At 43.1% G+C, this 282,160-nt stretch overlaps 5 protein-coding genes across 15 annotated transcripts; 3 read left to right on the forward strand and 2 right to left on the reverse strand.

Moving 5' to 3' along the window:
• Positions 1 to 7,434: 7,434 nt before the first annotated feature.
• Positions 7,435 to 10,943, forward strand: LOC118357542 (transcription factor Sox-8-like). The gene is made up of 3 exons (XM_035734736.2): positions 7,435 to 8,431; positions 8,783 to 9,030; positions 9,247 to 10,943. Exons 1-3 carry the CDS (start codon positions 7,965 to 7,967, stop codon positions 10,005 to 10,007), a joined length of 1,476 nt encoding a protein of 491 aa, XP_035590629.1. The 5' UTR covers positions 7,435 to 7,964; the 3' UTR covers positions 10,008 to 10,943.
• Positions 10,944 to 14,903: 3,960 nt separating this feature from the next.
• Positions 14,904 to 63,554, reverse strand: LOC118357543 (arf-GAP with dual PH domain-containing protein 1-like). Of its 3 annotated transcripts, none has more exons than XM_035734738.2 (10): positions 63,158 to 63,553; positions 37,992 to 38,122; positions 36,951 to 37,042; positions 27,657 to 27,739; positions 24,082 to 24,194; positions 23,616 to 23,780; positions 21,363 to 21,446; positions 21,140 to 21,274; positions 20,738 to 20,966; positions 14,905 to 15,697 (listed from the first exon to the last, which is right to left on the reverse strand). In XM_035734738.2, exons 1-10 carry the CDS (start codon positions 63,240 to 63,242, stop codon positions 15,669 to 15,671), a joined length of 1,146 nt encoding a protein of 381 aa, XP_035590631.1. In that variant the 5' UTR covers positions 63,243 to 63,553; the 3' UTR covers positions 14,905 to 15,668. The 3 variants fall into 3 exon arrangements, with proteins under 3 accessions (XP_035590633.1, XP_035590631.1, XP_035590632.1); XM_035734739.2 differs by having other exon boundaries at positions 14,906 to 15,697; positions 23,616 to 23,762; positions 63,158 to 63,552; XM_035734740.2 differs by lacking the exon at positions 37,992 to 38,122 and having other exon boundaries at positions 14,904 to 15,697; positions 63,158 to 63,554.
• Positions 63,555 to 64,912: 1,358 nt separating this feature from the next.
• Positions 64,913 to 65,848, forward strand: LOC118357544 (cytochrome c oxidase assembly protein COX19). Its single transcript, XM_035734741.2, has 3 exons — positions 64,913 to 65,104; positions 65,348 to 65,459; positions 65,592 to 65,848. The coding sequence occupies exons 1-3, from the start codon at positions 65,023 to 65,025 to the stop codon at positions 65,680 to 65,682; spliced, it is 285 nt and encodes a 94-aa protein (XP_035590634.1). The 5' UTR covers positions 64,913 to 65,022; the 3' UTR covers positions 65,683 to 65,848.
• Positions 65,849 to 66,191: 343 nt separating this feature from the next.
• LOC118357757 (RNA-binding protein with serine-rich domain 1-B-like) lies at positions 66,192 to 69,629 on the reverse strand. Its single transcript, XM_052478437.1, has 6 exons — positions 69,606 to 69,629; positions 69,237 to 69,387; positions 68,857 to 68,939; positions 68,519 to 68,672; positions 68,233 to 68,324; positions 66,192 to 66,644 (listed from the first exon to the last, which is right to left on the reverse strand). The coding sequence occupies exons 1-6, from the start codon at positions 69,627 to 69,629 to the stop codon at positions 66,477 to 66,479; spliced, it is 672 nt and encodes a 223-aa protein (XP_052334397.1). The 3' UTR covers positions 66,192 to 66,476.
• Positions 69,630 to 71,508: 1,879 nt separating this feature from the next.
• LOC118357545 (vesicle transport through interaction with t-SNAREs homolog 1A-like) lies at positions 71,509 to 241,224 on the forward strand. Of its 9 annotated transcripts, none has more exons than XM_052478323.1 (9): positions 71,510 to 71,712; positions 78,512 to 78,570; positions 79,475 to 79,585; positions 108,782 to 108,859; positions 114,335 to 114,355; positions 129,553 to 129,637; positions 190,557 to 190,627; positions 192,846 to 192,918; positions 239,597 to 239,710. In XM_052478323.1, the coding sequence occupies exons 1-8, from the start codon at positions 71,619 to 71,621 to the stop codon at positions 192,909 to 192,911; spliced, it is 585 nt and encodes a 194-aa protein (XP_052334283.1). In that variant the 5' UTR covers positions 71,510 to 71,618; the 3' UTR covers positions 192,912 to 192,918; positions 239,597 to 239,710. The 9 variants fall into 9 exon arrangements, with proteins under 9 accessions (XP_035590635.1, XP_052334283.1, XP_052334282.1 ...); XM_052478322.1 differs by lacking the exon at positions 239,597 to 239,710 and adding an exon at positions 212,084 to 215,599; XM_035734743.2 differs by having other exon boundaries at positions 71,511 to 71,712; positions 192,846 to 192,907; positions 239,597 to 241,224.
• Positions 241,225 to 282,160: the final 40,936 nt, after the last annotated feature.

The raw sequence follows: 282,160 nt of genomic DNA on the forward strand, positions 1-282,160 counted from the left end.
TATGGGCCTTAACTTGCAAAAAAAGCATATGACGTTTCCTGCCTTATGCAGGGCATCATTGTCAAGTGATAATATTGTCACTCATCACACTATTCTTGATTTAATCTGGTCTTTACATATACTAAATATGTGTGAAATGTGTTTTGATTTAGAATGGATCATTTTCATGCACCTGTCTAGAAACTGGGCCAACGTGAAAAATGTAATCTACGCACTTAAATAGCAAATGGAGGATGCTTTTCCCGTGGTTCATTTTCATATCAGACAGGAAGCAATGTGCTTAATATTAGGAAAGTTGAGAAATAAATATAGTAAGCCTAGCTTATAGAAAGCTGATGGGATCCTTGTCTTTTTAATAGAAGCCATCGCTCTGTTTCACCCAATTGGAAAGCCTATAGAAATGATGCGCAACGTGAGCGCGTGGGCTCTCATGAAGTCTTTGATTTGATTTGCAAATACATTTGCATTGATGTCAGAGTGATTAGAGGGACAATAGAGTGCTGAGTACCAGGCAGTTAGCAACTTTGGTAGGCTACTAATGACCCTAAGCAGCATCAGAGCTGGGAGAAGCCCAATTAAGGTGACTAAAAGGTCACATGGAATTTGACTGCCATCATGACTCGTGACCACTGGTATGGTGGTAATACAGTCACCGTAACAGTGCTAGTTCGGACCATGATAGATCCTTAATGATGTGGACACAGGAACTTGAAGGTCTCGACCTTCTCCATTACAGCCCGTTGATGTAAATGGGGGCATGCTCGGCCCTCTGTTTCCTGTAGTCCAAAGTCAGCTCCTTTGTCTTGCTGACATTGAGTTCTCTGACCTCCTCCCTATAGGCTGTCTTATCGGTGATCAGGCCTACCCCCGTCGTCTCGTCTGCAAACTTGATGGTGTTGGAGTCGTGCACGGCCACAGTCGTGGGTGAACGGGAAGTACATGAGGGGACTAAGCACGCACCCCTGAGGGCCCCACCCCATGTTGAGAGTCAGTGTGGCGGTTGTGTTGCCTACCCTCACCACCGGGGGCATCCCATCAGGCAGTCCAGGATCCAGTTGCAGAGGAAGGTGTTCAGTGTGTCTAGGATTTCTGGAATAAGGGTGTTGATGTGAGCCATGACCAGCCTTTCAAAGCACTTCACGGCTACAGACGTGAGTGCTACGGGTCGGTAGTCATTTAGGCATGTTACCTTTGTGTTCTTGGGCACAGGGACTATGGTGGTCTGCTTGAAACATGTAGGTATTACAGACGGTCAGGGAAAGGTCGAAAATGTCAGTGAAGACACTCGCCATCTGGTCAGCACATGCTTTGAGTACACGTCCTGATAATCCGTCTGGCCCTGCGGCCTTGTGAATGTTTACCTGTTTAAAGATCTTGCTCACATTGGCTACGGAGAGCGTGATCACAGTCATCCGGAACAGCTGGTGCTCTCACACATGGTTTAGTGTTGCTTGCTTCAAAGCGAGCATAGAAGGCATTTAGCTCATCTGGTAGGCTCGCGTCACTGGGTAGCTCACTGCTGAGTTTCCCATTATAATCTGTGATAGTTTACAAGCCCTGCCACTGTAATTGCCTTAATCTTGTTTGTACCCCTGGAAGATTCGAATGGGGATTCTTAATGAATACAAATACAGTATGTAGGGTAGGCCAACTCTGTAACCAAATCAAAATATAAATTTTTATGCTGGTCTATTCTTTTTCTCTCCTTACAGGTATTCGTTTGGTAAATTACCTTCAATTACATGTATGACTACAGCATCAATCTGCACCTGGACCTTAACAGCCTGCTATTTGTTAGTCCTCAAACTCCTTGTCTGTAGAACCTTCCCACAACTATAACAGAGCCCTTGTTATCCCCATTCCCTAGGCTTAGGTGAAGCGATCACATTCAGATCAGTGTTAATATGATCTGGGTCTGGGCCATAGCCAGAGGTTTGGGATGATTACATTTGATGTCAATGCATAATCTCATTGCCCTGGTGGTTTGGGGTCGTCAACACCAGCCAGGTGTCTCAGCTGACATGATTTAATGCCGCTCACTGGTCTGTACTGGAAAATGATCCTACTGGCAGAGAGATCAGAGTTAGTGTATCATGCCACCCAAACCCCCCTTAAACATCTAGCCATGGGTGGGTCTGTATTCAAAATGTGTCTTAGAGTAAGAGCTTGTATAGGATCGGTTTTGCCTTTTAAATCATGATAAATATGATTATATACTGTATAACAGGGGGGGTGGGGCTGTTCCTATATAAATAAGCACTGCTCCTCTGAGAAGCTTTGTGAATACGGGCCCAGAACATTGGAAAGCAGGGTTAGCAGATGTGGCTGATTCAGCTGGTCTTTGTTGCCTGAAAAGGATTCCTCAGTTGTCATCCCAAAAACTCAGCTCGCTCAATTCAATCCGACTGAGGTTTTATGGTACGTGGGGCATCTAATCTTTCAAACGCAGTTATGGTGTAAAATCTCATCGCTGCAGGGGTGAGGATAAGTAGTTCTGGATGTAGGCCACTAGTTCAGATAAGAGCCCAGGTCAATTTGACTTCTCTGATTGGTTAATGACACTTTGGATGCTGGATGGCTGTGGTCAGGTTCTGTGGTCTCTTTTTTTCTCTTTTTCATTATACAGAAGACCCGCTTATCGAGGAAATCAAACGCTGTAGGTACCACAGGAGGTTGGTGGCACCTTAATTGGGGAGGATGGGTTTATGGTAGTGGCTGGAGCAGAATGGTATCAAACACAGGATTTGATGCCATTCCATTCCAGACATTATGAGCCATCTTCCCCTCAGCAGCCTTCCCTGGTTTGTACAGTATTAGATAAATGAAAGGAAAACAGAACCAAGAATGAATTGGTACCCTCCTCTCCTTCAGTTGTAGGACTTGTGTTCAACTACAGACTGTGTCCATCCATATTTCTGTCTCTACATCGCTCTTTTTCATTCCCTCTGTACTGTAAATCCATCTATGGCCTGATCATTACACAGTAGTTGCATGTCCACTGGGCCAGGGTTACAAAGACTGTCTTTGGCCCTATTCCCTTTATGAGAAATGAAGGAGAGTCTGAGTGGGGTGGCAAAAGAGAATTCTACTTTTCAACTCACATTACATCCTTGCCTTACCATTCGTTGCGGATGGCAAAGAGACATTCTTGGTCCGCAGCTGAAAATTGTCCAGTAGCCAGTAAGCATAGACTATTCAAATAAAATTACACTTTGAATAATACAACAGTTTATTTTCTCGTCTGTAGACTACTCGTTACAGCCTCATTCTAAAATGTATTCAATTGTTTTCCCCTCAATCTACACACAATACATCATAATGACAAAGCAAAAAAAGGTTGAAATTACTAAATATATATATTTAAATTAAAATCACATTTACATAAGTATTCAATTGAGCTCAGGTGCATCCTGTTTCCATTAATCATAATGCACTGTATAGCCCAACATTAGTATCACAACTAAAGTTAAACTCAATTAAGCATATAGGAGTATAGTTTCTTGGTTATCCGCTCAACACTGAAAAGCCGCATGTGCGCCCTCAAATCATTTGGAGAACATATCCGTTCTATTGTATTCAGCAATGGTCAATTGTATTCTTCATACTATAAAATAATTCCATGAAGTTCTAAGCTAATCCTGTCTGCTAAATTAATAGTGTAGCCCACATCCATAGCCAGATTAGGGCCTAACATAAGGACAACTCAGAGTATGCTATTCTGTTCTTCTGAAATACACAACATTTTCTATGTATCAAAAGGAATGCATCAGTGGCTTGTAAGCTATACGTGGAAGCCAGGAGATGCCAAATGTGCTAATTAACAGTCAATTACCGTGAGACCGGCAGTTATTTGCTTGACAACTACCGGCTGACAATTTCATGACCGCCACAGGCCTAGTCCAAACACACCAACACAGTCATGAAGCGGGCACGTAAACACCTCTACCCCCTCAGGGGGGTGAAAAGATTTGGCATGGGCCCTAAGGTTCTCAAAAAGTTACACATCTGCACCATTGAGAGCATCTTGACTGGCTACATCACCGCTTGGTTTGGCAACTGCTTGGCATCGAACCGCAATGCGGAACAGAGGGTACTGTGGATGGCCCAGTACATCACTGGGGCTGAGCTTCCTGCCATTTAGAACCTCTATACCAGGCTGTGTTAGTGGAAGGCCCTAAAATTGTCAGACTCCAGCCTCTGAAGTCATAGACTGTTCTATATGCAAATAGTAGCCATTTATTTGCTGTTCAGGAGTCTTATGGCTTGGGGGTAAAAGCTATTTAGGAGCCTCTTGAACCTAGACTTGGCGCACCGGTACCGCTTGCCATGCGGTAGCAGAGAGAACAGTCTATGACTAAGGTGGCTGGAGTCTTGGACAATTTTTAGGGTCTTCCTCTGACACCGGTATAGGAGGTCTTGGCCCCGGTGATGTATTGGGCTGTAAAGCACTACCCTCTCTAGTGCCTTGCTGTCGGAGGCCGAGCAGTTGCCATACTAGGCAGTGATACAACCCGTCAGGATGCCGTCGATGGTTCAGCTGTAAAACCTTTTGAAGATCTGAGGACCCATGCCAAATCTTTTCAGTTTCCTGAGGGGGAATAGGTCTTGTCGTGACCTCTTCACGACTAATTGGTGTGCTTGGACCATGTTAGTTTGTTGGTGATGCTGACACCAAGGAACTTGAAGCTCTCAACCTGCTCCACTACAGCCCCGTCGATGAGAATGGGGGGGTGATTGGTCCTCCTTTTCCTGTAGTCCACAATCATCTCCTTTGTCTTGATCACATTGAGGGAAAGATTGTTGTCCTTGCACCACACGGTCAGGTCTCCCTATAGGCTGTCTCATTGTTGTCGGTGATCAGGCCTACCACTGTTGTGTCATCAGCAAACTTGATGATGGTGTTGGAGTCGTGTCTGGCCATGCAGTCATGAGTGAACAGGAAGTACAGGAGGGGCTGAGCACGCACCCCTGAGGGGCCCACATGTTGAGGATCAGCGTGGCGGATGTGTTGTTGCCTACCCTTACCACGTGAGGGCAGCCCGTCAGAAAGTCTTGGATCCAGTTGCAGAGGGAGGTGTTTATTCCCAGGGTCCTTAACTTAGTGATGAGCTTTGAGGGCACTATGGTGTTGAACGCTGAGCTGTAGTCAATGAATAGCATTCTCACATAGGTGTTCCTTTTGTCCAGGTGTGAAAGGGCAGTGTGGAGTGCAATAGAGATTGCATCATCTGTGGATCTGTTGGTGAGGTGGGTCTGGGGTTTCTGGGATTATGGTGTTGATGTGAGCCATGAACAGCCTTTCGAAGCATTTCATGGCTATAGACGTGAGTTCTATGGGTTGGTAGTCATTTAGGCAGATTACCTTAGTGTTCACGGGCACAGGGACTATGGTGGTCTGCTTGAAACATGTTGGTATTACAGATTCACACAGGGAGAGGCTGAAAATGTCAGTGAAGACACTTGCCAGTTGGTCAGCGCATGCTCAGAGTACACGTCCTGGTAATTCGTCTGGCCCTGTGACTGCGGAGAGCGTGAACATACAGTCATCCGGAACAGCTGATGCTCTCATGCATGTTTCAGTGTTACTTGCCTTGAAGCGAGCATAGAAGTTATTCAGGTCGTCTGGTAGGCTTGTGTCACTTGGCAGCTCTCGGCTGTGCTTCCCTTTGTAGTCTGTTATAGTTTACAAGCCCTGCCACATCCAGTGAGCATCAGAGCCGGTGTAGTACAATTCAATCTTAGTCCTGTATTAACGCTTTGCCTGTTTAATGGTTCGTCGGAGGGCATAGCGGGATTTTTTATAAGCTTCCAGGTTAGAGTCCCGCTCCTTGAAAGCCGCAGCTCTATCCTTTAGCTCAGTGCGAATGTTGCCTGTAATCCATGGCTTCTGGTTGGGGTATGTACGTGCAGTCACTGTGGGGACGACTTCCTCAATGCCCTTATTGATAAAGCCAATGACTGATGTTGTGTACTCCTCAATGTCATCAGAATAATCCCGGAACATATTCCAGTCTGTGCTAACAAAGCAGTCCTGTAGTTTAGCATCTGCTTCATTTGACCACTTTTTTATAGACCGAGTCAATGGTGCTTCCTGATTTAATTTTTGCTTGTAAGCAGGAATCAGGAGGATAGAATTATAGTCAGATTTCCGAAATGGAGGGCGAGCTTTGTACGCATCTCTGTGTGTGGAATAAAGGTGATCTAGACATGGTTTTTCCTCTTGTTGAGCATTTAAGGTGATCTAGACATGTTTTTCCTCTGGTTGAGCATTTTCCTGTTTGCTTATGGCGGTATACAGCTCATTGAGCTCGGTTTTATTGCCAGCATCAGTCTGTGGTGGTATGTAGACAGCTACAAAAAAAAATACAGATGAAAACTTTCAAGGTAGATAGTGTGGTCTACAGCTTATCATGAGGTACTCTTCCTCTTCCTTTGTCATCAAAGTCTGTCATTCTTTGGATTTATGGGGCATTCAAGACAACTCTGAAAAAACAAGGTTGAATCATGATGACATCAGTGATCTTCAGGTCGGAGCTCTAGAAAGAGGCCCGAGTTCCCGACTTGCAATTCCGAGTTGGATGACTGTTCAAAACATATTTTCCCAGTTGGAGCTCGTTTCCAGTTGTCTTGAACTCACTGAAATCAGATTTCCCAGTTTTGAGATTCCAGTTGTTTTGAGCTCGGCAAAAGTCATGCTGGATTGACACAATGGCCAATGTTGAATGTTTATCCTATTCAATTTGAAAAATAGACCGTTAATCCCAGACTTGGGACCACACACCCACTCAAATGAAAAGAAGGCTGGTGATTGCGTTGCAATGCTTGCAGTTAGCCACTGATTCCTTCCAAACCACTCATTGTTGAATTTGTGATTTCCATCTTGTTGTGTAATGTTTATGTCCAATGGCCGATGAGCACCGATACGTTTTATCTGTCATTTATTTTAATTATTTCTCTTCACATGAATAGGATTAAAAAGGATTTGCCAGTAGATTGTAATAATAATTGGTTCTTGACTGACTTGCCTAGTTAAATAAAGGTTAAATAAAATCCCAACAAAGCTACTGTAGATAAGATGTCATTATATCTGTGGCCAATTTACCTTGATGGGCACTTCTAATGTAACTCTATGGCAGCACCCAAGGGTCTTTTTAGCTCTAACCTTAGATTTGGTGGTGATGTAGTGTCCCCATGAGTGACAGAACACTGAGCAAATGACAACACAAGAGAACATTACCAACCCCTACACTCCGTATTTTCAGCTGACTGAAACACCACCATATAAACCACTGATCTAGGCTGAAACACCTGCATTTTAGAGCTGCATTACTCAAGAAAGCAAAAAAGAAACCACGTTTGTATGCAGCTTTATTAACATTGTTTTCAAACTGATATGTGACACGAATTAATGCCAAAATAACATGCAAAACAGGCATCACCCCATATTTATTTTTTTAGCTAGAAAATTGGGGCTCAGAACAGCTATGCTATGAGGTTGCAAGTCCATAGAGTTCATGCCTTGCACATATGCTTCCACAGTTAATGTATCTGAATATAAAGCTGGAATTCTGACCATGTTCATTTTGTCTACGAGTATCCTGTTTTAATGTCTGAATGATATAAGCAATTTTACATTGGCTATACAGCAAAACTAATTATTAGAATGTATATAACACACATTTCAAATCACTGGCTCATATTTCCCACAAATGGGAGGAATCAGTGGAGCTACAGTGTATGTACAAACCAATAAGATATTGAGGGGTGGAGTGAGGACGCAACCAGATTCCAACAACATTCTCTTAGCACAACAAAATGTGTCAGTATCAAACTGAGATTTCAGAGTTTGGACATTATAACCAATATGACAATTTACAACAGGGTGATAGGTAAGAATTAACATCACGACAAGCGTTTGGGATTTTACATTTGAATTGTTCCTCACTCAGGGCTCCGTGCGTAAAATGCGCATTTGGCACAATCAACAGGCAGCTAATATAGACCAAAGCAATTTTTCACTGAACATGACCGAAGAAAAGAGTAAGTTATTCAGCGACCATCCATGTAGTCCAACGGGAACCGCCAGCTCGATGTCGCAGGACGACTCGGATTCGGACGTCCCGTCCTCTCCAACCGGCTCCGATGGACAGGCGCCCGGCAACGGGATAACCCCAAAAATGGACACCAGCGAGGAAGATAAACGGTTTCCCGCGTGCATCCGAGACGCAGTGTCTCAGGTGCTTAACGGATACGACTGGTCGCTCGTACCGATGCCTACACGAGGAGACCGGTCTCTGAAAAACAAACCCCATGTGAAGCGGCCGATGAACGCGTTCATGGTGTGGGCGCAGGCGGCGCGCAGGAAACTAGCTGACCAGTACCCGCATCTCCACAACGCCGAACTCAGCAAGACCTTGGGGAAGCTCTGGCGGTCAGTAGAGATAACCGAATGTATATATTTAATGGGGGGTATAGTACACATTTGCGTACCTAATGTGCCGCATAGAACATGGCACAGATGTACTATGGAAATGTTTTTTGCTCCAAACCCAAAAATCTGCAGTGAAGATTGACAAGTTACAAAATAATTAATACTACTTATTAATTTATTTTCTAGTATTGTTTCATGAAAATTTGTGCACAACTTTGCCTTTTCATAATGATTAACCAAATTGTACATGGCATGTTTAGAATGATGATGTTAATGATATTCACTGTGACATCCAGCTTTGTGCATCTTATAATAGTCCACAACTCAACCCAACCTGTCATCAATTTCCAGCCTGCTCACTGAAAGCGAGAAGAGGCCATTTATGGAGGAGGCAGAGAGACTGAGGGTGCAACACAAGAAAGACTACCCTGACTACAAATACCAACCCCGGAGAAGGAAGAGCACCAAGCCAGGTCAGTGTAACTCCGACTCCGGGGCTGAGCTGGCCCAATTCCACCCACGCCAGATGTACAAGGCTGAACCTGGTCTGGCCAGACTGATCTCCATGGGGAATGGGCATAATCATCCAGAGCGGACAGGTGAGTGGATCTCCCAGCATATTTGATACATTTGTGCAAGAATGTAGAACAATCCATACTCAATAGCAACACGCAGTTTGTCAGTCACCAGGTCTTTTTTTTACTGATTGAGATCTTGTATGAACACTTATCTCTCCTGGGTTCAGGTGTTCTGGCACATTATTCTGTCAGTACGCCATAGCTAATGTTTAGGCATCTGTTGTGTCTTTTCTGAAGGCCATCCACATGGTCCCCCCACACCCCCCACCACCCCCAAGACAGAGCTGTATCTTGGGCTGAAACATGAGGGCCGGCGCCCCCTGGATGGGGGACGGCAAAACATCGACTTCAGCAACTTGGACATCTCTGAGCTGAGCACCGATGTCATCAGCAACATGGATGCCTTTGACGTCCATGAGTTCGATCAGTACCTGCCACTCAACAAGCACAGCTCCGCCCCGGCGCCTCCGAACCATGGGCACGGGGGTCATGGATCCAACCCCCCCTCTGGGTCCCTCAGCTCCTCCTACGGCCACTCCCACAGCAATGCCTTGCCTTGGGGTCCAAAAGGGGCGGGAGCGGAGGCGGCACTCCCCTCTTCCTCCTCGTCTTCTAGTAACAGTGATGGCCTTCACCACAGAACGCCGATCAAAACGGAGCAGTTGAGTCCCAGCCACTACAGCAGCCAGCACTCCCACAGCTCCTCGCCACCCCACCCCGACTACACCCCCCTCAGCTCTGGAGGCGGCCCCTCCTCTGCAGCCCCCTCATCCTCCTCCTCCCTGCCCAGCCCCCAGTGTGACTATGCAGACCTCCAGAGCCCCAGCTACTACAGTGCCTACTCCAGCTACCCCGCAGGTCTCTATCAGTACCCCTACTTCCACTCCTCTCGCCACCCCTACGGCAAACCGCTCATCAACAGCGTAGCCATCCCTCCGCCCCACAGCCCCACCTCAAATTGGGAGCAGCCGGTCTATACCACACTCACCAGGCCTTAGACTCAGCATTGACAGCCTATGGTGCCTGATATGGCTTTCTTCTGTTTTTGCTGTGTTAGTGAGGACATGACACAAGGCTCAAGGTTGGACTCGATCTAAGAACAACTGCCTGCTGGTTTTGTCAGAAAGGACAGAGAATCTCTACCCACATTCATGCATGAATCTTCTATGGGAAAAATGTGGAACACACTTCTGTTTTGACCACGAAATCACAAATGAATACAATTCTAGATTACCTTTTTATGTGCTTTTCTGATGTTCAACTCTTTATCTCAGATTGAATAATTATTGTTTGTATTTCTGTTTTATATGAACATGTTTTATATTGGAATGCACATTCCGGCTTAACAAATGCACCAAATGAATAGTAATTCCACTTCTTAGTTACTGTTCATCACTCCAGTGCAGTTCCATTCCTTGTCAGAAAAAGCGCCAGGGACTTTCACTCAAGGCAACAGGTGTTCAGTTCTGTTTCCTACAAATCGAGATGACAAGATTTCAGGGTTGAAGGAAATGAGTAAAATGATATACCATATGCTGTGATTGACTGGACAGCTGGCCTGAGGACAGGAACCACCATGCTCGCCATACAGCATGGGCCGCTAAGCCCTGAGCATCTGCTGCACTTGTCTTCTTCAAAGGTTGACATGTCCATTCCAGCACAGCAGTTCTGTGCGGATGAAGGCCAAAATGGCTTGTCTTTCTGAAAAGGCAACTGCAAAAAAAAACATGGAGAGACTGCCCAAAGGGCAATCCAGGTTTGGTTATTGGACTTTATACTTGATATGTCGACTAGATTATTTGTATGCCGGCTCTATGAAAACCAGCTAATATCATTTATAACCGGTGCTTGTAAATGCTTGATGAATTTAGTGCGCATGACCACGCATTTATGCTGTTTTATATTTACCTTTACGATTAAATAACTGCATTGCAGAGTGTTTTCACCAACACCGAATTTGGTTAGGAGAAGTTGCTCCCTCATTCATTTTCAACAAGGGCACGCAGAGAAATTTGCGGGGGATTGTGGGAAGGTGAGCGGCGAAACCCTGCTAGCGGAGTGGTAGAAAAAGTTCAGCTCTTCTCTACTTCGTGCAAATTTCAAGCGGAGCGAAGCGTTGTCAAGAGGAGGCGCTGCCTCTGGTCAAAACCCGCTGTTTGAACTCATGCAGAGCCGTTAAATACGTTGGCCCACACACCTGTTTCTTGCTGTTAAGAATATTTTTGCAAATGACATATAAACTTAATGTTTATAAGTAGTTGGGCAGTTTCTTGAAGACAAGATGGATGCTTGCCATGCAGTTACTGAGAGTGGGCATACTACCAAGTGTGTTTGTGTGTGTGTGTGTGTGAGTGTGCGCATGCATGAGTGAGACGCGTGCGTGTGTGGGTTTGCGAGCGCGTGCTTGCGTGTGAACGCGTGACACAGACAAAAAGCTCTGAATTTTAATGAGCAATTACTTTGTTGAAAGATCCTTTGTCTCCCTTCATCTGGGGAAAGAGAGGAATTAATTGGACTGCGAAATAAAAACTGCATCATTAACAAAGGCACCAACAAGCAACAGGGTATGAGAAGAATTAATCGCAGGGAAGCTGATCAGAACAGATGGGATGTGGGTGGCTTGTGAGCGGAATGCTCTTTTTTGTTGTTGTGAGAACAGATTTAAATGTACCAGCCACCAGTATGCTGTAACTCAGACTGTCCTGCCTATTGTTTGCCAGGACATTTTAGCAGAAACTCAACTAGAGAGATAGGGATGAGGATAGAGAATAGAGACAGAGTGTTAAGAGTTACTGACAGAATTAATCAGGATGCATTGCATAATAACAGGAGTTTGGCTATACAAATGATGCATGAATCACCACCATCACCTGTCCAACTGGAATAGATTGATCATCCAATGAATAAACAGACACTATACCTAGAACAACATAGCTATTAACTATTAACAAACTTCTTTAAACATTTTTTTTTACAGATACAGTATGCTGTCCCTGGCTCATAGGTTGCTATATTTACTCTCAGGCCATGCTAAATGCCCTATGTTCCTGCCCCTGGGCTTCACTACAGAAATGATGGCTGAGGAGGGGGTTCCAGACACTTTTAATTACTTCCTGAATGGTGAAAATATCTGGTGAGTTTCACTGAGTTAGTGTCTACTGGAGTTAGCCTGGCCTGCCGGGGCGCCAACAACAACAAGCTGCCAGACAGAACTAACATTGACTTACCCATGATGCCAGGGAGCCAGGGTGGAGGGGTAGAGGAGTGTGGAGGGACACATCAGGAGATCTGACTCGCACTGTGATTCGCCACACAAATGGTACAGGTGGGAAGGCAGTTCCACCTCATTTGGATTGGTAAAAACACACAGAGACAGTTGAAATTCTCCTTAGACTATGCATGGGAAAATCGACCAATTTTGGGTTACTGTTCAATCACCTACAAATCCCAGTTACACCTTTCAAACAGCAGCTTCGTATGTTATCTAATTTCCTTCCAAGTCAAGTTCTGTTCACGTTAAGTTTTGTTCAATTAGTCTCCTTAATTATTTTGAAACATGTTTATAAAGTTACTGATATCTTTCTCATTTTCATTACAGCTATTAGAAGTTAAAGCGTATAAGTGGTTCATACAATTTTAAGCAGTGAAAGGGATCCCTTGTGTGTGTGGGTTTATCCAGGGACTTTTCATTAGATTTGTGCCTTCTCTGTAGCCGTCCTTTAGGCTTTACCAACATGAGACACAAGCTGATTGGGTTAGACTCATCACTAAATTATTACCTCTAACTTGAAACAGACTGGGACAGCAATGTAATAGACTTACAACAGTCAATTAGACCTAAAACCTCTACTGACGCAAGTGATGAGGTACACGTTTCTCCCTGATCTTGTCTATGTGGTATTCTCTGTCTCAAAATAACAGGATGCTACTGGCAAGTTGTTCCTGTGCAGTGCAACAATGACAAAGGGATGAATAACAGTTGTTCGAACTGCAGGCCCATTTCTATTGTTCAATCTAAGTAATGGCTTCTATTTCATACAAATTCATCAATAGAAAGACTAGGGAGGTTCCAATACATTGATGTTCCCACAGATATTGCACACCTCTCATTTCAACCAAAAATAGTGCCCTTTGACCCTTTGGGGTGTATCAACTGTTCTTCAATCCCCCGTCGTGTTGGCCGGTTGGACCACTCTGATCCCTATAAAAGAGAAAGAACTTTGCCTTGGAGTGGTCTGGAGTGGTCTGCGATGGTTCACAATGCCAGAAACAGAGCAACCGTGAAACTCCACCGCGGTGACCGAGGTCAACCACAGCACGTTGCTTTGGCGCCAGTCCTTGGGAAAAGCATGTAGTCCCCATCTCGCAGACAGAGGGATGGCCTGTCTCGATGCCTGACAAAATAAATCTGCCAACTCACTCATATGCTATACCCGCTTTATACATATTCAGTACATGTACATTTGCAGCATACTATTTCATATGAATAAAATATAAGTGTTTAAATAAGAAAATATACTGTATTACCAATAGATAAAGATGTTAATTTACTTCGCCTTGATGGCAGAAGCAGATGTGAACCCTAAAGTCAGTGAGATTACAGAAAATGGAGGGAGGGAGGGAGAAAAAGGTGTCAGAAAGAGAGAGGGAAGGAAAGAGTGAAGGTAGCATGTGCGACTGTGTCCCAGCTGTTGCTATGACGATTGGGCTGCAGCGCCATGAGCCTGACCCCCTCTGAAGCTCTTAATCCTAACCTCCCAAACACACACACAGACACACACACGGAGGAGTATCCCTCAAGGATTTCCCGCCATGTGGAACCGAGATGTGAATGTGGTTCAATTTACTGGAAGTTCACAGGAAAGGCACGCAGTTCACAGAACAGACACATACTGTATGTATGGATACATGACAAGGGGAGCATGTCCTTATAGTTACGCAAACAAATAAACAGAGATAATCACATGCCCGCACAGACACATCAATTGACAAGAATCAACGCTCTACCACATCTCACCATTACCATGTTACCATAACTATTTATTACATAATTGAACTGTTGTGAACTTTTAATTACACACAATACCAGGTCTGTGGGCATGTGTAAGCTGCACAGCCATTATCATGCTCCTCGTGTGGGTGTTTGTGCATACGGTCAACACACTCCAGCCCATATTGATATGGTCCTCCACACTTCACAACTGTTTGCCTCAGAGTGTCCATCCTCTCCCTGGGTGGAATTCCAACAGCTGTCTGAGCTCTCCAACAGCCACCTCTAACGGCAGCTGTGTGTCTGTCAGTTAGCACAGAGAAGCACACAGCTTCAGCGGGTGGCCCCTATCCGTTCTGCACGCATGCATACTACGAGAACACACACGGACAGGCGCACAAACAAACACAGGCAAGAGACTACTAGAGTAGTGGTTTCCGAACCCTGAAATTAAACTGGGTTCAAATTTGATCAAACAAATGAATTGTTCTCTCTTCAAATGGGTATAATGTATAATACAACATTTGAGTGTCAACTAAGGGCCTTTTACACTATTAAAATGCACTTTGATGTAATTATGCGTTGGGACAGCCCTGCTGGACCTTAAATTGAGTGAATACGAACACAGGGTATAAAGTGGAGTTTCCTTCATTTTCTAGCTTCAATTTGTTGCGGAACCATTTTGGGACCCCATGCGCTCGCTAGAGAGAGTAAAGATAAACTAGAGAGAGAGTAAAGATAAACTAGAGAGAGAGTAAAGATAAACTAGAGAGAGAGAGAGAGAGAGAGAGAGAGAGAGAGAGAGAGAGAGAGAGAGAGTAAAGAGAGAGAGAGAGAGAGAGAGAGAGAGAGAGAGAGAGAGCCCAGCGTTGATGAACACCAAAGGCATTACTTATTTGATAATAACAATCCGAAGTAAAGGAGACACGGTCAACGGGATTGTTCTCAGCTTGGATCCCTGTCGAGTTTATTACAGCGGCAGACCAATAGAATGACAATGCACATCATGGGTGATGTATTACAATGGCCTAGAGTGCCATCTAGTGTCTTTCAATGATAAACACAATTTGATTGAATCACTTAATATTAAATCAATTACAACCCTGTTGCATGAAGTAACAAAATATTTACATTCACATTTATATTTCAAAATAAACAGCCACGAGATGTGTATGACTCTGCCTAAAAGCATACGTTTAGAACAATCAGAGAAATTGCATAAATCCACTGTCATCAAAACTGTCCAATCAATAAATTACATTTACAGTACTGCTCTCAACAAACAGAGTGAACATGACTCATTAGTATACAACAAGGGAGGAACCACTCACAACACTAAGAGAGGGGGTGCAGTGTGGAAGAGTCTATGTGGAGAGCGGCAGCAGGGGAATTGATATTTCAGTGTTATTTTCTCTCCTCTCAAATCCCCTGACCCCTGACCTCTAACCCCCGGTTTAGGCATCAGGTTCAGAAGAGGTCGAGATGTAAGACATTTTATTGTTTTTCTCTCTCCTCTCTGATATATTTCTTTCATCTCTATCATCTCGTTCCTTCGCTCCAGGTACAGTAGAGACTTGTGTTATTCTGGGGTCTCTGCAGAGAAATCCTGTCTGTTCTGTTCTTGGTGGGACTTGAGCTGACCAGTAGAGTGACAGCTCTAGCTCCAGTCTCAGGGCTTGTGTTTGAAATGGGCCTCCACTGCACAGTGAAGAGCAGAAAACCAGTAAGTGTTACCACAACATAGAGATACAATCACAGAAAGGCATATAAGCACAGTACAGTACATAAACAGGCAATCACTCATTACCCTGCTTTGGACTGCCTCTAAAAACACAACATCAATCTATAATTATAGTGATTAATACCAATGCTGGTGCTAGGGAGTTACCCGGTGTGCAGGTTTTTGTTTTAGCCCTGCCATAAAACATTGGCTTCAGCCAAGCAACTGCTTGTGAGACCTTGACTAGTTCAATCGGGGGTTGTACATAGCCTGCAAATATTATTGCAAAGATGCAATATCTGCATACATGCATACTCCTCAAGAGTAAGGCTGTGGCAGCCGGTGATTGTCATGAGAATAACTGCCCGGGCTCACGGTAATCGACCGTTAATGAGCATAAATGCATTTAGCTTCTCCTGGCTTCCACGCATAGCCTCCAAGCCACGGATGCAGGTCTTTAGAACATCTACATTTGTTTTTTAAACTAATAAATCCATTTATTTATCATTTATTTTTGACAGGTCTTAAGAAAAATCATGTGAAAAAATGAACAGAATAGCATTTAAAATTAACAGAATAGCATACTCAGAGTTGTTCTTATGTTGGGCCCTGACATGGCTATGCCATTTGGCTGTGGGCTACACCCATTCATTTAGCAGACAAGATTTGCTTATAATTCTGTGGCATAATTAAAAAATATATTTTATAGTATGAAGAATACAATTGAACATAAAATAGAAAGAATATTTTCTCTAAACGATTTCAATGGAGGTGCGTACATGTGGCTATTCTGTATTGAGCGGTTCACAAAGAAACCAGTCCTATATGCTTTCTATGCAACTTTAGTTATTTATGCAACTTTAGGTGTGATACAAACGTTGGCCTATATGTTAAGATTTTTAATACATTCTAAGGCTGCATGATGGGACTCGAGTGATGATTTGAAAAAAGCCACAAGCTTCACTAATTTCATCAGTCTCTCATTCACAATTTGACGAGCACTTGATAATATTCTCACCAGGCCTCGAATTTCCCCTTGTGTGGCGGTAATGCCCCCTAAAAAAATCAGTGGCCATTGTCCCCTTGGGCTGAATATAATAAGCTAATTATAATTCCCTTCTCCCAGCTGCATGCTCCGAAGCACCTCTCACTCACATGGCTCTCTGAGATGTCCAGTCGAAGTCAGAAGTGTACATACACCTTAGCCAAATACATTTCAACTCAGTTTTTCACAATTCCTGACATTTAATCCCAGTAAAAATTCCCTGTCTTGGTCTCCCGGGTGGCACAGTGGTTAAGGGCGCTGTACTGCAGCGCCAGCTGTACCACCAGGGACTTTGGAAATCCTTGTCTCATCTCCTTCCCGGTAGGGAAATCCTTGTCTCACCGCGCACCAGCGACTCCTGTGGCGGGCCGGGCACAGTGCGTGCTAACCAAGGTTGCCAGGTGCACAGTGTTTCCTCCGGCGCATTGGTGTGGCTGGCTTCCAGGTTGGATGGCGCTGTGTTAAAAAGCAGGGCGGCTTGGTTGGGTTGTGTATCAGAGGACGCATGACTTTCAACCTTCGTCTCTCCCGAGCCCGTACGGGAGTTGTAGTGATGAGACAAGATAGTAGCTACTAAACAATTAAACAACCACGAAATTGGGGAGAAAAAGGGGTAAAAAAAAAAAATCCCTGTCAGTTCAGTTAGGATCACCAGTTTATTTAAAAAATGTGAAATGTCAGAATAATAGTAGAGAGAATGATTGATTTCAGCTTTTATTTCTTACATCACTTTCCCAGAGGGTCAGAAGTTTACATACACTCAATTAGTATTTGGTAGCATTGCCTGTAAATTGTTTAACTTGGGTCAAACGTTTCAGGTAGCCTTCCACAATAAGTTGGGTGAATTTTGGCCCGTTCCTCCTGACAGAGCTGGTGTAACTGAGTCAGGTTTGTAGGCCTCCTTGCTCGCACACGCTTTTTCAGTTCTGTCCACAGATTTTCTATGGGATTGAGGTCAGGGCTTTGTGATGGCCACTCCAATACCTTGACTTGTTCTCCTTAAGCCATTTTGCCACAACTTCGGAAGTATGCTTGGGGTTATTGTCCATTTGGAAGACCAATTTGCGACCAAGCTTTAACTTCCTGACTTATGTCTTGAGATGTTGCTTCAATATATCCACATCATTTTCCTGCCTCATGATGCCTATTTTGTATTTTGTGAAGTGCACCAGCACCTCCTGCAGCAAAGCACGCCCACAACATAATGCTGCCACCCCCGTACTTCACGGTTGGGATGGTGTTCTTTGGTTTGCAAGCCTCCCCCTTTTTCCTTCAAACATAACAATGCTCATTATGGCCAAACAGTTCTATTTCTGTTTCATCAGACCAGAGGACATTTCTCCAAAAAGTATGATCTTTGTCCCATGTGCAGTTGCAAACCGTAGTCTTTTATATGGCGTTTTGGAGCAGTGGCTACTTTCTTGCTGAGCGATCTTTCAGGCTATGTCGATATAGGACTCATTTTACTGTGGATATAAATACTTTTGTACCGGTTTCCTCCAGCATCTTCACAAGGTCCTTTGCTATTGTTATGGGATTGATTTGCACTTTTCGCACCAAAGTACATTCATCTCTAGGAGACAGAACGCGTATCCTTCCTGAGCGGTATTACAGCTGGTGTTTATACTTGCGTACTATTGTTTGTACAGATGAACGTGGTACCTTCAGGCGTTTGGAAATTGCTCCCAAGGATGAACCAGACTTGTGGACGTCTATAATTTTTGTCTGAGGTCTTGGCTGATTTCTTTTGATCTTCCCATGATGTCAAGCAAAGAGGAACGGAGTTTGAAGGTAGGCCTTGAAATACATCCACAGGTACACCTCCAATTGACTCAAAATACGTCAATTAGCCTATCAGAAGCTTCTAAAGCCATGACATCATTTTATGGAATTTTACAAGCTGTTTAAAGGCATAGTCAACTTAGTGTATGTAAACTTCTGACCCACTGGAATTGTGATACAGTGAATTATAGGTGAAATAATCTGTATGTAAACAATTGTTGGAAAAAGTACTATTATTATTATTATTACTACTATTATGTCCTAACCGACTTGCCCAAACTATAGTTTGTTAACAAGAAATTTGTGGAGTGGTTGAAATGACTCCAACCTAAGTGTATATAAACTTCCAGACAACTGTAGCTAATGCCCATCACGTGTCCTTTTCACAGGCATTTCAGCTAAGTAGTAGGCTTCAAGTGAATGGAGTCAGACACATCTGGGACGCATCTGTGTGCTTCCCTCTTATTGAATTCCGAGGCGCATATTGAAGATGTTAGAACTGTCCACATTTATCCTACATTTCATCAGCCAACAAGATGAGTAGGCCTGACGAACAGCAAAAGCAATTGCTTATTTCAACCTACTATCCCCCATAGTACAAATGTTGGCCTATTGGTCAACTTGTGCTTCTGTGCAATAAATAAATATTCCAAACATACTCTGAGACAGTTGTGGGATGTGGTAGATCCCAAATGAATACAACCACTTGTATATGAAGCTGATCGTTTAAGCAATAAGCGCGAATGTTCCAAAATGCAATCAATTAGAAGAAAACACTGTTCTCAAAAGTGATGGCAAATGTGATTATGGGTGTAATGCTTTATTATAAAGGTGCGTTTTTATGTTGAAAATGATCTTCCCCAAACTTAACTCACGCGCTGCTTATGTACACCAGTTAGGCTCTACACCGGTTATAAAGAAGATTCATGTGCTTCATTTTAACAAGTTATTTGGCCACTTTAGTTGCAATTACAATCCTTATCAAAACATATAGACCTATGGTCTAGGATACATGCAGGGGACTATGATTTGAAAAGGTATGCGCTTCTTGCCTTAATGCACAAGCTGGGCATCATTCACAAGTGATAGTCTAATATTGTCACCCATCAGACTATTCTTGATTTAAATGTTGTCTTTACGTATAATATGTGTGTGAAATGAGGTTTGATTTAGAATGGACCGTAATCATGCACCTGTCTCGGAAACAGGAGCTTGGGGAAAAAATACACGTCATCTATACAATAGCGAATGGAGGACGCATGGTTCATTTTCTTTTTTCTCTTTTCTTTTTTTTTACCCCTTTTTCTCTCCAATTTCATGGTATCCAATTGTTTTAGTAGTTTTAGTTTCATCGCTACAACTCCGGTACGGGCTCGGGAGAGACGAAGGTTGAAAGTCATGCATCCGATACACAACCCAACCAAGCTGCACTGTTTCTTAACACAGCGCGCATCCAACCAATGTGTCGGAGGAAACACCGTGCACCTGGCAACCGAGCACGGCCCCCCACAGGACTCGCTGGTGCGCTATGAGACAAGGACATCATGGCCAAGCCCTCCCTAACCCGGACGACGCTAGGCCAATTGTGCGTCTCCCCACGGTCCTCCCGGTCGCGGCCAGTTACGACAGAGCCTGGGCCCGAACTCAGAGTCTCTGATGGCACAGCTAGCGCTGCAGTACAGCGCCCTTAACCACTGCGCCACCCGGGAGGCTCCATGGTTCATTTTCATGCCAGCCAGATAGGCTATACTCCTGTGTTGAAGGGAATCAATGTGCTTAATATTAGGAAAGTTGATAAATAAAATGTTGTAGACCTAGCCTATAGAATGCTAATGGGATTCTCTTTTTAATATTGGCCATCAAACCTCAGAAATGTTGCGCAACATGAGCACTCATCATGAGATTTTCGATTACATTTGCATTGATGTCAGAGTGATTAGAGGGACAATAGAGTGCTGAGTACCAGGCAGTTAGCAAGTTTTGTAGGCTACAAATGACCAGCAGCAGCATCAGAGCTGGGAGAATCCTAATTACCGTGACTAAACGGTCATGTGGAATTTGACTGCCATCATGACTTGTGACCACTGGTGCGGCAGTAATACGGTCAATGTACGGTCACAGCCCCACTCAAGAGTACACTTAATGTAGAGCATACTCGAGCACGCCGGTGTAATTCAGCCTCATGACTTACCTGCATACTCTTGTGGTCTCATGGGTCTGTTGATGACCCTCTGGAAGGCAGCGATCCAGTCCCTCTGCTCCGCCTCCGTCTCGCAGGCAAACAGGAACTTCCTGTCTGGCGTTACTATGGTGATGCCATGGTTCCAGTGGTAGCCCTGTGTTGAGGGGGGAAGGCCTGGGAGCACAGTGTAGCTGTTCTCTTTACTGCCGATGAACACCTCTCCCCTTGCATAGGCGTCCTGAGAGAGGAGGGGGGAGAGGCGGCGGGGGGGAAAGAGAGCGTGAGAGAGATCAGAGAGAGAGATATCAGAGAATAAAGTATGCTGTACGCCACAGAATTGAAAGTTATGACAAGTAGGGTTCATTCAGAATGGATCAGTTGTTTTAGGGCAGGGTGTGTCTGACTCCTCACCAGAGGATCTTTGAAGTACATGAGTCTCCTGTCGTCCATGGTGAACCACCTTTTCTTAAAGCCCTCTGTGTGCTTTGGGCCTGTCTTCTCCATGAAGCCTTCTTTCATGAAGCTACGTGTCAGTTTGGGCACCAGCTGAAGGCAAAGACAATAGAGAAAAGTGTTTGTTTAATTGTGTTAAATTGTGGTAATACTCATTGCTAAATATATATTGTGGCCTCACCTCCTCATCACTGGCTCCAGGGAAGGCCACCTGAAGGTAATGGAACCTGGCAGCTCTGATAGCGTTGAACCAGTCCACCATTTCCTACCAAAACAAAAGACACAAAAGCATCCTGGTCAGAGCTAGTCAGATACATGCCTTATTCATAGTCATCCCTGCAATGAGAAGACCGTAAACCTGCTACAGTATGGAACATTACGAGACGTGATCAAGGTATTATTTCACGACAAAACAGCTTTAATAGTACTGTTCTGTTCAAGCTTGCCATCTTGTCTGTTAACCAGCTGAGGAGGCTGTACATGCTGTGCCTTTCATCCTAACCCACAGACAAGGGTGACTTGCTACTGAGAGAGATGGTCACCTGTGTGCACAGCAGTAAACCCTCAGAGAAAAACAGCCCGCCAGCCAGCAACTCTGTGTGTGACGGCAACCCCCTACAAATTCCTTTAGCCAGCTCCACAATAATTACATGTAGAGGATTGAAGGATATTGCTGTAATTCAGTGATATTTATTCCCATAGTAATGGATCCATAACTAAATAAACATCAGCATTTTGAAAGAGTATTTTATCATTATTTTATGAATGAAAGCATAAAGATGCCATTATTAGTTACATTGTTTTAGTTTCAACGTGCAGACTGGCACTAAGAACAGAACAGCGGGAGCGTTTCCCTAGTCAGCGCCATTTTTAGTGCAAAGCCCCTTAGTGTTGCCAGTCTGGCGGGGTGGGGGTCCACACCCCTCCTCCTCCCTTCCCCATGGGCTAGGTCGGCCTTCTGTGTGCGGTTCTGCGGCCCATCCCGTGCCCCCTACCCTCGTGCCTTGAACCTTGCACACTTTCAGTGGATACAGCTAGAGAACTGCAAGGCAATCTCATTGTGCTCCACTCAGGAGCCATGACCAATATGACCAATATATATTGTCCTGCTAATAACAGGGTTAATAATATATCTGTGAGAATATCCAACAGGCTTTTATATAATTGTCAATTAATAATAATCGCAATATTTTGGAGATGATTTTGTTTTCAAATAACATAATGTAACGTCTGCTTTCAACTCACACCCTCAAATACCTAGATCCCCTGAACGCAGCTCACTCTCCAGATCCCAATCACCTGAATTGTGATCATCACCTGTTCACACACCTGTATGTCATTATCACACACTATTTAGTTCAGTTCTTTGCACCGCATCACTGTGAGGTATCCTTTGTTTTGTGACACACGTCTTTCAGAGAGATGGTTTTCCGGTGAGTTACTCCTCCCGTGTATGATAGTTTCTGCCTGCCTCACTAACGACACCTTTTGCCTATTCCCTGCCTGTACTTTAGCCTATTGGATTTCCTGTTATCTACATATTGCCTGCTCTCCCGGACTATGTTACCAGCCTTTCCCCTGCCTGTACTGTTGTCCTTTTGGACCCCCTGTGTATGACCTTCTGCCTGCCCCTGGACCCATCTACCTGCCTCCTCCTGTGGTCCTTTGCAACAAACACCTGCTGCGCCCTGCGCTTGAAACCAGCTCTCTGCCTCCCCTCGTGTTCATTACAGTAAAATGAGAGAGCAAAAGTCAATTCTTGAACATGGGGTGAGACATTGTTACTAATTTGTAAATAAAGCCAGTTTGTTATTTAGAATGATTTATTTATGTTTTTAGAGGGAGAGAAACCTACAATCAACAAATGGGTATTGAACCAGCATCCGTTGTAAACCAGCTTGCAGTGTCTTAGAATGTTGCGCCACTCAGGCGCTGTACAACGTGACCGGTCAGGAGTGGCATACAGTACATCATAAGAGTAAAATAATAAAAACAGTTTTAGTAGGTAATACTGAAGTCGTCAGTCAATTATCAGTTACTATTTAGGTTTATGTCGCACATTCATTGCCAGTTAGAGACACAGGAGGACCCAAAAGCATAATCAGTGCTCCAACTCCCCCTTGCGCTGGTCTGGAGCAATGAAGTGATGACGCAGAGTACCATACTAAACCACAAATTACCTCTAAGTCCCGCAGCACAATCGCAAAACTTTTAGTGGTGCAACCGCTGTAAATCAGTGTTCCTTGATATGAGTAACAGCAGCCATATTAGGTGTACCATTAAATTGATGATTCATCATGCATCATATCTCTAAGAATTCCGTGCATTTACACATATTACAATAGGAGTTGGCTATACCAGTATAAACAGATCTGCGATCCAGGATACAAAGCCGCAGAGTCCTTTTTTGTCACAGTCACCCATAATGCCTCACCTTAGAATCGCTGTGGTAGACAAAGATGTTCCTGGTGCTGTTGTCTCTCAGGTAAGTAATCTGCAGGCCGTAGGGGTTGCCTATCTTAGCCGGCTGGAACGTGGCGTTGAGAGTCTCGATCTTCATCACTGCCTTGGGGTCCCGCGCCTGGGGGAGATACACAAACTGTACGGTACATAAATACAGTATACGTATAAATTGTTACATCGAATAATACATACTGTATGTTTCCAGTAAACACAAAAAGATAGGTAAGGAGATTAAGTCTGTTGAGGTATTTGTTTTAGTTTCCTTGTGGACACATATACATAGCGTGCTATACAGGTATTCATGATTAACTTGAAAGAGATGATTAACCTGAAAGCTAGTAGCATAAGTTAGCTGGAGATTACGTTTCCCAGGAACATGCTTGTATTTATGTGTGAGAGCATGTGCAGATGTGACTACGTGTTGACTCCAGCCTTACGTCCTGCTTGTTGAAATACTTGAGCGCCCCCTCTCGTTCTGACAGGATGAATTTCCGGCTGAGGAACTGGCCGTTGTCTCGCCCGCGTTTCCATAGAAACCCCTCTCTGTACCCTGGGCAGATAGAAACCCACCAGACAAACTCAGACAAACTGAAATAACTCTCTGGTGTAATCAAGAAATACCAAAGCGTATGAAGGGAGGGTGAAAGGGAGACAGAAAGAGAGGGATGAAGAGACAGAGCGAGGGGCTTTAGGTGAAAGAGAGTATATGAGAGAGGAAGTCATAAAACAGAATGAAGGAAGAAAAGAATAACCTCACTGATGGTAAAGTACACTGTACATTCTTTTACATGTCAATGACACAGCACTCTAGTCCTTCCAGTCTATTTCTGGACCTCTTACAGACAGGAAGTGGTTTAATTAAGTGGCAGTACAGAGCACGGTGTATAATCCATTACAGACTACACACGCTCTTCAACTCTCTCTTACTCTCTCTTATTCTCTCTTTCTCCCTCCTCCATTTTCTCTCTTCACTTCTCTATTTTCCTTTCTCCTCCCTCCCACAAATCTCTGTTCACTGTATCCCCATCTATCTATCTCATACACACTCGCATATACTGTATCAATACTACTAATCCCATCTAACACCCCTCAAGTCCCATAATCCCCCCAACGTCTCTCCTTCCTCATCTGTCCCCCTGTTTTCTCCTCCCTCTCTCCATCCCCTGGTGACAGAGGTTGGCATCTCTCTTTTTCCCAGTTAATTGTGATTTATTCACCTTTCATTACCACCATCGATCAATAACAACCCCCACTCCTCCCTTTTCTCTGCATGCAGAATCAATACAGCCATTGAGCACTGGGAGTCTAGTTTACCACCACCCTCCCTGCACCTACAGAAGGATACACAGTACCAGTCAAAAGTTTGGACACGCCTACTCATTGAAGGGTTTTTCTTTATTTTACTATTTTCTACATTGTAGAATAATAGTGAAGGCATCAACATGATTAAATAACACATATGAAACCATGTAGTAAACAAAAAAAAGTGTTAAACAAATCAAAATATATTTGAGATTCTTTAAAGTAGCCCTTTGCCTTGACAGCTTTGCACACTCTTGGCATTCTCTCAACCAGCTTCATGAGGAATGCTTTCCAGCAGTCTTAAAGGAGTACCCACTTATGGTGAGTACTTGTTGGCTGCTTTTTCTTCACTCTGGGGTCCAACTTATCCCAAACCATTTCAATTGGGTTGAGGTCATGCTGGTTAAGTGTGCCTTTCATTCTAAATAAATCACAGACCATGTGACCAGCAAAGCACCCTACACCATCACACCTCCTCCTCCATGCTTCACGGTGGGAACCACACATGCGGAGATCATCCGTTTACCTACTCTGCGTCTCACAAAGACACAGCGGTTGGAACCAGATATCTAAAATTTGGACTCATCAGAACAAAGGACAGATTTTCACCGGTCGAATGTCCATTGCTCGTGTTTCTTGGCCCAAGCAAGTCTCTTCTTCTTATTGGTGTACTTTAGTAGTGGTTTCTTTGCAGCAATTCGACCATGAAGGCCTGATTCTCGCAGTCTCCTCTGCACAATTGATGTTGTGATGTGTCTGTTACTTGAACTCTGTGAAGCATTTATTTGGCCTGCAATCTGAGGTGCAGTTAACTCTAATTAACTTATCCTCTGCAGCAGAGGTGTCTACGGGTCTTCCTTTCCTGTGGCGATCCTCATGAGAGCCAGTTTCATCATAACACTTGATGGTTTTTACGACTTCACTTGAAGAAACTTTCAAAGTTCTTGAAATTTTCCAGATTGACTGACCTTCATGTCTTAATGTAATGATGGACTGTTATTTCTCTTTGCTTATTTGAACTGTTCTTGCCATAATATGGACTTGGTATTTTACCAAATAGGGATATCTTCTGTATACCACCCTACATTGTCACAATACAACTGATTGGCTCAAACTCATTAAGAAGGAAAGAAATTCCACAAATGAACTTTTTAACAAGGCACACCTGTTTATTGAAATGTATTCCAGGTGACTACCTCATGAAGCTGGTTGAGAGAATGCCAAGAGTGTGCAAAGCTGTCATCAAGGCAAAGGGTGGCTATTTGAAGAACCTCAAATATAAAATATATTTTGATTTGTTGGAATCGTGGTTACTACATGATTCCACATGTGTTATTTCATAGTTTTATTGTCTTCACATTGAATAATCAAAAAATCTTGAATGAGCAGGTGTGTCCAAACTTTTGACAGGTACTGAAAGGTAACAGAACATATAAGGCCTTAAAGAGGGTAGCGAGGCGACAGATGACTGGATGAGGGTAGGACCTATGGATCTATTCATTTTAACCCTGGGTTAACCCTGGATGATGCAAATAATATTAAAATATTATGTGATGCAAATAGACATAAACAAATACAAATCACCTGCCCAATGCATCCCTATGTATCACAGAAATATAGCTGTGTGTGTGTGTGTGTGTGTGTGTGTGTGTGTGTGTGTGTGTGTGTGCGTGTGTAATTAAGATGAGGTGAGGTCTGTCTATTTGATTTCCTTTTAGTGCCTATAGCGATGGTCTATTCATGTATCCGCTTTAAGTGCGCATTGGTATGGTCTCTCTACAATCGGGCGTGCCGGGGTATTGTGGGTATATAAGCCTGTTCTTTACAGGTATCAGGAGAACTGCTGTTGTAAATATGTACCTGCACTCATTTTACTGGACAGCAAATAAATCAAAAGAAGATGTAAATACAACCTTTGTTCCTAATTTTAATACTGGTTGTTCTCTGGTGCTGAAAACCTCCTAAATTAGCCGGATCCGGATCCCGTGATACCTTAACAGAGTAGCCTAGTAATGTTCTGCTGGAACAAAAAAAACGGCATGTATTTGGTGCGCATACAGTTAGGCCCTAAAGCTAATGCCAGATAAAAAACAACAACCTCAAAGTAGCCTATAGATATGAATTGCACAAGAATACGGATGGATTTTTATTGCACCTCCTAAGCCCTTCATCCACACAATATTGCGTAACCCTAAACCTGACCACCCTGAGGATATAACTGCGGGATATGAGTCAACCCGCGAATCACTACTGTGTGCGTGTGTGCCCAAGGAGGAAGTTGAATCTCATAGTAAACAGATGAGGTCATCTTTAATCAATGAGAGTCCAGTCTGGCTCCAATAAGAGCCAGAGTGCTTTCATGCAATGAAAAAAAGAGCATGAGTCATTCACTGACATTGACACTTATACTGTCTGCCTCAGCTTAGTAAGAACACAAACAACCACCAAGGAAGAATACAAGGCCAGACATATTCACTCTGCCTTCATTCTACGCCTCAACGTCATCCGTTCTTCAAATTCATAGTTCACAAAAAGCATTTATGTGGCCACTGTTGAGTGCAATGGATTTTAACAAAAGTTCTGACTTGATGCTTGGGAAAGGATTTCGTTTATTTTCAGAGGACTATTTGGTGGTTTGATTTTGCATAGCTCTGCATCCATAGCTTTGCATAGGCAAACCTTGTGTGTGTGTGTGTGTGTGCCAGCTCACCTGCAGAGTATGGCTCCTGTTTCTCGATGAACTCAAACTCGTTCCTCTCGTACCTGGCTCGGATCCACTGCTCCCGCAGTAGCCTAGAGCACAATGAGGCAATGGATGGGTTTCACCTTCTCTCACCTTTCTCTATAGCACAGGTGCCACGCTGCTATGTGAATGAATGATGACCTAACAAGCTGGGAGGTTGGGACACAGGCCACATTTCTACTTATCTTGCTGTGACAGATTCTCCTTTCCTTTCATCTTCATTGCCCACAGGCACGCACGCACGCACACACACTCCTTTACACCAGGACAAAGAGATTGATTAGCATGAGTAAACTGATTAATAACAGATTATCTATTTTTGGTTGTGTGTGTAGAGGAGTGAACCTCACTATGACAACAGCAGCCTCTCCCCTCTCTCTCTCTCTCTCTGATAGACATTTTCAAACTGTATGCAGGTCTATTTTAGATGTTCCTATCTTTTTTCGGTGTCTCTTATAATAATCATGTCAGTACGGTCAGCTCGCATTTGGCATCTTTTCAGAACAAACATCAGATTATTCAGATTAAAGTAATCCATTCAATTGACACAAAAGCAAATCTGTCTTTGACGATTCCCTCTCTCACATTATTGGGCTGGCACTAGAGGTCGACCAATTAATTGGAATGGGGATTAATTAGGGATGATTTCAAGTTTTCATAACAATCGGAAATCGGTATTTTTGGGAGCCGATTTGCCAATTTTTTTTTTTATATACCTTTATTTAACTAGGCAAGTCAGTTAAGAACACATTCTTATTTTCAATGATGGCCTAGGAACGGTGGGTTAACTGCCTTGTTCAGGGGCAGAATGACAGAGTCACCTTGTCAGCTCGGGGGATCCAATCTTGCAACCTTACAGTAAACTAGTCCAACGCAATAACGACCTGGCTCTCTCTCGTTGCACTCCACAAGGAGACTGCCTGTTACGCGAATGCAGTAAACCAAGGTAAGTTGCTAGCTAGCATAAACTTATCTTATAAAAAACAATCAATCATAATCACTAGTTAACTAAACATGGTTGATGATATTACTAGATATTATCTAGCGTGTCCTGCATTGCATATGATTTGACTGAGCATACAAGTATCTGACTGAGCGGTGGTATGTTGAAGCAGGCACTAAACATTAATTCAAACAGCACTTTAGTGCGTTTTGCCAGCAGTTCTTCGTTGTGCGTCAAGCATTGCGCTGTTTATGACTTCAAGCCTATCAACTCCCGAGATGAGGCTGGTGTAACCGAAGTGAAATGGCTAGCTAGTTGGCGCGCGCTAATAGCGTTTCAAGCGTCACTTGCTCTGAGCCTTCTAGTAGTTGTTCCCCTTGCTCTGCATGGGTAACGCTGCTTCGATGGTGGCTGTTGTCGATGTGTTGCTGGTTCGAGCCCAGGGAGGAGCGGAAGCTATACACTGTTACACTGGCAATACTAAAGTGCCTGTAAGAACATCCAATAGTCAAAGGTTAATGAAATACAAATGGTATAGAGGGAAATAGTCCTATAATTCCTATAATAACTACAACCTAAAACTTCTTACCTGGAAATATTGAAGACTCATGTTAAAAGTCACCACCAGCTTTCATGTTTTCATGTTCTGAGCAAGTAACTGAAACATTAGATTTCTTACATAGCACATATTGCACTTTTACTTTCTTCTCCAACACTTTGTTTTTGCATTATTTAAACCAAATTGAACATGTTTCATTATTTACTTGAGGCTAAATTGATTTTATTGATGTCTTATATTAAGTTAAAATAAGTGTTTATTTGTCGTTATTACAAAAACACTTAAAATAATATATATATATATATATATTAAATAATAAAAATAAATAAATAAAAATCGTCCGATTAATCAGTATCGGCTTTTTTGGTCCTCCAATATTCGGTATCGGTATGGCGTTGAAAAATCATAATCGGTCGACCTCTAGTTGGCACCCACAGAGAAACGTAATGGCACAGGCACAACTCGGCGCTGTCATTGTAGAAGTCACACTGTGACGGCCCTGAATTTTTCTGAACCTTCTCAGTGCTTCTCCTTCCAATAGGGCGCTTTACCCTTTCATTCCCAATTAAATAGCCAGCATCAGCTGCGCAAAAAGGGTTGTGATGGAGACGTGAATGAGGATGTGTTCAACCCTCACTTCCCGAAGCTTCTCTATTCAGTTTGTTTTGTTGCCGTTAAACGTGTGTTTTGTAGCCTAATAGAGTTTACCCAGGATCGGACCACTCTTTGTGTCCATGGACTACACCTCTCTGTTCTTCGTGGCCTTTCTCCGCTGGAGATCTATTGGCGGATTGGATTGTCTGACTGACTACAACCTTTTTGTATACGGTATTTCATTTGTTTTGATGTCGTGTATACGGTGATGATTTATGTAGTTAGTTGTAGTTGAGGACTTAGTAAGAGTTGACACGCTTTAAAGTTCTGTGGTAAAATAATTGTTATATTGTTTGTATGATTAATATTGGGTTTACGCTACACTTGAATGAATGGACAAACATTGCGTGACAAGGGTCACTGGAGTTCCCTGAACTCCTTTACCGGGCTGGACTCTTTTTAGGCCCGAGGTACAGGACATTTCTGGAGGAACCAGAACTCATTGTGTTATATTATTATATGTGTGTGTAATCATTGATGTTGCTAATACAACCCACGCAAAATAATCTAGTTGTGTTTGAAGTTCTTTCCAATGTTTTAAGGGTTTATGAAAAGTTTATTTCCATCCTGACTTTTACATAAGTCCTTTGTATTGGTGTAGACTTGATGGACCAGATGGGATTCATTCCCTCCCAAACCAAGAGGACAAACCAATGTTTTCTCTGGTAGGCACAACATACCTGGCACCACTATAAATAATAACCTCAAGTCAAAACCGTTCCATAAAAAAATGGCACCCCAAATAGGACAGCTCAACATTGAGAACTAACCAATGCAAATCTTGTGTGGAATTAAAACAATGGATTCACCCCAAGATAATGTGCTCATCCATGTCATACCTGTCAATGGGAATACACAGGGCCATTCTGACCATCAAGCTGACAACACATATCATAACGTGAATGGAGATAATGGAGTTGATTTGGGCCAGAGCCCTGGGAATCTGAATGCTCTGTCTGGACCACAGGCCACAGGAGGTCTAACCAGTTACTCACTTATTGAAATGGATCTGTGTGGCAGTACTGAGCTAGCCCTCCCTCTGACACCAAACCTTCCTCCATTGTCTGGTTTATCTCCAGAGGTTGTAGTCTTACGACTTCAAGGTGACATCCTTGATATTCGTCGGACTCAACAACATCTCCAAACTCTTATCCACCATAAATTAAAATGTCTGAGGGAAGAGCAAAAACAGAGTGGCATGGAATTCAGAAACTCACTGAGCACTCTAACCCACACGCTGACAGAGCTCAGTGAGAGTGGAAGACGGGAAATGACTGGTGCCATGGACAGGCAGTTTAACTCCCTGCCACTCTCCAATGGCGCCTGCAACATCACCACACAGAGGTCCTCAAGGACGTTAATTCTGTTTTTTCTCCCATGGTTAACACTGTAGACCACTTGCAGACAGAGCTCTCGAATTGTGTTAAAATGTTGGATGACGTGTCTGTGGACATGGCCTCCATTAGGCACAACTCCTTACACAGAGTTTCTCTGGTGTCCACTGCTATTCAGACCACTGAGGTCCAAGCTGGCACCTCTGAACAGCCAAGACCAGGCCATGCTACAGCCACCCCTTGCAGGATGCAATCCACCATGCATCCTGGTGTTCATTTTCATGGTCCGATAACTCCCTCCCCCTCTACTTCCTCAATCCCTCCTAGCTCTTTTGTTCATGGTGATATGAGTAGACGTCATGTGGGGGCGATGCCCATTAAATTGCAATTTCCCACCTTTGGGAAGAAAGATGACAGTCCTGATGCACTAATATGTCTGGAAAGATGTCGGGACTTTCTTGCCCTTAATCCCCTGGCTTGATGACAAACTCCTTGCCACATTGAGGAATGTGTTGCATGGGACAGCTCGAGACTGGTGGGATGTGGCACGTCTCACCACTACCTCCTGGGCAGACTTTGAGGCCAAGTTTTCCTCTGCATTTCTGTCTGAGGACTACACAGATGAGTTGGCAGACAGAGTCAGAAATCGAGTACAAAGAGAGAAAGAGTATCTGTGACTTTGCATACGGTTACCACTCCCTGTGCAGAAGGTGGAAACCTGGCATTGAGGAGGAATAGGTCATTAAATTGATCTTGAAGAACATCAACCCACTACTAGCCAGTCAACTCCGAGAACGAGTCACCACTGTCGATGGACTGGTTCGCTTGGGACAGCAGTTTGAGAAGGACAGAGAAGGCCAACAGCAATATGACCAGAGAAAAAAAAGACACCCAAACAGTTACTCAAGACAGACGATCAACAACAGCTAGAGTCTCCAGCCAAGACCCCTCATGTTCTTTTGGAGATGTAGCCAAAAGGGACATTCTTCAGCTACATGTCCAAGATTTTATCAAGTAAACCCTTCCAGAAACCACAAATCACAACAGGCCAACACACCTAACTCTCTTCGCAGGAATGACCATCCTACTCTGGGTGCTTTAACCAGAGCTGAAACTCCAAGAGTCACTGCCTACGCCCCCCCCATCGACATCCCATTCCTTTCAGTTAATACCGCACCAACTGGTGTTACCCCTGTCCATAGGCCCATGGACAGGAAGAGCCAGCTTGGATACCGGGTCATCCTACACACTGCTCAATGAGAAACTGTGGAAGGAGGTTAAAGATCCACAATACAACTTGAAGCCGTGGACAGAAGGTCCACTCTATTTGGCTGATGGTGAGGCTAAACGACCACTTGGATGGAGTGAGGTAGAGTTCCGCCTGTGTAACCGCTCCTATATGATCCCTTCTGTTATCCTACAAACCAAGAACCTTGCTTTTCCTGTCGTGTTGGGAATTGATTTCATATACTTCAGTGGTGTCCAGATTGATATCACACACAATTGCTACTGGTTTCCATACAATCCGAGCAAGAAGCATTTCTTCCAATCAGAAGCTACAAAGTTACATGATTGGGGTCAAATGTGGCAGTCTTCTCAGCTGTTGCTCCAGTACCACTAATCCTTGATAATCCTTCTGACGATCTCCTTTTACAGGCTGTGAGAAGAGCTCAGCTGGAACAGCCAGAGGAGTTAAGGCTGTTGGAACAGCTGCAGAATAATTCTGATGTATGTACTTCAAAGCTGGGACGCACCGGGCTCCTGAAGCACAAAATATTCCTTACACAGGAAATGCCGATCAAGCAAAAGCCATATCGTTTGTCCCCAGCGAAGCTAATCATCCAAAAGGGACTCATTAATGATATGTTAACACAAGATATAATAGAACGTTCCTCCTCTCCCTGGGCTGCTCCTGTTGTCCTCATCCCAAAAAAGACTGGTGGTCTTAGATTTTGTGTGGACTATAGGAATACCAACAATGTTTCCCAGACTGATGCCTATCCTCTTCCTAACATCCACGAGATCCTGGAGTCATTGTCTGGCGCTGTTGTGTTCACTACCCTTGACCTCAATAGTGGTTATTGGCAGGTTGAGATGGACCAGGAAAGCAAGGACAAGGCTGCTTTTGTCTGTGCTGAGGGCTTGTTTTCCTTTAAGGTGATGCCTTTTGGATTAAAGAATGCACCTGCCACTTTCCAAAGACTCATGGAGATTGCGTTAGGTGAGCTCAAAGGGAAGATCTGTTTCGTCTACCTGGACGATATAATTATCTACTCTCAGAACAGAGAAAGACACTTAAGATCTTCAAGCAGTGTTGGACAAGCTAAGAGAAGCTGGTCTGACCTTGAATATGAAGAAGAGCAACTTCTGCCAAACCTCCCTGAAGTTCCTTGGCCATATTGTGTCTTTTGACGGTATTCATGTGGATCCTGAAAAGAAAAAGGCTGTACAAGACTTCCCTGTGCCAACCACACTCAAGGCCCTTCAACGGTTCCTTGGTATGGCTGGATGGTACCATCGGTTTGTGTCGAACTTCTCCCAGGTGGCAGAACCCCTCAAAGCGTTGAAGCGAAAAGGAGCGAAATTCCAATGGACGGCAGAGTGCCAGACCTCCTTTGAAACCCTGAAACGACACCTCGTCACACCTCCCATTTTAGGTCATCCCAACTTTGATTGCCCTTTTTGTTGTTTACACTGATGCAAGTGATGTTGGACTTGGCACTGAAGAGGTGCTAGCGTTCGCCAGTCGGACATTGAATGGAGCAGAACGGAACTACTCCACAACTGAGCAAGAGTGCCTTGCAGTTGTCTGGGCTTTGGAAAAGTGGAGGTACTACCTGGAGGGAAGACACTTCACTGTGGTCTCTGACCATTCCTCCCTTGTGTGGGTGTTCAAGACCAACAAACCAAGTACCAGACTCATAAGATGGGCTCTACGGTTACAAGAGTTCACCTTTGCAGTAGAATACAGGAAAGGAAAATACAACACTGTTCCAGATGCCTTATCCAGAGCTCCTGCTTGTGGCAACGGTGGCCCTCATCTTACATGTGCTACTGTCCTGTCAAGCAGTCGAGACTTGCCCAAAACGGACTTTCCCATCTCTGATGAGGCCATATGGAAAGCCCAACAGGATGATCCAGAAGTACAGGCTTTGTACCAGACTATCCTGGAAGATGGAGAAAAGATGGTCAATCCTACCACAAAGCTGACCATCATGGAAGACCAAGTCTACCGTGTTGTACAACTACCTCACAGAACCCTCTACCAATTGTACATACCTGAAACTCTACACCTACAACTGCTTCAACATTTCCATGAAGACCCATTAGCTGGTCATTTGGGCAGGTTCAAATCCTACAAGTGGTTGCAAGCGATACTGTACTGGCCACAACATGGATGTGAGGTCACACATCCGAAACTGTCAGGTTTGTCAAATGTACAAACCAGAAGGTAGAAAGCCTGCTGGCAAGTTGCAGCAAACGGTGGTTACCTGATCTTAGGAAATGTTAGGAGTGGATTTGATGGGTCCATTTCCTAGAAGCTCCAATCAGAATGTGTACATGCTTGTTTTTGTTGATTACTATTCAAAGTGGGTGGAGCTCTTTTCCCTGCGTCAGGCCACAGCAAGGACCGTCTCTAACATCCTTAGGAAAGAGATCCTGACTCGCTGGGGAGTGCCTGATTACATCCTGTCTGATTGAGGTTACCAATTTGTCTCTGATCTCTTTGAGGAGACCTGCCAAAGATGGAACCTGAGACAGAAGTTGACCACGGCCTATCACCCACAGACCAACCTTGCCGAGAGGGTAAATCGAACCTTTAAGACAATGATTGCTTCCTATGTAGGGACCCAGCACAAACACTGGGACAAGCACCTTCACGAGTTTCGATTTGCCCTGAATTCTGCTGTGCAAGAGACCACTGGAGTCACACCTGCAGAGCTGAACCTAAGTCGTCCCCTCCGAGGACCCTTGGATATGGTGCTACAGCCCCAGCAGCTTACTCCAGACGCTGCTTGCTATGACCAGGTAGTCCATCTCCATGACTTGAGAGCTCGTCTCAAAGAACATGATCCAGGCTCGACTCAAACAGAAGAAAAATTATGTTAAGAACAGATGATACATGCATCCTTACTCGAAAGCTGAACAATTTTTCTCTGCCAAGCTCGCTCCTAAATGGCAAGGACCATATAGGATTGTGGAGCAGATGGGCCCTTTGAACTACCGAGTGGTGAAAGAGGACACAAGTGAAGATATGCGCGTTGTCCATGTCTCACGCCTTAAGGCCTGTTACCCCTCGGCTGAGGAATTGGAGGCGATTGAGCGCCGCAGGGTCCTGGATATCTTTGAAGAGGAAAGTGAGGAGACTTTTCTCGGATTCCCAGACCCAGAAGTCTCACACCTTAAGGCCTGTGACCCCTCAGCTGAGGATCGTGAGCTCCAAAAAGTCATGAATATTTTTGTAGAGGAAAGTGATGAGGAGACCTTCCTCGGTTTCCCTGACCAAGATGTGCCTTCCAGTGCAATGGTCTGCTTTTTCCAGGGAGGGGGTGTGTGAAGGCCCTGAATTTTTCTGAACCGTCTCAGTGCTTCTCCTTCCAATAGGGCGCTTTCCCTTTAATTCCCAATTAAATAGCCAGCATCAGCTGCGCAAAAACGGTTGTGATGGAGACGTGAATGAGGATGTGATCAACCCTCACTTCCCAAAGCTTCTCTATTCCGTGTGTTTTGTAGCCTAATAGAGTTTACCCAGGATCGGACCACTCTTTGTGTCCGTGGACTACACCTCTCTGTTCTTCGTGGCCTTTCTCCGCTGGAGATCTGTTGGCGGATTGGATTGCCTGACTGACCGACTGACTACAACCTTTTTGTATACGGTATTTCATTTGTTTTGATGTATACTGTGATGATTTATGTAGTTAGTTGTAGTTGAGGACTTAGTAAGAGTTGATACTCTTTAAAGTTCCGTGGTAAAATAATTGTTATATTGTTTGTATGATTAATATTGGGTTTACGCTACACTTGAATGAACGGACAAACATTGCGTGACAAAGGTCACTGGAGTTCCCTGAACTCCTTTACCGGGCTGGACTCTTTAGGCCCGAGGTACAGGACATTTCTGGAGGAACCAGAACTCATTGTGTTATATTATTATATGGGTGTGTAATCATTGATGTTGCTAATACAACCCACGCAAAAGAATATAGTTGTTTTTGAAGTTCTTTCCAATGTTTTAAGGGTTCATTTAAAGTTTATTTCCATCCTGACTTTTACATAAGTCCTTTGTATTGGTGTAGATTTGACAGACCAGATGGGACTCATTCCCTCCCAAACCAAAAGGAGAAACCAATGTTTTCTCTGGTAGGCACAACATACCTGGCACCCCTATAAATAATAACCTCAAGTCAAAACCGTTACCACAATTCACACTTTTGCGTCTCTCTCTCGCGCTTTTTCTCTCTCTCTCTCTCCCTCCCTCCCTCCCTCCCTCCCTCCCTCCCTCCCTCCCTCCCTCTTTCTTTCACAGGCAAACGCACTGACGTACGTGCACACATACACCAACCACCACACATGCAAACACACACACACACACAAAGGAAGAAGAAGTACTGCTGCGTGTTACATTTCAGTACGGGTGTGAAACAGTAAGCGTTTTAGAGTAACAACACTTGACACAGCAGTGATATCTTTGTATACCACTAAGTGTCGACATACTAATGGACCAGACGTTGTCAGCACATCATTATAACTCAGTCATGTGGGTGACTTACTTGCAGTCTGTGTGTTTGGGTCTGTAGTAGAATGCTGGAACCTTCTGTTCATACTTGGCTTTGGCTGGTTCATTACCCATGGCAGCCATTAGCTGAGGACAGACGGAACAATAAAGGTTTCTCGGTTTTAATACAAATCAATTAATGCATTGACAACCAATGATGTATATAAACCCTGGATTGCTGATGCTATGTACTGGCCATTGAAAGGCTTTGAAGCCACCGGTCAGCCATATTGGCAATCCCAAGTAGGAGCAGTCTTCCATAGGAATGAATGGAATTCTACAGTACAAAATTACATGTATTTAAGTATTTTGTTGTTGTAGTGGGGACTGTAATATTAGTAATCTCCAAAAATCATACTTTAAGAACAAAACATGTTTTATTTAAAAAGAATGTTTAGCTCACATAATAGAATTTAAAAGTATGTATTAACCCAAGTTAAACAATTTAAAGGCAATGCTACCAAATACTAATTGAGTGTATGTTGACTTCTGACCCACTGGAAATGTGATGAAAGAAATAAAAGCTGAAAAAAATAATTCTCTAGTATTATTCTGACATTTCACATTCTTAAAATAAAGTGGTGAACCTAACTGACCTAAAACAGGGCTTTTTTTACTAGGATTAAATGTCAGAAATTGTGAAAAACATATACACATACATGTTCAAGAGAAAAAAGGGAACTGTACAGCACATTTTCTATATTTGTGGGTTACTGTCAGGTGTGGGCCTCAGATGTTCCCTTTATCACATATAGTCAGGTGGTTGCGGAAGGTGATATAAGCAATTGCGGGTGGATGCAGGTGAATAAACTGACCTGCGCATCCCTATCAGACACACTACTGGAACTGACTGCGGGTCAGTTTTTGGCTTGTTCTAACATGAGCCGACTTAAGAACTTGGATGGCAAGATCTGATCTCAAATCAGGTTGTGACATGTAATAAATGTACTTGTACCAATGTAATGCAACACAATATAATGTACATGGTCCCAGTATCTTGCTCTCCTGCTTCCCTCTATGGCAGGGGGTTACTGACCTCAACCTCTGAGGCGTCCCATATCTCCTGCTGAACAGACTTGACCCTGCTGATGTGGGGGATGCCTCTGTGGAGGAGGGAACAGCCCTGGCACACAAACACACCCAGAGTCACTGAAGCCCAGTCTGGCTCTGAGGGGAAGAGAGGGAGGGAGAGAACAGTGGGGATGGAGAGATATGGAGGGAGAAAGGGAGAGAGGAACCAAAGGGGGGAGAGCGCGTCATAAATGCGGTGCAACAGAAGGGATATGAGCTCAAGGTCCAAACTATAAATACTAAAAGTGCTGAAACCTGCAGTTCTGAAAGGTAATAGGTACATGAAGCAAACTCAGTATAACTGGATAGAGCTGCATGGAGAGAGAAAGAGATAGGGAGTGTGTTTGTGTGTGGACCAAAGACAGCAGAGCTGCAGAATCGGATTAGTGGAAAACATATTTAGGCTTCGACACAGGAAATGAGCTAGATACTGCATTTATTCACTGATCAAAATCCACAGAGAGTATTAGAGCACTGTTCAACAGACCTCCAGGACATCGCTACACTCTCACACACATGCAAGCATGTACGCACGTTCCCGCACACACAGCGACTACAGAGCTGTGACAGGCAAACACATGACAGAACCCTGCAGAAAGCACTGTGCTATGGAAAGATCTGCCACAAACATGAATAGGCCTGCACTTGGCCCTTTTTTGGGACACAACAAAGAGATATTCATGTTTATAAGGATGGGTGTCCTGAAGATATGAGAGATGTTATCTCTCTACTGTGATAATGCATGCATTACACACACACACACACACACACACACACACACACACACACACACACGAACACATGCACGCACATACACATGCTATTCTGAGAGAGAAATTGGATGACCTTAGTGCAATTCCTGGATGACTGCTCTCTTTCTAGTCAATGCATGAGCGTATTCAAGGCTTTCGAAACTCTTGACAATGTGAATGTAGCCCAATCAGCCGATACCTATTATGTGTATACACACACACACACACACACACAGTTGAAGTACGTACACCTTGGCCAAATACATTTAAACTCAGTTTCTCAATTCAGTTTCAGTTTCAAAATGTAATCCTAGTACAAATCCCCTGTCTTAGGTCAGTTAGGATCACTACTTCATTTTAAGAATGTGAAATGTCAGAATAATAGTAGAGATTTATTTATTTCAGCTTTTATTTCTTTCACCACATTCCCAGTTGGACAGAAGTTTACATACACTCAATTAGTATTTGGTAGCATTGCCTTTAAATTGTTTAACTTGGGTCAAACGTTTCAGATAGCCTTCCACAAGCTTCCCACAGTTGGGTGAATTTTGGCCCATTCCTCCTGACAGAGCTGGTGTAACTGAGTCAGGTTTGTAGGCCTACTTTCTCACACACGCCTTTTCAGTTCTGCCCACACATTTCCTATGGGATTGAGGTTAGGGCTTTGTGATGGCCCCTCCAATACCTAGACTTGTTCTCCTTAAGCCATTTTGCCACAATTAGGAAGTATGCTTCGGGTCATTGTCCATTTGGAAGACCCATTTGCAACCAAGCTTTAACCTGTTGATCCTACCCCCTACTTTTTCGAACATTCTGTTAAAAATTGCGCAACATTTCAGCGCCCTGCTACTCATGCCAGGAATATAGTATATGCATATGATTAGTATGTGTGGATAGAAGACACTCAGACGTTTCTAAAACTGGTTAAATCATGGCTGTGACTATAACAGAACCTGCGTTTCATCGAAAAGCGCAGGAAAATCTGATCACTGAAAATAGGAAAATATATCAATGCGCCACTTGAATGTATTTTGGAATGGAAGCCACATTACCTGGTGACGAGATTGCAATTCCTACAGCTTCCACACGATGTCACCAGTCTTGTCAATTGCCTAGGCTTTGTTTCTTGGTCAAACGAAGAAGAGACAGCCCATTTCTTCCGGTCTCCGACCGGATATTTTGGTTGAGATTTATCCGGACATTATTTCAAGACGTAGAGCTATAGAATATACATCGCCTCGTGATCAATTTGATAGATTATTAACGTTTACTAATACCTATAGTTGCATTACAAAAGTATTTCGAAGTGTTTTGTGAAAGTTTATCATCGACTTTCTTTTAATTAAAAAAAATGACGTTGCGTTATAAAACGCTGTTTTTTTCCTTCGATCACACAGTCTTCATAGATCGATATCTAGGCTATATATGGACCGATTTAAATCGGAAAAAAGACCCAATAGTGATGTTTATGGGACATCTAGGAGTGCCAACAAAGAAGATTGTCAAAGGTAATGAAGTTTTATATTTTATTTCTGCATTTTGTGTAGCGCCGACTATGCTAATTATTTTGTTTACGTCCCCTGTGGGTCTTTTGGGGTGTTGCATGCTATCAGATAATAGCTTCTCATGCTTTTGCCGAAAAGCATTTAAAAAATCTGACTTGTTGGCTGGATTCACAACGAGTGTAGCTTTAATTCAGTACCCCGCATGTGTGTTTTAATGAACGTTTGAGTTTTAACGAGTGCTATTAGCATTTAGCGTAGCGCATTTGCATTTCCAGATGTCTAGATGGGACGCCTGCGTGTTGGGTCGACCTAAGAGGTTAACAAGACTGATGTCTTGAGATGTTGCTTCAATATATCCACATAATTTTCCTGCCTCGTGATGCCATCTATTTTGTGAAGTGCACCAGTCCCTCCTGCAGCAAAGCACCCCCACAGCATGATGCTGCCACCCCCATGCTTCACAGTTGGGATGGAGCTTGCAAGCATCCCCCTTTTTCCTCCAAACATAACAATGGTAATTATGGCCAAACAGTTCTACTTTTGTTTCATCAGACCAGAGGACATTACTCCAAAAAGTACGATCTTTGTCCCCATGTGCAGTAGCAAACCGTAGTCTGGCCTTTTTATGGCGGTTTTGGAGCAGTGGCTTCTTCCTTGCTGAGCGGCCTTTCAGGTTATGTCGATATAGGACTCGTTTTACTGTGGATTTATACCTTTGTACCCGTTTCCTCCAGCATCTTCACAAGGTCCTTTGCTGTTGTACTGGGATTGATTTGCACTTTTCACACCAAAGTACGTTCATCTCTAGGAGACAGAACGCGTCTCCTTAGTGAGCGGTATGGCGGCTGTGTGTTCCCATGGTGTTTATACGTGCGTACTATTGTTTGTACAGATGAACGTGGTACCTTCAGCCGTTTAGAAATTACTCCAAGGATGAACCAGACTTGTGGAGGTCTAAGCTGATTTCTTTTGATTTTCCCATGATGTCAAGCAAAGAGGCACTGAGTTTGAAGGTAGGCCTTGAAATACATCTACAGGTACACCTCCAAATGACTCAAATGGTGTCAATTAGCCTATCAGAAGCCATGACATAATTTTATGGAATTTTCCAAGCTATTTAAAGGCACTGTCAACTTAGTGTATGTAAACTTCTGACACACTGGAATTGTGATACAGTGAATTATAAGTGAAATAATCTGTCTGTAAACAATTGTTGGGAAAATGACTACAAAGTAGATGTCCTAACCGACTTGCCAAAACTATAGTTTTGTAAACAAGAAATTTGTGGAGTGGTTGAAAAACTAGTTTTAATAACTCCAACCTAAGTGTATGAAAATTTGCATGTGCATACGTTTGTGTTTGTAAATAATTTGTGTTGAATATCATTTTAGCTTACTTCGGCTCAATGTTTCTACTCAGTTTAATGGGTCCTGAGGCATTGAAACCTCCCATGAAGTTTAGAGGCAGTTTGCACAGCTGGCAAGACCACCCTCTTTGCAGATAATTCTGCTCTGACACCCAGTTCTAACAAACCACATTAACACACATTGGAAAGCCCCTCCCAAACACACTGCAGCCTTATGCTCCACACACACACACACACACACACACACACACACACACACACACACACAGTTAGAGTGTACGACTCGAGAGTCAGTTGAGAGCTAAGCGGTAAGGATAGAGTCTATTCTTGCATTTCCATGTACTCTTGGGATGCAGAGAAAGCTCAGATGGAGATACAGCCCCTTTTTAAGTGCTGGGGCAAGTACCAAAGAGATCCAAAGAGGGATCTGCTTTGTTTTGACTTTGTCCCCTCTCTCCACTGTATCCCTTAGCTCTGAGTGCCCAGAACATGTAATCAGGGTGTGGCCTCATGTCCGTAAACAATGACTCCATCTCTATGGAACAATATCCCCATCAGAACTGGCCTCCTTCTATAGCCAGAGGTGGGGTCACTAGGTGTGTGAATCAGAGAGCGGAGGAAATCAAACTGACCACCAACAGAAAACACATGTGCTTCTGTCACTGGGATTTCCCACTTGACATGACTGTTAGTATCGGTAAGGTGGAAAACATCCTCGTTAACACACATTGGATTCCCCCTGTGTGTGTGTGTGTGTGTGTGTGTGTGTGTGTGTGTCTGCGTGTGCACAAGTTTGTGTGCAAAGCGGCGGCACAGTACAGACAGTGGGGGGCGTGTTTAATTAGTCAGAACGAGAACAACTATTAATTGATTAATTAATTGGCCGCCTTATGCCTACCCTCTCACGTTCCCTAGAATGGCTGACGTTTTAACCCCTTCATCACCATGGCATACATTAGTTAGATTGCTTCAGCAGATTTCACCACATTCTCTTCCTGCTTCTCTGGGCACTAGACAGATAGCTGAGCTACGCATTGTTATCGTGCCCTGTGGTTGTGGACGTGTTTAACTATAGTAAACAAACAAAAATTTGACCAACTGGGGACATTTTGTTAGTCCCCACAAGGGGAAATGCTATTGCTAGGTGGTTAAGGGTTAGAATTAGGGTTAAGGTTAGATTTAGGGTTAAGGTTAGGTTTAATTGTTAAGGTTAGGTTTAGTGGTTAGGGAAAATAGGATTTTGAATGGGACTGAATTGTGTGTCTCCACAAGGTTAGTTATACAAGACTGTGGTGTGTGTGTGTGTGTGTGTGTGTGTGTGTGTGTGTGTGCGTTCACGTGCATTTGTGCGCGTGCATGTGTGTCCGCACCTGGGGGTTCTGTGTTTGATGGCTTATTCGTTCTTACTCTGTGCTCCACTAGACGAGGTAGGTCAGGGACTAGTAAAGCTTAACAGTTTCTCTATGCCTCAGCATTTGGATATTGCCCTTCATGGAGGGTACAGACAAATTCCCGTGTGGGAAAAGAAAATCGCAGTCATTCTCTGTGGGCTGTGGCCATTGAAGGGAAGCATCCTGATAATAGAGTTGAGTTTGTGTGTGGGCCTACAATATGTGGCCTTATATCAGTAGGACCACACAGGGGAGACATTCTGAACATTAGCATAATACTGTATGTTATCATTAACGTGTGGAAGCAAATAGCTATCCCTCTGACAGTGGTACAGTACATCACTGGTGATATACACTAATTCCTCACTGAAAATCTCAGTGCCAGAGGCGTCACTACAGAAACCCTGGTTAGATTCCAGGCTGTATCACAACCGGCCGTGATTGGGAGTCCCATAGGGCGGCGCACAATTGGCCCAGCGTCGTCCGGGTTTGGCCGGTGTTGGCCGTAAATAAGAATTTGTTCTTAACTGACTTGCCTAGTTAAATAAAGGTTAAATAATTTTATTTGAATTAATTAATTAATAGTAGGTTGGTGACTGGTGGTTACGGGAAAGCAAGAGAGTCGCTTGCATGATATGTAGCCTATGATCAGAGGTGGAGCCAGAGCGGAATCTGCCTGCCCATAATCATCGCTTGCTCCACCTCAGCTCACCAGCTGATGTAGGCTGCGTGTGCCGGGTTTGGCGCATCCTTCTCACTGCTCGAGAACAGAACCCTCGCTGCTCTGCGCAACCATTTCTGCTAATATTCTGCTTAGCACAGTAGCCTATCCAGTCCAAGTGCAAATGCAAGTCACGAGAAGGTGAGTTCGAGTCACCAAGGGTCGAGTCCAAGTCAAGTCACAAGTCTTGAAAATCGGGACGCGAGTCCTGGAATCGAGTACTACAACACCGCTCTCTGCGGGTGATTTTCAGGAAATGCAATGATCAAAGTAAAAGGAAGGCTGTGATTGGTTACATTGCCTATTATGCCAATTTCTCCGTATAAAATGGGCCTTAACTTTAAAACTAGCAGAGATCCCTCTCTGGAACTTTGATATGCCCTTTAGAGTATATTAATGTTCAACAGTATATTGAATCATTTGCCAAATTAAAAACGGTACATTGTTCATATTCCTGTTTATATTTTTCTATATTCATAAATTGGTGTAAAAAGAATAATATTGAAATCAAAATACTACTCATATTACAGAGCAAGCATTGCTTTGTAGCGTCTATGGATTAAACATTACAGTCTTAAAGGGTAAGGCCAAAATGTCATAAATGTCAAAATGTCATAAATAAATATGTGTATATGCCAACTTTGATGAATTATTTCTCAAATATGCTTTTAGATACAAATGTCAAATATACATTGATTGTACAAAACATTAGGAACACCTTCCTAATATTGAGTTGCGCCCCCTTTTTCCCTCAGAACAGCGTCAATTCATCAGGGCATGGATTCTACAAGGTGCCAATAGCATTCCACAAAAATGCTGGCCCATGTTGATTCCAATGCTTCCCACAGTTGTGTTGGCTGGATGCCAAAGCGGTCATCAAGGCAAAGGGTGGCTACCTTGAAGAATCTCAAATATAAAATATATTTGAATTTGTTTAATACATTTTTGGTTACGACATGATTCCATGTGTGTTATTTCATAGTTTTGATGTCTTCACTATTATTCTACAATGTAGAAAATAGTAAAAAATAAAGAAAAACCCTTGAATGAGTAGGTGTGTCCAAACGTTTGACTGGTACTGTATCTACATATCTGTATGTATTTAATTATTTATCTATGTATTATCTAATTACGCAAACTTTAATAAATATTTATATTTTAATATTAAATATTAGTATTTATTCGTCCAATATTATAATGGGGGGTCAAACATCTAACACACCATTGGTTGATTAATGTCACAGTGCATTGCTCGACGAGTTTTGCACCACCTATCTGAAGCTAGCCACAATAGTGGAATTTGCAGTTCCCCTTCAAAATAAAAGACCTGCATTGAAACTGATGCAAACAGATACAAGTAGTGGAATCATGCCATATTTGAACTGGATAATGCTTAACAAGTTTGGAATGTTGTTATATAAAGTCAACAATTGGTTCATTTGACTCAAATTTTAATCCGTTGAAATCACACTGTGGATGTATTCGACTTCAGAATTGCATTGGGGGCAGACTGAATCCATTGTACAGTCGTGGCCAAAAGTTTTGAGAATGAACACAAATTTTAATTTTCAAAGTTTGCTGCTTCAGTGTCTTTAGATATTTTTGTCAGATGTTATTATGGAATACTGAAGTATAATTACAAGCATTTCATAAGTATCAAAGTCTTTTATTGACAATTACATGAAGTTGATGCAATAAGTCAATATTTGCAGTGTTGACCCATCTTTTTCAAGACCTCTGCAATCCGCCCTGGCATTCTGTCAATTAACTTCTGGGCCACATCCTGACTGATGGCAGCCCATTCTTGCATAATCAGTGCTTGGAGTTGGTCAGAATTTGTGGGGTTTTGTTTGTCTACCTGCCTCTTGAGGATTGACCACAAGTTCTCAATGGGATTAAGGTCTGGGGAGTTTCCTGGCCATGGACCCAAAATATCGATGTTTTGTTCCCCGAGCCACTTATCAATCTTGCCTTATGGCAAGGTGCTCCATCATGCTGGAAAAGGCATTGTTTGTCATCAAACTGTTCCTGGATGGTTGGGAGAAGTTGCTCTCGGAGGATGTGCTGATACCATTCTTTATTCATGGCTGTGTTCTTAGACAAAATTGTGAGTGAACCCACTCCCTTGACTGAGAAGCAACCCCACACATGAATGGTCTCAGGATGCTTTACTGTTGGCATGACACGACTGTTGGTAGCACTCAACTTGCCTTCTCCGGACAAGCTTTTTTCCGGATGCCCCAAACAATCGGAAAGGGGATTCATCAGAGAAAATAACTTTACCCCAGTCCTCAGCAGTCCAATCCCTGTACCTTTTGCAGAATATCAGTCTGTCCCTGATGTTTTTCCTGGAGAGAAGTGGCTTCTTTGCTGCCCTTCTTGACACCAGGCCATCCTCCAAAAGTCTTTGCCTCACTGTGCGTGCAGATGCACTCACACCTGCCTGCTGCCATTCCTGTGCAAGCTCTGTACTGGTGGTGTCCCGATCCCGCAGCAGAATCAACTTTAGGAGACGGTCCTGGCGCTTGGGCGCCCTGAAGCCTTCTTCACAACAATTTAACCACTCTTCGTGAAGTTCTTGATGATCCGATAAATGGTTGATTTAGGTGCAATCTTACTGGCAGCAATATCTTTGCCTGTGAAGCCCTTTTTGTGCAAAGCAACGATGACGGCACGTGTTTCCTTGCAGTTAACCATGATTGACAGAGGAAGAACAATGATTCCAAGCACCACCCTCCTTTTGAAGCTTCCAGTCTGTTATTCGAACTCAATCAGCATGACAGAGTGATCTCCAGCCTTGTCCTCGTCAACACTCACACATGTGTTAACGAGAGAATCACTGACATGATGTCAGCTGGTCCTTTTGTGGCAGGGCTGAAATGCAGTGGAAATGTTTTTTGGGATTCGGTTCATTTGCATGGCAAAGAGGGACTTTGCAATTAATTGCAATTCATCTGATCACTCTTCATAACATTCTGGAGTATATGCAAATTGCCATCATACAAACTGAGGCAACAGACTTTGGGAAAATTAATATTTGTCATTCTCAAAACTTTTGGCCATGACTTTACAGCCTTGGCTATGGAACTTGGGTCAATGAAATGTTCACAGTGAAGAGTTTACACAAATATTAGGGTCATAGCTCTTATTGCAGGACTTAAACTGTGGGAAATTACTTCACTACTCAGGTTATTTTGCGTATTGAACATTCATGATGCAATGTAGAGCTTTACAAATGGGGTAAGTCCAAAACACAACTGTACATTGCAATATGAATGTCCAATATGCACAATAGGTGAGGTGATTTCCCAGAGTCAAAGTCCTGCAGTATGAGCTACAACAGTAATATCTCTGCACTCTCTTCACAATTGTGTTCTGTGGGTGTCACCGAGTAGGCTGATAATTGATCCACAATCCATAAGTAAGGCTGTTAAGTGAAATATTAGTATGCCCCCAATGCAATTATGAAGTACAATACATCCACAGTGCGATTACAACTGATTTGTCCTTTTTGTCAAATTAAAAAATTATTGTCTTTTGTTGAACATATATATATATATATATATATAACAACATGCCAAACTGAAGTGACATGCTATGATTTTCGGAGTAGGGCACCGATAAATGGTGTCATATCTGGCATCTCGATGGATTCTGAGGCTTCATGGTTTAAGATGAACATGCAAGGAATGGTTGATTCACGTCACTTATTCACGTCACTTAATCTGCACTGTGAACGGGAAGGAGGAAAGCCTTTCTGTATTCTTGATGTTTGATGAAGAATTTCCCCTGGCCCATTTTAAGCTGGGATATGAGATATGCAGTGCAAGCTTATGTAAAAAAAAAAATGTATGTAAAATGTAAAAAGTCTGGCCAACTGAATACCATTGTTGAAGAGTCTGAGGAGGCACGGTGTTGCAATTGTGATGGGAATCACGTTCCCTGAGTGCCCTGTTAAAGTGAAGAAGGTCAAAGCAGGAAGGATCAGGGCTGTCGAGAAGGTCTCCTACGCAGAGGCAGTGAAAATTGTCGAAGCAGTGAGTAGAGATGATGACGCTATGGCAGTGGATGCACAACAGTCTGTGGATGTCAGTCAGTTGAGAGATCCTGAAACACCAGTCGTGTAGAAGGTTGTTTCTTTTTTGCGTTTATTGCAGAGATAGATTAATTGTACATTACAAAAAAAAAATACAAAAAAATAAACTGGAAATCATTGTGAAAGCAGCTAAAAGGTTCTTGGATTTCATGACTCAAATATTGCAGGGAATACTAGGAATACTGTCTGAAGATGCTTCCCCCTTTCAGGCCCCAAAGCCTGTGTAAGGATCTGAGTACATTAGATGAAGAGAAAATATATTTTTTAAATAATCAATTTTTTTATTCTGTCTTTACCCAACCCAGTAGTGGCAGCAATACACCTTTTGGGATGTAGTCTGCCAATAAAACCTTAAAAAAGAATGACGCAAATCCAGATTACCTGTTTTTCTGTGTGGAGGCATGCATCGAAATCTTGGGTCAGCTAGCTGCTATATAATTCATAGCTATATTTTAAAGACTAGCCAGTTACTGTGTATTTGAATGTTGTGGTCAAACTACTTTGTTCCCCTGACAGATTATTGATGCCTTTGTGACAAAGTTGACAAGACACTCCTAATGTTACTGCCAATAGGCTGTTTTTATACAATTTGGCTGATTTAAGAAGCTTGTGCACATTTACATTAGTGTTTCATTAGCTAGTTAGCTAAGTTACTGACTGACTAAGATAATTCTTATTCCTGTTGTAGTTGCATTTAAGGTGGAGTGGTATTGCTGACAGGCCTGCATGCATATTCAAAGAATCTGAGTAGTACTGATTTTAGGATAAGTTTTGCATACACACCGAGTACAATTACATAGACAAGGGGGAGGTTATCCTAGATAACTATCCCTATGCTGAGACGCTATGTGATTATGGGCCTTGGAAGAAATACCTTGCACAGCAGTCCTTTCACCACAGGATCCTAGAGCAGGAGTAGGCAACTTGGTTCTAGGAGTACTGCAAGATTTTGTTTCAACTAGGCACCACAGCAGGGGTTTGTTCAGTTCACTTTCCCAAATCATTCTTGTATGTTCTTGATCAGACTTGGAGATACGTTTGCTCCGTTCGGTGGGTGTGGCTTGTAGCAATGAGTGAAGTATTTAAAGGGCAGTGGTGCATTTTGTACCCCCACAATCCCTTCCCATTTTTCAACGTGTCCCTCAGTACAGCACCGTTTCTGTTCAATTAAACATTCCATTACATTTGTATGTACTGAATGCAGCGCTGACCAACTGAGCTAATTGATCAGTTCAGTGATTGCCTAAATTCAACACACCTGGTCTTCCAGGTCAGTTAAATCAAAACATTGTGCCTGCGGCACTTCCCCTTCCCTAGAGGAGTTAGTCAATGCTTATGAATATTGAATATGAATTTCCATATGTCAATGACACCACACAAAACATGACATAATACAGAACCTTAATAGACAAAAACAACCTAAGGACAGAACGACGTACATTTATTTTTAAGGCACACGTAGCCTACATATCAATACATATACATGAACTATCTAGGTCAAATAGGGGCGAGGCGTTGTGCTGTAAGGAAACAAACACTGACACGGAAAATAAACCCCCACGAAACACAGGTGGAAAAAGGCTACCTAAGTATGATTCTCAATCGGAGACAACTAACGACACCTGCCTCTGATTGAGAACCATACCAGGCCAAACTCAAAAACAGTACAACCCCCCAAAGGTGCGGACTCAGGCAGCAAAACCTGAACCTATAGGGACTGACTGCTCTGGCAGCTCCTGGCTGACCGACGGCTCTGGCAGCTCAGGACAGACGGGAGACTCTGGCAGCTCAGGACAGACGGGAGACTCTGGCAGCTCAGGACAGACGGGAGACTCTAGCAGCTCAGGACAGACGGGAGACTCTGGCAGATCAGGACAGACGGGAGACTCTGGCAGATCAGGACAGACGGGAGACTCTGGCAGATCAGGACAGACGGGAGACTGGCAGATCAGGACAGACGGGAGACTCTGGCAGATCAGGACAGACGGGAGACTCTGGCAGCTCAGGACAGACGGGAGCACCTGTAGGGAGGAGACGGAGAGACAGCCTGGTACGGGGGGCTGCCACTGGAGGGCTGGTGCGTAGAGGTGGCACCGCATAGACTGGACCGTGAAGGTGCACTGGAGGTCTCGAGCACCGAGCCTGCCCAACCTTACCTGGTTGAATGCTCCCAGTAGCCAGGCCAGTGTGGCGAGGTGGAATAGCCCGCACTGGGCTATGCTGGCGAACCGGGGAGACCATGTGTAAGGCTGGTGCCATGTACCCTGGCTCGATGCCCAACCTAGCCCGGCCGATACGAGGTGCTGCGCTGTAACGCACCGGGCTATGCCTGCGCACTGGGGACACCGTGCGCCTCACGGCTAAACACGGTGCCTGCCCGGTCCCTCTCTCTCCACGGTAAGCACGGGGAGTTGGCGCAGGTCTCCTACCTGACTTCGCCACACTCCCCGTGTGCCTCCTCCCAATAATTTTTTGGGGCTGTCTCTCGGGCTTCCAGCAGCACTGCCGTGCTGCCTTCTCATAACGCCGCCTCTCGGCTTCGGCTTTCGCTGCCTCCAGCTCTGCCTTGGGGCGGCGATATTCTCCCGGCTGTACCCAGGGTCCCTTTCCATCCAAGATCTCCTCCCAAGTCCAGGAGTCTTTAACCCGCTGCTCCTGGGTACCACGCTGCTTGGTCCGGTTGTGGTGGGGGTTTCTGTAACGGCTTTCCTCTTCTTCTGAGGAGGAGGAGGAGTAGCAAGGATCGGACCAATACACACAGCGTGGTAAGTGTTAATCTTGGTTTTTTAATAAGAACACTGAACAAAAACAATAAAACGACAATGTGAAAAAAAAAAACAGTTCCGTGTGGAAACAAACACTGACACGGAAAATAAACCCCCACGAAACACAGGTGGAAAAAGGCTACCTAAGTGATTCTCAATCAGAGACCACTAACGACACCTGCCTCTGATTGAGAACCATACCAGGCCAAACTCAAAAACCAACATAGAAAAACAAACAGACTGCCCACCCCATCTCACGCCCTGACCATACTAAAACAAAGACAAAACAAAGGAACTAAGGTCAGAACGTGACAATACCAGGTTCAGCGAAGGTCTAGAACTTAGGGAATGATTTGTACCAAATACAATGCTCTTAGTTTTAGAGATGTTCAGAACCAGTTTATTACTGGCCACCCATTCCAAAACAGACCACCTCTTTAAGCGCATCGTTGATCTTGTCTTCATAATACAGCTTCTTCTTTATTGTTGAGTTTAGTCACTTAATTTCTCAATTTGCAGTAAGTCAGCCAGGCAGATGCGCAGCCAGACTTATTAGCCATTCCCTTTGCCCCCATCTCTTTCAACCATATAGTTTTACAATTCCTCATCAATACATGGAGCCTTAACAGTTAACAGTCAGTTTCTTAATAACAGGTGCATGTTTATCAATAATTGGAAGAAGCAATTTCCTAAATTCACCAAGTGCAGCGTCTGGATGCTCCTCATTAAATCACATCAGACCAACAAATATTTGTAACGTCATCCACATAAGTCAGAGCGAAAAAATGGGCACGATACAGCTTAAGAACAAAGTTCTACAGTATTAGTTTAAATGTGATCGAATCATGTGGATGATCTTGTCCATGTAGTGTTTGTACTGTAATCAACGGTAGGTTGATTAATAACCTGAACCAGATTACAGGCACTGGTTACAGTGAGAAGCTTCCTCTTGACCAGACTACTTGATGAAAAACCAATCAATATTCGGGTCCCCAAGAAATTTGACATCTGTTTACATCACATAGACTAACTGTCAAGCATTTCCCACACATTATTTAGATACTGACTGTAAGCACTTGGTGGCCTACAGCAACACCCCAAAAGAAAAGGTTTTTAGAATAGATGTGCCAAGTGAACCTGCTACCACAACACTTCAATAACAATTAACATAAGATCTTCTCTAAGCATTACAGGGATATGGCTCTGAATATACATTGGCAACAAAAAGTAGGTGAACCCTTTGGAATTAGCTGGATTTCTGCATAAATTTGTCATCACATTTGATCTGATCTTCATCAAAGTCACAACAATAGACAAACACAGTGTGCTTAAACTAATAACACAAAGTATTGTATTTTTCTTGTCTATATTGAATACATAATTTAAACATTCAACAGTGTAGGTTGGAATAATTATGTGAACCCCTAGGCTAATGACTTCTCCAAAAGCTAATTGGAGTCAGGAGTTACCTAACCTTGAGTCCAATCAATGAGACGAGCTGTTGGTTAAAGCTGCACTACCCTATAAAAAAACACAACATTTGAGTTTTCTATTTTCAAGAAGCATTGCCTGATGTGAATCATGCCTCAAACAAAAGAGATCACAGAAGAATTGTTGACTTGCATAAAGCTGGAAAGGGTTACAAAAGTATATCTAAAAGCCTTGACGTTCATCAGTCCACAGTAAGACAAATGGTCTATAAATGGAGAAAGTTCAGCACTGTTGCTACACTCTCCCTAGGAGTGGCCATCCTAGAAAGATGACTGCAAGAGCACAGCGCAGAATGCTCAATGAGGTTAAGAAGAATCCTAGAGTGTCAGCTAAAGACTTCCAGAAATCTCTGGAACATGCTATAATATCTCTGACGAGTCTATGATACATAAAACACGAAGCAAGAATGGTGTTCATGGGAGGACAACACGGAAGAAGCCGCAGCTGTCCAAAAAATAAACAATTCTGCACGTCTGAAGAGCACCTGGATGTTCCACAACGTTACTGGCAAAATATTCTGTGGACAGATTAAATTAAAGTTGAGTTGTTTGCAAGGAACACGCAACACAATGTGTGGAGAAAATAAGCTCTGAACATCAAAACCTCACCCCAACTGTGAAGTATGGTGGAGGGAGCATCCTGGTTTGGGGCTGCTTTGCTGCCTCAGGGCCTGGATAGCTTACTGAATTCCCAAGTTTATCAAGACATTTTGCAGGAGAATGTAAGGCTCCGACCAATTGAAGCTCAACAGAAGTTGGGTGAAGCAACAAGACAACTACCCAAAACACAGAAATAAATCAACAAAAGAATGGTTCAACAGAAGAAAATAGCCTTCTGGAGCGGCCCAGTCAGAGTCCTGACCTAAACCCGATTTAAAATGCTGTCGCATGAGAGAGCGGTTCACACCAGAAATCCCAAGAATATTGCTGAACTGAAACAGTTTTGTAAAGAGTTGTCCAAAATTCCTCCTGACCGTTGTTCAACGGCAACTACAGAATATGTTTTTTTTAGGTTATTGCTGCCAAAGGAGGGTCAACAAGTTATAAATCCAAGGGTTCACATACTTTTTCCACCCTGCACTGTGAATGTTTACATAGTGTGTTCAATAAAAACATGACAACGTCTAATTGTTTGTGTGTTATTAGTTTAAGCAGACTGTGTTTGTCTGTTGTTGTGACTTAGATGAAGACCGGATCAAATTTGATGACCAATTTATGCAGAAATCCAGGTAATTCCAAAGGGTTCACGTACTTTTACTTGCCATTGTATTGATACAGTTGAAGTCAGAAGTTTACATATACTTAGGTTGGAGTCATTAAATCTCATTTTTTAACCACTCCACAAATTTCTTGTTAACAAACTATAGTTTGGCAAGTTGGTTAGGACATTACTTGAGTCAATTGGAGGTGTACCTGTGGATGTATTTCAAGGCCTACCTTCAAATTCTGTTCCTCTTTGCTTGACATCATGGGAAAATCTAAATAAATAAGCCAAGACCTCAGAGAAAGAATTGTAGACCTCCACAAGTCTGGGTCATCCTTGGGAGCAATTCCCAAATGCCTGAAGGTACCACGTTCATCTGTACAAACAATAGCACGCAAGTATAAACACCATGGGACCACGCAGCCCGCGTTCCGCTCAGGAAGAAGATGCGTTCTGTCTCCTAGAGATTAACGTACTTTGGTGCGATAAGTGCAAATCAATCCCGGAACAGCAGCAAGGACCTTGTGAAGATGCTGGAGGAAACAGGTACAAAAGTATCTATATCCACAGTAAAACGAGTCCTATATCGACATAACCTGAAAGGCTGCTCAGCAAGGGAGAAGCCACTGCTCCAAAACCACCATAAAAAAAAGGTAGACTACAGTTTGCAACTGCACATGGGGACAAAGATCGTACTTTTTGGAGAAATGTCCTCTGTTCTGTTTGGCCATAATGATCATCGTTATGTTTGGGGGAAAAAGGGGAAGCTTGCAAGCCGAAGAATACCATCCAAAACATGAAGCACGGGGGTGGCAGCATCATGTTGTGGGGGTGCTTTGCTGCAGGAGGGACTGGTGCACTTCACAAAATAGATGGCATCATGAGGAATTAAAATTATGTGGATATATTGAAGCAACATCTCAAGACATCAGTCAGGAAGTTAAAGCTTGGTCGCAAATGGGCCTTCCAAATGGACAATGACCACAAGCATACTTCCAAAGTTGTGGCAAAATGGCTTTAGGACAAAAAAGTCTAGGTATTCGAGGGGCCATCAAAGCCCTGACCTCAATCCTATAGAAAATTTGTGGGCAGAACTGAAAAAGCCTACAAACCTGACTCAGTTACACCAGCTCTGCCAAAATCCACCCAACTTTAAAAATGTTTTTTTTTTTAACAAGGTAAGTCAGTTAAAAACAAATGTTTATTTTCAATGACGGCCTATTAACAGTGGGTTAACTGCCTGTTCAGGGGCAGAATTTGTACCTTGTCAGCTCAGAGATTTGAACTTACAACCTTTTGGTTATTAGTTCAACGCTCTAACCACTAGGCTACCTGCCTCCCCAATTTTTGTGGGAAACTTGTGGAAGGCTACCTGAAACGTTTGACACAAGTTAAACAATTTAATGGCAATGCTACCAAATACTAATTGAGTGTATGTAAACTTCTGACCCACTGGGAATGTGATGAAAGAATAAGAGCAGAAATAATTAATTCTACTATTATTCTGACATTTCACATTCCTAAAATAAAGTGGTGATCCTAACTGACCTAAGACAGGGAATTTTTACTCAGATTAAATTTCAGGAATTGTGAAAAACTTAGTTTAAATGTATTTGGCTAAGGTGTATGTAAACTTCCGACTTCAACTGTGTGTGTGTACATGTATATGTATATATCACAGCAACACCTCCCCATAAGCATTTCTGTCTCTTCTACAGATGTGTTACCCTTGTATTGCTACTGCTCTATCATCAAATTAGTTATCTAATTTATTTATTTTTAAATGCTAATATATGAATATCTGACGTTAGCAAGTTATTGATTTCAAAGAACCTTATTTCTAAGGCTACATATTAATGTGGGCTATTTTCAGCCCATCCCTGGATAGCTTATTAGAGAGACATAATAAGAGCAAACAAAGCTAGATAAAAAAAACAGTACATTCAGCATTCCATTAATTGTTGTTTCTCAGAGATCATTTCCCTCACTTTGTCCTCAGACTCCATCCAGGTCTCATGTGGAGATTCTGCAATTCTGTCCACAACCATGTTTCGCCTTGATTGTCCCTCGATTCAGATTTATCCGTCATTGTTATCATGGATTCACACACAGAATTAATGTCCACTCTCAATGACTTACAGATTTGTTATCTTTCGAGTTTCGATTCATCGAGCTGACCTTGGGAGAACTACAAACGGTTCTTCAGGTCCCCTCTGGTGAGGTCGTCCATTATTTTAGTAGTTGGATCACACACTTGAAGGTATTTTCTTGTTGTAACAACTGCTTGTAGAACTTGTTTTGTTCGTTTAAAAGATCCTTCACGTGTGATTCAGAGACACTACTGTCCTCAACGGTACACCCGCCGTCTTTGGTCTTTGTCATGGTAGGTAGCAACATAGGTTACGCTGTTACTCCTTGCAGTTCCAGACAGAGCAGGTCACAGGGAAGATTGAAAACAACTAAGAGCAGGGATCTTGACAGCCACAAAGCCGAGACAAACAGCTGTCCCATCCACAATGGCTAACTGCATCAGGGGGTTGCGTTCAAGCCCTCAAGAAAACCATGCTAGCTTGATAGTCAGCTAGCTAGCTGCGACTCCAAATAGCTCCTCAGACCCAGCCTTGGTCAGCAGGATCACTGGAGACTAGCCTGTCCCAGCAACTGATGCCAACTGCGTTGTGGGATCCAAACTAAAAAGTTAGCTAGCTACTAAGAAACTTTCCAATAACACTTTCAAAACAACAAACCGCGCTCTCCCTCATTCAACAGGAAGTGACATGTGTGCCAGTTTACTCTGTAGGGTTAAACAGGTCTTGGACCAGGCTAGAGACAGTGATGGAAGGAACATAATGCATTTATTGTCATCTACCTATCAGAACACTGCATGCTGTGATTCATACCAACAGCTACGGACACAAGCATTGACTTATTTTCACTTTGTCCCATTCTTCAATCTTGTCTGAGATATACAGTATACTTTAGGTGAAACACCTGTGTTATGTCTAATATGCATTAATACAAATCTATTTAGCATTCACTTTAGACATTTTGAATCGTAAGCTCCAAGTGTTGTGTTTGTTACCACAGGAAGTAGTAAAAGTTAATGACAAACATTCTATGGAAAGGTATTTGTATTATAATGTAACAAAATGTATGAGTTTATACAAAACTTTATTGCATTTGCTCATCCCCCAAAATGTGGCCTTTGAAAGCCTTGATAGTTGCATCCTTCACATAGCTGACAACAGGGTGGCAGGTCTTTTGATGTGCTGCTCTAGAGTTCCATAGCCCAGCAGACTCACCTGGGGATAGGGGGATGGACACATGTTAGTTTTGATAAACGTCTGGGAGACAGGGAGGAGAGAGCATGAGTTCTGGCGTGAGTACAAAAAATCAAAATCCAACCAGTGGCTTTGGATAATATGCTATGTCATCACACAGGCAGACTGCCACAGCGAAGGAGGATTACATAGCGCATCATGTATACTATTATGAGTTTAGTTTAGCTTCTCTGTGCTCTGGAGAGGTTGTTGGTCAGAAGGCCTTAGTCCATTCTGTTTCTGTATCACCTGGAGAGAGCTCAATGGATGAAGTGAGTGCTAGAAAGAGAGAGCCCTCACCCCTGATCTCCCATTGGCCCAGAGTCTCCTGCTCAGGCACGAAGAAATCAGATCAAATCAAAAAAAATTTGTCACATACACATGGTTAGCAGATGTTAATGCGAGTGTAGCGAAATGCTTGTGCTTCTAGTTCCGACAATGCAGTAATAACCAACAAATAATCTAGTTAACAATTCCAAAACTACTGTCTTATACACACAAGTGTAGGGGGATAAAGAATATGTACATAAAGATATATGAATGAGTGATGGTACAGAGCGGCATAGACAAGATACAGTAGATGGTATCGAGTACAGTATATACATATGAGATGAGTATGTAAACAAAGTGGCATAGTTAAAGTGGCTAGTGATACATGTATTACATAAAGATGCAGTAGATGATATAGAGTACAGTATATACGTATACATATGAGATGAATAATGTAGGGTATGTAAACATTATATTAGGTAGCATTGTTTAAAGTGGCTTGTGATATATTTTACATCATTTCCCATCAATTCCCATTATTAAAGTGGCTGGAGTTGAGTCAGTGTGTTGGCAGCAGCCACTCAATGTTAGTGGTCTGATGGCCTTGAGATAGAAGCTGTTTTTCAGTCTCTCGGTCCCAGCTTTGATGCACCTGTACCGACCTTGCCTTCTGGATGATAGCGGGGTGAACAGGCAGTGGCTCGGGTGGTTGTTGTCCTTGATGATCTTTATGGCCTTCCTGTAACATCGGGTGGTGTAGGTGTCCTGGAGGGCAGGTAGTTTGCCCCCGGTGATGCGTTGTGCAGACCTCACTACCCTCTGGAGAGCCTTACGGTTGTGGGCGGAGCAGTTGCGGTACCGGGCGGTGATACAGCCCGCCAGGATGCTCTCGATTGTGCATCTGTAGAAGTTTGTGATTGCTTTTGGTGACAAGCCAAATTTCTTCAGCCTCCTGAGGTTGAAGAGGCGCTGCTGCGCCTTCTTCACGATGGTGTCTGTGTGGGTGGATCAATTCAGTTTGTCTGTGATGTGTATGCCGAGGAACTTAAAACTTGCTACCCTCTCCACTACTGTCCCATCGATGTGGATAGGGGGGTGTTCCCTCTGCTGTTTCCTGAAGTCCACAATCATCTCCTTAGTTTTGTTGACGTTGAGTGTGAGGTTATTTTCCTGACACCATACTCCGAGGGCCCTCACCTCCTCCCCGTAGGCCGTCTCGTCGTTGTTGGTAATCAAGCCTACCACTGTTGTGTCGTCCGCAAACTTGATGATTGAGTTGGAGGCGTGCGTGGCCACGCAGTCGTGGGTGAACAGGGAGTACAGGAGAGGGCTCAGAACGCACCCTTGTGGGGCCCCAGTGTTGAGGATCAGCGGGGTGGAGATGTTGTTGCCTACCCTCACCACCTTTGGGGCGGCCCGTCAGGAAGTCCAGTACCCAGTTGCACAGGGCGGGGTCGAGACCCAGGGTCTCGAGCTTGATGACGAGCTTGAAGGGTACTATGGTGTTAAATGCCGAGCTGTAGTCGATGAACAGCATTCTCACATAGGTATTCCTCTTTTCCAGATGGGTTAGGGCAGTGTGCAGTGTGGTTGAGATTGCATCGTCTGTGGACCTATTTGGGCGGTAAGCAAATTGGAGTGGGTCTAGGGTGTCAGGTAGGGTGGAGGTGATATGGTCCTTGACTAGTCTCTCAAAGCACTTCATGATGACGGAAGTGAGTGCTACGGGGCGGTAGTCGTTTAGCTCAGTTACCTTAGCTTTCTTGGGAACAGAAACAATGGTGGCCCTCTTGAAGCATGTGGGAACAGCAGACTGGGATAGGGATTGATTGAATATGTCCGTAAACACACCGGCCAGCTGGTCTGCGCATGCTCTGAGGGCGCGGCTGGGGATGCCGTCTGGGCCTGCAGCCTTGCGAGGGTTAACACGTTTAAATGTTTTACTCACCTTGGCTGCAGTGAAGGAGAGGCCGCATGTTTTGGTTGCAGGCCGTGACAGTGGCACTGTATTGTCCTCAAAGCGGGCAAAAAAGTTATTTAGTCTGCCTGGGAGAAAGACATCCTGATCCGTGACGGGGCTGGTTGTCTTTTTGTAATCCGTGATTGACTGTAGACCTGCCACATACCTCTTGTGTCTGAGCCGTTGAATTGAGATTCAAATACTGACGCTTAGCTTGTTTGATTGCCTTGCGGAGGGAATAGCTACACTGTTTCTATTCGGTCATGTTTCCGGTCACCTTGCCCTGATTAAAAGCAGTGGTTTGTGCTTTCAGTTTCACGCGAATGCTGCCATCAATCCACGGTTTCTGGTTTGGGAATGTTTTAATCGTTGCTATGGGAACAACATCTTCAATGCACGTTCTAATGAACTCGCACACCGAATCAGCGTATTCGTCAATGTTGTTGTCTGATGCAATACGAAACATATCCCAGTCCACGTGATGGAAGCAGTCTTGGAGTGTGGAATCAGATTGGTCGGACCAGCGTTGGACAGACCTCAGAGTGGGAGCTTCTTGTTTTAGTTTCTGTCTGTAGGCAGGGATCAACAAAATGGAGTCGTGGTCAGCTTTTCAGAAAGGAGGGCGGGGCAGGGCCTTATATGCGTTGTGGAAGTTGGAATAGCAATGATCCAAGGTTTTGCCAGCCCTGGTTGCGCAATCGATATGCTGATACAATTTAGGGAGTCTTGTTTTCAGATTAGCCTTGTTAAAATCCCCAGCTACAATGAATGCAGCCTCAGGATGTGTGGATTCCAGTTTGCAAAGAGTCAAATAAAGTTCCTTCAGAGCCATCGATGTGTCTGCTTGGGGGGGGAATATATACGGCTGTGATTATAATCGAAGAGAATTCCCTTGGTCGATAATGCGGTCGACATTTGATTGTGAGGAATTCTAAATCATGTGAACAGAAGGACTTGAGGTCCTGTATATTGTTGTGGCCACACCACGTCTCGTTAGCCATAAGGCATACGCCCCCGCCCCTCTTCTTACCAGAAAGATGTTTGTTTCTGTCGGCGCGACGCGTGGAGAAACCAGCTGGTTGCACCGACTCCGATAGCGTCTCTCCAGTGAGCCATGTTTCCGTGAAGCAAAGAACGTTAGTCACTGATGTCCCTCTGGAATGCTACCCTTGCTCGGATTTCATCAACCTTGTTGTCAAGAGACTGGACATTGGCGAGAAGTATACTGGGGAGTGATGCACGATGTGCCCGTCTCCGGAGTCTGACCAGAAGACCGCTTCGTTTCCTTCTTTTACGAAGTCGTTTTTTTGGGTCGCCGGCTGGGATCCATTCCATTGTCCTGGGTGAAAGGCAGAACGCAGGATCCGCTTCGCGAAAGTCATATTCTTGGTCGTACTGATGGTGAGTTGACGCTGCTCTTATATTCAGTAGTTCTTCTCGACTGTATGTAATGAAACCGAAGATGACCTGGGGTACTAATGCAAGAAATAACACGTAAAAAAACAAAAAACTGCATAGTTTCCTAGGAACGCGAAGCGAGGCGGCAATCTCTGTCGGCGCCAGAAGTAGATGATAAACCTTCAGAGATTAACAAAAGAAAATGGTACCTTTTTTTCACAATACATTTGTCACTTTGCTCAGGGGCGCAACTTTCACTGGGGACGGGGGGACAATCTGAAATTGAATTTTTGTGCCCTCCAGTTTTATCATTGGAATGTGATACAAAACAAGGCAACAGTGTGCTTGAGGACCATGACTCCTCCGAGCGGTCGTGTAGGCTGTTTCAAGTGTTTATCTGACTGGATAAAAAAATTGATGTCTCCCCACTTCTAAAACCAAAGTTGCGCCCCTGACTTTGCCTATTTCACATGAATAAATGACCATATCTGATTAAAAGCATGCATGCCATTTTGTGATAACAGCTATGACAAATTACATGGCATACATGTGAATTTATAGCTAGATAAAATATTATTTATATTATGGCACAATATCTCATCTCACTAACAATTACTATGGGGAACAGCAAATTCAATTATTGTGGCTCATCCGTATTGTGGCTTGCTTCACATAGGTGATTTATTCCATCATGCTCCTCATTTGACTCACTGTAGTTAGCTAGCTGCTAGCTTATGAATTAAGTATTGCTTAATAAGTGATATAGTTCATGTGAGCGAGCCAACCATGCTTTGCTTTTGACATGCCACGATCCTGCTTGCTTTATATCTGACAAATATGTTATCTACCATAGCTAGATAATGGTTTATGATACTTACAGTTAGTTCGCTAGCTAGCTAGCTAGCTAAGTGTAGGCTGTCAGGCTGTAAAACCCAGCTAACGTTAGCTAACCAACTCGAGTTAATCAGTTATAGCCAAGCTAGCTTGATACTAGTTTATGGTAATGTTATCTTACCATGCTTTTCTGGCCAAACTTGACATTCCTCTCGCCCATCCCGGTCGATTCCTTCTTGCCTACTCCCGTCTCTTGGTCGTCCTCTAGGTTCAAAGCTATATAGCTGTAGTCCTTTGCCTTACTGTCAAAAGCGACCCACTCCTAACACAGCAACCTGGTGCAGGCAGGTAGTCAATAGCTCAGTGTTCCAAAACTGTTCACATGTTTCTATGTCAAGCAAGGGCAATGTTCCATTTGTTCTTTTTGAGTGTTTTTATGGTGCGTGTGCGGAACAGCAGCATATGATATATTTCCAACCCCCAAAAAAGTGACAAATATAATAGATCAACATGCAGTGGTATTGATCAACCAATCAATATCACCCATATATGTTTGCTTGACACCCCCTCATTGTCATACTGGAGGAATAAATATAAAAGTAAATGCAGAAATAATATCAATGAATGAAATGAAATAAAGTGGGATTCATTATTTAAATTATGTATCTATGTATGTGTGCAATTATTAATCAATGTATTTGTTTTATGTGTGTTTATTTAGCTATTTATGTGATTTTTATTTATTCATGTATCTATTTATGTGTGTATTTTATTCTAGTAAAGTGACCTTTGCTCCCTTAAAAAGACATGTTTAGATTTTCCTTTTGTATTTCGTGATTTTGGTCGTTCTTTGGTGGAGTTTCCCACCTGGCACAGAAGTCAATTCAACATCTAGTATTGATTTACATTTGGTTGAGTTGTCAACTAACATGAATTCAATGTGAAGTCAACCCAAAACGTCACCCTGTCATTGGGTTTAGGTTAAGACTAGGGTGAAAGAAATATAACATTCCATGACATTGATTACTTTTTGCAAATTACGTCATCACATCCGTATTTTTTTGGTTCAAATTACGTAGCCACAACGTTGATTCAACCAGTTTTTGCCATGTGGGTGGTTTGTCTTCATGCGTTCTTGTTGATTGTAGGCATAAGTATGTCCTTCGATGTAGGCCTATGACTTTTCATTTCAATGCATGTGTATGATTTGTATGGCATAGTTTGCATTCGCGGTCAGCTGTTTTATGCACTGGTTACTTTCACATTGATGTCGGCATTTTAAGTTGGGCTTGTGAATTGATAGCGTTTATTATGCATATATTTCATGTTGCACTGTACAGGTACGCGCCATTCCACAAGTAAATCAGTCAATTTATGATGAGGTTGAGCAGTGGCTGGGCTCATTTTTACATGTATTTTTCTCCAAGTATAATTTTGGAGTTTTGCCTGACGCCACTGGTTTAACCACTCATGTTCTTGTCTGTCAGAATGACAGTGTAGGTTCGAGTGACAGACAATAGCATACATTATGGAAGGTACTCAGGAAAGTATATGAATGTTTTTGTTGTTGTTTTGTTGTCTGCATGTCTCAATACATTTGGCAGTTTCCCCTATACCCTACAAGGTCCCATAATCCAGCAATGCTCCTCAGTAGGCGCTGGCTGCCAATGCTTTAGCACTGGCTATAAGGTGTGTCTCACAAACGCAATTCACATTATTTCCTGTTTCCACAACTATTGACTTTAAAGTGCACTAGAAATAATGACATTGCATAAAATAGAGACATTCATTAGATAGGGCCTCCGATTTAACCAATAATTGTATTTTGACATTCCAGAACAATGAACAAGGCAATTCTTGGTTGAATCGCAGATAGGGATAGCACTGACTGACAAGCTGTCACAACAACAACTAAATAAAACAGTATAGGCTATTTAAGGTTAACTGGCAGGTGCATTCTACACTAGGCTATGACACGCGCGTCGCACACATGCATGATTAGGGACCATAAACGATTTGGCGCTTCTATTTTATCAACCGTTTTATCAACCGTTCCTACCTGCATTGCCGCAGTCTGCACATACATCGTTTCCAGGTCTGGCCAGGACATCTTGCAAGAGTCGTTTATTCCTCTCCGACTCCATCGTCGTTTGATCTCCACCCAATCCGAAAGACTTCAATACAAAGCACGTTCACTGGGATAAAGCAAAAATGCAATTGTGACCTTGTAGGCTACTCGAAATACTGAACAAAAAATGCTCCTGGTTTTGAACAAAAAAAGCAAATGAAAAGCCTATTAGAAATCCGCTTGGATGAGATGATTTGAAGGTTTGACAAGTCTCTATCTTGTAAACTACAGCTCTATTACGAAGTCTTGCTGACTGCATTATCTGAAGTCTGTCATCCCCTCATTCTCCTCCAACTCATGTGTCTGCAGTCGCAGTGAGACCTCCAGTGGTATGATGATCATTACATGTTTTCTTTACTACCTGTGTAGCCTAATTCTTTCTTTCTGACACTGACAGCCAACATATTGTGAAAGTTTTGATAAGGACTATTTTATTTTGTACAAAATGTGCACTGTCCATACATTTCACTGGCAAATATTATGTATTTGTAGTTGCCTTTACTTCCACTTTCTTCTGTCCCTTTAAAAGTTAGTAGATTGTCGAAAACATCGATTTAGAAATTGGAATACTAGAAGGTATTTAACACTCTTATTATGGGCTAAGGGGCAGCCATTTTGGTCAGGGAGGGGTCAACCATGGTTTGCCAGTGCTGTGATAAGAAATTGGGTGCGTTCGTAAATCACTCTGGCTATCTCCTCCGATTTCAGAGAACTTTCATCTGCGTGTGCCAGAGTGAAGAATGACTGATGAATTTACAAATGATCAGCACCAGTTGAATATGGCCGGTGCAAGTAAACGTCTCAAAAAAGGCGTCATTAAATTGTTGCCAGCAACACAGTTCCAGTTACCAACTCTCTGGATAACATGAAAACAGCATAACCAACTCTGCTAGGTCAAGTAAAATGGTCAGTGAGGTATTATCTCATTTGTATCTGGAAGTAGTTAGAAAGATATCTTAAGGTGCTTAGATAAGTTATCTTGGGTGCTTGACTGCCGTTGGTCAGAACGCTTGGATCAACCCTAACTCATCAGCCAGAGCGTCCAGTGTGTGCTCTGAACTCCTTTACTGCCATTCATTCCAATTAGACTTGTTTGGGGTGCGTTCGTAAATTCACTCTGGCCATCTTCTCCGTTTTCAGAGCACTCTCGTCAAGTGTGCCAGAGCGCAGAATATCTGAAGAATTTACGAATGTTCAACACCCGTGTTGATAACATAATAAAAACATAATTAAATTGTTGCTAGCAGCACAGTTACAGTCACCTACGATCTGGATAACAAACTGCCTAACCAGCTCTGCAAGGGCGAGTAAAATGGTCAGAGTGAGGTGTTCTCTCATTTGTGCCTGGAAGTAGCTAGCAAGTTTGCTTGGGTGCTTGACTGACATTGTGAGGTCAGAACTTGGATCAACCATACTTCTCAGTCAGATTCCAGTGTGTGCTCTGAGAGTGAAACTCGCTGAATTTACAAATGGCCAATGTGAAAATGCTCCGATTTTACAAATGCCCAGAACATACTTGAACACTCAATATTAAATTTACGAACACACCTGACCAATATGGCTGGAATTTCCCACCATTCTGGAACTTTGAAGGTTTATGACTTAGCCCCTCAAGTAATTGAGTAGGATCTCCATGGTCGAAAACGTAATCGATGTTATCTATGGGTTGATTATTCATGTCGAGCTCAGAACGTGTGTCTACGTCATAACTGTGCTGCGACTGAACTGCGCTATTGCTTGAAATAATCGCGAAGGTCTTGTTTTTATTTTTGATACGTCTCTTACAAAAATCAATCATGTCGACCGCAATGAACTTTAGCAGTAAGTCTTTTCGGCCCCGTGCTCCAGACAAAGGATCCTTCCCTCTGGATCATTTCGGTAAGAAAAATAAACCACTCCTTGTTGAGTAACTGACTCGTTAGTTCCAGCAATAGCTGTGACGTGCCAAGCCCCTGTAGTTTCCAGCTGTATAGGAAAGAGATGTTTGACCTCCGATGTATGCGATCTGTGAAATGACAGGCATACGGCAATGAATGACAGTTAAACTGCTTTAGCTTTCCCCTGTAGTTGTTTAGTGATTGAAAGGCAATGCACCATTGCATCTGCTGTTTGTCATTGCAGGAGAGTGTAAAGCATTCAAAGAGAAATTCATGAAGTGCTTGAAAGACAACAGCTATGATAACTCCTTGTGTCGAGTACAGTCCAAAGACTACCTTGAATGCCGGATGGATAAGTGAGTATTGACTGTTCTTTTAGCTGCTACTTCTTTCCTGTTGAGAATGAGATGACTAGGTATACACACACACCATTGACTAGAATTTGACTTCTCTGATCACCAATGTGAAACTATTCTCTGCTATTTAAGTCAGCTGATGGCCAAGGAACCTCTGGAGAAGCTAGGGTTCAAAGACCTGATGGACAAACCCAGCCAGGAGAACAAGGAGGCTAAACCATAAACTTTCCTTCCTACACAGATCGATGCTGTCATGCTTGAGTGATATTAGACACGACGATAGCTTCTCTCGTCCACGTCTTTTATATAAAATTACAATGTAATATATTGGGGGCAGTGTTTCAAGTGTTGTGTGTGTGTGTGTATATAAATATTTTTTGGTAAATGAACCATGCTTTGTTTTGCGTTTGGAATCTTGACAAATGATTCGAGGTGGCTTCTCAGTTCTCAAAGTGGTATGTTTCAAACTTGTGTCCACACGGTACACAAAAGATCATCCCCCAGTCTAGCAAGCCCACGCATTATGAATAAGTATGCATTATGAGTAAGGAAACGTTTGAATACATGCTTTACTACGTTTCATCAAAGGGCCTTACTAACCACTCAAAGTACTATGGAATGTTGTAGTATGGTGGTGTGAATGAGTCTGACGGAAACCCAGTCATAAATTGTTTCCGAGACTCATTCGTTTTATTGTCAAGACAAATAAAAATCAGGCCGCACATGTCAAGCTGGCCTCAAACTAAAAACCGTTTTAATAGTCGCATATGAAAACAAACACTCAATGTACAAAACCATAAAAGTTCCACAAAATTTTGAATTCTGTCAACCACCATTTAGCTCTTTAGGATAAATCACAATGGCTTGAGAGGAGGGTCGGGGGTCATTTCACTCCTCTTGACAGTGCTAGCTTGCCTCAGATGTATCCTAGCAACTATTATTATGCTTACAGACCAATAAAAATATACTATGGTGAGAGAAAGGCTGTCTCAATAGTCATGTTTTTTTCCTGTGAGGTCAGTGATCATTAGAGGGAAGGACACACTGATAGGAAGCTGGGTAGAACTTTAGATACAAACTTTTCCAGTGAAGAAATGAAAAATGAGGGAGGAGGGGAGCTGTGAGGTCAGGGGTTCCAGGCAGCTCTACCTGGAGGAGTTCGAGCTGGCGCGTGAGCTGTGGCGTCTGCAACCAGGCAGGGGAATGACAAATGGTCTTTATCTTTACACTTGAGGGGATACATGGTCAACTGCCATTCATTCTGTAATCAAGGATGCACAAGAGAAAAAATATCTAGAAAGAATATCAATCTAATTACAGGATACAGATATAAGCCATAAGACTCCGTATTTTCTTACAATAGTAAATAGGGGTAAAATGTGTACAAACAAATCAGAATATATTTTAGATCCTTCAAAGTAGCCACCCTTTGCCATGATGACAGCTTTGCAGTCTTTGGATTCTCTTAACCAGCATGAGGTAGTCACCCTTAGAATTTATTTCAATTAACATGTGGGCCTTGTTAAAAGTTAATCAGTTGTTGTGACAAGGTAGGGATGGTATACAGAATATAGCCCTACTTGGTAAAAGACTCAATACCATATTATGGCAAGAACAGCTCAAATAAGCAAAGAGAAATGACAGTCCATCATTACTTTTAAGACATGAAGGTCAGTCAATGTGGAACATTTCAAGAACTTTGTAAGTTTCTTCAAGTGCAGTCGCAAAAACCATCAAGCGCTATGATGAAACTGGCTCTCATGAGGACCACCACAGGAAAGGAAGACCCAGAGTTACCTCTGCTGCACAGAATAAGTTCATTAGAGTTACCAGCCTCAGAAATTGCAGCCCAAATAAATGCTTCAGAGTTCAAGTAACAAACATCTCAACATCAACTGTTCAGAGACTACGTGAATCAGGCCTTCATGGTTGAATTGCTGCAAAGAAACCACTACTAATGGACACCAATAAGAAGAGACCAAGAAACACAAGCAATGGACATTAGACCGGTGGAAATCTGTCCTTTGGTTTGCTGAGTTTTTGGTTCCAACCTCCGTGTAATTGTGAGACGTAGAGTAAGTGAACGAATGATCTCTGCATGTGTAGTTCCTACCGTGAAGCATGGAAGAGGTGCTTTGCTGGTGACACGGTCTGATTTATTTAGAATTGTGCAGCGATACGCCATCCTATCTGGTTTGCACATAGTGGGACTATAATTTGTTTTTCAACAGGACATTGACCCAACACACCTCCAGGCTATGTAAGGGCTATTTGACCAAGAAGGAGAGTGATGAGTGCTGCATCAGATGACCTGGCCTCCACAATCACTCGACCTCAACCCAATTGAGATGGTTTGGGATGAGTTGGACCGCAGAGTGAAGGAAAAGCAGCTAACAAGTGTTCAGCAAATGTGGGAACTCCTTCAAGACTGTTGGAAAAGCATTCCAGTTGAAGCTGTTTGAGAGAATGCCAAGAGTGTTTAAAGCTGTCATCAAGCCAAAGGGTGGCTACTTTGAAGGATCTAAAATATATTCTGATTTGTTTAACAAATTTTCTTTGGTTACTACATGTTTCCATGTGTGTTATTTCATAGTTTTAATGTCTTCACTATTATTCTACAATGTAGAAATTAGTAAAAATAAAGAACCCTTTAATGAGTAGGTGTGAACTTTTGACTGGTACTGTATGTATTTACAGAAATGTACTGTGAAACCTCATTAGTGACTGACAGAACTCCACACACGCAAAGACATTAACACTATTGGAGACTGACCTTCTCCTTATGCGGGATGGGGTGCGTCGCCACATTGTGGAGGCATCCTGTGAGGGGGGAGGGGGCTATGATCTCCTGTCCATCAATCTGACCTGCAGACATCACAGATGAAAAATAACGGTATGGAGGAAACCAGATTGTTTTTGGTGATGTTCTAATAGTTTGAGTAAAGTAAAAACTCTTGAGGATTGGTTATGGACAGAGAGTCCAACAGAGTAGTATTACAATGCATTCAAACTATAGATGCTAACTGCATGTAGATTCAGAACCATTGGTCTCCACCAACCTCCATCCATGTGTTTGAGACCCTTCTCTGCTTCAACGACCATCTCAAACTCCATGTAGGTGTAACCTTTCAACAGGTGTGGGTGGAGCCTGTCCACAGGCATGTCAATCATTTTGATCTTGCGATATGTGCCAAAGATCTCCTGGATGTGTCCCTGAAAAGAGAAGAGACTTTAGTCAAAACCCAACCTCTAGAGATATTGCTCCCTACGCCCAGAAACCTCCAATGCCTTCAACACACAGTCTGCAGTGTGACACTAAAAATGCATTCAAATAGGCTATATTGAATCCCATTGATGTGCACATACACATGGAGACTGAGCAGTCATCTTTACTCACCTTGATTACGTTTCTGGTGAGGTCGGCCCAGGTACACCTTGGTGGGTCAGGGGCTGGGGCTCCTCCTACGCCTCTCCTTGGATCTACAGGACAAATGGAAGAGCTCTTACTCTTTATTCCTCCACTCCCCAAAAAAGGTCACACCTCCAAGCTCAACGATCCCTCTCCTTCAGTCTCTGGATTTGTTTTTTCCGGAGTGTACACTGACCCCTGGTCCTGCAGAGTTATGGAGTTTGCAGGTTTTTTTGACAGCCCAGCACTAACATACTGAATTCAACTAATGATGTTCTTGAATGTTAAACCATTAGGTGAATTGAAAGTATTTAGCCTGCACAGACTTTAACTAAGGGCTGGACCACTGCATTACAGGTCACACATACTTGGACTGTGATCATTGGTGGTTGTTGTTGTGGCGGCGAATGAGGTTGGGTGACCCTGAGGAGCTGGAGGATCCGGAGCTGGAAGACCTGGAGCAGCTAGAGGCAGAGGAGGAACTGGAGCCACTGGAAGAACTGGAGCCAGAGTTACGTTCTGACAGGGAGAGGGGGGGACAGATCAGAAAGCAGTGACTGCTGAGATAAGTGGTCTGATTCAGCAGAGGTGTGTTGTGGCTGAGTGATGGGAAAGGAGCGGTCACTCAAATTGCGTCTAACCTGCTGCTCCCAGTGGAGCTACGTCCTTTGCGTCCCTTCTCCTTCTCCCTGCCCCGGACAGCCTCTTCCTTTGTGGGACCCTATTTCTCCCTTCACTCTCTCTTTGGCCTCGTCTTTCATATGCTCCTTTCTCTGGAATGGAGAAAGCGCCCTGTAGATTGATAGTAGAATAATGATGTGTCACGAAACACTAACCAGGCTTACATCCAACCTTTTTATGTGAGTGAAGTACATTGGATAAAAAATGTCAAGACAGGCCTAATGGAAACTGATTTCAGTAAACTTTCCAAATGTCGACAAAACAAAATACGCTATACAAGTGGGCTCTTTTTGTGTTGGTAAATTGAATTATGTGAGAAATGTAGGTGGAAACGCTTTTATGCACAAATATTGATATAACCATCACATCGAAGTAAACTTGAAGTCACGAGATGACATGCTGTGTGGTCCTCCCACTACATCTAGTCAGAGAAAGCATGCAGGCTTCAGATTACATAACAGGTGAGTTACAAATGGGGTTGGAGCGAAAACTTACAGGTTAGCTCTCTCCAGGAACCGGGTTGGAGATCCCTGGCCTACATGATACGATTATTTGTCAACAGCAGCCAAGAAAGGATGAGCATGTCACCAGAACAAGATCCTCAATATTTATTTTCAAGGAGCATCAATAAAACCTACAGAGAGAAAGTTGGTTATGTAATTATTACCCCAGAATATCCATATTTTGTGAGGTGATTTGGACGAAATTCGTTTTTTTTCTTCTCCCAAACTACCCCCCTGTAACAATTCTTCTTTCCTAAATAAAATGGACCGTTATAACGGCGGACTGGATGTGTTTATTTTATGCCTGAAGATGTCCAAGCTACATTGACAACTCGATCTTGGCTCCCAAAAATTTTAACCATCTTTGGTATGGTGTCGCCATAATATTTGAATTGAGGAAGTGTAATCATAATCATTATTTTAGCGATCCGTAGTAGAATAAATCCTAAATGCCCAAGCATGCAGCTGTGAGCGAAACAGCACACTTGCCTCTAAAATGACTGACATTGTCAATTCGGACGGGAATTAAATTACAGATGTGGTTATTTGTGCTAATGCACATAATCTCCCCCGGCAGAAAAAAAACTAATGCCGTGGGAGGACCGCACAGCATGTCATCGAGATACAAGTTTACTTCGATATAAAAGTTATTACATCAATATTTGCGCATAAAAGCGTGTCCCCTACATTTGTCGCATAATTAATTTTACCGACACAAAAAGATCCCACCCTGTCTAGCGTATTTTACTAAATCGACAATTGGAAAGTTTACCAAAAAATGTTAGCCAACTAATTTACACTAATTTGATGTCTTCTTATCTCAAGACGTGTTTTTCAATGCTGACCTGCCCATACAGTTAGTTTTAGCTAGCTACATTCTATTTAGCTAATTCAACACAGATAGGTGAAATATACACTCGAGTCAAACTGTGTTCCCTATAACAACAACATAATATATATTCGTTAAATAAATTATTGAAGTAGCTTAAAAAGGCAACTTTACATCGTTCGTGGTGGTTACAGATACAAGTCGCAGAGAGATGACGTTGGAAAATTGAGGGGACGTGGTATTTCACAAGACGCACAGCTCCCTCTGGTGTTGCTTATTGGAATAGGACATTATTTGGGTAGGTATGGATGATGTGTAATTTTTTATATTTTTTAAACAAAATGTGGGATTAGTAAAGATTATAAATGTGTATGTCTATTTAAAATTGTAGCAACATTCTTTATTCTTTAAAAATGTGCTATGTCCTCTTAAAAACAAATGTTTTCTATTTCAATGTGATAAAGCTGTAAATAAATGTTTAATTCATAAACTGTAGCTAATACGATGTCTTTAATTTCTAAATACGATTATGTTTTTTTTCTATCCCCGCAGAGTGAAAGTTTCGACAGTTCACATTGGAAGAACCAATTAATTAACAGTTGCTGTTTTCTTACCGGGTAAAATGTGTTGTAACCCAACACGGAAGTGACGGCTCGCATTCGCAGAAAGCGTTGTTTTGCTTCATCTTCAGCTAACTTTCAGCCAAGTAGACACCTCTTTCACACTCAAACTTCAAAATGTCTTCAGACTTTGAAGCCTACGAACAGGACTTTGGAACCCTGACAGCAGAAATAACAAACAAAATTGGAAGGATTCCCAAATTAGGTGGAAGTAAGTCACGTTAAGCTCTATTTACTGGTTTGACTATAGTAGTTAGCTAGCTTTCAAGCTGTCATCTCAGACAGGGTTTAGTTATAAATATCTTTGCTATAATGTCAACAAATTAATATTGCAGCTAGCTAGTTAGTTTCACATGACACGTATTTTACGAAAATGTCATTATATTCACTTTGTGTTAGTGAAATAAGGACGTTACCTATCCAGCTAGCTTGCTAACTATCCTAGTAACTGCCAATCCTAAAAGCAGGACAACCTATGGACATTGCACCAAGATTCAATCTCCCTTCAGGAACATATCTAAACTTTAACAACTACGTTGTACTTGTCAGCACAGCATCTGAATGGTCAGGACCCACAGTACCAGTCAAAAGTTTGGACACACCTACTCATTCCAGTTTTTGTCTTTTATATTTACTATTTTCTACATTTTAGAATAATGGTGAAGACCCACTAACTATGAAATAACACATTTAGTAACCACAATAGTGTTAAACAAATCAAAATATATTTGAGATTCTTCAAAGTAGCCACCCTTTGCCTTGACAGCTTTTCACACTCTTGGCATTCTCTCAACCAGCTTCATGATGTTGTCACCAGGAATGCTTTTCAATTAACAGGTGTGGTTGTTAATTTGTGGAATTTCTTTCCTTAATGCATTTGAGACAATCAGTTGGGTTGTGACAAGGTGGTGTTGGTATACAGAAGACGGCCCTATTTGGTCAAATACAAAGTTCATATTAGGGCAACCACAGCTCAAATACAGCAAAGAGAAACGAAAGTCCATCATTACTTTAAGACATGAAGGACAGTCAATGTGGAACATTTCAAGAACTTTGAAAGTGCAGTTGCAAAAACCATCAGTGCTATGATGAAATTGGCTCTCATGAGGAAAGGAAGACTCTTTTTAGAGGATAAGGATAAGAGGATAAGTTCATTAGTTACCATCCTCAGACATTTCAGCCCAAATAAATGCTTCAGAGTTGAAGTAACACACATCTCAACATCAGCTGTTCAGAGGAGACTGTGTGAATCAAACCTTCATGGTTGAATTGCTGTGAAGAAACGACTACTAAAGGACACCAATAATAAGAGACTTGTTTGGGCCAAGAAACCCGAGCAATGGACATTTTGACCGGTGGAATTCTGTCCTTTGGTCTGAGTACAAAATTGAGGTTTTTGGTTCCAACCGCCATGTTTTTTTTTGTGAGACGTAGAGTAGGTGAACAGATGATCTCTGCATGTGTAGTTCCCACTGTGAAGCATTTTGGGCTCCCGAGTGGCGCAGTAGTCTATGACACTGCATCTCAGTGCAAGAGGCGTCACTGCAGTACCGAGTAGGCCATCATTGTAAATTCAAATTTATTCTTAACTGACTTGACCAGTTAAATAAACACATTTGAGGAGGTCTGATGGTGTGGTGGTGCATTGGTGGTGAAACTGCCAGTGATTTATTTTGAATTCACGGCATACTCAACCAGCATGGCTACCACCGCATTCTGCTACACTATCTGATACACCTTCCCATCTGGTTTGCACATAGGTCTACTATCATTTGTTTTTTGACAGGACAATGGCCCAACACACCTCCAGGCTGTGTAAGGGCTATTTGACCAAGAAGAGGTTTGATAGAGGACTGCATCAGATGACCTGCTGCAGTTCTTTATTATGAGCCCAAATTGTGAATGCTCACTGTAGATAAACAGATAAACATGATATAGGCCTGGCCTAGCTTAACTCTCCTTGTGCAATTGTCTTACTTCTGTTGCTGATAGCTGATTAGACTATTCTTCAGAGGATGACTAATTATTCCAAGGTCCATGTACACCTCGCTAGACTGCTTGTCCCTCTGCCACGGATGGGCACCTTTCCTTACAAGAAAAGTGAGGGTGACTCAACTGAAGGGGAATGGGTCTAAGAAGAGGACATTTGGTATCAATGCTAGGGGTGGCACAATTACCGTATAACTGGGTAACCGATAGTTTGGATGAAGACCATGAAAATAAAATAGCTGGTGAAAAGTTTTCCCCAAAAAGTAGTATTTTATTTTTTTGGTGTGGTACAAACAGCTGACTGAAGGCGGGACGGCCTGTCATTCATGCGGGTTGAGTCCGTTTCTGCCCGAACGTGGACTCTCAACAATGTGATTAAAATTGTTTGCTCCTTGCTGAAACAAGCAAACGAGCCCCCCTCCTCCCCGGTCCCCCCCAATATAGCAGAAGCACACATACAATGGGCTTTGACATGTCTGTGGTTTTCCTGCAAAATGTGGCTACTTTGAAAATAATGCCACGTGTGAAATTGTATTGGTTGCAGGGTATTGGGATACTTCTAAATATCACTGCGGCCACCATGGCAAAAAAAAAAACTATTAATTTCACTAATCCCACTGATAAGGGAGGGGCGTGTGTGTGTGTTTGTTGAGAGAGCGTAGCTGAGTGAGTGAGAGGAGAGCAGTGGTAGAACGTGGGAAATTCTTGACAAGCAATGGTGTAGTGGAGGTTCTTACATAGGGACACTCTAAGTCAATCTTAAATTAATCATTGTTTATTGTCAGTGCGTTGGGAGAGATTCCAACCAACTCAATTCACCATAGTACACATGTCAATCAGGAACTCTCCCTGGGCAGTCCCAGTAGTTGTCTTATATACAGCTATATACAGACAAGTTATATTTGCGTGATTTAGCATAATTAGTGAAATATTACTGTTTTGTTTCATTCATGTGACAGACCAATACCTCACGAGGCTTCTTCTCTCTAAGCTGAGACGTTGAAACTGAGATATCTTTTGTTCGTTTTCAAAACAAGGTCTGGGCGTACTGCCAAATTGCAGCTACTGACAGTGAGGAATTGTACAGTCAGCCTCTTGCATGAACACAGAAATTAGTTGTAAGAAAAGCACAAACATTCAAATTCAAACGCTAACAGTTTACCCACCTTTTGCAAAAAAGAAAATGCAAAATGCAAAAAAATGCATTGTGACCAGCAATCGATCGGAGTTGTACAATGAACTAACAGCACTAGCTCGCTACATTCTTCTCTATCATGTGGCAACTCCTCTCTTGCTGTGCTACATTTTTTTTCAGGCTTTGTGGATGGGTTTTAAGGGGTTATTGGACAGGAAATTTTAGAGTTATCTGGTAACCCTGTTATAGGTACACTCTCAATTTCCGCCAGTCCACCCATTATGCCGTCATTGATTTTAATGGGGACGCCCATTCTATTTCAATGACAGCACATGCAGTCAGCAGAGGAGTTTTTCTTTGCTAATCGAATGCTTATTACGGTGACCGGGGTGAACATTCAAAGATCCATGACTCTCACAGCCCTAATCAATACAGTTATGCATGAGTAAAGATGGCGCTGCAGTGGATAGCAGCTATTTTGTGTTTGTTTTGGTATTTTATTCTGATCTTTTGTACGTAAGGTGCATTCGGAAACTATTCAGACCCCTTAACTGTTTGTTACGTTCGTGTTATTCTGAAACAGTTTCCCCTCATCAATCTACACACCCCATAATGACAAAGCAAAAACGGGTTTTTAGACATTTTTGAAAATGTATTAAAAAATAACTGAAATAAAAATGTACATATGTTTTCAGATCCTTTACTCAGTACTTTTGAAGCACCTTTGGCAGCGATTACAGCCTCAAGTCTTTCTGGATATGACGTTACAAGCTTGGTGCGCCTGTATTTGGGGAGTTTCTCCCATTATTCTCTGCAGATCCTCTCAAGCTCTATTAGGTTGGATGGGGAGCGTTGCTGCACAGCTATTTTCAGGTCTCTCCAGATATGTTCGATTGGGTTCTAGACTGGGCTCTGGCTAGGCCTCTCAAGGACATTGAGACTTGTCCCGAAGCCACTCTTGCGTTGTCTTGACTGTGTGCTTAGGGTTGTTGTCCTGTTGGAAGGTGAACCTTTGCCCCAGTCTGAGAACCTGCTCCAGAGCCCTCAGGACTTCATCAAAGATCTCTATGAACTTTGTGTCCGTCTGGCCACTCTACCATAAAGTCATAATTGGTGAAGTGCTGTAGAGATGGTTGTCTTTCTGGAAGGTTCTCCCGTCTCCACAGAGGAAATCTGGAGCTCTGTCAGGAGTTCTTGTTCACCTCCCTGACCAAGGCCATTCTCCCCGATTGCTCAGTTTGTTCGGGCGGCCAGATCTGTGCCTCAACACAATCCTGTCTCGGAGCTCTACGGACAATTTCTTTGACATAATTGCTCTGGAAGTTCTGCTTACTCCAGGCCTGACCCTAATCCCATGTACTCGAAAAGAGAGGTAGCCGAGCTGGCATCCTGACGAGACTTAAATTTAAATGACTATGGTAAAGTGATGTGTGCATATGTATTCACTCCCTTTGCTATGAAGCCCCTAAATAAGATCTGGTGCAACAAATTACCTCCAGAAGTCACATAATTAGTTACATTGCACACAGGTGGACTTTGGAAAGGGCCTGTAAGCATCTCATTGTTTGTCTACACATGTTAATGAAGCATGTGGCAAAAAATGTGCAATCTACTTATATTGCAAACTTTTCTGTCACAGTCCCCGTTTTTAATAATTTCACCTTTTTTGGAATTCCCTCCAGGCTAACTGAAACCAATAGAGACTTGAGAGCCTAAAATCGTGTACCATGACTGTAAATGTACCTGTTCTGGTCTAATTGTTAAGTGAACACTTTATTTGCAAACCAAAGGCTGTCTACCGATTCATGGGGCAGAGGTTCACCCACTGAACGTTTTCCTTTCCTTAGCTCATCTTTTTTGAAGGTCTATTGCTTGTTTATTTTGCTATGCTCTAACTGATGGGAATTTTCATCTGATTTGAATGGTCAATGTTTTGAATTGGCTTCTTGGCAGAAACAATGCATCTTTCACAGTGTAATTTCGCCATGTTTCCCACCACCCTATGTGGCGCGTGTTAAAATAAGCCTCTACAAATACGAACAAAGGCGGAAGCCCATCACACCCAGTGGTAATTGTTCCGTGTCCTCTTCTCCTACCAGAACAGTTTGCACTTGAATTTCAATTCCATTCCTACTCACGAAGACCATTTCTCATTTCTTTTTCTCCCCCTCGAGTGCCTGAATTGTGCCCATTGGCTGACAGCCCTCCGTTTCATATGTCGACAATAGTTTTGACAAAGACCTTTTGTTGCCGCTGCTGGATGTCACATATGTACAATTACTGATAATGGTTGTGGCATGCTAAGAAACGTCCTTGACGGTGTCTTGGCCAAGCCTTCAGCATTCACGCGAGAATCAAATGGATGATGTGTTTTTTTGTTTTGCTTCGTTTCCGTCTGGAAAAACTTGGGATTGAGTTTTGAATAAGAATACAATACAATGTAATGCAAGGTCTAGTTCCATTAAACATAAATGTTTAGTTTTTTTTCTCCCTTAAGAGTGTTTATGGAAAGCTGAAGGCCTGTCAGTCACTAGCGATTAAATATTGAGCAGAGATGAAGAGGCTCTCCGAGCTCCAACTTTTTTTTTGCTTTGCTGCTGCATTTTCCAAAACTACTCGTCGGTCTGCGGTACTCATAGTAAATTGCCATGTATATTTCAGGCTCCTCTTTGCCATGTACAGTGCCTGGCGCGGTCTATACCTTATCTTGTGGAGAATCGCCTCTGGCTGTTTACTTGTGTAGGCTGTGAGGTTGTACATAGGTTTTAAAAATGGATTTGATGACTGGCAAAGGGCAGTGCAGACCCATAGGGCAAACATTTTTTTAAAATCTTTACTTGGTTTTCACACTGTTATGTTCCATCACTGATAGGCTAGCCTTGTGGATTGCTTTTGAGCTGGAAGTTCTTTGGAAGTCTGGGCCCCACTTTTCAATTATTGAAAATATGGCCAATTTAGGTCTAGCCTATTTAACAAACTTTGTTACCACAGCAGGCCCGGGTCTTTATAATGATCCTTGACTTTTTAGATGTTGTTTTCAACTCTGGGCCATCAAAGTATCAGTTTACTTTGAAAAAGCAAATATATGTCCGGAATGGAGAATATTAGGAATATTTAACTGCTGCTGTTGTGGATGGGTGCGAGTTCTCGATTCGTATTAGATTGCTCGAAATGTACAAATGCAACTATTGAGCAGGTTACATTTTATAAGCACTGACCGAATGTGAAACACGAAGATTTTGTTTGTGGAGTTTATCAAATGCAGTGGAAATATTTAGTGTTCAGTTGTGTATCAGAACCAGTAATTGGAAAAAACCGAAAGCATTCAGCAAACTTTTTCTGTCTTCAGACCCATTTCACGCTAACATGCGAGTCAACAAAATTATTTTATGTAGCATGTACTCGAACATAGAAATGATGTCTAATACCCATCTCTATTTGCCACAAAACAGAATTAGTTAGCCAGAATTTTGAGATCACACAATAATTTACAAGGTTCCACATTAAACTCGAGGCCAAATGAGCTTCAAGTAATGATGTGCAATAGATGCCACCAGGTGAGCATGGAGCATTTTAGTAATTCATTTGAGTAATTCTCAAAGTTAGAAAATTTGGCAGCCTAGTAAAGCTGACACCTCCTTTTCTTTTTTGAGTTGGCAAGAGGTGTCTCGTTGCTCCTCTATAAAAGCCAACAAAGGCCTTTTAAACATGGATAAACAAGAGACATCTAATCTGGATCGGCGTGTGGAGAGAATGTGTAAATATATCTTCAAATGCATTCTGGTGTGTGTTGTTATCTCTCCCCCCGTTGCGGGGGAGTTGGGTTGTCATAAAGCACTGCTCCTCTTGTCGACTGATCAATATGTTGCTACTGTTTCCCTTTCAGAGGAGAAGACACAGCTGGTTCTAAATGTCGACAAACAGCTTGAAGAAGTCAGAGAATTGGTACGTCTTTGATCAGTAATTTCCGCTCTTCCCATTTTCTAAATAATGAATTTGGAAAAGGAAACGAGACAATTTCACTGGCAAACGCAGACAATGACACCTGTGTAATCCTAACGGTGACTTGACACACAAGCACTTCACGTGGCGGATGGCTGCTCAGCGTGATAATGGCGTGATCACATTAATGATAATTCGCTTTTAAGTGACATACCGGTGACACATTTCAAGCAGTTATTTGGAAGGAGTCTTCACGTCATGTTTAAAAATATGAAGGAAGTGAACTAACGTGTAAATGCTAGACGTAGTTGTGTTATTATGTCGTCTTGATTAGGCTTCTCCAAATTCACCTCAGAAAGTCTTGTCTCTGTGTACTTCCTAATGTACTCTCTATTTAAAATGAAGGGTTTTCAAATGTTTTGTATCATTTATTTGCCAAACTGCCTTTCTGTCATAACTTTTTTTCATCATTGATGAATGACACGAAGAGGAGCAGTCAATGTTTCAACGAATCAATTCTGAAACAGATTAAAGTTCAGGCTGTTTTACAGGCGTTGATTTTAGTTCAGAATCTCTTGATGTTGATCAAAAGATTCTTGCGCAACACTATTTTTGGTATAATTTCATTACATTGTGTGTGTGTTTGTGTAAATATAAATGCATTTCAACACTCATTTAATTCACAGTGTAGTCACTACATACTAAACATATACATACTCAACAGTTTAGTGTGTGGTAAGTTCAGTTTAACAAGTCTCGTATTGTACATTTTTGTTTTGACATATTTCCAGAATAATGATAGAATAAGTACACAGTTTACATCTACGTTGTTGTAGCCATTTTAGCCAATATAATGTCTGTTTTAATCATTTAAATGGTGAAATAAATAGTTGATTGCTGGACCTAGATGGAGCAGATGGATCTGGAGGTGCGTGAGATCCCCATCCAGAGCAGAGGCATGTACCAGAGCAGACTGAAGAGCTACAAGGGGGAGATGGAGAAGCTGGAGAAAGACTTTGTGAGTACCCCACCTTACTGTAATACCTCATTCATCTTGGTATATAGCTACGCATACACACACAGTCTATACGAGTGCATAATGCCCTGTGGTATCCATAACGCAAATCCCAATTTACATGTTTAGTCTTCCCTCCAGCTGTAGAATAGGGTTAGTGATGCACTACAAGACCAAAAGTATGTGGACACCGTAAATTCCGAAATCATGGGCATTAATATAGAGTTGGTCCCCCCTTTGCTGCTTTAACAGCCTCCACTTTTCTGGGAAGGATTTACACTACATGTTCGAATATTGCTGCAGGGACTTGTTTTCATTCAGCCACAAGAGCATTAGTGAGGTTGGGCACTAATGTTAGGCGATTAGGCCTGGCTCGCAGTCGACATTCCAATTCATCCCAAAAGTGTTCGATGGGGGTGAGGTCAGGGCTCTGTGCATGCCAGTCAAGTTCTTCCACACCGATCTCAACAAACCATTTCTTTATGGACCTCGCTTTGTGCACAGGGGCATTGTCACACTGAAACATGAAAGGGCCTTGCCCAAACTGTTGCCACAAAGTTGGAAGCAGAGAATCGTCTAGAATGACATTGCGCATGGTGATCTTAGGCTTGTGTGCGGCTGCTCGGCTATGGAAACCCATTTCATGAAGCTCCCGACTAACAGTTATTGTGCTGATATTGCTTCCAGAGGCAGTTTGAACTCGGTCGTGAGTGTTTCAACCAAGGACAGACTATTTTTATGCACTAGGTGCTTCAGCACTCGGCGGTCCCATTCTGTGAGCTTGTGTGGCCTACCACTTCGCGGCTGAGCCATTTGTTGCTCCTAGACGTTTCCACTTCACAATAATGGCACTTACAGTTGACCGGGGCAGCTGTAGCAGTGCTTAAATTTGCCAAATTGTAACATGTACCCATAAAACTTCAATTAATGTCCCAGGTTTTATTTGCTTCAATCAATGAAGACAACCAGCGTATATTAGAGACAGCTTTCTATTTAAGCCAGGCGTCTATTTCCTTAATGTACACAGCTTTTACTCAATAAAATGTTCAATATACTACACTGTTTATAATGACCAGTATAAACATTTATGATAACAAATCCATCACAGATCAGACTTGCAAAGACTCACCCCGGTACCGATACTTGCGCACTCATCTTCTGCACATCTATCTCCCCCGTGTTTAATTTTCCATACTGTAATAATGTCGCCGTATTGGCGGCCTATTTATTGCCTGACCCCCCCCACACTTATCCAACCTCATTTGCACACACTGTATATAGACTTTCTCTAATGTATTATTGACTGTATGTTTGTTTATTCCATGTGTAACTCTGTGTCGCACTGCTTTGCTTTATCTTGGCCAGGTCGCAGTTGTAAATGAGAACTTGTTCTCAACTAGCCTACCTGGTTAAATAAAGGTAAAAAAAGATTAGGTTGCCTATCATTCGCTTCAGCACCATTCTCTCACTTGTTGCGCCTCCTTACACCTTGTATCCCCCCCCTCTCAGTTGCAGATAGACTGTGTTCGACGTTGCACAAACTAATAGCGAGTTTCAATATAATCTGCTAGCTAAATATGCTAACGAGCGCAAACAGAATTACAAATATAGGTAGTGGCTACCGAAATGTCATTTTTGGTGAGTTTGGACGAGAGACGTGCAAATGAACAGTTTTGACGCATGCCTGTCTGAAGGAGGAAGAGAACTGGCTCTAAAGCAGCATGTGTACATGCTGCGTCTGTGTGGAGTCGCTAGGACAATGTTCCTGCTTTCTCTGCTCAGAGAATAGGGGTGAGGAGCAGACAGGCAAGAACGGAGAGGAGAAAAAATGAACGCAAGGAAATCAAGATGGCAGCTGTACAGAACTCATCCAAAGCACTTTGACTTCTCAAATACGTCAGAAAGCTATCATCATCATGATGCCCCATCTCCTTATTAATTCAACCACTTACCTAGTTAACTAGCAAGTTAAACCAAATGCACAGCTGGACTCACAAGCTCCGGCTTTCTACCATTATGCTTTTTAGAAATAAACACGTGACTGTTTCAACTGTTCTGGGAAACTACGATAAGCTTCATAATGTACACTGAGCAAAAATATAAATGCATGTAAAGTGTTGTTCCAATGTTTCATGAGCTGAAATAAATGATACCAGAAAGCTTATTTCTCTCAAATTGTGTGCACAAATATGTTTATATCCCTGTTCGTAAGCATTTCTCCTATGCCAAGACAAACCATCCACCTGACAGGTGTAGCATATTAAGAATCTGACTAAACAGCAGGATCATGACACAAGTGCACATTGTGCTGGGGACAATAGAAGGCCACTCTAAAATGTGCAGTTTTGTCCTACAACACAATGCCACAGATGTCAAGTTTTGAGGAAGCATTCAATTGGCATGCTGACTGCAGGAACGTCCCACAGAGCTGTTGCCAGATAATTGAATGGTCATTTCTCTACTATAAGCCGCCTCCAACGTTTTCGAGAATATTTTAGTACGTCCAACTGTTGACCATGTGTAACCATGCCATCCTAGGACCACTACATCTGGTTTCTTCATCTGCGGGATTGTCTTGAGACCAGCCACCCAGAGAGCTGATGAAACTGTGGGTTTGCACAACTGAAGAATTTCTGTACAAACTGTCAGAAACAGTCTCAGGGAAGCTCATCTGTGTGCTTGTCGTCCTCACCAGGGTGTTGATCTGACTGCAATTTCGGCTTCGGTGGGCAAATGCTCACCTTCGATGTCCACTGGCACACTGGAGAAGTTTGCTCTTCACGGCTGAAACCCGGTTTCAACTGTACCGGGCAGTTGGCAGTATGGTGTTGTGTGGGCAAGCGGTTTGCTGATGTCAATGTTGTGAACAGAGTGCCCCATGGAGTTATGGTATGGGAAGGCATAAGCTAAGGACAACAAACACAATTTGCATTTTTATTGATGGCAATTTGAATTCACAGAGATACCGTGACGAGATCCTGAGGCCCATTGTCGTGCCATTAATCCATCACCATCACTTCATGTTTCAGCATGATAATGCATGGTACCATGTCACAAGGATCTGTACACAATTCCTGGACTCTGAAAATGTCCCAGTTCTTCCATGGCCTGCACACTCACCAGACATGTCACCCATTGAGCATAATTGGGATGCTCTGGATCGGCAGCGTGTTCCAGTTCCCGCCAATATCCAGCAATGTTGCACAACCATTGAAGGGAAGTGGGACAACATGCCACACGCCACAATCAAAAGCCTGATCAACTCTAGGTGAAGGAGATGTTGTGCAGCATGGTGGTCACCAGATACTGACTGGTTTTCTTATCCACGTTTCTACTTAAAAATAAATATATATATATATATATCTATCTATCTGTGACCAACAGATGCATATCTGAAATGTGTCATGTGAAATCCATTGATTAGGGCCTAATTAATTAATTTCAATTGACTAATTTCCGTATATGAACTGTAACTCACTCAGTAAAATCTTTGAAATTGTTGCGTTTTCTATTTTTGCTCAATTTAAAATCTTGTCACCGGTGAATTTAAGAACACAATCTGCTTTCACTCCTAATGTATTGCTCAAGTTGACTGCAGGCATTAATTTAAGTGGCAAAAAATATGAACATTTGTTGAAAAACTTAAAAGAAAGAGTTTTGAACATATTGACTGTCTTGAAAACCCATCCAGTCGATTTATTTCTTCTCCAAATGATCCGGTATACCACCCAAGCCTAATTTCCCTCCAGACAAACGTTGAATACTAAAGTGAGACCATGAGATCTTGTTGGTACTTGAGCCGACCATGTCGAACCACAACGTCTCATCCAAGGAAATGATGTCGCTCTCCTTTATCTTCTTCTGCTCAATATTTACAGTAGTCACTGAAGATCACTCGTAACCAGTTCATTCAGACCCGTTGTTTGTTTGAAACAGGTGTTTATTTGCTCAAATGTGTGCCGATGCCCGGCTATCAAAAGGGACAGGTGGCTATTTCAGACATTTAATTGAAGTTTATTGTGTGTGTGTGTGTGTGTGTGTGTGTGTGTGTGTGTGTGTGTACAGGAAGTGAATTCAGGAACTTGCACATTCATTATGAATAGGCCAAGTTGTGAGCATACTTACACCTTCTCACAAACGCTCACACTTTCTCAAAAAGACACACGCGCACCACACTCGGACTGAAACTGAAGGTCAGTGGCTTGTCCACTGTGGATCTTTTATTTTATTTTTTTCTCCGCTCTCTCCGTTTTTGAAAGCCCAAGTATCATCCATAGAGAGCAGGCTTGTGTCGATGCTACAGAACATGGCCTTGGTTAGTAATTCATAAACCGCAACCTGTCTGTCTCGAACCCCATCCGACGCATATGAAACCTTTAATGAGGAGCCAAGTGTTTTAACTTTAACTCGTATTTTAGGCTCACTGTTTTACTTTCTGAACATTACTCCCATTAGATGCAAGTATTGTATGAGGGTGCCCTCTTGGCCCCCTAAATCAAGGTTAAGATCCCCAGGTTTACATTTGGGGATTGTGTTGCTTTGTGTACGGTTCTTCCGAACGCCCTCAGCTTCCTTGTGGTTTCATTTAACTGTGCAACTTCTGTCCGGATCGTTCCTCTTGATACTTGTGAGGATATTTAGCCTTTCATTTTCCAAGAGGTGGATTTCAAATGTGAAACTGAACAGGAGGCGTATGCTTTGCTGTTTGCAATTGCTTCTTGGTAAAAGCACCTACCAAACACGATCCGAAGTATTAAACAAACAAGCACGCAGAACTGAGAAATATCAGGTGCTAGTGATCTGTTGCTCTGCTTCTGAAAGTCTGGTCGCTCTCAGATCACAGAAGAGATCTCCAGTCTTTTGAGAGGGCTCGCTTTCCTCGCCGTGGGCATTTTAATTGGCTGATGATTAATCTTTAGCTTCTCTCTCGACACTAGCCGTGGTTAATTATCAAGCAATTAGCACCTGCTGTGTCGGATATTACGGCTAATTCGCAGTCCTCAGTTTTTTGTTGTCTGTTATGCTCTTTTGAGCATGTGCTATTAGATGCGAGGAGACCCCTTTTTTTGTCACCTTTTTATAGCCAACATTCTCATACGTTAAGTGTGAAGGACAAGAGAGTAAGTCTAGGTCAGTGGATTCCAAATTGTTCTTAGTCACATACCCTTAAGACAAAAAATCTATAGGCCTAGTCACATACCCTTCTCACAAGAATATATAGGGCCTAGTCACATACCCTTCTCACAAGAATATATAGGGCCTAGTCACATTCCCTTCTCACAAGAATATATAGGGCCTAGTCACATACCCTTCTCACAAAAATATATAGGCCTAGTCACATACCCTTATCACAAAAATATATAGGCCTAGTCACATACCCTTATCACAAGAATATATAGGCCTAGTCACATACCCTTATCACAAGAATATATAGGGCCTAGTCACATACCCTTCTCACAAGAATATATAGGCCTAGTCACATACCCTTCTCACAAGAATATATTAGGCCTAGTCACATACCCTTCTCACAAGAATATATAGGGCCTAGTCACATACCCTTCTCACAAGAATATATAGGGCCTAGTCACATACCCTTCTCACAAGAATATATAGGGCCTAGTCACATACCCTTCTCACAAGAATATATAGGGCCTAGTCACATACCCTTCTCACAAGAATATATAGGGCCTAGTCACATACCCTTCTCACAAGAATATATATAGGGCCTAGTCACATACCCTTCTCACAAGAATATATAGGGCCTAGTCACATACCCTTCTCACAAGAATATATAGGGCCTAGTCACATACCCTTCTCACAAGAATATATAGGGCCTAGTCACATACCCTTCTCACAAGAATATATAGGGCCTAGTCACATACCCTTCTCACAAGAATATATAGGGCCTAGTCACATACCCTTCTCACAAGAATATATAGGGCCTAGTCACATACCCTTCTCACAAGAATATATAGGGCCTAGTCACATACCCTTCTCACAAGAATATATAGGGCCTAGTCACATTCCCTTCTCACAAGAATATATAGGGCCTAGTCACATTCCCTTCTCACAAGAATATATAGGGCCTAGTCACATACCCTTCTCACAAGAATATATAGGGCCTAGTCACATACCCTTCTCACAAGAATATATAGGCCTAGTCACATACCCTTCTCACAAGAATATATAGGGCCTAGTCACACCCTTCTCACAAGAATATATAGGGCCTAGTCACATACCCTTCTCACAAGAATATATAGGGCCTAGTCACACCCTTCTCACAAGAATATATAGGGCCTAGTCACATACCCTTCTCACAAGAATATATAGGGCCTAGTCACATACCCTTCTCACAAGAATATATAGGGCCTAGTCACATACCCTTCTCACAAAAAAAGATGTGTGAAACAACAATACTACAGTAAACGTTGGTTTGACAGTGGAGTCCAATTTAAGGGTGGCCTTACACCCAGCGCAACATTGTGTCATTTATGTGCTGTTTTTTATAATTGTGGATAAACTAGATCAAACCCATTTTTAGTATAGCTTTTCAACTTTGTGCACTTACTATTGGAGAGCTGTGTCCTCCCCAGCCTGTTTGAAACCCTGTTCTGTTGATAAAACAATCTGCTCTAAAAGTTAGTTTTTTTGGGGGGGTGCATTTGTAGCAGGATATCTCACTTTCACTCAGGCTCCATTTCTAGTTCCTGCTAAAGCTGACGAGTTCTCCCAAAGCTGGTGCTCCCACTTCAGATAAGCACAGGACACCCAGCTCTAAAGGGTGCCAGCCTGCAAAAAAAGGCCATCTCCTCTCTTTTTCATAAAAAAAGCAGTCTTTGTTGTGCTTCCCCTGGAAATAAAGGCCTCAACCTCTTCTCCCACTACTGGCTCCCTTGGGTGTCTTCCCCCTTCACCCCCCTCTCTCATCCTCTCATTCGCCTGCGGTTTGAAGTGTTCACGCCACCAGCATGCCAGATTGAGCCCCGTTCTTTTATGCCAGACTGGGGAAAGCCTGACCTCAATAACCTGGCCATTTTTCCAGACGGATGCTACATTTTTTTTTTAAAAAGAGCATACGTTATCAGACGGACATCCCGGAGGTGCATTTGCAATTTGTTTGCTGGTTGACAGCTTCATTTTGTTAATAGAGAGACAAGGGGTCTTAAAAGCCAGAGGACCCCTGCAGATGGGCCTTGCATCAGCCAAAGGGGATGCTGGCACAACCAACACCCCGCGTCCCCCCACACACACACAGACAAAAAAAACTGTTTGATAGAGGAGATGCGTTTAAGTCGGGGAAAGCAGAATGCCATGCCTCTTAGCGATGCCTTTGATCAATCAGAAGAGAGGCCTAATGGAGGCTTAATTTAATGAAACCTATTGGGTAAACAGACCCTCCATCTTCAAAGGTGCCGCCAAAGTCTTTTTCCACCATCGGGAGGCTATGTCCACAGACATCTGAGTCCCTCTAAATGCACTCGACATCTATTTTGGCTGAGCTCAGACTGCATGGACTGTAGGTGACAACTGAGAGATGGGCATAATACATTTATAAACTGTAGATATTTGAATGTTGAGCATAGTGTTTTCCCTTAAAGTGGCTATGATGTAAAATGCCTCAGTGGGTAGCCTATAAGCGGACCAATAGCAAGCTTGACAATGCTTGAGTGCCACATTTACAATACTTTAGGTTTGAGAATATACATTGAGAATGTAGATTTTAGACCTTTTTTGGGATTTCAGTGTGCCATATTGTCCAACTAGAACTAACTAGAGGAGCTGTCTTCCCTTTTTGCTGACACCAGATGGCGATGTTGCTCAAGGAATTCGGCCCTCTGAATTATCTGGTTGAGGTGATACTGATATTTTTCCTGGATATATGGAGACCTGCTAAACGAGCTTCTTATCACTGTGGTTGCCTCTGACCTTGTCTCTTCTGTGAAACTTGGGAGATAGAAGTCGAGAATAGTTTGTTGACTTGCAGGCCTTCTACTTAGAAGTACTTCGGACAGAACTGTGTGTTTGTTTGTGGATGTGTGCAAGTGAATTTTACCCCTTATGAAATTGTCAGTCCAAACTTTGAAAAATGCTATTTTCTGTTCTTAGAATGTCTGCTTTATATTTCGCCTTTTTAATTGTAAAATTAAAATGTGTAAGTTATATTACAGTAGTGAAATGGAAGGATTCTGGTTCAAATGGTAGGTGTCGTAAAAGTCATTAAATCTATTTTGGTTTACAAAATATCCATTTGTAAAGTTGACCTTGGTTGAACAACCGCTGTTAACAATTGTCAATTACACAATGAATCAGGCATTTTTCATACTAGAAAGTGTATTAATTAAGCGTCATAATACTTCACCTGTTTTTGTGAGGAAATGAAGAGATTTTCTTTTCAATGTTTACTAATCTTTTGATGTTTGTGCTGCGCTGCAGAGTTTGAACCATACATAAGTTCAACAGTCCCTTCACGGTGGATTTTACATTGAGGAGTCAAGACGATCTCGTTTTCTCGTCCAGTTTATGTCACTGGTCGAGCGTGACAAACACTTTTAAAAAAACATGATTTTTTTTAGGCTGAATGGCTTCAAGTCTCTATCCAGGGAGATAATTGATGTATGTCTGAAGCTTTTACGGAGTCAACCAGCCTTGAAATAATGAACAATTGAATCACCTGATACAGTCAGATGAATGGAATAAAAAGCGTTCTTCTGCACCGATCCCATCTGTGTAACAGCCTTTTTTTTCTTCATATTTCACCGTCTCTTAAGTGATTTATTAATGACCTTCAAGTGGAAATGTTAATAATTCAATGAAAATGTGTTCTATGTTAGGGAAACTATTGAATTCCGTACTTATGTAGTAAGCATCTTGGGCCCTTTTGTATATTCTGTAAAGGTCTGTACTGTCCATTGTGTATCAGTGAGCGTATTTCAGGACATCTCGATTGGTGTGATTGGACAGAATCAGGTCTGCCTGAAGTTACCCAGGGCTCTCCTCTGATATCTTGTATAAGGAGACATACGCTATAGGTTTATTTTACTTCAGTTCCAAACCAAGACAAAGGAACTGATCATGGACTGCAGTAAACACCAACCGAGAGCGTCAAGTTCCACATCAGTAAGGAATTATCATGTTCCACACACCAAGACAGTTGTGAAGAGGGCACGACAACACCTCTTCTCCCTCAGGAGGCTGAAAAGATTCGACATGCACCCTCAGACCCTCAAGGTTCTACAGCTGCACCATTGAGAGCATCCTGACTGGCTGCATCACCGCTTGGTATGGCAACTGCTTGGCATTTGACCGCAAGGTGCTACAGAAGGTAATGCGTACGGCCCAGTACATCACTGGGGCCGAGCTCCCAATCATCCAGGACCTCTATACCAGGCGGTGTCAGAGGAAGGCCTTAAAAATGTTAAGACTCCAGCCACCCAAGTCATAGACTGTTCTCTTTTGAAACCGCACGACAAGCGGTACCGATGCACCACGTCTGGAACCAACAGGACTCTGAACAACCCCCAAGCCAAGATACTAAATAGTTAGACGGGTAGCTATTGGTTAACTATCTGCATTGATTGATTTTGCACTAACTTTGACTCATCACATGTGCTGCCGCTACTGTTTATTATCTATCCTGGTGCCTTGCCACTTTATCCCTGCCTATGTATTAGCTCGTACCCCTGCACATCGAAAGGTAGGTACTGGTACCACATGTATATAGCCAAATTATCGTTACTCATTGTGTATTTATTCTTCATGTTATATAATTTTTCTATTCTTGTTTTTTCTTATCTGCATTGCTGGGAAGAGCCTGTAAGCTTTTCAATGTTAGTCTACACCTGTTCTTTACGAAGCATGTGACGGATAACTTTTGATTTGAAACATAGCAGCACTGAACTGTTTCTCTGAGATCATTCTTGATTTTTTATATATATATATATATATATATACTGCTCAAAAAAATAAAGGGAACACTTAAACAATACAATGTAACTCCAAGTCAATTACACTTCTGTGAAATCAAACTGTCCACTTAGGAAGCAACCCGTCAATAAATTGACAATAAATTTCACATGCTGTTGTGCAAATGGAATAGACAACCGGTGGAAATTATAGGCAATTAGCAAGACACCCCCAATAAAGGAGTGGTTCTGCAGGTGGTGACCAGACCACTTCTCAGTTCCTATGCTTCATGGCTAATGTTTTGGTCACTTTTGAATGCTGGCGGTGCTTTCACTCTAGTGGTAGCATGAGACGGAGTCTACAACCCACACAAGTGGCTCAGGTAGTGCAGCTCATCCAGGATGGAACATGAATGCGAGCTGTGGCAAGAAGGTTTGCTGTGTCTGTCAGCTTAGTGTCCAGAGCATGGAGGCGCTACCAGGAGACAGGCCAGTACATCAGGAGACGTGGAGGAGGCCGTAGGAGGGCAACAACCCAGCAGCAGGACCGCTACCTCCGCCTTTGTGCAAGGAGGAGCCCTGCCAGAGCCCTGCAAAATGACCTCCAGCAGGCCACAAATTTGTTATTTATTTTTATTTAACCTTTATTTAACTAGGCAAGTCAGTTAAGAACAAATTCTTATTTTCAATGACGGCCTAGGAACAGTGGGTAAACTGCCTGTTCAGGGGCAGAACGACAGATTTGTACCTTGTCAACTCGGGGGTTTGAACTTGCAACCTTCCGGTTACTAGTCCAACGCTCTAACCACTAGGCTACCCTGCCGCCGCATGTGTGCATGTGTCTGCTCAAACGGTCAGAAACAGACTCCATGAGGGTGGTATGAGGGCCTGACGTCCACAGGTGGGGGTTGTGCTTACAGCCCAACACCGTGCAGGACGTTTGGCATTTGCCAGAGAACACCAAGATTGGCAAATTCGCCACTGGCGCCATGTGCTCTTCACAGATGAAAGCAGGTTCACACTGAGCACATGTGACAGTCTGGAGACGCCGTGGAGAACGTTCTGCTGCCTGCAACATCCTCCAGCATGACCGGTTTGGCGGTGGGTCAGTCATGGTGTGGGGTGGCATTTCTTTGGGGGGCCGCACAGCCCTCCATGTGCTCGCCAGAGGTAGCCTGACTGCAATTAGGTACCGAGATGAGATCCTCAGACCCCTTGTGAGACCATATGCTGGTGCGGTTGGCCCTGGGTTCCTCCTAATGCAAGACAATGCTGGACCTCATGTGGCTGGAGTGTGTCAGCAGTTCCTGCAAGAGGAAGGCATTGATGCTATGGACTGGCCCGTCCGTTCCCCAGACCTGAATCCAATTGAGCACATCTGGGACATCATGGCTCGCTCCATCCACCAATGCCACGTTGCACCACAGACTGTCCAGGAGTTGGCGGATGCTTTAGTCCAGGTCTGGGAGGAGATCCCTCAGGAGACCATCCGCCACCTCATCAGGAGCATGCCCAGGCATTGTAGGGAGGTCATAGAGGAATGTGGAGGCCACACACACCACTGAGCCTCATTTTGACTTGTTTTAAGAACATTACATCAAAGTTGGATCAGCCTGTAGTGTGTTTTTCCACTTTAATTTTGAGTGTGACTCCAAATCCAGACCATTGGTTGATAAATTTGATTTCCATTGATAATTATTGTGTGATTTTGTTGTCAGCACATTCAACTATGTAAAGAAAAAAGTATTTAATAAGAATATTTCATTCATTCAGATCGAGGATGTGTTATTTTCGTGTTCCCTTTATTTTTTTGAGCAGTGTGTGTGTATATATGTATATATGTGTATAACATCTTATATATATATATATATATATATATATATATAAGATTTTACTGAGTTAGTTCTTATAAGGAAATCAGTTAATTGAAATATATTCATTAGGCCATAATCTATGGAGTTCTCATGACTGAGAATAGATATATGCATCTGTTGGTCACAGATGCCTTAAGAACAAAAAGTAAGGGCGTGGATCTGAACACCAGTCAGTATCTGGTGTGACCACCATTGTCCTTATGCAGTGCGACACATCATCTTTGCTTCGAGTTGATCAGGCTGTTTCTGGATATTGGCGGGAACTGGAACACGCTGTCGTACACGTCGATCCAGAGCATCCCGAACATGCTCAGTGGGTGATGTCTGGTGAGTATGCAGGCCATTGAAGAACTGTCATTTTCAGCGTCCTTGAATTATGTCCAGATCCTTGTGACATGGTGCCGTGCATTATCATGCTGAAAGTGATGGTGGTGGATTAATGGTACAACAATGGGCCTCAGGATCTTGTCACGCTATCACTGTGCATTCAAATTGCCATCGATAAAATGCAATTGCTTTCATTGTCTGTAGCTTATGCCTGCCCACACCATAACTCCACCTCCACCATGGGGCCCTCTGCTGATGTCAACCTTGTGAACAAACTGCTTGCTCTCACCATTCCATACGTCTGTCGTCTGCTCGGTACAGTTGAAACCGGGATTCATCCGTGAAGAGAACACTTTTCCAGTGTGCCAGTGGTGAGCATTTTCCCACTGAAGTCAGGTATGACGCCGAACTGCATTCAGATCAAGACCATGGTGAGGACGACAAGCATGCAAATGAGCTTCCCTGAAATGGTTTCTGACAATTTGTGCAGAAATGATTTGGTCATGCAAACCTATAGTTTTTCTGGGTGGCTGGTCTCAGACGATCCCGCAGGTGAAGAAGCCAGATATGGAGTTCCTGGGCTGGCCTGGTTACTCGTGGTCTGCAGTTGAGGCCGGTTGGATGTACTGCCACATACTCTAAAACAACGGAGGCGGCTTATGGTAGAGAAATTAACAAAATGATCTGGCAATAGCTCTCGTGGACATTCCTGCAGTCAGCATGCCAATTGCACACTCCAATTTGAGGCAGCTGTGGCATTGTGTTGTGTGATATAACTGCACAGTTTAGAGTGGCCTTTTTATTTCCCCCAGCACAAGGTGCACCTTTGTAATGATCATGCTGTTTAATCAACTTCCTGATATGCCACACCTGTCAGGGGGATGGATTGTCTTGGCAAAGGAGAAATGCTTACTAACAGGGATGTAAACACATTTGAGAGAAATACGATTTTTGTGCGTTTGGATATTCAGCTCATGAAATATAGGACCAACACTTTACATGTTGCGTTTTATATTTTTTTTCAGTGTAAATCTTTAACCCCTTTTTCTCCCCAATTTCGATCTGGTCTCATCGCTGCAACTCCCCAACCTGCTCGGGAGGCGAAGGTCAAGTCGTGCATCCTTCCTAAACATGACCCACCAAACCGCGCTTCATAACACTCACCCGCTTAACCCGGAAGCCATCTGTACCAATGTGTCAGATGAAACGCCTTTCACCCGACGACCAAGGTCAGCCTGCAGACGTTTGAGAATGTTTGAATGCTAAGAAAAAAATATTAAATTAAGTAATACAAATACAGAGCTATATTGTATGCTCACAATTGTTTTACAATGTATATTATATACTAATACATTTGCTCAGATATATATAATCCCCCCCAAAAAAAAAAAAACCGGTAGGGGCCAATTATTGGCACCCCTGTTTTCAATACCTCACCTTGCGAGGATAATGGCATTGAGCCTTTTTCTAAAATGTTGTACGAGATTGGAGAACACATTGGGAGGGATCTTAGACTGTTCCTCCATAAAGAAACTTTCCAGATCCTTGATATCCTTTGTCTGCGCTTATGACCTGCCCTCTTCTATTCAAACCGCATGTTTTCAATTGGGTTCATGTCCAGAGACTGAGATTTTTGATTTTGTGCCCAATTAACAGTTTCTTTGTGAAATGTCAATGTATGCTTGTGGTTGTCTTGCTGGAAGATCCAATGCTGCCAAGTTTCAATCTCCTGGCAGAGGCAACCAGGTTTTTGGCAAACATGTCCTGGTACTGGGTACAGTTCAGTTGACCTTAACCATGGCACCAGGACCAGTGGTATCAAAATAGCCTCATAAAATGAACCATCCACCACCATATGTTACAGTAGGTATGGGGTTATTTTTCTGCATATGTATAATAATTTCGACGCAAAACCCACCACTGGTGTTGTGTGGCCAAAGAGCTCTATTTTCATGTCATCCAACAAATATAAATGCCTGGTAAATGGAATTGGAACCGGTGCTATGGTCAGATGACGTGTATGTGTGTGTGTGTGTGTATATATATATATATATATATATATATATTTAGCTCTTTAGTCACACAACAGTGGTTTTGCGTTAAAAATAAATCTGCATTTGCAAAAAAAATAATATACATTTTTGTTTTATTTGAAAGAAATTGTGTTTTAATTGACCCAGGCCAATCAGTCAGCTGCTTCCCCTCTCCCAGCCTATAGTTGCTCGATTGAAGTTCCGTCAATTTCTGGTGAATCTTTGATTTAATTTCAAGAACTTTCTCTTGTGATGTACTAGACGTCTTGAGCAAGATTGATGTAAAAATATATATATATACATACATACAGTTGAAGTCGGAAGTTTACATACACTTAGGTTAGAGTCATTGAAACGTGTTTTTCAACCACTGCACAAATTTATTTTTAACAAACTATAGTTTTGGCAAGTCGGTTAGGGCATCTACTTTGGGCATGTATTTCAAGGCCCACCTTCAAACTCAGTAACTCTTTGCTTGATATCATGGCAAAATCTAAAGAAATCAGCCAAGACCTCATCACAAAATTGTAGACCTCCACAAGTCTGGGTCATCCTTGGGAGCAATTTCCCAATGCCTAAAGGTACCACGTTCATCTGTACAAACAATAGTACGTAAGTATAAACGCCATGGGACCACGCAGCCGTCATAACACTCAGGAAGGAGACGCGCTGTGTCCTAGAGATTAATGTACTTTGGTGCAAAATGTGCAAATCAATCCCAGTACAACAGCAAAGGACCCTGTGAAGATACTGGAGGAAACCGGAACAAAAGTATCTATATCCACAGTAAAACGAGTCCTATATTGTCATAACCTGAAAGGCCGCTCAGCAAGGAAGAAACCACTGCTCCAAAACCGCCATAAAAAGGTCAGACTACTTTTTGCAACTGCACATGGGGACTTTTTGGAGAAATGTCATCTGGCCTGATGGAACAGAAATAGAACTGTTTGGCCATAATTACCATCAGGTTTGGAGTAAAAAGGGGAAGGCTTGCAAGCCGAAGAACACCATCCCAACCGTGAATCACATTTGTGGCAGCATCATGTTGTGGGGGTGCTTTGCTGCAGGAGGGACTGGTGCACTTCACAAAATAAATGTCGTCATGAGGAATTAAAATGATGAGGCTATATTGAAGCAATATCTCAAGACATCAGTCAGGAAGTTAAAGCTTGGTCGCAAATGGGTCTTCCAAATGGACAATGACCACAAGCTTACTTCCAAAGTTGTGGCAAAATGGCTTAAGGACAAAGAAGTCTAGGTATTGGAGTTGCCATCCCAAAGCCCTGGCCTCAATCCATAGAACATTTGTGGGCAGAACTGAAAAAGTGCGTGAGCAATGAGGCCTTACAAACCTGACTATGGAATGTAATAAAATAAATAAAAGCTGAAATAATTCTCTCTACTATTATTCTGACATTTCACATTCTTAAAATAAAGTGGTGATCCTAACTGACCTAAAACAGGGAATTTTTACTTGGATTATATGTCAGGAATTGTGAAACTGAGTTTAAATGTATTTGGCTAAGTTGTATGTTAACTTTTGACTTCAATTGTATGTGTGTATATATATGAATGTGTGTGTATACAGATAGATATTTGTATAATAATCCACTGGGGCTAATTTGCATGATCCTTACTTCCTGCAGCTTTTCAGAATTTTTTTAAACTATTTTTTTTTTACCTTACAATTTTTTCTGGCACTTTCCCCAGGGTCTGGAATATGGCCCATATACTCCCCCTTAACAAATGTGTAGATCCGTGTGACCAAAGTACATTTTACCCCATTTCCAAATTCAAGAATCCTTGTAAAATACACATTTTAGATCCTTTTTAACGACAAAATGTATTCTAAATGTACATCAGTCATGTCTGACCAGGTCATAGCACCATCTCTGCTTCTTCTTTGGTTTTAAATTATGTTCTTAATTGTTTGGATAGTAAGAAACACTTTGCAGCCCTTTTTATTGGGCTATCTAAAACATTACTCATTACTTATTCATAGGCTTTCATAAATTGCCCTGGACCAAGCTGTGTGTAGCTTGTTTGAAAGGTATTTATAGGACAGAATGCAGTGTGTATTTACTGATGACTTTGAATCAGGTTCTCTGGACACGACTAAGGGTGTTTCTTTTCACTATTTCCGTTAGCAATATTGGTTTATCTGTTTTTAAAAAATGTATGCTTTCACCTATATGCAGATGACACTGTGGTAAATGCTATTGCCCCCACAGCCTACCAACTTCTGTTTCCCCATAGAAAACTTAATGCAACTAAAACCAAGTATATGTTATTTTCCAAATCATGTATCTGATGATTTATGCATACGTACTTTGGAGGGTTCGCGAGTGGCGCCGCAGTCTAAGGCACTGCAGTCTAAGGCACTGCATCTCAGTGCAAGAGGCGTCACTACAGTCCCTGGTTCGAATCTAGGCTGTATCACATCCGGCCATGATTCAGAGTCCCATAGGGCAGCGCACAATTGGCCCAGCGTCGTCTGGGTTTGGCCGGTGTAGGCCGTCATTGTAAATAAGAATTTGATCTTAACTGACTTGCCTACTTAAATAAAGGTTAAATATTTTTTTAAATAATTGATCGTATACACGCTTAGAAATATCTGGGAATCTGGATAGACTAAAAGCATGTTGATGAGTTAAGAAATTAAGAATTATATTTTGCTTCCACTGGTCCTGGGGCCCTTGTTAAGGTCAACGGCATCATGAACTTGGATCTTCCAGCGAGACAATAACCCCAAACCCCAATAACCCCAAGCATACAAAATCCATACATAAATGGTTAACTGACCATTTCTAAGCGCAGATGAATGATAACAGGGATCTGGAAAGATTCTGTATGGAGGAATGGTCTAATGTGTTCTCCAATCTTATACAAGTTTTTAGAAATGGTTCAGTGCTGTTATCCTCGCAGGGTGAGGTATTGAAAACGGGTGCCAATAATTTTGACCCATATATTTGTTTGAAAAAAATGTATTGTTAAATGGAAGCTTTTTATCTGAGCAAATGTATAAGTGTTTTGGAGCATACAATATGTGACCGACCAGCTCGATTCGATCTTACGTAGTAAAAGTTGAAGTGGTTCTTTTCTACATTGGATTAAAGTAGAAACTCGGAACCTAAAAATAAATTGTATATCATACATTGCAGTTGAGGAACAATGGGAAAGTATTCTGCTTTGAAAGTTGATAAACTTGTAACCTCACTTTTGAGAAAATGGCCCTTTTTGAATATTTTGGTTAACCTACTGGAGAGCTTTGTCAGCATTGTTCACACCGTCTAAATTCTTAGCCACACCCATCTCTTTAAGGATTCACATTTGAGGCCATGTATTAAACAACCAAAGAGTTCAAGACTAAAAGCTGGTTTATATTACGGGTGCGTTCGTGAATTTAATCAGGAGTACCAGAGTGAGCGCAAAGCAAATGCATTCCAGGTGACTACCTCATGAAGCTGGTTGAGAGAATGCCAAGGGTGTGCAAAGCTGTCATCATGGTAAAGGATGGCTACTTTGAAGAACCTTAAATATAAAATAAATGTAGATTTGTTAAACACTTTTTTGGTTACTACATGATTCCATATGTGTTATTTCATAGTTTTGATGTCATTACTATTTTTTTCTACAATGTAAAAAATAAAGAGTAGGTGTCCAAACTTTTGACTGGTTATGTACTTGGATGGACACTTTTCCCTCTCTGTCACAGATACCATGGTTGCCCTTAGTTTGAAGATGTAATCCGGAGACTGGTGTTTTATACAACAAGCCTGACGTTGTCTCTTTTCGACTCCGTCTGCATATTTGCAATCAAACATATCATTCTCTATATGCACTGTGCATTCCTCATTTCAAAACTCGGTCTTCCAGAAAGTGGAGAGCAACACTTATGCAGTTCTACTACACGATATATTTCAATAAAGCCACGTTAGAAACGATTACCTACACATACTGCCCAGCTCATGTTATAGACAGAAGCGTGCTACATGGCAGACCAAACTAATTTCTCGGCATGTCCAGCTCACTCATTATTGCAGCCAATCATGGCTAGCGGATTGGTTGCTGTCTTTTTCTGTGGTTAAACCAACTATGCTCGAAAATGTAGAATGTTTTATTCGTATTAACAGATGGCATACAAGTTTGTTATTAAGGCACATGAAAGTTCACATGTTCCAGAAGGCATTTCTGGCAAAAATATAATTTTGATAAATAAAAAAAGTTAAGTTCAAATGGCTCTCCTGTGAAGTAGTGACGCGCGAATTATGCCTAGTTTCTTGAAACGAGTCACACACAGCTCAGTATTTTGTCTTTTTTTTTTTTTCATAAGTATTTTTGCTCATTATTTATCAAGGGTCCCAATCATTTTGGACCTGACTGTAGCTGCAGTAGAATGTAAAAAATGTGTGCTAGAAAACCTTGGTAGAGCATGGGCGAAGTAGGCATTGTGGTGCTCATGAAAAAGTGTTCGGTTTCAGACCAGCTTCTCACTTAAAACATTATTTTTTTAGTTTAATTAAATCTATAGCCTGCATAGAACTGGCTCATTCCTTCTTTTTTTCAATATGGGATTGAAGAAGGAAAGACATACCAACTTGTCCATGGTACATTTACTAGTGTATTAATGAGATCTTCATTCGTGGTCAAGGAGACTGTAGAACTTTGGTACTTAACTTCAGGAGAACTATCTTGATGGGCTCTGTTAGGAATGTAACGGAGAAAAAACTGTCACCAAAGGTTTGTAAAGCCACTTTATTGGAATGTCCTGCTGTCCTTTCTCAAAATATATCTAGTTTAAGCGTCATCCAGAATTCCTCACTTAAATCGAAGATGCTTAATAATTATGGTATTACATATAGGTTTGACGGGATATTGAACAAGCACTGTACTTAGCTGGTCATGGCACAACGTCCTTGTAATCCAGCTGGGAGGTTCTGTGTCATTTGTACCCAATCCTCCATTACAGCGACTTCTACAAACAGGACATGACAGACCAACATTAGTTGGATGTTAGACACTATAAATCCCCTTAAATTGGCTCGTCTGCGCTTGTCCTCCCTAAAACATTTGTCTTCGTTGTGTACCATTAAGGAGTTAATACAGATTAGTGTTTATGTGTTCCGTATTTAACAAGTCATCAATAGCGCCAAAGTCCAGCCACACATCCTGATTAAAAATATCATATTTCTTGGCATTTTAGGGGATTTTTCTCTCTCTCTCTTTCCTCAGAGCCCAGTGCAGATTTAAGATGTAAACAATCCAATATTTTTCTCTGCTTATGAATTCTGCCTTTCATTTTCGAAGCTGTTCTACACAGCAGCTCTTCCTGAGCTTCTTGTGGATTGACGGAGTAGAAAGACTTCTCCTTTTTTAGACACAAAGATGGGGCTTGCAAGCCTCTAATAGACCAACCTCTACGGTCTCCCTGTTGGGAGAGTGTTTATGGTGGTGGTGGAAGGGTGAAGGACTGAGTCGCCAGAAGGGGAGAAGAGTCCTGGTTCCTCCAACAGTGTTGTGATGGTTCTCTTACCCGGGAGACATGAGGAACTGAAGCATTGAGAAATTGCAGTACAGTGTTCTCTGTCAGTGTGATAATCAGCCAATTGCTGTGGTCAAAGCGATATAACAATTCATGATTGTAATAAATCAGTTTTCATTTGTCAATGATGTGTGAATAATGCACTGTTGGTACATCAATTCCTACATTCTCTTACACATATTTGTCTTCAATGGTATGTACAGCGCCGTCAAAGTATTCATACCCCTTGAGTTATTCCACATTTTGTAGTTACAGTTGGAATTCAAAATGGGTAAATATACAGCTCCGGCCAAGTTCACACACCTACTCAAGGGTTTTTCTTTATTTTTACTATTTTCTACATTGTAGAATAATAGTGAAGACCTCAAAACTATGAAATTATTATTAAATTATTAAATAACACATATAGAATCATGTAGTAACCAAAAAAGTGTAACAAATCAAAATGTGTTTTAGATTCTTCAAAGTAGCCACCCTTTGCTTTGATGACAGCTTTGCACACTCTTGGCATTCTCTCAACCAGCTTCATGAGGTAGTCACCTGGCATGCATTTCAATTAACATTTACATTTACATTTAAGTCATTTAGCAGACGCTCTTATCCAGAGCGACTTACAAATTAACAGGTGTGCCTTGTTAAAAGTTCATTTGTGGAATTTCTTTCCTTAATGCGTTTGAGCCAATTAGTTGTGTTGTCACAAGGTAGGGGTGGTATACAGAAGATAGCCCTATTTGGTAAAAGACCTAGTCCATATTATGGCAAGAACAGCTCAAATAAGCAAAAAGAAACGACAGTCCATCATTACTTTGAGTCTGGATAGTTCAATATATATTTTTTATGCTCTTGGAAACTTTCAATGCTCTAGAAATATTTGTATACATTTCTATGATCTATGCCTCATCACAAATCTCGGAGATCTATAGACAGTTCCTTGGACAGCATGGTTATAGTCAACTGTGAGACCTAAATATAGGTGTTTCTTTCTAAATCATGTCCAAACAATTCAAATGTCTCCAAGTTGCAGTGACATCTCAAGGATGATCAAAGGAAATTGGATGCACCTGAGCTAAATTTGGCATGTTATAGCAAAAGGATGTGAATACTTATGTAAATTTAGATATTTCTGTATATAATTTTCAATAAATGTGCAAAAATGTCTAAACTTGCCTTTGCTTTGTCATTATGGGGGATTGTGTGTCGATTTGGGTGAGAGGAAAAAAACAAAACGATTAAATCCATTTTGAATTCAGGCTTTAACACAACAAAATGTGGAATTCATCAAGGGATATAATACTTTCTGAAGGCACTGTATTACAGATGTAGGATCTTAATTTGATCACTCTGTTGCATTAAAACTTGTAGTGTATTTGAGATTTAAAAAGGCTTCTGAAGTTAATTTCCACTGAAATTTCAGACTTGTTTCAGACCTTATTAAAAATCTATCAACCCCTTCAAAAATGTCCATTAATTACAGTCCTCATTATAATTCACTTTTCCTATTGATGCTAGGTTATTTTCCTGCTGTATCAAACTCGCTCAAATTAAGATCCTACATTTGTATGTGTGTGAATGTGTCTTGTAGTTTGTATTATTCATTGAAGCGAGCATTTCCTTTCGCTTATCTTGGGGTCCTCTCCAAAGCAGAGAAAGTCACCCTCCCACTGACAGTGATCAGTGCTGTTAGACATGTCTGCCTGGAGTAAGGGCCTCGCAGGTCCTCTCTGTCCTCGGGGCTTATTTGATTGAGTGACTTGACTGAGAGGGGACTAAAGATAATAAGGGGGAAACATAAAAACATGGGGATATAATATCACCCCCCCCATCCACTCCCCAATCATCCCAGTACTGTCCTTGCCCTTGTTTCAGGGCCTCAAACCTGTTCCACGCACCAGTGTAAACCTGAATTGACACGTGACACCCACACCCAAGTGATGCACTGACAAGAGGGCCTTGAAAAGGTGACAGATTATTATATTTTTTCCAGACTGGCTTAAGTATGTAAAAGTCATGAAATTTTTATGAAATGCATTATGAATGCATCTAGTAGGCTTGTGTTTTTCCTCTGTTTTTCGGGGGGGCTTTTTCCTCTTTTTTTGGGGGGGCTTTAAGAAATGAGTCTGGAGAGAGAGCGGGAAAGAAAGGGAGAACTTTGACATCTACAGTTTTCCTTGACACTCAGTGGGTTTTCCCAGTTAGCTCAATGTGTTTACCCTGCGATGAAATCTGTTAATGGAAACAAAGTTTCCCCCATCGAATTGCATTTCTCTTGCTCTTGCTTAAGTGCTTCTAATGGGGAGCATACAAAAGAAAAATAAACTGCTTTTGGTCTTTGCGACCGACAATTTTGTCGTTTCTCGGCCGGTTTTGAAGCCTGCGGAGGAATCTCGCTGTGGCCTTGATCAAAATTACACTGTAGAGGATGAATTAAGGATTTGTTCATTTATCCCAGAGGTTGGTCGCCATCAGAGCATCAACTCGCACCCACAGTGAAACTAAACACTTCTGTTTTATTTGGCTTCTGATGCACTTATTTGTACTTTTTTTGTGTTTACATCTTTACACAATTTATTGACATCACATGGTCGATAGATAAAATTGTGATTTAAGTCAGAATTCAGGGTTTCCCTTCATTTCACAGTCTTGCTTCAGCTGGTATTTACTTGGTAAGAAGTTAATTGATCATATATACTTTTTGGTACAAAACATTTCAACTCCCAATAGCAAATGGTACAAAGGGCTGTTTGTTTATAATTCCAAGGAAACCAAAAATGCGATTATTAGGTCATTGTAATTGCTAAGCTAAATGCCTGGTGAAAAGTGGACTGTAAAATAAAGTATAGCCTAATCTGTAAATCACTTCATATCTTGTCATTTGATTTCAGTGGTTTATAGGTTTTGGTTCAACTCTTAATTAAGCTTAGAATGAAATTCTTACTCATGTGAGTAGTTAAAAACCTAGTGCTAAGATGGTTTCCTATGTGTTGTAATACATGCGGAATCGATGAAGTGAGTATATCCATATGGAATTACTGCATTGTGCGCCTGCCAACCTGTAGCAGTTACTCCAAACATTAATGAGACAGGTATTCACATGCATATTGCTTGCACTGTGTTTATAATATGAATGTGCCCTTAGACTAGCCCAATGCCCTGGCGAACTTTAACTGCACACTTACTCTTAGGATAAGTATCTGACGTTGTTGGCTGTGTCCTTTCTATGGATTGTTGAAATCCATTTGAAAGAGGTGAACAAGACCCCCATCAACCCTCAATTGGCCATTTCTCATAGTTCGGACAACTGGTCTGAATTCCGCCACAAAATCGGTGGATTCCCATCGAGCCGGGAAATGTGTAGGGAAGTTCACAAGGGCACATGTTGGAATGGCTCTGCTGGAAGGGACCTACGGACCTCATCTGCATTTGAATGTGGTTTGATCAGTGGAATAAGACAGTATACATAGATATATAGAGTTAATGATGTGACTAAGCCCCTATGCGTGCTGCTGTATTCTTATGGTAATAAGGGAGCCTGGAGCCATTCAGTCCAGACAATGGCCACGTTACTCCGAAGAAAGGCGAGGGACAGAGGAAGTCTTCTGTGCATTTTCATAGACGGATGCAGTTGGGCGCGCACGCACAAACAATAGCAGTCCAACGATATATGGGCCCACATCTCGTCCTTTGTGTCTAACTTTCTACCTTTTTTAGATAACACTCAGAGAATAGACATCAAACAACGATGAATCATAAATCGAGGTCAAAAGAGAACACTCTCCAATTCGGAGAAAGGGTTAAAAGTGAAGGTCTTCTTTTTAAAAAAAGAAAAGAAAAGAAAGACAGATTCACGCAAAAGAAAAGAAAAAATATTCTCAGTGGAGGGTTCAGTGAACCATATGTAGGTAGCCACAGGCTAATGGGCCGATTGGTCCCTGGCTCGCCAGGTATCCCGTACCGTGTGCCCCCCCCCTCCCCGAAATCCCTCATCCATTCCCCTCTAATCTCACCTTTTTCTCTGGCGCTGACCCGGGGAGGCCCACTTTTATTCCCCACTGCACGCCAGAAGCCAGCGTTGTGATCCAAACGGGCCCCGCTCTGGTTCCTCTCGACCGTCTGCCTCCCCGACGGCTCTCCTCTATTGATTTCTGCACCGCTGTCTGTGTGTTTGCACCACCGACGCCCGGGCCTGACTCTCCTCTCCCTCTTCCCTCATAAAACCCGGGATTCATGTATTGAGAGAAGAGGAGAAAGAGAGAGCCAGAGAGAAAGAACGGGGGGGGGGAGGGGGTAAGAAGCCAGGCTTTTGATTTTTCATTAGAACTGCTTCCGTATTTTAATATTGGGTTTAATCGGCCCTCATGCCTTAAAGAAATAACCATTGTGAGACGATTCCCCGGCCTTCAAAAAGTATATGCCGTTTCTTCAATCAAAGCCCCTTGAATTTGCTCTTTTGTTTAGAGTTCAGTTGCGATCGTTTTTTTCCTCCTCTCTCGCTCACCCTCTTGCTTTGCGGGTACAGTCGTTAGGCTTATTGACTGATCTCGGCTCTACTTAAACAATAGAAACGACTTTGACAGGAAAATCTAGCGCACGTATTACAGTGGTGGAAGAGTAAAAGACCCCCGTCATAACAATATACCATTAAACAAAGGCTATCGCCTAACATCACATTTTTACAACACAATATGACATGATATGACATATTGTAACATAATATGATGTAATATTATATTATATAAATATTGTGCAATATTGCCTGGTTAAAGTACAAATTATTTTCAATGTAATACATTAAATGTTGAAAGTGCAAGTCTGACCCACTTCGTTATCTGTTTCTTGTATGTATTTAGTATTTATGGACATACGTAATATTATTTCCTGCTGAAATGACATGAAGGCCCTTTTGAAATGGATTGAGTGCACGTTGTCATATGGGACAATTCCTCCACCCTCAGTCCAGTTTAAATGTGTTTATAGCTTCTCTGCTATTGTTTTCCTTGGTCATTTGAGTTTAGTTGTGTTTCTGTTGTAGCGCGGGTGAGATTCATTTAGTCTTTTCATGGCTGTGAAACACAATGCCTTGTGTGTTAAAGCCACAAAAGCACCAACCTGTGCGTTAATGAGGCCCCGTGCTGATATCTACGGCTTAGGTTCCCTACTACTGTTGCAGTCATATTAAGAAAACACACAGGCCAGTGCGCGCTCACACACACACACACAACGTGCACACACATACAGACAATTTCTGAAGGAGGTTTCTCATACACACACGCACGCACGCACGCACACACACAAGCTTGCAAGGCCCTTTATTCCACATAAACACATACACACAAGTACACACTCCCTCTGATGATAGACAGGAGTAGTGGATTTGATGAAACTCCAAATCAAAACAAAGGCACAGAAAACCCCTCCTGTGACAATCTCAATTGTCGCCGCTTGCCTTTATCTGATAATGTAGCAAATGCACCAAAAAGAAGCACTTACTTAATTGAACAACCTCTGCCAATTTGTTTGTCTTAAAGGAGAGGAGGTGACACAAAAACAACAAGTGTGTGTGTGTGTGTGTGTGTGTGTGTGTGTGTGTGTGTGTGTGTGTGTGTGTGAGAGAGCTGTTCTTTGTGCCAGTGGAGTGTTAAACCCCCTGCCAGGATGAGATGCATTATTGAAGATGCTGTTGTGATACTTCTGTCTGCTTAAAGATCTCTGCTTCCTTTTTAACGCCGCGCCACCTCTGCCCCGCTTCTGGGGAACTAGAACAGAGCCACTATCACCTGAGAACATATCACAGGGACACAATAATAGGAACTAGGAAGTGATGTCGCGTTTTCAGTTTTTGTGCGCTTGTGGTTTTTCTTTTTGTCGACGTTGTGTCCATGTTTTACTACGGTTTTTGATAGGATAGTAGTGGTATTAATGATAACAATACAGTCATAATGATTGAGTGTTATAGTTGATGGATATTTTCGACCGGGTTTCTATTCCTCTTCAACAGTATGTGGAGCTGATTAGCAGCAAATGAAAGGTTAAATGACCATTTGAAGCTGACACCGAGTCGTGGAAAAAGTGCCATTTAAGTACTTTTTTTGTTGTTGTTGTAAATGGCCTGCCGCTCTCCCACTGGTGAGAAAGATGTAATGAAACACACTTTTTGTAAATTCAATATGGTTAATTACTCTTCACGCCACGCCACCAGCCGTGTGCTCGGGATGAAAAGAATGAGTGGAAAAGTGGAGGAAAAAGCGTCTGCAGAGTAACTTCAGGGCCCCTCATTACACCCTGCCCCTGGGTATTTTTACGCCTTTTATATCCCTTCTAATGAACTGTTTATGTTTTTCAGCTTTCCAGGCACCACAATTATTTGCACGCCCTTGTGTCGCTTGTTGCAACGGGTATAGAGAGAGGGAGGCTAGTTGGGACCCCCCCCCCCCCAAAAAAAAACAACCTTGTTTACCTATGAAGATCAGTTTATTTGGTTGAAATGGTTCTGATAGTTTTAAGAGGAGAACTTTTGAAAACATTTTTAAAGGCGACTAATGTCAATTGGGTGTATAAACCAAGGGTGTTGAAATTATTGTCCACTTCAGCCTAATGTTCATGTAAGTGAAGTAATGGTTGTGATTTGTTTGTTCAGAATTACTATTTTACTTAAAAGTAATGATATGTATATATCTAGTCACTCATGCAGGTATGTAAACAGAAATGGTATAAAAACACTTTTATATTTGTGTCATAATTGCATGAATATAATTTCCAGCTCTGATATTGTTCTTAATTAGCATATCTTACAGTATGAGTTATTATGCATGCATATATAATTATGTTTGGATGGGTTGAAGAAACTCTTTCTTCTCCCATCGATGTCAACAGAGGTTAGACACGTGTGTGTTTTTTGACAGGACACCAAAACCTCCGTCTCGCATGTGACGAATTATGTGTGGAGTTTTTTTATTATTTTTAAAGAAGACGGCCACTTTGCATAAAGATGTATCTTTGTACTTTTGTGCTTCCGGGAATAGAAGCAAAGTCTCACCCAAGATTAGAAAAAGTGACAAAAGAAAGACCTTTTCGAAAGGATAAAGAAAGATGTATTTTCTATGGCAATAAGGTATCTTATGAACGTGCTCATTCTTTTTAGATTACAAAGCCTCGTCGCCTGGTTTCATGTTCCTTTTAGTCATTTAAAACATTTCCCGCTCCATCTTCAACACACTAACTAGGATGAGAAACTTTCGACATTGTCTTTCTGAACAGTTCTTTTGGGGGTTTTCTTTTTTCTTTGAAATAACTACTATTTAGACCTTTTTTGTGTGCAATTTTTGGAACAACCTTAGTAATTATAGCCCATGATATACCCTGATCAAATATATAGATATTTCTCAATAAATGATGCTCACTGGTGTGATCTCAAAAGTCACACATGACAAAACATTATCAAATGAAGATAGCTGTTTGAGGTGCACTTATTTGCATAACACCCCAACCGGTAATCAAAGTCTATCAATGGGTGAGGCAGTCAATATTGCACAGCTGCTCTTGTTTTACATCAAATGAAAAGGGAATAATCACTCTAAGGGTTATGGGGGGTTCCGGAGGGGGGATTCAAACCAAAAAAGTAAATGGGTAGGGAGCAGTAGTCTTTGGTTCAGTCGCATTTGCAGTTCTTTTTATTTTCTCTCTTATTTGTGCTGCGTTCATCGTGGAAACTGTTGATACTCTTGGCAGTAACAAACAGCTATTTAGAAATACCCAAAAACTGTGCGGGGTTTGAAGAAGACGTCAGGCTCTGCATACTCAAAATCAAGCCTTCTTCCTGGCTTCTAGTCTCAATTACTGGCAACCCGTCTTTCCCCTAAGTTACACTGCGGCTCTTTAAGATGACGCTCCACTCAAATGAGATGTGGGTGTTATCCCGGCAAAACATGACTCTACGCTGTCTGCCTGTTCCAGATTGATGTTTGTCTTTGTACTCACACTAACAGCATGCCTTAACTTTGTCATAACCTGCACATTTGGAAGAAAGGCTAATTGTACTTCCAGTTAGGAGTAGAATTAATCCTGTCCAAAATTTCTTAATGATGTATTTGAATAATTTTGTTTGCAAAAATGGATTGTTCAAAGAGGGGGGTACAGTTGATGCTCGCAAAAAAAAGGTATTAACACTTCATGATGCAAATGTTGTCATCTGGATTGTGAAGGCATTCGATTGTATTTGTACGTGTTCTATGGCGGTGCTGTGTTTTTGATTTGGGTCATTGTGAATTCCGCTGTTCCCCGCAGTCATTCCTTCTTCGGTGGTTAGCACAGGTCCCCGTGGCTCAGTTGATGCCTGTGAAGTGTGTTGTTTGGGGGCTTCTCTTTGTCTAATGGTTTTTCACTTGTCGCCCTGGTCAATCAGCTTCCCAGACAACTCGGTAATTACTCTTGTGGCTGTGTCCCTCACTGTCACAATAACAACACAAATCACTTCCCTGATGGCTTTCCACTCACTGGTCAAATTTACGGGGGAAAAAAAAAAAACGTGGTGACACATATATTTATATATTTTTCTCTACTTTATTTCAATGAATGATTAGAGATTTGATTCTTATTTCTTCAAAAATACTGTAGCACTGTTACTATATTTGTTAAACAATGTGATTTTTAAATTGAACTTCTAACTACAAATTCTAAACAGGAAATAGACTAAATATTTGGCAAAAGCAGGGGTCTCGAAAGATCTTAGGATAGATGTACCAAGTTTTAGGCCCATATTTCCTGGTGATTTGGCTCTCCCCACACTGCCCACACAAAGTCCTTTCAAGGCAGAAAGAGAAGAAAAGACGAGGAGGCTTAGTAAACAGTTTCTCTTTCTCCGCTGTTGTGTATTTAGTTTGGAGGGCATTTGAAGCGGGCGCTTTTTCTGTTGGTGTCTGTAAACAAGCTCTACACAGGGCCTGCTCCTTCAGCATCGGAGGTGGCACACTGAAGAGTGTTTGTCATTTTTTTTGGGGGGGGGGGCATGGCATTCCCTCTCCCACCCCTTCTGAAGAGGAGAGGGAGAGGGATCCCAAATCTGATGGAACGCCAATGGGTGATGAATTATTCCCTGTCTAAGTCCCAGTATCGGCATTATCACAGAGCCTGCCACTGCACTGTGCTGACAGCAGTGACAGCCCCCAGAAAAGATTTAGCGCTGACGAGTGATACTTTCCTTGTACATCTTCCGCCCCTGCCCCTGTGCCAGAGCCCTCCGTGGTTGGTTTTATTCTTCAGATTGTGTTTATTTAAGTGGGAAAGGAGGACATCTCTACAATTTCAGTGGTGCTAGATCACTTCGCAAGTGTGCACACACACAACCGCAGGTGCATTGCCTTTTTTTGACAGTCGGGTCCATTAGGGGGCTCTCGTGCTTAAGAAATGCCTGTTATGTTTTTCCAAGACAACTCCACTAAGGCTTATCCCCCCTGCTGTTTTCTCTTTCTCCCCTCTTCTGTTCTCTCCTCTTCTTCATCTTCTTCTCCTTCCTCTTCCTCCTGCAGAAAAGGTCACGTATCGCCTACAGTGATGACGTGCGGAACGAGCTCCTGGGGGAAGACGCTGGCTCCTCGGAGAGTCAGGTAAGGTGCTAATCAAGCCCCTCCGGTCCCCAGTGTGGGTGGCTGGCCCTGGGTGTGAAAGGGTCAGGGCCTCCCGGGGCACCTCCTAGGGCCACCAGGGCCACCGCAGCATTGGCACTAAGTCATGCGGAAGGAACACTGTTTAATGCAAAGCTGCCCAGGGTCTGAATGGGCTCCAGGCCTGGGCCCAGCATCTGGGCAACGCCAGATTGGGGCAACCCCCCCACAGCTGTTCTCCAGCCGTCGGTGTACTTATCCTCCACCAACACACTATCAGCCACACACAACCAACCTCCTCCCCACAAACGGTGTCTTTCACACTCCTTTAAACACCAGGGGTGGCGAAACCACACAATGCAGACACTCAGGATGAATAGGATTCTCAGGTTCAATGTTTATAAGCATTAGTATCAAAAAGTCACTGAGAGTTTTTATATTTTACTCGTTGTAGTTTGTTGCAAGTGATATTGAAAATCGTATAATTTTATATTATAATTCTATGCAATTACAGTTGAAAATGTATTCAAATTCATGAAAAGATGTATGGTGAATTTTGCAATGAAAATGCAATTTAACGTTTTTATTTAAACTGTGATGGAGTTCAATACAATGGATTACAAACAGCAGATAAAAAGCAAATGAGCCATATTTCTTCCATTGTCACAAAATTATAAGACATGGGAAATGAACAAGGCCTTCAAAAACTATTGATTCCGTCATATTGAATATGAGAAAGGAAAAACAAAAGCAAACATCTTAAATAGTGATCTTAATTGCCCAAAATATGGCACATGTTCTTTAAACTGTGATTGTTGTGTATTATGTCTGAAGTGCTGCATCAAAACAAAACCCACCATCTTTTTAACACTTGACGTGGTGCCTACATCTCACCTGCACAGCTGCCGCTCACAAACAGACACTCACAACTCTGACCAGCGTCCTTTGACTAATTTATATATTGCCTTAAATTATCCTGTCAACTTTGCAATAGTTGCTGTCGTGTGTCTCAGTCACACACAAACAAGCACACACAAAGACAGAGGGAGAAATATGCACATTTAGTCCCTCAGTACTTTGTAAAAGTACAGTGAGATGGTCGGCAGTTGAGCGGGAGCTAAATAAAGTTGTCTCGTCTTTTTTTATTTCGATAGCTCCCTTATTACCATTTCAATGATGACCCATGCACTGCACATCTTGCAAACATATGTATCGCTAGCCGAGATGTGTAATTGATATGCATATTCCCTGCAAATTAGTGAGACACAGAAGTGACTCTGACATTTTGTACAGAAGTTGGAAGTGGATTTGCTGCCAGAACTGTCACATTCAAGACGGTGATGGTTCCTATCAAAATCTTGTCAAAGGGAAAAGAAAAAAAGAATTATGACCCACATTTCAAATATATATATATTTCCCTTTCATTAAAAACAATTGATGATGAACCCCATTATTGAAATAATTATTCATAGACCTAAGAATATTTTTCATAGGATAATAATTTGTTTAAACAATGGAACCACCCTGATGAGCTCATCTAGACGGACAATATTAAGATGCATGCATTTTAAGTTGTTTTTAGTCTCTTATGCTGCTTTGTTGAAAAATTCTATCATTATTTGGAAGGATATCACCTCCCTACTATTAAATCTCTGAGTGAATGTTTCTTGAAGTACATTTTAAGATAATTAATTTGTCCCGCCTTCAAGTAATACCATTTTTTTGTTGTAGAGAGCTAACATGTCAAGGAATATTGTTGTTGTTTAATTATAATACACTTGTCCTTGTTTTGTCATTCAGCCATAAAGTCAATATCCTCCATGGTTCGCACAAAACCTTGTATTTTCTCAAGTGATTTAATAACCCTCAAGGATGAATGGAGAGCACGGGGAGGCAAATTGTCCCTGAACCAAAGAAGAAAGTCCACATTTAGTAAGACAAATTTAGTAAACAAGTATAAGCAAATAAAAATGAAATACACAATACAACAGTTATTCAAAAAATAAATGGGGATTTATAGATCTAGAACAAACTTATGGCATCTTTATTAAACCCTTGTATTGCTCAGTAACCATAGACCTGTGGTTTGGTGTATACCTATTCCTTAAGTAGTTGCTTCAGAGTCTTGAATACTCAAAGCATAACATTTGTACTATAAGTTGAGTCAATATCAGAATTCTAATGTGTGTACATTGTAAAACAGACGTTGTCTCACACACACACACACACACACACACACACACACACACACACACACACACACACACACACACACACACACACACACACACACACCATTTTTCTATTTACCATGGTGCCATATTTACCTCATTTCCATTTTAAAAACTTTTGGAGATAACACTTGGTCTTGCTGTGAGTGGAGTGCTCGGAACTTCAGTTTTTTTTTTTTTTTTTTTGATCGAACAAGACTGGAGCGATAGAGAGGATGGGGGAGCTTGGGCAAGTCGGTCAATTTAATTCCTGACGATCTGAAAGAGTTCAGGATCATTTCATATAGCTCTGGCTAAACGGATCATTACCAGTCACAAATCTATTCGTTACATGGCAAGGATTTATAGCTAAGTAAATAGGGAGTTCTGAAAATGGAGTGTTGGCCCTGCGATAATGGCTAAAGAACGATTTAATAGAGTTGGGCATTTATTCGTTATCTGTATGCGGACAGAGACTGAAATGGCGCTATCACTCTTCTTTTTTATATTTTTTATAACGTGGTAGTCTACCGTTGCACTTTTTCCCCCTCCCTTTTCTCACTCGGCATGCAACTCACACACTCAGACACACACAAACACCCTACCACACACGAACACTCTACGGAATAGTTTCGATTTCAGTCACAGCAGAAGGCTTGGCCACAAGAGATTGTGCTGGTTTGAGCCGGCATGGACCAGATTTTACAGGCTACAAAGGAAGCAGATTACCACTTGTATCGAATTCCGTATTGAATAAAAAAATCTTTGTTTGAAAAATCTGCTGATTATCATAACAGAAAAATTGCAGCAGTGCAATTTTGAATACTGGCTGGCATTACAAAAACACAGGGAAAGGCGGTCATGGAGCCGTAATTATAACATTTACAGTTTTCTGTGTTTAACACTTTATTTCTCTCAAGCAAAGCTAGCGTTGTGGGTTACGTTTGAAAAGAATGGTAAAGATTGATGAAAAAAAGAGAATGCCAAGCACAAAACCCCTCATGTATAGTTTCAGCAAATCCTCCACGAGGACTTACAATCGACCAAGCAGCACAAATAAGATGGAACAAGTTTTGTTTGGTTCTCATTGAATTGGAGGGAAGGGCTGCGCCGAGTGATCGGCAGCTCTGTCTGGCCTGTTCAAACCCTAAAATAGCCACATATGTAGCGTAGTTTTAAACTTCTGCCTCCTCAATAATGCGTTCAACTCAGGGGGCTGTGACCTTCGAAATAAAGGACCGTTTCCAGTCTGCAAAGTGGCCCTTTTTTCTCACCGAAGGAAAGAGTGAAGAAAATCGTTGTTTTTTTTTGCAATGTTTTTTTCTCCTCCATTTTGTTACCCTGTCGCTGCCAAGTTCCTCAAGGCCAGTGGCTCACTAAAATGAAGCTCTCAGCAGACAAACATTAAGCTGTTTTACTTTTGCATATATTCTTCAACTCCTTTTCTCTCATTCTATCACGCATCTGAGATACAAAATGGCTTTGATAGCGGGCTGGAATACATTTATTCTCTGACTTTTTGGACATTTTCTTCAGACTTACCCTTCCATCGTGTTTTCCTTTTTTAAACTCCGTTTACAGAATTACAATAATAAATTATGATATATTTGTTATTGGAAATCCTTTCCTAATTTAATTGGGGAAAGCTGAATAAACAAGTATTTAAACAACAATTGGACATTTTACTTTGAATTAAGGTGGTAAGAACTGTGATATTCTGTATATTTAAAATAAATTGACTATTTTAAAGAATAGTTTTCTACAATTGTATATAGCCATATATTAGCTATAATATATATATATATATATATATATATATATATATATATATATATATATTGTTATTATTGTTATTATTGAAAGAGACAATAATACTGATGGAGCCACTCCAGATATGGCTGTGTATATTTCCTCTCGCTCTCTCAAATCCTATTAGACATCCATCAGAGTAGAATGTAACATTACAGTTACACCGACATAATTGTGCTTAAATTGCTCATACATTTTTACCGACTGGGTGGCTGCGTCTTTAACTCTTCGGCGCGAGCACCTTTCAGAAAACGCTTAACCGTGGAGGAGCCTAGCCTGTCGTTCCTGACGACCGTGGCCACGACAACCAATAGTTTAACATCAATCCCACCACCGAGCCTCTTCTTTCTTCTCGACAATCCCGTTGTATAATTTATGATCCAAGTCCTCCTGCCTCTTTTCTGATAGCAAATGATTTCAAACTAGCAAAATTCAAAATGACCACCACATACAAAGTGAGATTAGAGGAGAGTAATAGTGGCCCTGAGCCTCCCTTCAGATCTGCTAACCTTTTAATCTCGTTCAAGAAATGGAGATTTAAAAAAAAAAAAAAAAAAAAAAAAATCACCTGCAACGGATGACAAATGAAGAAACCTGTCCTTCCCCTCCTGTACTAAATGATGTTGTGTTCTCCATGTCTTTCCCCTACAGAAAGAACAGGTTATGGCAGAAGCATCCTTTTGTAACAGTGATTTAAGCTTTTGATTAAGCTCGAATTGAACCGTTGCTCTCCTCCAATGTCTGTGTCTCTATTAAAGATAAACAACAGTAGGATATGGGGACGTTTTCTATTTTACTCTGCTTGAATTTGACACTCTCTTTTCATCAAACACGACTCCCAGTTGTCCTAATAATAGACTCTGCCTTTATGTATACACAGCAGGCATCTGTATTGCAATACATAAGGAACATGAAATATTGACAATGTGTCACCAATGATGGACACATTGGAAACAATGGATTGGCCCTACATTTCACAATCTATACAATCTATACAATTTCACAATCTTTTTTTTTGCACTGGGATATATAAAATAGAGATATTCCCTTTTATCAAGCTTCTATGCATACTGTATCCAAACTGTATTTTCCTACTGTACAGAGTGGGATCTATTTTCTTCTCCCTTTTTGACACGTCAAGTGTTGTGATGTGACTTCCTTGATGGTGCTAGTTTAGACACCGCGAGTCGAGCAATCCATTCCCTCTCTTTTGTCTCGTGTGACAGCGCGGGAACTTGATCTTTGTTTGTTCAAAAAAAGGTCTGCACGAGTCTCGTGTTTAGCTTCGTTTAATGTGTTTGTCTGTGATTTCTAAATGCTAAACGTGCAAACGTATAAATCGTCAAGGTTAATTCGGGAACCCAGCCACATGACTGATCTGCTTCCTGCCATGTCTTTTCTTTTTGATCTTTCTCTCACTCCCTCTTTTTGTCTCTCTCTCTTTGCTTTCGTGTGGCAGTTGATGAAGTTAAGTGAAGAGGTGAGTGCCTCTCTGCCTTTCCTGTTTATAGATTCCTTTCTGTCTGAATTTCTGTGCCCTCATCTCTGCAGCCATAAGGCCAAGGCTATTGGTGAGGCTCTTATGAGACTTTATGGGGATGAATTCAATTAAATCCATTTTCTGTAAAAATCTGAAAATGAAGATAGTTTTTTCTGATAGCACACTCTTTTCAAAACAAGCATGGGGAAAAGGCTGGCATAAAGTACACTTCAAGACAGTGCTACAGGGGGCAACCCTGTTTTATCAGAAAACCATCAACATCTTTATGCTCGGCAATCATGGTTGTTCAGTGTCATGCCTAATTAGTGGATTCCGTATTTTGCCCTTGTTACTTTCATTTAGAACTAAGTCAGGTGTAGTCGTAATGCCATTTGTTGTGGTTTTGTATTTGTTATAGCAATAAAGGAGTTGGTCAGTTATCAGAAGGGGTGAAAGTAAGGCGGTACGGTCTGGTACGGTGTCCCTGTAAAACAAAGAGTGGGGTTACGCTGTACCGGCCTTTCACAATTTATACAACATGCCACATGAAAAATTAGCAAATTGACTGGAAACCAGGTGGTATCCAGCTACTCATTCAAGGGTTTTCTTTATTTTCACTATATTCTACATTGTAGAATAATAATGAAGACATCAAAACTATGAAATAACACATGGAATCATGTAGTATCCCAAAAAGTGTTAAACAAATTGAAATAAACTCAGCAAAAAAATTAAACGTTCTCACTGTCAACTGCGTTTATTTTCAGCAAACTTAACATATGTACATTTTTGTATGAACATAACAAGATTCAACAACTGAGACATAAACTGAACAAGTTCCATAGACATAACAGAAATGGAATAATGTGTCCCTGAACAAAGGGGGGGTTAAAATCATAAGTAACAGTCAGTATCTGGTGTGGCCACCTGCTGCATTTAGTACTGCAGTGCATCTCCTCCTCATGGACTGCACCAGATTTGCCCATTTTTGCTGTGAGATGTTACCCCACTCTTCCACCAAGGCACCTGCAATTTCCCGGACATTTCTGGGGGGAATGGCCCTAGCCCTCACCCTCCGATCCAACAGGTCCCAGACGTGCTCAATGGGATTAAGATCCGGGCTCTTCGCTGGCCATGGCAGAACAGACATTCCTGTCATGCAGGAAATCACGCACAGAACGAGCAGTATGGCTGGTGGCAGTGTCATGCTGGAGGGTCATGTCAGGATGAGCCTGCAGGAAGGGTACCACATGAGGGAGGAGGATGTCTTCCCTGTAACTCACAGCGTTGAGATTTCCTGCAATGACAACATTCTCAGTCCGATGATGCTGTGACACATCTCCCCAGACCATGACGGACCCTCCATCTCCAAATTGATCCCGCTCCAGAGTACTGGCCTCTGTGTAACGCTCATTCCTACAATGATAAACGCGAATCCGACCATCACCACTGGTGAGACAAAACCGTGACTCGTCAGTGAAGAGCACTTTTTGCCAGTCCTGTCTGGTACAGCGACGGTGGGTTTGTGCCCATAGGCGACGTTGTTGCCGGTGATGTCTGGTGAGGACCTACCTGCCTTACAATAGGCCTACAAGCCCTCAGTCCAGCCTCTCTCAGCCCATTGCCGACAGTCTGAGCACTGATGGAGGGATTGTGCGTTCCTGGTGTAACTAGGGCAGTTGTTGCCATCCTGTACCTGTCCCACAGGTGTGATGTTCAGATGTACCAATCCTGTGCAGGTGTTGTTACACGTGGTCTGCCACTGCGAGGACGATCAGCTGTCCGTCATGTCTCCCTGTAGCGCTGTCTTAGGCGTCTCACAGTATGGATATTGCAATTTATTGCCCTGGCCACATCTGCAATCCTCATGCCTCCTTGCAGCATGCCTAAGGCACGTTCATGCAGATGAGCAGGGACCCTGGGCATCTTTCATTTGGTGTTTTTCAGAGTCAGTATCAAGGCCTCTTTAGTGTCCTAAGTTTTCATAACTGTGACCTTAATTGACTACCGTCTGTAAGCTTTTAGTGTCTTAACGACCGTTCCACAGGTTCATGAATTGTTTGTGGGTCATTTAAACAAGCATGGTAAACAGTGTTTAAACCATTTTCAATGACGATCTGTGAAGTTATTTGGATTTTTACGAATTATCTTTGAAAGACAGAGTCCTGAAAAAGGGACGTTTCTTTTTTTGCTGAGTCTTTTTTTGCTGAGAAACAACAGTCAATCATTACTTAAAGACATGAAGGTCAGTCATTACAGAAAATTTCAAGAACTTTGAAAGTTTCTTCAAGTGCAGTCGCAAAACCAAACAGACTCTCATGAGGAACGCCACAGGAAAGGAAGACCCAGAGTTGACTCTGCTGCAGAGGATATGTTCAGTAGAGTTACCAGCCTCAGAAATTGCAGACCAAATAAATGCTGCACAGAGTTCAGGTAACAGACACATCTCAACATCAACTGTTCAGAGGAGACTGTGTGAATCAAACCTTCATGGTCAAATTGCTGTAAAGAAACCACTACTGAAATACACCAATAAGAAGAAGAGACTTGCTTTGGCCAAGTGGAAATCGGTCTGATGAGTCCAATTTTTAAAAATATTTTTGGTTCTAATCGCCGTGTCTTTGTGAGATGCAGAGTAGGTGAATGGATGATCTCCACATTTGTGGTTCCCACCGTAAAAAATGAAGGAGGTGTGGGGGTGCATTGCTAGTGACACTGTTGGTGATTTATTTAGATTTCAAGGCATACTTAGCCATAATGGTTATCACAGCATTCTGCAGCGACATGCCATCCCATCTGGTTTGCGCTTAGTGGGACTATCATTTGTTTTTCAACAGGACAATGACCCAACACACCTTCAGGCTGTGTAAGGGCTATTTGACCAAGAAGTAGAGTGATGGAGTGCTACATCGGATGACCTGGCCTCCACAATCACCCGACCTCAACCCAATTGAGAAGGTTTGGGATGAGTTGGACTGCAGAGTGAAGGAAAAGCAGCCAACAAGTGCTCAGCATATGTGAGAACTTCTTAAAAACGTTTGGAAAAGCATTCCAGGAGAAGCTGTTTGAGAGAATGCCAATAGTGTGCAAAGCTGTCATCAAGGCAAAGGGTGGCTACTTTGAAGAATTTAAATTATATTTTGATTTCTTTAAGTCATTGTTTTGGTTTCTACATGATTCCGTATGTGTTATTTCATAGTTTTGATGTCTTCACTATTATTATACAATGTTGAAAATAGTACAAATAAAGAAAAACCCTTGAATGAGTAGGTGTCCAAACTTTTGACTGGTACTGTAGGTGTTTTGTAACTGATGTATATTTCATTCATCAAATTGCGGGTTCACAGTGCACTGTTGGTGTTCGGGTGCTGAAATTATTTTGTGAGTGAACAAATGTGCGCGGGTAGCCTACAGGAACGCTTTTGTTAAGTGATTGTTTGACAATCGGATGAAAACATAACTGGTTGTGTTTATGCCACATTAAAAGGCATAGGCGGCATCTCTATGATCATCTCTAGGGGCCATAATGATATAGCCTAATTAGCTTACTCCTGTCTATACAGAAATAAATACAAAACATTAAAAATAGGCTACTACACCAGAAAGCATGATTTTGCCAAAGAGGATCATTAGCTTCTTAAAAAGCAAAAGCTGTGGATTGTTTTAAATGGTGTAACCTACGGTCGGGAGGGCCCGCAATTTGGGCAGCACGCACCGCAAATACCAAATAGATTGTTAAATTACGACTGTCAATGAAAAGCAGAAACCCAGCCAGGCATATTGCAGTATTTAAAAATACAATTGTGGGAAAACTGTTTGGAATGCAAATGGCTATTGCTGTATTGAGATTACAAAGGAAAAGACTCCAATATGTCTTTAAGTTATCAAAATTCTTAGGCTACTGTTCGCTCAATTAAGTTACTTACTGGTACCAGTGGACAGAGTTGGCCATGTCCCCGATGAGTGTACATATTCACTGTCTTTTAAATCTACTTTCACCCCCGGTTATCAGTATAATTAAGATATTAGTTAGATACCTTCTTTACAATATTTCAATGCAATCAATGACTATATTCTGGATGGGGGCTTTTTTTTCTGGCTTATTTGATCACTTCATTAATGGCAAGAGACGTTCATATAACAATACTGCATCTAATGAGACTTTGACGAGGATGAAATGGTCTACAGGGAGGTGGTCAAAGATCGTGGACGACAAGAAATGCAGGGCCAAGCACGCCAACATCCACATCGACGGGCCTGTAGTGGAGCAGGCCGGGAGTTTCAAGTTCCTCGGTGTCCACCTCACTAAGGGAATTATCATGGTCCACACAAGACGAATACAGTCCTAAAGAGGGCACGACAATGCCGCTTCCCCTTCAGGAGGCTGAAAATATTCAGCAGGGGCCCTCAGATCTTTCAAAAGTTCTCCAGCTGCACCAATGAGATCATCTTGACTGGCTGCATCACCGCTTGGTACGGCAACTGCTTGGCATCTGCCCGCAAGGTGCTACGGAGAGTAGTGCGTACAGCACAGTACATAACTGGGTCCGCGCTCCCTTGCCATCCAGGATCTCTTTACCTGGTGGTGTCAAACATTTTCTAAGACTCCAGCCTCCCAAGTCATATACTTTTCTCTCTTCTACCGCACGGCAAGCGATGCTGATGCACCAAGTCTGGAACCAACAGAACCCTAAACAGCTTCTAACAGCTTCTAATCCACAAAACTGCTAAATAGTCCGGGTAGCTATTGGTTAACTATTTAACTATCTGCATTGACCCTTTTTGCACTCCCCTTTGACTCATCACATACGCTGTTACTGTTTATTATCTATCCTGTTGCCTAGTCACTTTATCCCTACCTATATGTACATGTCTACCTCGTACCCCTGCACATCGACTCGGTACTGGTGCCCCGTGTATATAGCCAAGGTTATCGTTACTCATTGAGTATTTATTCCTACTGTTATAATTTTTCTATTTTTCTCTTTGTTTTTGGTGGGAGGGTCCCGTAAGTAAGCATTTCACTGTTAGTCCTCACCTGTTGTTGACTGAGCATGTGACTAATACAATTTGGTTTGATTTTGATTTGTTGAACTGTCTTTGAAGGCTCAAAAATGATCTTGCCTCAAGAGTTTTCAATCCTCCAGCTTTTGTGTTTATGTTGGCCTGCACAGTACATATCTTTGACTTTGTATTGTGGTTTTGTGTAACATGTGGCCTGTGGAAGCTTTCTCACTGTAATGTGATCATAGAGAGGATCTCCTATCTGCAATCCTCGCTCAACAATCTAGCACCGTCGGCAGGACCCCTTGATGCCGCCCCCCACCATTGCTACTCCGCCGTTCAATACGTTTCTTATAGGATACCGTTGAATTGGCAGAGTGCTTGGTTTTATATGATGAGACTGACAGTAGATGGGATTGATTTGTCCCTTCTGGTTTGAACCCAAATGAACACTGGCTGGGTATGAGCATGGTTGGTGGCCATGGGCTGCTTGATAGCTGGTGAAAGACCACATGGGCTGACATGAGATGTAATATATAACCTGATTGTAGTTCAGTTTGGTACACTCAAATGTTGCATTCACCATTTATATTCAAACAGACCGCAAACGGCGGTTGTTTCTTCTGATGTAGGTTTAGTAGCGATATACACTGCGTGTACAAAACATTAGAAACGCCTTCCTAATATTGAGTTGCTCCTCCCTTTTGCCCTCAGAACAGCCTCCATTTGTCGGGGCATGGACTCTACAATGTGTCATGCGTTCCACAGGGATGCTGGCCCATGTTGACCCCAATGCTTCCCCACGGTTGTGTCAAGTTGTCTGGATGTCCTTTTGGGTGGTGGACCATTCTTGATACACACAGGAAACTGTTGAGTGTGAAAAAACCCAGCAGCATTGCAGTTCTTGACACACTCAAACCTGTGTGCCTGGCACCCACTACCATACCCCGCTCAAAGACAAATATTTTGTCTTGCCCATTCACCCTCTGAATAGAACAAATGCACAATCCATGTCTCAATTGTCTCAAGGTTAACAAATCATTCCTTATTAAAAGAGCAGGTGTTTTTAATGTTTTGTACACTCAGTGTAGGTCTGTGTGAACTTGCTAGAGTAAAATGATCATCGCTCGTTCTGTTAGCCGACCAGATTCCCCTTTTTAATTGTCATTCAGAAACAAGAACAAGACATATTCCTAATTGTCCACGGGAATATCTATTGCTATCCATTGTTGCTTTGTTGAGATAAAAAAATATATATACTTATGAAGATGAATTGGCAATGCTTAACCAAATGTTTTGGAGCATCGCTTTAGGCAACATGATATTTTGCATTTCATCTGTCAAATCAAATGTATTCGTCACATGCTTGGTAAACAACTGGGGTAGATTAACAGTGAAATGCTTACTTACTGTTCCTTCCCAACAATGCAGAGAGAGAACATTTTAGAAAAAGTAGAAAAGTATTAATAAATACACAATGAGTAACAAAATCTGGGCTATATACACAGGTTACTAGTACTGAGTCGAAGTGCAGGGGTACGAGGTAATTGAGGTAGATACAGATATGTACAAATAACTAGGAACAAAGTGACTAGGCAACAGGATAGATGATAAACAGTAGCAGCAGCTTATGTGAAAGCACACAAACTTTTTAAAAAAGGGTGCAAAAAGGGTCTATGCTGGTTGTCCGGGTAGCTATTTAGTTAACTATTGAACTAACTATTTAGTCTTATGGCTTGGGGGGTAAAAGCTCTTCAGGGCCCTGTTGGTTCCAGACTTGGTGCATCGGTACTGCTTTCCATGCGGTAGCAGGGAACAGTCTATAACTTGATTATCTTTAGGGGCCTTCCTCTGACACCGCCTGGTATAGATGTCCTGGATGGCAGGGAGCTCGCCCCCCAGTGATTTACTGGGCCATATGCGCTACCCTCTGTAGTGCCTTGCGGTCGGATGCCAAGCAGATGCCATACCATGCGGTGATGCAGCAAGTCACGATGCTCTCAATGGTGCAGCTGTAGAACTTATTGAGGATCTGAGGACCCATGCCAAATCTTTTCAGCCTCCTGAGGGGGAAGAGGTGTTGTCATGCCCTCTTCATGACTGTGTTGGTGTGTGTGGACCACAATATATCCTTAGTGATGTGGACACCGAGGATCTTGAAGCTCTCAACCCACTCCACTACAATCCCATCAATGTGAATGGGAACTCCGTTTCCTGTTGTCCACTAACAGCTCCTTTGTCTTGCTATCATTGAGGGAGAGCATGTTGTCTGAGCTTGTGTGTGCTTGTGTTTTAAGGGCGTCTGTGAATGTGCATATGCAGGATTCTTAGCATTTGTGAATGTTTTTGTTGTGTTTAAACAATTTCTATCAAAGCATCCATTCACGTCCATTCATAATTTAGAACCCTCACTACTGTTCTCTCCAGACTTCTTTTCATTTGCTTTTGTTTCCCCTTCCCTCCACCTTGACACAGTGCTTTTCCCAGTTGCCCCCGGTCAGGAGACACCTTTCGTTACCTCACCTGTTCTTCCCCTTTGGAACGCACTGCTATTTCATTTGGTTTGATTCGCGCCCTCTTCACCATCACAACCCTTCTGTCTACTCCTTTTCCCTCCCGTTCTTCCTGCTTTTGAATCAAAGGCTGGCGCAGCTTATACACACTTAAGCCCCCTTTTAAAAACTATACTTTTTCCCCAGCTGGAAAACATGTTTAAATATTTAGCACCCATATTCACAGCTGTTTGACACTTGTAATTCCTCGTCTTACAAGTCCCAAACAAACCGCAGAGAAGATCACACAGTCAGTCTGAATCACAGCTGTCATCAGTATTCACTTCGACTCTCCCCCCCTTATTGAAATAATAAGGAATCATCTGAACTTTGGAAAATGGTGATAGTAACTGCTGGTGTTTGATATTTAATAAAAGGCAGCAGAAAATGGAAGGAAGACATTCTTTTGAGCTGCAGCTGCATTGTTCTGGGGCTGTCTGTTAATAACGTACAACTGAAGTGCAGTTCTCCAACGGGGGGGGACAACAAAAACAAATCCAATTTTTATAGTTCCTAAGAAGGTCTTTGTTTCAAATGTAGGTGTCAGATAAAAAGGCATATGCGGAAATGGGGAATGGGCGCGCACCAATGCACTCGCAGACGCACAATATTTATCATGGACTGTTTTTAAATCATTTGATGTTTAGCTGCATGAGAAGAACAATTATTTCGATAACAGGCCATTATTTCTTTAGGAGGTACGGTATATGGAAGGTATTTATTTATAGGTCAATGTGTATGCGCCTGTGTATATGCATCCCTATGTGTGTCTGCGTGTATGACTGCACGTGTTTGTGTGTTTATTCTTGTGATGTTTTGGTGACTCGGCTCCTCTGTCAAAGCCACAGGGGTAAAGACTTGATATTGTCTGTTGTAGCTCACCAGGAGTGGCCAGCAACTTGGCACTTTATTTAAATGAGTAGCAGGGAAGATTCTGACACTGACTAGGTGGCTTAGGGAAATGCACAATCACATTTCTGAAGGGAGAAATTGTGCCCTTAGTCCGTCCTCTTGTCCCATTGCATAAGTAGAGAGATTGTTGTACAGGTAAAAAAAAAAAATGTTGTTGTTGTTTATGTTGTTTTCTAATGTAGGTATTAGGTTATGGATTTGGGACCTGTTTAGTACTCATACCTACAAATGCATTTGATACCTGTTTCGTGTACGAGGACCACCCTAGTTTGCCGCCTAGTTTGCTATATATACAAAAGTATGTGGACATCCCTTCAAATTAGTAGATTTGGCTATTTCAGCCACACCCGTTGCTGACAGGTGTATAACATCGAGCACAGAGCCATGCAATCTCCATAGACAAACATTGGCAGTAGAATGGCCTTACTGAAAAGCTCAGTGGCTTTCAACGTAGCACCGTCATAGGATGCCACCTTTTCAACAAGTCAGTTTGTCAAATTTCTGACCGGCTGGAGCTGCCCCGGGTCAACTGTCAGTGCTGTTACTGTGAAGTGGAAATGTCTTGGTGCAACAACGGCTCAACTGCAAAGTGGTAGGCCACACGAGCTCACAGAACGGGACCGCCAGTGCTGATGTACGTAGCATGTAACAATCGTCTGTCCTCTGTTGCAACACTCACTCCCGAGTTCCAAACTGCTTCTGGAAGCAACTTCAGCACAAGAACTGTTCGTCAGGAACTTAAGATCACCATGCGCAATGCCAAGTGTCGGCTGGAGTGGTGTAAATCTCGCTGCCATTGGACTCTGGAGCAGGGGAAACGCGTTCTCTGGAGTGATGCTTCACATCTGGCAGTCCGACGGACAATTCTGGGTTTGGCGGATGCAATGAGAACGCTATAGTACCTGCAAATGCGTAGTGTCCACTATAAAGTCTGGTGGTGGAATAATGGTCTGTGGCTGATTTTCATGGTTTAGGCCTCTTCGTTCCAGTAAAGGAATTTTTTTGTTTGTATTATACCCCCCTTTTCCTCCCCAATTTCCGATCTTGTCTCATCGCTGCAACTCCCCAACAGGCTCAGGAGAGGCAAAGGTGGAGTCATTCTTCCTCCGAAACATGACCTGCCTAACTACGCTCCTTAACACCTGTCAGCCTAACCCGGAAGCCAGCCGCACCAATGTGTTGGAGTAAACACTGCTCAACTGGTGACCGGAGTCAGCCTGCAGGCCCCCAGCCTGCCACAAGGAGTCACTAGGGCGCGATGAGCCAAGTAAAGCCCCACCGGCCAAACCCTCCCCTAACCTGGACGATGCTGGGCCAATTGTGCGCCCTCCTATGGGACTCCCGGCCATGGCCAGTTGTGGCACAGCCCGGGAATGAACCCGGATCTGTAGTAATGCCTCTAGCCACTCGGGAGGCTCAGTGAAGCAAAGTCTTAATGCTACAGCATTCAATGACATTCTAGACGATTCTGTCCTTCCAACTTTGTGGGGAAAGACCCTTTCCTGTGTTAGCATGACAATGCCCCCGTGCACAAAGCGAAGTCTATACAGAAATCGTTTGTTGAGATCGGTGTGGAAGAACTTGACTGGCCTGCACGGAGCCCTGACCTCAACTCCATTACATTGGAACACCAAGCCGGGCATAACATCAGTGCCAGACCTCATAAATGCTCTTGTGGCTGAATGGAAGTAAGTCCCTGCAGCACTGTTCCAACATCTAGTGGAAAGCCTTCCCTTGTAGCAGCGAAGGTGGGACCCACACCATATTAATGCCTGTGATTTTTGATTGAGGTGTTCGACTAGCAGGTGTCCACATACTTTTGGTTACTTCCCTGTTGGTTGGTTTATTTCTCTGGCTGAAGTCGTTGTATGACCGGTGTTGCGGTGTCGTTACTGGATCTGTGCCGGCTGGGCTGCACTCTCAACCCTTCCTTCAGGTTACGTCAGCGTCAAACCTGGCTGGGCGCATTATTCTAATGACCCCCACCCCACCCCACAACCGCTACCACCAGCACATCCCCGAATAACCCCCCACCGAAAAGTAGACAGAACGAGGGAGAGAGAGATAGCGGGAGAAAGAAATTCAGGGAAATGCTTTGAAGTGGCTTTTCACCGCAGCAAGTCTGCTGGCCGTCTCCCCGAGACGTGTCACCTTTGCCGAGAGGGAATAGGAAAATCACGTTTCGAATGGTAATGATAACATACTAATCACTTGAGCTCTTTGAAGAACGGGGGAGTGAGCTCCTCTGTCAGTATCCCCGGCTTCCTTGTGCTCCGAGGCACACAGGCACAGCCATGGTCTAGGTGTATTAGCTTAAGCGTTGCATGTCAATACGTCCCCTCCATCTCCGCTGATCCATAGGGGCTCATTAAGCCGAGCTGACTCCCTTCTCTCTCCCCGCACGGCGCGCATCGGCACACCACCGTCACTCTGCACACCCAGCCACCCACCACCCGCCAGCCCCCTTCTCTCTCTCCCTCCTCTCCACCTCACTCTCTCCCACCAACATCCTCTGCCCCTCCCTCCCTTTAACTATTAAAAGTATTTCTGCAGTTTTAAATGACACCTGTCAACCAGCAAGGAGAAGACGGGTAAATCAAAAATGGAGGCATTTTTTCTCTTTCTCTGTTCCCATCCCTCTGATTGTCAAAGTTTGAAAAGTGGGATGTCGTCTTATTTTATCTATTTTATTTCCTTGGAGTGATTAGCTGGTACACATTTTTGACAGGTTAACTAGAACTAGAGATTCCAGCGCTCCTCTCCCTCTTTCAAAATGGGTGGAAACCCCTTACAGAGAGAGTTACCATTCATCTGAGTGGTGGATCTATGGTATGTCTATGGTAGCCTTGTTGGGCTTGCATAACATAACTCGTGTTAAAAGGGTTTAAAACGTCACACATGTAGGTTCGGTAAAGACATGACTACTGAAAGACTGGAGAATCCCAAGGCAAATTACCTATATGTAGGCCTAGATGTATAATTGAGTTAAGGTTATTATAAAAGATGGCATAACCCTTGACTGTGACTTTTCCGCATATCTATCTGAATGGGTTGTTAGGGCCATTTATAATGTAATAATACAATGACATTGAATGTGGTGATTAGCAAATAAATGCAAGACAATTACATGTATATTAACGCGGCTCATTTTACAAAACATATTTCTAGCTTTGCGAACACGACAGTGGTTAAATATGTTTTTGTGAATATGAAAACATTTGTGACTCCACGGATTGATTACATTTGTGATCAGCATTTTACGCATTTACGGCTTTCTTTACATTTGTGAGTTGTGTTTTATGGTCAATTTGTGCAGGTTAATGATCTGATCTGATTAATGATCTTCAATTATCTTTAAAAAATTTATTGTTTAAATCCTAGCTTTTTTTCCTCCTCTCCTTGCTCCCTTTCCTTCCTTAGCACCCTTTCCTCACCTCCTTTTCCCCTGTTCTCCTTTCTTAGCCTATTTCCTTTCTCCCTTTCCTTCCTTTCCTCCTCTCCTTAGCTTTCCTAGCACCATTTCCTTTCCTCTTTTCCTAACTCCCTTTCCTAGCAAATGAGGAAAGGAATCTATGAAAGGCGTAAAATAAATGGGGCTAGGAAAGGAAACAATGGAAAGGAAATGGGGGAAGCTAGGAAATTATAGAATACGAGGGAAAGGGAGAATGGTAAAAGGCTAGAGAAGGAAAGTGAGCCAGGAAATGAGGAAAGTAAGCTAAGATGGGAGGAAAGAGAGTTAGGAAACAAAGGAGAGGAAAGGAAGGAAATGTATCAAGTAAAGGAAATTAGGAAAGAAAAGAAGGAAAGGAAGCTAGGATACCAAATGGATGTATTTCTAAAAGTAAGTATGTGATATATTTGTTTTTATGATATTTTTAAGAGAACTGAAGATCTCCTAATCTTGATGCTGTTTCATTAATATGCACAAACTGATCCATAAAATGCAACTCACAAATGTAAATATACTGAACAAAAATATAAATGCGTTACAGTTCATTTAAGGACATTTGTCAATTGAAATAAATAAAGTCCTAATCTATGGATTTCACATGACTGGGAATGCAAATATGCATCTGTTGGTCACAAAGAAAATGTAAGGGTGTGGATCAGAAAACCAGTCTGTGTCTGGTGTGACCACCATTTGCCTCATGCAGCGTGACACGTCTCCTTCGCAGAGAGTTGATCAGGCTGTTGATTTGTTGCCTATGGAATGTTGTCCCACTTATCTTCAATGGCTGTGTGAAGTTGCTGGATATTGTTGGGAACTGGAACAAGCTGTCGTACACGTCGATCCACAGCATTCCAAACGTGCTCAATGGGTGACATGTCTGCCATGCAGGCCATGGAAGAACTGGGACATTTTCAGCTAACAGAAATTGTGTACAGATCCTTGCAACATGGGGCCATGCATTATCATTCTGAAGCATGAGGTGACGGAGACTGATGAATGGCACAACAATGGGCCTCAGGATCTCATCACGGTATCTCTCTGCATTCAAATTTCCATTGATAAAATGCAATTGTCCTCATTGTCTGCCTGCCTGCCCATACCATAACCCCATCGCCACCATGGCGCAATGTGTTCACAACGTTGACATCAGCAAACCACGACGTCATACACGTGGTCTGCTGTTGTGAGGCCGGTTGGACGCCAAATTCTCTAAAACAACGTTGGAGGTGGCTTATGGTAGAGAAATGAGCATTCAATTAATTATCTGACGACATCTCTGGTGGACATTCCTGCAGTCAGCATGCTAATTGCACTCCCTCAAAACGTGAGACATCTGTGGCATTGTGTTATGCAACAAAACTGCGCATTTTATTGTCCCCAGCACGAGGTGCACCTGTGTAATGATCATGCTGTTTAATCAGCTTCTTGATATGTCACACCTGTCAAGTAGATGGATTATCTTGGCAAATGAGAAAGGCGCACTAACATGGACAGAAACAAATTTGTGTACACAATTTGAAAGACAGCTTTTGTGCGTATGGAAAATGTCTGGGATCTTTTATTTCAAATCATGGAACATTGGACCAACACTTTACATGTTGCGTTTATATTTTTGTTCAGTGTACATAAAATGCAGGTCATAAATGTAATCCGTGGCGCCACAAATGTTGTCCCATTTCTAAAATCCAACGAATGTATTTGCTAAGCATAATTTGTTTTTTGTTAGCGATGACTCGTATGCTTTTTGATCATGGCATATGTTTGTGAAACTACACGGGCATATTTACAGACTGGGATTTTTATTTAAATGTTGCATTCTGTATTTGCAAATCAAATTTTGCGTTGTTTATGACTCACTACTCAACAGGGGCCAATATGTATGGAACGTTTTGTTCAAATGGAAAAGGGTGCGGTCAAAACAGGGATTGAAATCAAACGGAACGACCTGTCTTTCAGAAGAGAACGGCTCGGGGTCGATGTTGGCCATGTCATTCATTCACTGACGTTGTTGATGCCAAATGTAATATTCTATTACAACTCCTACCAGTGTCTAGATAAAGAAAACACCAATCAATCAATCACTGATCGATCACCACCGATCCAATCAATCACTTGCTTATTTAAGAAACACAAAGTACCTTGAATACCCCTTTTAGAACAGCTGTACATCGTTTCAATGGGCAGCCTTGTCAGTTGTTGATGCCTCTGAGTATGTCAACATACAGTGCACTCTGTGTACAAGGCTTGATATGCTGTTGTGAAGATTTATTCTGGAACTGGAACTCGTGGTTGTACGGATCTTAGTCTATACAAGGATAATCTAGTATAGTAAGTGGCTAATACTAACTGGTCAGCACCGGTATAGGTCTGCTAAACATGTCATGTTTGCACATGCCGTTTAAGAGTACCCATAATCCATTATTGTCAATATATCTCGGTGTCCATTTGTTTAGGATGTAACTGTCACTGGTCCTGGTTTATATGATTGCATGGTACATGTCGCTGATGTGTGTGTTGTGTATTTTGCTATTTGTTTTGGTGCTTTCTGTTTACTCAGCCTTCGGTAATTATGTTAGGCTAATGTTGCATTTCAATACTCGCTCTTTTTACGTAACACACTTCCAAATTGATTGGCATGATATGGTCCTATGGTCACCTCCTGAAGTGGTCTACTTGGTCTGTCATCATCCATTTGCCACACCAGTAGAAATTTCGAGAAAGCAATATCTTTCCTATGTTCCATAACCAAATACATTAGGAGAGTAAATGTGTTTGATTTCCACTTTAATGAGGCTTTCCTCCTTAATTCCAGAGCCATCGCCTTGACAGGTTTTTTTTTTTTTTTTTTTTTTTTTTGAACTTGAAAGCTGCAAATGATAATTTATTACATCTCAATTAGCTCTTCCTCCCTCCATCAACTTTGCCCTCCGCGCTAAATGTGAAGTAATTACTTGCAGTAGACTGAACAAGACGAGGAGGGGGGAAAAATGTAAAAAAGAGAAGAACCTTCTGGTGATAATTATTTTAATATTGAATAAGAATAGAATTTCTTTTTGCAGTAACAACTGTGCGATATGCCCCCCCAACTCAACATGCATGTTACCGATATTTCACCTGCTACAAGTGTTTGTTAATGGAGAATATTGGAACTGGCCATTGCTGTTGTGGTCGTAGTGGTGGTCTGTGTTTTGATGGCAGTGTTGAGATGTTTCTCTGAAACACTTCCCAGCCCTCTCAATCATCATTTTTCTGTCTCGTTTTTCTCCAATTTGTTTTAGAGAGCACATCTGTTGGACAACACAGAGAAGCTGGAAAGGTCATCTCGGAGGCTGGAAGCTGGTTACCAGATAGCAGTGGAAACCGGTATGCATTCTGTTTGGATGGAGGGGGGTGTGAGTGAGCGACAGCAAATTGTCTCGCTCGTACGTGAGGTGGATAGAGAGAGAGAGGAAAAAACTCCTTGACGACTGGTGACATTTTCAGGAGCACATCAAAGGCAAGCAAGGGGGAGAGAGGTGTACGGGCGACAGAGCAGGCGCCGCTGCTCCTCGTTTGGCTCCTGGGAAAACACACGCTCTTCTCCCCTGCGTCTGCGTGTGTGTGTGTGTGTGTGTGTGTGTGTGTGTGTGTGTGTGTGTGTGTGTGTGTGTGTGTGTGTGTGTGTGTGTGTGTGTGTGTGTGTGTGTGTGTGTGTGTGTGTGTGTGTGTGTGTGTGTGTGTGTGTTGTTTTTTATAGCGCCAAAAAGACAGGGGTCTACTGAAATAAACAACATCAGCGTTTCCTCCACTAGTTCTTAATTTAGAGACTCAAACAAAGCACAATAAACATCACTGAATACATGGCCATCTCGAACAGAAAGTCATGTGTTTTCCTCATTACCAAGGTTAGTTTTGTTTTTTAAATCTTTAAATATGGAGAAATTATCTCATTTGGATTTGAAATAGATTAAACCAGTTATTCGTTTTTTCTCCTCCTGACAGTCACAACATTATTGAGTCACAGTGTATTCCTTAGAGAGATATCAAAGCTCATTCTTGAAGTATCAACTGGCTTTCTGTGGCTTCCGCGGTAGTTTTGAAAAAGTTTTGTTCATTTACACTATAATGGAGGAATGGCTCGCGTGTGACATCGACAGATTTAATCATTCACGTCGAGAAAGGGGTGCACAGACCACTGCCTTTTTGATGTTCAGTAAGTAGAACTCACAAATTCATAAATACAATCTGCATTCTCTGCTTAAAAATGTTGTTTCATATGATTCTCTGATGATCTCCGAGACTTATATTATTCTTGTTTTCCCCGTGTCGAACTCTGTGGCAGACCCTATTTTGATTCCATTCGGTCACGTATTTCAGTTGAATGCCTCTTTTTGATGGTTTGTCTAGTGTGTTGGTTGGTGTTAAAGAAATGGTCCGTGTTCTACCCGTGTTCTCTACCTCCCGGGCCTATTACTTTCCACAGTAAGGGCTAGTCATGCGCCCTCTGAACCCTCATCTGCCCTGTTTGTGCGGCTAACTGAGAACAATGGTTGTTTATCCTGGTCCCACACACACTGCTCACTGCTCAGGTCTACACCAGCAGTGAGTTGTTTGGGGTTTGGTGGGGTGTGAGCCTTTGTCACCTCGTGTTTAATCTGTGATCCCCCCCCCTCACCCTCCTGTCGGTTCCGGCCCTCCGCTCAGATGCACAAGCTGAAACGACAAATGCTCAGGGAGAACCAACGCTGAGAGGCAACAGCCGAGTCACGTTGGGAACACTGTCAGACCACAGACAACAAACAATCTTAGAACTCAAATGTGTTGAGACCCCAGACGTGTGAGAAATGCAGTGCCTTCAAAAAGTATTCACACCCCTCGACTTTTTCAAAATGTTGTTGTATTTACAGCCTGAATTAAACATGTATTAAATTGACATTTTGTGTCACTGGTCTACACACTGTACTCCACCATGTCAAAGTGGAATTATGTTTTTAGAAATTAATCAAAACTGAAAAGTGGAAATGTCTTGAGTCAAACTCTTTCTTATGGCAAACCTAAATAAGTTCAGGAGTAAAAATGTGCTTACATAGCATGATGTTTGAATGACGATGTCATCTCTGTACCCCACACATGCAATTATCTGTAAGTTCCCTCGGTCGTGCAGTTCATTTCAAACACAGATTGAACCACAAAGACCAGGGAGGTTTTCCAATGCCTCGCAAAGAAGTGTAGTGTAGATTGGTAACAATAATACAAAATAAAAACATGCATCCTGTTTGCATCAAAGCACTGATGTAAAACTGCAGAAAATGTCCTGAATAAAAAGTGTTATGTTTGGGGCAAATACAACACATCACTGAGTACCACTCTTTATATTTAGTACCATATCTTTATATTTTCAAGCATGATGGTGGGTGCATCATGTTATGGGTATGCTTGTCATCGACAAGTACTCAGGAGTTCTTTAGGATAAAAATAAACTGAATAGATATAATCCTAGAGGAAAACCTGGTTCAGTCTGCTTTCCAACAGACACTGGGGGACATATTCACCTTTCAGCAGGAAAATGACCAAAAACACAAGGCCAAATATACACTGGAGATTAAATGTTCCTAAGTGGCCTAGTTGCAGTTTTGACTTAAATCGTCTTGAAAATCAATGGCAAGACTTGAAAATGGCAGTGTAGTGATGGTCAACAACAAATTTGACAGCTTGAAGAATTGTTCAAGTAATAATATGCAAATATTATACAGTCCAGGTGTGCAAAGCTCTTAGAGACTTACTCAAAAAGAGTCACCTTTGGCAGAGCTGTAATCCCTGCCAAAGGTGATTCTAACATGTGTTGACCTAGGGTTGTGAATGCTTATGTACATGAGATATTTCTGTTTTTAATATTCAAGAAATTAGCAAAAATGTGTAAACCTTGTTTTCACTTTGTCATTATAGGGTATTGTGTGTCAATTTTAATACATTTTTGAATTCAGGCTGTAACACAACAACATGTGGATTAAGTCAATGGGTGTGAATACTTTCTGAAGGCACTGAGAACACAAACGTTGACTAGTGGTCATTCCAATGCCGTTTCAACAACCTGTACTGCATATTTACATCGGTGGACAATCACAGCACCACGAGAAGACATGCAATTCAGTGGGGCAATCCAGCTAATGGATCTTTTTGGTTTTGTAGTCATTCTGTTGAATGTTTTTCATTGTATTTTAGTGTTGACAGAATTCACAAAAGATTTTTGAAAGATTTTATTTTGTTGCAAGTGCTCAAATCATGTGTTTGGCCTAATCTCACTTTCAAACTAAAAGAGGTAATGATACGAGTATGTACCGGGCTTTTATTCATCGTTCTGAAGCATAAACATTACTAAATTTTTAAGATTGCTTAAAATGGATAAAGGATATGCTTTGAAATGTTGAATGTCGGGATGGATATTGTTTTAAAAGGGTTAAACAATAATAATCTGTGCGTTGTGTTTGTCCAATCAAAGACTTGCTCTGGTCATAAATACGCTGTTACACGAAAAACAAACTCTCGTTAAGATGGAAAATTAAAGCATCCTTAGTGAAGAACAGTTAGTGTAGCTATTTTACAATAATTCTAAGTCACCCTCCAAATCCACACAATATATAATTATGCCCCATAAGTACTGTAATTGACCAATGGGGAGAAAAAATATTTAAAGACAGTTTCTCTTTTCTTTCAAAGAGAGAGAGAGATCCTGAACAAAAGCAGAAAAAAAAGATGGAGCTCCAACTGCTCCCCCCCATTTACTTTGGCATCGATAACATTCCACTTAATGACCACAAATCAAGAAAGCCAGGGTACCATAAGGTCACTTTATAAAAAAAGACGTCCTCTCAGTTCTTTGAAATGGTGAGTCTTCACAGAATATCATTTTAGAGAATTTATTTGAGCACTGTTTTTTTTCCCTATTTCACACTCTCCAGTGTATTTTGGAAAGCGCCGGCTTGCCAAGAGCACTGAAAGCCCTTTGAGGGATATTGAGAAGGCTCTGTGGACATCCCAAGCTATTTACCACACACACCCTTAAGAACCAGCCTCTGTTTGTCTCATAAATAAAGTATAGAACTTCATTAGTGGAGGGCACAGACTTAAAAGGCGCGCATATGAACATGCAGACGGAGGCCTAGCCTGTTTTAAAGAGAGCCCTAAGTACAGGAGGAGGGCATGTAGTTAGCCAATTTAAACGCATTTGAATCAAGGGTGTTTGCAAGCCCAAAATGTGAGGAGGCTAGACTGACTCCAAATCAAAGAGGTCAGATTCTGAGGCACAATTTGACTTTGTAAAGATGTGAGAGGGGTCTGATTAGACATGTTTAGAGATGGATGGCATGTCAGATTCCATTTTGTAGATGTACTGAAGTGCTCTCTCCCCTTGATTAGAATCAATTGGAGAGGTAGAGGGTAGAGTTGGTTTTGTTTGCTGAGGGGCGATTAATACAATACTGGCTTCCTTTGAAGTGCATACACCTACAGTATATCTGAACACTATACACACGTGCATAATGTACTCAATTGATTATTGACCTAAAATCATACTTTTTGAGATAATAAAGAGAAATACAATCACTCTGTTTCAACTTAAGATGCTTCTGGGAGTAATTTGTTTTGTTTAGCCTGTACCGGTCGGTGTATGTTTGTTAGATGGCACACGTTAGTGTTTTGAAGTAATGTTTTTTTCCCATCTATGATTTGACAGGCATATTATTGTACATGTATTGAATATTAATCATTAGAAAAAACAGAGGCCTCTAATCTTGGCTCCACCAAAATGTCAACCCCCTTTTCCTCTTTTTAAAGCTCAGCGGTCGAAAACAAAGCAAAGCGACTGAAACAAGCCACAAAGTGGGCAAAACGAATAAAAGAGAAACTCAAGGGGCCAGCGATGAAGCCGAGATCGCTCCTCGGCTCGCGGCCCCGGTGTCAGTGCTCTGATCGATGGGGGAAAATGAAATCAGGTCATTAGGGATTGATTTCAGACCTGTTTAGATAAGCAGAGAGGGTCGGGGCCCGGGCCCCTGGTGGCCCTTCGGCAGCCCAAAGTTCACTCTGTGCCAGGCAGAGAGCAGCACCGCAGGCCATCAACTTTATTAGCACTGAGATAAGCTGATTAGACCTTGTCAATCAAAGGTGCCAATGACTCAATCGACAGCCCCGGCCTTTCTTTTTCTCCCTTTTCTTCCCCTCTCTCTCTCTCCCTCCCACTCTCAATCTCCCTCGTTTTTTATGATAAATCATTGAAGCGACCAACAAAGCAGTAGGCAGACATCGTGGGCTAAGCTAAGCAGCCCAGCAGTTGTCACCAAGGCGGACCATGCAGGGACCCTGTGATGATGTGACAACTGTATTACAGATTAGATCAATTTGTTTTAGAGCAGTTTGATTTCCAACTGCAGCGGTATTAAAAGTCGAGGGGAGGAGAGGGAGGGAGAGAGCATTGATTGTCGTCATGGAACATGACTCCAGCGGCAGAGCACAGGGTGTTGGGGACACAGATAACTAAATAGATACATGATGGGGTGGAGAAATAAATAAATATGTTTTGTAAACATTTTTTTTTTTTTAAGTCCTCGGCGCTCGTTTGAAGCAAAGCATGGCTTTGAGACTTGCTGTGAGTCCATGGGTGCTGGAGTGCCTCAGTAACATGGCTCACGCTTGTCCCCGGCTTGCACGATCTCCCCCCCCCTCCATCTTAGTCCTTTCTTTCTCCGTTTCTCTTTCTCACTCTCTTAATTTCTCCCCGTTCTGTCTTCAGATCAGACTTTATCATTCTTTTGGTGTTTAGCCACCAAAGTGATGCTTGCGCTTCAAATCCTTTTTGGCTAAACACTTAGCAAATGACATAACAAGCTATATTTAGCAATACCCAGAAATATTGTTTAGGAACTGGCTTTCAACCTTGAATTTTCTTTTGTTGTTCTCTTCTTATGAGACAACACATTTATAACTGTTTTGTGCTATTTGGTAACAGAGAGGACAAGATCTAACAATAAATCAAACTATCTGTCAATACCATTTAGCGTCGTTGTATCAAATCCAGATACATTGGGTCTCGAGCAAAGAGGACAATAAGGGAAGAGGATAAAAGGACATATTCTGCTAACTGGTATCATTTGTCATTTATCAGAGAATCTCGTCAGTCACAAAATAGTATACTTAAGTCTAATATTCTCTATCCTCATAATGTTGATAATAGTGAAAATGTAAGTTTATGAATCTGTTCATCTGTTTATTTCAATTCAAATAGCTTACAATGTGCTGTTGTTTACGTGGTCCTCTTTGTCGTTGTTTGAAGGAAGTTCCCTTTATTAGGATCCCCATTAGCTACTGCACATGCAGCAGCTACTCTTCCTGGGGTCCACATCAAACATAAAAATGCATGACAGAGCACAGAACAGTTAGAGACAAGAACAGCAAAAGACATTACGGAAAAATACAAAGCAATACATTGTCAAGACACCAAGAAACTATTTACACTTCCAATATGCATATTCATATATTTATCATCAGTACAGTTATATTACATCTCTATATAGAGGAGAGGCGCTGTGGTACATTGTACATTGTTTTTGTACTAAAAAATGTAAAGCTAAATTAACAAAGTGTTTCACATGGTCTAGGGTGGGGTAGATTTTCTATTTACAAAATGTATTAAGACTAAATATTTTGCGTGTCACATCCAAATAATAGAGCGATGTTTATCCAAGAAGTAGTGAATTGATTAATACAAATGTATTTAGATCATTTGCACATACGTTGTGGCGTCTACGTTGAGATATACCCATTGTAGATCCCTTTCTTAGGAATGTAGGCTCTATCTCCACTTCTGCTTCAGGTTATTCATTCTGTGGCACAGTGTCATTTTAATATTTCAGTATGTTCTTGTTCATTTGTCTTTTATAAGGACAGTTTGCTAAAGTGGATTTCCTCGAGGTATAGCATATTCAATAACTTTCGTTTTTTGTAGTCTGATAAAATCTGAATGCTGTGGTGTTTCAAAAAGAATAGGATGTTATTTGATAATTGTTTGATTCATGGCACTGAGAGATGGGATTAAAATATTTCACAGCTTGAGTTTGCAGTTAGGCAGAAAGGAGGCCTTTTATTAAATATTTTTTAAGGGGGAAATGTATTTGTCTTTTGTCTCAAGGAAAGAAATCAATTCTAAGAAATATAGACGGAATATAGCCCGAAACTGTATTTCCGACATATATGCCTTAACGTATAGCCTAACATTTTGCTTTCAGTAAATCTACCCACGGGTAAGCTGTTTATCGGTAAACCCCCCCGGCGGATGAAAGGCCTCGTAATAATGATTTTTTTCTCTCCTAATCGGGTCTTGTCAGCGAGGCGTCTTATCGTGGAGAGGAAAATGACACCGATCCTATCGAGAGCCCGAGTCCGAGTCGGAGGCGTGTGTGTCCCCCACCCCCCTCCCCCCCAATCATGGCCGGCCGTGGCCTCGCCATATCTAGCGCTGCCACAAACGGCGAGCGCCGCTTTTTTCTTGTGGACTTCAAAAACGACGCGAGTCATTAAAATTGCACCCGCGTTTGGCTGCGGGTGTCAGCCGCTCCAGAACGAAAATGCGATGTGGGAAGAGGAGACTCGCTAAATGTGCTAATTCCTGCCTCACATGTTTACGGCTTAATTTTAATCGGTTTGAGGGAGGAGGAGGGGAGGAAAACTTTTTTTAGGGGGGGGGGGCAATGAGAACCTCACATTGAAATAAATCACCATTATCTTTGACACCCTAGGACTCAGCTGTTCCAAGGATTTAGGGGTCCACTGGCAACAGTGTATATTGTGGCACACAAAAAGTGTTTACGCTTGAACTGTGGTAGCTAAGGTGCAATCGCTGGCTTCAGCCTGCACAGACAAAGGCCCGACTCGACACAATGGCCAGCCAGCATACAGACCTCTCAATGCATGAGCTCAACCAACAGACTTGAGTGTGTGTGGGGTTCATCTGTTGTGTTTGCTTGTCTGTCTGTCTGTTGGCCCGCAGGTGTTTTTTCGCAAGAATCCGACTTGCGACGTTAGCTCACGTTAAGTGGACTCGTCGAGGCGGCCATATCAGAATGAAGCTAGGGAGGTGTTTGTGAGAAATGAAAGTGACCAGTCGTCATATGTAGCTCATCCAGAATTCAGGAGTGAACAGGATACGTCCTGCTCCAGTTAAGTTCCATTATTACTGCTAGCATAGCATCCTGTTAGCAGCCCATTTAGTCTGCACGGTGGATGCTAACAAGGATCAACGGTGTTAAGAGAAAGTGGTGGATCTACAGTAATTAGACTTTTTAGGAGAATGATAAGCTTCAACAAAGAGCAGGCTTCCTATCGACATAACTAGAGTCTTAAAAGTAATGATTAGCCTACGAAGCTTAGACTGGGAGGAAAGACCTCTGAGCATTTCTTCTTCTTAGTGCAGCATTGTAATAAGAAAGGTTTCCTTCCCCCTTCAAGTATAGAAGGCAACATTACCAAAAGAAGGATAAAACCCACGGAAGGTCAACAAGTCACCCATTGGATTGATGTAAGCATGAATACATTGGGAGGCAGTTTAATAATACAACTATGTATAAAGACCCATTCTGATCAATGTTTCATTCAGCAGTGTCGTTCATTATTATGTCGATATAAATGATACACAAGGCCACTTAAACAAAACAAATATTTATGAGAAGAAGAAGAAGAAACTAGGTGCTCATATCACACTTCATAATGAGTAATTGTTTGTAAACATATTGATTTTATAGTAATACCTGTTCATAATGTAGCCTTGTCTCACATTTTCAAAGGCACATTTAAAAAGGTAGACATTTTATTTCAAACCACAAACCAGCTTCTTTTCTGTTATTTCGAGGTTACAACCACAACCACAAGATACCCCCCCCCCCTCCCTGTACGCACAGCAGAAAGTGCAGCACTGACCTCGGAGTGACACACAGAGTGAGGAAGAGAGAGAGCTCAGAAAAGGGATGAGCGGGATTGCGTTAAAATGAACTGTTTCAGAAGGAAATGGGAGACAAAAGCGAGGACTCTGGGCCCCCATGGGCGCTTTAAAGAGCTGCTACATCTGAGGCACTGAAATATAAAAAAAATACAAAAAGAGAAGGGGGGGAAAGAAGTTAAATTAAAGGAGAGGCAGAGAGGGAGAAGTGTGCCACCTCGTCAATACTAGTCCTCTGATGACAATGACACATTGATGACAGACAATTGATGCCAGTGAAAAGAGTAGGAAATACATTATTTTTTTAAAGAGCTATGCATGGGGAGTGAGACAATGCGATCAGGATATTTATACCTGTTATTTTATGTATTGATTAATTCAATATATACCAATTAGCATCTTGCCCTCCTACCCCTTTTCTCCTGTGGGTCAGTGGAGAGCATCTTCTATGATATGGAACCAACAAGCTTTGCTTTAGTGTAGTAGGTTTGATGTGTGTTTATTGTATGTGAAGGCTAGTGTAGAATGCAGTCACGTAACCCCCACTCTCGGTGGCTGGGTGTAAGAACAGATACCAGGCCTAAACGCTGTTATTTGCCCCTCTCTACCTATAACCCTCACACACACACACACACACACACATACACACACCGATACACACACCCACACACATACACACACCGATACACACACCCACACACGTACAAATACTTTAAACACATTAACCCTCAGAAACACATGATTAGGCATCGCCGTCTGTCCCCTCTGTTTGCTCTCCTCCTGGTCGCCCTGAGGAGCGGGTCCCCACGCTTCCCCCCTCGGCCCCTCAAAAGAGCTTCCTCCTCGGCCACCCGATGCCCACGGACAGGGCGCCCGCGCGTTTAGGACGCCCGGGGAACATGAAACGGCCCAGCCTGGGATGTCAGCTGGTTGCCCCATCTGCCAATCAGTGGGACAGCAAGGCTTTTGTCTGGGGGGTTATGGAGACAAGTAGGGTCGGGATGGGAGGGGGAGGGCGGGGTTGACGTTGAAGTGCAAACAGCCACCACCACCGTGTGTATCTGAGATAGGGATAGTAAGATGGGAGCATAGTGCTGGAAACTAGACACAAAATAGGTTATGACTAGTGTGGGTCGTTGTTTTGTTGTTTGCGACACTGCCAAATTCTTGTAATGGAAGTGCGTTCTATTGTCAATATGTCTGTTGGTTTCTGGCTCATACACACTGTATGAAGAACAGCAGAATGTCACCTGCTATAGCTGTGATAAGTACACCAACAAACGTTTTCCAGTTTGGATACTCCGGTCTTTGTCATTTATGTGAATTTGAATGACAATGCAGTACAGTTTGAGGGACGTAGGTGTGTGAAAAAGATTGTCCTACCGAATAGAGTAACTTAATTGGTCTCAATCAAAATATGACTTTCCTTTTTTATGTAAATCACAGTTGGCACTCGTTTGAAATGAATTTCAAGTTGCAGAACTTCAGTCTGGTCTTTCCGTCCTCCCGTTAAAGAACATAACCTTGACAGTACAAACAGTTTGACTCCCACAGTAACGAACATGCGTGTGTGTGTGAGTGGATGGGTGGCTGGTTCTGCACGGGAGGGTTTTTCCACGTGCATTCTGCTGTACGGCAGATAGGCCGCGCCCTTGAGCCACCGTAGGAGGTTCTGTAAGCCCGGGTTTTGGGTTCTTCTGAGTCTGCAGAAGGTAACAGCGGGGCCTCTACACACACAGACGTGCCGTGTTAAAGTATTTGGACTGAAAATACCTCCTGAAAAGAGACAAGCGGCAACGCACAAGAAATGGTTATGTATTTATCACTTGAGTTTTTTGTGTTTTTTTTTGTCATGCTTTCTGAGAAAATCTGTTTGTTTGTGTGTTTTCTGTTTGTCGTCAGTTATATTGCCCTCAGTTAAATTCCATGATTTTTTCCCCCCAGTGTGTTGTCAAGCTCGTCTTGTAATTATGTTAGTCAAATCAGGATGGTACATAGAAAGAATGAACAATGAAGTCTTTCCTCACATTTCTCAGTCCCACTATACGACGTAAAGCCGTGTAGGCTTGGGGAACTGTGTTCAAACTTCTCCTGTTAGGAGAGCTCTGGTTAGGTCTGTGTAAGGACTGAAATATCCCAACATGAGCCCCTGATTTCCAACAACTGTAGAATGGCAGTGTTTATATAGCCTAACATTACGATATGTAATGTGCAGTACAAATGTCGGTTGAGCAAGTTTGTTTACAAGTCAGGTGTGATGCGGCGTCGAGATTGATTTCTCTTCACTCACCGAGATCAGTTGTAGCCTTTCTCGGCCTCGTTCTCTAGCAACCATTTTATTTTATTTACACATCAAACCATATCTGAATATAATGTTCTATAATGCATGAAAGTGTTTTTGAGGTATTTATGCAACACAATTAAAGAATACAAGTACAAGACAATGGCAGTAAATATTAAGTTAATCAGGTGATGCTAAATATTACAAGACTATTTTCCCTGACCTCTCCCCTCGTTAATAGCTGTGGGAGCAACATGTTCGCTTAATTTGAAAACTCTATAGAAAGGCTCCGCTCGGTAGGAGCGTGTTGACTTTGTATTGTTGTCCTTGTGCTTTTGTCAGATATTTTCATGGAACTCGTTTTAATACAGCCCTTAACCTTTTGTCTTTTCAGTCAGACATCTATCGATCCCAGAACTTGTCGTCATTGTGCCGGGCTAGATTAAACTCTTTTTTTTTCCCTGTTTGGGATCATAGCATTGAACTCGTATCGCTAAATAAGAATGAGTTATACTGTTTTCAATGTGGGTTTTTTTTAACCACAAGACTCAGAAGATATTGAGAAGGTCAGTTCACTCAATAGTACAGCTAACAAAGTTGAAACTTCCTGTATAGGATATTCAGACGCGAATGATAACATGTTATATAGCCATCTTTCAATCATTGGTCATCAGGCATTCAGTCATACACAGGATTTATCACATTGACACTGAATAAAATGTTTTATTGCATGATTTTAGCAAGATTTTGTGTAATTTTTATCAGCTGCTCTATAGACTAATGGCTGAAAGGTGGAAGGCTCATTGTAACTGCTTACTTAATGCATACAATAATCGTTAGTGTTTCTGAATCCAGACATATGGACTTAATGCGATTGTGGGCGATGAGAAGGGGGAGGTATGTGTGTGTGTTTTTCTTTAGAATAATTATATGCCAGGATCCCTTCTTTAATGCATTGGTAAGCTCTTTTGCTGAAACACACACACACACACACACACACACACACACACACACACACACACACACACACACACACACACACACACACAGGGACAGGTGATGGTTAAGATCTTACACATATGGAGATGCTGTGTGTTGTTCTGGTGGTGTTTTGAATGTATGTCTGCTCCCCAGTCTGACAGGTTCACCCTCCTCTCCAGGGGACGCCTTCACTTGTAATTTCCACAGTGACACTGAAATGGCAGTGACAACAGTGCCTTCGCCGTCACGACTGTATCTATATTGTTAAAGGTAACTTAACATGCTCCGATATAAGAACTTGGTCTGTGATGTAAATGCATTTGAGCGTTTTCAGCATTTATTTTCACTATATTTTTCTGGAGTGGTTCATTCTCCTGGTGATTTATTGTTGTGATTTTATTCTTTCTCAATTCTAGGTCGTTATCTAGAAAAAATAAGAAAATACGATTTTACCCATCGTTGCATGGTAAGGAATGGCATAATTGACTTTGATGGTATCAATTTGACTTATCAGGCTTCCGATAAACTTTGCCAATGGAAGTTCAATAGGAGTTCAAAAAACCTCAGGAGGTAAGAGCTCTCATCGAGGACATTTATATATATATATATATATTTTTTTTAAAGACTTCCCGTAAAGACTAAACATGCTCGTTTTGCCTTTGTTATCTCAGCCTGAACCACAGAAATCTGCTGAAACCCAAGTGCTCACATTTACTTGGTCAGTAGGGAGGCCTTGTGCGTACGTATCCACATCGGGAAATGGCAACACTGCAGCCTCTGCCTCTCCCATCTGCAATGGACAGCTTGTTTTAAAGCGGTTTGAAATGTCAGCGTAAAACACAACTCAAAGGGAGCCAGAGCAACCTGTTGGAAGGTGGCCTGTTACAAGCCAATGCAATATTTCAATCTGGACAACCACATCCACGTTTCAGTCAAGCCAAGTAAGATGGCGTGCCCGAGTCTGTCGAATCTTTTGTGTGTTTGTGCACATATACAAAATGACCCAAAGCGTTTCTGCAACTTCATTAGTCTATGGCACTTTTATGTTCTCTCGAAGTTCTGCATTACGATGCAGGTTTGATTAGAATTCAGAGTGGATCCTCTTTAACACCCCTGTAAACCAGCGTTTCCCAAACTCTGTCCTCGGGACACCAAGGGGTGGTGCACGTTTTGTTTTTTTGCCGTAACACTACACACCCGATTCAAACGACCAAAGCTTGATGATTAGTTGATTATTTGAATCGGCTGTGTAGTGCTACGGCAAAAAACAAAACGTGTTGTGGGAAACCCTACTGTAAACACTCAAATGGGCATCGTCTCTTAATGCCCATTGCAATGTTCACCTATCCTGTTTCTTTCATGAGGGGAGATTTTTGGTGAATCTGGGGCAAGGCTGTTTATTAACACAATGACAGGGGGGGGGGGTGGCCCACCTGGATTTAATCGGGCCAAAGAAGAGGCCCATGTCCATCTGGGGGCCCAGTCTCCTGTCCACACATGGCTGCAGATCGACGAACAGAAGGTGTCTCTTCAGAACTCACACCTGAGCTCGCTCCCAGCCTGGGACTGGCCGAACTTTCCCTCCTCCCTCCCTCCATCTAACCAACCATCCCCTCATCCACTGTCCTCAGCATTATCACCTCTGTCAAGCCCTATCACCCCCCTTCTCTCTCTCCATTTCTACCTCCATGCCTCTCTCCTTCTCTCTCTATGGCCATGACCTGATCTACTTTTATCTTTCTCTCCGGACCCCTTTGATGTCTGCCACTTTACCCCGTCCACAGATCATGTGTACGTTTCACAAACAGCCTCTCACTTCATGCTTAGTGTGTTGATGTATATACATTTCAAAACACAGATATTTAGTAAATGGTCACTGGACTTTCTCAGCCCACTGTATGTAACCAGATTGACTATGCCTAAGGTTGAGTGTGAATTCCACTGTGGTATAGGCACTGTATGTCTTGTTCGCAGTCGACGCCGGTTTACGCGTTCTTTCGTTTATGTTTTTCATAAGTATCTCAACTCAAGTAATTGTTTATTGGTTGCGTACACAGATTTGCAAATGTTATCGCAGGTGCCGCAATGTGCTTGTGTTTCTAGCCCCGACCATGCAGTAATAATGCCTAACAATACAAAACAATAAGCACATAATCCAAAAATTACGAAATATCAGATCGAGCATTGTCAGAGTCCGGAATATAAATATACACTCTGTTGCCAGTTTATTAGGTACACCATCCCATTCACGAAAAATAATCTCTGTTCCTGCAGAGACAGCAGGTCACGTGGCTGTGGCTTGCTATATAAAGCAGGCAAAACAGGCTTTGAGGCATTCAGTTACTGTTCGATTGAATGTTAGAATGGGCAAAACGAGTGATCTAAGCGACTTTGAGTATTGTATGATTGTTGGTGCCAGGCACGCCGGATCCAGTATCTCAGAATCCGCCACCCTCCTGGGCTTTTCAAGATTTTTACCAAGAATGGTGCTACAAACAAAAAACATCCAGTAAGCCGCAGTCCTGTGGGCAAAAAAACAGCTCATTGATGAGAGAGGTCGAAGGAGAATGGCAAGAATCGTGCAAGCTAGCAAGCAGGCCACAAACAGACAAATAACGGCGCAGCACAACAGTTCCACGGCATCTCGGGACACACAACTTGTCCATCTGCAGCAGACAACCACAGTGGGTCCCACTCTGATCAGCTAAAAACAACAAGTGGTTCCGGTGAGCACACGATCATCGACACTGGACAATTGAAAAGTTGAAAAACATTGCCTGCTCTTAACGAATCCCGGTTCCTGTTTGTGTCATGCTGATGGCAGAGTCAGGATTTGGAGTAAGCCACATGGGTCCATGGCCCCATCCTGCCTGGTGTTACCGGTACAGGCTGGTGGTGTAATAGTGTGGGGAATGTTCTCCTGGCATACGTTAGGTCCCTTGATACAAATTGAGCAACGTTTTCCATGCCCTGAACCATTCAAGCTGTTCTGGAGGCAAAGGGGGGTCCGACCTCATACTACACCAAACAGAAATATAAACTTAACTCGCAACAATTTCAAAGATTGTTATCAAAGAGTTATAGTTCATATAAGGAAATCAGTCAGTTTGAATAAATTCCTTAGGCACTAATATATGGATTTCACATGTCTGGGAATACAGACATGTGTCTGTTGGTCACAGATACCTTAACAAAAAAGGTAGGGGCCTGGATCAGAAAATCAGACCCTTGCGACATGGGGCCGCAAGAGCACAACAATGGACCTCAGGAATTCATCACGGTTTCTCTGTGCATTAAAATTGCCATTGATACAATGCAATTGTGTTCGTTGTCTGTAGCTTATGCCTGCTCATACCATGACCCCACCACCACCATGGGGCGATCTGTTCGCAATGTTGACATCAGCAAACCACTCCCCCACACGATGCCATATACGCTGTCTGCCTTCTGCCCAGTACAGTTGAAACCGGGTTTCATCCATGAAGAGCTTCTCCAGTGGCCATCGAAGATGAGCATTTACCCACTGAAGTCAGTAACGACGACAAACTGCTGTCAGGTCAAGACCCTGGTGAGGACAACAAGCACGCAGATTTGCTTCCCTGAGATGATTTCTGGCAGAAATTCTTTGTTTGTGCAAACCCACAGTTTCATCAGCTGTCCAGGTGGCTGGTCTCAGACGAATGCACGTGAAGAAGTCAAATAAGGAGGGCTGGCGTGATTATACATGGTCGGCAGTTGTGAGGCCGGTTAGATGTACTGCCAAATTCTCTAAAATGACTTTGGAGGCTGCTTATGGTAGAGAAATGGCCATTCAATTATCTGGCAACAGCTTTGGTGGACATTCCTGCAATAATCATGCCAATTGCACGCTCCCTCAAAATTTGAGACATCTGTTGCATTGTGTTGTCTGACAAAACTTCACATTTTAGAGTGGCCTTTTATTGCACTTGCGTAATGATCATGCTGTTTAAACAGCTTCTTGATATGCCACACCTGTCAGGTGGATTGATTATCTTGGCAAAGGAGAAATGCTCACTAACAGGGATGTAAACAAATTTGTACACACGATTTGAGAGAGAGAAGCTGTTTGTGTTCATGGAACATTTCTGGGATCTTTTATTTCAGCTCATGAAACATGGGACCAACTCTTTAAATGTTGTGTTTGTATTTTTGTTCAGTATAGATAATAATAAACTGGCCAATGAGTGTATATAATGGAGTGTATGGGCAGTATGTGAATAGAAAAGGTTTGTACAGCAGTAGGTATGTAGGATGAACCATGACAAGAATACAATATACTTAAGTGGGTAAAACAACATGTAAACATTATTAAAGTGACCAGTGTTCAATGACTATGTACATGGGGCAAAGCAGTCTCTAAGGTGCATGGCAGAGTTCCCGAGTGGTAGCCAACAAGTAACAGTGACTAAGGCTCATGGCATCTCTTGACTTAATTCCTTGAAAAGAAAGTCAGTTTTTTGTTGTTGAGCATACGTGTTTTTGGCTGTCTGTTGGCATTTATTATATCTTGAAGTGACAGGGTGAGAAGCCACGGAAGCAGTATACAGTTGAAGTCGGAAGTTTACATACACCTTAGCCAAGTACATTCCAACTCAGTTTTTCACAATTCCTGACATTTAATCCTAGTAAAACATGTCCTGTCTTAGGTCAGTTAGTATCACCACTTTATTTTAAGAATGTGAAATGTCAGAATAATATGAGAGAATTATTTATTTCATCACATTCCCAGCTGGTCAGAAGTGTACATACACTCACTTAGTATTTGATAGCGTTGCCTTTCAATTGTTTAACTTTGGTCAAACGTTTCGGGTAGCCCTCCACAAACTTCCCACAATAAGTTGGGTGAATTTTGGCCCATTCCTCCTGACAGAGCTGGTGTAACTGAGTCAGGTTTGTAGGCATCCTTGCTCGCACATACTTTTTAAGTTCTGTCCCCACACTTTCTATAGGATTGAGGTCAGGGCTTTGTAATTGCCACTCCAATACCTTGACTTTGTTGTCCTTAAGCCATTTTGCCACAACTTTGGAAGTATGCTTAGGGTCATTGTCCATTTGGAAGACCAAGCTTTAAGACTGTTGTCTTGAGATGTTGCTTCAATATATCTACATAATTTTCCTGCCTCATGATCCCATCCATTTTGTGGAGCGCACCAGTCCCTCCTGCAGCAAAGCACCCCCACAATATGATGCTGCCATCCCTGTGCTTCACGGTTGGGATGGTGTTCTTCAGCTTGCAAGCCTCCCCCTTTTTCCTCCAAACATAACAATGGTCATTATGGCCAACAGTTCTATTTTTGTTTCATCAGACCAGAGGACATTTCTCCTAATGTGTATATAGATACTTTTGTGCCTGTTTCCTACAGCATCTTCACAAGGTCCTTTGCTGTTGTTCTGGGGTTGATTTGCACTTTTCACACCAAAGAATGTTCATCTCTAGGAGACAGAACGCGTCTCCTTCCTGAGCGATATGATGGCTGCATGGTCCCATGGTGTTTATACTTACGTACTATTGTTTGTACAGATGATCGTGGTACCTTCAGGCGTTTGGAAATTACTCCCAAGGATGAACCAGACTTGTGGAGGTCTACAAAAAAAGGTCTTGGCTGATTTCTTTTGATTTTCCCATGATGTCAAGCAAAGAGGCACTAAGTTTGAAGGTAGGCCTTGAAATACATCCACAGGTAAACCTCAAATTTACTCAAATGATGTCAATTAGCCTATCAGAAGCATCTAAAGCCATGACATCATTTTCTGGAATTTTCCAAGCTGTTTAAAGGCACAGTAATCCAAGTGTATGTAAACTGACCTGACCCACTGGAATTGTGATACAGTGAATTATAAGTGAAATAATCTGTCTGTAAACAATTGTTGGAAAAATTACTTGTCATGCACAAAGTAGATGTCCTAACCGACTTGCCAAAACTATAGTTGGTTAACAAGAAGTTAACCAACTAGTTGTTTTAAAAAAAAATGTTTTGACTCCAACCTAAGTGTATGTTAACTTCCAACTTCAACTGTATGTCTCCAACAAGTCATAAGCTAAGTCAGGTGCTTTGTTTTACTGTGTTGCTCTGCCACAGCTGGGGTTGAGGGAATACCACCAGCTGACTGTGCGTGTATTAGAGTTCGACCGATTATGATTTTCCAAGGCCGATACCGATTATTGGAGGACCCCCAAAAAAAAAAGATATATCTATATATATATATGTAATAATGACAATTACAACAATACTGAATGAACACTTTTATTTTAATACATAAAATCTATTTAGTTTGGTTTAAATGCAAAAACACTGTGTTGGAGAAGAAAGTAAAAGTGCAATATGTACCATGTAAAACAGCACACTTAAGTTCCTTGCTCAGAACATGAGAACTGGTGGAAAGTCAGAAGAAGTTTTATGTTGTAGTTATTATCGGAATTATATGACTATTTCTCTCTATACCCTTTGTATTTCATTCACCTTTGACTATTGGATGTTCTTATAGTCACTATGGTATTGCCAGCCTAATCTCAGGAGTTGGCTTGAAGTCATAAACAGCGCTATGCTTCAAGCATTGCGAAGAGCTGCTGCTGGCAAATGCAGGAAAGTCCTGTTTGAATGAATGCTTTACGAGCCTGCTGCTGCCACTGCTCAGTCAGACTGCTATATCAAATATCAAATCATAGACTTAATTATAATATCTGTAGCTCAGTTGGTAGAGCATGGCGCTTGTAACGCCAGGGTAGTGGGTTCGATTCCCGGGACCACCCATACGTAGAATGTATGCACACATGACTGTAAGTCGCTTTGGATAAAAGCGTCTGCTAAATGGCATATATTATTATTATTATTATTATAATAAACACACAGAAATACGAGCCTTAGGTCAATAATATGGTCAAATCCAGAACCAACATTTCGAAAACAAAACGTTTATTTTTTCAGTGAAATACGGAACCATTAAGTATTTTATTTAACGGGTGGCATCCCTCAGTCTAAATATTCCTGTTACATTGCACAACCTTCAATGTTATGTCATAATTCTGTAAAATTCTGGCAAATTAATTCCGGTCTTTGTTAGGAAGTAATAGTCTTCACACAGTTCGCAACGAGCCAGGCGGCTCAAACTGCTGCATATTCCCTGACTCTGCTTGCACAGAACGCAAGAGAAGTGACACAATTTCTCTAGTTAATATTGCCCACTGACATGAATTTCTTTTAACTAAATATGCAGGTTTAAAAAAGTATATTATTGTGTATTGATTTTTAAAGGCATTGATGTTTATGGTTAGGTACATTAGTGCAAGTACAGTGCTTTTCTCGTGAATGCGCTTGTTAAATCATCACTCGTTTGGCAAAATACCCTGTGATTTGATGATAAATTAACAGGGACTGCATTGCATATTACAAGCTAGTTAACCGAGTAATATCATCAACCATGTGTAGTTAACAAGTGATTATGTTAAGATTGATTTGTTTTTTTATAAGATAAGTGTAATGCTTGCTAGCAACTTACCTTGGCTCCTTGCTGCACTCGTGTGACAGCTGGTCAGCCTGCCACGCAATCTCCTTGTGGAGTGCAATGTAATCGGCCATAATCGGCGTCCAAAAATGACGATTACCGATTGTTATGAAAACTTGAAATAGGCCATGCCGATTAACCTCTAGTGTGTATGTTGTGTTTTGGATGTGTTTATCGGCGCTATCACACTTGATAAGTTTACACAGTGTGTTTGATGGGATTAGATAGCTGATAGACATTGTGTCACTAAATGACTTGAACTGATTTATAAAGTTTCCCTCATATGTTGTCTCTGTCTGTTTATCCTTTCACAAGACACAGACCAAGCCATTCCTAATAATGCAAAAACTCTAACAAGCATTTGCAACCCTTTTTTTCCTGGCTTTAGCTATGCCTGGCCCTGTAGCAAGCCCTGCTAGAGTTAGCCATCTTTTAGTGACAGACCTGCCGACACTGCTTACCACCTGGAGAAAGCCTGCCTACTCTAACGTGCTAATCGAACCTTCCCACTGCGGCCTGTCTGCACAGAGACAAACGGCTAACCCCATCTGCTTCCTGCTGACATGTTGAAAGTGACTGTTGCTGTTATCGTTCATGCTAGCTCCTAATTGATCCAAATGGACTAACGCAGCTTCTCAGTATTTAAAGCCAGGGCGGGCGCGAACCAGTGGTGACACCAGTTGCCTGGGTAACCCAACAATATACAGGATGCACTGTATCTCTCTACTTCCTTTCTATCCAATTTGAGGTTAACCATACGGTATAGTAGACCTGGGGGGGACAACAGACTTATGCTGAATGTTCTTGTATGTCGTGAAAAATAACATGTTTCTAGATATACCCTGATTGTATGAGTACTGTTACTTGCACCTATGACATTTAGGCCTAGAACACTGCCTTCTTTCACTTGCTATTTTTGACTGGAAAGTTAAGTTACTATTTTAGCAATTAGCGTTTTCTGTCAAGTAGAATCCTCTGTCAACGTTATGGTCCATGACTCTAATTGTTCCATTAGTTACAATTAATCCTATCTAATGCAATTCAACCCCTCTTAATATTGGTTTGTGTGTTTCCCCATCCATATTTAATACATATTATGAACATAGCTATTTCTCTCCCTTTGTCTGTGAAAGCGAAACGGGGGCCCGTCTGCTGATAAGTTTCTGGAAAGCATTCTTTGCAAGTACGTGTTTTTAAAACTTAAGTCGAAGTGACACTCCACTCGGTTCATTGGGGAAATAACCGTCAAGTTTTTTTCTCTCTCTCTCATTCAGACGCCATCAGAGGGGTTGACTAATTTCTCTATCAGGCTAATACTGTATGAGTCCATTCTCCAAGATGTCTGAAACCGTAATTAGTGGCTTGCTTTGAGCGGGGCGGGCTGGGGGAGGAGGGGGTGTGCGGGGGTGCGAGCAAGGGGGCTGCAACGGCGAGGGAGAAGAAAAAGGCAGTCCGTTTTATACTCTGATGGAGGTTATATTTTCTATGACAACTGGACCAGAGTAATCAAAACGTGTTAATAATCCCTTCAAAGGGCTGTCGGCGCATCAGTGGAGCCTGAGTGAACATGAATCCCCCGTTAGCCTCGGCGCTGGCTGCTCCACCCACGCTAGCCTTCCCTCTCCCTTTCTCTTTCCATCTCTCCTCTCTCTGTGTCGGTCCCTTTCCCTTTCTTTCTATCTCCCCCTCTTTCTGTCTTCCCCTCTCGCTCTATCCCTCAGTCCCTCTCCCTTTCGCCCTCGTTCTCTCTCTCACTACCTCTCACTGTCGTCTGAACCTCAATTACACAGCCTTAGGACCAGAGTGGGGCCAACAAAGACCAACACACACACACGACACAGGCAATACATATGTCAAGTCAAAGACTGTAAGAGCTGTTCCAACACTCACGGTATTCTTGTGTTGCTGTCCGTATTGAGGGACCAGCCCCGTCTTTGCACTTAGTCCCCACCGAGCTGCAGTACAGCCAGAGCCCAGGAGAGGGCATTGGACAGCACCCTGGGGTACAAGCTGAAGCTGTTTGATCTCTTGGACGACTCAGGCTCTTTCCAGTGGTGTAGGTTGAAGTCGCCTATAGACACTGATGAGTTTTTGGTCCGTTTTTTGGGGGGGGTGACAGAATGGAGCATAGTTTCCTCATAAACCTGAAACTGAAATGAATTCTAAGAAACTATTACTACAAATCAAAGCAAATACTGCCTTGAAACATACTGCCTAGAGACAGAAGTACTTAAACGTTTGAGCACTAAAATGTGCAAAGAATAACTAAAGTTATTGCTAAATTTGACAACAAAAAAATGTTGGACCTAGTCATGGGAGCATTCGTCGTAGGTAAAAGGGGCTTCATAAAATACATTGAATTATTAAGTGTACAGCTTTTCTTTTCAGTTTCCTTTACAGCAATATTCACATAGTGCCTCATACAAAGGCACCGATGACGAGAATCAGCATTTGAGCCCCGACAAAATAGATATGGTACTACAACAGACTTTCTTTCAGTAAATGAAATCAAGACCCTTTAACCCAAACACCATTCACATCTCTCCTGCCTTTTCACTAACCTCAAATTGGAATGAAAACATGCCTAAATTAGTAGTGCTGTAGATGTCGCGCTTAAGTTGTAAACTTAAAACGCACATTCTTAAGAAATGTCACTCTCCTTTCCCTCCCCGACTCTGTGAAAGTGTTCCCTTGTATCTCGCTGCCATTTAACCAGCCCATTAACCCTGAATGCTGGGGTAGACCCCCGCTGGCCCTGGGTTTAATAAGTGGTAAAACACACACACACACACAGCTTCTCTAAAGCTCATCCCCAACACATCCAACAGGCCTCTGCCTCAGATGACCTGATGGCTAGGTATAGGACACGAGACGCTGGAATAATCAAAAGCCTTGTTTTTGATATACTTCATAGCGTATTTTTTTTCATTTGATTTGGCCCTGTACTGATTAGGGCCCAGCACAAGGAGTATTTGTGGTCTTCGCTCGTCTTTAAAGGTGTGCGTGTGTTACCGTTACGAAAACACTCAGCTTAATGTCAAGTGGAGGTGTGACGGGATCAGTTGGAGGCAGTTAAAAATGCATGGCGTCCAGGCATGGCTTCGGGCCCTAAACTGACCTGTGATCAGCCTGTGCTGCCGTCCCAGGGGACCCTCTACTGCGTTGGACCAGGAGACGGGACGTGCTCAATAATGTAGAAGAGGCATGGCATTAAAGACGTGTCCTCTATGCCACTGTCTGTCATGGCATACAGTCAAATACGTGCGTGAGTGTCTAAATGTTAGTGATGCGCTTTAACGTGTGTGTCAGTGTTGCTTATGCCTGTATGGCTATGTGAGAGGCTTTTTTTGACGGTTGTTGATTGTGACTGTAGGTTTGTGTGAGTGTATATATATATATATATATCGGAAAAACCGTTCCATCGTTAGTACTACTATATATTTGCTTGTACAACTTGCCCTCCCAACCTTAAAAATACGGTAAGCATAGCTGTGTTTCTGTGTGTCGTGTGCCTATATATCATGTTTTTATTTTATTTCAAATGCGTATTGGTACATCGGCATGCATTCGTAAAGCATGGGTCAAATACACAGGTGGTGTGTGTACGCCCGACTAGCTAGCGCCTGGCCCTGGTCTGGCTCCCTGGGAAAGCTAGCGTAGCTCGGAGCGCTGGAGGACTCATTGACTTTCTAATGATCACTGGTCAGCCCCCTATGCCAGTGCCAGGGGTTTCGCCTAGCCGCTGCTCACCGCACACCGCTATCGACTCAACCCCCAACCTTCTTCTTTTTTTTCTCCTCTGGCCCGACGGCGCTCCGTCAAAACCTATTAGCAACCCCGCTAACACTGAAAACACCCTTTAAAAAAAAATAATAATCTTCCTCTACCTAATCTTCCTCTTTTTCCCTCCCTTGTTCTTTCCCTCTACTCTTCCTCCTCTGCATGTTTGGAATAGAGAGAGAGAGACAGATAGGAGGCTAACCTCTGGCAAAGGTTCCTGTAGTTGTAGTGTATATCATATTGATCCAGATTCGCTTTAGGTACTGTGGAGAAGCTCTTCGTGTTCCCTTCTTTTAAGTCCCACACATTTCTGGGGGTAGCTGGGATGTTTGAGATGAAGGTTCTTTGACCTTTTCAGGTTCCATCAATTATATTGTTGTTTTTTTTCCCTTCTGACATGTTAATTTCCACTTGTGTGTTTCCTATATGTATTTCGGTACATTGTTATTTAGATAGTTTAGAATGTGTGACTGGCGCTGTACACAGTCATGTTTTTGATTTAGTTTCCTTTGCATTTCATTTACATTTACTTGTATTAGGAGATGTGCTTTGCAATGGGTCACATACAGTGTTGTACCATGCACAAGTAATGGACAGTGTACTATCAGAATAGAAGCTGTTGGTACATTTAGGAACACACACTGTGTAAAAATGGTTCCTTGACACACACCTCTCTTCTCACACACTCGCACAATGTTCCTTTTTGTTGATTGGCTCAAACTCCCCGGAGAGAACTGTCTGTCAAATCTCACCGTTTGTCCAAATGCCTGATGCCTCCCCTTCACTACTCATCAATCCCCTCGTTTGAGCCCATTATTTATTCATATTGGGTGTTATTTGAATAATGTGGGGATCGAGAAGGAAACCAAACAAACAACAAAATGACAACCACACCAAAAACCACCCGAGGGCACATGCCAACGCATCACATCAGTGTCATCCGCTCCCCTCCTCTCCCCACGACACAGCAGCTCTCGACAGGTACACACACACACACACACACACACACACACACACACACACACACACACACACACACACACACACACACACACACACACACAGACACACGCAGACAGACAGACACACGCAGACAGACAGACACGCACACACGCAGACAGACAGACACACATCTGGGAGAAACTCACTCTCACACACACTCGCATGCACACACACACATACACACGCGTTCATCGCCCACACCCTTAGCCTCTTGAGATGGCAGGAGTGGCATGATGGTGATCTCATCTAGCTGTGGTATCGGCTTGTCAGACAAGTGCCACATACAGCCAAACACAATCAAAAACACGGCTGGAGCACATGTCGGTTGTAAAGGTCTCATTGGAGCCCTCATATCCATCAGTGGATCAGTGGTGTACCGTTTTGACATGAAATGAACCAACTCGTATTAAAGGAGGGCTGTCAATGTGTTTGCAGCATGTGTTGTCTGTCGGTGTACACAGCAAATGTGGAGACTGATGCTTTTTTTTGTGTTGATATTTAATTATTTAGCAGATAGTAGTGATGGGGGGGGATGTATACAGTTACGTATTGGGATTTTCTTTTTGATGAGATATCGTGTCGTTTTGACAATATCACAAGATCGTTTTTGCTTTAGTTGGCTGTACCTGCACCAACATTCCAGTGTTTTTGTAGTTTGTTCTCCATATTTTTAAAGTAGATTTGTTTTCAGCACTTTTAATTTCCCAGGCTGATCAAAACAAGTTTTCTCATCGCCCTCTCTTGTCCCACTGCAGAAGACATATGGTGAGCAATATGTTTGGAAAATCTAAACCGCGAATAAAATCAAAGTATCAAATCGCAATACATATAGAATCGTGAGAATCGCAATAGATATCATATCGGCACCTAATTATCGTGAGATCCCCGGTGATTCCCAGCCCTAACTTGATAGCGAGGTGTGATTTTGGCATTTGAATTGGAATTTCCCAAATTATTCTGATAATGATGAACATTGTGTGGAATCCCACAGTAGTTCGAGCGAGTATATCCTTATGTACATATTCTTTATCCCCTTACACTGTGTATAAGACAGTAGTTTTGGAATTGTTAGTTAGATTACTTGTTGGTTATCACTGCATTGTCGGAACTAGAAGCACAAGCATTTCGCTACACTCGCATTAACATCTGCTGACCATGTGTATGTGACAAATAAAATTTGATTTGATTTTGAGTACTGTGTCAACAGCCGAACTTCACAACAAGCCCACTGTCTCTTTTTTCTGGTACTCTCTCACGCGCGCACACACACACCCGCCACCCCCAAAACCAGACATTAACAACAAACCCCCAGACCCCCCAAAAAAAAGCAGAAACCGTCTTTTGTTTGTTATTCTCAAAGGTGGATCACGGACCGGGCCGGGTAAGGGATTGTGACAGAGGTGATGTCTAAATTAATCATTCATGTCTCCCTCACATGGCCTACAGTATAGCCCTGAAATATTAATGACCCGGAATACATTTGATTCTCTTTACCTCTGATTAGGATCCACCAGCACACACACATGTTTATTTATACCCTGGAGATGAGGCACAGGGGTCACTACCAGGAGTATCTCCTAGCTCGCCTCAATAGCTCGCCACTCACCTCATTGTTTTGGAATATGTACATATTTTCGCATGTGTAGGGTGCACACTATACATTATACATTATAGAGATGTTGCAACAAGGTATGATATCATATACAGTATGAATAATGTGCGGATGGGGGATTTTGTGTTATTTTAATTAAGGCAAGGGGTGTATGTCGGTGGTGGAGTGGGGCTGATGTCACAAAGGCTTGTTATGACCACTCTGTAGGTTTAGTTGACTTGGCGACGGAGATGGGGGAGCCAAGATGGGAGACATCAATGCAAGATGTAGCCCTTTGTTGCGACCTCGTTCCCCTTTTTTAATCTGACGTTATGAAGACTCTTTGACATCATTTGCCAGGAGCATGGCTTTTGGCATGTTGATATCCTCATTCCTTTCTTTGCGTAGGAAATCCAAACTATTTGGTCAGACAAGGGAAAAACTCTGGGTCTAGCTCTAGGGACGGGCTAGACAACCTTGCTCTGTGTTCATCACAGTCTTTCACATAAGTGGCCGAGTATGGCTCAGTTGGTAGAGGTGGTGCTTGCAACGTCAGGATTGTGGGTTCAATTCCCGGGGACACCCATACATAAAATGTATGCACGCATGACTGTAAGTCTCTTGTGGATAAAAGTGTTTTCTAAATGGCTTATATTATTTGAATTATACGGTGATATCTTGCCCACGTAGAGAACATCTCTGGTGTTGTTTTGACTCCCCAGACACCTGTGCTGTGCCGTACTGTAACTGTAGCAACGTAACCCTAACACTGATGGTGTTTGTCTCAGCATGTCAGAAGAGGTCCGTGTCGCCATCCATCCCTCCCTCCGTCTGTCACACCCTCTCTGTCTAATGGTAAACGCAGAATGGTTGAGGAGGTCAGTATCTCCCTCCCTCCGATCTTCCCTCCATCTGTCTGTCACACCCTCTCTGTCTAATGGTGAGTGCAGAACGGTCAACAGGGGGAGAAACTGAAGCTGGCCCATGATTCTTTGTGACAACACATGGCAGCATAGCAACATGCCTCTGGAAGTACTACGTTTTTACCAACGTCCTTCTAAAAGCACCAAGGTTTATGCGTCTGTTTGTCCTTCTGCGCATTGTTCTCTTCAAGACATTTGTTTCTCCATTGGAATACAAGGCCCTATTATCTATCAGTACTATCAACTATTGCCTGCAGTGTTTCCCCTAGGATATTGTTTCTGACAGGTTTTTTTTTTTTTTGGCATATAGGGGAAACACTGATTGTCTTAGTATATATACCTCTGTGGGTGGAAATGTGTTGTCTATGACCGATAATCAACCCATTGTCAAGCACATCTTTTCATAGACAACATTCTATCCTGGAGAGGCACCTCTCGGCTGAGGTCGAAAGTAAAATAACTGAGAATGAAAGTAATTGAAAAAGAAACTTCAATAATTTTCAATGCTCAGGTCAGGATAATAAATAATACATTCATGCAAGTAATAACCTGTGGAGTTGTTCAGATTGTTTGGGCTCGGTTGGATATGAATATGCCCATTGATTTGATTTTGAGCTGAGACCATCTCGCCTCCCCTGTATTGCCTGTTACCACACTGTATAGCCTGACTGTGGCAGTGATTTGTAGCCGTAACGTTCTGTCAGTTAATTTTGGGATTATCTGTAAACCTAATATTGTTTGGGTCCGCTGGCATCCTATTTTGTTTCCCTGCGATACTCCACCAGGTTATATTTAGCTGGTCTGTAACTAAGCCATGCTCTATACAGTTCTGTTTTTATTCATTGTCATGCCTTAGTAGCCTGTTATATTTATTGTGTTGGCCATGGTGTGGTGTGGTGTGTGTGTGTGTGTGTGTAAGGTATTTATAGGGTGACATATCCATACGGCCAACAGCTTCATGCTCTGTTTAGAGCAGACGTTCTGTCATTCCCCCAACACTGGCTCACTTTGATTGTCCCCCACAATGAAATTGGGGAGGGTACTATGGATCTGTCTCTGTCCGTCCGTCCGCCTGTTCGTGCGTTAGTCACACGCGATATCGCAGACAGCACTGGCCCGGTGTTGATGAAACTAGGGTGAATGGTGCGTCTTGCCATAGAGATCCGGCATTTACAAAATGACGCTGATTGGCCCAAGACGGGAGCTATAGTAATTAGCTGAAAACGCTTGCCTTTTTTATCTATCTGGAAAGGTCAAATTGCATTTATGCGAAGACGAGCTCACACTTCAGACTCAAGCTCACAAATACACTTTCACATACGAATGCTCACACCTGCACACAGTCACTCATAGCCTAGGGTGTGTGTGTGTTTGGTTTTACTATCCTTGTGGGGCCCAGAAGTTCTCGCAAGTATAGTAAAACAAGGAACATTTGGACAAGTGGGGACATTTCGCCAGTCGCCACAAGGAAAAGTGCTATATCGGCTGAGGGGTTAGGGGTTAGGGTTAAGTTAAGGGTTAGAATTGGGGTTAGGGTTTAAGAAAAAGTGCTATATCGGCTGAGGGGTTAGGGGTTAGGGTTAAGTTAAGGGTTAGAATTGGGGTTAGGGTTTAAGGAAAAGTGCTATATCGGCTGAGGGGTTAGGGTTAAGTTAAGGGTTAGGGTTGAGGGTTAGGGTTTAAGGAAAAGTGCTATATCGGCTGAGGGGTTAGGGTTAAGTTAAGGGTTAGGGTTGAGGGTTAGGGTTTAAGGAAAAGTGCTATATCGGCTGAGGGGTTAGGGTTAAGTTAAGGGTTAGGGTTGAGGGTTAGGGTTTAAGGAAAATTGGATTTTGAATGGAAATCAATTGTTTGGTCCCCACAAGGATAGTAAAACGTGTGTGTGTGTGTGCAAGAGAGATACTAATGACACCATTCTCCGGGGCTGTACCTGGCTGTCAGTGTGGTGCTGCAGACTGTCACACACACACGCAGCATCTTGGGGAGCCCGGTCATTTTTCATTGTCAGGATAGAAGATTCACTCTGGCACCAGATTGATCCCACACATGTTTGCATAATTCTCCCTTTGCGTATGGCTTCTCCGTATAGACCTGTTAGTTAGTGCACGGATCCTTTATGGAGGAACAATATGCACTTCTGTTAGCGAAATTCAAAGTGTAATGGACTTAATATTCTTTAATCTTCATTGGTAGCCTAATTAGACCAATAGGCTCACATTTTCTGTCAGCGAAACAGCTTTCGGATTGAGGAAAATCTTATCAACAATGAGTTGCTTTTTCGGGAACTAATTGTCGACTAACGGAGAGAAAAAAAGAAAGGTTGTGAACAAGCATAACATTCTCTAACTCTCATTCCCACTCTCCCTCGGTCTGTTGGCATGGGCCTGTGCTCTGATCCTCACTTCCTGGCACCCTAGCCTCTCTGGTCAGAGTAGTAGACACATGTCCCGTGTGGCTGGGCCTGGGTCTCAGTAGCTTGGTATTTTAATCCGGGCTATTTGTAATGACTGCGCTCCTCCACCGTGGAGTAGAGGTGGAGAGGCTCTGACAGGTGCTAATCGCTGACAGGAAAAGTAGCTGAAGATGGTGCCAACGCCCTATCCGTCTTTTTGGCTCATGTCCAAGGCCACTGTAAGGCCACCTTCCCCTCCCTTCCAGTATCAGTCCCCCTCTCCTCCCAACCTGTGGACAGTTGTTGACATTCCCTCAGGGAAAAGGCCCGCTTTTGCTCTCCGCATTGTCATCGGCGCTCAGCCTTGTCACAGCTGTCTGTCTGTCTGGTGAGGGGCATGAACAGAAAGAGGTGGGGGAGGCGCGTTGTCGACAGGAACGGGGAAGATATGGAGGGGGGGGGCAAGTCTCATATGAAAGTGGGGGTTGGTTGTGTAGTTTATCCATGCAGTCCTCCCTTGGCCCACACCTGGCTTCAGGGGATGGGCAGGTCATTGTGACTGCCTGTACGCAGGGGCTTATCCAGACACAGTAATGTGATTAAAGTAGTAGACATAACCGCAGGAGGAGTTGTGATGGTTGATAGCTCCTGTGAGTATGATCTAATCTCAATCTTTGATCAGTGTTGTGTATGTAAGCACTGTAGCTGAGTCCCTTACCAGGAGGGTAGGGGGATCAGTGGGATCACCAGAAGAGCCACTAACAAGTAAATTAAGCAGCAATATTAATGTTTTGCTCAGTAGAAAGACTCAAGGCAATCAAGGACTGTTTTACTCAAAACAATTTTAAAAAACACTGTTCATGCTAAAATAAGTTACTCAATTTAGCCTTGTTTTTTTGTTGTCGCGTTGAGATGGAACAGGGGGACATGATCTACATGTATACCAACATGTACGGTGCATGCCCTGATTTATTAAAGACACCCAGCCAACAAGGCCAGGAGAGCGTGATGATGGTATTCCTCCTCAGACCGGTGAAACCGCAGCAGATCTAATGTCCTTGCACCATGACACAGACTCCCTCGGGGACTGTGGACAGGTTGACATGGACCTGTTTTGAATTATTACAGGCAGCAAAGCCTGCATTGAAAGGATCTCGTGGCTCTTGCCAGACCATGAAGATAACATCAGTTCAGGTCCTATGACTGGGTCTTCGTGGTAGGAGAACAGAGATTCGTCTACATTTTGTTTAATGTGGTGCCTCCTGCGGTCATTTGTCACGGCGCAGGTAAAAAAAGGGAGGAGTCTGAATCCCTTACAAACATAAATCCCGAGGGCGACATTTGAGAGGAGAGAAACCGTAAGCGTCAGAAAAACAAACATGCACACCACTTTGACTTTGTGGAAGCTGCCGTGTCCACGGATACACTATGTGATGTGAACTGATTGCTCAAAAAAGTGTTAGTAATTCTCTTACAGTGTGGTGAATTACACGTTTTAGGAGTAATCAGGAAGTATCCCTTTTTCCCTGAAGGAAAGATACCTTCGCTTTACTTGAGACTGACAGACAAAAAGTTTGTAGGGGAAAAAAGTTTTGGTGCAGGTTTACAGGTAGACAGTAAGCACGTGACGATGCCCTTCTTGGCATTGACCAAGATGCCCACTGCCTAGGCTTGTACCCAGGTACCATTCACGCCAACTAAGCTGGCACACTGCAGGCATGGCCACAGCCAGTCTTCCTCAAAGCCCCCGTCTCCCTGCTCTCCTCTCAGTCCCTGCTGCTCCGTAGCCCAGGGAGCTCATTAGCCAACACTTCCACTTCATTTAATCCATTTTTTATACCCTAAAAAACAGTCCCTGATCTTAAAAATCCCAGCTAATTTAAGCCCTGGAAGTTGGGTGAGGAAGAAGAAAAAATGAGTCCATGTATCCATGTGTCCTTGGTGCTTTTAATTTTTCTTCTGAGGTCTGAAATGGGAATAAATGCTACTGCAGTATAGTACAGCCGAGTGTGTTGTCCAGGGTGGAAGGAAAGCAACCGATAAGATGAGCCAGTCTTCGCTTAAGTTCAAGGCATCCTTAAACCTTTTGGGAGAATGAGTTAACTTTGCCTAATGGAAACTCTGATAATTAACATCCAGTTCTTAGTTTTACATCTTGGACTGGGTACTGGGAACCCTGTAGTCTCCCACTTCTACCTGTTGTGAAACTAAAGTTTCATTTCCAGTATCAAGTCCTGGTGGAGAGACTTTTACCCAGCCTCTCTTGCCTTCATTCCATTGCTCTTTGTCTATCTCAGCATACGGTGTCTTCAGAAAGTATTCATACCCCTTGATTTATTCCACATTTTGTTGTTACAGCCTGAATTCAAAATAGATTATTTATTTTTTTCCCATCTACACACAATTCCCCATAATGACAAAGTTATTATTATTTTTTTATTCGAGCAACTCGTTATTGAAAATTAAATACAGAAATATCTAATTTACATAAGTATTCACACTCCTGAGTCAATGCAAGTTAGAATCACCTTTGGCAGCAATGCATCCTGTTTGCAATAAGGCACTAAAGTGAAGCTGCCAAAAGAAATCACAAGTTCACCTTTCAGCAGGACAATAACCTAAAACACAAGGCCAAATATAAACTGGAGTCGCTTACCAAGAAGACGTTGAATGTTCCTAAGTGGCCTAGTTACAGTTTTGACTTAAATCGTCTTGAAAAGCTATGCCATGACTTGAAAATGGCTGTCCAGCAACCATCAACAATTCACTTGATCAACTCCAGGTGGGCAAAGCTCTTAGAGACTTACCCAGAAAGACTCACAGCTGTAATTACTGCCAAATGTTGTTTTAACATGTACTGTCTCAGGGGGTTGAATACTTATCTAATCAAGATATATTGTTATATTTTTTTAGAGATTTTTTCACAAATAATTGTGTGTAGATCGTTGACAATTAAATCTATTTGAATCCCACTTTGTAACACAACAAAATGTGTATCAAGTAAAGGGTGGGAATACATTCTGAAGACAGTATGTGTGGGGTACAGAGATGAGGTAGTTATAAAAAAAAAATCATGTTAAACACGATTATTGCACACAGTGTGAGTCCATGCAACTTATTATGTGACTTGTTAAGCACATTTTTACTCCTGAACGTGTTTAGGCCTGCCGTAACAAAGGGGTTGGGTACTTAATTTCTTATTTCCCCAGAAATGTTATTCAGGTTGTAAAATGTGGAGAAAAGTCAAGGGATGTGAATGCTTTCTGAAGGCACTGTATCTCTTCCTTCTCTTTCTCCACCTCTCTCTTTTGTTAGATCTGTCACAGTCTCATTTTATATGACAGGAAAATTACACGGCTAGTAGTTAAGATGACAGCCATCACCTGTTATGTAATCAACAGAAAGTTGGCCAATACAAATGCAAGTGGTATATCCCTAACTTGTCGAATCCTGTCTCCTTGTCCTTTATCGTTTTCCGTAAGAACGAAGCTCATTTGACGACGAGGGCTGTCATCCACAGCCATTATTGCACCTCTCAGGCTCCACTGTTGATGAGCAGCGTCTCCTCAGGACCGCAGACACGTAGCTACCGCACCAAAGGTCTCGGTGCGCACAAAGAACATGGAGGAAGAAAAAAGAGCTCGCCTCGCCAACGGAGGTGGCGGAATTCTTAAGCAGCCTCGTCTGCCCCCTCGTTAGCCTCGCTGACACCTGCTGACGGGGGTGAGGTGGGGGCTTGGGGAAGGTTGGGTGGCCCCGGGGGTGCTATGCCATGACCATGCCAAAGCTGGGAACCCGTGCCACCCTCCTCGTACCCCCTGTCAGCGTGCCCGTGCCCTGGGTCAGTGCCGGGCTCCGTACAGGGGGATGTCACTCGTCAGCCTCAATTACAATCAGATGACAACACGCCACCACCAGCGCTAATGCTAATGTTAATGCTACAGTATAACCGTACTGTATTTCTCTATCATGGCTGGCTAGCTTGGGAGATATGGAATACTTCCTGTGTTTAACCCCCCCCCCCCCATCTCCACTACTGCTAAGGGAATCTCTATTTTCTTTTCACTTTGTTACATAGTGGCGAGCGGGTGATTTGAAACATGCATTTTGTAGAGGTGTCAGACACTCTTAAAGCTTTTCAAACTTTCACAGTGATAAATTTTCTACTGTACCCAAAGCACTGTGAATGACCTGGGAATGAACGAATCATCATTCTTAGGGACCACAAATAAACACAGTCACTAAAATGTCTTGCATATGGGTTTACTTGAATGAGACACACACACACACACACACAGTGTTATCTGTTGGATATGCTTATTAATAATAGTGTGCCAGCCTTTAGTTTCACTTTGTCTATTTTGTTATTTAGCCGACAGGAAGCAGGTGACATTCTTGTCATTCTCAGTCTGTACAGCACTTTAGAATCATTAGCAAGGAGACAGCATTTGAAATCAAGTGTGAAGCCAATGGATGCTACATGTAAGTGACACGTGAAGAGCATTGAGAACATTCTCTTTGTGTGTGTGCGACTCCCTGTGTGTGTGCGTGACTGCGTGTGTGTTCTCACTTCGACCCGGGGGTGGGGCATTGATGAAAGTCCATTTCATGTTTCTAGACAGTTTGGAATTTCCCAAGAAGCTTGTGACAGTCTATTATTGTTCACAAAAATTAATAATTACTTATTACTTTAATTTGTGTATTCATGCATTAGGTGTAATTTGTACTTGGATACTCGGTCATGTAACATTTTGATGTATCTGTTGACTTGACAGAGAGATATGAGCCAATTGCTTGATTGATTTCTTGATAGATTGCCTGGTGGTACCACATACTGCTCCAATCCAAAAACCCATATTACTGCTATGTGCAAGTGTCATCTACATGTTGAGCTTCTCTCTGTTAGTTACCTGTGTGTGGAATAGGAAGAGGGTCTTTGACGTCAGGGCGCCATAGCCCAGTCAACCACTGCTGTGTCTGTCAGTCATTCCGGGGTGACATTCCATCACCCCCCCCCGCCGCCCCCAGGAGAAGAAACGACAGCGCTACGCCGGCCGACGGGCTGCTGTGTGTAAAATGGAACTCGTCCCGGCGCCCGCCACCTCCACATGCAGGGCCCGCCGCATCTAAACAACATTGAGACAAGGTGGGCTCGAACAGATGCCATGTTTTATTCATGAGGGAACAGAAAGGTATTGGGGTTGTGTTATTACTGACGCCGAGCCTCTTCTCCTTTTGTGGAGCTGGCCCCGCCGGCGCACTGCACAAACCCATGGGGAGCCGCGCCAATCGCTACCGCCCCTTCCACGCCCGCATACCACCGACCAACTTCAAAAAGCAAATGATTTTGTTCGGCGGCGACCATGACAATGTGTACCGCTCAGTTCTAGATTAAAAGCTGGGACTTGCAGAAAAAAGAAAGGAGCCTAAGACGATAGAGGAACGACAGACGGGATAATAAAGAATAAAACCGAGTTGACAACTTAGTTATAATATCATGTCCTTTATGAATAATGGATTTGATGGCACGAGGCCCTCAGAAGTTAGATTCAATTAGTTCTGGTTTGTCGTAAAAAGTTTGATATGCTTAATTATAGTGGGAACATGGCAGGGAAGTTTTTTTGTCAGTGAGAACTGTTTTACTTAATTAACTAGAACACGAGACGACTTGTGGACGTGTATATACACCTTAGCCAAGTCCATTTAAACTGTTTCTCACAACTCCTGACATTTAATCCTAGTAAAAAGAAAGTCTTAGGTCAGTTAGGATCACCACTTTATTTTAAGAATGTGAAATGTCCGAATAATAGTAGAGAGAATGATTTATTTCAGCTTCTATTTCTTTCATCACATTCCCAGTGGGTCAGAAGTTTACATACACTCAATTAGTATTTGGTAGCATTGCCTTGAAATTGTTTAACTTGGGTCAAATGTTTTGGGTAGCCTTCTACAAGCTTCCCACAATAAGTTGGGTGGATTTTGGCCCATTCCTCCTTCCTCCTGAGCTGGTATAACTGAGTCAGGTTTTTAGGCCTCCTTGCTCGCACACACTTTTTTAGGTCAGGGCTTTGTGATGGCCACTCCAATACCTTGACTTTGTTGTCCTTAAGCCATTTTGCCACAACTTTGGAAGTATGTTTAGGGTCATTGTCCATTTGGAAGACCCATTTACGACCAAGCTTTAACTTTAACTGATGTTGCTTCAATATATCCACATCATTTTAATTCCTCATGATGCCATCTATTTTGTGAAGTGCACCAGTCCCTCCTGCAGCAAGCACCTCCCACAGCATGATGCTGCCACCCCCTTGCTTCATGGTTGCAAGCCTCCCCCTTTTTCCTCCAAACATAACGATGGTCATTATGGCCAAACAGTTCTATTTTTGTTTCTTCATACCAGATGACATTTCTCCAAAAAGTACAATTGTTAACCCCATGTGCAGTTGCAAACCATAGTCTGGCTTTTTTATGGTGGTTTTGGAGCAGTTGCTTCTTCCTTGCTGAGCGGCCTTTCAGTTAATGTCGATATAGGACTCATTTTACTGTGGATATAGATACTTTTGTACCTGTTTCCTTCAGCGTCTTCACGGGGTCCTTTTGCTGTTGTTCTGGGATTGATTTGCACTTTTCGCAATAAAGTATGTTCATCTCTAGGATACAGAACACGTCTCCTTCCTGAGCCGTATGACGGCTGCCTGGGCCCATGGTGTTTATACTTGCATAATATTGTTTGTACAGATGATTGTGGTACCTTCAGGAGTTTGGAAATTGCTCCCAAGGATGAACCAGACTTGTGGAGGTCTACAATTATTTTTCTGATGTCTTGGCTGATTTCTTTTGATTTTCCCATGATGTCAAAGAAAAAGGCACTGGGTTTGAAGGTAGGCAATGAAATACATCCACAGGTACACCTCCAATTGACTCAATTAGCCTATCAGAAGCTTCTAAAGCCATGATATAATTTTCTGGAATTTTCCAAGCTGTTTAAAGACACAGTCATCTTAGTGTATGTAAACTTCTGACACACTGGAATTGTGATACAGTGAGTTATAAGTGAAATAATCTGTCTGTAAACAATTGTTGGAAAAATGTATTGTGTCATGCACGAAGTTGATGTCCAAACCAACTTGCCAAAACTATAGTTTGTTAACAAAAATTTGTGGAGTTGTTGAAAACGAGATTTAATGACTCCAACCTAAGTATATGTAAACTTCCGACTTCAACTGTATTTAGAGAATTTGCTATTTTGAATGAGATGCATTGCTTCCCCTTTTTGAAAGTGGTTGTAGGCCTATCCGAGTGTTCTGTCAGGATAGGTTATTTTAATCTCTTCAGACATGTATTATCCTTTTTTTCTCATTAGTGCTTTATGTATAGCAATTCAGAATGGTGTGTAGTCTATGGTTTGTTAGTTCACCAATTAGCTACCCGGACTATCTGCATTGACCCTTTTGGCTCTAACTCTTTTGACTCATCACACACTGTGGTTCTTCCTTTAAAATTTGCATCGTACTGCAGCACAGCTTGCGGGCTGCCACAAAATTCTATGAGACATTATTTAAGTATCAGCAATTGTTAGTTTGTTCTAGTTTGCCCACCAGTTGCCCAACTGCTGTTCACTATCTGTTACTTTATTCCTGTACATATCTAACTCAATTACTTCGTACCCCTACACAAATCCAATTTGATTTGTCACATTCGCCGAATACAGCAGGTTTAGTGTAGTAGACCTTACAGTGAAATGCTTACTTACAAGCCCTTCACCAACAATGCAGTTTAAGACAAATAAGTGTTAAGTAAAAAATAGTTTAGTAAAAAATGTAAAATAAAAGTATAAAATAATGAAACGGCAGCAGTAAAATAACAATAACGTGGCTATATACAGGGGGTACAGGTACAGAGTCAATGTGGAGGCTATATACAGGGGGTACAGGTACAGAGTCAATGTGGAGGCTATATACAGGGGGTACAGGTACAGAGTCAATGTGGAGGCTATATACAGGGGGTACAGGTACAGAGTCAATGTGGAGGCTATATACAGGGGGTACAGGTACAGAGTCAATGTGGAGGCTATATACAGGGGGTACAGGTACAGAGTCAATGTGGAGGCTATATACAGGGGGTACAGGTACAGAGTCAATGTGGAGGCTATATACAGGGGCTACAGGTACAGAGTCAATGTGGAGGCTATATACAGGGGTACAGGTACAGAGTCAATGTGGAGGCTATATACAGGGGTACAGGTACAGAGTCAATGTGGAGGCTATATACAGGGGTACAGGTACAGAGTCAATGTGGAGGCTATATACAGGGGGTACAGGTACAGAGTCAATGTGGAGGCTATATACAGGGGGTACAGGTACAGAGTCAATGTGGAGGCTATATACAGGGGTACCGGTACAGAGTCTATGTGGAGGCTATATACAGGGGTACAGGTACAGAGTCAATGTGGAGGCTATATACAGGTGGTACAGGTACAGAGTCAATGTGGAGGCTATATACAGGGGGTACAGGTACAGAGTCAATGTGGAGGCTATATACAGGGGGTACAGGTACAGAGTCAATGTGGAGGCTATATACAGGGGGTACAGGTACAGAGTCAATGTGGAGGCTATATACAGGGGGTACAGGTACAGAGTCAATGTGGAGGCTATATACAGGGGGTACAGGTACAGAGTCAATGTGGAGGCTATATACAGGGGGTACAGGTACAGAGTCAATGTGGAGGCTATATACAGGGGGTACAGGTACAGAGTCTATGTGGAGGTTATATACAGGGGCTACAGGTACAGAGTCTATGTGGAGGCTATATACAGGGGTACAGGTACAGAGTCTATGTGGAGGCTATATACAGGGGGTACAGGTACAGAGTCAATGTGCGGTTAGTTGAGGTAATTATGTACATGTAGGTAGAGTTAAAGTGACTATGCATTGATAATAAAATGAGAGCAGCAGCAGCGTAAAAGAGGTGTCTGGGTAGCCCTTTGATTAGCTGTTCAGCAGTCTTACGGCTTGAGGGTAGAAGCTGTTAAGAAGCCTTTTGGACCTGGACTTGACGCTCCGGTAATGCTTGCCGTGTGGTAGCAGAGAGAACAGTGTATGACAAGGGTGGCTGGAGTCTTGACAATTTTTAGGGCCTTTCTCCCACACTACCTCGTATAGAGGTCCTGGATGGCAGGAAGCTTGGCCCCAGTGATGTACTGGGCCGTACGAACTACCCTCTATCGTGCCTTGCGGTCGAGGCTGAGGAATTTCAGGACGCTCTCGATGGTAGAACCTTTTGAGGATCTGAGGACCCATGCCAAATCTTATCAGTCTCCTGAGGGGGAATAGGCTTTGTCATGCCCTCTTCATGAATGTCTTAGTGTGTTTAGACCATGATAGTTTATTGTTGATGTGGACACCAAGGAAATTTATGCTCTCAACCTGCTCCACTACAGTCCCGTTGATGAGAATGGGGGTGTACTCGGTTCTCCTTTTCCTGTAGTCCACAATCATCTCCTCTGTCTTGATCACATTGAGGGAGAGGTTGTTGTCCTGGCACCACACGGCCAGATCTCTGACCGCCTTCCTATAGGCTGTCTCATTGTTGTCGGTGGTCAGGCCTACCACTGTCATCGTTAAACTTGATGATGGTGTTGGAGTCGTGCCTGGCCATGCAGTCATGCGTGAACAGGGTGTACAGGAGGCAACTAAGCACGCACCCCTGAGGGGCACCTGTGTTGAGGATCAGCGTGACGGATGTGTTGTTACCTACCCTTACCACCTGGGGGTGGCCCGTCAGGAAGTTCAGGATCCAGTTGCGGAGGGAGGTGTTTAATCCCAGGGTCCTTAGCTTAGTGATGTGCTTTGAGGGCAAAGCTGAGCTGTAGTCAATGAATAGCATTTCCACATAGGTGTTCCATTTGTCCAGGTGGGAAAGGGCAGTGTTGAGTGCAATAGAAATGGCATCATCTGTGGATCTGTTGAGGCGGTATGCAAATTGGAGTGGGTCTACGGTTCCTGGGATAATGGTGGTAATGTGAGCCATGACCAGCCTTTCAAAGCACATCATGGCTACAGATGTGAGTGCTACGGGTCGGTAGTCATTTAGGCAGGTTACCTTAGTGTTCTTGGGCACAGGGACTATTTTGGTCTGCTTGAAACATGTTGGTATTACAGACTCAGACAGGGACAGGTTGAAATTGTCATTGAAGACACTTGCCAGTTGGTCAGCGCATGCTCGGAGTACACGTCTTGGTAATCCGTTTGGCCTTGTGAATGTTGACCAGTTTAAAGGTCTTACATCGGCTACGGAGAGCGTGATCACACAGTCGTCTTGAACAGCTGATGCTCTCATGCATGTTTCAGGGTTACTTGTCTTGAAGCGAGCATATAAGTAGTTCATCTCCTCTGGTAGGCCTGTGTCACTGGGCAGCTCACTGCTGTGCTTCTCCTTTGTAGTCTGTAATAGTTTGCAAGCCCTGCCACATCTGACGAGTGTCTGAGCCGGTGTAGTATGTTTCAATCTTAGTCCTGTATTGAAGCTTTTCCTGTTTGATTGTTCATCGGAGGGCATAGCGTGATTTCTTATACACTTCCAGGTTAGAGTCCCGCTCCTTGAAAGCGGCAGCTCTACCCTTTAGCTCAGTGCGGATGTTGCCTGTAATCCATGGCTTCTGGTTAGGGTATGTACGTACAGTCACTGTGGGGACGACGTCATCGATGCACTTATTGATGAAGCCAGTGACTGATGTGGTGTATTCCTCAATGTCATCTGAAGAATACCGGCATTTATTCCAGTCTGTGCTAGCAAAACAGTCCTGTAGTTTAGAATCTGCTTCATCTGACCCCTTGTACTGTGTATAGCCAAGTTATGGTTACTCATTGTGTATCTATTATTACTTTTATTGTTACACATTTTACTTTTTACTTTTTTTTCTCTCCACGATCATATCCACTCAGTGAAGTAGTTACAGCGCAAATATACTGAATATAATGCATACAGTTATCATTCACACCGTGGTATATTTAAGCAATAAGGCACGATGGGGTGTGGTATATGGCCATTATACCAAGGCTAAGGGCTGTTCTTATGCACGACGCAAAGCGGAGTGCCTGGACACAGCCCTTAGCCATGGTATATTGACCATATACCACAAACTCCTGACGTGCCTTATTGCTATTATAAACTGGTTACCAAAGTAATTGGAGCAGTATAAATAAATGTTTTGTCATATCCATGGTATACGATCTGATATACCACGGCTGTCAGCCAATCAGTATTCAGGGCTCGAACCAACCAGTTCATAATGTACAACACATTGTAACTTTTCAATTGTTTTGCTCTGGAATACGTTGACAATGCACTTTAACTTATAAACTTGTGTGCCATTTTATTCAGGAGGAAAATAACAATAATGGCCAATGACAATAATTGTCCTTCATATCCGTGGCTGTGCTCATTGTTAAATGAGGCACATGATGCATCTCTCTCTTGTGAGCCCCCTCTATGCCTCATATCCTTCTGATAATAGCTGTATTATTGGGCTCTCACAAGAGTAGGGAAGTGTGTTAACCCCAAAGCGAGAGACAAACTTGCTGTTGTGAGCGGCCACAAAGATCTAGTGTTCTGACCAAGTCATAAGCGTTGCTGTTGCTTGGTGGAACAAATAGCCACGGTCACCTTAAACTGTTGTGCAACCTCATGGCCAACGAAGGCCACAGAAAGGTCACCGTCGATCACTTCATGAACTATGTAAGCTTAGGTACAGCGGTAAACAAGCGTAGACTAAAGGAATTTGTAATAGCCACTGACATGGGGGTAAACCTTTTTGTCATTTAGCTAGTGGTCATTGATAAAGTTTCAAGTTTTAATGCCACATGCACAAGTACAGTGAAATTTCTTTAAACCCAACAATGCAGTGATCAATAACACTGCAGTACTAAGAATAACAAGGTAGAACAAAAACACGAGACAGTAAAGTAAGCGTACTATATACAGGGTCGGTTTCAGTACCATATTTACAATGTGCAGGGATACTGGAGTGATTGAGGTAGACATGTAAAAGGGTAAGGTGACCAGGCACCAGGATAACGGACGTACAACCTTTACCATTAAATACATGTGTAAGCATTTAGAAATTCATCATTCTGTTGGGTGAAATGGGTTTCGTGTCTCTGTCATATTTATTTTTGTTTGTTTTTTTGCCATTACGTCACCACGACAAATTGTTTAACTCTAAACTTCAGTGTTTTCTTTGGGCACCATTTTCCTTTTTATTTTTTGTCAAATCATAATCCATTTGTATTAGTAGGTTTTCAAAGCAACGTTGGAGAGCACACAATAGAGGAAGGTCTTTGCTATTGAACAAAGACTTTGTTGGCCCTTTGCGGTTCTCACTGTGTCATTTTCCAGCTGACTATGAACTATGTCCAACCAAAGCCCTCTCTGTGTTCTGGGAACACACTCCACTGCTCTCATGAGTATTAATGAATTCAAAGTTTGAGAAAAGAATCCTTAAGTGTTAATAACTGTCAGCTTCTGTCAGCGCTCTGACACTTATCGTCTTGTGCTTTCCATTCAGGCTAATGTTTGATGTCTTGCTTTCACGCCCTCCTTTTCCTCCTTCGTTAAATTACCGCCGACAGTCCTACGTCCCTGTAGATTGTTTGTTTGTTTTTCCGAGCACACTTGTTTTACATATCGTTGACGTGGTGCTATGTTTATTTAGCGAGTTTGTTGATGAGGGGGGAATGGAATGTTCTTTGTCGATTTGCCTTTCATTTGATTAGAACTGGATTACGAGTCTGGGATGAGGAACATTGAGGTCAGTTCAAAACCTTGAAAGAGTGGGCCCTGGCTCTTGCCTTAGGGTGTAAAAGACCAAAGAGCTTCTGGTGTTATGTAAATCCCGTTAAGAACAGTCAATCAGAAACAGACAGCGATACAGAGTTGAATCATGTTGATCACAACAAGAAACGGTTAACAGCATCATCATCATTGGGCTCCCGAGTGGCGCAGCGATTTAAGGCACTGCATCTCAGTGCTAGAGGCGTCACTACAGACACCCTGGTTCGAATCCAGGCTGTATCACAACCGGCCGTGGTTGGGAGTTCCCATAGGGCGGCGCACAATTGGCCCAGCATCGTCGTATTATTATTATTATATATTATCGTCTGGGTTTGGCCGGTGTAAATAAGAATTTGTTCTTAACTGACTCTCCCAGTTAAATGAAGGTTACAAAATATATATATAAACATTCAATCAGGATGGCCACATAGCGACGAGTTGTTGCACAACTAAACGTATCGTTTGCCTCACTTTTACTCTAACTCTCCGACGATTGGGGAGGGGGAAAGGATCTGTAACAAAGCACAAATTAATGAGTTATTAACAGAATAATCAGTAGGTGTTGAAATTTCCTAAATACTCCCTGAGCTCCGATGGGGGGGGTGGTGCTTGAATCACGACAGGCCCTGTCAAAACATGCAAATGAGGGTGACGGCGCGTCCGTTTTGACAAACACAATTAAGGCGTTTCAAATTGGGACGCGCCAATAAAGAGAGGAACACAGGCCTCCCCAGGTCTTCGCTAATTGTGAAGATTGCTTTAAAGCTCTTCGAAATGGTTGTGCCTGGTGTGTGTGTGTGGAGTGTGTTCGTTGTTTCCCCCCTTTTTATTGGATAATGAACTGTTAAGAAGTGTTAGATCTTCCTTCGCCGTCTTTCGCCGAGAGTTTGAGGAGATAGGCAGGGAAGAGCAGCCCGAGGTGTGGTGTTTTATAGATAATTAAAAGGCAAAGAAAAATAGCGTTGCACGCTTTGATCTGTCTGTCAACTTTCTGATTAGAGACATAAAAGCCTTTAATCAAGAGTAAAGCGATTATTAACGTTCCTAAATTGTGGACATGGCAACGGCGTAACGTCAAGTTTCTTCTTCCCCTCATGTATTTTCTTCAAGTCCGTTTCGCGAAACTGACAAACTTCTTTCCTCCTCTGTGTGTTCCGCCCGAGGAGGGTAGAAGGGATGCTGCGTTTGATTAGGAGGAATTGAGATGTTTGGGGTTTTTAATTGCGGGTATACCTCCCTCTGCTGCTTCCAAGTTTAGGAGTATTTATCCTTGTTTCATATGTATTCGTCTTCTCCAGTCTTCCTCGTAGGTTTTTTCTTTCGTCGTCTTTCCATACAGTTTCCACTTATTTCCTTTCCACATTGAGACTATTTGTCAGATGTGAGATGGTTATTGTGTTATGTCAGTAGTTTGTACTGTGATAGTCATTTATATTGTCCACTACACAAATGGCAAGCTTTCATTTATTCCCAATCACATACTGAAAGTAATTAGCTGTAAAGCTTATTGTAAAGGCACCTTTACTTTCATAGGCTATGGCTTAGTTATTTCCTCACTACCAACAATGGTCTGAAAGGAGTCTGATGCGGTTGTTTGTTATGTTGTCTGTGATGCTGCTTGTGTGTGTATATACACTGAAGAAAAATAGAAACACAACATGCAGCAGTTTCAAAGATTTTACATTTTATATTTTGACAATTTAATTAAATTCATTAGGATTTCACATGACGGGGAATACAGATATGCATCTGTATTCCCAGTCAGATACTTAATTATTATTTTTTTTAAATAAAGTTGTGACGTGGATCGGAAAACCAGTCGGTATCTGATGTGACCACCATTTGCCTCTTGCAGAGCGATACATCATTTGCATAGAGTTGATCAAGCTGTTGATTGTGGCCTGTGGAATGTTGTCCCACGCCTCTTCAATTGCTGTGCGAAGTTGCTACAAGTCAATCCAGAGCATCCCAAACATGCTCAATGGGTGACATGTCTGGTGAGTATGCAGGCCATGGAAGAACTGGGACATTTTCAGCTTCCAGGAATTGTGTATAGATCCTTGCGACATGGGGGCTTTGCGATATTATGCTGAAACATGAGGTGATGGCAGCGGATGAATGGTACAACAATGGGCCTCAGGATCTCGTCACGGTATCTCTCTGTGCATTCAAATTGCCATCAATAAAATGCAATTGTGTTCATTGTCCTTTGCTTATGCCTGCTCATACCATAACTCCACCACCACCATGGGGCGATCTGTTCGCAACGTTGACATCAGCGAACCGTTCGCCCATACGATGCCATACATGCTGTCTGCCATCTACTCGGTTCACTTGAAACCGGGATTCATCTGTGAAAAGCACACTTCACCAGCGTGCGAGTGGCCATCGAAGGTGAGCATTTGCCTACTGAAGTCAGTTACGACGCCGAACTGCAGTCTGGTCAAGACCCTGGTGAGGACAACGAGCTTCCCTAAGACTGTTTCTGACAGTTTGTGCAGAAATTCTTTGGTTATGCAAACCCACAGTTTCATCAGCTGTCTGGGTGGCTGGTCTCAGACAATCCCACAGGTGGAGGTCCTGGGCTGGCGGGGTTACACGTGGTCTGCGGTTGTGAGGCCGTTTGGACATACTTCCAAATGTTCTAAAATGATGTTGCAGGTGGCTTATGGTAGAGAAATAAACATTCAATTCCCTGGCAAATGCTCTGGTGGACATTCCTCCAGTCAGCCGGCCAAATGCACACTCCCTCAAAACTTGAGACATATGTGGCATTGTGTTGTGACAACTGCACATTTTAGAGTGGCCTTTTATTGTCCCCAGCACAAAGTGCACCTGTGTAATGATCATGCTGTTTAATCAGCTTCTTGATATGCCACTTCAATCAGGTGGATGGATTATCTTGGCAAAGGAGAAATGCTCACAAACAGGGATGTAAACAAATGTGTGCACAACATTTGAGAAATAAGCTTTTTGTGCTCATGGAAAATGTATGTGGTCTTTTATTTCATCTCATGAAATATGGGACCACCACTTTACATGTTGTTTATATTTTTGTTCATTGAAAGATAAGAGTACCAGCACTGTTAATAATATTTACGCAATTTAATCTTATTTGTAGGTTGCTTTTAATTCCACACTTCATGCATTTTCTACGCATTCTGACCACAACCTTAATCAATGCGTGCAAATAATTCCGGGAGCAGTGGAAATGGAATTAATCAGTCAAGTCCATTTGATCCATAGAATTGACCTTCGTGGCTGCGTGGATACAGTAGATGTATGGCCTGACCAGCCGTCTGTGGAAATTCAACATTTTTAATTGAAGGCCCTGTAAGGCGTCGTTCCCATCTTACTTCTGTAAGTGTGTTGAGGCAATCACAGCGTGGCCCAAAGTCCATTAGTTTTCATTTGGATGGTTCAGGAAGACTGGGTTGATTAACTCCAGGCAATTTGCTGACAGCAACCCCCTCCTCCTTCTCCTCCCCCTGTTACCCATTATTGTGGTTCAGGTTAATTTAGTCAGTATGTTTTGGGATTTAAACAATAGGACTTTACAGCTATTGAGCTGTTTTATGTATTTGCTCTGTTTTAACTTAGGAGTTTATGATTTCAGAAGTTTTACCTCAAGTTGTCTTCAGTACAACGTGTTTTTAAGTTTTTACATTTACAAGTAGTGTATTGGGATACTTAAAGCTGCAATATGTAACTTTTTGGGCGACCGAACCAGATTCACATAGAAATGTGTGATACAGATATGTCATTCTCATTGAAAGAATGTCTAAGAAGTACAATTTCTATGCTTCCCTTAAGTTGATTTTTTTCGTCTTTTATTTTCGGTTTTGTACACCAGCTGAAAATATAATATTTTTGTTTATGGGAAATATATTTCACAGCAGTTTAGATGGTACAATGATTCTCTACACTATACTTGCTTGTTTTGTCACATAAACTGAAATTAGGTGAACTGTTCGAATTTGAGCAATTTCTGCATAGTGCATATGCAGTAAGGCCCGAGGAGGTATGGTATATGCACAATATACCATGGCTAAGGCCTGTTCTTCAGCACGATACGGAGTGTCTGGATACAGCCCGTAGCTGTGCTATATTGGCCATATGCCATAAATCCCAGAGGTGCCGTGCCGTATTGCTATTATAAACTGCTTACCAATATAAAATAGAATAGTAAAATATTATATACATGGTATATTGTCTGATATACACACACCTGAAATTCTGTTTCAGCCAATCAGCATCCAGGACCCAAACTACCCGGTTTATAATGTACGTTAAAGTTCCCTCACATTTTGATATTGGTTTTTATTTGTAAGCTGGTGCATTGCTTTGTGCCTGACTATTTGACTGTGTGTACATGTCTGGTCTGTGGCCATGTCCACATCAGCATCTGTGTGTGCTTGACGGAGTAATTTCATAAATGTAAAACAACCGCACCGCTCTCGAGCCTCATCTATTCTCATTCATGGCGAGTGAGAGGGACCTCACTGTTAAAAGTCCATTCGGGAACAGGAGTGTTTGAACTCGAGGCAGCGAGGGAGTTCAATTGAAGAAAAACAGCCTTCATTTTTCTCCCTGCCCCTTTTCTGCCTGAAACAAATGGTTCTATTACCAGCTGGTCCTCCTAGTCAGCCTGGTCATTTATACCCATTAAACCTGCGTCTTATCACCCATAAGACTGCCTTACATCTCTCCATCCGCCAATTGTCCGTAATCAGCCATTTAAAACCGCGGCGGAACATTTCCTTTGCGTCTTGCTCCGGTCTGACGGACGGGCGAGGGAGGGAGGGGGAGCAGGGGAAAGGGTGGGATGATGAATAGGCTAAGTTGAGTGGCTGACTAATAGAGATCTGTCTTAATCAGAAGTAATTTGTCAGAACAGGAGATCTGCGGGGTCAGGGCGCAGGCGATGAATAAAACACGGCCCGGCGCGGAGTGAAGAAAGGCCCCCAGAAATATGTCCTGACTGGCTGCCTACCACACCGCTGCTCATAGCAAACATCCACGTGCAGACGAAGGCCCACAGCAGGGCTGGTCAGCCTGCTTGGTGTGTACACCCTTGTCTGCTCACGTCTATGGAAACTCGTTCAAGAAAAGGCCCCTCAGATGGGCTGCCAGCTCAGAATACACCTTATCCCTCCGCTGCTGTTGAAGGGAAATGCTGACTACACACAATAGGGGTCATACTCAGGGGAAGCAGTGTACTGAGGTGAAGGTGAATATAGCTCCTTCTTATTGTTAGTTGTCACAACACTGGAGATTGTCCAGATGCTGCATCACTCCCAATGACCTGATTCTTACCTACTTCACTTTGTGAGCCAAGTCAGCCGATGAGACCAAGACTGGACACATGGCCTGTGGGCTCGGCATTTGAAACAGAAAGTGGTGTGAACAACTTCGATGAGTGTAAGGAAAATATTCCAGACGGTGTACAAAGAAAGCTAACTTGTTCCCCAGGTATTCCAGCCAACGAGTTTAGTGAATGCAGATGCAGAATTTGTCATTTTGTGTGTGTGTGGGGGGGGCTTGTGTGTGTCAGTCTGTGCTTGCATGTGAGACAGTGGCAGACTCCACCTACCTTCACAACTCCCTCGGGTGGTTTTCACTCCTTTGTCTGTGTGGATTGTGTCCGGATAGAGGTTTGTGTGGTAACCTTTAAAAAGTGGTTTCAACCAGCTAATGAAACAGAGCTGTGCTGAGCCTCAGAGTGTTACCGCTGTCAGGGCTTGTACCCTTTCAGCTCAGGGGAGAGAGGGACCAGAGCAGAGGAAAGATAGAAAAGGAGAGAAAGAAAAAGGGGCCCCAGACATCTCACGGTGGAACTGCTCTAAAAACTGCTCCTGTAAAATTGATGATGTGTCCAATTATGTGTGTGCCTGTGGAGGGAGGACTGGGAGGGGCCCCTGGATTTGTGGCTGGGGTGGGTTGTCTTGGGATGGGATGGACTGGCTGGGAAGTAGACTTCTAACCTTATGGTAATTACCTTGACTGGGCTTCTTTGGCCTCGGCTACAATTATCTATACTGGCCAACACTGGCCTTTCTCTCTCCCATTGCTCCATAGAAGTATGATGTGGACAACCGTGTGATGATGTGGTGAGACCCAATGCATCTCACCGACACTAGGCCATAGAACCAAAGGGAAGGTGGAAGGATGGATCTGGATACTGCTCAGTTGATTTGTCTCAGTATCTGATTGAGGCAAACTCAGTCAGCACACCATTGGGTCTTATCTAGTACCTCTATTTGTACCCTCTACAATGATGACTTCTGCTAATCTCTTGTTGAGAGGGTGAGTTAATATATAAAGTCCTGCTCTCTAGTGGTGGTGTGATTTATAATGTGAGAAGAGTAATAGACTTGTTAAATGGACCTTTGGGGGATATGGATGTTTAGCAAGCGAGTCTGAGCAAGGCCTTAGCGCCAGGGTCATTTAAATAGTTAATAGCCGTTCAAACGGGAGGGGAATATTTTATATGCTAACGAGCAACAAGTCCGGATCGTCAGCAGGAAATGATAATTTCCTGTGTTTTGGATAACCTAGGGTTGTTCTGTCTGGTGGTTGAGCGTAGAGAGACGTTTTAGTGATTCTGAATTTGACATGGATTTTCTTTAGCTCAGTGTTCAATTTGCGCCATTTTGTTGAGGTCGTGACTTTTCATAAATAGTAGCTGATGTTGACAAAAATGTCTATTATACATGTGGAGTTATTTTGAATCGTACTTTTCTGTGACCCTGTCTGTTAATTCACTCTGATCCATTCTCTATTTTACACTTCTCACTCTGACGCTCTCTTTCACGCCTTGTCTACGCCAGCTGTTTATGATGGTGCCTTAACGCACCGTAACCTAGATGTGAATCCACGTTGGATATTTCGCTGTCGTGAACTCTGACGACGTCCCACGCGTTGACACAGTGCTGTCTGTAGTGTAACGAACCAGTGTGGGTTGGAAGCCTGCTGACGATCTGTCGAGTCAAAACCTCATCAGAGATTTACAGATGCAGGTGATTGTATCTAATACAGCAGTTTTAACGTGACCTATTTGCGTATTGATAGAGCTTAAGTACAGGCTTCATGGAAATGGATTTGAGGGGGGGTCTTTATTTTATTACTGATTGCAGGACGGAATGCCATCAGGGGAAGAGATGCTTATTAGAAAAGCCGTCTCTCATCCTCCTCCACAGTGGCTTTGTTGGTTTTCTAAAGCCGAATTCAACATTTAGCCGATATGAGAGCTCCCTTTTCCAGGTAACAGATTTGTCAATTCGTGAACATTACCCTAACTCTCTGAAAGTGACTGTGGTCAGGTGAGAGAGTCAGGTACTGTAGATGGACATGTACTTTAACAAACTTAGTGTGCGTGGTGAGAGCGAGAGAGGGGTAAAGGGTGATCCTTTTCCCGCCTGGGGAAGGCCGTGTGTGTACATAGCTAATGGTCTGTGTGTGTGTGTGTGTGTGTGTGGTGAGGGATTTCTTAATGGGAACGTCCCATTTGTGGTCCCACAGCTAAGGGAAATATGTATCTTTGAGTTTGTGGACCTGGCTGCTGAGAGTCTTTAATGTGTTCTACAGTCTGTCGGCTCTGGGGACACTTCATCATACTGCGACGGATTTTATAGCACAGAGGCCCGGCAATTAAATGAATGTACAACTTACCTATCCAGGGGGAGATGCTGTCTACACCATTGTTGGTGCAGTGCTTATGACCTTCATCAGTAGTGGTTGGAGGATGAGTAGTTGTGTTAGCAGTCATAGAAGAGATGGCACTTAATCCATTTTGGTGGCTGTGGTACATGTAGCCTAGCTGACCTAGACGTTTAAAGTGGAAGCATTTCATTTGAACCCTTCATGGAAATTGATACGCTTTTGACTTTCCATATGGAGTAATTCATCCTCATTTTGTCATTGTCTGCCTCTCTCAAGGATAAACGCACCGCCAGTGACGACCTTGATTTAACATCCTCTAAAGGTGCACAATGGTGGTGCTCTGCGTTAGATAGCAGGCGCGCTCTCGGAAACCTTGACTCCGCCCGCCTCTCATAGAGACAGGCGCACGGCTCCTCTCAGCAGCACTGCCAGTAGAATGGAAAGAAACCTGAATCCACAAGGCCCATTCTTAGCCACTGAAATGCGCCTGGGCGGTTGTCTTTCGCTCTCTTTGTGTGTTTATGCGTCTCTGTTAGGCCATGCATATTATATCGAATGCTTAACCGGTTTCATTGTTTGAAAAGTGAGGCGAGCGAGCGAGCGGATTGTTTTTTTTTTTTTAAGAAGAAGAAAGATAAGAAAGGAGACCCTCTTGTTAAGATACTATAGCAGCCTTAGTGAATCACTGGGGCCGAGGTGCCTGCCGCCCAGGACCTCTATACCAGGCAGTGTCCGAGGAAGGGCCCAAAAATTGTCAAAGATTCCAGCCACCCCAGCCATAGACTGTTGTCTCTGCACAGCAAGCGGTACCAGTGCACCAAGTCCAGAACCGACAGGACCTTGAACAGCTTCTACCCCCTCCCTGCTAAGTAGGTCCTGGGCGGCTACCTGGAATAATTGCATTGATCCTTTTTTTTGCACTGACTATGCACACACACTGGACTCTACCCACACATACTTACACATACAGCCCCACACACTGGACTCTACCCACACATACTTACACATACACCCCCACACACTGGACTCTACCCACACATACTTACACATACACCCCCACACACTGGACTCTACCCACACATACTTACACATACACCCCCACACACTGGACTCTACCCACACATACTTACACATACACCCCCACACACTGGACTCTACCCACACATACACCCCCACACACTGGACTCTACCCACACCTACTTACACATACACCCCCACACACTGGACTCTACCCACACATACTTACACATACACCCCCACACACTGGACTCTACCCACACATACTTACACATACACCCCCACACACTGGACTCTACCCACACATACTTACACATACACCCCCACACACTGGACTCTACCCACACATACTTACACATACACCCCCACACACTGGGCTCTACCCACACATACTTACACATACACCCCCACACACTGGACTCTACCCACACATACTTACACATACACCCCCACACACTGGACTCTACCCACACATACTTACACATACACCCCCACACACTGGGCTCTACCCACACATACTTACACATACACCCACACACACTGGACTCTACCCACACATACTTACACATACACCCCCACACACTGGGCTCTACCCACACATACTTACACATACACCCACACACACTGGACTCTACCCACACACACTGGACTCTACCCACACATACTTACACATACACCCACACACATGCACAGCATACGCACACATGCATACTGACACCACACACACACACTGGACTCTACCCACACATACTTACACATACACCCACACACATGCACAGCATACGCACACATGCATACTGACACCACACACACTGGACTCTACCCACACATACTTACACATACACCCACACACATGCACAGCATACGCACACATGCATACTGACACCACACACACTTTCACACTCACCACACACACTGCTGCTACCGGTCTATTATCTCTCCTGTTGTCTCGTCACTTTACCCCTACCATATGTACATAGCTAACCTCCATTACTTCGTACCCCTGCACATCGACTCTGTACTGGTACTCCCTGTATTTAGCCATGTTATTGTTATTCGTTCACTGGGTATTTATTCCTCGTTTTGCTATTTAAATGTTTTATCTTTAACTCTGCATTGTTGGAAAAGGACCAAGTTTACAAAGCATGTGACAAATATGATTTGATTTGGATTAGATTTGGTTCAACACATTGCGGCCCTAATCAAGAGGTTCGAGCCTCTTGGGGAAGCTACAAGAGGCATAGTTCAACCATAATCCGAAAGGACATTGTGTATCTGTTTACTGAAAGCTCAAGGACATTATTTGTGTTTATAATCAGGCAAATTCTTCAGTACAACTTTTACATTTCTGAGAGAGGGGACTCCGTTAAACATTTCATTACATGTGTATCATTCAGAGCGAGGCCCTGTACACTACAACCAAGGACTTAATGTCAACTCAGCACCGCTCCAGCAGCAGAGTCTTTTCAGCAGGATGCCATTGGGCCCTATTCTTCTGCAACGACCTCATCCATCTTCTCAGTTGGAGTGTGTGCTTTACCAATAATGCGCTCTCGGTCTTCCTCCACGCCAAAGACTTGTATAGCACTGTCACCCTCATTTGTTTTAAGCCCCATCCCGGACAGAGACGGATAGAGGCGCTTAGTTGTCTTTACAGAAGATTTCCTGCCACACCTCCTTTCCCTGTTTATTCCTTGTTCTTTTTGGAGGGGACATGGGGAGGGATGGGGGGGGGTGCTTGTATTATTATGGTTATTAATACCTGTATTCAGTCTTTTAATCTGCCCTATTTGTCACATGTGACTGTCTGACTGCACTGTTTAATCTGTGTATCCTTCAATCTGTCCCGTCCCTGATTAGAAATTAATGAAGGCAAAAAGAGACATTGTGCGCGCGTTGGGTGGAATAGAAGGGAGAGGAAAGGGAGTACAAGCGTCACTCATTCGACAGCGTACCCCCACCACCGTTTTTTTCTCTTCCTCCTCTCTTTGCGCTCTCTCCTTTCTATCTTGTCTAGCTGCCAGATGTAGCCCTTTTTTTTGCGGCGTTTCCCCTAAACAGGCAGCGCAGCACATGGGCTCTTTGGAGTGCCGCACCTGTGTAGTGTAATCTACTCCGCAGTGCGTTGTTTACGCCGGATTGTTTGGTGTGTTTGAAAGGCCGTCTTTGATCCGCGCAAAGATTCCTCACTTATCTTTTTTCTCCCGCCCTCATTTTTTTTTACCCTAATGCAGTACCTGCTTACAGTTGGTGGCAGCGGTGGGATCTTTTTTTTTTTTAGGTTTGTTTGTTTGGTGTGTTTTTCTTTCTCTCCGTCTAACCCAAGGGACCAGGAAATGACAGTGACCACTGACGAGCTTGTCAGGCGCCTCGTTGGCAATGTTTTCTAAGTGTGCTTAATGTGTTTACATCCACGATAGAAGAGCAGCATTTCAAAGAAAGTGGTTTTATATGAATATTGCATCTGCTGATTGGAGTCCAGTAGCAGGATGTAGTTGTACTGCCTGAGATACTGTTGTGAGAGCTGGAATTAAAGTGATATAAGAGCCCAGTTTAGTTGCAGAGGTCTACGGCACTGCATCGTGCTAGAGGCGTCACTACAGACCCTGGTTCGATCCTGGGCTGTAATCGGGAATCCCATAGGGTGGCGCACAATTTGCCCAGTGTCGTCCGGGTTAGGGGAGGGTTTGGCCGGGGTAGGCCGTCATTGTAAAATAAGAATTTGTTCTTAACTGGGGTTAAAGGTTAAATAAATTAAAATTAAAATAAATAACCCAGGATTGTAAACTGTCATGGTCAAAACATATTGATACAACAGTAGCTAAGATGGTCTGTCCATAATAAAGCGCGGCTCTACCTTCTTATTAACACTATCAACAAGGCAGGTCCTACAGGCCCTAGTTTTGTCGCACCTGGACGACAATTCGTGTGGTCAGGTGCCACAAAAAGGGACTTTGCAATTGGTTCAGAACAGGGCAGCACGGCTGGCCCTTGGATGTACACAGAGAGCTAACATTAATAATATGCATGTCTATCTCTCTTGGCTCAAAGTGTGGGAGATATTGACTTCATCACTACTTGTATTTATGAGAGGCATTGACATGTTGAATGCACCGACCTGTCTGTTTGAACTACTGGCGCCCATGCACCAGAGGTCTCTTCACAGTCCCCAAGTCCAGAACACAGTACTACATAGAGTCATGACTACATGGAACTCTATTCCACATCACGTAACTGATGAAAGCAGTGAAATGTGATTTTTTTTTAAAAACAGATAAAAATACACCTTATGGAACAGCAGGGACTGTGAAGCAACACAAACATACGCACTATACACACATACACATGGAATTGGGGATACATTACAAATACAAATTATTAAAGCAATTGTCAAACATGTTAAATGAAAATATTTACCTATTACCTCATTTAAAATGCATACAATTCACCCTCTGCAATTGTTGGATAAAATTCCTAGAATTGCATGTAGTTCTGTTTTATTCTAAGTACAGTGCATTTGAAAAGTATGCGCAGACCCTTTGACATTTTCCACATTTTGTTACCTTACAGCCTTGTTTGAAAATGGATTAAATCATGTTTTTAATCATCATACACACAATACCCATTAATGAAGAAGCAAAAGCTTATTTTTTAAACATTTGAAGAAAAAAAATCACATTTACATAAGTCTTCTAACCCTTGAAGCACATTTTGCATTGATTACACCCTCAAGTCTTCTTGGGTATGACTCTATAGGCTTGGCACACCTGTATTTGGGGAGTTTCTCCCATTCTTCCCTGCAGATCCTCTCAAGTGCTGTCAGGTTAGATGGGGAGTGTCATTGCACAGCTATTTTCAGGTCTCTCCAGAGATATTCAATCGGGTTCAAGTCTGGGCTCTGGCTGGGCCACTCAGGGACATTCAGAGACTTGTCCCGAAGCCACTCCTGCATTGTCTTGGCTGTGTGCTTAGGGTTGTTCTCCTGTTGGAAGGTGACCCTTCGCCCCAGTCTGAGGTCCTGAGTGCTCTGGACCAGGTTTTCATCAAGGATCTCTTTTCCCTTGATCCTGACTAGCCCCTGCTGCTGAAAAACATCCAGCATGATGCTGCCACCACCATGCTTTACAGTAGGGATGGTGCCAGGATTCCTCCAGATGTGAAGCTTGGCATTTAGGCCAAAGAGTTCAATCTTGGTTTCATCAGGCCAGAGAATGATGTTTCTCAATATGAGTCCTTTGGGTGCCTTTTGGCAAACTCAAATGAACTGTCATGTGCCTTTTACTGAGGAGTGGCTTCCGTCTGGCCTGATTGGTGCTGCAGAGATAGTTGTCCTTCTGGAAGTTTCTCCCGTCTCCGCAGAGGAACTCTGGAGCTCTGTCAGAGTGACCATCGGCTTCTTCTCCCCCGATTGCCCAGGCGGTCAGCTGTAAATAGAATGTTGGTGGTTCCAAACTTCTACCATTTAAGAATGATGGAGGCCACTGAGTTCTTGGGGACCTTCAATGCTGCAGAATTGTTTTGTTACCCTTCCCCAGATCTGTGCCTTGACACAATCCTGTCTCGGATCTCTACGGACGATTCCTTCGACCTCATTGCTTGGTTTTTGCTCTGACATGCACTGTCAAATGTGGGACTTTATATAGACAGGTGTGTGCCTTTCCAAGTCATGTCCAATCAATTTAATTTACCACAGGTGGACTCCAATCAAGTTGTAGAAACATCTCAAGGATTATCAATGAAAACAGGATGCACCTGAGCTCTATTTCGAGGGACATAACAAATGGGCTGAATACTTATGTTAATACGGTGTTTACATATTTTTTTATTAAATTTGAAAACATTTCTATAAACCTGTTTTCGCTTTGTCATTATGGGGTTGTGTGTAGATTGATGAGGAAAAACATTTATTTAATACATTTTATAGTAAATCTGTAATGTAACAAAATGTGGAAAAGTCAAAGGGTCTGAATACTTTCCGAATGCACTCTATATATGGGCAATTCCACGCCAGGAATATTTTTTTTGTATCAGATTGTTCTGGCAAATCTCACATAAAACTTTTTGTTGAAAGGAAGTTGGAAGGAAGGATGTTTGATATGCTTTTTACATTTGTATCACAAACTGTTTTTGAGAAAGTGGCCATTTTAGGCCCTTTTCAGACCTACATTGCCTTTAGAAAGTATTCATACTATTTTACTTATTCCACAACCTGAATTCAAAATAAATACCTAAAAAATGTATCTCGCCCATCGATACACAATACCCCATAATGACAGAGTGATTACCCCATAATGACACCTTTGGCAGCAATTACAGCTGTGAGTTTTTCTGAGTAAGTCTCTTAAGAGCTTTGCACCCCTGGATTGTTCAATGCACATTATTCATTTCAAAATTATTCAATTCCTGTCAAGTTGGTTTTTGAACATTGATAGATGGCTATTTTCATGTCTTGCCATAGAGTTTCAAGCTGTTACTAGGCCACTCAGGAACATTCAATGTCGTCTTGGTAAACAACTGCAGTGTATATTTGGCCTTGTGATGTAGGTTATTGTCCTACTGAAAGATGCATTTGTCTCGCAATGTCTGTTGGAAAGCAGACTGAACCAGGTTTCCCTCTAGCATTTTGCCTGTGCTTAGCTCTATTCCGTTTCTTTTTATCCTAAAAAACCTCCCTAGTCCTTGCCGATGACAAGCATACCCATAACATGATGCAGGCACCACCATGCTTGAAAATATGAAGAGTGGTACTCAGTGATGTGTTCTGATTATTCACTGTTTAATGGTTTATACACATGTTCCATGACTTCTCTATGACTTTCAACGCATATGTTCATGACTATTAATATAGTCTACATGGAAAAAGTAAGCATTATTAAACCTGGAAAGCTGCTGTGTCTGATCCCATGTAGACCTACCACCTCCTGCCGTTGTGCCCTTGATCAAGGCACTTAGCCCCCCACATAGAACTGTACTGTTAGTCACATGTTATCAACATGTGGTCAACCCTCGATCTGGAGAGCTCCTAGGTGTGCAGAACTGGCTTTTTCAACATTACAACCAAATACGTTTGTCTTTATAAAATGATTCCTTCATTCAATAAGTCCGAAATCAAATTGAGAAGGTAGGCTGTTTCAAAGCAAGGTATCTGTCTAGACATGTTTATATATAAGGCCCAAATAATCATGTTTTGGGGGAGATCTATGCACATTAAATAATTTGTCAATTAGGCTATTAGAATATGTTTAATGTTGTCACAATGACATGGCTATTGTTTCATAGGTGCAGATTTATTTAGGCTCTACAGTGCAGGTGGAAAGGCAACAACGAAATTAATGCTTAGTTAGCTATAGTTAACTTGTAGCAGTTCTCTCGCTTGGTTAGTGTAGCCTAGTGTAGCCTAGTGTAGCCTTGGTTAGTGTAGCAGTGTAGCCTAGTGGTGAGAGTGTTGGACTAGTAACCGCAAGGTTGCAAGTTCAAACCCGCGACCTGACCAGGTACAAATCTGTCGTTCTGCCCCTGAACAGGCTGTTAACCCACTGTTCCTAGGCCGTCATTGAAAATAAGCATTTGTTCTTAACTGACTTGCCTAGTTAAATAAAGGTTCAAAAAAAATAAAAATTAAATGTTTTAAATTGGTGATCTAGTTAATCTGCCTGTGATTATTTTGAACCTGCTGCTGAAATGTCGCTCTCTCTCTCTCCTCGAGCAACAACGGCCTACTCTCACTGGCACACACGCAGCACCACAGATACAAGGGTCATTCCGATAATGGCTGATAAGTCGTTTTTTAAAATGTTTTATTAATTAATTTATTTTGTTTAAAAGTGTGCTTTCATGAATTACATTAACAAAAAGTTTGGAATTTTTCAATACTTACAAACCCTCATTTGACAACTTGCAACGTTTCCAATCTGCGCAAATCTCGAACAACCTACTGTCACTCAAAGATTCACAGATTAGCAGCAAATAAACTTGAACAAAGCGGAATCAGGAAATGAATGCCCACATTGCTATTCCATGAAGAACCCACTTTCTTTCCACTTTGATCAATTTTTTTTGACTCAGTGTGTGAATCTGGGCCAGCGATAGGCTACTTTGTTTTTATAGAGGAGCACTGAGTTTATCGTAAATTGAGACCATATCCTTTCCCCCTCCCCCCAATATAATCTACTTTCCTCAAATAACTGTTCTTCTCTATGAAGTAACGATAGAAGTGGCCTATGCCAATGGACTACATAGACACTGAAAATAGCATTCAATAACTGTCAATAACGTGACTGTGGTCAGGTGAGAGAGTCAGGTACTGTAGATGGAAATGTACTTTAACAAACGTAGTGTGCGTGGTGAGAGAGAAACGGAAGTAAAGATGGAACAGTGGGAGATAGAGATGGGTAAAGGGTGATCCCCTTTACCCCTCTGGGGAAGGCCGTGTGTGTACATTGCTAATTGTGTGTGTGTGTGTGTGTGTGTGTGTGTGTGTGTGTGTGTGTGTGTGTGTGTGTGTGTGTGTGTGTGTGTGTGTGTGTGTGTGTGTGTGTGTGTGTGTGTGAGAGAGAGAATGGGATGGTGAATATGTGTATGAGGGTGGGAGAGAATAGGTGTGTGGATGCATGGGGTACAGTATATGTTGGGCGGAAATGGATGAATAAGTCGATAGATGGGTGTTAAGGCTTCCCAGCTGATTCAGTTCGTTAGAGTTCGTGCATATATTATGACGCTGTTTTCTGACGTTTTTGTTTGTTTCGGACTTCGTAGCCGAAGTCTACGCCCCTTCGTTGGTGATTGATTGAAGAATCCCTACTGTTGATCAATCAGTCAAATGTATTTATAAAGCCCTTTTTACATCAGCCGATGTCACAAAGTGCTATACAGAAACCCAGTCTAAAACCCCAGACAGCAAGCAATGCAGATGTAGCAGCACAGTGGCTAGGAAAAACTCCCTAGAAAGGTAGGAACCTAGGAATAAACCTAGAGGAACCAGGCTCTGAGGGGTGGCCAGTCTTCTTCTGGCTGTGCCGGGTTGAGGTTATAACAATAGTCTTTGTTGTCATTCAGTGAGTGATGACTCGTTTTCAAGCAAATTTCTTAATTGAAAAATACTGCTCCAATCATGTTAATGTCAAATTGCATGACTAAGATCTCCTCTGCAAAAACATCAAAATTAATGACAGATTAGATAAATTCTAACTATTTTGGGGAAGTGTATACTGGCTATGTCGTCTCAAAAAGGACAAAAGGTACCACTGCCAATTTGCTCTCGTTTCTCAATCAAAGATCTTTTAAGGGAGTATGTAAGCACACTCATTTGGTTCGGCTAGCAGAGTTCAGCTAGGCGCCAGTCGATCTGAAGCATGCGGAAACCTTTAGTGTGTCTGAGAGGTAGGGAGGTTTGGACAAGCTTGGCTTGGGTGGGCAAGGATGGGAGGTTTGGATAAGCTTGGCTTGGGTGGGCAAGGATGGGAGGTAGGGACAAGCTTGGCTTGGGTGGGCAAGGATGGGAGGTAGGGACAAGCTTGGCTTGGGTGGGCAAGGATGGGAGGTAGGGACAAGCTTGGCTTGGGTGGGCAAGGATAGGAGGTTTGGATAAGCTTGGCTTGGGTGGGCAAGGATGGGAGGTAGGGACAAGCTTGGCTTGGGTGGGCAAGGATGGGAGGTAGGGACAAGCTTGGCTTGGGTGGGCAAGGATGGGAGGTTGGATGGGAGGTTGGGACAAGCTTAGCTTTGGTGGGCAAGGATGGGAGGTTGTGGAAAGCTTGGGTGGGATAAAGGGGAGAGAAACCGGGGAGGTGAAGAGGGAGGGATGGGTTTGGCTTGGGAGAGAGAAGGAAGGATTTAACTATACTACAATGTCATTTTTTTGTGATTTGCAAACCTGCTGTAATATGAATGAGTTCTGGACAGATTAGGATATGTCAAGTATTTGGTGGGGCAGTTGGACTAGTAACCGAAAGGTTGGAAGATTGAATACCCGGGCTGTGGTTCTGCCCCTGAACAAGGCAGTTAACCAACTGTTCCTAAGCCGTCATTGAAAATACAAATTATTTCTTAACTGACTTGCCTAGTTAAATAAAGGTAAAATAAATCAAGTAAAAATTGTTATTCCTTGTATGTCTTTATAGCTCAGATTCCATGGTGGTTATTGGTGAGAGTGGAGAGGGGCTCTATCTATGTGATTGGGAGGGCATCAGAAACTTCTCTGGGGTGTATATTTGAATTTAATTTACAAGGTAATAGAAACTGAGCACAATACTTCAGTGGTAGTCTTTCTCCAATGTACAGTATGAACAATGAGATATTTCTGTATTTCATATTCAATAAATGTGCAAAAATGTATCCACTTATTTTCACTTTGTCATTATGGGGTATTGTTTGCAAGAAAATATATATATTTAATTGAATTCAGGCTGTAACACAACAAAATGTTGAAAAGGTCAAGGGGTGTGAATACTTTCTGAAGGCACTGTATTAAATGGGTCATATCTTCCACTTTTAATGTTGAATAAATGACTGTGAACATTTCTATTTCAGAATCTAGACATACATTATGTTAGAGCAGACTAGAAGCACACTATAAGGAGTATAGTCACACCCAGATGTTGTCTGTATCATCTACGGTTCACAGATCATAGGGTCTTACAGGAGGCATGTATAGGTTTAAAAAGGTCCCAAAATGGCCACTTTCATCATCATTACCCCTAAAATGGTTTGTGACACAACTGTAAAAGGAATATCAAACATCCTTCTTCCCAATGACGTTTCTATCTTCGAATTGCCAGAACAGTCTGAGATGCCCCGAAAAATATTTCCGGGCCTTCCTGACGTGCAGCCGCCCATATCTATTCTAAGAATATGGCATTAAATTAGGATTCATTGCTAGTGGTGGCGAAGCTGATAGTTCTGTTGCACAGCTGATCCAGGCTCAATTTAGCTGTGCTAAGTAAGGCTTAGCTAGGCCAGACATGGGTTTTTGGCCCAATGTTCTCTAATGTTCTAAGGTTAGTGGGCTGGTTAAGCTGAAGCCAGGTGTCTGCTACAATAGCTTACACACACAAACACCTCGCACATACTGTGGGTCTTAATGCACACCTCAATGCCTATCCTCTTTAGCTGTGGACTAGACTATTTGGCAACAGAAGCAGAGCACTTAAGAAATTGACTTAAATCACTGGTTCAAGTTCGGGGCTTAGTGCTGTCATGTCCTTAAGTAAGGCACTTAGCTTCAACTTCTCTCAGAAAAGGTTCAGTTAGGAATCAAAGGGAAGACGGGTGCATCCCAGGCACAGCGTACCCATGCTTACCTATACTGTGCTTCTCCTCTCTTTTGTCTTTCAGAACAAGTGGGCCAAGAGATCCTGGCTAACTTGCACAGTGACCGCGAGAAGATCCAGAGATCCAGAGACCGGGTGAGAACAGTTGCGCGCGCACACGCAGGACACGCGCGCGCCGGACACGAGCTGCTAACCTCATAATCTAACGAGTGTGTAAAGGCTTGCGCTAGAAGGACAGTGGGATTGAAGGCAAGGACAAAGGGCTGATGACAACAAGGCGTTGTGGTTGGTTAGGGACGTTCACCACCTCCACCGCTGTGCTCATGAAGGCATTGTGTGTCCCATGTAAGATGATGTAAGACTGTCTAATTGAACACGCAAGCATCCACACACAGAAACGCGCGCACACACATGCACGGACGGACAAACACTCACACACACTGACTGCATAAAGAACTGAGTATTAGGCCTTGCATCTCTCTCTCACTTTCTCCTCTTCTTCTCTCATCTCTATCACACTTAGAGCTTTAGACTCTGACCCCCCCCCCCCCACACCCCAGACAGACAGACAGACAGGTAGAGCAGAGAGAGCCCCAGCACGGGGAGGGGCCCTCTGACGGCACCCTCTACGGAGAATGCTTTAAGATCACAACATGGCAGTGGGCCTCGCAGGCGATTTCAAAGGAAATCAAACATCTCCTTTCAAAAGGTCTGCCTGCCGCTAAGGAGGATAGTCCCTCGCTTTCTCTCCCTCGTTCTCTCTTTCCCATGAGCCTGCACAGGCCCCCCTCTTCCTTTTTAAGACAGTTTGTGGGGTAAAAAAAAAGAGGGGGAGGGGGGTAGGAGAAGAAAAACATGATGTGAAGACACACAGGATGGATGGATCGGTAAACGTCGTTCTCGCATGAAAAAGACAGAGGATGAAGGCGTTTGGGGGGCATCGTTTAAGCATAAATGCAGAGATGCACACTTGCATTCACAAGCAGTGGCACACACACACACACACAGCAGGAGAGCTTTTCCCTACAGTCAAAGCAGGTGTGAAAGTTTATTGAAATGATTTTCTTCTGGTATCAATGGAGGTCGACAGCAGACCCTTGAACTTGGGGACAAAAGTAGATGTCCTTTTTTAACTTCACCCACTGAGGCTCCGTCACCAATCCTCACAGTATATTAGCTCCTTAAATACTTCATTACAATGTATTGTTTGCCTTATTGCCTCATCAATCTTAAGCTATATATCATAAATGGGCTCTTTGATATGGCTGAGAGAGAGAATGAGAGAACAGCCAGAGTGTGAGATTGATTCAGAAAGTGAGAGAAAAGACAGAGTGGAAGGAAAGAGTGTGAGATTGATTCAGAGAGAGAGAGTGTGGTATTTTGGGAGAAAAGTGGGAAGTCTCTGGGGAGGAATCCATCCAAGGGGTTTGAGAGAGACATCGGGCGGCTGTGGGGCTGGTGTCAGAGCCAGCGCCCGAACCCGCCCAGAACCACATCTGAGCCTGCTCAGCCTGGCAACCAGCACGGTCCTCCAAACAGCATGCCAGAACAACCCTCACGTCGAGAGAGCGAACGAAAGGAGAGTAGTAAACCAGAACTTGTTTGGGTTACGACACGATTCCGTACGTGTTATTCCATAGTGTTGATGGTTTCACTATTATTCTACAATGTAGAAAACAGTACAAGTAAAGAAAAACCCTGGAATGAGTCGGTGTGTCCAAACGTTTGACTGGTGGTGTCCGTCACGCTCCTCGTGTCACAGAGGCTGAAAACAAAAACAGAAATGTGACCCCAAAAAAGAGAGCGAAAGTTAAAAGAGAGATACAGAAGGATATTCATTATTGCGCACGGGACATCGTAGGTACTGTTCAGTACAACACAGCACGGACGTCGGTCGAGACATTTCTCCATGTTGCTTATTACCTCGACCCCTTAGTTGTTTGTACGAAGCAAGCAGTTGTGGGGGGGGGACAAGAACCAGTCACAATAATGAAAAGAGTAACATTTTGCCGATGGATCCGATTGTGCCATTAGTGTGTAGATGTGAAAGTAGGAATAATCCGAAACCACAGCGAACCTGAAGGCTCCAATCCTGCACAATGCCTTATATACAATGTGTTCAGTCACTGTGTGTTCCTTCGACCGTACATGTTTATCTTTCAATTTTACTTTGTTTGTCTCTCTGAATCTTTTTCTGTCTCTCATTTTTATCCCAGTTTTATTCTCTGCATTTCCCACATTCTTCCCCAGAGACTCTCCCCCAGTCTCACTCACCCCTCAACCCCCTCAACCTCCTACATGGACTGTGTATGTCTCTGTGTCACACCTGTCCTTTTTCTCCCCCTGCTTCTAGCTGAGAGAGACCGATGCCAACCTGGGCAAGAGCTCCCGCATCCTAACGGGAATGCTGAGAAGGTAAGAGGCAGGTAGGGACCTTGATTCTAACGCACCTCTCTGCAGATGTCTCCACCTGTGTCATCAGCCACGTCCGCTCATTTAGACCCAAGTGCACTCGAGAAGGGCCCTAATAGGCAGTCATACGGTGTACACAGGTGGCAAGTACATGTGTCATAAAGCACGTACAGAAACTCATGTGCACTCAAACCCACATCTTATTCATCCCGAATGCAAACTGTACTGTGGTTCTCCATAATCCTAGTGGGGAAAGTATGTCCATGTGTTCGAAGACTGTTGTCTTATGAGCGCACAGTATGCGAAGTCCCCATACGTTGTGTGTGATGTAGACGACTCTTTTCTGCGGTTAACTATGGTATAGTTCCATCAGTCTAATGCAGAATGATACTGTATAAGAGTTGTCCGACAACCAATACTGGATGCTTTTTCGAAGAACAAGAAAAACACAAGCTGTACGCAGTACACTCCGGCAATTTTCGAAATTGTCCGTAATTTTCACAAACACACATACCACCACCCCTAGCCAACTCGCGCTCTCTGTCTCTCTCTCTGTCTCTCTCTCTGTCTCTCTCATTCTTTCTTCCTTACTCTTACCCACATCCGTTCACTAACAAGCATACCACCCCCCCCTCTCTCTCTCACACACACGCACGCACACACACACACACACACACTCAGCTTAATGTCTTGTCACATCTCCATTTTATAAAGTGCCTCTGCGCCTACCCCTGAACCGTGACGCCACGGTTTTGTTTCTTTTCTCTTTTTTTATTTTTTTATTTCCCAGTGTGGTTTTTTGATTAAGAGTAATATGTAAATGACACCAGCTAAATTTAAAATCCCTGTGCTAGGAAGGAAGTGCCAATTGAAATAGATGCTTCAGTGGCTTTAGACAATCAGGGGCCGGCGCGGGCGGTGTGGGAGTGCTAGCAGGAGACCAGGCAGGGCTGTGACGCCGACTGTAACCAATATTTCTGCATAGGTCTCCATTTTGTCAAGTCTGATTAGAGGAGGCCTGGGCTCGCCTGGTGTCACCCAGAGCTGTCCAGAAATCATTCATCATCCTGCCTCCTTTCCCTTGTCCTCCCCCGCTGCCCCTCCTCCCCCTACCGCCTCCACCCAGGCGCTAAAGTAAATAACACCCACTTATTTCAATATTATCATATTAATGTTAAAGTTCAGCTGTCACCTAATGGGAAGACTTAATCAAACGTAGCATTTAAGAGCGGTAGCGCCTGCCTAGCGCTCGCAGGCTCGCGTCTTTCTCTGGTTAGCCCCGACTCTCAAATCAGGATTTATTAGGTCTTTCTAAAGCTGGTTGGACCCCCAACCTCTTCCCAACCGCTGTCTTGCTTTCTGCTTCACGGGGCTTCCCATTCTTCTTTTGACAAATACCAAGCATTTTTACTCCTCTTTCCTTTAGCGTTTAGAGACAAGAAAGTCTTTGGTTGTACGGTTTTGTTTACGTTTTTTTTGCATCTCTAAAAGTCATTTATAACCAGGAAAGGGGACAAAGAAACAAAAGTGTCACATGGTGTAGTTTTGCTATTAAGACCGTCTACCGTTTTTGTGAATTTCGTTACTTGCTCCTGTAGGTTTCACACATTTGATTGTTGTATTTTTATTAGTCAAGTAAAATGTTGGGCTGTGTTTTTTTTTGGGGGGGGGGGCGGTTGGTGTTGGCGACCTTCATTTAGGCGGCTTGCTGTGTCTTGTGTTTTAAGCTTGCCAGAAGTGTGCAAAAGAGTTATGTTGTTATATGTAAATGAGGCCAGTAGGGGAACCTCTACTGCTATGCAACTTCAGCTGTGCTGCGCAAATTAGCTTCTGGTATTCATGTGCTACTCTCCTTTTCAACTTTTTAATACTGATACTCTTTCTAACTTAACTGTTTGAGGGTGCCTTACCTCGTATTGACCCTGCTAAAAAAAAAAAAACATTTCACTGCGCCCATCCGGTGTATGGGACAATAAATCTTTTTTTTTTCTTTTTTTATTGACAGTTTAACGCTTTGAATGCAATATGTGTAATGTAGTTTGATCAATACTGAAATTGCTTGGATATTAAAAAGTGAGTGAAAAAGGACAGGATTGCTTAGCGAGAGAGAGGGTACGATAACGTCATAGCAGATTTAAGTTGAGACGTTGGTCTTTCCACCTCTCCTTTCTCTGTTTCTCCTGGTTGATCCGGAGGAGAGGAGAGCCACTATGAATGCTGGGTATCACTCCAGCTGCGCATCAATTACACACTCATTAGTAGATCTGTTCTTTTGGTTCAAGGCAGCTAATTAACTGAATGAAACTGAGAAAGAAACCACACTTCTCTAAGAAATCCTCTTTAAGATCCACACGTCTGAGTTAGCTGTTGGTCTAGTGACACAGTCGAATAGTATTTCTTTAACGGCATAAGTTAATGTCCACGATACTAATTGGTTGAAATGAAACCCTGAATCTACAGGACTGGAGTTGACTAAACCCTGTCCTATGCTAGTCCTCCTCGACAGTACATGCCCTGGCATGTCATAGTCCCTCAATTACTTAGCCTAGTGTCGGCTGGTGGAGGGCTTCTTCCTCAGCACACCCTTAAATTATTCATCCAATCATCTGGGCTCCTGAGGGTTTTAATTAATATGGTCATGGTGATCTCATTAACGTTGAATGCTAATATATATATATATTAGCATATATTTTTTTTAAAGTAGTAATGTCAATGATACTCATCAGGAGTTAAGCGGTATGAAATTGATCGTGCACAATTAGAACGCTCCCCGTTATCAATGGCCACTGGTGCTGGTAAGCTGCAGTTCTTTTCAATGACAAGCTGCCAGGACATCTGCAAATGTCGTGTTTAAGAGGTATCCAGGAATAGTGACCTGTGATTGAGTCATCGACCCATATCAGTCGAGTCATATCGATAAACTTGCGGAATCATATCAATTCATTAAGAGGATTGCATATTATCACACTGCTTATATCCTCAATGACAGATGGAAGCTGTCAGATGGAAGCTGAACCTTCCCGTGCTAGACCTTGAGAAGAGGAATGCTGGCAGTAAGACCTGAGCAGTAGGCAGTAGTGTCTCTGTGTTTTGAGGTCTTTGTTGGTGGTACCACTGGCCTCTGAGGGGTGTAAGGATCGGCTGGTGGTGGAAGCCATGGCTGATTAGAGGAGCCACAGGCCCCAGCTCTCTCCTCAGTTATCTCAGTACCATGGGGCCCTGACATTACAGCCCTCACACTGCGGTCACAAAATGGCTCCCATGACTTTGCCCGACAGAGGTGGACTGTCTGTGGTGGGGAACGGAGCCGACTCCTGCTGCTACGGCAATCATGTCCAGCATCTCCTCCCAGCCACAGCACACAGCAGAACAGAGCGGTCGGAGAGTTAAGATGCAGCTCCAAACCCAGTTTATGACCGCTGGGGTTCTGGAGGGTTCTGGGAAGGTGGGGCTGGATGGGGAGGCAGTGTGAAGGGCAAGGGAGGCAGGGTAGGAGGGATTGGTCTTGTTCTCGCTCGCGGCTGATCCCACATGCAGGTGGTCGAGTCAGTCGCCAAGCAGATCAAAAAGTCAAACCCCTGGGTGGACCTCTCTTTGAAATGGGAATGGGGCCGAGATATCAGACAGAAAACATAAGCAAGCCCCGGCCGCAGAAGGGCTCCATATTCATGGCGTTAGCATCGCTGGCAGAGGCAGGCAGGGGCCCCAGCCTTCAGAGGAGGGCTCTGGTCGCTCTGGACACTGATTAAGAGATCAGCACTTGGCCTGGTGACGCTAGACCCAGCATGCTAACTCCCTTCAGCTCCAGAGAACCCACCAATGACCGACAGTGTGCAAGAGCAGCGCACCTTAGCCCATTCGCTAACTTTCTCCATCCTGGCCAATATTCTATACTAATATTATACTGAATGGTATACTACACTAGTAGCCCTCAACCTGGGCTAGCTCACTTGAGCCAGGGATTATACACTGCAAACTGGACTACCAGTGCTGCGGTAGAGCTAACAATTCTGTTCAGGCTTACATGCATCCTGACCAGGATAACCTTACGTGTATATACAGTATGTCTCGTTTTGTTAATAAAATGTCCAAATTGATTGTTATTATTGCAAGTACATGCAACGACAGTTAAAGAAACCCTGGGTTGTTAGGACATTTTGTCCACACATTCACGCGTTCACACCCGCTCCCTTCAGGAAAGCAGCTGGAGACAGGCCTCTCTCCCTTTTTGATTCACTGGAAAGTGGAGTTGCAACGATGGGCTTTCGAGAGAAAGAAGAAGAGGAGAAAGAGAAAAGAGCGCGGCTGCGTTCGTTCGCGTGTTTGCCAGTCCCATTAAAGTGACATTTGCAAACAATGTCAGGAGGGAAGGAGATCAAAGAGCGCCGCCTCAGAAAAGCGCTGGGAGAAGGGAGCTCTGATGTCCTGAAGATCTCCAAATTTAGACCCGTTCCTCCAGTATTGGCTGAGTTTCTCTCTTTCCCAGTGCTGCAATATTAACTATGTGATATATAGGTCATATAATTAATGGAATTCAGCTCCACCAGTGGGCTGTGGCTGGATGCAAATGGAAGGAAGTCTTGGGGGCCCTCTTGAAGTCTTGCTGTGAAGTCAAACAAAAATATTTGATATTTTTTGTAATTGAAGCTGAAAGACAGAACAAATTATAGTTCAGTGTGTGTTTTTTTTCCTTCTCTCTTCTCGTTCCTCCACTTTAGTCCTTTTTTTCCCTGTTCTTTTATTGATTTGGTTTGCCTTTTTGGAGGAGGAGCGGAGGAAAAGCCTTGTTAAGATGCGAGAGTCGGGGGAGTGCGAGAGAGGCTTGGGTGGAGCAGTGGCGGAGGGGGCAAGGCATCTTCTCCCTCTTCGCGTGCACTCCCACACACACACACACACACACACACACACACACACACACACACACACACACACACACACACACACACACACACACACACACACACACACAGGAACTGCACACATCACCTAATGTACACACACACACAATCCCTCACTAGAACGAGTACAATCAGTCTATTTCATTTTCAGCTGGGTGAAGGCGATAACCTGCTATCGAGTTTTCACCCAGGCGTGCGCCATAATACCTATGGAAAAATCACAATGATCTTTTGCGGAAGACATATAATGGATTTCCTATTCCTGTCGCCAAAGTATTCTGGTCATACTGGGGCCTGAGTACTCGCACTGCCGTCCCAGGTCCAGCACACCAGGGTAGACTTTACTCGCGTCTCCGCATCCCGACCAACTCTGTAATGAGAGCTGCCGTTGGACCTCACCTGTCCGCTACGATTCTGATGATGTGATGTTCATTTCTTCCAACTCTGACTATCCGACTCACCTCAGGCTCAACAAGTCTTTTTTATTAGCCTGCTCATTAGGACGAGTCACATCCACGTGATGACCGTCTGACCGTCTGTCGAACGTCTAACAAAGTCAACGTTTGATGAGTCTGAAGAGGTTTGGTTTCGATAGTTTAAAGGAACATGTTTGATCAAAGGTCATGTAACCCCCCCGTTTTCCATTGGGTAATATTTCCAGTTGAACTCATTTCTTCAAGCCAAACAGGCTGGAATAGCCATAGCCTAGCGCATATCGCCTATCCCGAGAGTGGCGGACCAATCCCAATGGATGCCTCTGATCTGTTCTTCCGTGTTGCGGTGGATAATTTGTACTCCATTCCCTCTCGTCTCTCGATTTTATTCAGCATGGCTGATATCACTTTGGCGCGTTTGCTTTTCCTCCCTCTGGGTCAGCCTATCTGCTCCCTCTGTGAACTTCTCGTGTTTTACTCTTCTGTTTCCCTGGCAAACGAGTGAAGGACCAAAGCGTGAACCGTAGCTGGCTACCTCTTTCGCCCATCGCTGGTGAAGGCAGCTGGCTTTTGTTAGTGTGTATGTGTGTGTGTTTGCGGTACACGAGCGTTCGGTAGGGGATACAGTGGTACAGTAGGGACAGCGTTTTAGAGCTCAGTGCCAAGTGTACAATGCTGAAAGACTTTATGAGAGCAGGCCTCTGTGGATTGGAGACCTTTATCTAGACTAGATCCGTGTACAGAGGGGCTTCATCACCAATCTACATAAATACGTTGATTGTGTAGCTATGGAAGCAATGGCAGACTGGGAGGAGCTCCAGCTAGTGTCAAGCACAGAGATAGTCGGTGCTGCTCAATACACTTTTAATTATTTATTTTTTTAAACGGGAGAAATGGACAGTCTTGTGTATTCCACCACAGCGTTCCTCTTTGAGTTTGTGTAGTTGTGAGTGGGCCTACTGGCTGGCAGAACTTTTGGTGTGAGAAACAATAGCTTTTCCATGAACTTGAAGGCTTTTTATGTGTGTTCTTTTACAGTACATTCAGTTTAGTGAGATAGGTATGTGTGTGTGTGTTTCCGCTAGTGTGTGCGTTTCCACTAGTGTGTGTGTGTTTACGCACACGTGTGCGTCTGGCTGCTGGGACAATGACAGGGTGCGCCTGAGCCTCATTACCAGCCGCTCCGAGCCAAACAAGCCATCTCTCTCTCTCTTTCTCTCTCTCTCTCTCTTTTTCGCTCTCTCTCTCTCTCTCTCTCTCTCTCTCTCTCTCTCTCTCTCTTTTCTCTCTCCCCGTTAGAGAATGCTGATGGGACGCTTTTGGGGAAAGGAGAAAGACACAAACAAGCCTGGGCTGCAGAGAACGGGGTTGTTTACAAGGGCAACGATGGGCTCATGTTTTATATAAGGAATGCCTTTGTCTATTGAGGGACGCGACTTTTTACTGACTAGCTCTGGCTTTCTCTTCTCTGCATCATTAGCTGTACCACACCTATAGTTGCAATGCCTCTAGGCCTTAATGGGGGTCAGATACTGCTTGTGTTTTTCTAGGTTTTGTTGAGATATTTGACTTACTATATATACAGTGCTAATATGTGATGCCAGTCTAATATGTGATATCGTTCTAATGGGATGTCAGTCTAATATGTGGTCAGTCTAATATCTGATATTGTTCTAATGTGATATCCGTCTAATATGTGATATCAGTCTAAAATGTGATATCGTTCTAATATGTGGTATCAGTCTGTCATTTCCCTACTTTTGGATTGTCTTGGAAGACGCATGTAAGTTGCCCGAAGTTTGCAGTCCTGTGCAATGCTTCCAATTGATTTCAATTCCAGATAAGGTTAGTGCTGCACATGGCCATGTAACCTTTTAAAGACGATGAGCAGGTGCAGCCACAGCATCCTATCAATCAACTCGTTTTCCACCCTGGAAGAGGGACTTTTACTGTCGTACTTTTCCCAACACCGTGAGGTCAACCCCGTGTGACATTGAGGTGATGGTTTTATTCGCCCTCTCTGGTTGTGTTCCGGTTGAGGCGCTTTTCCCCTCCGACATTGACAGGCCGTTCCCGACGAGCTGACTGGAGATCAGTGGCGCCCCCCGCCCCTTGAAGTAGTTCCAGGTGTCACTCCAAGGGTACCCGCCCCGTTTGATCTGCCGTCGGGCTGCAGCACCCTCTGATTCGCCCGTCAGACGTCCAAAAGTTCTGCCACTACTTTTGAGTGGTGGCAAGGGAAGCTTGGTGGCAGTGGTATTGACGTGTTGTGGTGACAGTTAGGACGAACTGGTCTGAGTACTGGCTTGAATACTTAACTCTTGAGAGGAGCCACTGGGTGAAACCTTCATTCCCCTCACTGTATAAGAAGACAGCGTGAAGGTGTGACTTCTTCCATATGCTTCTCCAGACCCAGACAAAACACAAAACAGCGACAACACCAAAAAGGAGACAAAATAAACATTCAAAAACTGTTTGACGCAGTGATCTCATTCGAAGCCTTGTCGTACGAAGTGCACAAAAAAACGCCCCCACTCCTCAAACATCTTCGATGCTGTCCCTGCCTTCTGGAGGAATGAAAGAAGAGCTAGTATGCAGAGGACAAAACGGATCAAACGGAAAGGAGGGAATGTTCTGTGGATATCTGTGCAGACACAGATGTCTGCACTTCCTCTCTTTCATTCCCTGTTTCCTTCATTCCTTTCTTTTCCACCTACTGTTTTTGCTGAAATTACAGGTGAGCTCCCAAACTGTGGCGGGACCATCCTTTCGTCAGGCGAAAGAAAGAAAGAGAGAGAGAGAGAGAGAGACGATTCTCGTTGTTGTTTGCGGGACCCACTCTCCCTTTTGTGTGGCTCGTGATAACTTATTCAGCGCGGCCTGTTCATCCAGGGGTTGAGCGCGGGCGTCCGTCAAGACGAAAATAATGAGGCGACACGGAGAAACTCCTCTCCACTTCGCCTGGGTCGCATCCGCCACCCCCCTCCTCTTCCACCCTCCCAGCCTACCATTATCAACCAATTTGCCATAATAGGGGGCCTTATTTTGGACATTCTGAAGCAATTAGAACCTATCACACTGTTCCTCCCCTGGCTGTCGTGTGTGTGCGTGTGTGTGTGTGTGTGTGTGTGTGTGTGTGTGTGTGTGTGTGTGTGTGTGTGTGTGTGTGTGTGTGTGTGTGTGTGTGTGTGTGTGTGTGTGTGTGTGTGTGTGTGTGTGTGTGTGTGTTTACATCTTGGCTCTGCGCTCCTTTGAACAGCTGCCTCAGAGAATGCAGAATGCCACTGCAGACGTGGACACTAGGTATGCATGTGGAAGAGAGGCCTGGTTTGTCGCCATGTTTTAGAGCCGTACTGACCCACGTTGGGTTGGGCAGAATGCCATGCCAGGACATGCCATCACTGTGCCATGCCAAGTTGTTCTGTGCTGGGGTGTTTTAGCCTGTCTTCGTCTGTAGTGCAATGGCTGCCAGGATGAAACCGCTGTAGCTAAATGGGCTAACTTCTTTCATTCAGTCTTTGTCTACCCCTCCCTCTTACTGTATATGGACACATTGGTTTCTGGTGACTAAAAAGGGGATCAATACTTGACCTTATATTTTTGCTACAGGGAGACTTGGTACAGGGAGACTTGGTACAGGGAGACTTGGTACAGGGAGACTTGCTACAGGGAGACTTGCTACAGGGAGACTTGCTACAGGGAGACTTGCTACAGGGAGACTTGCTACAGGGAGACTTGCTACAGGGAGACTTGCTACAGGGAGACTTGCTACAGGGAGACTTGCTACAGGGAGACTTGCTACAGGGAGACTTGGTACAGGGAGACTTGGTACAGGGAGACTTGGTACAGGGAGACTTGGTACAGGGAGACTTGGTACAGGGAGACTTGGTACAGGGAGACTTGCTACAGGGAGACTTGCTACAGGGAGACTTGCTACAGGGAGACTTGCTACAGGGAGACTTGCTACAGGGAGACTTGCTACAGGGAGACTTGCTACAGGGAGACTTGCTACAGGGAGACTTGCTACAGGGAGACTTGCTACAGGGAGACTTGCTACAGGGAGACTTGGTACAGGGAGACTTGCTTCAGGGAGACTTGGTACATTCTCCCCCCCACTTTCCCAATTTTTGTTTTACTCATTTTACAAATTCTCAATGAGCGTTTATCTACTTTAAATATTCTGCCCTTTGCCACGGAGTGTAATAATTCATTGGATCACCACTACTCTCTAGCCTTCAGTGTTGTAGTGCCCTCTTAATACGAATAAGACATTGTCTGTCAGATTTACTGCAGTTACTGATGAAGCTTTCAGTCAAAGGAATAGACAAATACAATATCTGTTGATATTATGGAAGACTAGAGTGAATGTATATCATGTCTTTGAGGGGGATCCTTATGTAGCGTTTGTAGACAATTGCATTGATAAAACACATGAAGAAACATCACCTTTGACTATGTTTTTTGACATCTGGTTGGATGGTTAAGCTGAAACGTTGCTGTTGTTGTTGCATCTCTGATCTCTCTTTGGCTGGGTGTAAAAGTGTGAAATATTTACAAAATGTTGAAGTTTTTTTCCCTCCTTTAAATTGTTTCTCTTCCATCCTTTTTAATAACGTCTCCCTGTCTTGTCTGTCTCTATGCCTCTCTCTCCTAACCCACCCTAGCAGTGTGTGTGGGTGCGTTTCGAGGATGGAGGGGTACAGGGGGTATGGAGAACACAATGCAAGCCTACTCGTTTTGAGATGTTGACACTCGTGTTGCAGATAGCATAAAAGGTTCCCTTTTATCCCAGTGGTAGGAAAATAAAAACAGGACCACATTTTGAAGAAGCTGAAGAGATTGTAGCGTCACTCCCATCAAGCCTGGGCTTTGTTGGCTATGGAGAGTTGAGAGGGGCTCCCGTCATGCCACTTCTCAAGAGATTCAGTCCCTCGTTTTTTTCAAAGCTTCCAGCCTTGAGAGCTTTTATGATTAATGATAGCGCTTTGGACAATCGAGGTCTGAAAAACAGACCACAGAAGAGAAGACTCCTGTCGCTGTTTGCTCACTTTGAAAGGACTTGTGTGTCATCCATATTGTCCATATCCTGATTGTAGATACTGTATGTAGATTGTAATTCCTCTGTCTATGTTCTGTCTGTCTATTTTGTGTATTGCTGGCAGCACCATTTCACCAAGTCAAATTGTAGGTACTGTATATGCAAATGTGCTTTGAATAAAGGTTATTCTGATTATAATTGCAACCAAAAAGTTAGCACACGGCCTAGAGTTCCACCAGTACTTTGGAAAAAGCACTTGCTTTTATAGATCGTTTTTTATTTTTCCCACCACAGCAACAAGATGATGTTGGTTGTTTTTGCATGAAGTGTTAAATCCCTCCATTCCAGACACACTGCTGTGAAAATCCACTACACCTCTCTCTGAAAGTGTGATCTGGAAATCCATTAGGGCAGGCCATACAATCAGATGCCCAGCTTCACATGAAAGAAAGAAAAATATGAATTGCAAACAATACAAGGAAAACTTATTTTGTAGATACTTTAAAGTTGATGTGGGCATTCAATTTATGAGATGTTGCACTTCAATCTTCATCCTGCACAGTAAACACTTCTAAAGTAAGATAATGACCAAACTAGAAAAGAGAATTTGTGTGCTTGCTTCAGCTGTCTAAAAATATTGCCATGGTAGTGGGATGTGTTAAATGTACAACTCAAGCTGAATATAAGTTAAAGCAGTTCAATATACACTGAACAATAATCGAAACGCAACATGTAAATTGTTGGTCCCGTGTTTCATGAGCTGAAACAAAAAATCCTTGACATTTTCCACATGCACAAAAATTGTATTTCTCTCAAATGTGTGCAGAAATTTGTTTACATCCCTGTTAGTGAGCATTTCTCCTTTGCCAAATAATAACCCATCCACCTGACAGGTGTGGCATATCAAGAAGCTGATTAAACAGCATGATCGTTACACAGGTGGACCATTTGCTGTGGATAATAAAAGACCACTTTAAAATGTTCAGTTTTGTCACGCAACACAATGCCACAGATGTCTCAGGTTTTGAGGAAGCGTGCAATTGGCATGCAGACTGCAGGAATGTCCACCAGAGCTGTTGCCAGAGAATTGGATGTTCATTTCTCTACCATAAGCTTTCTCCAACGTTGTTTTAGAGAGTATGTCCAACCGGCCTCACAACCACAGACCACGTGTAACCACGCCAGTCCAGCGCCTCCCCATCCGGCTTCTTCACTTGCGGGATCGTCATTTTGCTGAGGAGTATTTCTGTCTGTAATGAAGCCCTTTTGCGGGGGGACTTGTTCTGATTGGTCGGGCCTTGCTCCCAAGTGGGTGGGCCTTTGCCCTCCAAGGCCCACCCATGGCTGCACCCCTGCCCAGTCATGTGAAATCCATTGATTAGGGCCTAATGAATTTCTTACAGTTGACTGATTTCATTATATGAACTGTAACTCAGTAAAATCTTTAAAATGGTTTATATTTTTGTTCGTGACACTATTTCCTCTAGCACATCAAGTATGAAAAATGGCAGAACATTCCATTAATCAGATGAACAGTTAATAACATGTGTATGGTCCTCTCTGTAATTAATTGAATCCCAGCCTTAGTATTCAATTGTTCTTTATCTGTATTGTATGTCAGCCATTGGAACGACACCTCTTGCCTCTATAGAAAACATAGTGTGCACAAATCAGTGTAGGCCTCACTCAGGTCCTCCTCAGTAAATCACAGCAAAGTGTCTTGGACTCTTTGACCCACATCAGCGTGGCCAACGACCCTTCAGGAAGTGACTGATGTCCAGGCTGGACAGGGTTCATGACATCACGTTCGCTTGATGACACATCTGTGGAAAGCAGCTATTGGGCGATGTTTTGTTCTTTTATACCGCCAGCACACAACCTACAGTGTTTGTGTGTGTGTGTTGATGCAGTCTGTGAGCTCCTATACTTCTCCATACGTGCCGCTTTGTTTCTGGGAACCTTGGGAGGAGCGTTTAGTGTCGGTTGCAGTGAAATGTGAGGGGAGAGAGGGAGCTATACAATCACCCACTCCCTTATTGAAGCTCACCGATAAAACTCTGATATTCTAATTGGCTCATCTTAATTAAGCGGGGTGTGTGTGTGTGTGTGTGTGTGTGTGTGTGTGTGTGTGTGTGTGTGTGTGTGTGTGTGTGTGTGTGTGTGTGTGTGTGTGTGTGTGTGTGTGTGTGTGTGTGTGTGTGTGTGTGTGTGTGTGTGTGTGTGTGTGTGCACCAAACCAAAACGAAGTCTCAAGCCGTGCGTGTGCACCGCTGGTGATTCAATTTACTCAGTCTCTCCAAGATAAAGACACACAGCTGCCACTTGTCCTCTCGTTTTATTTGAACACATCGCTGTCTCTCTTCCGTAATCTCTTGCCTTTCAATGCCATTCTCTCTCCCTCACACATGGCAGAAGATTTTATGTCCTGTCAATGTATTTTATTTTCACCCTCCCCCTTTCTTTCTTTTTTTCCCCAATACATTTTTGGTGTTTTAATTTAATAACCAACTTGAGAGAGCGTTCAGTGTCACTTTGCTTACCTGTGAGTCTTCTGGTCCAGCCTTGAATTGTCTGTTAGATAGGTAACTCTTTGTGGCTTACCTAAAAGTCTCTATAAAATACTTTGTTTTGATTTTGTCTCCAGCAAATCTGATTGAATAGTTACTTATTGATCAGTTAGCTTCACCTATGTCACGTACAGTGGGGGAAAAAAGTATTTAGTCAGCCACCAATTGTGCAAGTTCTCCCACTTAAAAAGATGAGAGAGGCCTGTCATTTTCATCATAGGTACACTTCAACTATGACAGACAAAATGAGAAAAACAATCCAGAAAATCACATTGTATGATTTTTAATTTATTTATTTGCAAATGATGGTGGAAAATAAGTATTTGGTCAATAACAAAAGTTGATCTCAATACTTTGTTATATATCCTTTGTTGTCAATGACAGAGGTCAAACGTTTTCTGTAAGTCTTCACAAGGTTTTCATACACTGTTGCTGGCATTTTGGCCCATTCCTCCATGCAGATCTCCTCTAGAGCAGTGATGTTTTGGGGCTGTTGCTGGGCAACTTTCAACTCCCTCCAAAGATTTTCTATGTGGTTGAGATCTGGAGACTGGCTAGGCCACTCCAGGACCTTGAAATGCTTCTTACGAAGCCACTCCTTCGTTGCCCGGGCGGTGTGTTTGGGATCATTGTCATGCTGAAAGACCCAGCCACGTTTCATCTTCTTCAAATTCATTAAAAATCATACAATGTGATTTTCTGGATATTTTTTCTCATTTTGTCTGTCATAGTTGAAGTGTACCTATGATGAAAATTACAGGCCTCTCATCTTTTTAAGTGGGAGAACTTGCACAATAGGTGGCTGACTAAATACTTTTTTTCCCCACTGTATGTGACAAGTCATAATTATTTTCTACAGCATGCTGTGGCTTATGACATACAGTTGAAGTCAGACGTTTACATAAACTTATGTTGGAGTCATTAAAACTCGTTTTTCAACCACTCCACACATTTCTTGTTAACAAACTATAATTTTGGCAAGTCGGTTAGGTCATCTACATGACACAAGTCATTTTTCCAACAATTGTTTACAGACAGATTATTTAACTTAGAATTCACTGTATCACAATTCCAGTCGGTCAGAAGTTTACATACACTAAGTTGACTGTGCCTTTAAACAGCTTGGAAAATTCAAAAAAAATGATATCATGGCTTTAGAAGCTTCTGGTAGGCTAATTAACATAATTTGAGTCAATTTGAGGTGTACCTGTGGATGTATTTCAAGACCTACCTTCAAACTCCATGCCTCTTTGCTTGACATCATGGGAAAATAAAAATAAATCAGCCAATACCTCAGGAAATAAATTGTAGACCTCCACAAGTCTGGTTCATCCTTGGGAGCAATTTCCAAATGCCTGAAGGTACCACGTGCATTTGTACAAACAGTAGTACGCACGTATAAACACCATGGGACCACGCAGCCGTCATACTGCTCAGTAAGGAGATGCGTTCTGTCTCCTAGAGATGAACGTACTTTGTGAAAAGTGCAAATCAATCCCAGAACAACAGCAAAGGACCCTGTGAAGATGCTGGAGGAAACGGGTACAAAAGTATCTGTATCCACAGAGTCCTATGTCGACATAACCTGAAAGGTCGCTCAGCAAGGAAGAAGCCATTTCTCCAAACCACCATAGAAAAGCCAGACTACGGTTTGCAACTGCACATGGGGACAAAGATCATACTTTTTGGAGAAATGTCCTCTGGTCTGGTGAAACAAAAATAGAACTGTTTGGCCATAATGATCATCGTTATGTTTGGAGGGAAAAGGGGGAGGCTTGCAAGCCGAAGAACACCATCCCAACCGTGAAGCACGGGGTGGCAGCATCATGTTGTGGGGGTGCTTTGCTGCAGGAGGAACTGGGGCACTGCACAAAATAGATGGCGTCATGAGGAATTAAAATTATGTGGATATATTGAAGCAACATCTGAAAACATGTCAGGAAGTTAAAGCTTGGTCGCAAATGGGTTTTCCAAATGGACAATGATCCCAAGCATACTTCCAAAGTTGTGACAACAAAGTCGTCAAGGTATTGGAGTGGCCATCACAAAGCACTGACCTCAATCCTATAGAATACTTGTGGTCAGAACTGAAAAAGCGTGTGTGAGCAAGGAGGCCTACAAACCTGTCTCAGTTACACCAACTCAGTCAGGAGGAATGGGCCAAGATTTACCCAACGTATTGTGGGAAGCTTGTGGAAGGCTACCTGAAAAGTTTGACCCAAGTTAAACAATTTAAAGGCAATGCTACCAAATACTAATTGAGTGTATGTAAACTTCTGACCCATTTCACATTCTTAAAATAAAGTTGTGATCCTAACTGACCTAAGACATTTTTACTAGGATTAAATGTCAGCAATTGTGAAAAACTGATTTTAAATATATTTGTCGAAGGTGTATGTAAACTTCCGACTTCAACAATGCGTCTCAAAATATGTTGACATATTTATCCTTTTATACATAAGGGATATTTCATGATAATGTGACCTCTTTAAATAATAATAAACATAATGCATCTTGGGGAATGGTGTTTGTTTGACTTGCTGTGCTACCTTGGCCCATATTCACAGAGTGGCACGCAGTAGGAGTGCTGATCTAGGATCAGTTTTGCTGTTTAAATCATAATGAATAAGACTGGGACCTGATCCAAGATGAGCACTTCTACTCTGAGACACTTTTTGAGTGCAGGCCAAGGACAGAGAGAAAAACACGACGGCCTCAGAGTACCTTCAATATTGGTATTTCTGCTGCTTGAAGATGACTTGAGCATGAACGCTGAGAAGTATGTTATGGAGATTAGATGGGAGATTGAGTTATGCTGCTTCCACACTAGGCTAATTCCTTATGTCTCAAACACTGCCAGCAGCCTGTGACTCAGCTCATTTTGTTTGTTTATCTGCATTTCGCCTGGATACGTTTTGAAGAAACTGAATGCTTTGGCAGAACTCTGGTTAGACATTTCATAAACTATAATGACCCTCTGCTTGTCGTCTTGTTATGGGAGTGAATTCTATTTTCATGCTTCTTTCCTCTCTGAGGCCTGCTAAAGTACAATGACAAAGCAGAGTAGACTTTGGATGTCTGGATAACCCCTGATCAATGCAAAAAATGCCTGAGAGTGAGTAACCAAGGCTGAGGCTGAGTCTCGTTATAGAGCATCTCATTCACATGCACTTGTATGTCTGTGCCATAGGGCCTAAACGGCTTTTCACATTACTTATCCACCTATTTTTATTAGGATGTTATTGATATTAACCTCAGGTCATAAGGTGCTCAACTTCTTGTTATTTGTAGGGTAAAAAAGACACTCTGCAGCAGAGAATTATTGGTATATTCTTGCTCTGGGACAGCTCTTGACAAATTCAGGGCAGAGCAGGGCTGGCCTTGACGAGGCATGCAACTCAGTCAGTAATGACCGGTTCCATGCTGCCGTGGCTTCTGGCCCGTTGGGTTGTTTGTTTGGAGAGTGGTGCTCGACGGTGAAGTGCTGGCCCAGCTGCCACTGCACTCACCTTCCCCTGGCCGATGGGTTAAGGTTTGGGCCAAGCAGGCAGGCATGGGGGTATTTGGCAGGGCACCCCAGTGCTAGCCCAGGCCCCATGCCAACTGAACGGCAGACTCCTCGACTCGGCTCAACCTGGGCACCCATCGTCTCCGTGGCGACAAGGAGGTTGGTTTTACACCTCCAGGGTCAACATCATCCTGTCGCTACCTGTCCCAGTTGGGACGGGCCCGGCCTCGCAGAAACCCGCTAGCCTCGCTGTAAATTACACAGTATGTTTTTAACCACACACACATCACTTTTTTAAAGCTGTTTACTGTACCTCCTTTTTGAAATGTCATTATCTTGATTGAACACCACTATCGATTTTTTCAGGTTTTTTTGTATGACTGATAATTTGTCATGGAATTGTGACAATTTGATGGACTTGTTTCTCTTGCAGATCTCAGTGGCTACTGTAAGCTTACAGGAGGAACATCTAAAATGATATTCCTCCACTCCCCCTCATTTTTTGACTTCTATTTACATTATATACATTATATATATATATATTTAATTTATATATTTTTTTTTAATCTACAAACATTCACCGATAGGGCAGAAAAGTAGAGAACAGTGAAAGAGAGGAAGCTTTTTAAGTGGGGTGAAAAGACTGCTTAAACCCAATTTATCATCCATAATGGCACCAAAATTAGGTGTCTGCTACCAATGCGGCCTATTGGCAGGAGTGGCTTGAGGTACTCTGACCTCTAATTGACCCCTACTTCCAGGAAATAATGACATGGCCTTGGATCAGGGCACACACAGAATTCAGAGCCTGATTGTTAGTAATGATTCCTTGTCAGCCGTTCAGACAGCCCTATTCATCTTCACAGTTGTAATGATATATCAGATGCTTCTATCCCGGGAATCGTACCCGCTGTCCTGGCGTTACAAGTGCCATGCTCTACCAGCTGAGCTACAGAGCTTGTATTTGTGTTTCGAATGTTTATCTATGCATTGTGGTTGTGTGCATATACAAACACGCCTGCCATACTTCCATACAAGGAGCACTGAATCTGCACGGAAACCCTTTCAAATCCACAACTTCTCAAGTTGAGTCACTCGGCCAGTTTGTTTATTTGTCCCAATGTGTTCTGGGTCACTCCGCTGCTTCCTGTCTGCTGGCCTACGGTCCTAAACCCCTAGCTCCGGTGGCGCCAGGGCCAACACTGCTAAGACGTTACGGCGAGGTTGCGATTACATTGGCGTCTCGGCCTAGCAGTCTTGTGTCAGTTACCCAGCCTGTTTGCAGAGCCTGTGAATCCCCAACCTCAGCTGACCTGCGTAGTGCGTACACTTCCCCGTCCCCCAGCATCATACACATGTGAGGAGCTGTATTATAAGCCAGGACCAGCGTTGCTACAATGTTGCACCACCATTGTGTGGAGGTTTGTCCTCTGGCCTGGCAGACAGAGAGAAAGCTGTCCCTGTACATTTTTGCCTGCCTCTATTTAGGCCGACGCTGTCGACGCAGACCATGTCCCATCAAAAAGCTTCCCTGTGGTGGAGCATTTCAGGACAAACTTGACATAAACCATTCTAAACACTGGTTTCCTTTCACAAATCTTTAATTACATATTTTGGTGTAGTCCAAAGCGCAGAGTTTATGGCGAAGCGACCTTGCGACCAAAGCATATAATAATGAGGGTTACCACAGGGGACAGTTGGGAGAGGAGCACGATCACATACTGAGGAGACGTGGATGGGAAACTGAATGTGTTGGTGGTCCTGGGAGTTGAGAGAGGATTTCAAGGCTGACCAATGTAGCCTCGGAAAGCTTCAGTATTTTTCCAGGTCGAATTAGTTGTCGAGGAGGCTTTCTGAGAAGAGCTCGGTGTCGTCCTTCTCCGCTGTTATTGAACTACTCCATCTGAGGTCGGATAAACTTCTCTTCGTTAGCTGTCACTACAGTGGAAGCTTTTGTTGTCGTCTGGTCCATTGTATTCCGACCCTACTCAATGGGACAAGTGAATCCATCTTCATTGGCCTAGTTGCCATTCAGGCCTCTCTTCATTCTCGCAAAACAAGTCAACTCACTTAAACGGTGTCCATTGTGTTATTTACATTTGTCTCTAATTGCTTCGGTAAACAGTCGAATCCGTACCAATCCTCTCCCATGTTGTGAATAGCTTTGTGCCAGTCAGTCATGGTCAAATATATTGATGAACTTAGAGGCTGCAGTCTCATTGACCTGTGTCCTGGTGTATTATGGCGCATATGAAGAGGGTCATTGTAGCCCTGGACATTGAACACACCCCCCCTCCCCCTCCAGGCTTTAGTACAATGACAGCAGTGAGGTCGCCTCTAGGCCACGGCTATGAGAGATGTCAGCTCCAGCGGATAAAGGCCACACAAACAGATGCTGTCGCGTAGTAGTATCAGCGGTGGGCTTGTTTGGCATCTTTTGTGTGAGGAATGTTTCTGGTTTATGAACGATGTGCATTCTCCCCCCTCCCCCTCTTTATTGTGGGTGGGGTTATATCCTTCCTATTTGGCCCTGTCCGGGGGTGTCCTCGGATGGGGCCACAGTGTCTCCTGACCCCTCCTGTCTCAGCCTCCAGTATTTATGCTGCAGTAGTTTGTGTCGGGGGGCTAGGGTCAGTTTGTTATATCTGGAGTACTTCTCCTGTCCTATTCGGTGTCCTGTGTGAATCTAAGTGTGCGTTCTCTAATTCTCTCCTTCTTTCTTTCTCTCTCTCAGAGGACCTGAGCCCTAGGACCATGCCCCAGGACTACCTGACATGATGACTCCTTGCTGTCCCCAGTCCACCTGGCCATGCTGCTGCTCCAGTTTCAACTGTTCTGCCTTACTATTATTTGACCATGCTGGTCATTTATGAACATTTGAACATCTTGGCCATGTTCTGTTATAATCTCCACCCGGCACAGCCAGAAGAGGACTGGCCACCCCACATAGCCTGGTTCCTCTCTAGGTTTCTTCCTAGGTTTTGGCCTTTCTAGGGAGTTTTTCCTAGCCACCGTGCTTCTACACCTGCATTGCTTGCTGTTTGGGGTTTTAGGCTGGGTTTCTGTACAGCACTTTGAGATATCAGCTGATGTACGAAGGGCTATATAAATAAAATTTGATTTGATATTGTGTTGCATTACTGCTCTTCCTGGAGTGCTAACTGATGTATAGTTTGTGCAAAGTATTGCTTTACTGCGTGTGGAGCTCAAACTTTAATGTTAACATTTGAACTGACAAAAGTTGTACCTTACCTGAAGTCATGTTCTGTGACATGAGTCGACCAGGGTAGATGTACACGCTAGCTTGCCTAAAGCCATACATACTAGTCTACTGTTAATGGGAGGTAACAGTCAACATGGGCTCTTACTGAGACCTCCTCTATAAAGTCCTCTGGACAGTTCAGGCTCAAGGCCTTGCTTTTCAAAATGTTCACAATATCCTGAAGAGCCCAGTCCCGCAAATGTTCTCAGTCTAACAGGCTTCGCAATGAATCTGTCACTTTATGGAAACCCACCAACTCTCAGGAGCGATGGGGCTTGCAACGCCATCTTAGCATTTGGGCCATTTAAATTGGGAACCACAGAGTTTGTTTAAACTTTCTTTTTTTATGTTCAGTCAGTGTTTGAAAATAGAACTGGGTTGGAGAACCGTTAGGGCTCATGACAAGCAGAATTACAGTACTGCTGTTGGTAACATGGGACAGGATACTTTCCCCGTCCAGCCCCAGGGCTATTCATGGGATCTAGTCCAGGGGACGGATGTGCCTGATGCCCTTTAAACTGTCAGAATGGCCATTATTGAGCTGCCCTTTCTCTCTCTCTCTATCCCTCCCTTCTGGGTTTGAGCGCTTCTCCATCCGACCCGGTGAATAAAATGATTTTTTTCCCTCTTCCGAATATTGCTTTTTTTTAATGGTAAACGTTAAGATCCAGGAGCGGATCAATGGTTCTGGTCCTTTGATGTGCCGAGACGCATTACGACGGCCGACTTCTAATTGGCCAGGAGAGCTGTAGGATCGATGTGGGCTGTAATGGCTTGACACAGGATGGGTTTTTAGACTTTATTATCATTAATATTTAGACATGACGTGGGAGGACCCGGCTGGGGTTAAATGTACAGTGGCGGCGCGCGCCTTTGATCTCGGAGATAAGCTGATCGATTGGAGGGCTGGTGGAATGAGGTCACAGGAAGCTCGACAAGAGAACGAGCAAATGAGTGGCGGCGCCAGCCAGGCCCAGGGTTTTATCGGATTTCTCTGGGAAGTTTTGACTTGGAAGCTCAGAAAAAGGTCGCTCTTTCATTAAATAGTCTGCTTCAGAGAAGAGGGAAGAAGGTTGGTGACCGGGTTGACATCCATGACTCTTCAGTGTTAGATGAACATCACAATAATGACGCATAACATCTGTCTACTGTGCCTTCATAACAACTATGGTATAATTATCCCTTTGTATACAAGAGGTGTGAAAGAAGACACAATCGCCACCTCTTTCAGCCTCTAACCTGAGCTGCGGTTTGTCCTTTTGTTAGGATCTATTGTTTTGGAGGTGTCTCTGAGAGTAGGACTCCAGAGTAGGACTCTCATAGCGTCGCCACAGGGCCTGGGATTACCCTTCTCAGGGGTGGTGCGTTGGGAGACTGGACAACCAGAGAGGAAAGAGGTGGAGATGGCGCTCACTCCTAGAAGCTGTCAGTCAGGGTATTTCTGTTGCGCTGAGCTGTTCCCAAAGGATTGATACCTTAGTCATTGTACTTAGTGGGACAAAGATCTGTAACAGGCAGGACAATTGCTGTCGTCTCGGTTTTCGCCGCTGTGACCCAGTGCCTGACATGGGACAAAGTGGAAAGGCCCCCAGGATCCAGGCCACTGGAGCTGTTGATACTGTACTGGAGAGGAGGGAGGGGATGAGGTAAGGGGGGAGAATTGTCCGTAGTAGTGTCAGAGACTGTGTCATACAAAGACAACCGTGCTCTTTTACCACATATCTTCTCAAATGATGCCTTTAAATCAATGTGTGTTTGAGTGTCTCACCTTTTCAAGGATTTGCGACCTTTTGACTCTTCCATCACAGCCTAGTGTCTATATAACACGGGGAGCAAGAAAGGGCGAGGGTCTGTGAGTTGAAGGAGGAATAGAGGAATGCACATTTAAAGGTGGAGGGCAAGATAGGCAGAAGAAATAGGACATGTGGACATAGTTTATGGCTTGGAGGGCTACCCAAGTGATAGAAACTATGTTAAAACACAAATATATAAGAATATACAAGAAATATAAAGCAAATACAGTCACATAATAAGAGAGAACATTGCCTTTGCATCACACCAGACCAGATGTCATCCGCTTAGGATAACATTGACATTAACTTGAACCCTCCATCACAAAGTCCTCTTTATTCTGTCATAGCCGACTGTGACTGTGGGAACTACGCTTAAGTAAGTCAATAACTCTTTACTGAAAGAGAGAGTCTCGAACTGAAAGCGGTCCCGTTAAAGGCTTCCGTGCTAAACCGTGTGGTACTACTGCTCACGGCTAGCTCAGTCTATATGCATTTCTCTGATTATTTTCCCTGTGTGTCGTATCAGTACAATATCAAGAGACCAAGGTACCGTTGTGAACAAACTGGTGTTGCACAACAACACAACATTTTTCGGATTGTTTCACCGGCTTGGGCAACGCTAGATGAGGATTGTAGTACATGCAGAGTTCTAAAGCTAGCTGGTATAGTCTTCAAGCTAAACAATATGGAATGTACTACTTCACGGAATGTAATTACATGCTATTGATTATTGTCACCGATGAAGCACGTCAAGTCCGATGTTACAACCAGTGAACTCTGAGTAAACGTTTGTCTGCTTTTTGTATTTCCATCACCAATGTTTAGGGTGTTTTTTAAATTTTTTATCCAGGAACTGTTTTGCCAGGAAGCTTGCATTTGTATGCCCTCACTTTTCATGATGTGTTTTCAGAATATGCGCTTGCGTGGAGATGAGTAGTGTAGGTTTTGTGGGTGCACGAGTATGTACGATCACCGTTTCCTTCAGTGCGTTTCCACGAGTGCCTCAACATGTCTTCACTGTGTTACATTGTTGTCTGTGTGTGCGCGCCGTTGTGTTTGCGTGAGGGCATGAGCGTGTGTGTGTGTGTGTGTGTGTGTGTGTGTGTGTGTGTGTGTGTGTGTGTGTGTGTGTGTGTGTGTGTGTGTGTGTGTGTGTGTGTGTGTGTGTGTGTGTGTGTGTGTGAGATAAGAAAAAGATGAGAAGCCGTTCAGAAGGCTTTTTCAGTCAGAAGCGTCCCCATCTGTTCACACAGGCCTAATTGTTCTGGGTGTGAAGACAGGAAAAGGGAGAGGAGTGATTGTACTCATCCTCTTCCCTGAGTTATTTCCGTAACCTTAAAAGAGCGCTGCCAGAATGCTCCAGATTATTACCATGTAAATAATGGCACTTGGCCCCATTCCCTGCTAATGAATGTCATTTATTTTTCCAAACGAGGATTAATTATCGACCAAGGACCCCACTCTCCTCCCACTGGGAGTCAGTCGCAATTAGCGGCAGGAGATGACTGCTAATATTTGTTTTTTTAAATATGTGTATATGTATGTACGCGTACATATGTCGCAGTGACACCGGAGAATAACCTTGCAATTAATTATTTGCCTAATTCAATGGATTCAGTGGTAAAACGGAGAGAGTTTGTGTTTCATGAAATAGAGACATTTTTGTCGGTGTGGATTGGACAGTGGAGCTCGTTTCAGTCAACTCTCCACAACCTTTTCTTGGTGAGGTTGTTGCTGGAAGTAGAACGTTGGACATTCTTCTTGTTTTGCGATGGATGGCAGAGAGACGTTAGAGCTTGGAAGTTCGCCTCCCGCCTCCGCCGTTGCAAAATGAGGCCAGTGAAACAAAGAACAGACTCAAATTAGATTTCCCGAAACACAACATTCCCTCTCATTTGACACACCACTGCGGCCCGAATCCCGAAATAGAACTTCCCGAGAAATCCGCTCTGGTGTGGTCATTCCTAGGGGCCATACGCTCGCTACAAATACTGTACGCTAACAAATCCAATTTTTGTACCCCAAAAAAAGTGCTAAATATAAAAAATATCAATCCTGCTTACTTTAAAAATGTTCCGCCTATGTGCGTTTTATGAGAGTTCCTGACTAATTTCGACATTCGGCTGTTGGCGAGAAGGTTGCGTCTGGCATATCGCAAACCTTATCCATCTTTTCCCACCTCCCCCGTCTCTCTCCCTCCTTGGCCCCCCTCGCTCTCTCCATCTATCTCTGGGTGCGTGGGCAGTGTGGAGCGGAGACACTTAACCCAAATGAAGGTGGAGACGAGGATGAGGGTTATTCCAGGCGACAGTGTTGCCGTTTGAGGTTGCGGACCCCCTTCTGAGAGCAGGAGACTTTGATTTAGCTCCGGAGCTGAAGGGGTTAACTCATAAACTGTGCGGTGGTTCTGAGGAAGCATAGTAAGGAGAGATCTAACATTAAATATACTGTACCCGGATGATCCTAAAACATACACTTCGCTGTTTGTCCATGCATTTGTGAAATTATTGTTTGTAATATTTTCTTCCTTTTCATTCCATGATAGTTTTTAACAAACACAGTATGAATTCTGCTCTATTTGCAACCATGGCTTACAAAGTTTGTTTATGTCAACAGAGGTTGACCCGAGTGCTTCTGTAATGGAAAAAAAGCCAACTGCAGGCTTAGTGTGACAGGCGTGCAGAGAGAGACGGGATTATGATAATTGATAACTGTGAGAAAGGCAGAGAAGGGGAGCCATACTATACCATCCCATACCACCCCACCCCATGTTTTACGACTGGATTCTGTTACTCCTCCTCGGCTCGCCCTGTGGTGTGAAATGAGCATGTCCCAACTTTCCTGACTCTCACTCTACAAACAATGGAAGGTGTGTGTGTGTGTGTGTGTGCGTGCGTCCATGAGGTTGTGTGTGCATTAGTGCCAGCATTCTTCTATGTGAATATGTGTATTTCAGCCCTGTGTATGCGCACACACACAGTCTCCCTCTCATCCTGTCTGTCAATAGCAGGTAAACGATAGGAGGGGCTGATGTTTGCTCGGTGGCGTTTGACACTGCAAGTATGAACACATTTCAGCACCCTTCTCTTTCTCCCCCGCTGTCTCTCTTTCTCTGTCTCTCCCTCTCTCATCTCTTTCTTTTGGGAGGAGAGAGGGCATGCTCTAGGCTGGTTCAACTGGTTCTCAGTCAGAGAGATATTTGGCTCCCTCACGTTTCATCATTTCCTGCGTTCACAAGTTGGTTCTGAAGTTAAAAGCATAAATACTTGTATCACGAAGGGAGGTGTCAAAGCAGGAGTTTTTTCGAATTCGGTTGTCTATCCTGTAATCAATACATTTTGTGAGAACTTGGGCTCTTTTTGTGTGTAAACCGTGTTGAAATGATTTACGTTGAAATGATTTAGCAGACACTCTTATCCAGAATGACTTACGGAACCTATTAGGGTTAAGTGCCTTGCTCAAGGGCACATTGCCATATTTTCTAACTTTGTTTTGTTTGTTTCAGGGAACAGTCCCTATTATCTTTCAAGATTACCCCCACCCCCCCACCCTCATATTTTCGCTCTCTCTCACACACACACGCACGCACGCACGCACGCACGCACGCACGCACACACACACACATACAAAGGAGCAGATCGTGGACTGCAGGAGACGGAGGGACGAGCTCGCCCCCATCATCATCGATGGGCCTGTAGTGGAGCGGGTCGAGAGCTTAAATGTCCTCAGTGTCCACATCACTAAGGAATTAACATGATCCACACACACCCATGCAGTTGTGAAGAGGGCACGACAGTGCGCCTGAAGGTACCACGTTTATCTGTACAAACAATTTGAGGTCGACCGATTACCGATTATTGGAGGACCAAAAAAAGCCGATGACCATTTTATTTATTTATTTGTAATAATGACAATTTAACTTAATATAGTACATCGCAGCGCAGTACATCGCTCTGGGTTCGCGCCCAGGCTCTGTCGCAGCCGGCCGCGACCGGGAGGTCCGTGGGGCGACGCACAATTGGCCTAGCGTCGTCCGGGCTATGGAGGGTTTGGCTGGTAGGGATATCCTTGTCTCATCGCGCACCAGCGACTCCTGTGGCGGGCCGGGCGCAGTGCACGCTAACCAAGGTAGCCAGGTGCACGGTGTTTCCTCCGACACATTGGTGCGGCTGGCTTCTGGGTTGGAGGCGCGCTGTGTTAAGAAGCAGTGCGGCTTAGTTGGGTTGTGTTTCGGAGGACGCATGGCTTTCGACCTGGAGGCTGGTGGTTCCTTTTAGCATGAGTTAAAAAGTTTTAGGTTGTAGTTATTATAGGAATTGTAGGACTATTTCTCTCTATACCTTTTGTATTTCCTGTACCTTTGACTATTGGATGTTCTTATAGGCACTTTAGTATTGCCAGTGTAACAGTATAGCTTCCGTCCCTGTCCTCGCCACTACCTGGGCTCGAACCAGGAACACATCAACAACAGCCACCCTCGAAGCATCGTTACCCATCGCTCCACAAAAGCCGCGGCCCTTGCAGAGCAAGTGACGTCACCGATTGAAACGCTATTAGCGCACACCCCGCTAACTAGCTAGCCATTTCACATCGGTTACACCAGCCTAATCTCGGGAGTTGATAGGCTTCAAGTCATAAACAGCTCAATGCTTGAAGCACAACAAAGAGCTGCTGGCAAAACGCACAAAAGTGCTGTTTGAATGAATGCTTACGAGCCTGCTGCTGCCTACCACCGCTCAGTCAGACTGCTCTATCAAATCATAGACTTAATTATAACATAATAACACACAGAAATACGAGCCTTTGGTCATTAATATGGTCGATTCCGGAAACTATCATTTCAGTGAAATACGGAACCGTTCCGTATTTTATCTAACGGATGGCATCCCTAAGTCTAAATATTGCTGTTACATTGTACAACCTTTATTGTTACGTCATAATTATGTACAATTCTGGCAAATTAACTACGGCCTTTGTTAGGATTAAATGGACTTCACACAGTTCGCAATGAGCCAGGTGGCCCAAACTGCTGCATATACTGCTTGCACGGAACGCAAGAGAAATGACACAATTTCCCTAGTTATAAGAAATTAATGTTAGCAGGCAATATTAACTAAATATGCAGGTTTAAAAATATATACTTGTGTATTGATTTTAAAGAAAGGCATTGATGTTTATGATTAGGTACACATCGGTGCAACGACAGTGCTTTTTACGCGAATGCGGTTGTTAAATCTCTGAAACTGGAAACACTTATCTCCCTCACTAGCTTTAAGCACCAACTGTCAGAGCAGCTCACAGATTACTGCACCTGTACATAGCCCACCTATAATTTAGCCCAAACAACTACCTCTTTCCCTTACTGTATTTATTTTATTTATTTATTTTGCTCCTTTGCACCCCATTATTTTTATCTCTACTTTGCACATTCTTCCACTGCAAATCTACCATTCCAGTGTTTTACTTGCTATATTGTATTTACTTTGCCACCATGGCCTTTTTTTGCCTTTACCTCCCTTATCTCACCTCATTTGCTCACATCGTATATAGACTTGTTTATACTGTATAATTGACTGTATGTTTGTTTTACTCCATGTGTAACTCTGTCGTTGTATGTGTCGAACTGCTTTGCTTTATCTTGGCCAGGTCGCAATTGTAAATGAGAACTTGTTTTCAACTTGCCTACCTGGTTAAATAAAGGTGAAATAAATAAATAAAATCATCACCTGTTTGGCGAAATAGGCTGTGATTCGATGACAAATTAACTGGCACCGCATTGATTATATGCAACGCAGGACAAGCTAGATATATTAGTAATATCAACCATGTGTAGTTAACTAGCGATTATGTTAAGATTGATTGTTTTTTTATAAGATATGTTTAATGCTAGCTAGCAACTTACCTTGTTTTCTTGCTGCCCTCACATAACAGGTAGTCAGTCAGCTTACCACGCAGGCTCCTCGTGGAGTGCAATGTAAGGCAGGTGGTTAGAGCGTTGGACTAGTAGCCGGAAGGTTGCAAAAATGAATCCCCGAGCTGACAAGTTAAAAATCTGTCGTTCTGCCCCTGAACAAGGCAGTTAACCCACCGTTCCTAGGCCTTCATTGAAAATAAGAATGTGTTTTTAACTGACTTGCCTAGTTAAATAAAGGTGTTGTTTTTTTAAATCGACCACAATCGGTGTCAAATACCGATTACGATTGTTATGAAAACTTGAAAATGGCCCTAATTAATCGGCCATTCCGATTAATCGGCTGACCGCTACAAACAATAGCGCGCAAGTATAAGCACCATGGGAACACACAGCCATCATACTGCTCAGGAAGGAGACGCGTTCTGTCTCCTAGAGATAAACGTACTTTGGTGTGAAAAGTGAAAATCAATCCCAGAACAACAGCGAAGGACCTCGTGAAGATGCTGGAGGAAACAGGTACAAAAGTATATATCCACAGTAAAACGAGTCCTATATAACCTGAAAGGCCGCTCAGCTCCAAAACCGCCATAGAAAAGCCAGGCTACGGTTTGCAACTGCACATGGGGATATATAAGATTGTACTTTTTGGAGAAATGTCCTCGGGTCTGATGAAACATCTCAAGATATCAGTCAGGAAGTTAAAGCTTGGTCGCAAATGGGTCTTCCAAATGGACAACGACCCCAAGTGTACTTCCAAAGTTGTGGCAAAATGGCTTAAGGACAACAAAGTCAAGGTATTGGAGTGGTCATCACAAAGCCCTGACCTCAATCCTATAGAAAATGTGTAGGCAGAACTGAAAAAGCGTGTGAGAGCAAGGAGGCCTACAAACCTGACTCAGTTACACCAGCTCTGTCAGGAGGAATGGGCCAAAATCCATCCAACTTATTGTGGGAAGCTTGTGGAAGGCTACCTGAAACGTTTGACCCAAGTTAAACAATTTAAAGGCAATGCTACCAAATACTAATTAAGTGTAAATAAGCTTCTGACCTGCTGGGAATGTGATGAAAGAAATAAAAGCTGAAATAAATAATTCTCTCTACTATTATTCTAACATTTCACATTCTTAAAATAAAGTGGTGATCCTAACTGACCTAAGACAGGGATTTCTTACTAGGATTAAATGTCAGGAATTGTCCAAAACGGAGTTCATATATATTTGGCTAAGGTGTATGTAAACTTCCAACTTCACCTGTCCATAACATACGCACACATGCATACTGACGCCACTCACACTTTCACACTCCCCATAAACACTGCTGCGTCTGTCTATTATCTATCCTGTTGCCTAGTCACTTTAGCCCTACCATATGGACATAGCTACCTCTATCCCTGCACATTGACTCAGTACTGGTGCTCCCTGTATTTGGCCATGCAGTTTCTACTCATTATTGTTATTCGTTATTCCCTGTGTATTATTCCTTGTGTCACTATTTCTAGTATTATACATTTTCGGTTATCTTTATCTTGAACTCTGCATTGGAAAAGGACCCGCATTTGACTGTTAGTCTAAACCTGTTGTTTAGGAACCATGTGAGGAATCTAATTTGATGTGACACACACACACACACACACATACTTGCACCACGTGAGCCTAGTGGCTCAGTCTGTTCTATTTTTTCCTCCAACTAGACATATGGTTTTAGAAAGACCTACGGTTGCGTCATGAGATGTTTATACTTTATGTAATGAGATCAGGGACTTTATCATTACATCACGTTGGTGTCCCTATTCCACCGTGCACCTGTTTTACCTGGCAAGCAGCTCACTCAGGCCCTGAGGAAGGAAGAGTGATAAAGAATAAGATAATAAGTAGGGTAATAACCACAGAACCCCATAGTGCAGTGTCACTTTGGCTGAGTGCCAAAACAGGTCATCCCCCCGGCATATTTTGGAAGGCCTAGAGTCAGAGCCTGCCCGCTCCTGTCTGCAGTCAGCCTGTCTGCGCATTTTGCCGCAGATCACATACCAGGGGCGCCATTTTCCACCCGGAGACAGACAAGCCGGAGGATCTGATTGGCCCGCTGCCAGAGCGCGCTCACAAAGGCTCCTTTGACAGCAGGTCAGTTGGTTAACCAAGCAGTTGAGAGTCAGGGGGGAGAAGAGAAGAAAAAACCTTTTCGCCGCCACCTCACCCCCTTGGCTTAAAAAAGCAGCCTCTCCACCAAAAAGGAGAAGGGTGTAATTGTGGGCGCTTCAGTATAGTAACCCAGAAGAAGAAGAGATGGGGGTGACAACGATAGCTTCCTAGCTAGGACCCAGGTAGACAGTGTCCTTCGCACCCGCCTGTTGGGCACTGCTTTACTGCAGTTCTGTTCACGAGGCAGGGGCAGGTGTTCGGCAGGCGTGAGGAAAGGACAACGTGTGCTAGCTAGGACACCAGTACACAACAGGTGGATAGGTAGCTAGCAAGCTCGGAATGCCCACATGCTGGAAAACGCCGAATTGCGGGCTGCAATCACACACTATTTCCCAAAAAATGCACGTTTGTCAAACCAATTGAAGTGTAATTTTGGGTATTTGGGTCATTTGGTATTTTTGGTTTGTTGTGTTTTTGTCAAAAGGGAGGTAAAGAGGAGATATGACTCTAGGCCTTTACGCATGTTTGAAATGTGTCTGCTGCTCGTCAGCAAACAAGGATCTGGGCTTTTGTATGGACAGACGTTCACAGTTCAATGGCAATCTTGACTCCTGGTGTATGTTGTGGATGTGTGCCTGTGTTGGACCACATAACTAACACAAGCCCGCCTTTGCACGTAAACTCTCCTGCAGTAAATCCTATGTTGTAGCTGATTCCCATAGTCATGCTGTTTGGGGGATCAACTGACATAGTTGTGTGATAAATAGCTTGATATCTTTAGGAAAGGCCCCCCACTCTCTGATAGCTCCCGTGTGGCTCAGTTGGTTGAGCCTTGCGCCTGCAACGCCGGGGTTGTGGGTTCGATTCCCATGGGGGACAAGTACAAATTAAAGTGTAAAAATAAATGGCTACAATGTAAAATGTAAATGATCGAGAAGGCCAGGCTCGAGCTCTCTGGCTCTGCTCTGCCGCCCCTGTCTCTCCTGTGTACCAGCCGCTTTGCATACGACTGATGTTTTAAAAGCTTCATTGTTAACTGACGTTGGGTAGCCCTCCGCTGACCCGGGAGGTATTTGTTCGTTTGATCACGGGGCAGGTGTTTTAATGTATCCAAGCATGATTGTTCCACAGCAACCAGAATGGGATAGATAGAGGATGAAGGCAGGAGGATGCTATGGGGTTCATAAGGGCTAATTATAAGAATATCTAGAATATCAGGGACGCCACGATGGCGGTGGGGGGGGGCTGCTGATCTGCACTTCCTCCTAACTGGGGAAGTTGGGCGTTAGCCGTTGGAGGGTCGGCGTTAGCCTTTGGAGGGTGGGCGTTAGCCTTTGGAGGGTGGGCGTCAGCCTTTGGAGGGTGGGCATTAGCCGTTGGAGGGTAAGCGTCAGCCTTTGGAGGGTGGGCATTAGCCGTTGGAGGGTGGGCATTAGCCGTTGGAGGGTGAGCGTCAGCCTTTGGAGGGTGGGCATTAGCCGTTGGAGGGTGAGCGTCAGCCTTTGGAGGGTGGGCATTAGCCATTGGAGGGTAAGCGTCAGCCTTTGGAGGGTGGGCATTAGCCGTTGGAGGGTGGGCATTAGCCGTTGGAGGGTGAGCGTCAGCCTTTGGAGGGTGGGCATTAGTCGTTGGAGGGTGAGCGTCAGCCGTTGGAGGGTGGGCATTAGCCGTTGGAGGGTGGGCATTAGCCGTTGGAGGGTGGGCGTTAGCCGTTGGAGGGTGGGCATTAGCCGTTGGAGGGTGAGCGTCAGCCTTTGGAGGGTGGGCATTAGCCGTTGGAGGGTGGGCATTAGCCGTTGGAGGGTGGGCGTTAGCCGTTGGAGGGTGGGCGTTAGCCGTTGGAGGGTGGGCATTAGCCGTTGGAGGGTGGGCATTAGCCGTTGGAGGGTGGGCATTAGCCGTTGGAGGTTAGCAGCAAAGACACAAGTTAACATCTATTAGCGGAGCGAAGGAGAATCGGCCTTTGTTATTCAAAGAAGATGTACTATAAAATGATCCAATTGGTAATATATGGATTTCTAGATCTAATAGTGTTCCCAGGTAAAAAAAAATAATTAACATGGCTGCATGTTTGTTTGGCATTGTGTGTGTGGTTTCTCTTATTTGCTACTATGTAATTTGCGTACTCGAAATAGATCTTCACCACACCTATCTTTCTGTCTTCAAAATAAAACCACGCTTTACTTTAGTTCATTTGCCTCTCCCTGGATCTGCCTGTCTGAGGTTTTAGCCACAATTCTCAGCCTACAGCCAATCATCTGTCTTATCCCAGCCCCCCTTCCCCAACCTCTAATCGACTGTGGATAAATAGACCAACAAGTGAAGAAAAATCCCTTTTGATAGCATAAACCTACTCTCCTTCAGTGCGAAGGGACAAACCCAAACAGGGTTGTGTCCTGGTAGAAAACTATCTCTCCTCTCTTGCACTTTCTCTCTCTGTGTGTGAAAAATCGAAGTCTTCAGTATTAATAATGGATGATGGTTCCCCTTGAATTTTCCACTGTGTAACTCTGGTTCCTTGGTTAGCCTATGATGTTTTGAATGTATGGTGATGGTAATGGAGAGTGTCTGAGAAGGGACTCGACGCCTAGGACAGGGTCAAGCCTTACTGTATGTAGATGACCGAGTGTAAGGGATGTTTTGGACATGTCACGCGTGTCTACACTGAGTGCGATACTGTACACGGAGAGGCATCGACGGGACATTTGGATCCTTCAAGATTTGGGAGATTCAGAGAAAGAATAGGTCCTTATCTCTACTTCTGTAGCCTACTAGACACCAGATATTTGAAGTTTATATAATACTGCCAAAGATGTCTTTCAACTCTCAGAAATTGAGCCCAATATAACCGTTACCATTCATTACTGGTTTTGATCAATTGCGTTCGCATTCAAGATGTGCACCCCCAACCTTTTTTTTCCGATTTGGAAAGAAATCCTTTCACTATTAGCTCACAGGTTTTGGGGGTTTGTTAAGGAGAGAGAAAAGGGGTAAAGAGTGGGCGGAGCATTATGCTGTGTGAGTTACGTGTCCACAAGAAAGTCTCCAGCTGGAACTAAACTCATACCAGATTGTTATTGGGACTTCATCTCTTGACTTCCATTTCGTAGAGGGAGTCCCCAAGCAGCCCTGACAACCCCTGACCTTTCAACCCTGACTTGTTAGGGATGGAGAGATGAACTAGCAATCTGCGTCTCTCAAGCTCACTCCACCACTCCGTACATTCAGAGATGGCAATAAATGCAGGAAAGTAGGAAAGTGTCGTGTATTCATTTGTGCTTAGAGAGGACTTTCTGAAACCCTACTCTCCCTCTCTCCCGCTTTCCTCCCTGTCGTTCCATCGCAAAGTTTCCTATAGATTTTTTTCTGCGTTTTCTTCAGCCTGACCCTGTGTGGCTGCGGGCCTTGATTAGTTGGGAGCGGAGTCTATGGATTCCAGCCTCCAGGGCACTAAGCAAATGGAGCCAGAGCATCATGTCAATAACCCAGTTAATGCAACAAACCCGTCTCACTGCTGGCCCCATCCTCAAATTGTTCTTTTTTTAACTGCGGAGTGGGGGGGGGTCAATCATGAGGGAATCAGGGAATCAGTGTCACTCGGGGCTTCTTCCCCTCCTATCCCCTCACCTCTCCTTTTTCTCACTTTCTCTTTCTCTCTCCCCTCCTCTCTCTTGCTGGATTGGGCCCCTCTTTCTCGCTCTCTCTTTCCTCTTCCTCTAGGACATTGTTTTTCTCCACTCGCTCACATCTTAGGTGTCTCTCTCTCTCTCTCTCATCATCCCCACTATCCCCCTCTCACTCTCCACTAGCCCTCCTCCTCTCTCACAGCTGAGACTGGGATTGTACTGGAGAAGGAGAAGGAAGGTGGGTCTGCAAATTTAATGCATCGGCATGGATTATTTAGACTGACTAAAACCTCCCTTGTAGTGTCAAACGGTAGATGACATTATCATTTTTTTCCCCCTCTTACTGGACTGACCAACCAGCTTGGAGCTTCCGCCCGTTTATCCGCAGAATGGAGCTGGTCGGCTTTGAGAAGAAACACAAGGCCCAAACAAGTGGTTATCCAACAACCGATGAATCACAAACCCAGATTCTGTTGAGGCTTCTTGTGTAATCCGATGGTTATTTCACACGGACTCGTCAGTTGCACTCCTGTAGTTTTCCACTTTTCCACTACGCCCTCGTAATGCGAACATGCACGTACACAAACTCTCACACACTGAGACACACACACACACACACACGGTGGACCTCAGTTCATCTCCTGTGCTTCTGCCTCCCGGCCACACTAGCGTAGTGTGTCCATAACCCCGGAGGTCGCAGGGTTAACTCTAAGACAGGCCTGCTGCCCTGAAGCCTGTGGGCTTGACCTCTGACCTCTCTTGCTGGAGCAAATTTTTATCCACACCACCAAATAACCTGGCTCAACTTTAAACTGTAAACACAGTCTGTTCAGACTGGCCCAAACAATGAAACTTTAGAAATCAAGACATGAGTCAGAGGCTGTTTTTTTCTTGCTATTTTCCAGTCAGTCACCATCACCCTGTGTGTTGGCCTGTCCATAGAACTGTAGCTGCACTGCTAGTGTATGACAGACTATTCAAACCAGGTGAATGGCCTGAGGTAGAAGGAAAGAGCTCTTTGTTTTTTCCTAAGCGCTAGTTTTGAAGTGCGAGGCTACTAACTGTCACAGCCATTGTTTCCATAGGTCGCTATGGCTGTGTGCCACAGAGGAGTGTTCTGTCGAGTGGTTTGCGTGCGCCAAACACATGTCGCCCCGCCTCTCCATGGTGTACTTGCCTATGGAGCAGCGAGAGGAACTGCCCCTCCCTACCTTAAAGCTTAAGGAAGGAGGTGAGGGCTCTGCGAGTGTGGTGCCGGGAAAATAACCTCTCACTCAACGTCAACAAAACAAAGGAGATGATCATGGACTTCAGGGAACAGCAGAGGGAGCACCCCCCTGTCCACATCGATGGGACCGCAGTGGAGACGGTGGAAAGTTCCTCTGCGTACACATCACTGACAAGCTGAAATGGTCCACCCACACAGACAGTGTGGTGAAGAATGCGCAACAGCGCCTCTTCAACCTCAGGAGGCTAAAGAAATTTGGCTTGGTACCTTAAACCCTCACACACTTTTACAGAAGCACAATTGAGAACATCCTGTCGGGCTGTATCTCCCACTGGTACGGCAACTGCACCGCCCGCAACCGCAAGGCTCTCCAGAGGGTGGTGCGGTCTGCCCAACGCAAACTACCTGCCCTCCAGGACACCTACAGCACCCGATGTCAAAGGCAGGCCAAAAAGGCAGGAACGCACAATCCCTCCATCAGTGCTCAGACTGTCTGCAATAGGCTGAGAGAGGCTGGACTGAGGGCTTGTAGGCCTGTTCTAAGGCAGGTCCTCACCAGACATCACCGGCAACAACATCGCCTATGGGCACAAAGCCACCGTCGCTGGCCCAGACAGAGTCCATGCCCATCTTCCAAAAACTTCTGAAACGCTACCTCTTCAAAGAGTATCTTAAATAATCCCATTGCACTCGCCCCTCCCCCTACTAACACAGACTTTTCTGATAGCTACTTTGAGGAAAATTTGACTTACTATGACTGAGATATGTGGTTGTCCCACCTAGGTATCTTAAGATGAATGTACTAACTGTAAGTCCCTCTGGATAAGAGCATCTGCTAAATGAATGAAATGCAAAATGTTGATTCAGTCTTGCCATAATTTTTCAGTTATTCCGCTTTGTGCAACCAAGGTCCTGCTTGAGTGTGTTTGTGGTTAAGCACACACAATGGGCAATGGTATTTGATGGCTCATCTGTAAAAGAGACCTTGGTCTCTGCGTGACTCCGTGTCAGAAGAAACGTTAAATGCTCACGTTGTGTTTAATTACTATACTTATTCCAAAATAGCTTTTGTTAAAAAACTTTGCTGAAAACATTTCTTTACAGAAGAAATGCCTTTCATTTCAGAAGAAAGGTGTACTTCCTAACTGAGTAGGCAATACTCTGTCGTGTGTGTGTGTGTGTGTGTGTGTGTGTGTGTGTGTGTGTGTGTGTGTGTGTGTGTGTGTGTGTGTGTGTGTGTGTGTGTGTGTGTGTGTGTGTGTGTGTGTGTGTGTGTGTATTTTGGGGTTGAGATCACTATGTCAACATTACCCATATCTGGAGACACAGGATGCTGAATGAAGCCGCAGGGGGTTTTAAGCAAATATTTGGAGACTTTATTCGAAACGGCAAACAAACACAAAAAGAGTCTCCAAACTATTTAATTTAAAAAAAGACACAGACATAAACACACGTTTCCTCATTACTTCTCCTCCGTGGAATCCTAGACAGCCCTATTTTACGACGTAATTAGTTTTAAAGCATTGTTTGGAGCAGAGACAGGACTCTGGCTGCTTGCTTCAGCAAACAATGTCACGTGGTGCCATGATGTCAAGTTATTGAATGTTTTAAGATACAACAAACATGGCAAAAAACTCTTGGCGGCGCTTCCATAAACATCGTTTGTCATTTCTGTTTGTCCCCCCCCCCCATCCTTTTCTGTAATGCTGCGATTCCAAACAGCTTTTTAAATCTCTTATCTATTCCTGATCCAATGGCTTCAAGTTGCCAAATTCCATGAAAAAAGGAATTTGGTGTCAAATGTCAATCCTGGCTGTATTCCTACTACCATTGTCGGACCCAATACTTCTACGTAGAAAAGCAGCACAACATGCACCTATACAGCTGACATCGTAACTTTCCTTAAAGTCTTTAACGAGACAGCCATGTGAACGAATCCACTGAAACCCCATCTATCTTTCTCTTTTCACTCTGTCTGTGGCGGGTATTGTGTGACTGCAACGCAGCATGCAGACATCATAAACCATTGCCCCGGGTCTGCTCTAGAATGCTCAGCGCATCCCTGCTCAACTCCCCCCTTCTCCTTTTCCTCCCCACCATCTCAGTGAAAGCGAATGGACAGCCCATAAGGATGATTTATGTGGCCTAATGAGATTTCAATACTGAACAAACAATAAAAATGTATGTGCATCATAGTTTTGGAGGCCTGTGGCTCCATGGCTAATGTCACGCCCTTACAGCAGGCCCTGTTAATCCGATGCGCAGCTGGCCCTCCCGTGGAATGCGGCCGAGAGGTTTTGTGTTCGGAAATCTTAGCAAGTGAGACGAAATGGTGAGAAAAGTAATTTATCGGGCGCTGTATAAACGCTGTACTATTCACTATTAACCTCCAGGCTGGAGGGATTCCCATCTCAATGTCCCGCTCTGCCCAGCCACCTTCCCAGAATACATAGCATCAGTCACAACAGCAGTTGGGTGCAGCGGTGGGACCCGTCAGGGGTTAATGCTTGAACAGCAAGTTAGGTCAAGTCTACCCTATTGCTTTTCCAACCACTTAAATCAACCCCATGTATCCTTGCATACAGTATGTTTTTGTAATAATACATTATACTGTAAAGATTAGGGTATAGAAGTCTTTTTGTTGTTATTTTTTACATGCAACATCCATGTATGGCCTACATACTCAGTCGTGTGGCATTTGCACAGCAATATAACCTTGCCCTCCAAGTCGAGGCTCCTCTAAGAATCCTGTGTAGGCACACTTGAGCATCGTAGGGGTCAAAATCACATTTAATTTGTCACATGCTTCGTGGACAACAGGTGTCGACTAACAGTGAAATCCTTACCTACGAGTCCTCTTCCAACAATGCAGAGTCAACGATAAGGCAAAACATAATAAAACATTGAAATAGTGACACGAGGAATAAATACACAGCGAATAACGAGTGAAAAATGAACATGGCTAAATACAGGGAGTGCCAGTACAGAGTCGGTGTGCAGGGGTACGAAGTAATGGAGGTTAGCTATGTACATATGGTAGGGGTAAAGTGACGAGACAACAGGGTGGGTAGACAGCAGCAGCATATGTGCATAAAAGTTAGTAAGTTAGTGCAAAAAAGGTTGAATGCGGTTATTCCGGGTATTTAGGGTAGCCATTTGATTAGTTGTGTAGCAGTCTTGTTTAGTCTTATGGCTTGGCGGTAGAAGCTGTTCAGGGTCCTTATGGTTCCAGACTTGCCGTGCGGTAGCAGAGACAACAGTCTGTGGCTGGAGTCTTCAACAATTGTTTGGGGGCCCTTCCTCTGAAAAATACCTAATTAAATGCCACTATATTAGAAGAAGAAGCCCCATTGTGGACATAGTCGAAAGATGTCCTCTGTCCTTTCTCCAGCTATTTGTTTGTTCCGAGATGCCTATGGGAGATAAGTGAAGTATGCAGGACACACAATGCACATATTATCCACATATTAAAAGGAGGGGGAGTGAAAAGAGAATAGGGGAAAGGGTGGAATAAGGGACGCAAGAAAAGACAAAGGGGGACCGAAAGGTAAGTAGGGTGGGAGAGATCATGTGGACGTAAGGAGAAAGTGGTTAAACTAAAAAATAGAGAGGAAGGTAAGTCGAAAACAGAAAAGGAGAACATGAAGGGAGTGGGGGGATCGGGTGAGGGGGAGCGAGATTGTAGAGAAAGGGAGGGAAGGAAAGAGAGCTACTTTTCTGTCAGGCTGCCAGCTAGGGAAGTGATCTGTGTACCTATAAAAATAAGAGAGAGCCTCAAAAAGCCACCTGTACATTTCATCGGGACAGGAGGCTGCAGCTGCCTGAAACCACTACAGGCAAAAGTTCTTGAAAATTCCAGAAACAGTTGCAAACAAGGTATTTTCTCTCCCCTTATTTATTTCCCCTCATTCGCTCTCCTCTCTCACTTTCTTTGCCTGGCTCTCTTTCACACACACACACACACACACAGTGCCCAACTTCTCTCTCTCATTCTCTCCCTTTCTGCATCTCATCCTCCCTCCATACCACACTTTCCATCTCCCTCCTCCCTCCAACACATTTCCAGGTAGAGGTCCAAGTCCCAGCCTCGGCTGCAGGCTGGGTTGTTAGCCGCCAAATAAAAAATGGATGAACTTGTAGAGCCCCGGTGCTGCTCTCATGCGTCGGTGCGAAGCTCGTAAAAAAAAAAGAAAGAAAGGGTGCTCCGTCATGGAGCGGCTGTGCGCCTCGCTCAGACCACGGACTCCAAACGGAGACAGACTCCCTCCCAACCGTGGCACAGAATGTAGAATACAACAAATAGAGCTAGAGATTGAACAAGCCTGTCGGAGGACGCGTGTGGGAAGGAAAAGAGAGCCCTCATTGTGGTGTATATGAGCATGTACTAGTAACCCCCAAAAAAAATCACTCCTACTTTCATGAAGAGATCCAGTGGGTAATTACACTGGAATTTGACTAATAAGCCCTTGTGAAAATGATGTATAAACACATTCAGGTTCCTATTGAGATACAGCATTCAGTACTGGCTAGAGTGTGATAGTATGTATAATAACGTTCAGGTTCTTATTGAGATACAGCATTCAGTACTGGCTAGAGTGTGATAGTATCTATGTGTGCATAAGTACTGTTTTTCTTTCGGGAATTACATGATGTCGGGGACTTTTTAAAGTAAATAATATGCCATTAAAGAGCTCAATTTTTTTCAGCCCTGTGTGTGTGTGTGTGTGTGTGTGTGTGTGTGTGTGTGTGTGTGTGTGTGTGTGTGTGTGCGTGTGCGTGTGTGTGTGCGTGTGTAGGCAGGACATGCATATAGAGGGGTAACATTGCACTACTTCAGGTCAGCCTATTGTCCAAGCTGTTAACCCAGCATCTCAAATAGTTTCATGTTTATGACTGGGTTTTTTTTGTCTTCGCACACAATTTATGTCTTAACACGTGTATTTTGTACAGTACGCTGTTGCCGCTGATTTGACTCCTTTTACTAGATCTGTTTCATTCATTAGATTGAAACAAGGCCAGTTCTTACAGCTCTTTCCATTGAATCGGTCGATTTAAACAGAGTACTTTGACGTGAGTGTGAGTGAGGAGGAGGGGTGTGAAGACGGGCAATAGAATAAAATATTTATTTGTATTAGTTCACGATCACAAGCAAACGCGTTAGTCAGGGCTCGCCCCCCCCCCCTTTCCAGCTTTCTGCACCATTTCCATTACTCTCACTATTTGTGAACACATTGAGCCTTCCGGCACCCCTCCCTCCCTCCCTCTTTTCCCCTCCCTTGTTCCCTTCCCTCTTTTCTATCCTCTCCTCCACTCCTGTCCCATGCTGCATATTCCCAGGATTTAGAGAGAAAGAACCAGAATTGGTCAGACAGACATTGATTTTAGTTTTATTGGCCTAGTAGTGGAAAGGAGGGGGGGGGGGTCTCTGGGTGTTAAGTTTGTTTTCTAAGGTAGTAGTGATGTGCTGTGTCCGTCTGTCTGTCTGAATGTGTGTCTGTATGTCCACAAGTCCACCTCAGAGAGCCAGCAGAGAGGGGGTGTGTGTGTGGGGCTTTAGGGCACACGCACGCGCACACCCACAGTTTCACTGACTCTCACACCATAGAGGTGTATCCCTGGCCTCATTAGGACTGGTAATAAGGGTGTGCTGTGAAGAAAATACACTAAGGGAGAAGGAAAAGAGAGAAAAAAATAGAGATTTTAAATTTTAATAACATGGGTAAGATTTTGTAAATCTTTCCTGACAGAAAAGTCCTCATTATTTTCATCTGTCTCTGAGGAGGCTCTCTTCCAGCCTTCTTCTCCGGGTAAACGGACTCTTCTAGGGTTTCTGCGCTCTCTGCTGCTTCTCTCTCGTTTTCATTCTCCTATCCCCCCCATCTCTCTTATACTTCTCCCTCCTCTTGCCCCTCTCTCCCTCACTTGCATGCATGTACAGCATCACCGGTCTTTGGGCAGTGCCACAGCTGCTTTGCTCTTTAGTGAACTGCTTGGTTGCTTGTTGGAGAGAGAGAAGAAAGAGAAGAGAGAGAGGAGAAAGAAGAGCGAGAGAGAGAGAGAATGTTGGGGGATCACAGAAGGGCCTCATGAGAAGTTGCGCGGGGGGGGTATAAGGCTTATCCCAAGTCACCTCTCCACCCCTCCCATTCTTTTCTCTTATGTCAAGTGTCAAACACAGAGGATGGATCCGGTTTGATAAGTTCTGTCCTGTCTGGAGATGTGATGTCTCAGAGCTGGATCTGCTATAAGGTAGAATAAACCATGTTTTTCAAACTGAAACTATCTGGTCAAAGATATGTTTGGAGAATTTTACGATGGCATTATGTGACTTCATTTGAATAAATAAGGCTTGTAATCGTGTGTGGCTGGTAGACTGAAATGAATCTCTTTGTGTGACATATCATCTTTGCAGTGTAGATATCTGTTTGATGGACAACTCTGTAGCAAAAGGTATCATTGCAAATTAGGTCAATTGGATTATATTAAGGGGGACAGTGCTATCGCTGACTGATCTAGGTTTTGATTGTGGACTACAGGAAAAGGAGGACCAAGTACACCCCCGTTCTCATCGACTGGGCTGTAGTAGAGCAGGTTGAGAGCTTCAAGTTCCTTGGCGTCCACTTCACCAAAAAACTAACATGGTCCAAAAACACCAAGATAGTCGTGAAGAGGACACGACAACACCTATTCCCCCTCAGGAAACTAAAAAGATTTAACGTGGGTCCTCAGATCCTCAAAAAGTTCTACAGCTGCAACATCGAGGGCATCCTGACCGATTGCATCACTGCCTGGTACAGCAAGAGCTCGGCCTCCGACCGCAAGGCACTACAGAGGGTAGTGCGTTCGGCCCAGTACATCACTGGGGCTAAGCTCCCTGCCATCCAGGACCTCTACACCAAGCGGTGTCAGAGGAAGGCCCTAAAAATTGTCTGCTACCGGATGGCAAGCATTACCAGAGAACCAAGTCTGTGACCAAAAGGCTACTTAACAGCTTTTACCCCCTAAGCCATAAGACTCCTGAACAAGTGACTCCCCAGACGATTTACATTACCCACCCCTCTTTTACGCTGCTGCTACTCTCTGTTTATCATATATGTATAGTCACTTTAACCATACCTACATGTACATACTACCTCAATTAGCCTGACTAACCAGTGTCTGTATGTAGCCTCGCTACTGTTATTTTTTACAGTCTTTTTACTGTTGTTTTTATTTCTTTACTTATCTATTGTTCACCTAATACCTATTTTTTACTTAAAAATCGCACTTTTGGTTAGGTAAGCATTTCACTGTAAAGTCTACACCGGTTGTATTCGGTGCACGTGACAAATAAACTCTGATTTGATTTCACTCATCCACTTTATGATGGACTGTAGTGAACAATTCAAATGAACACATGACACAGATAGGTGATCCTTTTTTTTTTGAGTGACTCACATGTAGATTACTGAGATCATCAGTCGGATAACTAGCCAAACCAACGGAATATTCCTCCTTTCACACCTCTAGCTTCTCGCTCTGTCGTGGGGGTTCCAGGGTTCATTTCACTGGCTGTCAGAGGGCAGGGCGTACGCTCTTTAAAGTGTCACAGACACTGTTTAGTAAATGGATTGAAACATGGCTTAAGTGAATTATGACTCCGTTCTAATCCCTCGCTCCTCTCCTCCACTCTGGACTCTCCTTTCCTCCTCCCCGTTTGGCAGCCTGGGGGCCTATTCCTCCCCCTCGGAGGGTGTTTTCAGAGGCCCCTAACCACCGGTATATTCATCTACATGACTGTAGGCAGGAGAGGGCTCCCCCCGTCCCATGCATTTTACTCATTCATTCAAATGACCTGGCTGGCATCAAACAGACCAGCCCTCGGTCTTCTCCTTCTCTCCAATCCACTTTCCCGGTGTTATTAAGGAGGCATTTCCCATATCCAATGAACTAGACACCCCCAGTTAGGGATTGCAATATATGCATATTGTGTTCTTATGTAAATGCGGATATGAAGTCTAAAAACATGAGGAGAAATAGGGCTTGAGAGAAAGGGACCGACTCTTCCCTAGGCTAAGTGGTAAGGGGATACGGTGAGATTCGCGCAATCGAGCCGTTTTTCTACTTACCCGGAGTCCGATGACCTCGTGGACACCATTAATTATGTAAACTGCGTGCAGTTTGAGGGAAGTTAGTTTCGCAAGCCAATGCTGACTAGCGTTAGCCCAATGACTGGAAGTCTGGCTGGAAGTCAGTCAATGACTGGAAGTCTGGCTGGAAGTCAGTCAATGACTGGAAGTCTGGCTGGAAGTCAGTCAATGACTGGAAGTCTGGCTGGAAGTCAGTCAATGACTGGAAGTCTGGCTGGAAGTCAGTCAATGACTGGAAGTCTGGCTGGAAGTCAGTCAATGACTGGAAGTCTGGCTGGAAGTCAGTCAATGACTGGAAGTCTGGCTGGAAGTCAGTCAATGACTGGAGGTCTGGCTGGAAGTCAGTCAATGACTGGAAGTCAGTCAATGACTGGAAGTCTGGCTGGAAGTCAGTCAATGGCTGGAAGTCAGTCAATGACTGGAAGTCAGTCAATGACTGGAAGTCTGGCTGGAAGTCAGTCAATGACTGGAAGTCTACAGGTAGCTTCCGACACTAAATGACGGGTCTCGTTTTTTAACCTGTTAGTCCTATAGGGGCAGTATTTCATTTTTGGATAAAAAGACGTGCCCGTTTTAAGCGCAATATTTTGTCACGAAAAGATGCTCGACTATGCTTGGAATTGATAGTTTTGGAAAGAAGACACTCTGACGTTTCCAGAACTGCATAGATTTTCACTGTGAGTGCCATAGAACAAAATCTACAGGCAAAACCAAGATGCTTGAGTGACCAGGAAATCAACAGGATTTCTGGAGGCACGTTTTCCGGCCTAAGAGGTTAATAAGCTTAATAAACTATTTATAAGTAGTGTAGCTATCGGCCTATACTGCTGATAAATGAGTCTTTTGGCTTTCATAACCATTCATTAACAAGGCATGTATTATAAAATGACTAAATGAGCATTTATTATAATTTAGAAAGCATTTATAAAGTATAATGGGTCATCCTATAGTTATTTAATTTACTATTTAACACTACACAAAAAAAAGACATATACTCTCCTTAAATACAACTTATTTTAAGGTGGTACTTCCCTATCCCCCTAACCAAGTTTTCGCCAGCCCAAAACTAATTTCCCACAACCCCCCTTCATCTCAACCCCTCCTCCACAGCTGTAAAATTAACTTGCAGCAGGATCCCCAAAACACATCACATACAGTAACACGCTAGCATCTCTGTTGGGGCGTTTGCGGGTAAATAATCATGCTGAATAATGAATGGCAATTAAAGGGAGACATGGGGGAGATGTGGCCTAGCTAAACACGCGCTGATTAATGTTTCCCCCGCTCCACCCCCCCCAATCGGCTCTGCATTATGCAAGTGCTGCAGCGCCAGGACCCTATCAGGAGAGGCCAGAGCCACGGAGACGAGGCCCATTTATTCAAATCGATCTCTGATAAACATGGCGAATGGGTATACACGGCGCGTCAGGGGGAGTGTTATGTCAGAGCTTACTTCACTCTCATTGCGGAACGTCTTTTCTCGCCCTTGCGTGCGTAGCCTGCGTGCGCGCACAAACGCAACCAGTGTGTACTGTACAAACATGCTTGCGCACTTTTACTCATAGGCAGGCGCTCGTAAAATCACTCACGGCACACGCTCCGACACACTTAAACTCTATACAGACACAGGCACAGGTCACCCCCCTTCTCACCCCCAACAAGATTTAGATGCAAGTGGCTGTTCCACTGGTTGTCATAAGGTGTATGCACCAATTTGTAAGTCGCTCTGGATAAGAGCGTCTGCTAAATGACTTAAATGTAAATGTAAATGTAATGTAAATGTAAAGGCTCATGCCGGTGCATGTAGAGACAAGTGTTGTCTTGGTGTGTAGGCTGGGGCTCTCAGGGCTGCCGAGTTGTTTCCAGGCTGATGGCTCGGGCCCCTGGAGACTCTCTCTATGTCAGGCTGGGACTGGAGCTCGGGTAGCATAGGTTCAGGCTGTGGGCTAGGGGATGGAGATAGGAGTCATAACTGAGGGGGATTGTGAGAGTAGGACAGGGGGGGAAGAGGATCATTCTGGAGGCTGGGAAAGGAGTATAGACAGCAAGGACTGAGACATGGGGAGGAGTTTAGAGGGTGTAGCTGGAAGGTGGACAGGGGGCGAAGGGGAGTGGACAGGGGGCAAAGGAAAGTGGACAGGGGGAAAAGGGGAGTGGACAGGGGGCAAAGGGGAGTGGACAGGGGGCAAAGGGAAGTGGACAGGGGGCAAAGGGGAGTGGACAGGGGGCAAAGGGAAGTGGACAGGGGGCAAAGGGGAGTGGACAGGGGGCAAAGGGGAGTGGACAGGGGGCAAAGGGGAGTGGACAGGGGGCAAAGGGGAGTGGCCAGGGGGCAAAGGGGAGTGGCCAGGGGGCAAAGGGGAGTGGCCAGGGGGCAAAGGGGAGTGGACAGGGGGCAAAGGGGAGTGGACAGGGGGCAAAGGGGGGTGGACAGGGGGCAAAGGGGAGTGGAAAGGGGGCAAAGGGGGGTGGACAGGGGGCAAAGGGGAGTGGAAAGGGGGCAAAGGGAAGTGGACAGGGGGCAAAGGGGAGTGGACAGGGGGCAAAGGGGAGTGGACAGGGGGCAAAGGGGAGTGGACAGGGGGCAAAGGGGAGTGGACAGGGGGCAAAGGGGAGTGGACAGGGGGCAAAGGGGAGTGGACAGGGGGCAAAGGGGGGTGGACAGGGGGCAAAGGGGAGTGGACAGGGGGCAAAGGGGAGTTGAAAGGGGGCAAAGGGGAGTGGACAGGGGGCGAAGGGTAGTGGACAGGGGTCGAAGGGGAGTGGACAGGGGGCGAAGGGGAATGGACAGGGTGCGAAGGGGAGTGGACAGGGGGCGGAGGGGAGTGGACAGGGGGCGGAGGAGAGTGGACAGGGGGCAAAGGGGAGTGTACAGGGGGCAAAGGGGAGTGGACAGGGGGCAATGGGGAGTGGACAGGGAGCAAAGGGGAGTGGACAGGGAGCAAAGGGGAGTGTACAGGGGGCAAAGGGGAGTGGACAGGGAGCAAAGGGGAGTGGACAGGGGGCAAAGGGGAATGTACAAGAGGGGGCCATAGAAGAAGGTGTAAGAAGCTGAAACTCAGGCTGGGATAAGTGTCTGACTAAAGAAGATCAGGACACAGGCTAGAGGCAAGAGCAGGTCTACAACTGGAGTTAAAAGCACACTGCTACTATCCTCAGGACAGGATAGATGCCGGGGCTGGGGAAGGGGTAGGTAGGGGGTGAGTGAGCAGGCCTGAGTTGCAGCTCCACAGCCCCAGTGATGAATGGCTGGAGCATGGGCCATTCATCTCCTGCTTAGAGCAGTGGACACTGGCCCACCTCCCCCTCCATTCCCTTTCCACTCCCCCTCCACATGTCAGCAAATGTGATAATTCTGTCATTTGTCAGGAGTGACGGAGGGTGGGGAAGTGTGTGGGGAGAGGCACTGGAGACTACTTCTGGGACTACGGACACACACACACACAGCGATAGATACACGTGAACACACACACACAAACTAACACATTAATTGTGTCTCATTCTCCTCACTCCCTCTCTTTGTAGAATTTTTTTGTTCAAAGTACATTTTTTGTCAAGTCTACTTAGGCAACAGTGGGAAAATTGAAATGTGCAAAAAGAGCGAGGCGTTTTATGGCACATTCCATCAGTAATTCACTGATTTTATTACCTCCAGGAAATTTGTGAGCCACATTTTCCACTTTATTATGAAAATAATGTTTTTAAAGCCTGTCTGCAGTTTTGTGTATGTGTGATTGGATGTGTGTTTACGAGTCTGTGTTTGGGAGATGCTGGAACAAGCAATTGTGTGTGTGTGCGTGTGTGTGTGTGTGTGTGTGTGTGTGTGTGTGTGTGTGTTCGCTTTTGGACAGCAGTCTTGACAGTAGGAACACTGTGAACAGTAAATACCCTTGTATGAGGCCCTCATGGTACCCATTAAACATGATAACCTCGGAGTTAAGGGCCGGTCATTTTGTTACACATAAATGCATAAAAGTTTGGGCGTGTTTCAAATGTCTCTGTGGATTCAGACAGGCTACTGTAACCCCTGGCTAACCCTGTCTTTACTTATTTTTCTTTCTCTCTCTCTCTCTCTCTCTCTCTCTCTCTCTACCTCTCTCTCTCTCCCTATCGTTCTCTCTCTCTACCTCTCTCTTTCGTTCTCTCTCTCGCTGCAGAATCATCCAGAACCGAGTCCTGGTCTTCGTCCTCGGTGCCACCATCCTCCTCACCATCATTCTGGCCATCTATTTCAATGTGCGAGGACACTGATCTCCCCCAATGCTCTCACACACGCACACGCACTCCGTCACACACACACACACACACAAAACACGCACCCGCATGATTAATAGCGACAAAAGTGTTTGCTCTGGAGTAATTAGAACAAATGGTACCCATGAATCACTCTTTCTGGGCCCTGACAGGCGTCTCTCTCTCTCTCTCACTCGCTTTCTCTCTGAGACAGCCCCCCTCTGTGTCTTTTATTGCTATTGATAATATTCATGGTGTCGTCGTCACTGGACTGCGTTTAGCGTTGGAGATCTATCTTTTCCCTGGGTAGAGAGGGCCTGTAGGGGATTTAAAAAGTCTAGACTGGTTCAAATATGTACAACTTCCTACTGTTGTTCATTGGCCATGTCCATGGTCTGACCTAAGGTGTTTGCGGGTCCCATTTCTGTGTGTGTGTGTGTGTGTGTGTGTGTGTGTGTGTGTGTGTGTGTGTGTGTGTGTGTGTGTGTGTGTGTGTGTGTGTGTGTGTGTGTCTGTACGCGGAGCTTTTCTCTCCCTCTGTCAGACCAACTTTCAACACGTCTAGTCTATTAAGCGCTCGACTCAACTCTTTGTGTGCAAGATTAACATGGGGGCCTACTATATGAATGTACCCAGCCTACTGACATGTAGCTCCTAGCTATCCTCTTTTATGAACAGCACAAAGGACAGTGCCTTCAAATAAGAGATGGTTTTCAGAGTCACCTTTTTGTTTTTGGCACGGTTGGGCCCGAATGTGAGATATGGAAGATATATACAACCCATAGAAAATGCATGAACAAGTTTGCTTCTGTTTTAGCTCAAGGAAGGAAAATCCCCCCTTTTATCCACCCTCGTCACGTTACTGACTCCCATCACTGTTATCTGACTGTAAGGGATCTTAATAGTGTCCAGACTCCATTTTGTTTTTACACACAAGACATTAATGGAGAATTGATAATAGTAGGCAACATACTGTTCTAAACAGGTGTACATACTATTGTAGAAAAATCATGTTTTTTTGGGGGGGGGGGGTTTCAACAGCAATTATATTTATTTATAAACATTGTTTTAGAATCGATGATAGATTTTTGGGTTTAGCGTTAAAGATTATGTGACCAATCGTCTTTGTCCGGCGAATGACATTTTTTTATTATATATATATATTTTTTAACCTTTATTTAACTAGGCAAGTCAGTTAAGAACAAATTCTTATTTTCAATGCCTCGGAACAGTGGGTTAACTGCCTGTTCAGAGGCAGAACAACAGATTTGTACCTTGTCAGCTCGGGGGTTTGAACTTGCAACCTTCCGGTTACTAGTCCAACTCTCTAACCACTAGGCTACCCTGCCGCCCCACATGACATGTATAGTATTGTATAGTCCAGGACCAATTGAAACATGGATTGCTTTGATTGTGTGTGAATTCAGACTTAAGCCATTTTTAATAGGTGTGAAATTGCTCTGTTGTCCTGTCTAAATTATTGTATTTCTTCTTTCTTTACTTTTTGTCGAGTTGAAATGATGACAATAATAATGCAGTACTTTTACATAGAGCTTTTTACCCGAAAGTCTTCAAGCTGACAATGATGTTCCATGCTCTTTTTACCAACTCACAATACTGTGTGTGTTTAAGTCCTTGAGAGTTATCATTAAGTTGAGGAATAACGAACGAAGGGGAGAAGAAGCAGAAGTGGAAATAAGGAGGTTGAGGGAGGGAGGAGAAATCCCTGCCAGTTTGACAAACCTCATCCGATAAGCACCTGTGCAATTGGTTTTTCCATCAAAAAGAGAAACTGGTGTGTGTGTGTGTGGAGGTCTGTGTGAGAGTCTATACATGGAGGCCGGTGTATATGAGCAAAATAACGTAATATTGTATGTATCTGTCTGCTGTTCACCTATGTGTGTGCCTGCGTGCGCTCCCCCCTCACACCACCACTCCTCCCTCTGTCTCTTCCTCCGTCTCTCTCCCAGCCTGTCAGGATGAGCTGAGTTGAAGCGCTGCTGCAGCCTCCCTTCCGCCGTGCAAGCGTGGCTGCGGCAGGCAGCGAGCGCGGCTCTTTTTGAAGTTGTAACGGTGTCAAAAAGTCAGGGCTGACTGACAGCCATCAGTCCCACAGGGCCTCATTAAAAACAGACCCACTTGACAGGGAAATAATTGAGCGCTGGCGACAATTCTGCCTGGGCTCCGTTTAGATGTTTTTATTTTCTTTCATTATTATTTCTGGCTATTATGTTCATTAAGAAATTGCATTAAACAACTTTAGATATGGGGGGGGGGGGTGACAATTTATTTAGGGTGGGGGGTTATTTCAACAGGAAGCCTGTCGTGATTTAATGGCTTGGCAGACGCCTGGTATCATCTGCCAGCTTTCTCCTTCTCCTCTCATTCTTTCTCTCATTCTCTCCGTTTTCTCTGCCCATCCTAGTCTCCTTTTTTCCCCATCCCTCTAATACAGTATCTCTACATGCCTCCCTACGTCTCTCTCTCTCCTCATCTCCCACGTCTCCCTATCCATCCATCCCCCTCTCTTTCCTTCCTTCCCTCTCCTTCCCTCCCTCTTTCCCTCAGAGCAGCGGGCGCCTTTGGAATATGAAATAGATGATCCATTACCCCCTTCTCCTCTTTGTGACTGTTTTTGGGGTTTTCCACAAGCGTCTCGCCACGGAGAGGTGGATGAAAACTTGTCAAGAGATAGGTTATATCTTATTCCAAGGGGCAACAATAGCAGCAGGTACAGACACCTTTTAATATTTCATTAAGCCCCGTGTTAACCCTCCTTAAGTGACTGGAGGTGTGGGGGCTCCATACAGACAGGGAGAGGGGGGTGTGTGAGTGATGAGTCATTTGATGTCTGAAGCGTTTTCAAAGCCTCTGATTCGCCAGACAGGCTAGTCTTTGGGTGTCCTTGGCCATGGTTATATGAACATTGTCTGCGTGGCTGGTGCGTCGTCATGTCCTTGTTTTGGAGCCGTATGTTCTTGGCCATGTGCATCGTTGATTGTAGCACAATACCATATAGGCCATATGTGCCTACCAAGGGCCCTCTCGACCACAATGCAGGTGAAGTTAAGCTTACAACTCCTGGTGTTTGATGCGCAAACCAGGGCTATTCTTCTGAAGATTTGTAAGATGTGCTTCTAAAACCGGTGAATGGGGGCAAATTGTTCCCCAGGCAAGCCAACCTCTCGGCGGCGCTCCCTTCCAGTACAAAATCCTGCCGTTTGTCAGCCGTTTAGGGCGGACAGGGATTGTGACAAGGAGCGTTTGAGCAGTTCTTCCTCTGAAGGGTGAGCCTTAAACGGGATAAACAGCTCCAACAGTGGGATCGCGATGGGAGGCAGGCGGGTTTATCTCCCAGAGAGTTTCTGTGAGTCTCAGTGTCCCGCTACAAGGGACGCCTGCCCACCCGCAGACTACGGAGCAGAAATCCACAATTGACAATACGAATGAATCTTACCTCTGTTTCGACTGTCCACACACATCCATAGACACATTACACACACAGGCATCTCCACTATCACACGTGCTGGACTAACCCCCCTTCCCATCATCCCCCTTTTATTGTTAGGCAGTAGAGAGAGAGATATGTCCCCCCTTTGTACACGCCACCAGTCCAAGTAGAATGGCTTTCTTTCTTTACCACCACGAACGCTGTTGTTCATTTTCATGGTGTTTATGCTCACGAGGACATGACAATGACCCTATTCTCTGTGGAAGTCACGGGCCTCCCCTTGCGTGCGTGCGCGAGTACGCATGTACACGTGTTCATTGATTCAGTGAGGGGATGTAGCCGGCATGGTCAGCACAATGGTGGCGAAGTCCTGTTGGGCGCAGTTGTCGGCGTGTGTGTGCATTGTGTGCGCGTGTCTGTCTGTCTGTCCAACATGTCCACCCGTAGCGTAAGTCTTGATGATCACGTCCATTTGACCCTTCATCCGTAGCTGAGCTGTACGCGCTATGCTGCGTTTCATCCTTTTTTTGGGGGGGGGGGGGCTGTTTAGTTTTTCTGAGACATTTTCGGATTTCTGTAGATGGGAAGACTGCTTTTGTCGTCATTAAAGCAGTATTGTATTGGGACAACCAAGGTGCCCTGTCATGAGTTCCTGTTTTCTACCCTCCGCCACCCTCTCTTTCTGTCGTTCAGCCTGACACTTCGGCAAGAAGAGAAGGCGGCGCCTGCGAGTTTACGTTTCACCCACCGCTAAAGCCACAGTCAAATCCCATGTCTGTATTACCGTCCATTTGGCTGTTGTGTGTGGCAGAGGCACACCTCAAACTTGCACAGAGAAAGTCCCAACCCAGACGGACTAGGTCAGACTGAAGTGGACTTAAACTACTGCACGTTCTCCTCCTCTCCCTCTCCCTCGTTCTCTTTCTCTCTCATCACTTTCCCTGTAGTATACTGGCATATCCTTTGAGCTAAAATTAACGCTTTACCACTACAAAGGAATACAGTTGTAACCAGCGCTCCCATTTGCATGATAATGGAGACTTAATATAATGGGCCCAGTAGACACAGTATTATGTCTGTTAAATATTTGCTTACTATTAGCCTCTCATTTTGTTAAGCAATGCTTATAATTTAATTAGGGTCCTAATAGCTATTATATGAATATATAATGTAGTGCAGTAAATGTTTAAGATACTTTTGCAACATATTTAAATGAGGTAATTTGTTATGGTCCATTATTTAAATACATGTTCAGTGGTACAGTGAATGTCATTTCCCAGAAGCATGTTGACAAATTGAAATCAGTGGTCAATGGGAACGTTGTCTGTTCACTTTTCAGAGACTAATATTATTCTTCTGGTCAACCCTGAGACAGAGTGTAATGTAGAGATGGGTTGAGCTAGAGAGGGACTGACAGAGAGGTAAAAATAGAGGGATAGATGGATGGATCAGACTAGGTTGCTGGAAGCCTGGAAGGCAGGCCCTGACTGTTGAGCTAGTTCCATGCTGTACAGTACTTTACTTTGCATATGGTGTCTTACCAGACAAGATTCTAAATTTCCAACTGGGAGGCATCAGTGGAGAAATCACTGTCTTCAAACAACGGCCTGCCATTCATGTTCCCCGTAGCCGGAGATCTGAGCAAACGGTGATAACCCACGACATCTTTCTGGAGAACGGGGAGTCGATCAGCTTTGATGGAGCACATCCTCTATGACAGGCTACTGAAGAGCTCGCTAATGAACTGGGGGGCATCGCTTAGCATGGCAGCATGGCAAAAGAAGGGATGGGGGATTAGGGATGCGGGGATGGCGAATGGGGTCGAATTGAAGCATTGGGGCATTTCATATGCATGATTGTCCAAACATAAACATAAGCTCATAAATATACTATGGATGGATGGAGATGAGGAAGATAGGATGGTGGGGATGAGAGAAAGGTATTGTCTGAATGTTACGCGCAACCCTAGAAAAGGGCAATCGAACCCTCCTCTCCCTGTCCTCTATCCCCCTCCATGCTACCTCCGCCTTAGATGGAGGGTGGTGATTAAATATTCATGTTGTGTCCAATCAGAGAGCTCGTCTGACGGTCTTTCTACACAGGGCAGGAAGTGGAATTGGATTCTAGCGAGGGGGGACCCTGCAGGTTGGCATGAGGGGTCAATTGAATGGGGAGTTCAGCAGGACCAGAAGCTATTTGATGTCCTCTTATGTCCCCAACCACCCTTCCCTCATTCATACAATAGGAGACATCTAACACAGTAAGGAATACCGGCCGGCTTGCTTTTATATGGATATCACGCTCGTTTATCAGTGTTGTAGAATGCAGAACAATATATGGTTTCAAACTGTGGGTGTTTTTCAGTTACTAACTCCAACAGACATCATTCAATGCACTTTCACTAAACACATAGACCGACATATTCTGTCAGTCACTCACTCACGCACGCACACACAGAAACACACATGCTTTTATTAAACACACAGAAACACAGGCACATACATACCTGTGTTGAGTTGTACGGCGAAGGCAACAAAATGCACAAGTTTTGTTCATCTCAAGGATTTTCGGACTGCCCCGATGAACCGAGAGCCCATATTGATTTTTCTCCTTGCCATGCAGTGACTGTGATTACCCATTTTCTCATTCATTTTTAAAAACAACTCGTGTGATTCTTCCCCTTTTCTCTCTTTTCTCATCTCTCTATCACTCCTATTTTCTAAAGAGTGATTGTACACTCCCCTTCCATGGCAGAATCCCTCCTTGACCCTGAGAATTAAATTATTCTATAGATCACAGCTGTTGAATATTAGGCCTTACAAAAGCGGTTAAATAAAATATGTTCAAATTGTCCAATCCCAGAGGCCACGGCAGAAATTCTAATCAGGTGAGAGAAAGGGAAAGGAGTCCGTGGGGATTATGAATAAAGGGTATCTTTGGAATCTTACTGGCCCAGTCTTGAGGGAGAGAAAGAAAAATAGAGGACCAAACCTTAATCTCACTCATCAACAATACACTGGAAGGTTCTAGATAACAGCAGGTGGTGGTGGGTTAAAGCTTTTTTCGAAAGAATAAGGATATTGAGGGTTTTTCGAAAGAATAATGATATTGAGTGCCTTCAGGAAGTATTGACACCCCTTGACTTTTTTCACATTTTGTTGTTACAAAGTGGATTTAAAATGGATTTAATTGTACTTTTTTTTACAACAATCTACACAAGATACTCTAATGTCAAATAAAAAATGCAACTTGATTAAATAAGTATCCAAGTCAATACATGATAGAATCACATTTTGGCAGCAATTACAGCTGTGTGTCTTTTTGAGAAGTGTAATTGTGACCCGCAATTCGGGGCTTTCCTGAATGTGGGCATTCCTGCATCTGCAGGAAACCTTCTTTATACCTCTATTGGCCCATTTTTTATTTAGGACAGGCTGGAGGCGGGGACGCTCCAGTACAGTAGGTGGTTTTAATGCACAATAACGTTGGATGCCAGTCAACGAAAAAGCCCACAGAAGAAGGGGCGGGGGCGACAACAGTAGCTAGCTAGCCGTAAACAGGTAGACAGCGTCCTTCTCCCCCACCTGTCAGGCACTGTTTTCCCGATGTTCTGTTAACGACGGCGAGTGCAGGTGTTCAGCAGGCGGGAGCGAATGACACTGCGTGCTAGCTTAGCCAGTTAGTCCTAAGGAGGACTCCAGTACACAGCAGGCGGGAGCGCGGGCGACACTGTGTACTAGCTAACTAACAAACTAGTCGCCATAGCCTCCCATCTGCTGTGCTATCGGGAAGCAGGGACGACAGTTTTCTTCGCCCTCGCCTGTGGGCACGTTTTTCTCATGCAGGAACCAATGGGATGCTCGAGGGGGTGTTCATAAAGGAACAGGAATGCCCACAATATTGTTATTTCTAGGTAACTCTCTGGATTTTACAATATTTGCATTATTCTTTTAAAAAATTCTTCAAGCTCTATCAAGTTGGTTGTTGATCATTGCTAGACAGAGATTTTCAAGTCTTGCTGTAGATTTCACTCAAACTGTAACTAGGCCATTCAGGAACATTCAATGCAGTCTTGTTAATCAACAATAAATTGTATTTATGATATATGACAATATTTTAGATTAACAGTAATTCTATTACACAATTTCCGATATATCACTTGCCTCTTTTTATTTTCATCCATAAGTAAAATCAGGATTATGGCTCTACTGCCATTCATTCCAATTAGACTGGTTTGGATTTTTCCCTGACCAATATGGCTGCCATTTTCAACCCATTTTGGAACTTCAAGGGTTTATGACATTTCCCCTCTAGTAATTTAATAGGATCTCTATGGTAGCCCCTCTCCCCAGATAGGATATGAACACTTCATAAACAATGACAAAAAAATATTAGAATTACAGGAAATTAGCTGTAAAACTGCCAAATGTTCTCTGTCTCATGGCAAAATGTGTGGAATATCAGTAAATTAGCTTTACAAATGCTAAATTCTCTCAGCCTCATTGCAGAATGTGTAGGATAGTATGAAATTAGCTGTAAAAATGAACATTTTCTTCTCTGCCCCATGGCAAAATGTGTAGAATTGCAGGACATTAGCATTAGAACAGCAACTTTTTTTCCAGACTCATGGCAAAATGTGTAGAATTGTAGGAAGTTTGTGTGTTTTTTAAATGGTTATTGCACAAATGTGAAGGCTGAGCCCTTACAACCAACAAGTAGAACTGTAGTTGAGCTTGACCTTATGGACTTTCCATAGAGGGTTTCCCAGATCTTGTGGGTGGGCCCTGCAAAGTTCCACTGGCACACACATACACACACACACACACATACATATATAGTCACAAACGTATTACTCATGATGATGCTGCCAATATGATGGTCCCTTTTAGCTAAAGGTCTTCAATGGGCCAACGCCGTCTTAACCTGCCATGTCAACCAAACACACAGCCAAATAATTGTGTCTCCAGGTATTTTAAAAAATGCAATCATTAATGGTAAACAAGACAAACCTTCTGGCCGCTGGATGCCTTCACTTGACCAATTGATGTGGGGGTCAGGATATATTAATTATGCCATATTTCAACATGGAAGTTAGAACCATGGCTGGCCAAGAGAACCTCTCAGAGGGCGATTCTGCATTGTTTTATATACAGTGCCAGTTGAAAGTGTGGACTCACCTACTCATTCAAGGGTTTTTCTTTATTTTTACTATTTTCTACATTGTAGAATAATAGTGAAGACATCAACACTATGAAATAACACATATGGGAATCATGTAGTAACCAAAAAAGTGTAAAGCAAAATAAAATATATTATAGATTTTAGATTATTAAAAGAAGCCACCCTTTGCCTTGATGACAGCTTTGCACACTCTTGGCATTCTCTCAACCAGCTTCATGAGGAATGCTTTTCCAACAGTCTTGAACGAGTTCCCACATACAGTGCCATGCGAAAGTATTCGGCCCCCTTGAACTTTGTGACGTTTTGCCACATTTCAGGCTTCAAACATAAAGATATAAAACTGTATTTTTTTGTGAAGAATCAACAACAAGTGGGACACGATCATGAAGTGGAACGACATTTATTGGATATTTCAAACTTTTTTAACAAATCAAAAACTGAAAAATTGGGCGTGCAAAATTATTCAGCCCCTTTACTTTCAGTGCAGCAAACTCTCTCCAGAAGTTCAGTGAGGATCTCTGAATGATCCAATGTTGACCTAAATGACTAATGATGATAAATACAATCCACCTGTGTGTAATCAAGTCTCTGTATAAATGCACCTGCACTGTGATAGTCTCAGAGGTCCGTTAAAAGCGCAGAGAGCATCGTGAAGAACAAGGAACACACCAGGCAGGTCCGAGATACTGTTGTGAAGAAGTTTAAAGCCGGATTTGGATACAAAAAGATTTCCCAAGCTTTAAACATCCCAAGGAGCACTGTGCAAGCGATAATATTGAAATGGAAGGAGTATCAGACCACTGCAAATCTACCAAGACCTGGCCGTCCCTCTAAACTTTCAGCTCATACAAGGAGAAGACTGATCAGAGATGCAGCCAAGAGGCCCATGATCACTCTGGATGAACTGCAGAGATCTACAGCTGAGGTGGGAGACTCTGTCCATAGGACAACAATCAGTCGTATATTGCACAAATCTGGCCTTTATGGAAGAGTGGCAAGAAGAAACCCATTTCTTAAAGATATCCATAAAAGGTGTCGTTTAAAGTTTTCCACAAGCCACCTGGGAGACACACCAAACATGTGGAAGAAGGTGCTCTGGTCAGATGAAACCAAAATTGAACTTTTTGGCAACAATGCAAAACGTTATGTTTGGCGTAAAAGCAACACAGCTCATCACCCTGAACACTCCATCCCCACTGTCAAACATGGTGGTGGCAGCATCATGGTTTGGGCCTGCTTTTCTTCAGCAGGGACAGGGAAGATGGTTAAAATTTATGGGAAGATGGATGGAGCCAAATACAGGACCATTCTGGAAGAAAACCTGATGGAGTCTGCAAAAGACCTGAGACTGGGACGAAGATTTGTCTTCCAACAAGACAATGATCCAAAACATAAAGCAAAATCTACAATGGAATGGTTCAAAAATAAACATATCCAGGTGTTAGAATGGCCAAGTCAAAGTCCAGACCTGAATCCAATCGAGAATCTGTGGAAAGAACTGAAAACTGCTGTTCAAAAATGCTCTCCATCCAACCTCACTGAGCTCGAGCTGTTTTGCAAGGAGGAATGGGGAAAAAATTCATTCTCTCGATGTGCAAAACTGATAGAGACATACCCCAAGCGACTTACAGCTGTAATCGCAGCAAAAGGTGGCGCTACAAAGTATTACCTTAAGGGGGCTGAATAATTTTGCACGCCCAATTTTTCAGTTTTTGATTTGTTAAAATAGTTTGAAATATCCAATAAATGTCGTTCCACTTCATGATTGTGTCCCACTTATTGTTGATTCTTCACAAAAAAAATACAGTTTTATATCTTTATGTTTGAAGCCTGAAATGTGGCAAAAGGTCGCAACGTTCAAGGGGGCCGAATACTTTCGCACGGCACTGTATGCTGAGCACTTTTTGGTTGCTTTTACTTCACTCTGCGGTCCAACTCATCCCAAACCATATCAATTGTGTTGATTTCGGGTGATTGTGGAGGCCAGGTCATCTGATGCAGCACTCCATCACTCTCCTTCGTGTTCAAATAGCCCTTACACAGCCTGTAGGTGTGTTGGGTCATTGTCCTGTTGAAAAACAAATGATAGTCCCACGAAGCGCAAACCAGATGGGATGGCGTATTGCTGCCGAATGCTGTGTTAGCCATACTGGTTAAGTTTGCCTTGAATTCTAAATAAATCACAGACAGTGTCACCAGCAAAGCACCCCACACCAACACACCTCCTCCATGCTTCACGGTGGGAACCACACATGTGGAGATCATCCATTCACCTACTCTGTGTCTCACAAAGACACAGCAGTTCGAACCAAAAATCTCAAATTTGGACTCATCAGGCCAAAGGACAGATTTCCACTGGTCTTAATGTCCATTGCTCGTGTTTCTTGGCCCAAGCAAGTCTCTTCTTATTATTGGTGTCTTTTAGTAGTGGTTTCTTTGCAGCAAATCGACCATGAAGGCCTGATTCACGCCGTCTCCTCTGAACAGTTGTTGTTGAGATGTATCTGTTACTTGAACTCTGTGAAGCATTTATTTGGGATGCAGTCTGAGGTGCAGTTAGTTCTAATGAATTTATCCTCAGCAGCAGAGGTAACTCTGGGTCTTCCTTTCCCGTTGCAATCCTCATGAGAGACAGTTTCATCATAGGCTTGATGGTTTTTGCGACTGCACTTGAAGAAACTTTCAAAGTTCCTGAAATTTTCCGACTTGACCGACGATGTCTCAAAGTAATGATGGACTGTCGTTTCTCTTTGCTTATTTGAGCTGTTCTTTACATAATATGGACTTGGTATTTTACCAAATAGGGCTATCTTCTGTATACCACCCCTACCTTGTCACAACCCAAATGATTGTCTCAAACGTATTAAGAAAGAATTAAATTCCACAAATTAACTTTTAACAAGGCACACCTGTTAAAAAAAATGCACTCCAGGTGACAACCTCATGAAGCCGGTTGAGAGAATGCCAAGAGTGTGCAAAGCTGTCAAGGCAAAGGGTTTGATTTGTTTAACACTTGTTTGGTTACTACATGATTACACATGTGTCATTCATAGTTTTGATGTCTTCACTATTATTCTACAATGTAGAAAATAGTAAAAATAAAGAAAAACCCTTGAATGAGTAGCTGTGTCCAAACTTTTGACTGGTACTGTACGTACTGTACATGTGTTTGCATTTCATTGAAAACACATACTTTAACTCCCCCAAACAAAGATATTTGGGGGAGTTTTACTGGCTTTGCTAGGTCACCGGAATTGTCCAGAAGTTGTCCAGAATTTAATGACCCTAGTGTTCATTCTCAATCAAAAGAAATGTTGAGCCCCTCACAGGGAAAAGAGAAACCAAATACAAAGTTGGACAGAAAAAATACAACCTTATTAGTTGAGCATATTGCACAGGTGCGAAGGCTGGGCCCATACAACCAACATGTAGTTGAGCTTGACTTTATGGACTGTCCATAGAGGGTGATTGACCGGAGCTCTATCCCTCAGTGTGTTCAGAAGACTACGAGACGCTGGGATTAAAACGCTGAATTCACAGACTGACTCCCTCTGAGAAATACCAGTGACCTTTAGCCAACCGCCAAACTCCAAACAACAGCATCAACTAGAGATTTGCCATCGACAGCAAGACACTTCAGTAAGTTGAACACCGGTTCTCGTTACCAAAAGGGCACGAGATATAGAATTGCACAAAATGACCAAATAATATTTAGTTGTTTATTTCTGTTGTGGTTGGAAGGAGATTAATCCATTCATGCCATGTGTGCATCAGATTCTCATGAGCCATTACTACACATTAGAATAATAATAATTGTGTGTGTATATAGCAGCTTATGAATCATTAATCCCCATGGTTTCCATCTGGGGGGTTCTGTCAGGGGGGGGACCCAGCGGACAAGCCAGCGCGATGAAAGAGGAATAGATATATGGATAGTGAGAGAAAGAAACGGGGATACAGCCTACAGTGATGCATTACATTGTGAAACAGTCAATGTATCCTCTATAGCACTCACCTCTGAATATCATGTGCCATATAACTTGTCAAGGATATTGATTTAGTTTTTTTAATTGAATATCTATTTCATGAATATGTATTCGTTTTCTTTTTAACTGGGAATGGAGAACTATTAGCCATGTTTATACCTGGTGCTAACATGCGTCCTTTGTCGTAATCTTATCCACATTGTGATTGTGTCCACAGTTTAAGACAGGTGTAGACGATTGAAAGACGCATTGTGATCTAAATGTGATCAGATCTTCCTTACCACCTCCGGAGCTAGTGTATATGGATCTGGACAGTGAAACCATTCAAATCATCATTATCCCGCCCTCTAAAATCATTGACAACTGGCACCATTGACTTAATGCCATCAATATGAGTATTAAAGTAAATGTATATTATTTTGAAAGAATATCTGTCTAATAATTTGCATACAGGGAGGGACAAGGAAATCTGGTCACAGTGCAGACAGTGGACGGATAAAATTCACATTTTAACACCATGTTTAGACACGTCTGAACATGCAGACACAATCAGAATGTGGACAACATCAAGATACAGGATGCATGTTAGAACCAGGTATAAATGAGGCCATTAAAATCTCCACAACTGCTGAAGTACTTCTTGTGGTTGAAGGTCAAGCGAGAAAATGTTCTTATAGCTCTATGCAACTAGTTTAATGGCTGTGATACACACTTTCTTCAGTAAGAATGAATCGGAAAGTTCACTAAGAGTGAGAATGTCTCTCCTTAGGCAGTAGGCAACAATAGGTCATGAAGGAAAGAAAATAGCATTTGTTTAAACAAACTAGTAATCTTACTATTGTTCCCTCACCATGAATACAACATTTTCATTCTAAACGAATTCCCTCTTGAACGGTACTAATAAAAACAATGGAAATGGAAATGCCTGGGGATGCCTAGAGCCTTCAGTGTTTGTGGTTCAACAATTCTGCTATAGTCTTGAGTCCTCATCCACTTGTATGGTGGTTATGAGTAGTAAATAGCCTATAGTATGCATCCGGCTCTCATTGTGTTTAAATGGGCAATCTGCGGTTGCTACATCCATTCTTTTACTTTTAAATTCATGATACATGTATGTACTCCTTGATTCTTCATAAATATAACTTATGAGCTTAGTTCAACTGTCTTACCCCATCAGAAACCAAAATATACGTTTTTTACCCCTTTGTTTCTGATCAAACACTGCATGGTTAAAACTATCATTTTGATATCATGGATGGTCAGTGCTTGTATCCATAGCTCCATAGCTCTGTCTATGAATTTAAGCTACACACAAATAGACACAGACATATATTTCAAATGAATTACAAATAAAAAGTTGAAATGTCTTGGGTCAATTAAGTATTCAACCTATTTGTTACGGCAGGCCTAAATAAGTTCAGGAGTAAAAATGTGCTTGACAAGTAACTCAATAAATTGCATGGACTCACTCTGTGTGCAATAATAGTGTTTAAGATGATGTTTGAATGACTACCTCGTCTCTGTACCCCACACATACAATTATCTGAAAGGTCCTTCAGTTGAGCAGCAGTGAATTTGAAACACAGATTCGACCACAAAGACCAGGGAGGTTTTCCAATGCCTCGCAAAGAACGGCACTTATTGTTAGATGGGTAAAATTCAAAAAGCAGACATTGAATATCCCTTTAAGCATGGTAATATTATATATAATACACTTTGGATGATGTATCAATACACTCAGTCACTATAAAGATACAGGTGTCCTTCCTAACTCAGTTGCCGGAGAGGAAGAAAATCGCTCATGGATTTCACCATGAGGCCAAAGGTGACTTTAACAGAGTGTGTAGCCCTTTCCTGCAATCAAATGAGCAAATCAGCCTCCAGTGACCTCATGGATGGAATTTTATGAATATATTTCATAATTAATACCCTTTTTTTTCTCCTGCGTTTCTATGTCATATAAAGTGTAAATTTGGGATGGAAACTTAAAATGAAATACATTTAAACTCTATATAATACAAATATTCCAGAACATGTATTCTGTTTGCAAAAAGGCACTACAGTACAACTGCAAAAAATGTGACAAAGCAATTATCTTTTTATCCTGAACGTAAAGTGTTATGTTTAGGGCAAATCCAATACAACGCATTACTGAGTACCTCGCTCCATTTTCAAGAATAGTGGTGGCTACATTATGTTATGGGTATGCTTCCAATCTTTAAGGACTGGGAAGTTTTTTCATGATAAAAAAGAAATGGAATGGCGCGAAGCACAGGCAAAATCCTAGAGGAAAATCTTGTTCAGTCTGCTTTTCACCAGACACTGGGAGATGAATTCACCTTTCAGCAGGACAATAACCTAAAACACAAGCCCAAATCTACTCTGGGGTTGCTTAACAAGAAGACAATGATTTTTCCTGAGTGGCAGTTTTTACTTAAATCTATGGCAATACATGAAAATGGTTGTCTAGCAATGATCAATGACCAATTTGACAGAGCTCGAAGAATTTTGAAAATAATAATGGGTAAATGTTGCACAATCCAAGTGTAGAAATCTCTTACAGACTTACTCAGAAAGACTCTGTAATCACTGCCCAAGGTGTTTCTACAAAGTATTAAGTCAGGGGTGTGAATACTTGTGTAAGTGAGATTTCTGTATTTCATTATCAATAAATTAGCAAGTAATTCCCCCAAAAAAAATTTCACTTTGTCATTTTGTGTAGATGGGTTAGAAAATATTCAATTCTGGCTGTAACATAAGAAAATGTTGAATAAATCAACGGGGATGAATACTTTCTGAAGGCACTGTACATTCAAATACAGGAAGGTATTACGAACATGTAGTAATATGTATGAAGAACTTAGTGAAACTTATATGAAACTGTTTTTTTTTTACAATCAAACCTTGTTCATATCATGAATCATTGCTGCAATATATCAACAGCATGAAATCACGTGTCATCCACACAGTAGGGAGCCCTTAGTTACCAAGGTTATCTTTACCAAGGGATGGAAACATTCTATTTTAAACCAAGTCAGAATAATATGTTCATATTTAGAAATGGGATACAGTATGAGTTTATGCACACTCTGACACACATTGATACTCAAACAGATGAGGAAGGGATGAAACCTTCCTGAGTGCATTGCGTCTCATTAAAAAAAAAAAAAAAAAAAGGCCCTACTTTTTCCGAACTGTAGCAAAGGCAGAGAATTCTGGGAAGGCGAGGTCAGCGGATCATCCGTCAAAGAGGCTCCTCGTTGATGGATGGGACTCCGAGCACCGCCGTACCCACCGTAGCCCTAACCGGCAAAAAGGCCTTCGCGGCAACTAAATAAATAAACAAACAGGGCACATCAAAGGGATTTTCTAAAAGAAAAACAAAGCCAGCACACGTTCGTTCGCAAACACACACTCACTCACACACACACACACACGTGCAGAGAGAGGGGGAAAAAACTCAAAGAGCTGAAAACGTACACATAGTTTACTCTCCGATGACACCCAGCTTGAAGAAAATACCAGACAAAACAAAACAGAGTGGCGAGAATTGTGTGTTTGATTCGATATTCGGTTTGAGAGGGGGCTCAAAGCGAGAAATTGGGCCAAAACAGATGGTTACCATGTTCTCTTTTTCATGAAACGTACAGTAAAGGTACTTACAATCATCTTCATCCTCAACTTCACGTCTCATATTGATGAGGTCAGTCACTATTTATCCCAGTAGACAGAAAATATCACCACACAGTAGGCTACTGTATACTGCAGTTCCCTGTTGGTTTACTAAATCAAAGCCATCTGCTCAAACACAACAACACTGTTGAACTGTTTAATTGCTCTAAACACCTAATAATATGGACAGTTATCAATGCATACCATGGTATACTCAAATTATGTTGAAGTTGTGTGAACCCGAAGCCTCAATGGTTGGTTAAGCATAAGTCATTATATTGTGTTTTGGGTGAAAATACAGTCTGTCAGATTGTTGCAAATTGGAGATAACTGTGTTTTCTTTTTCATAGTTGGTTATGGGGAACCATGGAGCCCGTGTTCCAGGTTTGTGCTCAGTCGGGGCTGTATGAAATATTGAGAAAGCTGTGGACTTGTTTAACTATACTTGTGGGGCCCACAGGAATAGGAAATGAACAAACATTTGACAAACTGGGGACATTTTGTTAATCCCCACAAGGTCAAATGATATTTCTAGGGGGGTTAGAGTTAGGAGCTAGGGTTACTTTTAGGGTTAAGGTTAGGGTAAATAGGATTTTGAATGGGACTGAATTTTGTGTCCCCACAAGGCTAGTTGTACAAGTGTGTGTGTGTGCGTGTGTGTGTGTGTTTTCCTACTGTCCTCAACACCCTCTCTCATACACGTACATATTTAGCTCCCATAGATTTAATTGTGCTCTGCTCATTCCCACCCCCTTAATCTATACATTTCTTTACGCTTTTCCAACTCTTATCATATACATATCCCTCCCTTTATCTCCTTTCTCACCTCCTCTCTCTGTCTATCCCTCGGTCTCTCCCTCATTCTTAATCAGCTGACAGTGGCCTGCCTGTAGTCAGTGAGCCTGGCTCAGTTTAGTACAGTTGAAAGAACACATCAGATTTCTACTGCTTTCTCTGAGGGCTGATAATATGGGTTCTCTTACCTGTTAGGAGCTAGTGAGGCGTCCCTCCTCCCTTTAAATGAACTTCAGAGGGGGGAGATTGACAGGAACACAGAGAGAGCCAGCCCGTTTGACTGGCGGCCCTGTCAAAGTGCACCCAGAGGCGCTCCCCTACACTCCGTTCCACTCCCTGCCTCCCTGAGTTGATTTGGTCTTAATGGTACAGTAATGACCAGACCGAAGCAAACAGTCCTTGGTCCCACACAAACACAAACCGTAAAATGTAAATGAAATGCAGTCTAAATTAAGTTTCGATGAGATAACAAGGTTACCATGAATTGTTTGTTTGATTTGTTGCATTGAATAATCCAGTAATGACTCGAAAAAATTATGGCAATAATCAGTTTTTATTGCCAGTAAGAAACTGCTAGCCATTGGCTGGTAACAGCTGAGAACTGCTAGCTAACCGGAAAAGCACATAAACAGTCAACAACTTTGGGAGTACAGACCCCCAGAAATCGTCTGATCGCCCTCTATCCTACCAACGAGACATTACAAACTGTAATAATTTGTTTCACCGAGTCGTAGCTGAACAACGACATGGATAACATAGCTGGCTGGGTTTTCGGTCCATCGGAAAGATAGAACAGCTGCCTCCGGTAAGAGAAGGGGTGGTGGTCTGTGTCTTTTAGTAAATAACAGCTGGTGCACAAAATCTAATATTAAGGAAGTCTCAAGGTTTTGCTCGCCTGAGGTAGAGTATCTCATGATAAGCTGTTGACCACACTTTTAAACCAAGAGAGTTTTCATCTATATTTTCTGTAGCTGTCTATTTACTACCACAAACTGATGCTGGCACTAAGATGACATTCAACAAGCTGTATAAGGCCAGCAGCAAACAAGAAAATGCTCATCCAGAGGCGGCGCTCCTAGTGGCCAGAGACTTTAATGCAGGGAAACTTACACCCGTTTAAATAAAATCTTGACCACCTTTACTCCACACGCAGAGACGCGTACAAAACTGTCCCTCGCCCTCTTGATACTTGCTTACAAGCAAAAACCAAGGAAGTACCAGTGACTCGCTCAATAAGGAAGTGGTCAGATGAAGGAAAAGGAGGACCGAGTACGACCCAATTCTCATCGACGGGGCTGTAGTGGAGCAGGTTGAGAGCTTCAAATTCCTTGGTGTCCACATCAACAACAAACTATCATGGTCCAAACACACTAAGACAGTCGTGAAGAGGGCACGGCAACATCTATTCCCCCTCAGGAGACTGAAAAGGTTTGGCATGGGTTCTCAGATCCTCAAAAAATTCTACAGTTGCACCATCGAGAGCATGCTGGTTGCAACTGCTCGGTTTCCGACCGCAAGGCACTACAGAGGGTATTACGTACAGCCCAGTACATCACTGGGTCCAAGCTTCCTGCCATCCAGGACCTCTATACCTGGCGGTGTCAGAGGAAGGCCTTAAAAGTTTACAAGGACTCCAGCCACCCTTGTCATAGTCTGTTCTCTCTGCTACCGCACGGCAAGCGGTACCAGAGCGCCAAATCTAGATCCAAAACAGCTTCTACCCCCAAGCCATAAGACTCCTAAACAGCTAATCAAATGGCTACCCGGACTATTTGCATTGTCCCCACCCCCATTTTTACGCTGCTGCTACTCTCTGTTTATTACCCATGCATAGTCACTTTACCTCTACCTACATGTACATATTATCACAGTTACCTCGACTAACCGGTGCCCCCACACATTGACTCTGTACCGTTACCCCATGTATATAGCCTCGCTACTGTAATTTTACTGTTGCTCCTTAATTATTTATATTTTTCTGTATTTATTACTTCAGTTTATTTTAGTAAATACTTTCTTAACACTTATTTTTCTTAAAACTGGTTAAGTGCTTGTAAGTAAGCATTTCACTGTAAGGTCTACTACACCTGTTGTAGACCTTACACCTGTTTGCGCATGTGACAAATAACATTTGATTTGATTTGATAAAGGCGAAAGAAAGAACTGCACAATCAGAGGAGAATAATTATTCTGTCAAGGAAAAGTTTTTTTAATCATTTTCTTTATAGACGCATACTTACACAAAATAAATGTGACAGTATGTAAATGATAACACCTTAGTGCAGGAAATTAAGAAATTGATTAAAACGTTTGCAGTGAATGCAATTCACTATGCTAATGTAAAAGAAAAAACTGTGTGCATTAAGAAATAGAAGTCTGTCTCTAATAATTGACTGTTTTGTTCAGTGATTTAAGCAAATAAACACCCGGGCTATAGTTTAAAGTTTTCCAGTATGTATAGAGACTATAAGCTTGAAAAACAGAATCTCTGTCTGTAAGTGTGGGAGATACAGGAGGGAGATAAGAGTTAGTTGAAGCACTGAGAGTGTGTGGCCCAGGTACCTTACTGATGCAGCATAGTAATAAAGCCTGGGAAGTGTCTCTTCACCAGTGAGAGCCCTAATAGCCTGTATGATAACACTTTATCTGTAGTTTGGGCATATAATCACTAAACTAAAGGGTGCGACCTCGGGGGCTCGGGTTCACCGGCTGACATTTGACATCTTTATAATTAACTCGGAAGGTCTAATATCATCCTTCAAAATGACGTGCAGCTATATGCCATTTAATATGCTTATAAGCGGCATGTATTATTCAAACATGCAAATGAGACACCGTTAGAAAACAGACTTTTTGACACAGGTTTCTCCGATCACGGGGACTCTGGATATTAGTGCACAGAGTGAGGCGTGGGAGCAACAGCTCTTCTGAAATGTTCGTTCTCTGCAAATGACAATGAGAAACTTTTTTCCCCCTTCTTTGTCCTTCTCTTACTTTACTTGGGGTGTGTTTAAAATGCAAGAGAGTTCAAAGAATTGAAATATGGGGGCCTCTAACGATCAAAGGTTATTTACAGTTCAATGACACACACCTGTCCCCCAAAGGGCGTAGGAGACAGGCAGGACAGAGAGGAAGCGGGTAAATGGGGTACTTACCTGAAGGGGTCTTTAAAGATGGAGGCGTATTCGATGGCCGCCGTTTTGAAATCTCCGACCCAGCTTTGCTATTTTGTGATTCTTTTGGTGTTCATCTTTACTTTTTTTTCACAATGTATCCGTTATAATTTCTTAGAACCGACAGGAACTTTTGAACATCAGATCAGCGGTTACTTACCTCAATGCTGGCTTCAACTTCGACTCATCTGTCCTGGGCTCTTTCTGTAATTCCAACCCAATTTTGGGGATATGCAAGAGGCAGGAGAGGTGGAATCCTGGAGAGATTCAGGTGAACGGAAAAGTGGCCGCCTGTTCCCACCATTCTATTGGCCAATCACTTGCTAATAAGATGGATGACCTCCAATTGCGGATTTGCTACCAACGAGACTTTCGTAGCTGCAATGTCCACTGCTTTTCTGAAACATTGATTTCGGACAAATACCCCCCATGGATATCCAATATGCCTCAAATCAGTTTAAGAATATCTGTCTTGAGTTCAACTTGACTCAATTGATAATGAAACCCACTCTGATTAATGCAACAAAAAAAACTAGCAAACTCCTCATTGATTGACCTTATCCTGACTAACCGTACCCATAAGTATTTGGCTAGTGGTGTTTTTGCAAATGATACTGTATCAGCGATCACTGCTCAATTGCTTGCATTCGAGATACCAACATGAAAAACACGAACCCTCGTCCCTGGCGTTTGTTCATGATCTATATTATTATTCAGAGCTTTTTTCTGCGAGCTGCACACCAGACCCTGTTTTGGCACTGTTTTTTCTCATTCCTTTTTACCTCTGGCTGATCAACATGCCCCTTTCAAGCAGCTCAGAGTCAAAAACCGAACTAATCCATGGTACTCTCCTGTACCTCCCCTTGATAAGAAATCAAGCCTGGGCCAAGGCTAGACAAACTGTCTCTACATCTGATTGGAAGCCATAGGAGGTGCACTGCTTCGTTTAAACAGTTAGTGATCCTCTGTTAGTTTCTGGAAAACCGTTACTTCACCGAAGGGGGAAAATTCCTCTACTTCCCTGCCAAAGCAAGTAGTTTTAGACTCCTGAATCATTACTGAAAAAGTTCAGATTTGTGATGCTGTTAGTCATCATTATCATCTCGATAATTATCGATCCATTTCCAGGCTCCCTTCTCTTGCGAAAATCCTAGAATCACTGTTCAACAAACAGCTACGTTATTTACTATCTGTAAATGGTATTCTTAATGTTAATCAATCTGGATTCAGACCTATGGCTACCATGCTTGTGGTAAATTATATTTCAAATGCCCGATAGAAAGAAATGTGCTGCCATGTTTGTAGACTTTTCAAAAGCTTTTGATACTGTACACCATGTTATTCTTTAGAATAAACTGTCTTCGATAGAGTTGGATACTGATGCTTGCCAATGGTTTCAGAATTACAGTATCTCAATGACAGAACTCAGGCCATGGGGCCAAGGTAGATGACGTCAAATCTGAGTTCCTTTAGTTACATAAAGGGGTGCCCCAAGGTTGATACTATTAAAATCTATATAAATAACATTGGTAATGCTCTAAAAAATGTATAATATTCATTTTTTTGCAGATCATACAGCTTTAAATTCCATTGCTTGGCCATGCCTCTTCAACCTCAGGAGGCTGAAAAAATGTGGCTTGTCACCGAAAACATTCACTAACTTTTACCGCCTGGTACTGCAACTGCATCGCCCACAACCGCAAGGCTCTCCAGAGGGTTGTGCGGTCTAAATACTAAATACTGCACAGTTTCCTAAGGACTAGATGCGAGCTGCCATCTCTATCGGCGCCATCTTGTAAGCAGCTTCGCCAAGACCCCCGCACTGTGGCAGATTATGAGGTTGATTTCCACACGTTGGCTGCCGAGAGTGCCTGGAACCCAGAATCCCTGTTTGACACATTCCTTCATGGATTATCGTAGGAGGTTAAGGATGAGCTCGCAGTCCGGGAGCTGCCTACGGATCTCAATTTGCTCATCGCCTTGACCATCTGGATCGATGGGCGGCTACAGAAAGGTAGGAGGGAGTAGATGTCTGATTCCGGTCCCAATTGCTCGCCCAAGGATACCACCTTGCCTCCAAGGATCTCCGGAAGACCCTGGTGTCTATGTCCCCGACAGGATCCAAGCTTACTGAAGTTTCTCCAAGAGTCTCCGAGGTTTGCCTACTCGCCTTTTCTGGAGCAGATGCAAATCAGCAGAGCTAGGCTGTTTCCAGCCGAACGCTTACACAGACTTAACACCCAGAGTTGTCTGTATTGCGGAACTGCCGGTCATTATGTGTCTACCTGTCCTTTAAAGGTACCAGGCTCATCAGTAGGTACGGGTACTCTGGTGGGCCATATAGAGAATTCTTACTCTCCTCTCACTCGCACCCCTCTCCATGCCATCCTGCTGTGGGGTGACCAGTATCCATCTCTCTGGGTTCTCATTGACTCCGAGGCCGATGACAGTTTCATGGACGCCACCCTGGTCTCTGAGCTGGGCATCCCTACTCAGCCCCTCTGGATGTTAGAGCACTGGATGGGCGCTCTATAGGCAGGGTCAAACACAATACTACTCGTGTCCACCTGCGTGTGTCAGGGAACCACAGTGAGTCTATACAGTTTATACTCATCAAGTCTCCTCAGGTTCCCGTGGTATTGGGGTTTTCTTGGCTCCAGCACCACAATCCCCTTATCAACTGGACTGCTGGTACTATCGTATGCTGGATTCAATTCTGCCATGCCCATTGGCTGAAGTTGTCGCAGCCTGCACTGGGATGTCTTCATGTGGGCTTCGAAGAAGTCTTGGACCTCTCCGCCTTTCCCGAGGAGTACCAGGATCTCCGGGAGGTTTTCAGCAAGGCCCGGGCCACTTCGCTTCCTCTGTATCGACCCTATGACTGTGGGATCGACCTTCTCCCGGGCACTACACCACCCCGGGGATGGCTACCACCTGGTACGTATACGGGAAGGTGATGGGAAGGTCACAAGTAGAAGACAGCCTTCAACACTGCTAGCGGACACTATGAATACCTAGTGATGTTATTCGGTTTGACCAATGCTCCTGCTGTGTTCCTGGCCCTGGTTAACGACGTTCTTCGGGATATCAAATCACATTTTATTAGTCACATGCGCCAAATACAAGACCTTACAGTGAAATGTTTACTTACGAGCCCCTAACCAACAGTGCAGTTTTAAAAAAGTATGGATAAGAATAAGAGATACAAGTGACAAGTAATTAAAGAGCAGCAGTAAAAAATAGCAATATATACAGGGGGGCACCGGTACAGAGTCAATGTCCGGGGGCACCGGTTAGTTGAGGTAGTATATACATGTAGTAGGTAGAGTTATTAAAGTGACTATAGATCACAACAGAGAGTGGCAGTGGTGGGGGGGCAATTCAAATAGTCTGGTTAGCTATTTGACTACATGTTGAGGAGTCTTATGGCTTTGGGTTAGAAGCTGTTTAGAAGCCTCTTGGACCTAGACTTGGTGCTCCGGTACCACTTGCCATGCGGTAGCAGAGAAAACAGTCTATGACTAGGGTGACTGGAGTCTTTGACAATTTTTAGGGCCCTCCTCTGACACCGCCTGGTATAGAGGTCCTGGATGGCATGAAGCTCGTGCCCCAGTGATGTACTGGGCCGTTCGCACTAGATGCTGCCCGCTCCCCGATCTTGGAATGGGCTCATTCCTCCAGGCTTGCCTGCCACCCTGGCTCCCGTTTGAACCCTGGCCTTTATGCGACAACACTTTTGGTGGCCCACCATGGTTCCTTCTACCAAGGAGACGGCCCAGCTCATGGTGCAGCACGTCTTCCGGATCCAGAACGACTTCCGGTGGACATGGTTTCAGATCGTAGTCCTCATTTCTCGTCCCAGTTCTGGAAGGTATTCTGCACACTCATTGGGTCGTCGGCCAGCCTGTCCACCGGGTTTCATCCCCAATCCAAAGGTCAGTCGGAGTGTGCCAATCAGGACCTGGATACGACTCTTCTGTGCCTCGCCTCGGCATACCCCACCACCAGGAGCCAGCAACTCGTGTGGGTGGAGTATGCCCGGTACACCCTTCCCTGTTCGGCCACTGGGCTCTCGCACTTTGACTGCTCCGTGAGTTATCAGACTCCTCTCTTCCCGGAGAAAGAGGAAGACGTCAACAAACCCTCTCCACAGATGTTCGTCTGTATTGTCGGCATACCTGGAAGAGAGCTCGGTCCGCTCTTCTCAATACCACCTCTAGGTGTCTTCGACAGGAGGACCGCCAACGGACCCCAGCTCCCCGCTATCGTCTTGGGTAGAGGGCATGGCTGTTCACTCGGGATGTGCCCCTCCGGGTAGAGTCCCGCAAACATTCCCCCCCTTTTTATTGGTCCTTCCCCATCTCCAAGTTTCTTAGCCATTCTGCAGTCCGTCTTCTGTTGCCCCCTACTCTCTGTATACATCCCACTTTTCATGTGTCTCGGATAAACCTGTCTCACAGCCCTTTATCTCCTATTTCTAGCCATTGAAGAGGAGTGGGACAACATTCCACAGGCCACATTCAACAGCCTGATCAACTCAGAGGAGGTGTGTCATGCAGCATGAAGAAAATGGTGGTCACACCAGATACTGACTGGTTTTCTGATTCACGCCCCTGCCTTTTTTAAGGTATCTGTGACCAACAGATTGCTGTATTCCCAGTCATGTGAAATCCATAGATTAGGGCCTAATGAATTTATTTCAGTTGACTGATTCCCTTATATGAGCTGTAACTCTGTTGAATGTTGATTTTATTTTTTAAATTCAGTATATGTTTGATGTATTTATGCAGGGCTCATCTGAAACAGAGACCCTAGACTCCCTGTCAAAAAAATATGTTTTAATGAGAAAACTTACTAATTTACCATTTACTGAGAGGACAGGAAAGTAGAGTCAGGGAAATCGAGAGGTGAAGAGGTTTGCCACTTCATCAACAACAAATGGTGGACTGACTCGAGTGCAGTGGTAGTCTCAACCCATTGTTCACCCGTCTTGGAATACCTGATGGTCAAATGTCAACCCTTCTACCTCCCGATGGAGTTTTCAGCTGTTATTTTGAAAGTATTCAGACCCCTTCACTTTTTTCACATTTCTTCACATTACAGCCTTATTCTAAAATTGATTCAACAAAACATTTTCCTCATCAATGTACACACAATACCCGACAATGACAAATCTTTATTTTTATTTTTATAGCAAATAGAAAAAAACGAAGTATATTCAGACCCTTTGAATTTGAGCTCAGGTGCATCCTGTTTCCATTCACCATCGTTGAGATCTTTCTACAACCTGATTGGAATCCACCTGTGGTAAATTTGTTTGATTGGACATGTTTTGGAAAGCCACACACCTGTCTATATAAAGTCCCAGAGTTACCAGTGCATGTCAGAGCAAAACCAAGCCATGAGGTTGAAGGAATTATCTGTAGAGCTCCGAGACAGGGTTTTTTTGAGGCACAGATCTTGGAAAGGATACCAAAACATTTCTGCAGGATTGAAGGTCCCCAAGAATACAGTGGCCTCCATCAATCTTAAATGGAAGAGGAAGAGGTTTGGAACGACCAAGACTCTTCCTAGAGCTGGCCTCCTGGCCAAACTGAGCAATCTGGGGAGAAGAGCCTTTCTCAGGGAGGTGACCAAGAACACGATGGTCACTCTGACAGTATGCCAGAGTTCCTCTGTGGAGATGGGAGAACCTTCCAGAAGGACAACCATCTCTGCAGCACTCCACCAATCAGGCCTTATGGTAGAGTGGCCAGACGGAAGCCACTCTTCAGTAAAAGGCACTTGACAGCCCACTTGGTGTTTTCCAAAAGGCACCTAAAGACTCTCAGAACATGAGAAACAAGATTCCCTGGTTTGATGAAGCCAAGATTGAACTCTTTGGCCTGAATGCCGTCTGGAGGAAACCTGGCACCACAGTGAAGCATGGTGGTGGCAGGATCATGCTGTGGGAATGTTTTTCAGAGGCAGGGACTGGGAGACTAGTCATGATCGAGGGAAAGATGAACAGAGCAAAGTACAGAGAGATCTTTCCAGAGCACTCAGGACCTCAGACTGGGGCGAATGTTTACCTTCCAACGGGACAACAACCCCAAGCACACAGCCAAGACAACACAGGAGTGGCTTTGGGGTAAGTCTCTGAATGTCCTTGAGTGGCCCAGCCAGAACCTGGACTTGAACTCGATTGAACATCTCTGGAGAGACCTGAAAATAGCTGTGCAGCGACACTTCCCATCCAACCTGACAGCTTGAGTGGATTTGCATAGAAGAATGGGAGAAACTCCCCAAATACAGGTGTGCCAAGCTTGTAGCGTCATACCCAAGAAGACTCGAGGCTGTAATCGCTGCCAAAGGTGCATCAATACATTTCTGATTAAAGGGTATGAATACTTATGTAAATGTAATATTTCAGTTTATTCTTTTTTATAAATTAGCAAAAATGTCTAAACTGTTTTTTATTTTTCTTTATGGTGTATTGTGGGCAGATTGATGAAGGAAAAAACATGTAATACATTTATGAATAAGGCTGTAACGTAACAAAATGTGGAAAAAGTCAAGGGGTCTGAATACTTTCTGAATGCACCGTAGATTTCACCTCAGGACAATAAATATAACAATCTGGCACTTAACAAACTGTATGAGGCTAAAAAAACAAGCAGAAACGAACATCCGGAGGATGCCTTTCTTGTCGCTGCGATTTTAATTCTACCTCATTAAGTCCTAGACCACTGTTACTCTACCCACAAGCAAGCATACAAGGCCCTCATTTGGCCACAATTTGGCAAATCAGATCATGACTCCATACTTCTGCTTCCTTATTACAAGCAGAACCTCAAAAAGGAACAACATGTGACTCGCTCCGTTGAGAAATGGTCATCAGAATCAGAGATTCTGCTACAGGACTGCTTTGCTAGCGTGGATTGGAATATGTTCCGTGACTCCACTGATAACATCAACGAGTTAACCACCTCTGGCTTCATAAGGAAATACATTGGCGGCGTTGCCCTCACAGTGAAGGTTCGCTGCTTCCCCAGTCAAAAGCCCTGGATTAACACTGATGTTGGCTCTAAATAAAGGACAGGGTTACAGCACACGGGGCTACCACAGACAACCCTGAGGCTACAGCTGAGGCCAGGAACAAGTACAAGAAGTCCCGCTACGATCTCCGCAGAGTCATCAAACGAGCAAAAGGACAATATATGAATAAAGTGGAATCAAACTACACAGGCTCCGATGTCCGCTGCATGTGGCCGGTCCATTACGGATTACAAAGAAAGACCTAGCCGTGATCTGCCCGACGATGCCTCTCTTCCAGACAAGCTTAATGCATTTTATGCACGCTTCGACAATAACAACACCGTACCATGTGTGAAGGCCCCCACCCGCCTAGAGGACTGGGTGATCTTGCTCTCCGAGGCCGACATGAGTAAGGTATTTAATCAGGTCAACACTCGCAAGGACGCGGGGCCAGATGGTATTCCAGGGCACATTCTCAAAGCATGCGCAGATCAGCTTTCAGGCATATTCACTGTAATTTTCAATCTCTCCTTATCCTAGTTTGTAATCCCTACATTTCTTAAGATGACTTCCATCATTCCTTTTCCCAAGACCTCTAAGGCTTCATGCCACAATTATTACCACCCTGTTGCACTCACATATGTAATCATGAAGTTCGTTAAAGGCTTGTTATGTCACACATCAACTCCGTCATACCAGACAAACTAGATCCACTCCAATTTGCATACAGCTCCAACAGATCCATAGACGACGCAATCTCAAATGCAGTCCACACTGCCCTCACCCGCCTCGACAAGAGGAATACTTTTGTGAGAATGCTGTTCATTGACTACAGCTCAGCGTTCAACACCTTTGTCCACTACAAGCTCATCACCAAGCTTCGGACCCTGAAACTGGATCCTGGACTTCCTGATGGGCAACACCAAGTGGTGAGGGTAGGCAACATCACCTCCACACACTGAGCCTCAACACAGGGGCCCCGCAGGGGTGTGTGCTTAGTTCCCTTCTGTACTCCCTAGTCACCCATGATTGCATGGCTACGCACGACTCCAACATCATCAAGTGGGCTGACGACACAATGTTGGTAGGCCTGATCACCGGCAATGATGAGACAGCCTACAGTCACCCATTGAGAATGTTTGGGATACTCTGGATTGACGTGTTCAACAGCATGTTCCAGTTCCCGCCAATATCCAGAAATGTACAGTCTGGGACAACATTCCACAGGCCACAATCAACAGCCTGATCAATTCTGCAAAGGTGATGTGTCGTGCTGCATGATGCAAATGGTGGTCACACCAGATACTGACTGATTTTCTGATCCACGCCCCTGCCTTTTTTTTAAAAGGTATATGTGACCAACAGATGCATATCTGTATTCCCAGTCATGTGAAATCCATAGATTAGGGCCTAATGAATTTTCAATTGACTGATTTCCTTATATGAACTATAACTCAGTAAAATCTTTGAAATTGTTGCATGTTGCATGTATATTTTTGTTCAGTGTAGTGTCTTACTTTCTTGTGCTCTTCCTATTTCTTATTTTTATTTCTTGTGTGTTTTTATTGTACCTTATGTTATTTTTAGTGCTACCCTACATTGATATTGATTACTGCATTATTGGGTTTGGAGCGTGCAAGAAAGGCATTTCACTGTAACTTGTACACGTGACATTAGAACTTGAAATGGTCCCCCCCAAGAAATGTTTTTTTAGAAAGTATCATTTCAAAAATATAATATATATGTATTTTAAATGTGTCCCCAGATTCGTTGAGAGACGTTGTTTTGAAAAGGCGGCCTCTGCTGCAATGTGTGTCCCTTCCCCCCGCCCCTACTGACTGCTTTGTTCTCACTCTTGGTTGTTACAAGCAGTGTGGCAGTGTGTGAGTCAGAGAAAAAGCACTGTGCACCACCACCATCATTACTCACCGAACCGAGGAAAGTCATTGTTGGCAACAACAAAGTTCATTTGGAGCAACTATATGCTTTCTCCTGGCTAGTAGCTACAGTAGTCAGATTTACATTTACAGTTGAGTATTGTTTTTTAGCTGTGTCAGGTTTCATCTAACACTGGGTAGTTCTGGCTGTGTGAAAAACTGATAGTGAATTTTACATAATTACTGTCTTAGTCTTCAACATAGGTTCAGCAAGTTAGCAATGGATGTGCCACAAGTCAAGAAGAGTGAAAATAGAGGACCTTTTTTTTCAAAGTAGAATTCTTGGAAACTGCCCAAACACCACCCCTGGCAAATTTGATTTAAAAAATAAAAAAAATTTAAAAAAATTTAAAAAAAAATTGTGTGTGTATTTATTAGGGATCCCCATTAGCTGTATACCACCATACCACAACATTACAATGTACCTGTGTGTAGAGTGCGTGTGTGTGTGTGTATGCGTCTGTACCTGTTTGGATGTGTCTCTTCACAGTCCCCGCTGTTCCATAAGATGTTTTTTTGCTTGCATCAGTAACCTGATGTGGAATAGAGTTCCATGTAGTCATGGCTCTATGTAGTACTGTGCGCCTCCCATAGTCTGTTCTGGACTTGGGGATTGTGAAGAGACCTCTGGTGGCATGTCTTGTGGGGTATGCATCCGAGCTGTGGGCTAGTAGTTTAAACAAACTGCTTGGTGCATTCTGCTGGTCAACACGTCTTACAAAAACAAGTAGTGATGAAGTCCATCTGTCCTCCATTTTGAGCCATGAGAGATTGACATGCTTATCATTAACGTTAGCTCCCTGTGTACATTAAAGGGCCAGCCGTTCTGACTGAACAGTAGTCCAGGTGCGACAAAACTGGGGTCTGTGAACCTGCCTTGTTGATAGAGTTGTTAAGAAGGCAGAGCAGCGCTTTATTATAGACAGACTTCTCCCCACTGTTGTATGAATATCAGTGTCGGTCAGTGCCGTTTATGATGAGGGAGGAATTTTTTTTTCCATAAGCATGGTCTTATTTCTATTACAGTATATTGGATGACTGTCATTCATATTCCATTCACCCAGTTCAATATAACATCGACAGGTTTAGGCTAATACATGATACTAAAATTTTCCCTATAACCATCATGAGGTTGCTACAACCTAGCCTATGAATGAAAGTTTACAACGCAGGTGCATACATGTCGAGAGAGATATTTACTGTGTAAGTCTTATGGAAGGGGGTGAGAACCAAGAGCCTCCTAGGCCTCCTAAGTCAATGTACCAAGATGAGGACGGAAGCTAACTGTCCTCCGGCTACACCATGGTGCTACCCTACAGAGTGCTGTTGAGGCTACTGTAGACCTTCATTGCAAAACGGTGTATTTTAATCAATTATTTGGTGACATTAATATATTTAGTATAGTTTTATCTAAAAGGGACAACTTTTCCAATGTTTTACCATTTTTTTTAATGAAATTCCCTGAGGAGCCTCCACTGATCAATATGTTATGATGACAGTTTACAATCCAAGGTTACTCCAAGCAGTTTAGTCACCTCAACTTGCTAAATTTCCGTATTATTCCTTACAAGATTTAGTTGAGGTTTAGGGTTTAGTAAATGATTTGTCCCAAATACAATGCTTTTAGTTTTTGAAATATTTACGGCTAACTTATTCCTTGACACCCATTCTGAAACTAACTGCATCTTTTTGTTAAGTTTTGCATTCATTTCAGTCACTGTAGTAGCTGATGTGTATAGTGTCATCTGCATACATAGGCACACTGACTTTACTCAAAGCCAGTGGCATGTCGCTAGTAAAGATTGAAAAAAAGTAAGTGGCCTAGACAGCTGTCCTGGGGAATTCCTGATTCTACCTGGATTATGTTGGAGAGGCTTACATTAAATAACGCCCTCTGTGTTGATCTGATATCTGATGAAATGAAGTCTAGAGGGTGTATTGCATGTGTTAACTTCATGCAGTAGACAGGCAGCCATGATTTTACTTTTGGTAATTATGTAGTGGAGTTTGATTCATTTCAGTTTGACCTTTTTTTTATTAAATCAGTTTTTAACTGTGTATATTGCTGGTTATTATTACAGTATAAAACTATATTTTAAGGAGAAAATATAACGTTATGTTTCAAACCATATAGTATGTAGAGCAGCAGAAGTAACCACATAGCATAGGGGAAGTGAGAACAAGGACATCAATCATACAGTAGCATAGTACAAAATGGTTGTTTAAATTAATATAACCACATTAACAGTCACACTTGTATTCAGTACAGTATGAATGGCCATGGCAAAGCCCCCCTTAGTCTTGTAAATTTGCCCATTTATAAGTTAAGATTTGTCTGTATCCTTTTCTGAAAATTCATTCGAAATTAGCATTTAAAACCTGCGTTTCAAAAAACATTAGCAACATGCCCCCCCACCCCTATGTCAGAGTCGCTCCTACGCTATGTCCCCTGTGTCCCTGTGTTCCCCTAAGACACATGACTTTGAATATATTTAAACTCAGTCAAACAGGTTTTTCTTAGGTTTTACTAGTTTGGTTTGAGGTGTTTGGAGTAGGTGGCCATCTTTAGACCAGTTGACCAGAGGATCTTTTTATGGATGTGGCCGTCTCTAACAAGAGTGAAAGAAAGGACCTCTTATGTTCACTTTTGGGTTGAGTTACTTTTGAGAGGCTGGTGGTTGCTCGACTGAGGCTTCACTGAGCCGGTAACCACTACACGAGCCCTCAGTCCGCACATAGGCTATTTAGGAGCAACTATGGCTCTGTTCTGACCCACTTAGCTCTGAGTTGTCTAGGAAAACACATTTTGCTATCCTGGATTGGTTAGAAAAACAGAGCCAAATTGAAGGAAACATTTTAATGACAATTATTTCACTTAAAAATGTAAGGTACATCATGAATTTCAAAAACACACTATGATTGTAATTAGTCGATTCCAGTAACACAATATACTGTACTGCAGCAATGTATATTTTTTGTCATGTTGCTATACTGTTTGTATGTGTAGTTATATACTGTACTTAAGCTGTATTAGATTTAGGGCCGTTATTTTAGGCCTGAGAAATGCACCGGGGATCTACCTGGTACCTTGTTATATGTATCTGGTCAAAAACCCATCTCCTGAACCACTACCCTCACACCACTTTACCTCCTCTGTTTAAACAGCACAATACTGAGGTTCATATTTCTATATTTCTATTTCTATATTTCTATATATATTTAATATTTGCTCACTTAAAAATACTGATGATTTAAAAAAAATATTGCTGTCTGCTTTCTGTTTATAAATCTTGCCTACAGGGTTCAGTGATTACATTTCAGACCGGTTCATTGTTACATGTGTGTTTAGGTTCTGTGTTATGTTCTAATGTAGCCCATAAATAATATAATTTATTTGTGCCTCACATTGCAAGTACACTATAATGTTGTGTAAAACAATTGCTGTTTATCTTTTTCTATGGATCTGGATACATAAACACTCTTTATAAATATCTATAATTGTCTCCTTTTCCACTGTTTAGAACTTCACGAGACCCTCTGTAAAACAGAGGCTTTGGTCAAAACCAACCCAACAAACCCCCTCTGCACTATGTGCTATCCCAATGCTACAGTATTTGGACCCAATGCTACAGTATTTGGACCCAATGCTACAGTATTTGGACCCAATGCTACAGTATTTGGACCCAATGCTACATTATTTGGACCCAATGCTACAGTATTTGGACCCAATGCTACAGTATTTGGACCCAATGCTACAGTATTTGGACCCAATGCTACAGTATTTGGACCCAATGCTACATTATTTGGACCCAATGCTACAGTATTTGGACCCAATGCTACAGTATTTGGACCCAATGCTACAGTATTTGGACCCAATGCTACAGTATTTGGACCCAATGCTACAGTATTTGGACCCAATGCTACAGTATTTGCAGATATCGAACGGCGTTGACAAGTCTTTTTCTGTTCCTTTTAAAGGATGTAAACATTTGTAAATGAATGCTCACATGTGTCGAGCGGTGTCAGGTTTCCTCCTGTCCGTGGGGGTTTATCGAGTGTGTCTATGGTTGATCTGCTCTCTAAATCCTCCCATGCTCTCCCCCTGGCTGGAGCCAGCCCCGAGCTCCTCTGAGCTCCATGCTTGCCAACCCTTTTAATACCTTTTCGTCTCTCCTCCTATTCCCTTTGTTGTCCTCTTTCCATCTAACCTATTCTCGCTCCATCTACCTATCCTTCTGTCTTTTGAGCCACCTGTCCATCTATTCCTTTGACCTTACTCCTCAGTCCATCGCACTGACCTATACTTATTTGTTTATCTCTTAATGTTTCTACACCTCTTTTTTGTTTTCTCTCAGTCTCTCTATGTGTCCCTTTGTGTCAGCTGGTGAACTGTTGACAGGACAAAATGGAAAGAAAAGCTTCCTTTTCTACACTCGGGCCTCTTACATGACATTACTTCCTGTATTTCAACATTTTCACTTGCACTTTCCCCTTTTAATGGGGGGGACTAAATAGCATGCTAATGAGTCCTCTAAGGTGCCCTAGCCTCCGCCATGCTCTAACAAAGCACACTTTCTATGGTCCCTTTTATGTGGAGAGAGGTTGGGATGCCCAGCTGAAGATGTTAGAGCATAAAAGCTGCTCCGATGTTTTAGAAGTGTTCCAATATACATGACTTGTGGCATCCTTGTTTGTTAACAATATCCTTGTTTTTATCTGTGAGTCAAATCCACCTGATGCTGTGCAGACTTGCTTTGTGAATCTTTGTTTCTAGTGAATCTTCTAAGTGAATAAAATCTTCAGTATACATGGCACAGCAATGGACATTGCCTGAATCTAAACTCCAAATACATGGTTCTACAATTGGCATTGGTGGTGCCTGTGGTTTGTATTCCTCCCATAGTTACCAGAAAGCTTCACTTTATGGGTTGAGTGACCCAGACAACATGAGTGGTGTGGGCCAGGCGTGACAGCGTTAAAAGAGGGACTGGACAGACTGTGATGATGTGGATTGTTGTTTGGAATAAACAAAGTAATGTGTCACAGCAACGCCTAATTCACACAAGCATGGGGACAGTACTGTGAAATATCATTCACCCATAAACAAATAACCCAGAATATTTTTTCTGACACCAGTGCCAGTGTGAGAGATCAGTCCAGAGTTGTCCTATTTTTTTAGCGTCCAGATTGCCATTGAAAGGGTAGCTGTGTGTGTGTGTGTGTGTGTGTGTGTGTGTGTGTGTGTGTGTGTGTGTGTGTGTGTGTGTGTGTGTGTGTGTGTGTGTGTGTGTGTGTGTGTGTGTGTGTGTGTGTGTGTGTGTGTGTGTGTGTGTGTGTGTGTGTGTGTGTGTATGTATGTATGTACGTGTGTACGTGCCACATAAGGTGCCCGTGCCATGGAGAGCAGATATAGAGCATCTGAAATGCAAACGTGTGAATTACCACCCCGTCTCTCCATCTCTCTTTCTCTTCATCCCTCTCTTCCCATCTCCCTCTCACCCTCGCTATCTCGCCATTGTGCACTCTCTCTCTTTTTCTTTTACCCCTTTCTCTCGCCATCCACCCCCCCCCCCTCTCTCTATTTCATCTTATTAATAAAGCACATGGATTGTCACCGTTATTTACCAAATATAGTCTGACAAAGAAGAAGTGGGAATTTTTACTGATTGAAGATCAAAGTGGCAAAGTCTCCTCCTCTTCTATTAGAACCCCTTAAGAACAGAGGAAAACATCCATTTCTCACACATCAATGGCGGCTTCATAATCAATTGAAAAAGACACTTGTATGGGGATGCAAATCTTATCTTTGTCTTTATTAAAGCTTTTAGAAGATACATGTCGGGATTTAATGTTATTAAATAAAAGAGGTCGGTTTTTTAATCTAAAGATGCAGAGGCGTTGGTAATGGTCTAAATCAAAGCCCAGGGACTCTCTTAATTACCAGAGGAGTTTGCCTATCCTTATTAATATTGATAAAATATACTGTGATCTGATCTCTGGGCTTATGATGCATTTGGGAGTTTGGTTAATGAACAGAAATAGAACATTGGACTAATTTCCCTGAAGTGGATAAAAAGCACAGACCCTGATGGAACAAGGGTCTCCATTTCATTATCATTAACTACACTGGCCAAAATATAACACTATCTGTGCTGTGGTTTATGAGGCCTGACTGTAGTTGGTGAGCACTGGGCAAAGCGTTAACCTGTGGCTTCAAAAGACTGATTGTGTGGGGATTTTGTTCTGTCTTTTTGCCCTGTTTTGGTTCAGGTAACAAATTGCTATATGCTAAAGTCAATTGCATCAAAGGAAATTCAAGGTTGTTGCCAATTGAAACCATTTTGATGGAGTGCACAACTCAACCCTCCCAAATGAGCTTTTGCCGAACCACCCAAATGAGCTTTTGTCCTCTATAGGCTTGAACACGATTCATCCACTGACACAATACAGGGAGAATATCACAAATCACTCAATGCACATTTGAACTGTAAATCGGTAGGGGCACGTTCAAACGTGTAAGTGGACTGTAAGCAAACCAGTTATCAAACATACAGCGAAACACATGAGAAACCTTACTGGCAATTTTAACCGGGATAAGCGATACAGATAAGTAGTGATGAAAAAAATACTTTATATACTTGAATATATGCAATACACCTTACAACATCATGAACATGTAGAATGTATTTATTTATTTAATTCACATAAAAATCCTTCAGCTATAGCTTTCAAAACAAAAGAGAGGCAGTTTCATCCACCCTTGTGAAAAGCATTGATTGGTGTGAGCTTGAAGCCATCATGAATATCTTGGACACAAACTTGAGGCCAATTGATTTTCCTGCATTAATTTCTTAATTAGAGTCCTGGTATGGCAACCATGAGGGATGCTGAGTTTAAACACTTGGAAAATAGGGCATTTAGAGGATGGGGGAGCAATTCAAAACAGTAAACCAGGATACAATAGGCCATTTTGATATGGATAATTTTGATATACTTTCAGGAAAATAACATATTTTGACCTAGGGCAGAAGTAATCAATATTGCAAATCATCATGCCCTTAAACTAATTCCCATGATAATAGTTTACATCCCGCCAGAACTCTCTAAACTCTGCATATGTCACATAATCCATCATTTCGAAGAGTTTTGTTCTTTTGTTTAGCTGTATTGTATTTGTGCTTATTTTTAGCTCCCTGACTGTATGCACTGTGAGTCAATCTGGATAGGAGAGCCTGTATAATGACTAAAGAGTACATTTACTGTCGATTTAAAGCTGTGTATTTTGTATTTCACGATTTGGATGTAAAAAATACATCACCTCACCCATTGCGAGTGATTCTAATGGTAATGATCCAATGGTCACAGGTGGTGAGGGCTACCTCATTTCACCTATCAGATCCCTATGCCAAACTGTCACTGTGTAGATAAAGACTAGCTAATGTGTCTGCTGCATTCATCTTGTGGTTTGCCAGGCATCAACCATAACCCTGCGCCCTTAACCTCGAAACCATTCTATGCCTCCGCCAGTGTGTATAGGCTCTGATCTTGCATTCATCTGTATCTCTTCACCCACCTGCTGTTTATGAAAAGACACACTGAACAAACACAAACCGGTGATAGTCACAAGTAATTGATGAGAAAATGATTTCATTTGCATTGTGAAGCATCTTATTTGACCCAAAGTCGCTATGCCATTGTGGCGGTATTGAATGCCTAGTGAATGTACAGCATAATACACAATCGTGCCCTCTGCCAAAGCAATTACCGATATTTAAAAAACAGAGAGAGAAAAACATGTTTTATGATGGCTGCAGCCATCACTTTGTAAAACAAAAATATTGTGTTATGGCGATAGAAAGTTTTAGGTTAATTAAAAAGCCTTTATCATCTTGGCATTTCTATAGCAGTAATTGAAATGTAGAGCAACAATCATAATGCCATGGCCTCAGTGCTGAATCCTTTTGCTCGTGTTTTAATTGTTGCCTCTACATTTGAATTCGTTATATAAAAAAAGGCCAAAAGAATACAGGCTTATTACTTAACCTTTTTCAAGTTCTTTCTATACGGTGTCTTGGAACATTCTAGGGAACATTCCTAAGTCTATTTCTGACACAATTGTTTTTTTTTACATGTTAATACTGTCTAAAAATGTTGAGAATCATAAGTCAACATTTTGAGATACCATTGAAAAATGTTGAGATACGAAGTCGACCCGCAAAACACCAGTCTCAACATCAACAGTGAAGAGGCTACTCCGGGTTGCTGGCCTTCTAGGCAGAGTTCCTCTGTCCAGTGTCTGTGTTCTTTTGCCCATCTTAATCTTTTCTTTTTATTGACCAGTCTGAGATATGGCTTTTACTTTGCAACTCTGCCTAGAATGCCACTGTTGACTTTGAGACTGGTGTTTTGCAGGGACTATTTAATGAAGCTGCCAGTTGACGACTTGTGAGGCATCTGTTTCTCAAACTAGACACTAATGTACTTGTCCTCTTGCTCAGTTGTGCACCGGGGCCTCCCACTCCTCATTCTATTCTGGTTAGAGACAGTTTGCGCTGTTCTGTGAAGGGAGTAGTACACAGCGTTGTACAAGATCTTCAGTTTCTTGGCAATTTCTCACATGGAATAGCCTTAATTTCTCAGAACAAGAATAGACTGACGAGTTTCAGAAGAAAGTTCTTTGTTTCTGGCCATTTTGAGCCTGTAATCGAACCCACAAATTCTGATGCTCCAGATACTCAACTAGTCTTAAGAAGGCCAGTTTTATTGCTTGTTTAATCAGGACAACAGTTTTCAGCTGTGCTAGCATAATTTAAAAATAGTTTTCTAATGATCAATTAGCCTTTTAAAATGATAAACTTGCATTAGCTAACACAACGTTCCATTGGAACACAGGAGTGATGGTTGCTGATAATGGGCCTCTGGACGCCTATGTAAATATTCCATTAAAAATCTGCCGTTTCCAGCTACAATAGTCATTTACAACATTAACAATGTCTACACTATATTTTTGATCAATTTTCTGTCATTTTATTGGACCAAAAATTTGATTTTCTTTCAAAAACAAGGACATTTCCAAGTGACCCCAAGCTTTTGAACAGTAAAGTAAGTTTTTTTTAAAATGATACTAACTGGAAATGTCTAGGTACTAACTCCACATTTTTTGAGAGTAGAACATTAATGTAAGATATGTTTCTTAATTTGTAGCATTATGTGGCGATTTATTTCCATATATCCTTCCCAACAGACTCGGACATTGTAGCTAAAAACCACCAAGGAAGTATTGTAGTGAACTCGGGAGTATCCCCAGGACTCAAATCAAATCGAATTTGTCACATGGTTCGTAAACAACAGGTGTAGACTAACAGTGAAATGCTTGCTTACGGGCCCTTCCCAATAGTGCAGAGGAAAAAATACAAATAAAAGATAAATAATAACTCAAGGAGTAAATACACAATGAGTAAAAATAACTTGGCTATATACACGAGGTACCAGTACTGAGTCGATGTGCAGCGGTACAAGGTAACTGAGGTAGATACACTAGATATACAAAATTATGTGGACACCCCTTCAGATTAGTTGATTCTGCTATTTTAGCTGATGTGTATAAAATCAAGCACACAGGCATACAATCTCCATAGACAAACATTGTCAGTAGAATGGCCTTACTGAAGAGCTCAGTGACTTTCAATGTGGTACCGTCATAGGATCCCACCTTTCCAACAAGTTTGTCAAATTTCTGCCCTGCTAGAGCTGCCCCAGTCACCTGTAATTGCTGTTATCCAAATGACGAATCTGGGTTTGGCGGATGCCAGGAGAACGCTATCTGCCTGAATGCATAGTACCAACTGTAACGTTTGATGGAGGAGAAATAATGGTCTAGGGCTGTTTTTCATGGTTCGGGCTAGGCCCCTTAGTTCCAGTGAAGGGAAATCTTAATTCTACAGCGTACAATGACATTCTAGATGATTCTGTGATTCCAACTTTGTGGCAACAGTATGGGGAAGGCCCTTTCCTGTTTCAGCATGACAATGCCCCTGTGCACAAAGCAAGGTCCAATGGTTTGTCAAGATTGGTGTGGAAGAACTTGACTGGCCTGCACAGAGCCCTGACCTCACCCCATTGAACGCCTTGGGATGAATTGGAATGTCGACTGCGAGCCAGGCCTAATCGCCCAACATCAGTGCCCAACCTCACCAATGCTCTTGTGGCTGAATGGAAGCATGTCCTGCAGCAATGTTTCTAGAGGAAAGCCTTCCCAGCCTTCTCGATATTAATGATTTTGGAATGAGATGTTCGCACAAGCAGGTGTCCAGATACTTTCAGTCATGTAGTGTATGTACATACAGGTGAGGATAAAGTGACTAGGCAACAGGAGAGATAATAAACAGTAGCAGCAGCATATATGATGAGTTAAAAGAGTTAGCGTGAAAAGGGTCAACACTCACGCAACACAATTGATTGATTGGAGACAGGTTGTGTAAATCACAAAACATTTTCTAGGATTTCCTACCTGCAACAAATCTAGTGGAAAATGCTGGAAATACCGGTCAAAATAAAAACAACAAAATAAAATGTAATAAATAACTGTCCCTATCCATAATATGGCGTTGGTTTTTTCTTGGTACATGCAATGTCCTATTCAAAGAGCGGCTGTACGCAATCAACTGGAGAGCTATACAGCCTCTACCCATGTCAGAGCACCATTACTGTTCATCATATGTTTCTATATACAAATGTGATTGGAAAACAATTCCACAAAGTGCGAGAGAGAGACAGAGAGAACGGGATAGATCGAAAGAGGGAGAACGCAAACACGTGATGTGGACAATGAATAAATATCTTCAATTAAGCCCCTCTGTATGGAAATCTCATTATCTGACCCCCCTCCACCATCACCACATACGTACACACTTGTCATCAACAAACAGGGAAAATTGCTCTCAGTATGGTTGTAATTATGGGCCATTCTTCTGAATGTCATTGAAACATTGTTCCTGGTTTTCTCCTCCTGGTCAAAGACCTGCTGTTGCTTCCTAAGGAAGCTCCTGAGATAAGGTCCTCATCTCAGAAAACCATAGCGGTAGTGTGGTCCAAACCACAAGCCCATTATTACAAGAGGGATTTCCTTTTTTGTCCGAAACACAAAGTGGGGGTCAGGATAACAGTTATTTTCCACATGCCTCTTGTTCGTCTCTTTGGACGTGGTTGTTTGTGAGATCTTTGAAAAGATTAGAAGAGACAAAAAGGCTGCTTCTCCATCAGTTTTCTTTGTGGTAATGTCTAGTCCCACACCTGACCTGCTGTCAGTAGAAGCCTAATGCTACAAACCGTGTCAGCATCTTTATAAACGATTGCACATATTTGTTATAAGACCAGACAAAACCAACAAACTTAATAATAAACTTGAGTCACTCTCCCGCAAAGATGATACTCTCATATTCTGACTGCTGACAATAAGACCACCAGAATGTGGTGGTGTGAATCGTCAAATTTTGCACTAACCCATATATAAACCTATGATGTAGGCCTCCATAGGTTTTCACTTCTCATTCAGTACCATAAAAATACAATAACACCCAACACAATCCTTCTGTGTTGTTGACCTACTATTGACCATTACCTAACGTTTACAAGCCAGAGCTTGGCTCGCCGTCCAACGAGACGATTTCTCTGACGGACAGGAGTACGCTGCTGTGCCTTGGCTGACATATCGGAGGTGACCACAGGGCTTGAGGACAGCAAACACATGCCCTGACTGTGTACTGTAGCTCCAGGCCCTGCAGTCCTGTCTCAGGTGGGTTCTATGTTTAGAGAGCTCCAGGTCTGCGTCATCCACTGATTAATGACTATCACATTCATTTTTGAAAAGCCTGCTGTTTGTTTTGGATGAAGGAGGCAGTTCACTTAGTTCCTCTAATACGGTTCCCACGACGCCCTGTTTTGTAACGGTGGACGGGTTGAAGACAGGCAGGTGTTGCCAGCAGCCAATACCGACCGAAGTAGAAGTAGAGCTAATAAACCAGAATGTTGCCATTTATCATGTTAGTCTGACCTGTTACTTGCACAAGACATCTCTTCTTCATATTGTGCTTTTTACTTAGAAACATTCTAATGCCAATATAATGTTATCCTTTGTACAGAGTGCGTATATGGGTTGGGGAATTAATTTATAGTGTTCAATAATCTAATCAAACTACAAATGCTTGGTTAAACAGATTGTTAAAGAAATTGTGGCATGGCGATAGTATTGATTGCATAAGACATATGTGGTTATTTATGCTACTTACTCTCCCACGTTATACTTATGTTATCTTCTCTGTAGGCCTAATACGTTCTGTATTTTTTCAGCTTTGTGAGTTGTATTGTATGTTTGTACTGTACACTGGCAGGAAACATTAAATAACCACATTCACTGAACCAGCTTTTGGAACAAGTTATTTCTGTGGTCAGATTTGCTTTTACAATAATGATGAATATACATCATAAAAGGATCTTTGCATAATCAAATACATTTTTAAATCAATTTCCCCATTATTGTCCTTTACACAATGTGGAGAGCCATTAGAAACACATAATTGTGGTTAACCATGTCATTATTCATATGATATAATTCATCTGAACTGTACTGGAAAAAACGCTGAAATGGTTAGCAGCGCCTCCCCATACAATGGGGGGAATTTGCAATTGACTAAATGCAAAAAGAAAAAGGTTAAATGCCAAGTTCCACTTGTTAAAGACAGACATCTTTATATTGCTTTATTCATCTGGCTCAGAGGGGATATGGCATGAATCAAGCTGTAGTTACTATTAAACAGAGCTTTAAAATGCACATATTGTTACTATGAAAACAAGAGGTAGACAGACCCTATAATATGCTAATTGAGACCAGAGCCATTTCAGCCTGCATGGTTGAGAATATGGAGGCATTGTGGGTAATTAACCATTTGCACAAAGAGTTTAGCATGTGTGCAGAACTATCTTGCCCGAGGTTGGCTGTAAGGACCACTAGGACTATTTTCACTGTAATATCTAGGAAAGAAGAGTGGGTGATCTAATACAGTAAGTAGCGTGTGTTGCTGTATGAAGTGGTGAAAATGTAAGAGAATTTATAAATCCTATAGATTTGATAACACTCCTCCATAGAAAAATTACAGTAACACTCCACACACCCCAATAAAACTCAGGCACCTGCTGAGGCAATCCAGGAAGGGGCGAGCTTGGAACTCCGCTGCTTTGGTCTGGTCTGTGTGGGCTCCAGGTTTGTAGAGCTGGGAGG

The sequence above is a fragment of the Oncorhynchus keta genome, chromosome 24 (genome assembly GCF_023373465.1).
Source record: "Oncorhynchus keta strain PuntledgeMale-10-30-2019 chromosome 24, Oket_V2, whole genome shotgun sequence".
NCBI lineage: Eukaryota > Metazoa > Chordata > Actinopteri > Salmoniformes > Salmonidae > Oncorhynchus > Oncorhynchus keta.

What these genes read in the sequence shown, in the direction of transcription:
- LOC118357757 (XM_052478437.1), bottom strand. Translation starts at nt 69,629, where the DNA reads ATGAAAGACGAGGCCAAAGAGAGA. An exon ending in CACCAATGATCACAGTCCAA is followed by an intron (nt 68,940 to 69,236) that starts GTATGTGTGACC and finishes TTTGTCCTGTAG; the next exon opens with ATCCAAGGAGAGGCGTAGGA. An exon ending in TCTCAAACACATGGATGGAG is followed by an intron (nt 68,325 to 68,518) that starts GTTGGTGGAGAC and finishes TGATGTCTGCAG; the next exon opens with GTCAGATTGATGGACAGGAG.
- LOC118357545 (XM_035734742.2), top strand. Translation starts at nt 71,619, where the DNA reads ATGTCTTCAGACTTTGAAGCCTACGAACAGGACTTTGGAACCCTGACA. An exon ending in CCAGATAGCAGTGGAAACCG is followed by an intron (nt 129,638 to 190,556) that starts GTATGCATTCTG and finishes TTTGTCTTTCAG; the next exon opens with AACAAGTGGGCCAAGAGATC. An exon ending in TCCAGAGATCCAGAGACCGG is followed by an intron (nt 190,628 to 239,596) that starts GTGAGAACAGTT and finishes CTCTCGCTGCAG; the next exon opens with AATCATCCAGAACCGAGTCC.
- LOC118357543 (XM_035734738.2), bottom strand. Translation starts at nt 63,242, where the DNA reads ATGGAGTCGGAGAGGAATAAACGACTCTTGCAAGATGTCCTGGCCAGA. An exon ending in TGCAGACTGCGGCAATGCAG is followed by an intron (nt 38,123 to 63,157) that starts GTAGGAACGGTT and finishes TCTTCCCCTCAG; the next exon opens with AGCCAGACTGGGCTTCAGTG. An exon ending in GAGACCACAAGAGTATGCAG is followed by an intron (nt 15,698 to 20,737) that starts GTAAGTCATGAG and finishes TTCACTGTGCAG; the next exon opens with TGGAGGCCCATTTCAAACAC.
- LOC118357544 (XM_035734741.2), top strand. Translation starts at nt 65,023, where the DNA reads ATGTCGACCGCAATGAACTTTAGCAGTAAGTCTTTTCGGCCCCGTGCT. An exon ending in CTTCCCTCTGGATCATTTCG is followed by an intron (nt 65,105 to 65,347) that starts GTAAGAAAAATA and finishes TTGTCATTGCAG; the next exon opens with GAGAGTGTAAAGCATTCAAA. An exon ending in CTTGAATGCCGGATGGATAA is followed by an intron (nt 65,460 to 65,591) that starts GTGAGTATTGAC and finishes CTGCTATTTAAG; the next exon opens with TCAGCTGATGGCCAAGGAAC.
- LOC118357542 (XM_035734736.2), top strand. Translation starts at nt 7,965, where the DNA reads ATGCGCATTTGGCACAATCAACAGGCAGCTAATATAGACCAAAGCAAT. An exon ending in ACCTTGGGGAAGCTCTGGCG is followed by an intron (nt 8,432 to 8,782) that starts GTCAGTAGAGAT and finishes ATCAATTTCCAG; the next exon opens with CCTGCTCACTGAAAGCGAGA. An exon ending in TAATCATCCAGAGCGGACAG is followed by an intron (nt 9,031 to 9,246) that starts GTGAGTGGATCT and finishes TCTTTTCTGAAG; the next exon opens with GCCATCCACATGGTCCCCCC.